Source organism: Mastigoproctus giganteus, chromosome 12 (assembly GCF_048544385.1).
Source record: "Mastigoproctus giganteus isolate SK-2022 chromosome 12, ASM4854438v1, whole genome shotgun sequence".
Classification (NCBI taxonomy): domain Eukaryota; kingdom Metazoa; phylum Arthropoda; class Arachnida; order Uropygi; family Thelyphonidae; genus Mastigoproctus; species Mastigoproctus giganteus.
Genome location: NC_143586.1, coordinates 56242571 through 56530928, shown reverse-complemented (window position 1 = coordinate 56530928; position 288358 = coordinate 56242571). Strand labels below are relative to the sequence as shown.

Genomic DNA, 288358 nt, shown 5'->3' with positions numbered 1-288358 from the left:
ACCATAGGGAGGGAGACTTATTGGAACGCAGTTGACCCTAGCAGTATAATACCACCCGCCGATTGATCCCAGTCGAGCCGGTCCGGGACCACCCGTCTCGTCGAAGCAGGGGCCAAAGTGGTGTATTAAGGCTGGGCCCCTCAACCACCAGGATCCCCCTTTCCGCTTCCACGGGTCGCGGCGCACGGCTGCACACGCCGGATTCCAACGATGTAACCCTGGAACCAAGGTATGGGCGTTAGATCCCAGTGATGCTAGTCTGGAAGTCCAGCAGCGTCACTGGGAGGTCCCCTCACCACGTACAGGTGCCCACGTCGAGGGGAAAGTTTTCAGAACAATCTTCAGTTAACTTCTCTCAATTTCATAACTGTTCTGTTACACAGGGTATTCCTGAAAGTTAGTTCAATCATGGCGTATCCGACGCTACCTTTGAAGTAACGTTCAAGTGCCACCCTACAAAACAATAGAACTATCAAATACTGCTTAGTGAATAAGAACAGCAGAGTGCAAAGTCACCTTTGGACTTTCCAATTAATCTCTGGAAGAACGTCCTCATTTCCTTAGAAAGAAAGAAAAATTTGTTTAAAGGCAAATATATTCTTATAAACAATTGTTTACTATGTTTTAAGGACAATAATGGAGTTGATAAGGAAATAAGGTACCCAATTCGAAGTTGTCAGCAACCAAGAGCAGTAAATCTCTAGGGAATTATCAAAAGAAAACACACAGCATGTGTTCTAGTATTTCTAGAAATATCACGCATTATATTGGAAATAACAGTAACCTTGCAGTTATGCTACTGAAAGCCATGATTCTGAAAAAGAACGTCTGTGATCGAAAGCAGTGGGATTAATTGTAATTAGGACTTCAGTTTCTTCATATATTTTTTTCATATATTTTTTACATATATTACACAATTGCTTCATCATTCTTCAGCTGAGAAAGAGAGAGACTCCTCTTTTGTTATGCCAAAGGAAAGAATATTTGCGTAACAAAAGAGAAGTCACTCACTGGAATGAAGAAGCAATTGTGTTAATGTATATCAGAAAAATGTATGAAAAAGATGGATATTTAGAGCAGTGTGCCTCTATTTGGGTAGAAACTGCAGACCAGTTTACTGAAAGTGGGCAAAAGCGAGAGAAAGGAGCCTGGCCCTTCAGTGCGATAAGGGTGAAACATCAACAAGGATGAAGCATAGTCAATACGTTTACTTCCCGTAAAATATGTCACTGTTCTGAAAGCGATCAAGAGAATCGAACAGAGTGATATTCTATTGTTCTCACTGCAGCACTGTTGAGCCCGGCTGAAGATTCCACACATTTACATTGAACGTGATGTCTGTTTTCTCAAACTCGCCAGCTTACCAAAGTGGTAGAATTTGAATACCTAATCCGCCATGTTGATTTGTCTGTTGTTGTGAATCCTTGCATCTCGCGAGACTCCCTTTTCCATCTCAACAATATGTTGTCATGTAGAATCTTGGGTGGCTCTCTGCAGGAAACTATAATTCACTCCTTGTATTTGCCTTTACCACTAGCATGACATAATTCGCATCTGGAACTCTAACACAATATTTTATAGATTCATACCCCAAACATAGTGAGCCACAATAGGTCTTTATGATGAACAAGTGAAGTTTGTAATGTATATAAGAAATATATGTGAAAGATGCATATTTAGAGCAGGGTGTCACTAAGCATTTTACGTGTTGAGTGAAAGAAGAAAGTTAGATTTTTTGATTCAAAGGAAATTTGTAATGCGGTTGCGACCATTAGGATTAGAAATTGAGGAACGTGCTCCATTCCGCATTATCCGTAGTAATTGATGTATTCTGGTTCATATGCTTGTGTCCATTCTAGATTTTCACTGCCTCTTTCTTCACAATCGATTTGTAGTTGTTGGTTTTAACTTCAGGTGCGTGTACAGCATTTTTTGGAATATACGTCGGGATGAAAGATTAAATATAGAAAATTTAAACCTAGCGATACACAATTTAAAAGTCAGAGAAGCAGATAGCGGTATAAGAGATTAATAATGATTCGAGAAAGAAGGGTGGAACCTAAAGCCTTTCTGGTGACGCGATTCATGAGTGCTGAAGATATTTGACCATGGGTTTCGCGGAAAAAACTGTCAGAATATTGCAGATAAAGGACTGAGGGATCAATATTTGTCATACGTAAGGAGACCTCAAAATGGTACCTACATAGAATAATATAAGATGAAGATGATTGTGTAGAGAACAATATTCTACTGCTATTGTGCAGATTGCTAAAACGTGGACAGGCTTCGATGCTAAAAGAAGACATTCAATTAATGTACCCAACTGTTAAAAGAATTCCACAATTTCAACACATACGACGATCACCGGAATGCAGCAGATAGGAATGCGTCTGGTGACAATGTCTTATGCGGAGCCGAGCAAGGACTACTTCACGGAGCAACTTCCAATGCATAATTGCAGTCTTCGTTTGATATACTTTCTCGGTGGAGGGTCGATGCACAGGTTCTAGCCATAGTGAAAGAGTTTGTCATGAATTAGATGCCTAAAGTCTGTATATGGTATTAAAAAGTGACTCTGAGATGTTGCAGAGTTGACTAAAGTATGAAGGAAACTAATTCCTGTGATTACCAATGCTCGGGTACGCCAAATCGGGGTTGCTGGCCCCTACAAAAGAGACTTTCACGTAGTTGCTTCTTTCTCCTAAACACTTCAGGAAAGTAGCAGTCTTACATTATCGAGTCCACCATCTTCAGCTCTCTGCATATTTCGCATCCTTACTACCTGCTAGAGTCCCTTTAACAACATCACATTTGTCATGTGATGTAGAATGACTGGGTTATCAGTATTACAATGTAACGTATTAATGATGTTGAAGGACTCTACTCACTGGTGGAGTGTTGGTTAGGGTAAAGGTGGGTGGGAAGGAATATATATGTGTGCTCTGTAACATGTGCAGGACTGTCCTATTGAGTGTTGGATATTTGACCGTGAGGTTAGTGGAGGAAACGGTACAATATCCATCATTCTAAGTGTCCACCCGTACCTGGCTGTTTTCGTACTGAGGTCTAAATAATTGTTACCACATTAACGGGGGTAATTATAATATTCTCAAGTGTCTACTTATGAATTATTTATCCATAATTTACGTTTTACTTAGAAACAATATGATTCTTTGGATTGTGTGCGATTTCTTTGTGGTGTACTGTGGAATAGTTTTTTAGGATGATCAGTGAGGCCCCGGTGGTGTGGTTGGTTAGGGAAAGGCGGGTGGGAAAAACAGTGTATATAATATTCACCATCAATCCTTCTGTGGTGTGGCGGGTCAGGGTAAAAGAAGGTGCGAAGGTGTGCATTTGCAGATAATTAGAGTTTGTTCTGGAATCTGATACGGAGCGGGGGCATGAGTGTGGCAGATATTTGACTGCGAGGATGGCGGAGGAAGCGGTACACTGTCTGTCATTACGAGTGTCTCTCCGTAAGGGTAGTTCTGTACCGAGATCCAGAGAGGTAAGTATTGTTTTGTGTTTTACTCTATATTATGTTTATTGTGTTATTATTGAGAAACATAATTTAGTTTACAGAAAATTTGTTTCTGGAAGCTTGACTGGACTGCTTCTGGTGGATCGGCCGGTTTAGGGTAAAGGAGGACGGATTCAAGTCTATTACACATAATCACTTTTTGATTCACTATATTCACTTGTCTGATATTTCGCATCCTTACAACCTGCTAGGGTTCCTTTAAGAAAAACAGGCGCATTATAGTCTTAGATGCTAATGCGCCAATAAAATCCAAACCCTTTACCAACATCACATTTGTCATGTGATGTTGAATGAATGGGTTATCAGTATTACAATGCAATGTATTAATGATGTTGAAGGACTCTAGTGACTGGTGGAGTGGTGGTTAGGGTAACGGTGGGTGGGAAGGAATATAAGTGTGCTCTGTAACGTGTGCAGGACGGTCCCATTGAGTGTTGGATATTTGACCGTGAGGTAGGTGGAGGAAACGGTACAATATCCATCATTCTAAGTGTCCACCGTACATGGTTGTTTTCGCGCTGCGGTCTAAATAATTGTTACCACATTAACGGTGGTAATTATAATATACTCAAGTGTCTACTTATGAATTATTTATCCATCATTTACGTATTACTTAGAAACAATACGATTCTTTAGATTGTGTGGGATGTCTTTGTGTTGTAGTTTGCAATAGTTCGTTTTAGTGATCAATGTGGCCCCGGTGGTGTGGTTGGTTAGGGAACGGCGGGTGGGAAAAACAGTGTATATAATATTCACCATCAACCCTTCTGTGGTGTGGTCGGTCAGGGTAAAGGAGGGTTGAAGGTGTGCATATACACATAATTAGTTTGTTCTGGAATCTGGTACGGAGCGGGGGCATGAGTGTGGCAGATATTTGACCGTGAGGATGGCGGAGGAAGCGGTACACTGTCTGTCATTACGAGTGTCCCTCCGTAAGGGTAGTTCTGTACAGTGAACCAGAGAGGTAAGTATTGTTTTGTGTTTTACTTTATATTATTTTTATTGTGTTATTATTAAGAAACATAATTTAGTTTAGAGAAAACTAGTTTCTGGAAGCTTGACTGCTTCTGGTGGATCGGCCGGTTTAGGGTAACGGAGGACGGATTCAAGTCTATTATATATAATCACTTTTTGATTTATGGAATCTTGCTGAACAGAAAATGAGGGCTCGTGCGGATATTCTCATTGAAGGTTAGATACTGTGCGAAAGGTTTGAATTGGAAAAGCAATGAATTCAACAAATGAATTTGGCAGAACTGAAAAACGTAGACAGACGTTAGAAAAAGGATATTCTAGAATCTAATCCATCTTCAAAATGAACTACGGATGCAATGTATAAAAGGGAGAAAGAATAAGGAACAAAAAACACTTTAGAATGCGCCCGCAATCACTGGGAAGAAAGCTAATGTTGTGAATTAAGGTTTTGTGAGGTATGTCAAGAAACTTTATTGTTTCTTGACATATTTATTATTCTTTCAGCTGCTCGATGTGTAGTTTTTGTTCTCACCTTTGTTTGTTCTCACCTTTGTCCGTTGTGTCTGTTTTTGTTTGTCTACCTGTCGCCAATTATATTCTTATTTTCTGTTTGTTTATTTTATTTTCTATTTCTGTTCTCCCACATAACACTTCGTGTGTCGTCTCTTTCTCAGTTGTGTTTGTAGCCGTCTATCTCATTCTCTTCTCTGTCTGAATGTTTCTTAGTGTCTCTCACTCTATATCTTCTTGTTGCTTTTTGCATGGCCTCCGTAGCCGAGTGACAGGGGCGGTAGTGCAGTAGCACTATTTTTGAGTAGACTGGGGTTCAAGCCCCTGACTGTTAAATACGGTCGATTTGCCAACCCGCAGTGGACCAGCGTGGCAGATTTATGGTCCATTTCACTCAGCATGAATTGTTGAGGCTTCCATCCTGCAGTGGGTTGATAACGGCTGCAGTTTTTGTTTTATCCTTTCTCTCTCTTCTTTTCGTCTGTCCGTGTTATAGAGACTGAGGATGTATGGATGGAAAGGCTCGTTCAGTAAAGGCTCCGAAATTATCCGGTGTAAGAACCAAATCTGAAAAAGGTGAGTCTTTCTATGAGCAGTGGGATTTTGAAATATTAGGGCTTTAATTTATTAGGGCAACAAAAGTTTTGTTCAAATAAACTAAAAATCAGATAAAGTATAAATAGTGAATGATTTGGATCTAGCACTGCTCTTACCTCCAGTGATCAAGCTACAGAAAAGGCAGAGAATAGAACTGATTGATTGTGAGTTAATTGTAGTATTTTTCCTCAAGAACCAGCAACATTTCATATTTGGCGAGGGGGAAAAAACAAAGCTTGATTTTTGGATGCAAACGAAGCAATATTCAGGTTCCCTAAATTAAACGAAATGAGTACGGATTGTGTTGATAAACATGTTTCAGCAATTTTTCATTAAATGACTGTGTCATTTAATGAACAAAAGAGACAATAACTTTAGGTAGTGTCTTCGTTCTCACAAACACCTTAGGAAAGTAGCAGTCTTACAATATCTAGTCCATTTCCACTTGTCTGTTATTGTGCATCCTTACTACAAGCGAGAGAGTTCCTTTACCAACATCACATTTGTCATGTGATGTTGAATAACTGGGTTATCAGTATTACAATGTGACGTGGGAATGGCGTTGAAGGACTCAGCTCACTGGTAGAGTGGTAGTCAGGGTAAAGGAGGGTGCGAAGAAATATACATGTGTGCTCTGTAACTTCTGCAGGACACCAACACCAGCCTGGTGTTGGTGTCTTCAGATTAGGAATCCCGTTTAATATCAGATATACCCGTACAGTGTTGGGAAAGTTGAAACAACCCTGGTAACCTTTATTTAAGAACTACGTTTTTAAATGTCTCATTAGTCAATACGTTTACTTGATTGTTCAAGGACTTTATTTCATGATGGAGTCATGGACAGGTAAACAAGGGAATCGACTCGCGTTTGTCGGATATTTGACCATGTGGATGGTGAAGGAAACCATTTCGAGTATCAATCCATCCGTATAAGAAAAATAATTTTTGTATTTTGTGTTTTTTGACAAACTAGCTTTAGGATAAGTTCATTTATTGAACCTTCGCCTTTATAAATTTCTTTGCGCGTATGTGAACATTTTATTAGAGTGATCAATGAGGCTCCGGTAGGGTGTGGTTGGTTAGGGAAAGGCGGGTGGGAAATAGTGTATATAATGTTCACCATCAATCCGTCTGGGGTTTGGTGGGACAGGGTCCCACCCGTTTATTTCGATCTGTCCATGTTTGGAGTTTGTGGATGGATAAAAGCGCCCGATGAGTAATGGCCCGAGTACTAATTTATCATAATGAGGATAACAGAAACTGTCCAGTAAGAGGCACGTGTACGAACCAACAGTAAGTTGGTCTATGAATACAAGAAAATTTGTTCCGAAAAAGAAAAATAGTTTAGGAGTGAAGGATTCATGAAAAATATATTTGGACTGGTTTGAAATTGCTCCTAACTCCGAAAATAGCCGCAGACCTATCCCCATGGAAACAGTTATAGAAGAGGAATTGAGCAGACACTGACCGTGACTGTTAGAATTTTGATCGAAATACATTTTCCATCGAAGCCGAGGTGAAAGAAGATGAAATTTGTAATTTGGTTGCACCCAATAGGAATAATGTGCGACTCACGCTGCATCCCGCAGTAATTTATGTATTCAGGTTCATCTGGTTGTGTAGGTTCTACATTTTCACTTGTTTAAGTTGTTGGTTTCAACTTCAGGTAAGCATTCAGCATTTTTTAGAATATACTTGTTGGGATGAAAGATTAAACATAGCAAACTTAAACCGAACGATTCTGGATTTATAATTCATTTAACCGGATCGTGGTCAATAGTTTAATAATGAATAGGGAAAGAAGTGTGGGACCTAACCCTTTCGGGTGCGGCGCTACTTGAGGAGGGCTGAAGATTTGACCTTGCTCGCTCACACTACACTGGAAATAGGAGGATTATAATTCCATGGAAACATCTAGAAAAGAGACATGTTTCTGAAGAAGGAATGTCAAGAAACTGATGAAAGTTCAAGAACTGCGTATTATTATTTTTACTTCTATTTATTCAGTGAATTCAGGCATCACCTATTTTTTTTTTTTTTTTTTGGATCTCTCCCGAGAAACATAATTTCAAATTTTGTCACACGAAAGGTGACTTCAAAATGGTAGCTAGATTGAAGAATATTAGATGAAGATTATGAAGACAACAATATGCTACTGTTATTTTGCAGATGGCAAAAACGTGGACACGCTCCGTTGCGCAGAGAAGCACCTTCAATTAATGTACACAACTGTTAAAGGATGCCACAATTTCTACACATAGGATGATAATCAGAATGGAGCAGATAGGAATGCGTCTGGTGACAATATCTTATGCGGAGCCGAGCAAGGACTACTCCACGGAGCAACTTCCAATGCATAATTGCATTGGAAGTTGCTCCTTGAAGTAGTCCAATTAATCCTTCGTTTGATATTAGCTTCACGGTGGAGTGTCCATGCACAGCATCTAGCCATAGTGAAGAGAGTTTGTCATGAATTAGAGGCTTGAAGTCTGTATATGGTATTAAAAAGTGACTCAGGTGTTGCTGAGTTGGCTAAAGCAATAGCGAAATTAATTCCTGTGATTCCCAATGCACGGATATTCCGAAGAGGGGTTGCTGGCCCATACAAAAGAGACTTTCACGTAGTGGCTTCCTTCTCCTAAACACTTCGCATCTTTACTACCTGCTTGAGTCCCGTTACCAACATCACATTTGTCAGGTGATGTTGAATGATTGGGTTATCAGTATTACAATGTAACGTATTAATGAGGTTGAAGGACTCTACTCACTGGTGTAGGGGTGGTTAGGGTAAAGGTGGGTGGGAAGGCATTATATATATATGCGTGCTTTGTAACATGTGCAGGACGGTCCCATTGAGTGTTGGATATTTGACCATGAGGTTGGTGGAGGAAACGGTACAATATCCATCATTCTAAGTGTCCATCCGTACATGGCTGGTTTCGCACTGAGGTCTATATGATTGTTGCCACATTAACGATGGTAATCGTAATAGTCTCAAATGTCTACTTATGAATTATTAATCCATCAATTACGTATTACTTAGAAACAATATGCTTCTTTAGATTGTGTGGGATGTCTTTGTGTTGTAGTTTGCAATAGTTTTTTAGAGTGATCAATGAGGCCCCGGTGGTGTGGTTGGTTAGGGAAAGGGGGGTGGGAAAAACGGTGTATATAATATTCACCATCAACCCTTCTGTGGTGTGGTGAGTCTGTGTAAAAGAAGGCCGCGAATGTGTGCATATACAGATAATTAGATTTTGTCCTGGAATCTGGTACGGAGCGGGGACATGAGTGTGGCAGATATTTGACCGTGAGGTTGGCGGAAGAAGCGGTACACTGTCTGTGATTACGAGTGTCTCTCCGTAAGGGTAGTTCTGTACCGAGATCCAGAGAGGTAAATATTATTTTGTATTTTACTCTATATTATTTTTATTGTGTTATTATTGAGAAACATAATTTAGTTTAGCGAAAATTAGTTTCTGGAATCTTGACTGCTTCTGGTGGATCGGCCGGTTTAGGGTAACGGAGGATGGATTTAAGTCTATTATAACTTTTTTATTTATGGAATCTTGCTGAACAGAAAATGAGGGATCGTGTTAAATGGACTTCTAGCCTCATTGCAAACAGACAAGAAGAAGTAATCTTAACCAGAGCCAGAATCGGTCATACTCATTTAATTCATATGTTTCTCCTGTCAGGGAATGACCCTCCTCAGTGTAATCATTGTCATACACCACCTGCAGTCAAACACATACTTCTAGAATGTACTCTGTATCATAATGCTCGACTAGTGTCATTCAGTTCTCTCGCAAGCTTAAAGGTATCTTTGTCACTTAGCCATATCACAGGGGAAAAATCAAACATTGCAGAATTCTTCTCCTTCCTAAAACGAATAGGAATGTATAGCCGTTTTTAATTGCTTCTACATGAACCAAACAGGCAGTACGAACCACTTTTCTAAGTGCAATATGGCCTAAGTAGCCATTGCACTTAAAACCCCATAAACAACAACATAAACAACAACCGGGTTCGAATCCCGTCGATGACGGGAGGAACTTTAGTGGGCTTTTTTCAGTCCGTGGCTGAGTTAGTCGGTCTCAGGCGTAGATAGCAAGGTTTTTTCTCTCAGAAACTGGGGTTTTTTCGTCCAGCAAAACAGGCAAATCGACCAGAGAACACACGCAATTTACAGACTCGAATACGGGTTAATGTAATCATTTACGGGTAACCCTAATATAGTAATTTGATATATCTCACACGCAATTTACAGACGGTATACATGGAGCAATATGGCCTTAGTCACTGACGCTCCTGAAACCCTATGACAACAGACAGCAGACGATGCAAAACAGACAATATTATTTAGAGATAGAACGAGACACGCAGAGAGAGACTCTGACATAGTGGACAGTGTTTTTGTCAAGCGGTTCCTGTGGTTCCCCACAAATGCGGGTCGAGTACACTGAAGTATGCACACCATTGCAAGAATAGTCAGGGTGGGTTATGTTTGTGTAGTGTGTTGTTTGATTGGCCTCTTAGTTACAGGGAGGCTCGATCACCATGGAAGGATTCTTTCAGCATCCGTCCACCGGCAGGAGGAGTGCAGCCAGGAAGGTAGAAGGAGAGAGGCCAAGTTAGAGGAACGGAGCGAAATGGACAAGAAAGATAAGAACATAATAAAACGATTACATGCGGTGTGGTCGGAAGAAAGGAGGAGGAGGCGCAATAGACACGCAATCGTGTGTAGCACAGTTGATAGGATCACCGTCCTCCCCACGGCCCCGGGTGCAAAGAGTTATAGTGATCAAGCGATTCTCTTAGTGATTTCTAGAGCTTTTATCTCAAATCTGCAGTTTTCTTCATTTGTAAAATTTTTTCTTAGTTTTCAATTAATTAGTAGTATCCTCATCAGGAGATACCAGCTCATCATTCTGCACTCTTTCAGACCAGCCTCTGAGTAAACTGTGCCCATTCCTTGTGCAGAAATGCATTGAGTCTGCTGCAGTTTCAACAAAATCAGTAAGCCGACTTCAGTCTGGGGCTCTTCTGGTAAAGAAAATGAAATCCTGGCATTCAGCAAAGTTATTAAAGCTGGCTACTTTTTGGAGACAACCAATAAAAGTTTCTCCCCATGACACCATAAACAACCCAAAGGGAGTAATCGCAGAACGAGACTTATTAACTGTATCAGAGGAGGAAAAAATAGTCATCCAAGCAAGGAGAATCCTGACTCGGAAAGATGGTATTCTTGTTCCGACAAGTAGCATAATCCTCACTTTTAGCTCTTCCATCCTACCAATCTGTCAAAGCAGGCTACCTCCATTGCTGTGTTCGTCATATTCCGAAGAGGGGTTGCTGGCCCATACAAAAGAGACTTTCACGTAGTGGCTTCCTTCTCCTAAACACTTCGCATCTTTACTACCTGCTTGAGTCCCGTTACCAACATCACATTTGTCAGGTGATGTTGAATGATTGGGTTATCAGTATTACAATGTAACGTATTAATGAGGTTGAAGGACTCTACTCACTGGTGTAGGGGTGGTTAGGGTAAAGGTGGGTGGGAAGGCATTATATATATATGCGTCATATTCCGAGTACACTTGTCTCGAGTGTTACAAGTGGAAAAAATATGGACACTCGCAAACTGCACGTCAAAGTGAGGAAATATATCCTAATTGTGGATCAACGGAGCACAATAAATCTGAGTGCAATGCTAGCACTCCTCATTACCCAAATTGTAAGGGTAATCACCCTGCTTTTCCCAAAAAATGTGAACTAAGGAAGCAAGGAAAAAAAAATCAGAAATATAAAGTGGAGAACGAAATCACATTTTTATATTGAAGGGGCAGCGTATAATCAAGTGTAGTTAGAGGTACGCAATAGTGATTAAAAGAAAGCACATGTCTCACCCATCCGGTTCAGTAATTACCAGTCGGACCTTAGGAGAGGACAAACTGTGCTTCTACAGAGGGGTTTCATGGCATAGATACACGATTACCATTAAATGGATTAATTTTTGCGTTATTATAGGAGCTTGATTGAGCTTCTAAACATCACGAAGTCTGACTCTGAACTGTCTATATCAAGAAACACCATTAACAAATGACGAAAAAAATCGAGAATCTAGATGAGCCTCTCATGCCACATCATCGTCGTCAGCATTTGTAGTGGTTCCAGAAACAAGCTGATTGTCGTGATGAATGGCCATGTTAGAGTCCAGCATTGGTATCGATTCATGATGCGTTATGGAACCATATACGACTACAATGGGAAATTGGATACTTACCACAAATCAAGTGGTAAATTTACATATTTACCACTTGATTTGTGGTAAATATATGTATGATTTATCAATATGTATTTACATATTGATCAACATTAGATTTGTTTTTAATTTATTGTTAGTTTGTAACAACTTATCTCTTGCAGAATATTAAAGGAAATCAATTGAAATCTCTTTAAAATATCATTGAAAACCATCTTACCTCTATTCTGATGTGCTTTCCGTTTATTCAACAACACAGCGCTCTGCAACAATAGAAAATAATAATTATCACTCATTTTCCAAGAAACGGAAGTTGTTCATTTTGTTCAACTATTGAATTATAACTCAATGGTTGTAACTGTTTCTGAAAGGTAACAATGAAAGTAAGTGTGTATATATACGATATGCAAGACTTTGCTACTCATTCACTTCTTTGGAAAGACTCGAGGTTGATTAGCTTTGAGACTGGTGGCTGGACTCTTAAGTGGTTGCTCATCTAGATGATTGAAGCATTACCAGCAGGGTGGATCGGTGTCCTTCATGGAACCAATATAAAAATTGCAACGTCTTCTATCTTGTTTCAAGTAAGTGGTCATTTTGTTGGGTAATATACTGGAAAGTTAGATTACTTGCAAATAATGTTCAAGAGTAGTATCTGTGAGAACCGTAGTTTGACTACTCACAGAATTATTTGAAAGATCTCGTATCCAAATGAAGTTAAGAAAAATTATACAGGGAACACAAAATAGTCAACATATTATTGAATATAATTAAAAAAATGTTCCGAACATTATATTTTGAACAGAACATTTATCTATTAAGCAATGCTTTGCAATATCTATGTAACCTTCTTTTGTGAACACAAAACTATTGCATGACAAGTGGTGTATATCATCCGATGCAGTTGAATTTTTAAAACGATTGGTGTTAAATCAGCTCCGTTATTAGAAGGGTGATATCTAAGAGAGAAAAGAATGACACTGAAGTACTCTAGAATTGGTTGAAAATCGCTACTCAGTACCCATCTTTGAAAAATCAAAAATGGGTACGGAAGTCTGCTTACCAGGTCCTTTTGAAATGTTTATCTTCATTCACTCAAGATAATACTGAGTGTCTAGACATTAGAAACTCAATGGCTGTTGAATATCCTTCTTGGAAAACGTCAATGCGTTCTTTCAGAGAAACAAAGTTTAAGGTACACGTTTAGAACTACTTATATATGAATATTAATCCCCCTTCAGGCGGAGTGGGTAAAGGAGGGTGGCTAATACATTAACATTCTGTATAATATTGGTGTGTAGATACACCATAGACAACTCTTAAAAAACTACAAAGTAGTTGTTGTGGGCATCATTTGCTCTGTATCTCATATTGTGCTCTGCCTTCACGACCAGTTGCCATGAGATTGCACTACTTCGAATAAGTAACGCTGCACTAATAGAATTGTTACTTACTCTCAGTGAGTACCACCACCCAGACATGTTTCAAGGCTATTGGCCTATCATCAGTGGGTGGCCAGGTACCCTAGTATTGCAGACATGACGACCCAGTTGTCTAGTATTGCAGACATTAGACAAACCAGTGATCCGACAGACGGTATTGGGAGTTCCAAAGATTAGGTCTTCAATTGATTTAGAAGAAATCAAAGGAAGAAAGCTTGTTTTTAGGATAACAAGGGAGCAATAGAGCAATATTTGTGATATGCGTATGAAAAGAAGTACTTTCCCAGCTGAAGAGTGATGACATTGCGTTCAAGAAATATATTTATAGGATGGATATTCAAAACGTATTCACAGCAGGATTTTTCGAACTGGAGATGGTTCTATCATCGGGGAAACTGAGGACATGTTTACCACAAGTGACAAAGGTGGAAGAAAGACTAAGCCTGGTGTGGTGTCTTTCGATTAGGAATCCCGTTTAAAATCAGATATACCCGTATAGTGTTGTGAAAGTTGAAACAACCCTCGTAACTTTTATTTACGAACTACGTTTTTAAATGTCTCATTAGTCAATACGTTTACTTGATGTTCAAGGACTTTATTCCCTGATGGAGTCGTGGACAGGTAAACAAGGAAATCGACTCGTGTTTGTCGGATATAGAAAATAATTTCTATATTTTGTGTTATTTAACAAACTAGCTTTAGGATGAGTTGATTCATTGAACGTTCGCCTTTATAAATTTATTTGCGTGTATGTGAACATTTTATTAGAGTGATCAATGAGGCTCCGGTAGAGTGTGGTTGGTTAGGGAAAGGCGGGTGCGAAATAGTGTATATAATGTTCACCATCAATCCCTCTGGGGTTTGGTGGGACAGGGTCCAAGGGGGTGCGATGGTGGGCATGTTGGTTCTGGAATCTGGCACGGAGCGGGGACATGAGTGTGGCAGATATTTGACCGTGAGGATGGCGGAGGAAGCGGTACACTGTCTGTCATTACGAGTGTCTCTCCGTTAGGGTAGTTCCGTACAGAGATCCAGAGAGGTATTTTTTCAGTTTTACTTTATATTATTTTTATTGTTTTATTATTGAGAAACATAATCTAATTTACAGATAATTAATTGGTTGTTGTTGTTGTTTTGGAGGTTTTCTGGCGCATAAGCTGCTTTGCCTATAATGCGCCTATTCCTTTATTGTAATAATTCATGAGAATTTCTTGCCACTTCAGAAAAACCAGAAATCAGAAATGAGTAAAAACTCCAATTTTCTTCAGAAAATTAAAAATTTCAGGAATATTTGCATTGTCACCAATGACATCCTCTAGAGTTATTGGTTTCCGAAGGTTAACCAATGATAGCAGGGTTGTATTTCTGTCTTGATTATAGTGTGGGCATTCAATGAGAATGTGTTGCACAGTCAAATTTAGAGAACAATGTGTACACTTTGGTGGATCATCTCCTGTGAATAAATGAAGGTGACTCAAATGAGTATGACCTATTCTTGATCTTGAAAGGAGTACCTCTTCTCGTCTTGATGAACGGACACTGGAACGCCAAATTCTAGGATCCTGTTTAAATTGAAAGAGTTTGTTATTTGTTGGAGAGTGCCAGAGTGCTGTCCATTCTGTTAGGCATGCACCACGAATGATTTGTGGATAGTCTGATGCTGGAACAGGGTTATTGGTTAAATCTAAGGTAGTTGGATTTTTTGCAGCTTTATCGGCCAGTTCATTACCAGAAATTCCAGAATGTGCCGGAATCCAGCAGAAGGTGATCAGTTGGTGGCGCTCTTCAATCTGCAGTAATTGTCTTTTAATTTCATTTACAAAAGGGTGAACTTTATCTGTGGAGGTAGATAATGCCATAATTGTGCTGAGGGAGTCAGTGTAAATAATAAATTTTAATGAGCAGTCAGAACAGAGATTTTCTAAGGCTAGTTTGATTCCATACAATTCTGCGGAGAAGATACTGAATTCAGGTAGAAGGGATGCTGAAATAGTGGTATTTAGGAACACTGCTGCTGCTCCAACGTTTGAGTTAGATTTAGCGCCATCTGTATAAATTGGAGAAAAGTCAAGATATCTTTGAGTGTGAATTGCATGAAGTTGTTTCACATTTGATGCTTGAAGAACATTTTTTCCCCACTGGCAAAGGTAAAGGTAAGTGTCACAGGTGGGTAGAGGGGTTCGAGCCCATGGTGGTTGAGTGCGTGTTACTATTTCTTGTACAGAATGAATGGAAACTTTCCAAACCTACGACAGTTCAAGAAGGCGAAGACCAACTGGTTTTACTATACTAGGCTTAATTCTGTAGAGGTTTTCTAATGGTGGATTAAATAAGTATGACTGAATTGGATGCGAGGCACAACTTTGTATCTTGACAGCATACTTCAGTAAGAGTGTTTTTCTACGTAGATTTAACGGGGGCTCATGAGCGTCAATGTAGAGGCTATGTGCTGGTGATGTTCTGAAAGCCCAAGTGCAATCCTCAAGGCACTGTTCTGAACTGGATCAAGCCAGCGCAAAACACTTGCTCTGGCAGAATCATAGACAGGAGCACCATAATCGAGACGGGATCGGATTAATGCCCTGTATAGCCGAAGTAAGGAGGTGCGATCTGCACCCCATGTAAGGGCGGATAAAGTTCTGAGTATATTTAAATTTTTAAAACAGGAAGTGCGTACATTTTTAATATGGTCTAAGAAATTTAATTTGTTGTCAAGGGTTAATCCTAGAAATCTGATGTTACTAGTGACTGGGATGGAGAAGTTGGAAATTTGGAGTTCAGGATCCGGATGGAGTTTGCGTTGGCGACAAAAATGGATAGCAACTGTTTTCTGTTGTGAGAGTCGATAGCCGTTAAGGTTGGCCCATTGTTGAATTTTATTCAGTGATATCTGAAGCTGCCTTTCAATAGATCTCATGCTTTGGAAATGACAGGAAATGGAAAGGTCATCCGCATAAAGATATGACTCAACTGTGTTTGGAAGCTGTTTAGTGATGGAATCGATTCTAAGAGCAAAAAGAGTAGCACTCAGCACAGATCCCTGAGGAACACCTTCTTCCTGAATGAAAGTTGTAGAGAGGTCATTTTGGTATTTTACTTGAAACGATCTAGTGTATAGAAAGTTCTGAACAAATATGGGAAGGTTGCCCCGTAGACCGAGAAAATAAAGATCACTGAGTATGCCATGTCGCCAGGTGGTGTCAAAAGCCTTCTGTATATCTATAGAAACCATTACCAGATGCTCGTGTTTAACAAAAGCATTGCGAATGGCATATTCAGCCTTGATCATGAGATCTAAGCATGATCTGTTTTGTCGAAAGCCATGCTGACTATTGCTCATTAGATGTTGTGACTCTATGTTCCAGATGAGTCTATTGTGGACAATTTTTTCAAGGATTTTGCTGAGGCAGCTTGACAGAGATATTGGTCTATAGTTATGGGGATTGGTGTGATCTTTTCCAGGCTTCAGGAACGCCAAAACAATAGAGTGGTGCCAAGAAGCTGGATAGACATTTTCTAAAAAAATACGGTTGTAAAAGACCACGGAGAAGGCGCAAAGCTTTGTCATCAAGATGTTGCAGCAGGGTTGCAGCAAAACTAGAAAGTCATACTGGCTTATGACGTTCTAGTTTTGATTTTTCTGGTCCAGCGGCACCATTACGAGCTGTTTTAATGGCATGCGATAGTTCAGAATATTGTAGAGGTTTATTATATGGTATAATGAGGGCAGTTTGGAAGTTTATAGAATACTGTTCTCCACTGTTTTTAATTCGTTGGAAAGATGGAGTATAAGCTGATGTTGCTGAGATCTCAGCAAAACTATTGCCCAAGGCGTTAGCTATATCCGAGGGACTAGTTAAATCTCGCCCATTCCAGGATAGGACTGGAGAAGGTATGGTTGAAAACTTACCAGAAAGCTGTCTAATTTTTTTCCAAATTAATTTGCTCAAAGTGTTTCTGTTAATTGTTGATGCAAAACGGGTCCAGGATTCTTTTTTGGCTTGCCTCTGTATGAAACGTGCTTTTGCCCTTGCTTTCTTATAATTTATCAGATTGGCTGTGATTGGATATTGCCGAAACAAATTCCACGCTTTATTTTTTGCTTTTTTTGCTTTGGTGCATTCCTCATTCCACCAATAATTATAGTGCTTACGGCCCGGTGGATTTGATAATGGTATTGTATCTTTAGCCACATTTAAGAGATGCGACGTGATGTAATCTGTCGCATCATCAATACGCTGGAGACGGATTTTTTTCTCATCGAAAGAGATTGATGATTGAAATTTTTCCCAATTTGCTCTTGTAAATTTCCATTTCCTGCAGGGTTTAGTTAAAGGGTTCTGTGCTATCAATACTTTGCATACGATTGGGAAGTGATCACTGCCCATAGGATCGTTTATAACATACCACTCTATGGTCGGGACCAGTACTGGAGAACAAATGGAAAGATCTATTGCTGAAGTATGTCCAGTTGGGAGCTGAATGCCAGTATTCAGTATGGTGTGCGTGCCAGTATTCAGTATGGCTAGGTTTAGTGCCTCTAAAAGGCTTTCAATGAGTCGACCCCGTCTGTCTAATTTAGTAGCGCCACATAGTGGGTGGTGACCATTAAAGTCCCCTAATATACAGAAAGGTGGAGGTATCTGTATGATGAGGTCTTCAAGTTCTTTTAAACAGTATGTATGGTTTGGCTGCAAGTAGATTGACACAAGTGTTAATGAAATATGGAGCGTTATACGAACAGCAACAGCTTCTATTTCAGTTTGGAGCGGGATATGCTTTGTTGGGATCTTTGAATTTTTCAGAATTGCAACACCACCATGGGCAGCATTTGCTGTATTACGATCTCTTCGATAAAGGCAATAGTTCTTTATCGAAGGAGAAATTTGTGAAGTTAAGTAAGTTTCTTGGAGACAAAGAGCAATTGGCGAATACCGATTAATCAGATCATGGATATCGTCTGTGTTGCAACGAAAGCCTCTGCAGTTCCATTGCAAAATACAAGGCATTAGTGTGTTCAACTGATGGAGCTGTATCTGACTGCTTTTTGAAGGTGACTGGCTTATGACGTTCTAATTTTGATTTATCTTTTTTGGAGAAAACTGGCCGACCAGTTTCTGTCCATTTCTTCTTCTTCAGCGTGAATTTCTAAAATTGGATCTTCCTGTATAAATGTGCTATTTGTATCCATAGTTGTGTCCTGGGTATTTTTCATTGCATTTGAGTTTGTGATATCGGATGTAGTAGTACTCATTGGAGGAGGAGATGCTGCTGGTATTGTCAGAGGAGTATTATTTGCCTGTTCTGAGATTTGGGTTGTTGTTTACGTACACTTGGTTGTTCCTCAGAGAGGACAATTCTAGCCCAATCGGAAATTGATTTATTAATGGAAATGGTGACATCTGTTTGAGTGGAGACTGTTTCATATTTTTGTACTGCATTGGCATAGGTTACATTTTTGGTTATAGTAGGTGTAACTTGTTTTCTTGCTTCTTGGTAGCTGACTTTATTCTCAACCTTGTATTTTATTATTTTGATCTCTGTTTTCCATTTTTCACAAGTTTTGAAATATGCAGGGTGGTCACCTTTGCAGTTAGGGCACATAATTTTTGTAGCCGAACAGTCACTTTGATTGTGTTCAGAGGACCCACAATTGGGGCAGACTGGAACTCCTCTGCATACAGTTTGCGAATGGCCATACTTTTGGCATTTGTAACATCGTAAAGGATTGGGAATATATGGGCAAATGCGGCATAGTAAATAACCTGCTTTTACAGAGGTGGGTAAGTCAGGGGTATTAAACGTGAGAATAATGTTTCTGGTAGGTGTAAGTTGATTGTCTTTTTTAGTCATTATATGCTTTGCTTCAATGACATTTTGTCCCTGCAGCTCTTGGGTTATTTCTTCTTCACTGACGTTTAGAAGATCCCAACTGGATATCACACCCTTAGATGAATTTATGGTTGCGTGAGAAGATGGGATACCAGATAACTGGGATACCAGCAAAATTACTTAGTTGTAAAAGTTTCTCCGAATGTCTGTGGTTAGTTTCCACTAATAGGTCTCCTGATTGCAGTCTCTTAACAGTTTTAGGAGATCCTTCAATACCTTCCAGATGTTTTTGAATCACAAAGGGAGACAGTTTACTCATAGGTTGACTAGAGAGGGAGTGGAAAATAAGAAACGATGGGCAGGGTTTCTCCATCCTATCAGTTTTCAGTCTTTTGGTGTTATTACCTAAATCGTGATTTAGGAAAAACACCAAAAGACTGAAAACTGATAGGATGGAGAAACCCTGCCCATCGTTGGCTCCTTTTGGCCCTGGGGGTTTTTCTTGACCTCCCAGGTTACCGGCCCCGCCACGGGGAGGCAGGAGCAGTGCCACGAGGTGACCAAGCGGCTGTTAGTTGAGTTAGTACAAAAGGAAAAAGAAACAGAAAGGTGGCTTTCCTTTCTCGGCCTTTGCCTACTACTTGTAGAACGAAAGAGCTACTGAAATATATTATGAAATCAAGAAAACGATATTTAGAAACAAATAGAATATGTATTGGCAAAAGCTCTTTAGATAGTTCGCTTGAATAAACGCACTGAAATCGCTGGGCGCCTCCGTAGCCAGGTGGGAAGGAGCAGCAGTGCGTAGCACACGCTTCTTGATTAGACCGGGGTTCGAGCCCGTCACCACCAAATACGGAGGATGCGGAAAGGTCAAGGGAATGACCACCGCATATTCCTGGAGCAATATGGCCTTAGTTGCTAATGCTCCAAAAACCAAATAACAAAATAACAAACTGAAATCGCTTGGCCACGGAACGCTTGGCACCCGGTGCCAAAATTAATTGGTGGAAGCTTGACTGCTTCCATCAGGTTGCTGGTTAGGGAAAAGGACGAGTTCAAGTCTTACCATTTGTATTGTCTTTTTTTTCTGGAATCTGTTGGAAAATGGATAGTTGAGAGCCCAAATCTGGGTGTCTCTGGAAAAATTAACCTGGAACCGTAATAGCGTTGAAGGCAACAAATGAGTTTGGCAGAACTGAAAGTAGTGGACATCTTTGCCGACCTTTTTCGGATCTTCAACGGTTGTGTACTACTTACATGATTACCGATGCAGTAAGAATAAATTGGAAACAAATAAAAAAAAAGGGGGGGGGGGAAGCAATTGATAAATTTCGGAACTGACATGCAAGAAATTAGATGGGATTAAAAAGATTGTGAAGAATGTCAAGAAAGTGATGCAATAAGTTCACGCACTGATAATTATTATAATCTTTATTCAGTCTCTCTTTGTATATATCTCTTTGGCTACGTCATGACGCCGTCCACTCTTATCTTCATCTATCTGTATGTCTGTCCTTCCTGCTATTTGTTATTTTTGTCTTCATCTCTATTTGTGCCTGTCTTCCTGTTTGTCTGTCTATTGTGCATGGCACAATAGACAGACAGAATTTAGAATATACTTGTCGGGATGAAAGATAAACATAGCAAATTTCAACCGAACGATACACAATTTACAAATCAGTTAAACGGATTGTGGCCAATAGTTTAATAGTGATTCGGGAAAGAAGGGTGAGACTTACCCCTTTCCGGTGCCGCGCTACTTGAGTGCTGAAGATATTTTACCATGAGTTGGCGGAGGAATTTGAACACAGTAAGAATATGGCAGATAATGGTCTGAGGGATCAAATTTTGTCATACGCAAGGTGAACTCAAAATGGTAGCTAGATAGAAGAATATTAGATGAAGATTGTGAAAAGAACAATATTCTACTGTTATTGTGCTGATTGCTAAAACGTGGACAGGCTTCGATGCTAAAAGAAGCACCTTCTATTAATGTACCCAACTGTTAAAGGATGCCACAGTTTCTACATATAGGACGATCATCAGAATGCAGGAGATAGGAATGCGTCTAGTGACAATGTCTTATGCATAATTGCAGCCTTCGTTTGATATACTTTCTCGGTGGAGTGTCGATGCACAGGTTCTAGCCATAGTGAAGAGTTTGTCATGAATTACATGCTTCAAGTCTGTATACAGTATTAAAAAGTGACTCTGAGGTGTTGCTGAGTTGGCTAAAGCATCAACTAAATTAATTCCTGTGATTCCCAATGCACGGATATTCCAAAGCGGGGTTGCTGGCTCATACATAAGAGACTTTCACGTAGTGGCTTCCTTCTCCTAAACACATTAGGAAAGTAGCAGTCTTACATTATCTAGCCCACCATCTTCACTTGTCTGCTATTTCGCATCCTTACTACCTGCTAGAGTTCCGTTAACAACATCACATTTGTCATGTGATTTTGAATAACTGGGTTATCAGTATTACAATGTAACGTATTAATTAACGTATCACTCATTCTCCAAGAAACGGAAGTTGTTCATTTTGTTCAACTATTGAATTATAACTCAATGGTTGTAACTGTTTCTGAAAGGTAACAATGAAAGTAAGTGGGTATATATACGATATGCAAGACTTTGCTACTCATTCACTTCTTTGGAAAGACTCGAGGTTGATTAGCTTTGAGACTGGTGGCTGGACTCTTAAGTGGTTACTCCTCTAGATGATTGAAGCATTATCAGCAGGGTGGATTGGTATCCTTCATGGAATCCATACAAAAATTGCACCATTTTCTATCTTGTTTAGACTGAAGGTTGATTAGCTTTGAGACTGGTGGCTAGACTCTTAAGTGGCTATGCATCTAAACGATCGAAGCATTACCAGCAAGGTGGATCGGTGTCCTTCATGGAACCAATATAAAAATTGCAACGTCTTCTATCTTGTTTCAAGTAAGTGGTCATTTTGGTGGGTAATATACTGGTAAGTTTGATTACTTGCAAATAATGTTCAAGAGTAGTATCTGTGAGAACCGTAGTTTGACTACTCACAGAATTATTTGAAAGATCTCGTATCCAAATGAAGTTAAGAAAAATTATACAGGGAACACAAAATAGTCAACATATTATTGAATATAATTAAAAAATGTTCAGAACATTATATTTTGAACAGAACATTTATCTATTAAGCAATGCTTTGCAATACTTACGTAACATTCTTTTGTGAACACAAAACTATTGCATGACAAGTGGTGTATATCATCCGATGCAGTTGAATTTTTAAAACGATTGCTGTTAAATCAGCTCCGTTATTAGAAGGGTGATAGCCAAGAGAGAAAAGAATGACACTGAAGTACTCTAGAATTGGTTGAAAATCGCTACCCAGTACCCATCTTTGAAAAATCGAAAATGGGTACGGAAGTCTGCTTACCAGGTCCTTTTGAAATGTTTATCTTCGGTCACTCAAGATAATACTGAGTGTCTAGACATTAGAAACTCAATGGCTGTTGAATATCCTTCTTGGAAAACGTCAATGCGTTCTTTCAGAGAAACAAAGTTTAAGGTACACGTTTAGAACTACTTATATATGAATATTAATCCCCCTCCAGGCGGAGTGGGTAAAGGAGGGTGGCTAATACATTAACATTCTGTATAATATTGGTGTGTAGATACACCATAGACAACTCTTAAAAAACTACAAAGTAGTTGTTGTAGGCATCATTTGCTCTTTCTCATATTGTGCTCTGCCTTCACTACGAGTTGCCATGATATTGCACTACTTCGAATAAGTAACGCTTCACTGAGAATAAGTAACAATAGCCTTTGTTACTTATTTTCAGTGAGTACCACCACCCAGACATGTTTCAAGGCTATTGGCCTATCATCAGTGGGTGGGCAGGTACCCTAGTATTGCAGACATGACGACCCAGTTGTCTAGTATTGCAGACATTAGTCATGTCTGCAATACTAGACAACATCAATCGCATCGTAACGCGACGCGACTTTTGAACTGACGTTCAGGAACCGCCCTACTTAAAAAATAGCTTTATTAAATACTATTAATATTTAGTGGTGACATTAATTTAATAGTATTTAATTAAATGCTATTAATTTAATAAAAGAACAGAGCTCAAAGTTGCCATTGATCTTTCTTCACTTAACTGAAACCTTGAGAACATCAGCCTACGCAAAGGTTACAAGTGTTAACTGTTATTTGGTTGTTGGACACTTGCTCGCTTTGTATGAGATAAGAAATCAGATTATCGAACTTCCCTCTTTTGGTTAGGCGAGAAGCACGTGTTCAAAATGATTTAGAACTATACTTGCATTATACTTAGAAGAACAGTACACTTGGAATTATATAAAAGGGCAAGAGTCAGAAACAGAACACCAGTGATCCGACAGACGGTATTGGGAGTTCGAAAGATTAGGACTTCAATTGATTTAGAAGAAATCAAAGGGAGAAAGCTTGTTTTTGGGATAAAAAGGAGAAATATTTGTGATATGCGTATGAAAAGAAGTACTTTCCCAGCTGAAGAGTGATGACATTGCGTTATACTTGCATGAAATATATTTATAGGATGGATATTCAAAAAATATTCACAGCTGGATTTCTCGAACTGGAGTATGGTTCTACCATCGGAGAAACTGAGGACATGTTTACCACAAGTGACAAAGGTGGAAGAAAGACTAAGCCTGGTGTGGTGTCTTTGGATTAGGAATCTCGTTTAAAATCAGATATACCCGTACAGTGTTGTGAAAGTTGAAACAACCCTCGTAACTTTTATATACGAACTACGTTTTTAAATGTCTCATTAGTCAATACGTTTACTTGATGTTCAAGGACTTTATTCCATGATAGAGTCGTGGACAGGGTGAACAAGGGAATCGACTCGTGTTTGTCGGATATTTGACCATGTGGATGGTGGAGGAAACCACACCCGTCATTTCGAGTATCTACCCGTCTGTATAAGAAAAATAATTTCTATATTTTGTGTTGTTTAACAAACTAGCTTTAGGATGAGTTCATTTATTGGACGTTCGCCTTTATAAATTTCTTTGCGTGTATGTGAACATTTCATTAGAGTGATCAATGAGGCTCCGGTAGAGTGTGGTTGGTTAGGGAAAGGCGGGTGGGAAATAGTGTATATAATGTTCACCATCAATCCCTCTGGGGTTTGGTGGGACAGGGTCCAAGGGGGTGCGATGGTGGGCATGTTGGTTCTGGAATCTGGCACGGAGCGGGGACATGAGTGTGGCAGATATTTGACCGTGAGGATGGCGGAGGAAGCGGTACACTGTCTGTCATTACGAGTGTCTCTCCGTTAGGGTAGTTCCGTACAGAGATCCAGAGAGGTAAGTATTATTTCAGTTTTATTTTATATTATTTTTATTGTTTTATTATTGAGAAACATAATCTAATTTACAGATAATTAATTGGTTGTTGTTGTTGTTTTGGAGGTTTTCTGGCGCATAAGCTGCTTTGGCTATAATGCGCCTATTCCTTTATTGTAATAATTCATGAGAATTTCTTGCCACTTCAGAAAAGGCAGAAATCAGAAATGATTAAAAACTCCAATTTTTTCAGAAAATTAAAAAAATTCAGGAATATTTGCATTGTCACCAATGACATCCTCTAGAGTTATTGGTTTCCGAAGGTTAACCAAAGATAGCAGGGTTGTATTTCTGTCTTGATTATAGTGTGGGCATTCAATGAGAATGTGTTGCACAGTCAAATTTAGAGAACAATGTGGACACTGTGGTGGATCATCTCCTGTGAGTAAATGAAGGTGACTCAAATGTGTATGGCCTATTCTTGATCTTGAAAGGAGTACTTCTTCTCGTCTTGATGAACGGACACTGGAACGCCAAATTCTAGGATCCTGTTTAAATTGAAAGAGTTTGTTATTTGTTGGAGAGTGCCAGAGTGCTGTCCATTCTGTTAGGCATGCACCACGAATGATTTGTGGATAGTCTGATGCTGGAACAGGGTTATTGGTTAAATCTAAGGTAGTTGGATTTTTTGCAGCTTTATCGGCCAGTTCATTACCGGAAATTCCAGAATGTGCCGGAATCCAGCAGAAGGTGATCAGTTGGTGGCGCTCTTCAATCTGCAGTAATTGTCTTCTAATTTCATTTACAAAAGGGTGAACTTTATCTGTGGAGGTAGATAATGCCATAATTGAGCTGAGGGAGTCAGTGTAAATAACAAATTTTAATGAGCAGTCAGAACAGAGATTTTCTAAGGCTAGTTTGATTCCATACAATTCTGCGGAGAAGATACTGAATTCAGGTAGAAGGGATGCTGAAATAGTGGTATTTAGGAACACTACTGCTGCTCCAACGTTTGAGTTAGATTTAGAGCCATCTGTATAAATTGGAGAAAAGTCAAGATATCTTTGAGTGTGAATTGCATGAAGTTGTTTCACATTTGATGCTTGAAGAACATTTTTTCCCCACTGGCAAAGGTAAAGGTAAGTGTCACAGGTGGGTAGAGGGGTTCGAGTCCATGGTGGTTGAGTGCATGTTACTATTCTTGTACAGAATGTATGGAAACTTTCCAAACCTGCAACAGTTCAAGAAGGCGAAGACCAGCTAGTTTTACTATACTAGGCTTAATTCTGTAGAGGTTTTCTAAATGGTGGATTAAATAAGTATGACTGAATTGGATGCAACTTTGTATCTTGACAGCATACTTCAGTAAGAGTGTTTTTCTACGTAAATTTAACGGGGGCTCATGAGCGTCAATGTAGAGGCTATGTGCTGGTGATGTTCTGAAAGCCCAAGTGCAATCCTCAAGGCACTGTTCTGAACTGGATCAAGCCAGCGCAAAACACTTGCTCTGGCAGAATCATAGACAGGATCACCATAATCGAGACGGGATCGGATTAATGCCCTGTATAGCCGAAGTAAGGAGGTGCGATCTGCACCCCATGTTAGGGCGGATAAAGTTCTGAGTATATTTAAATTTTTAAAACAGGAAGTGCGTACATTTTTAATATGGTCTAAGAAATTTAATTTGTTGTCAAGGGTTAATCCTAGAAATCTGATGTTAGTTGTGACTGGGATGGAGACGTTGGAAATTTGGAGTTCAGGATCCGGATGGAGTTTGCGTTGGCGACAAAAATGGATAGCAACTGTTTTCTGTTGTGAGAGTCGATAGCTGTTAAGGTTGGCCCATTGTTGTATTTTATTCAGTGATATCTGAAGCTGCCTTTCAATAGATCTCATGCTTTGGAAATGACAGGAAATGGAAAGGTCATCCGCATAAAGATATGACTCAACTGTGTTTGGAAGCTGTTTAGTGATGGAATCGATTCTAAGTGCAAAAGGAGCAGTACTCAGTACAGATCCCTGAGGAACACCTTCGTCCTGAATGAAAGTTGGTTGTAGAGAGGTCATTTTGGTATTTTACTTGAAACGATCTATTGTATAGAAAGTTCTGAACAAATATGGGAAGGTTGCCCCGTAGACCGAGAAAATAAAGATCACTGAGTATGCCATGTCGCCAGGTGGTGTCAAAAGCCTTCTGTATATCTATAGAAACCATTACCAGATGCTCGTGTTTAACAAAAGCATTGCGAATGGCATATTCAGCCTTGATCATGAGATCTAAGCATGATCTGTTTTGTCGAAAGCCATGCTGACTATTGCTCATTAGATGTTGTGACTCTATGTTCCAGACGAGTCTATTGTGGACAATTTTTTCAAGGATTTTGCTGAGGCAGCTTGACAGAGATATTGGTCTATAGTTATGGGGATTGGTTGGATCTTTTCCAGGCTTCAGGAACGCCAAAACAATAGAGTGGTGCCAAGAAGCTGGATAGACATTTTCTAAAAAAATACGGTTGTAAAAGACCACGGAGGAGGCGCAAAGCTTTGTCATCAAGATGTTGCAGCAGTGTTGCAGGAAAACTAGAACGTCATACTGTCTTATGACGTTCTAGTTTTGATTTTTCTGGTCCGGCGGCACCATTACGAGCTGTTTTAATGGCATGCGATAGTTCAGAATATTGTAGAGGTTTATTGTATGGTATAATGAGGGCAGTTTGGAAGTTTATAGAATACTGTTCTCCACTGTTTTTAATTCGTTGGAAAGATGGAGTATAAGCTGATGTTGCTGAGATCTCAGCAAAACTATTGCCCAAAGCGTTAGCTATATCCGAGGGACTAGATAAATCTCGCCCATTCCAGGATAGGACTGGAGAAGGTATGGTTGAAAACTTACCAGAAAGCTGTCTAATTTTTTTCCAAATTAATTTGCTGTCAGTGTTTCTGTTAATTGTTGATGCAAATCGGGTCCAGGATTCTTTTTTGGCTTGCCTCTGTATGAAACGTGCTTTTGCCCTTGCTTTCTTATAATTTATCAGATTGGCTGTGATTGGATATTGCCGAAACAAATTCCACGCTTTATTTTTTGCTTTTTTTGCTTTGGTGCATTCCTCATTCCACCAATAATTATAGTGCTTACGTCCCGGTGGATTTGATAATGGTATTGTATCTTTAGCCACATTTAAGAGATGCGACGAGATGTAATCTGTCGCATCATCAATACGCTGGAGACGGATTTTTTCTCATCGAATGAGATTGATGACTGAAATTTTTCCCAATTTGCTCTTGTAAATTTCCATTTCCTGCAGGGTTTAGTTAAAGGGTTCTGTGCTATCAATACTTTGCATACGATTGGGAAGTGATCACTGCCTATAGGATCGTTTATAACATACCACTCTATGGTCGGGACCAGTACTGGAGAACAAATGGAAAGATCTATTGCTGAAGTATGTCCAGTTGGGAGCTGAATGCCAGTATTCAGTATGGTGTGCGTGCCAGTATTCAGTATGGCTAGGTTTAGTGCCTCTAAAAGGCTTTCAATGAGTCGACCCCGTCTGTCTAATTTAGTAGCGCCCCATAGTGGGTAGTGACCATTAAAGTCCCCTAATATACAGAAAGGTGGAGGTATCTGTATGATGAGGTCTTCAAGTTCTTTTAAACAGTATGTATGGTTTGGCTGCAAGTAGATTGACACAAGTGTTAATGAAATATGGAGCGTTATACGAACAGCAACAGCTTCTATTTCAGTTTGGAGCGGGATATGCTTTGTTGGGATCTTTGAATTTATCAGAATTGCAACAGCACCATGGGCAGCATTTGCTGTATTACGATCTCTTCGATAAAGGCAATAGTTCTTTATCGAAGGAGAAATTTGTGAAGTTAAGTAAGTTTCTTGGAGACAAAGAGCAATTGGCGAATACCCATAAATCTGATCATGGATGTCGTCTGTGTTGCAACGAAAGCCTCTGCAGTTCCACTGCAAAATACAAGGCATTAGTGTGTTCAACTGATGGAGCTGTATCTGACTGCTTTTTGAAGGTGACTGGCTTATGACGTTCTAGTTTTGATTTTTCGTTTTTGGAGAAAACTGGCCTACCAGTGTCCATTTCTTCTTCTTCAGCGTGGATTTCTAAAATTGGATCTTCCTATTTGTATCCATAGTTGTGTACTGGGTATTTTTCATTGCATTTGAGTTTGTGATATCGGATGTAGTAGTACTCATTGGAGGAGGAGATGCTGCTGGTATTGTCAGAGGAGTATTATTTGCCTGGTCTGAGACTTTGGGTTGTTGTTTACGTACACTTGGTTGTTTCTCAGAGAGGACAATTCTGGCCCAATCGGAAATTGATTTATTAATGGAAATGGTGACATCTGTTTGAGTGGAGACTGTTTCATATTTTTTTACTGCATTGGTATAGGTTACATTTTTGGTTATAGTAGGTGTAACTTGTTTTCTTGCTTCTTGGTAGCTGACTTTATTCTCAACCTTGTATTTTACTATTTTTATCTCTGTTTTCCATTTTTCACAAGTTTTGGAATATGCAGGGTGGTCACCTTTGCAGTTAGGGCACATAATTTTTGTAGCCGAACAGTCACTTTGATTGTGTTCAGAGGACCCACAATTGGGGCAGACTGGAACTCCTCTGCACACAGTTTGCGAATGGCCATAATTTTGGCATTTGTAACATCGTAAAGGATTGGAAATATATGGGCGAATGCGGCATAGTAAATAACCTGCTTTTACAGAGGTGGGTAAGTCAGGGGTATTAAACGTGAGAATAATGTTTCTGGTAGGTGTAAGTTGATTGTCTTTTTTAGTCATTATATGCTTTGCTTCAATGACATTTTGTCCCTGCAAGCTCTTGGGTTATTTCTTCTTCACTGACGTTTAGAAGATCCCAACTGGATATCACACCCTTAGATGAATTTATGGTTGCGTGAGAAGATGGGATACCAGCAAAATTACGTAGTTGTAAAAGTTTCTCCGAATGTCTGTGGTTATTAGTTTCCACTAATAGGTCTCCTGATTGCAGTCTCTTAACAGTTTTAGGAGATCCTTCAATACCTTCCAGATGTTTTTGAATCACAAATGGAGACAGTTTACTCATAGGTTGACTAGAGAGGGAGTGGAAAATAAGAAACGATGGGCAGGGTTGCTCCATCCTATCAGTTTTCAGTCTTTTGGTGTTATTACCTAAATCGTGATTTTTGTCATGGTCATTGTAATTTTCTGTCCTGGAGCTCGAAGGCTCTAATGGTGGATAAGTATTTTTATCCATGTTGGTTCCTTTTGGCCCTGGGGGTTTTTCCTGACCTCCCAGGTTACCGGCCCCGCCACGGGGAGGCAGGAGCAGTGCCACGAGGTGACCAAGCGGCTGTTAGTTGAGTTAGTAGAAAAGGAAAAAGAAACAGAAAGGTGTCTTTCCTTTCTGGGCCTTTGCCTACTACTTGTAGAACGAAAGAGCTACTGAAATATAATATGAAATCCAGAAAACGATATTTAGAAATAAATAGAATATGTATTGGCAAAAGCTCTTTAGATAGTTCGCTTGTATAAACGCACGGAAATCGCTTGGCCACGGAACGCTTGGCACCCGGTGCCAAAATTAATTGGTGGAAGCTTGACTGCTTCCATCAGGTTGCTGGTTAGGGAAAAGGACGAGTTCAAGTGTTACTATTTGTATTGTCTTTTGTTTCTGGAATCTGTTGGAAAATGGATAGTTGAGAGCCCAAATCTGGGTGTCTCTGGAAAAATTAACCTGGAACCGTAATAGCGTAGAAGGCAACAAATGAGTTTGGCAGAACTGAAAGTAGTAGACATCTTTGCCGACCTTTTTCCGATCTTCAACGGTTGTGTACTACTTACATGATTACCGATGCAGTAAGAATAAATTGGAAACAAATAAAAAAAAGGGGGGGGGGGAAGCAATTGATAAATTTCGGAACTGACATGCAAGAAATTAGATGGGATTAAAAAGATTGTGAAGAATGTCACGAAAGTGATGCAATAAGTTCACGCACTGATAATTATTATTATCTTTATTCAGTCTCTCTTTGTATATATCTCTTTGGCTATGTCACTACGCCGTCCATTCTTATCTTCATCTATCTGTATGTCTGTTCTTCCTGCTATTTGTTATTTTTGTCTGCATCTCTGTTTGTGCCTGTCTTCCTGATTGTCTGTCAGTCTGTCTATTGTCCCATGCACAATTTAGAATATACTTGTCGGGATGAAAGATAAACATAGCAAATTTCAACCAAACGATACTCAATTTACAAATCAGTTAAACTGATTGTGGCCAATAGTTTAATAGTGATTTGGGAAAGAAGGGTGGGACCTTCCCCTTTCGGGTGCCGCGCTACTTGAGTGCTGAAGAAATTTGACCATGAGTTGGCGGAGGAATTTGAACACTGTCAGAATATGGCAGATAATGGTCTGAGGGATCAAATTTTGTCATACGCAAGGTGAACTCTAAATGGTAGCTAGATAGACGAATATTAGATGAAACTTGTGAAAAGAACAATATTCTACTGTTATTGTGCTGATTGCTAAAACGTGGACAGGCTTCGATGCTAAAAGAAGCACCTTCTATTAATGTACCCAACTGTTAAAGGATGCCACAGTTTCTACATATAGGACGATCATCAGAATGCAGGAGATAGGAATGCGTCTAGTGACAATGTCTTATGCATAATTGCAGCCTTCGTTTGATATACTTTCTCGGTGGAGTGTCGATGCACAGGTTCTTGCCATAGTGAAGAGTTTGTCATGAATTAGATGCCTGAAGTCTGTAAATGGTATTAAAAAGTGACTCTGAGGTGTTGCTGAGTTGGCTAAAGCACCAACTAAATTAATTTCTGTGATTCCCAACGCACGGATATTCCAAAGAGGGGTTGCTGGCCAATACGAAAGAGACTTTCAGTAGTGGCTTCCTTCTCCTAAACACTTTAGGAAAGTAGCAGTCTTACATTATCTAGCCCATCATCTTCACTTGTCTGCTATTTCGCATCCTTACTACCTGCTAGAGTTCCGTTACCAACATCACATTTGTCATGTGATTTTGAATAACTGGGTTATCAGTATTACAATGTAACGTATTAATGAGTTTGAAAGACTCCCCTCACTGGTGGAGAGGTGGTTAGGGTAAAGGTGGGTGGGAAGAAATATATATGTGTGCGCTATAACATGTGCAGGACGGTCCCATTAAGTGTTGGATATTTGACTGTGAGGTTGGAGGAGGAAACTGTACAATATCCATCATTCTAAGTGTCCATCCGTACATGGCTGGATTCGCGCTGAGATCTAAATGATTGTTACCACATTAACGGTGGTAATTGTTAATATTCTCAAATGCCTACTTATGAATTAGGTCTTTAGATTGTGTGGGATGTGTTTGTGTTGCAGCGTGCCATAATTTTATTAGATGTATCAATGAAGCCCCGGTGGTGTGGTTGGTTAGGGAAAGGCGGGTGGGAAAAACAGTGTATATAATATTCACCATCAACCCTTCTGTGGTGTGGTTGGTTAGGGTAAAAGAGGGTGCGAAGGTGTGCATATACAGATAATTAGTTTGTTCTGGAATCTGGTACGGAGCGGGGGCATGAGTGTGGCAGATATTTGACCGTGAGGATGGCGGAGGAAGCGGTACACTGTCTGTCATTACGAGTGTCCCTCCGTAAGGGTAGTTCTGTACCAAGATCCAGAGAGGTAAGTATTGTTTTGTATTTTCTCTATAATATTTTTATTGTGTTATTATTGAGAAACATAATTTAGTTCACAGAAAACTAGTTTCTGGAAGCTTGATTGCTTCGGGTTGATCGGCCGGTTTAGGGTAAAGAAGAACGGATTCAAGTGTAATACACATAATCACTTTTTGATTTATGGAATCTTGCTCAACAGGAAAATGAGGGCTCGTGTTGATATTCTCTTGGAAAGTTACATACGGTGCGAAATGTTTGAATTGGAAAAACAATGAATTCAACAAATGAATTTGGCAGAACTGAAAAGAGTAGACAAAAAAAAAAAAAAAAAAAGATGTTCTAGAATCTGATCGATCTTCAAAATGGATTACGGATGCAATGTACAAAAGGAAGAAAGAATAAGAAACAAAAAAAACACTTTACAATGTGCCCGAATTTACTGGAAGAAAGCTGTTGTTGTGAAAGAAATTTTGGTGAGGAATGTCAAACTGATGAAAATTCAAGCACTGTTTATTATTATTTTTATTTCTATATATGCAGTGAATTCAGGCATCACCTTTTTGGTTTCTCTCTTAGTCCGTATGTCATCTTCCTTTCTGTCTGTTTTACTATCTTTCTATTCCCAGCATCCATTTTCTTTCATCCTTTTTTTTGTTTGTGTGTTTGTTTGTTCTCACCTTTGTCCGTTGTCTTTCTGAGTTGTGTATGTAGCTCTCTGTCTTATTCTCTCTCTCTCTCTCTCTCTCTCTGAATGTTTCTTAGTGTCTCTCTCTCTATATATATTCCTGTTGCTTTTGTACGGCCTCCGTAGCCGAGTGGTCAGGAGCGGGAGTGCAATAGCGCACGATCTTGAGTAGCTCGGGGTTCTAGCCGGTGACTGATAAATACCGTCGATCTCTCAACCCGCACTGGACCAGGGTGGCTGATTCCAGTCCATTTCCCTCGGCATCATTTGCTGAGGAGGCTTTCATCAGCCACGCTGGTTCAGTGAGGGTTGAGAGATCGACGGTATTTATCAGTCACCGGATAGAACCGGTGACTGATAAATCTATTTGAAGTGTGAAATTCCTTTACAATTTTCTTTATTTTATTTTCTATTTCTGTTCTCCCACATAACACTTCGTGTGTCGTCTCTTTCTCAGTTGTGTTTGTATCCGTCTGTCTGTGTTAGGAGTTTGAGGGTGCCTGGATGAAAAGGCCCGTTCAGTCAACAGTGAACAAATGTAGTCTATTAATTTCAATCTATAAATCCATCCAATCGAACGATATATATTTTAATAAGAAATGATGTAACCAATGTAATATCTTTCTTACGTATTGGCCCAGTTAGAGTTCATTAATGCCATTGAGTTCATTAAGGAGATTGAGAAAAGGAAATAATTTCGGCTGACTTGAGGAGACAAATGTGAAATTCCTTTACAATTTTGAGCGAGAAATAGTAGGTGAAATATTTGATGTGTGCAAGCAGTTTTAATGTTGGAGAGAAATTAATATAAATAAATATTCCTTTTTGTATAGATAAATATTCTATAATGTACAATTTGTTGACGTTGAAGGATATTTAAGGACGAGACTGATGATTTGACAAGATTTCTGTGGGATGGTTTGCGGCAGATATTTGGGAGGAACTGTTCCTTTCAATTTTAACCCCACACCCGGTGGAGTGGTGGTCAGGGTAATGGAGGGTGGGAAGGAGTGTTTATGCTTTAAGTTTCTGGAATCTGTTGCGAAGCGGGGCCATGAGTGTGGCAGATATTTGACCGTGAGGAGGGCGGAGGAAACGGTACACTGTTTGTCATTCCGAGTGTCTCTCCGTAAGGGTAGTTTCGTACATAGATCCAGTCGGTTAAGTTGTTAAAAAAATAATTTTGATGTACTTTTCTTGTTACGTCGTTGGGTTGCCTCTGACGAGAACAACTTCCATTACACTTGTGGATTGTTGGATCGATCGGGTGCATCTGTACGGGTGAGTTTTTCGCCGTGGATCTACTGGGAAATGGTTTTCCGCTGCTTCCTGGTAACGAAGTTTTCAGAACCATCTTCAGTTAACTTCTCTCAATTTCATACCTGTTCTGTAGCCAAGAACAGGCCTACATGGAAGCCCATAGAAATATACAATCGGAGATGGAAAATCCGGAAATCCTTCAAAGAGTCATGACTAAAATGCTCACCACGGCGGCGGAAGCAAGCATGAAAAGGAGAACTCCGATCTCAAGGCCAATGCCTTGGTGGACCCCTGAGCTGCAAAGGCTAAGGAAAATGGTACAGGGAAAACGAAGAGAATTTCAAAGGGCAAGAAGAAGCTGGCCACAGGAAGAAGTCACGGAAATGAGAAACAGGTACCGCCAGCTTAGAAATCACTACACGGAGCAAATCAAAAAGAGCAAAAGGGAAAGCTGGCAGAGATTCGTCCAACAACAGGAAACACCGATCCCTGGGGAGTGGTGTTCAAAATCATAACTAGCAAGCTCCCCAGAGGAGAAGTTATGGTGGCAACAAAAACGCCACAGGGCTCACTGACTACAACGTGGAGAAACTCAGTTGCAAATATTCGTGGAACCGCCAACAGAACTGACACTGGAGCAGGAGGAGATATGTCACGCAAATGAAAGTTACATAAATACCCACAAAGAACCGCCGTTTACTCTTGAGGAGCTCCAAGAAGCGTCGGGCAGAACAAAAAACAAAAAATGCCCAGGTTTAGATCTAATTGAACCAGAGATGATTAAAAAGACTGCTGAATGTGTCCCACAACTCCTACTACGACTGTACAATAGTTGCCTGGAGCAAGGTCACTTTCCAACACAATGGAAAAAAGCCATCTTAAAATTAATACCAAAAAGCCCTACAAAACTGCCGGAACTGCCAACATCCTATAGACCAATTGCCTTGCTATCGACGGTGAGCAAAATCCTGGAAAGACTACTACACAAGAGAATTGAACAGCACTATATGGAAGCAAACCTTAGCAACTCAAAACAATATGGGTTCAAATCTGGAACCTCTACTATTGATGCGATCCGAGATCTCCTTAACAGAGCTGCACAATGTACCAGCAAGTACTTCCTGGTGATCGCGGTGGACTTCGCTGGGGCGTTCGACACCCTTTGGTGGCCGAGCGTCCTGGCGAAGCTTCGTGCTGCAGCCCTTCCAAAAAATCTATTTGACTGTGTAAAGTCGTATCTCACTGACAGGGAAGTGCAGATCCTTGCGCCCTATTCCAGCCTATCACGTGCAGTTCGCAGGGGCTGCCCCCAGGGTTCTGTTCTGGGGCCACTCCTGTGGAACTTGGTCCTCGATGACTTTCTCTGCAAGGACCTGGGGAGGTTGAGGCGCAGGCCTTTGCCGATGATTTACTTTTAATCAGAGCAGCTGATTCAAGAGCCAACCTTGAAAAACAAGCAAATGGAGCGCTGCAAATCCTACAGGATTGGGTTAAACTAAATAACCTAAAACTAGCACCGAAAAAAACCAACTCGGTCCTCTTGAAAGGAAAACTAAACTTAAACAGGCCACCACAAATCAAAGTAGAAGGAATAACAGTTAAATTATCAAACGAGATAAAATACTTAGGAATTATCATTGACAGCAATCTCTCATTTAAACCGCACTTAAATTACCTCAGGAAGAAGATACGCATATACACAGCACTTTGTATATCAAGAATCACACGTAAGGACTGGGGCTAAATAAAAAGATCCTCTCCCTATATTACAAAACCCTCTTCATCCCGGTAATTATGTACGGATCGCCAGTATGGATGACAAAAACCAGCACAGAAACAAACAGGAAAATTCTTGAAACAATTCAGAGGAACATACTACTTACAATCACTAGAGCGAGTAGCACAGTTAGTACGGCGGCGCTCCAGGTCATTGCAGGTGCACTACCCCTTGACCTGGAAGTTGCTGTTGTTGTTGTTGTATTTGGGTTTTCTGGCACAAGGGCCTCTTGGGCCATATTGTGCCTGTTCGATATTTGCTTATCACAAATTTCTTATGTTATTGTGAACATAGGCTATTATAGAGATTTATCTGTTTCAAATAAGTAAATAGTTCCTCCACTGGAAGTTGCTCGCGCGGGACTAGTGTATTATTACAAAAAAGCGATTCCAATTAAAACCTGTGGCATAACCCTTGACGTGACTAGTGGCTGGAAGAGGGAACAAAAAAAGGATAGATGAATTCCTAACAGAAACCTGGCAAAGAAGGTGGAATGAAACCACCAAAGGAGCAATAACCCATAAATTTCTTCCACTGGTGACAAAAATGCACCCGAAAGCCCCACTGTGGTTTTTCCCGGGCCTTAACGCTACGTATCTACTAACAGGTCATGGTCCGTTTAAGGAAAAGCTAAACATGCTAGGCATAACAGAAGATAGAAATTGTACTTGCGGAGAACCCGAATCATGGACTCATATCATGCATGAATGTGAAAATTATGACGACATAAGAGCGAGCCTCATTAGAAACATCCAGTACAATCCAATTAACCAAGAATCCCGACTCCTGAATTCACAAGAGGCGTTTGTAGCTTTTACCAACTTTGCAACTCAACTATTTACAAGAAGGAAAACAATTATTGCAATACAATCTGTCCAACAGGAAGACAACAACACTCAATAGAAAAGCCTAAACTTAGAAGGAATGGATGAACCAGAACAACGGAGAAATTCAAACAAACCAGAAACAAAGAAGAAAATCCAACAGTTAAAAAAATGCACCATTAGTGCCAATCAAAGCTGCTCACAGGAAAAGGAGAAAACAACTATCTTGAGGAAAACTACCACAGACAAGACAAATTCTCGTCACACTGATGAAATTCCTGAAAGAGACCAACACTGAAGCGTCCCAGAGCTAGAGTAGAGCGCCATCTGGCTCTCAGATCCTGCACCTGCAGGATTCTTTTTAAATCCCATTTCCTCGCAAGGGAAGAACCCTCTTCTCCCCTTGCCACCCTTCTTTCCCTCTGGTGGGGCATGGGCATGCTCCACTGAAAAACGGGGGGGTCATCTTCTCTATCGACCCCTTTGCTTCCTATTTCCACCCCCAGTCTTCTTCCTCCCCACCCAAAACTGTCATCTTACATAGCGATCAGCCCAACATCAAAATTTAAGACACACCAAAATTTATGCCCGACCTTTTAGGCCTTACAGACTTTCAGTGTAAACCCCAAACGATGTTTAAAAGAACCTTAACTTACTAAACTATGCTCGCGACTTCTCCAATGTATTTTATTTTTATATACATATATTTTTTTTTTTTTTTTTTTTAGGTCCTTGCCACTGAAATCTCAGGAAAGTAAGTGGCAGGACCCGCCAGAGTAAAATAGCTTCATTGGGTACACCCGGCCAGAGTCCCCGTGGCAGGGTGTGGAAACGTCAGGTCCCACTAGGGGCCTGGCGGCTAATAGGCCGGATGAACAAAGGGCACAACACGCCACATAGCTCATGAACCATATATATTTAAAAAAAAAAATATCTCAGGCTTGCCCGAAACATAGAAAATACGCGGAGATAGGGGAAACCCCAGGAGCCGTTAGACCCCCAACACACCTTACACCTTACACCTTACCTGTTCTGTTACACAGGGTATTCCTGAAAGTTAGTTCAATCATGGCGTATCCGACGCTACCTTTGAAGTAACATTCAAGTGCCACCCTACAAAACAATAGAACTATCAAATACTGCTTAGTGAATAAAAACAGCAGAGTGCAAAGTCACCTTTGGACTTTTCAATTAATCTATGGGAGAGCGTCGTCATTTCCTTAGAAAGAAAGAAAAATTTGTTTAAAGCCAAATATATCCATATAAACAATTGTTTACTATGTTGGAAGGGCAATAATGGAGTTGATAAGGAAATGAGGTTCCCGATTCGAAGTTGTCAGCAACCAAGAGCAGTAAATCTCCAGGGAATTATCAAAAGAAAACACACAGCATGTGTTCTAGTATGTCTAGAAATATCACGCATTATATTGAAAATAACAGTAACCTTGCAATTATGCTGCTACTGAAAGCCATGATTCAGAAAAAGAACGTCTGTGATCGAAAGCAGTGGGAGTAATTGTAATTAGGACTTCAGTTTCTTCATATATTTTTTTCATATATTTCTTACATACATTACACAATTGCTTCATCATTCTTCAGCTGAGAAAGAGAGAGACTCCTCTTTTGTTATGCCAAAGGAAAGAATATTTGCGTAACAAAAGAGAAGTCTCTCACTGGAATGAAGAAGCAATTGTGTTAATGTATATAAGAAAAATGTATGAAAAAGATGGATATTTAGAGCAGGTTGTCTCTATTTGGGTAGAAACTGCAGATCAGTTCACTGAAAGTGGGCAAAAGCGACAGAAAGGAGCCTGGCCCTTTTCGATTAGGAACATCTTATGAAATTTGATATTATCCTTCAGTGCGATAAGGGTGAAACATCAACAAGGATGAAGCATAGTCAATACGTTTACTTCCAGTAAAATATGTTACTGTTCTGAAAGCGATCAAGAGAATCGAACAGAGTGATATTCTATTGTTCTCACTGCAGCACTGTTGGGCCCGGCAATAAGATTCAAGACATTTACATTAAACGTGATGTCTGTTTTCTCAAAATCGCCAGCTTACCAAAGTGGTAGAATTTCCTTACCTAATCCGCCATGTTGATTTGTCTGTTGTTGTGAATCCTTGCATCTCGCGAGACTCCCTTTACTATCTCAACAATATGTTGTCATGTAGAATCTTGAGTGGCTCTTTGCAGGAAACTATAATTCACTCCTTGAATTTGCATTTACCTGCAGCATGACATAATTCGCATCTGAGACTCTAACACAATATTTTCTAGATTCATACCCCAAACTTAGTGAGCCACAATAGGTCTTTATGATGAACAAGTGAAGTTTGTAATGTATATAAGAAATATATGTGAAAGATGGATATTTAGAGCAGGGTGTCACTAAGCATTTTACGTGTTGAGTGAAAGAAGAAAGTTAGATTTTTTGATTCAAAGGAAATTTGTAATGCGGTTGCGTCCAGTAGGATTAGAAATTGCGGAACGTGCTCCATTCCGCATTATCCGTAGTAATTGATGTATTCTGGTTCATATGGTTGTGTCGATTCTAGATTTTCACTGGTTCTTTGTTCACAATCGATTTGTAGTTGTTGGTTTTAACTTCAGGTAGATATACAGCATTTTTTAGAATATACTTGTCGGGATGAAAGATTAAATACAGCAAATTTAAACCGAGCGATACACAATTTAAAAGTCAGAGAAGCAGATAGCGGTATAAGAGATTAATAATGATTCGAGAAAGAAGGGTGGAACCTAAAGCCTTTCTGGTGACGCGATTCATGAGTGCTGAAGATATTTGACCATGGTTTGGCGGAAAAAACTGTCAGAATATTGCAGATAAAGGACTGAGGGATCAATTTTTGTCATACGTAAGGTGACCTCAAAATGGTACCTACATAGAATAATATAAGATGAAGATTGTGTAGAGAACAATATTCTACTGCTATTGTGCAGATTGCTAAAACGTGGACAGGCTTCGAAGCTAAAACAAGCACATTCAATTAATGTACCCAACTGTTAAAAGGATTGTTGTTGTTGTTGTTGTTGTTTTTAACGACACATAGGCTGGTAGGGCCATATTGTGTCTTTCTAATGGTTAATATGGAATATCAGCTTAATTGTGATAGCTATATTTTATGATATATTCCTATACGATTTAGGAAAGTAAAGAGTTCTTTTTGATTAAAATCATCTCCCAGAATCTGTAATAAATTTATTGATGACTGCTTATTAGAAATTGACTTAAAGATGTCTAAACGAATAGTTTGAAAGTGGGGACAGTCCACTAACAAATGTCGAATGGTCAGTTGTACTTGACATGATGTACATTGGGGAGCGCTGTCATTAGTTAATAGATACAGGTGAGTGAGATGAGTGTGCCCAATCCTTAGCCTTCCTAAAATTATTTCATCTCGTCTGTTTTTTCTGAAGCTGGATTGCCACAGCCTTGGTTCCGGTTTTATTTGGTAAAGTTTATTTCCTGGATAACCTTTCCAGATTAATGACCAGCTGTTATAACATGCTTTACGGATAATGTGTTTGTAATCAGTAAATGGAACTTGAAAAGTCTGCGAAATAGTGGTTTCTGGTTGTTTGGCTGCATGATCTGCTCTTTCATTGCCAGATATTCCAGAATGTCCTGGGATCCAGCAGAATGTCACAGTTTGGTTCAATTCCATACAGGCAAGTAACTTAGAATGAATCTGTTTTACTACAGGGTGAGAGGATTTGGTATTAGTATTTATGGCAGAGACAGCACTGAGTGAGTCAGTGAATATTAAAGCAGACGGAATTAGTTGTTCAATAATGTGATCCAGAGCTAAGTTTATAGCATAGAGCTCAGCAGTGAAGATACTGCATTCTATTGGCAATGAGACAGAAGTGCTAAATGTTGGGAAGATTGCAGCAGCACCTACTTGGGTCTCGGTTTTTGATCCATCTGTATAGATTTCACATGCGTTTGAATTAGAAAGAGTGTAAGTTGCATGTAACTGTGCGATATTGGAAGGAGACAGCGTGTTCTTTCCCCACTGTTGAAAGTAGTCATCATATATTGCACAGATATTTTCCCAGGGTGGATCTGGTGGTGTTTTGTCCTGAAATATATTGCTGATGTCTATGTTCCATGATTGAGCCAGTTCCTTAAATCTAAGTGCAGCAGGTCGGTTTTCATTAGGTTTACTGATATAAAATGACTCGCATTCAGTATTGTAGAGACATCTCCAACAAGGATGAGCGGGCAGACTACGGATTTTTGCAGCATACATCAGAAGTAATGATTTTCTGCGAAGATGTAAGGGAGGTTCATGAGCTTCGATGTACAGGCTCTGAACCGGGGAAGTTCTGAATGCGCCTAGAGCGACTCTCAAAGCACAGTGCTTGATGGTGTTTAGTCGTTCTAAAGTACTTTTCCTCGCTGAATCATATACTGGAGAGGCATAGTCCAAGCGAGACCTGATGAGAGCTCTATACAGATAGATGAGAGTATGACGATCAGCACCCCATGACATGGATGACACACACCGAAGGATATTCAATTTCTTCAAGCAGATGGAACGAAGATAGGCCACATGTGCTTGAAAGTTCAGTTTCCTGTCTAGTATCAGACCAAGGAAATGGATATTGTGAGCAAGAGGAATTGGCACGTTATTTATCTTTAGCTCTGGATCAGGATGAAGTGACCGAAGTTTGCAGAAATGAGTGGTAGTGGTTTTCTGTTCAGCGAGATTATATCCATTTCTTAAGGTCCAGGATTGAATTTTCGTTAAAGCAATTTGTAGCTGCCTTTCGATAGTATTCATGCTTTGCGATTGGCAGGATATAGTGAGATCGTCAGCATACATGTATACTTCAATCATTTTTGGAAGTTCTTCCAAAATATTGTTGATCCTAATCGCAAATAGGGTTGGACTCAATATGGAACCCTGTGGGACACCCTCTTCTTGAATGTGAGATGTTGACAGCATGTTTTTATATCGGACCTGAAATGTACGCAATTTTAAAAAGTTCTGAATTATTAAAGGGAGATGTCCTCTCAGCCCCAACTGATGCATATCTTTAATAATACCATGACGCCATGTGGTGTCAAATGCTTTATGAATATCCAGGTTGACCATCACTAGATGTTGTTTTCTCACGAAGGCATTACGAATGTTTGATTCAATTTTTACAAGTACATCTAGGGTGGACCTGTTTTTACGGAAGCCATATTGGTGATCAGAAAGGAGATTTTCGGAGTCTAGAATCCAGGTGAGCCTCTTATGTACCATCCTTTCAAAGATTTTGCCCAGACAGCTTGTCAATGATATTGGTCTGTAATTCTCAACTAGAGAAGGATCTTTGCCTGGTTTTGGAATAGCACAAATATAGGAATGACGCCATGACAGAGGATACGTATTTTCAGAGAAGATCCGGTTATAAAAGAGTAATAGTGTGCCGAGATCGGCTTCACACAGATGCTTCAGCATATTGTAGTGAATGCCGTCTGGTCCTGCTGCGCTGTTCGGAGATTTGCTCAAAGATTCTCTCAGTTCAGATAGAGTAAACAGCTGGTTATATGGAAGTGAAAGTCTAGTTGTGAAATTAAACTTATGACGTTCTGAATCAGTTTTACTGCGTTGAAAGGAGATCGCATAAGAGGAACAGGCAGAAATGTTATAAAAAGATTCGGCTAAAGCATTTGCAATGTCAGTAGGAGAGGATAAGTCCTGCCCATTGCATTGTATTATTGGAGATTGCTGCGGTAGAAATTTCCCATTCAGAGCTTGAATTTTTCTCCAAATGACTCGAGTGTCAGTATTTTTATTAATATCTGAGGCGAATTTAATCCAGGAGTCACGTTTTGCTGTCTTCCTAATTTGTCTTGCTTTGGCTCTGAGTTTTTTGTACATAATGAGGTTGGCGGTAGTTGGAAATTTGCGAAACTGGTTCCAGGCATGATTTTTTTCTCGTTTCGCTTTGGAGCATTCTTCATTCCACCACTGATTTTGGTGTACCCGCTTGCACTGGTTAGATTTTGGAATGGAAATTTCTGCTGCAGATAATATGTGGCTTGTAATGTGATCAGTTACGTCATCAATACGATTTTGTTGTACATATAGTTTGTCAAGTAGAACACAAGTTGAATAGTTTTTCCAGTCTGCTTTATGAAAGTTCCAAGAAGTGCGGCCTTTAGGACATGACACCGTCTGTGTTTGAATTGAACTGATGATAGGAAAATGGTCACTGTGCAATGGATCATTTAACACTAACCATTCCATGCTTGGAAAAAGAGAGGCTGAACATATTGATAAGTCTATGGCTGATGTACTACCTGTAGGTAGTTGAATATGAGTTGGAGAGCCAGAATTTAACAGAGTCAGGTTATGGTTATCCAGGAACATTTCTATTAATTGGCCTCTCCTATCCATGATGGGAGATCCCCACAATGGATGGTGACCGTTGAAATCGCCGAGTAAACAGACTGGAGGTGGCAATTGTGTGATAAGGTTGTCAAGTTCAATCTGGGAGCAAGGATAATTCGGTGGGATATAAATGGATGCAAGGGTTAACGATATTCCCATTGCTATCCGAACCGCTACAACTTCTAAAGAGGTTTGTAGTTGGAGATGTCTTGACGGTATGTTAGTTCGAATAAGAATAGCCACCCCACCACGAGCAGGAGTGTCAGAATCCCTGTCTCGCCTAAACATAGAATAATTTTTAATTTTCAGAGAAACTTGTGGTGATAAAAAGGTTTCCTGTAAACATACACCTATTGCTTTAGTTTGTATTAGTAAATCATTCAAGTCATCTATATTACTGCGTAATCCTCTACAGTTCCATTGAAGGAATTTATTCATTTGCTGGATTTATTGGAGGAAGATTGATCTGACTGTTTTTTCTGGGAAGGTTTCTGTCTGCTTAGTTTCGATTTTTCATTTCTGGGAAATGTTGGGCGTCCTGTATCCATGGTATCATTCGCATGTAACTCAAGTACTGTCTCTTCATCCTCTGACTGAACCTCCATTTCCATGTTGCTAATCCTTGGTTTCGATTTCTTCTGGTTTTCAATAGTAGCTGATTTCGGTGTTTCTGGCAAGGGTGAGATAGCATCAGTTGGGATGCTGATTGGGGTGTTGCTGGTCTCACTGACTGTAGTTTTCTTATTATAAGTTAGCGCAGTTTTGGCCCAGGCGGCAAAGGAAATATTCGGTTCGATGGAGACATCTGTTTGGGTTGCAGCTGAGCGGCTATTTTTTGTGACCGATGCATATGATCGGCTAGGAATGGTTAGCATTATTTGCTTTCTTGCTTCAGGGTATGTGACTTTATGCTCCACTTTATACTTTTGAATTTTTTTCTCTGTTTTCCAAAGGTCACACGCTTTAGAAAATGCAGGATGGCTTCCTTTACAGTTTGGGCAAACAGGAGTGGAAGCTGTACAGTCTTCTTGAGAATGCTCCTTGGAACCACAAAGAGGACACACAGCATCGCCTCGGCATGCTGTTTGAGAATGACCGTACTTCTGACATTTAAAGCAGCGAATGGGGTTTGGGATGTAAGGACGAATCTTACAATTTAGGTAACCTGCTTTAACAGAAGATGGAAGAGTCGGAGTACTGAAAGTTAAAATGATGGACCTGGTTGGTAGTAGGTTGCCATCTTTTTTAGTCATGATTCTCCGTGCATGAGTCACTTTTTGATCACTAAGCTCTTGTATTATTTCTTGTTCAGAGACATTTAGTAAGTCCCATTCGCTGATGACGCCTTTAGAGGTGTTCAGGGTGTTATGTGGCGTAACTGACACTGGAATGCTGTTAAAAGTTGTCAATTTTAACAATTTTTCTGAATGGCTTGGCTTGGAAGCTTCAATTAGAAGGTCTCCAGATTGAAGACGCTTCACCATTTTAGGAGATCCAACAACCGATTCTAAACATTTCTGTATTAGAAATGGCGATAACTTGCCTACAGGTTGTGTGGATAATGAGTGCATTATTAGAAATGCTGGCATATCTGCACTCTGTTTTTCAGTCCGCTGTCTCTTCGGACGATTCAAGTCACGCTCTGAATCAGAGTTGACAGGTATGGAGCTCGTGGGCTCTAGCGGTGGATATGCATCACAATCCATCGTTGCTCCTTTCAGCCCTGGAAGAGGGAATTCCTTCTCCCAGGTTACCGACCCCGCCACGTGGAGGCAGGAGCAGTGCCAACCAGTGACCAAGCGATCAGCAGAAGAAGAGAGCAGTACGATGCTAGCGATGGCAGTAACGTTGCAAGCGGGGTTAGCAGTAACGTTGCTAGCGTTGAAGCAGTGACGTTGCTCAGCGAGGGAAGCAGTAACGTTGCGAGCGGTCAGTAGTGACGTTGCGAGCGGTGGAGGGTTTATGAAAGCACTAGTACTCACTCTAGGAAAAACGCTAGAAAACGCACTATAAAGATCGCTTGGGAACTATCGCTTGGCACTCGGGGCCATAAAAGGATTGCACAATTTCAACACATATGACGATCACCGGAATGCAGCAGATAGGGATGCGTCTGGTGACAATATCTTATGCGCAGCTGAGCAAGAACTACTTCACGTAGCAACTTCCAATGCATAATTGCAGCCTTCGTTTGATATACTTTCTCGGTGGAGTGTCGATGCACAGATTATAGCCATAGTGAAAGAGTTTGTCATGAATTAGATGCCTGAAGTCTGTATATGGTATTAAAAAGTGACTCTGAGATGTTGCAGAGTTGACTAAAGTATGAAGGAAACTAATTCCTGTGATTACCAATGCTCGGGTACGCCAAATCGGGGTTGCTGGCCCCTACAAAAGAGACTTTCACGTAGTTGCTTCCTTCTCCTAAACACTTCAGAAAAGTAGCAGTCTTACATTATCGAGTCCACCATCTTCACCTCTCTGCATATTTCGCATCCTTACTACCTGCTAGAGTCCCTTTAACAACATCACATTTGTCATGTGATGTAGAATGACTGGGTTATCAGTATTACAATGTAACGTATTAATGATGTTGAAGGACTCTACTCACTAGTGGAGTGGTGGTTAGGGGACAGGCGGGTGGGAAGGAATATATGTGTGCTCTGTAACATGTGCAGGACGGCCCCTTTGAGTGTTGGATATTTGACCATGAGGTTGGTGGAGGAAACGGTACAATATCCATCATTCTAAGTGTCCATCCGTACATGGCTGTTTTCCCGCTGAGGTTTAAATAATTGTTAGCACATTAACGGTGGTAATTATAATATACTCAAGTGTCTACTTATGAATTATTTTTCCATCATTTATGTATTACTTAGAAAGAATATGATTCTTTGGATTGTGTGCGATATCTTTGTGGTGTACTGTGGAATAGTTTTTTAGGGTGATCAGTGAGGCAGCGGTGGTGTGGTTGGTTAGGGAAAGGCGGGTGGGAAAAACAGTGTATATAATATTCACCATCAACCCTTCTGTGGTGTGGTGGGTCAGGGTAAAGGAGAGGCGAAGGTGTGCATATACACATAATTAGAGTTTGTTCTGGAATCTGGTACGGAGCGGGGGCATGAGTGTGGCAGATATTTGACCGTGAGGATGGCGGAGGAAGCAGTACACTGTCTGTCATTACGAGTGTCCCTCCGTAAGGGTAGTTCTGTACCGAGATCCAGAGAGGTAAGTATTATTTTGTATTTTTCTTTATATTATGTTTACTGTGTTATTATTGAGAAATATAATTTAGTTTACAGAAAACTAGTTTCTGGAAGCTTGACTGCTTCTGGTGGATCGGCCGGTTTAGGGTAATGGAGGACGGATTCAAGTCTATTATAACTTTTTGATTTATGGAATCTTGCTGAACAGAAAATGAGGGATCGTGTTGATATCTAATGGAAAGTTAGATACTTTGTGAAAGTTTGAATTGGAAAAGCAATAAATTCAACAAATGAATTTGGCAGAACTGAAAAACGTAGACAGACGTTAGAAAAAGGATAATCTAGAATCTAATCCATCTTCAAAATGAACTACGGATGCAATGTATAAAAGGGAGAAAGAATAAGAAACAAAAAACACTTTAGAATGCGCCCGAAATCACTGGGAAGAAAGCTAATGTTGTGAATTATATATTTGTGAGGTATGTCAAGAAACTTCATTGTTTCTTGACATACCTCACAAATATTTAATTCATTGTTTCTTGACATATTTATTATTCTTTCAGCTGCTCAATGTGTAGTTGTTGTTCTCACCTTTGTTTGTTCTCACCTTTGTCCGTTGTGTCTGTTTTTGTTTGTCTGCCTGTCGCCTATTATATTCTTATTTTCTGTTTGTTTATTTTATTTTCTATTTCTGTTCTCCCACATAACACTTCGTGTGTCGTCTCTTTCTCAGTTGTGTTTGTAGCCGTCTATCTCATTCTCTCCTCTCTTCTCTGTCTGAATGTTTCTTAGTGTCTCTCACTCTAGCACTTCCCAATGCACAGTAGCAAAAGAGGCTCAAAACAAAGCGTGGGGGATATTCCGCCGATATCCTATCACTGTTAATCTAATAGCCTTCAAGCGTGCACCAGCCAAAGCACGCTACAGCACGCTACATCCAGAGTCAAAAGGAATCATGGATCCGTTTTAAATCGTCTATTAACCAGGCAACCAATTCTAAGGTAGTCTGGGATAAAATCCGGAAAATGAAGGGAAAATATACATCCCACCCTTCTTCAAACCTAGATTATAATGGATGCTCTATTGCAGATTCAACTGCAATAGTCAATTCTCTTGGGGAAACTTCCTCTAACATCTCCGCAACATCCTTGTACTCCCCAGAGTTCCTGGTCCTGAAACATAAAATTGAAAAGCAGGCACTTAATTTTAAGTCTAAGAGCCTTTATCCCTACAACGGGGCATTCACTATGCAGGAACTGGAAAGAGCCCTCATTCTTTCCAATGCAAGTGCTGTTGGACCAGATGGCATCCATTATGAAATGATTAAGCATCTTTCACCAAAATCTATGGATAATCTGCTCCTTCTATATAACAGAATCTTTATTGAAGGGCAGTTTCCAGATTCCTGGCGCAAGCAATCGTTCTTGCCTTTTGCTAAGCCAGGAAATGATCCAAAACTCACTTCGGAAGTGAGTGTAACTGTAATTCGTTAGGCCACTGAAAATTATTTTTTTAATGACCAGGTTTTGGCGCATTATAGCCTTAGTTACTAATGCGCCAATAAAACCCAACAACAAACAAACAATCATTAAGTTTACTTGTCACAGTTTCTTCGATGTTCTGTTGTAGAAGGCGGTTCCCGAACGTTAATTCAATCGCATCGTAACACGACGCTGCTTTTGAACTAACGTTCAGGAACCGCCCTACTTAAAAATAGCTTTATTAAATAATATTAATATTTAGTGGTGACATTAATTTAATAGTATTTAATTAAATGCCATTAATTTAATAAAAGAACAGAGCTCAAAGTTGCCATTGGTCTTTCGTCACTTAACTGAAACCTTTTGAACATCAGCATACGCAAAGGTTACAAGTATTACCTGTTATTTGGTTGTTGGACACTAGACTGGAACTAGAAGGATTATAATTCCATGGAAACATCTAGAAAAGAGTCGTGTTTGTAAGAGATAAGGAATCAGATTATCCAACTTCCCTCTTTTGGTTAAGCGAGAAGCACGTGTTCGAAATGATTTGGAACTATACTTGCATTATACTTAGAAGAACAGTACACTTGGAATTATATAAAAAGGCAAGACTCAGAAACAGAACTCCCATGGTCCGATAGAGGGTAGTGGGAGTTGGAAAGATTAGGACTTCAACTGATTAAGGCTACATCCCAGAATCAGTGGACTGATAATAGCACAGAATCAGTAGTTTAGAAGAAATCGAAAGAAGAAAGCTTGTTTTTGGGATAAAAAGGGAGCAACAGAGCAATATTTGTGAAGTACGAATAAAAAGTACTTTCCAAGCTGAAGAGTGATGACATTGCGTTATATATGCTTGAAATATATTTAGAGGATGATTATTCAAAAAATATTCACAGCTGGATTTCTCGAACTGGAGTATGGTTCTATCATCGGAGAAACTGAGGACATGTTTACCAAAAGTGACAAAGGTGGAAGAAAGAATAAGCCTGGTGTTGGTGTCTTCAGATTAGGAATCCCGTTTAATATCAGATATACTCGTACAGTGTGTGAAAGTTGAAACAACCCTGGTAACCTTTATTTACGAACTGCGCTTTTAAATGTCTCATTAGTCAATACGTTTACTTGATGTTCAAGGACTTTATTCCCTGATGGAGTCGTGGACAGGTAAACAAGGGAATCGACTCGCGTTTGTCGGATATTTGACCATGTGGATGGTGAAGGAAGCCATTTCGTGTATCAATCCATTCGTATAAGAAAAATAATTTTTGTATTTTGTGTTTTTTGACAAACTAGCTTTAGGATAAGTTCATTTATTGAACGTTCGCCTTTATAAATTTCTTTGCGCGTATGTGAACATTTTATTAGAGTGATCAATGAGGCTCCGGTAGGGTGTGGTTGGTTAGGGAAAGGCGGGTGGGAAATAGTGTATATAATGTTCACCATCAATCCGTCTGGGGTTTGGTGGGACAGGGTCCCACCCGTTTATTTCGATCTGTTCATGTTTGGAGTTTGTGGATGGATAAAAGCGCCCGATGAGTAATGGCCCGGGTACTAATTTATCATAATGAGGACAACAGAAACTGTCCAGTAAGAGGCTCGTGTACGAACCAACAGTAAGTTGGTCTATGAATACAAGAAAATTTGTTCCGAAAAAGAAAAATAGTTTAGGAGTGAAGGATTCATGAAAAATATATTTGGACTGGTTTGAAATTGCTCCTAACTCCGAAAATAGCCGCAGACCTATCCCCATGGAAACAGTTATAGAAGAGTAATTGAGCAGACACTGATCGTGACTGTTAGAAGTTTGATCGAAATACATTTTCCATCGAAGCCGAGGGTGAAAGAAGATGAAATTTGTAATTTGGTTGCACCCAATAGGAATAATGTGCGGCTCACGCTGCATCCCGCAGTAATTTATGTATTCGGGTTCATCTGGTTGTGTAGGTTCTACATTTTCACTTGTTTAAGTTGTTGGTTTCAACTTCAGGTAAGTATTCAGCATTTTTTAGAATATACTTGTTGGGATGAAAGATTAAACATAGCAAACTTAAACCGAACGATTCTGGATTTATAATTCAGTTAACCGGATTGTGGTCAATAGTTTAATAATGAATAGGGAAAGAAGTGTGGGACCTAACCCTATCGGGTGCGGCGCTACTTGAGGAGGGCTGAAGATTTGACCTTGCTCGCTCACACTACACTGGAAATAGGAGGATTATAATTCCATGGAAACATCTAGAAAAGAGACATGTTTGTGAAGAAGGAATGTCAAGAAACTGATGAAAGTTCAAGCACTGCGTATTATTATTTTTACTCCTATTTATTCAGTGAATTCAGGCATCACCTCTTTTTTTTTTTTTTTTGTATCTCTCCCGACAAACATAATTTCAAATTTTGTTTTTGTTTGTTTGTTTGTTTTAGGGCTTTACGGCGCAAGGACAGCAAAGGCCATAATGCGCCTAGCTATGGTGATATTGAGATACATAGTTCTATCTGTATAGATGATATTCAAAATTATATCATGGTATATAGTTTTATCTGTTTGAGGAAATCAAATATTTTGGTCACATGTGGTGTGTCTGCTAGTAGGTCAGAAATGCTGAGAGAGGTGTTCGCCGTTGGAAATGAGGTAAACATAGCTTGTCGCTCAGTACTGTACTTGGGACAGTCAATAAGTAGATGATGGACAGTGAGCTGGGTGTTACAGTTTGTACACGTTGGCGGATCAGTGGCTGCAAGCAAATAAAGATGTGTCAGGTGCGTGTGGCCTATCCTTAATCGGGCTAGTACAACTTCTTCATGTCGGTTTTCACGTATACTAGATCTCCATGGTTTAAGACCTTTTTTTATGCCAAGTAGCTTATTGTTGACTTGATTCTGCCAGATATGTTGCCATTTTTCAAGGCATCGTTTATTTATAATGTACTTATAGTCAGATGTAGGTGTAGTGAAGGATTGGTCTATAGGATCGGTAGCAGTTTTGGCAGCTAGGTCGGCCTGTTCATTTCCAGGGATTCCAGCGTGACCAGGAATCCAACATAACAGAACTTGTTGTTTATTCTGGTTTAATTTAGTCAGAGTGTTCCAGATCTGTCTAAGTAATGGGTTATAATTTTTTGTATTGCGTTGTATGGCTTGGATAGCACTAATGGAGTCGGTATAAATAACGCTGTGCAGTTTAGTTCTTGAGAGTGTGTAGTTTAAGGCCGTGTGGAGTGCACAGAGTTCTGCAGTATAGCTGCTACATTCAATGGGAAGTTTTTTGGACAAAGTGATGTTAGGAAATACTGCTGCTGCACCAACATGGTTGTCTGTTTTAGACCCATCTGTGTAGATTGGTGTGTACTGGCCGTGCTGGGTTCTCAATGCGGCAAACATTTGCAGTATGTTCTGTTGAGACAGGGTGTGTTTTCCCCAGGCTGTCAATGAAAAGTCATACGGTGGTATATAGTATGTCCAAGGTGGGACTGTATGAGAGGCAGTGGGCTGTATTTTACTAAAGTCAATTTGCCAATCGGCCTGCAATGCGGAAAGACGTATCCCGGTTGGTGGATTTATTGATGGATACGCTTGGTATAGGTTTACCCATTTAGGAGAGAAAAGTCCGTTCCAAGTGGGATGGTCTGGATGCCCTTTGAGTTTTGCTGCATATTTTAGTAAAAGCATTTGTCTACGTAGCTGAAGGGAGGTTTCATGTGCTTCAGCATATAGGCTGTGGACAGGTGATGTACGGTATGCCCCCAGTGCAAGACGAAGAGCACTGTGGTGCACAGGATCAAGCCAGCGTAAAGCGCTTTGTCTAGCAGAGCTATAAACTACAGAACCATAGTCTAGACGAGAACGTATTAGCGCATGGTACAACTGTAATAGTGTGTATCGGTCAGCTCCCCATGTTGTGCCTGATAGAACTCTTAAGATATTTAGCTTTTTTTAGACAGGTAATCCTGAGTGTTTTTATATGTTCCAGGAAGGTGAGTTTTTGGTCAAGTATCACACCAAGAAAGCGGACACTAGGGACAACTGGTATGATTTGATTTTCTAGTCGAAGTTCTGGGTGTGGATGTAGATTACGCTTCCTGCAAAAGTGTATACCGACAGTCTTTTGGGTTGAGAGGCGAAACCCGTTGTTTTGGGCCCATTTTGCTATTCTGTTGATTGTACATTGCAGCTGTCTCTCTACCATTCGCATATTAGGCGAATGGTAGGCGATACTAAAGTCATCGGCATACAGGGTAGTGGATATTGTTTGTGGCAGGTCCTGTGTTATTGAATTCATTTTTATATTAAAGAGGGTAGCACTTAGCACTGATCCTTGTGGCACTCCTTCTTCCTGTATGAACTTTGAAGAAAAGTGATTGTGAAAACGAACTTGGAATGAGCGGTGTTGTTGGAAGTTTCTTATAAACTGTGGTAGGTGTCCGCGTAGTCCCAGATCGTATAGATTTCGCATTATACCATATCTCCAGGCAGTGTCAAACGCTTTTTCAATATCAAATAGGACCATCGCAAGATGCTCTTTGCGTACGAAGGCGTCACGGATGTTTATTTCTGTCTTAATCAAAAGGTCAAGAGTGGATCTACCTTCACGAAAGCCACATTGCACTGGATTCATAAGGTTATTTCGAGCTAGAAACCAGGATAACCGAGCGTTGATCATTTTTTCCATTAACTTGCATATGCAGCTGGTGAGTGCAATAGGTCGATAATGCTGCGGATTTGAAGAATCTTTTCCAGGTTTTGGAAATGCCAAAACATAAGCATGCCGCCATTTGTCAGGAAAAGTGTTTTCTTTGAATATTCTGTTGTAGAGCAATAAAAGTGTTTTGAGTGCGGGTTCAGTAAGTTTTGCTATCATTATGTAATGTATTCCATCTGGCCCTGCTGCACTGAGTTTAGTGGAGGCTAGAGCATGATGTAATTCTGACATTGTAAAAGGGAGATTATATGCAGCACTGGATGTTGATTCAAAATTAATTGAGTGTTTTTCAGCTTGTGCTTTGAGTGTCTGGAATTGTGGCGAGTATGATGTCACAGCTGATATTTCCATGCAAGATCTACCTAGAGCGTTTGCAATTTCCTCTGGCTTTGTAATATCAAAGCCATTTACAGTCAGAATGGGACAGTTGACACTTGGATGTTTTGCATACATACGCTGTATTTTGGCCCAAATTGTTTGGGTTTTTGTCGTTTTTGTAATTGTGGAAGCGAAACGCCTCCATGCTTCCCTTTTGCTGGTCTGTCTAACTCGTTTTGCTTTTGCCCTTGCCTTCTTAAAGCAGATGAGGTTTTCTGTTGTTGGAAACTTTCTGAAGATGTTCCATGCTCTATTCTTCTCTTTTTTTGCGGCACTACATTCATTATTCCACCACACTTTAGAGCGGGCCGATATTTTAGTGGATCGTTTCGGAATTGCTTTGTCCGCTGCTTGCAGTATTTTGTTAGATATATGTTCTACCGCCAAGTTTATGGGTGTTTGCTGGACTTGTTTTTCTTCTAGTGTAGCCAGCTGCTTGTACGTATCCCATTCAGCTTTGGGGAATATCCATTTTGGAATTCGGTAAAAAGTATGGGGAACGGTTGTATCAATGCGGCATATCACAGGGTAATGATCACTGCCCAGTGGGTTGCTGTGGATAGTCCATCGGAACAGAGGGTATATGGTTGCTGAGCATAAAGAGACATCAATAGCTGAGGTAGATCCTGTAGGAAGATGCGTATAAGTGTGCGCTCCATTATTGAGAGTTATCATATTGTGTTGATCAAGTAATTTTTCGATAGTTTTTCCACGCTTGTCCAGGTTATGGTTTCCCCATAGCGGATGGTGACTGTTCAGGTCTCCTAGGATACAGTAGGGTTTGGGAAGCTGGATCACTAGTTCTTCTAATTCAGCGTAGCTTATGTTTTGGTTAGGTGGTAAGTATAATGAGACTATGGGTAAATCAAAGTTGACATTGATTCGTGCAGCAACTGCTTCAAGATTTGTCTTTAGTGGGATTGCTTTTGAGGGTATCTGGGAGTTGATGATCAGTGCTACTCCTCCATGTGCAACGTTGTTCAGATTGTGGGCAACACGATCCTGCCGATGCATTATGTATTTCTGAAGGGAAACAATTGTATTTGGTGTTAGATTGGTTTCCTGTAGACAGAAGGCAACAGGATCATACTGCGAAAGGAGATCTCGGATGTCAGCCAAATTACTGCGATAGCCTCTACAGTTCCATTGTAAGAAAGTAAGCATTATTTTGGTTTAGTGGGGCCCTCGATTTGTTTTCGAGGTGCAGAAGGTTTAGATCGCTCAAATTTACCTTTTCCCTTCTTTGGGAAATAAGGTTTCGCTGTATCCATCTCCTCTTCAGTAAACAGTTCTAAAATCTGTCCATCTTCGTTTGATTTATCTTCTGAATCCATGTAGTCTGTTTGGTTTGAGTCGGGAGTGGTAGACACTGTAGTATTTTGCTGTTGAGTGGCATCTGGTTGTATTGTGATCGGCGTATTTATTCCTTTGCTTTGCTTGCTTTTTGTTTGGGGTGTTGGCACTGGGGACAATATTGACTTTGCCCATTCAGCTAGTGACTTTGTTGGTGGTATAGTTACCTCTGTTTGGGTAGCAATTGATACGTGATTTTTGGAGTTTGGAGTTGTGTTAGTGCAGTCATTTGTAGAATGTTCAGTGGATCCACATGTGGCACAGGCAGCTGCTCCTCTGCAGACCGTCTGTGAGTGCCCAAATTTCTGGCACTTGTAGCAGCGTAATGGATTTGGTATGTATGGTTTAACTCGGCAGTTAAGGTAACCGGCTTTGATCAATGTTGGTGGTTTAGGGTTATCAAAAGTAAGGATTATATTCCGGGTAGGAACTAGTACATTATCCTTCTTCGTGAGAATTCGCCTTACATTGATGACTCCTTCTTCTCGTAATTCTTGTTTGAGTTCTTCATCTGACAAATTGATGAGGTCCCACTCAGTGATGACACCTCTTGACGTGTTCAAGGAAACATGCGGTGAAACGCTGACCGAAATTCCACCAAAGGATTGTAATTTTTGTAGTTGTTCAGATTGTCTGGCAGTGACAACTTCAACCAGTAGGTCTCCAGATCTTAATCGACGAACTGTCTTGGGAGTACCTATTATGCTTTCTAGGCATTTTTGCACTAGGAAAGGGGAGAGTTTTCCAACTGGTTGTTCTTGAGTTGAATGTATAATCAAAAAGGTTGGGGTTCGGATTCTGCCTACGTCAGTCTTTTGACGTTTTGCTGCGACAGAACCAGACTCCTCTTTTTCTTGCCTTGTCAGAGTTTCTTCTGTGTACCCAGTGTTTTTCTGGGTTTTATGGACTTCTTGCTCCATTTCGCCCTGGAAGGGAGACCTTTTCCCCTCCAGGTTACCAGCCCCGCCACGTGGAGGCAGGAGCAGTGCCACCTTTGTGACCAAGCGGTAGTGGGTTAGTAGTAATATGCAAAGAAAAAAGGGGAAAAAAAAAGAAAGAAGGTTACTTTTCCTCCTGTTCAAGTAAAGTGATTTCTTTACTGAAGCTTATTTAATTGATTGTTAGAATAACGCTGTAAATAAAGAAGACGATTTTACTTATTCAAGAGAGCGCAATTCACTGGCAAAGACACTTGATCACAAAATCGCTTGGCACCTGGGGCCTCAGATTTTGTCATACGAAAGGTGACCTCAAAATGGTCTAGCTAGATTGAAGAATATTAGATGAAGATTATGAAGAGAACAGTATGTTACTGTTATTTTTCAGATGGCAAAAACGTGGACACGCTCCGATGCTAAGAGAAGCACCTTCAATTAATGTACACAACTGTTAAAGGATGCCACAATTTCTACATATAGGATGATAATCAGAATGGAGCAGATAGGAATGCGTCTGGTGACAATATCTTATGCGGAGCCGAGCAAGGACTACTCCACGGAGCAACTTCCAATGCATAATTGCATTGGAAATTGCTCCTTGAAGTAGTCCAATTAATCCTTCGTTTGATATTAGCTTCTCGGTGGAGTGTCCATGCACAGCATCTAGCCATAGTGAAGAGAGTTTGTCTTGAATTAAAGGCTTGAAGTCTGCATATGGTATTAAAAAGTGACTCAGGTGTTGCTGAGTTGGCTAAAGCAATAGCGAAATTAATTCCTGTGATTTCCAATGCACGGATATTCCAAAGAGGGGTTGCTGGCCCATACAAAAGAGATTTTCACGTAGTGGCTTCCTTCTCCTAAACACTTCGCATCCTTACTACCTGCTTGAGTCCCGTTACCAACATCACATTTGTCAGGTGATGTTGAATGATTGGGTTATCAGTATTACAATGTAACGTATTAATGAGGTTGAAGGACTCTACTCACTGGTGTAGGGGTGGTTAGGGTAAAGGTGGGTGGGAAGGAATTATATATATATGCGTGCTTTGTAACATGTGCAGGACGGTCCCATTGAGTGTTGGATATTTGACCGTGAGGTTGGTGGAGGAAACGGTACAATATCCATCATTCTAAGTGGCCATCCGTACATGGCTGGTTTCGCACTGAGGTCTAAATGATTGTTGCCACATTAACGATGGTAATCGTAATAGTCTCAAATGTCTACTTATGAATTATTAATCCATCAATTACGTATTACTTAGAAACAATATGCTGCTTTAGATTGTGTGGGATGTCTTTGTGTTCTAGTTTGCAATAGTTTTTTAGAGTGATCAATGAGGCCCCGGTGGTGTGGTTGGTAAGGGAAAGGCGGATGGGAAAAACGGTGTATACAGGGTGTTTCAGTTAAACGTTTCAGAACTTCTAAGAGGGGTAGGGTACATCCTGACAACTCGAAATCATATAGCAATGTGGGGTCGGAAATGCTTTCCTGAAGCGGTGTTGTACACAGAAGCACCATAAAGAAAAGAGACCGTAAGTGAGAAATCGTTTTAATAATACATGAAAAGAAGCAAAAGGTACATGGATTAAAGTAAGTGTTCGAAGTTTCTTCCACGGGCTACAATGCACGCCTCACATCTCCGACGCATGGACATCCGAACATTCTGGAATACTCCAGGCGAATTTCGAATTTCTTCGGCAGCTACTGCGATTCTTGCAACCAGCTCCTCAGCATTGTCAACAGGGTGTCATAAACTAGCGATTTCATATGACCCCAGAAATAAAAATCAAGACATGATAGGTCGGGTGACCGAGCAGGCCAACGCACGGGACCACCACGTCCGGTCCACTGTTGACCAAATGTGACATCCAGGTAGTTACGAACATCTCCGCTATAATGGGCAGGGGCTCCATCGTGTTGGAACCACATTGTCTGTTGCGTCGATGCAGAAATCTGTTCATCTCTCAAAAGTTGTGGCAATACTTGCTGCAGAAAGATCAAGTAGATAGGTGCGGTTAGACGACACGGTAACAGGTAAGGTCCGATGAGGTAATCTCCCATAATACCGGCCCATACATTGACCGAAAATCGAATCTGTGCTGCACGACGTCGTATTGCATGCGGGTTCTCGACCGCCCAGATATGGTCGTTATGCGTGTTGAAAATTCCCTCCCTTGTGAAGGATGCCTCATCGGAAAACAACACTTCAGCAGGAAAAAGGGGATTTGTAGCACATTTTCCAAGGTACCACTGTGTGAAAGCAATACGAGGTTGAAGAAACTTCGAACACTTACTTTAATCCATGTACCTTTTGCTGTTGTTGTTGTTGCTGTTGGGTTTAACGACACATAGGCTACTTGGGCCATATTGTGTCTTTCTAATGGTAAATATGAAATAAATAACTATATTTTATGATATATTCCTATCCGGTTTAGGAAAGTAAATAGTTCTTTTTTATTAGGCTCATCACCCGGAATCTGCATTAAATTTATTGATCTCTGCATATTAGTAATTGATTTAAAAGTGTCTAAGCGGATGTTTTGAAAATGGGGACAGTCCACTAACAAATGACGAATAGTCAGTTGTACTTGACATGATGTACATTGGGGAGCGCTGTCGTTAGTTAATAGATACAGGTGTGTGAGATGAGTATGCCCAATTCCGAGCCTTCCTAAAATTGTTTCTTCTCGTCTGCTTTTCTGGAAGCTGGAGTGCCACAGTTTTGGTTCCGGTTTTATTTGGTACAGTTTATTTCCTGGATGACCTTTCCAGATTAATGACCAGCTGTTATTACATGCTTTACGGATAATATACTTATAATCAGTATATGGAGTTTGAAAAGTCTGCAAAAGAGAATTATCTGGTTGTTTGGCTGCAAGATCTGCTCTTTCATTTCCTGCTATCCCAGAATGACCCGGAATCCAGCAGAAAGTCACAGTTTGGTTTGATTCATTACACATAAGTAATTTAGAATGGATTTGTTTTATTATAGGGTGAGAGGAGTTGGTATTGCTATTTATGGCAGAGACAGCACTGAGCGAGTCAGTGTATATTAAGGCAGACGAAATTAGAAGTTGAGTAATGTGACCTAGAGCCAAGTTAATAGCATAAAGCTCAGCAGTGAAGATACTGCATCCTACAGGTAATGAGACAGAAGCGGTGAATGATGGAAAGATCGCCGCAGCGCCTACTTGGGTCTCAGTTTTTGATCCGTCTGTATAGATCTTACAGGCCTGTGAATTAGAAGCAGAGTGAGCTTCATGTAACTGTGCGATATTGAAGGGACACAAGGTGTTCTTTCCCCACTGTTGGAAATATTCATCGAAAATTGCAGGGATATTTTTCCACGGTGGATCAGGCGGTGTTATGTCCTGATATATATTGCCGATTTCAATATTCCACGTTTCAGTTAGTTCTTTAAGTCTAAGTGCAGCAGGTCTGTTTTCATTTGGTTTACTGTTGTACAATGAGTCCCATTCGGTATTGTACAGACATCTCCAATTCGGGTGAGAGGGAAGACTGCGGATTTTTGCGGCATACATCAAGAGCAATGTTTTCCTCCGAAGGTGTAAGGGAGGTTCATGGGCTTCAATGTAAAGACTCTGGACTGGGGAGGTTCTGAAAGCCCCTAGAGAAACTCGAAGGGCACTGTGCTGGATGGTATTTAATCGCTCTAAGGTACTCTTCCTTGCAGAGTCATACACTGGAGAACCGTAGTCCAAACGGGACCTGATGAGAGCTCTATAAATATGGATAAGATTATGCCGATCAGCGCCCCATGACATGGATGACACACACCGAAGGATATTCAATTTCTTCAAGCAGATGGTTCGAAGATAGGCCACATGTGCTTGAAAGTTCAGTTTTCTATCTAGAACCAGGCCAAGAAAGCGGACAGTGTTAACCAGAGGAACCGACACATTTTTTATCTTTAACTCAGGATCAGGATGAAATGACCGGAGTTTGCAGAAATGAGTGGTAGTGGATTTCTGTTCAGCAAGATGGTATCCATTGCTTAAAGTCCACGATTCTATTCTGTTTAGAGTAATCTGTAACTGCCTTTCGATGGCATTCATATTTTGTGATTGGCACGATATGGTGAGGTCATCTGCATACATATATACTTCAATAGTTTTTGGAAGATCTTCCAATATATTGTTGACCCTAACTGCAAATAGCGTTGGACTCAGTATTGAACCCTGTGGGACACCCTCTTCTTGAATATGAGATATTGATAGGAAGTTTTGATATCTGACTTGAAAGGTACGTAACTTTAAAAAATTCTGAATAATTTGAGGTAGATAGCCTCTCAACCCTAACTGATGCATATCTTTGATAATACCATAACGCCATGTGGTGTCGAATGCTTTCTGAATATCTAGGTTGAACATAACTAAATGTTGTCTCCTGATGAAGGCGTTACGTATGTTGGATTCAATTTTGACAAGTAAATCTAGGGTGGACCTGTTTTTGCGGAAGCCATATTGGTGATCAGAAAGCAGATTTTGGGATTCTAGAATCCAGGTGAGTCTCTTATGCACCATCCTTTCGAAGATCTTGCCCAAACAGCTGGTCAATGATATTGGTCTGTAATTTTGAACTTGAGAGGTATCTTTTCCTGGTTTTGGTATTGCACAAATATAGGAATGACGCCATGAGAGAGGATATGTGTTTTCTGAGAAGATCCTGTTATAAAATAGCAATAGTGTGTACAGATCAGCTTCACACAAATGTTTAAGCATTCTGTAGTGAATGCCGTCTGGTCCTGGTGCACTATTTGGAGATTTACTCAAGGATTCTTTGAGTTCAGCTATGATAAAGGGCTGGTTATATGGAAGTGGGAGATTAGTGGAAAAGTTCAACTTTTTACGTTCTTCATTAGTTTTAATTCTCTGAAAAGCAGTCGCATAAGTGGTAGAGGCGGAAATATTATAGAAAGATTCTGCTAAAGCATTTGCGATGTCAGTAGGAGAAGGTAGGTCTTGCCCATTCCACTGTATTATTGGAGAATGTAACGGTAGAAATTTTCCATTCAGAGCTTGTATTTTTTTCCAGATAATTCGAGTGTCAGTATTTTTGTTAATAGTTGAGGCGAATTTAATCCAGGAGTCACGTTTTGCTTTTTTCCTAATTTGTCTTGCTTTGGCTCTCAGTTTTTTGTAAACTATAAGGTTGGCGGTAGTGGGGAATTTGCGAAATTGGTTCCAAGCACGGTTTTTTTCTACTTTCGCTATGGTACAGTCTTGATTCCACCAATGGTTTTGGTGTACCCGCTTGCTCTGTTTGGATATTGGAATCGAAATTTCGGCTGCTGATAATATATGGTTGGTAATGTGTTCGGTTACGTCATCAATATGTTGTTGCTGTACATACCGTTTGTTTAGTAGGACACAAGTAGAGTAGTTTTTCCAGTCTGCTTTGTGGAAATTCCAAAATAAACGGGCTTTCGGGCATGATACGACCTGTGTTTGAATTGAGCTGATGATGGGAAAATGGTCACTGTTGAATGGATCATTCAACACCAACCATTCCATACTTGGAAAAAGAGATGCTGAACAGATAGATAAATCTATGGCAGAGGTTGTACCTGTAGGTAATTGAACATGAGTTGGAGAGCCAGTGTTTAATACAGTCAGATTATGGTTATCTAGGAATGTTTCAATTAATTGGCCTCTCTTATCCATAGTGGAGGATCCCCACAATGGATGGTGACCGTTGAAATCACCGAGTAAACAGACAGGAGGTGGCAGTTGTGTTAAAAGGTTGTCAAGTTCAGCCTGGGAACAAGGGTAATTAGGTGGTATATAAATAGATGCAAGGGTTAATGATATTCCCATTGCTATCCGAACCGCTACAACTTCTAGGGAGGTTACTAGTTGGAGATGTCTTGATGGTATGGTAGTTTTGACAAGAATACCTACCCCTCCACGAGAAGAAGAGTCAGAATCCCTGTCTCGCCTAAACATAGTATAGTTTTTGAAATTGAGTGAAACTTTTGGTGATAAAAATGTTTCCTGTAAGCATACTCCTAATGCGTTGGTTTGTATGAGTAAATCATTCAGGTCATCTATATTACTGCGTAATCCTCTGCAATTCCATTGTAGGAATTTGTTCATTGCTTGGGTTTATTTGACGAAGATTGATCTGACTGTTTTTTCTGAGGTTTCTGCCTGCTTAGTTTTGATTTTTCATTTTTGGGAAAGGTTGGGCGTCCTGTATCCATGGTGTCATTGGCATGTAATTCTAGGACTGTGTCTTCGTCCTCTGACTGAACTTCCATTTGAATGTTGCTATAGCATGGTTTCATTGTCTTTTGATTTTCAACGCTAACAGATTTTGTTCTTTCGGGCAAGGTTGAGATGGCATCAGTTGGGATACTGATTGGCGTGTTGCTGGTTTCATTAACTGTAGATTTTTTATTGCACGTTAGCATAGTTTTGGCCCAGGTGGCAAATGAAATGTTTGGTTCTATGGAGACATCTGTTTGAGTTGAAATTGACCGGCAGTTTTTAGAGACCGATGCGTATGATCGGCTAGGCATGGTTAACAGTATTTGCTTCCTTGCTTCAGGGTATGTGACTTTATGTTCCACCTTATATTTCTGGATTTGTTTGCCTGTTTTCCAAAGGTCACATGCTTTAGAAAAGGCAGGATGGCTTCCTTTACAGTTAGGGCAACTAGGAGTGGCAGCTGTACAGTCTCCTTGGGAATGCTCCTTAGAGCCACAAATAGGACACACAGCATCGCCTCGGCATGCCGTCTGAGAATGGCCATACTTCTGGCACTTAAAGCAGCGAATGGGATTTGGGATGTATGGCCGAATCTTGCAGTTTAAATAACCTGCTTTAACAGAAGATGGAAGAGTCGGAGTACTAAATGTCAAAATGACGGACCTGGTTGGTAGTAGGTTCCCATCTTTTTTGGTCATTATTCTCCGCGCATGAGTCACTTTTTGTTCCCTGAGTTCTTGTATTATCTCTTCTTCTGACACTGATAGTAAGTCCCATTCGCTGATAACGCCTCTAGAGGTGTTAAGAGTGTTATGGGGCGTAACTGACACTGGAATACTGTTAAATGATGTTAATTTTAACAGCTTCTCTGAGTGAGTTGTCTTAGAAGTTTCAATTAGAAGGTCTCCAGATTGGAGACGCTTAACCATTTTAGGAGATCCACAAACCGATTCTAAACATTTCTGTATTAGAAAAGGCGATAGTTTGCCAACAGGTTGCGTGGATAATGAGTGCATTATAAGAAATGCTGGCACGTCATTATTCTGATTTTCCGTCCTTAGTCGCTTCGGACGATTGGAGTCCCGGTCGTTGTCAGGAATTTCTGATCTCGAACCCGAGAGCTCTAATGGTGGATAGTCACTTATATCCATGTCGGCTCCTTTTGGCCCTGGGGGTTTGTCTTTACCACCCAGGTTACCGGCCCCGCCACGGGGAGGCAGGAGCAGTGCCACGAGGTGACCAAGCGGCTATTAGTTGTGTTAGTAATAAAGAAAACGAAACAGAAAGGTTTCTTTCCTTTCTGGGCCTTTGCCTACTACTTGTAGAACGAAAGAGCTACTTAAGTATAAAATGAGAAAAACGGTATTCGGAAATAAACAGAATATATATAATGGCAAAACCTCTTGAGATAGCTCGCTTTTTGAAACGCACTGAGATCGCTTGGCCACGGAACGCTTGGCACCCGGGGCCGTACCTTTTGCTTCTTTTCATGTATTATTAAAACGATTTCTCACTTACGGTCTCTTTTCTTTATGGTGCTTCTGTGTACAACACCGCTTCAGGAAAGCATTTCCGACCCCACATTGCTATATGATTTCGAGTTGTCAGGATGTACCCTACCCCTCTTAGAAGTTCTGAAACGTTTAACTGAAACACCCTGTATAATATTCACCATCAACCCTTCTGTGGTGTGGTGGGTCAGGGTAAAGGAGGGTTGAAGGTGTGCATATACACATAATTAGTTTGTTCTGGAATCTGGTACGGAGCGGGGGCATGAGTGTGGCAGATATTTGACCGTGAGGATGGCGGAGGAAGCGGTACACTGTCTGTCATTACGAGTGTCCCTCCGTAAGGGTAGTTCTGTACCGAGATCCAGAGAGGTAAGTATTGTTTTGTATTTTACTTTGTATTATGTTTATTGTGTTATTATTGAGAAACATAATTTAGATTACAGAAAACTAGTTTGTAGAAGCTTGACTGCTTCTGGTGGATCGGCCGTTTAGGGTAAAGGAGGACGGATTCAAGTCTATTAAACATAATCACTTTTTGATTTATGGAATCTTGCTGAACAGGAAAATGAGGGCTCTTGTTGATATTCTCTTGGAAAGTTACGTACGGTGCGAAACTTTTGAATTGGAAAAGCAATGAATTGAACAAATGAATTTGGCAATACTGAAAAGAGTAGACAGAGACGTCAGAAAAAGGATGTTCTAGAATCTGATCGATCTTCAAAATGGATTACGGATGCAATGTACAAAAGGAAGAAAGAATAAGAAACAAACACTTTACAATGCGCCCGAATTCACTGGGAAGAAAGCTTATATTGTGAAAGACGTTTTTGTGAGGAATGTCAAGAAACTGATGAAAGTTCAAGCACTGTTTATTATTATTTTTATTTCTATTTATTCAGTGAATTCAGGCATAACATTTTTTGTTTCTCTCTTAGTCCGTATGTCATCTTCCTTTCTGTCTGTTTCACTATCTTTCTATTCCCAGCATCCATTCTTTCATCCTTTTTTTTGTTTGTGTGTTTGTTTGTTCTCACCTTTGTCCGTTGTGTTTCTGAGTTGTGTATGTAGCCCTCTGTCTTATTCTCTCTCTCTCTCTGTCTCTTTCTGAATGTTTTTTAGTGTCTTTCTCTCCATATATATATTCCTGTTGCTTTTGTACGGCCTCCGTAGCCGAGTGGTCACGAGCTGGGGTGCAATAGCATACACTCTTCAGTAGCTCGGAGTTCTATCCGGTGACTGATAAATACAGTCGATCTCTCAACCCGCACTGGACCAGCGGGGCTGATTCCAGTCCATTTCCCTCGGCATTAATTGCTGAGCGAGAAATAGTAAGCGAAATATTTGATGTGTGCAAGCAGTTTTAATGTAGGAGAGAAATTATATTTATTAATATAAATAAATATTCATTTTTGTATAGATAAATATTCTATAATGTACAATTTGTTGACGTTGAAGGATATTTAAAGACGAGACTGAAAGTGTGCAAAAGCGACAGAAAGGAGCCTGGCCTTTTTGGATTAGGAACATCTTATGAAATTTGATATTATCCTTTAAAATACCCGTAAAATATGTTACTGTTCTGAAGGCGATCAAGAGAATCGAACAGAGTGATATTCTATTGTTCTCACTGCAGCACTGTTGAGCCCGGCTGAAGATTCAACACATTTACATTAAACGTTGATGTCTGTTTTCTCAAAATTGCCAGCTTACCAAAGTGGTAGAATTTCATTACCTAATCGTATACGTCGATGTCAGAAGATCATCGTCGAATTCTCGGAAATTTAAATAGTACCTACATAGAATAATATAAGATGAAGATGATTGTGTAGAGAACAATATTCTTCTGTTATTGTGCTGATGGCTAAAACGTGGACAGGCTTCGAAGCTAAAAGAAGCACATTCAATTAATGTACCCAACTGTTAAAAGGATTCCACAATTTCAACACATACGACGATCACCGGAATGCAGCAGATAGGGATGCGTCTGGTGACAATGTCTTATGCGCAGCTTAGCAAGAACTACTTCACGTAGCAACTTCCAATGCATAATTGTAGCCTTTGTTTGATATACCTTCTCGGTGGAGTGTCGATGCACAGATTCTAGCCATAGTGAAAGAGTTTGTCATGAATTAAGAAATCTTTATTGCAATAATAATGATAATAATAATAATAATGATACAGTTCGATAGATTGCAATGTTGCCCTTCACGGCCACCAGGCCAGGGAAGTAGTTTATCGGTGTGAGGAGCTTTATAATCTAGTAGTTTATAATCTTTATAATGTCTGTGAACAAGAGCCCAGATAAGACACCACCCTGTGGCACGCCTGAAGGGATACGTCGCTCGTATATGTGGAAAAAGTTGTTTAGTTAGAACGGGGAGAAGTACATTGATACATTGATATATAAAACGTAGGAAATGCATATGCGGAAGTACAATTCCAAACTCCAAGTATCATACAGTTATTCACAATTGGCGGAAACGGATAATTTCATATACATATAGTAGTATAAACAGGCAACGTTCTTTGCACTGAACAGAAGTAGTTAGTCCATCATTACTAACTGTCATACTGAAGAGTTAGTATGCCGTCTTCACATATCAGGTGGTATTGATGGCTTGCAGCATTAAGACGAGCTTCGAGGAAAAGGGTCAGGGACAGGAAAGTACAATTCAAGGATGCGACATCTGTATTCCCTGTCAGAAGCGAACTTGTTAAGGTCAGCATCCAAGGACTGGGCACACGAAAGTAGCTGAAAAGGCAGAAACCTATCAGATAGGTGGAGACGGCTGTGATGTGGGCATAGAGTTGGAGTCGCTCTGAGGGAAGACTGAGGGATTCTCCATGAGCACAGGTCCCAGAATACTGGTGCCGAAATCTCGCCAACCATCATTTTGATAGTCGTGGTAAGACGTTTCACCCTAATCAGCGTGGGGAGCCTGTGAATTTGAATCAAGCTGGCCATTTCAGTTGTCCTTAGCTGTGGAGGAAGTTTGTGTTTGTTTATAGCCCATTTTAAGAGCCAATACTCAGCAGAAAAAAGTGGCCTGATTGTGCTAGTGGCAGCTGATGCCCATATCTCTGCAGCATATAAAAGGGGAGAGTATACAGTGGTTTTTATATATTTTCTAGTAGTTGTGACTTCATTTATATAATGTAGATGCTGTTTGGCAATCCATCGGAGTCGAGCTGCCAGGGTGAGGAGCTTGTCTATATGGTAACTGAAGCAGAGCTTAGGATCAAACACAACCCCGAGATCAGTATGCTTATTGACGATGGGAATTGGAGAATTACACAGAATGGGCTGAATATAAGAAGGCGTTTTCTTTAAAGAGAATATCGTAAATTCGGATTTTTCTGGGTTTATTTTTAATCCGAACTGGTTGAGGTAGTTTTCAATTTCCGTCAGTGTATTATTAATTGATCCTGTTATCATGAGAAGATCATCGTATGGAGAAATCGGTGTGAGGAGCTTTATAATCTAGTAGTTTATAATCTTTATAATGTCTGTGAACAAGAGCCCAGATAAGACACCACCCTGTGGCACGCCTGAAGGGATACGTCGCTCGTATATGTGGAAAAAGTTGTTTAGTTAGAACGGGGAGAAGTACCTTCTCAAGGAGCTTTAGAAGACTTGAGGCATTGGAGATTGGCCGGTAATGCTTAAGAAGTGAAGGAGATTGAGTTTTGGGGACAGGCTTCACAAGGTAGATATTCCACTGTTGGGGAAAGAAGTGGGTTGACAAAACAGCATTAAAAATAGTTAGAAGGGGATCCAAAATATATGGGCTGAGACATTTAATAATGAATTGGGGGATTCCGTCAGCACCTGCTGTCGCAGAAGCTGATGTAGAATTAATGGCAGCAATATAAGCTGTTCCCTGGAGATTGATACTGCCGACAGAGTGTCAGGCGGGATTCTGGTTGTTGGAGTATGAAGATCAGGACATTGTTCCGTGTTCGAAGCAAATCTAGATATGAAGTCAAGCCACTGGTCAGGTTCAAGATTTAAGGGGAAATCAGAAGGCCGCTCAGAGTAGGGACATTTTCCGCTACGAAGGGTTCTATCCATATAATGCTTAATTACTTTTGATTTCTGCTTATTAAATGTTGCGCGAGCTTTGGAGTAGGCTATCCTGTCATGGATACTGTGCGACTGCTTCCACATTTTGTGCAGATGCTGCTTTAACTTGAAGCTCATGTTAAGATGGGGAGTCCACCATGCTCTGGACCGAGGCATGATGGAAATTCTCTTTGAAGCTGCAAATGTCGCAATAGTGTTAAGCCAGCTAGTCAGCAAATTCACTGCAATTTCTAGGTCACTACTTTCTAAGACTGTCCATGGGATGACAGAGGCAGCCTCAACACATTTAGAAATACTCAAAAACCTGGGACTTACTATTACTTTGGTATTAGTCGAATTCACAATATTGAAGTTTGGAGCAGGTATGTGTAAAAGAACACCAATTGGCTTGTGGTCCGAATTGAAATAAGTCTCTGGCAGGTAATCAGGTGTGCAGGGAAAAGAAGCAAGGATGAGACCTAATTGATTGTTACCTCTTGTCGGGAGATCGTTGATCATTTGTAACCCTGTACAAGATAAGTTTGATAGGAGCATTTGCTGAAAGTTAGCTAGCTGAGGAGGAAGATTAAAATCTCCACAGACGAAGTGCAAGGCTGAAGGATGAAGCTGGTTGATGATCTAGTTAGATATTTCATGGATGGCATCGTAAGAAGGTTCTGGGGGTATGTATATAACAATTAAATCTATGAGAACCCTATGGTAGCTGCGAGTAACAGCAAGCGCTTCGTACGCTGATGTTTGGCTAGAGACTTGATGAATGAGTGAGGTTTGTGAGCTCTTAAAGAAAATTTCAACACCACCTCCTCTTTGCCCAACTCTGGAAGTGAAAGCAGATTTATATCCAGCTGGAACACAGGATATAAAATATTCCCGGTCTTTATCCAGCCAGGTCTCGGTGACACAGAGGATATCGATATCACTGGCGAGGAGAATTTGGTCAACGGTATCCAGCTTATTGCGAAGGCTTCTAACATTCTGGTACAAGACTCTGACTGCATAATTCCGGGGGATCTTTTTTAAGGCACATGCATTGTTTTTATTGATGTCAGGCTTTCGAGTTCGTCGATTCGTGACCCATGTTGGGATGAGCATTCCCGAACTGTTTATTACTGGTAATCGCAGGCTGATGGAATCAGTTTGATGATGCCGATGTGGTTCACCACTAGTATAATTGCGACTTATGCTGCGCACATTTTGAGACGATACCCGGAGCGTGGAGCATTCATACTTGTCTCCTTGAGGCATTGATTGCTATCGAGGAGGGTGAATTAGTTGAGATTGTTGATGGGGTCTGTTTTCCTCAGAAAATGGTCTGATATATATTCCTTGGGCCAAGAGGCAGGATCTACAACCTTTTTGTAGACAGCGGGTGAGCACATTGTAAGGAAGGAGGCGTAGGATGTTTGCCGACTTTTAAGCCGTTTAACCTGAACTGAGAGGTTATGCTCCTTAATAAACATTCTCTTAATAGATTCAGGAGAGGTTCCAGGTCCAAATTTGGAGGCGAAGATTTTGGCTCTGGTGGGAACGACGGAGATATTATATTTCTCGGCCAGTGTCAGACGAGATTTGGAGGCTGTTACTTGGCGGGATAAAGAGGCCTGGTTAGTGATAACAGCATGATGGGGAGGGTGATCAATAATGGTAGCTCGGCGGCATCCTGAGGAATATGGGGCGGGGTTGGCTGCTGGAATGAGGGAGTTTTGTATATCTCCAGATGCGACGTAGGTAACTAGAAGGGAATTACCTTTGACTTGGAGAATTACCTTTGACTTGGAAAGTATCTGTTGTGACTAGTGACTGGCTTGTGGTGGAGAATACGTTAGCGTTCGAGGCACAATTTTGATCATTATTATGATCTGATGGAAAATTGGAGTAATTAGTGCTGCATATAACGTGATTGGCAGTGCCGTCATGTGACGTTGCGTTGCCCACTGCTTCAACGCCTGTAACGGTCATGAGTGAAGGTTCAGGCAAACCAGTATTTGACTGAGAGTGTTGATTTGGATCAGGGATTGTCTGGTCACTAGGGCCAGTTTCAGTCCGGGAGAGATGAAGTTCAGGTAATTCAGAGACATCTCCAAGGCATTTGTCACATGCGAATCTTTTCCGACGTTGTTTGAAAAGATGTGCGATGTCTGTTTTAACCGATTGGGCACAAAAGGTAAATTTGCATACATGACATGGAATGGTTGGTTCCTTCCCGTAGCGGCAGGCTAGGCAGACTGATTGTTGCAAGTTATTCTGTTTTTGTGACATGCCTGATTTCGGGTTTAAAATCACTTGGAAGCAGTAAACAATGCTCACTTTTAGGAGTTAGTCTTTAATTCCTCGTAGTTTTTTCCCCTCTGACAGTGTGAAGCTTGCAATTTTTAAATTCGCGTTCCACAGTGATGACTGTGAGAACATAGGAAAGCTTAAATGGTCGAGACAGGTGTACTTAACACAAAAGATTAAGGAGAGGGAGCATTTCCCTAGGGATCTGGGTAATGCGATGCTTTGTGACTTGGTCAATTTTGACGCATTGTCACCTTAGGCCTTTAGGGTAACGGGGCGTTTGCCTGGTTCATGAAGGCTAAAGCGCTATGCATACAATGTAATGGAGGAATTCAAAAGTGAGCAGGAATATTTAAAAATTAGAAATACCTGTTCATTATATCACGAAGATGATACCATATCAGGCTTGAGCAGAGGAAGAGGAATTCATTGGTGGGCGAATCATTGTATAAAGTTAAGAATAACTATTTAAAAACTAGTCAACGAGCATAAACGGACACCGTATGCCACAACTCGCGCACCTCCTTATAATTAGATGCCTAAAGTTTGTATATGGACCTATGGAATACGTTACGGGTACGCCAAAGCGGGGTTGCTGGCCCCTACAAAAGAGAGACTTTCACGTAGTTGCTTCTTTCTCCTAAACACTTCAGGAAAGTAGAAGTCCTACATTATCGAGTCCACCATCTTCACTTGTCTGATATTTCGCATCCTTACTACCTGCTAGATTCCCTTTAACAACATCACTCGTATTCATTCAACATCATATTTGTCATGTGATGTTGAATGACTGGGTTATCAGTATTACAATGTAATGTATTAACAATATTGAAGGATTCTAGTGACTGGTGGAGTGGTGGTTAGGGTAAAGGTGGGTGGGAAGGAATATACATATCCGTGTGCTCTGTAATATGTTCAGGATGGTCCCATTGAGTGTTGGATATTTGATCGTGAGGTTGGTGGAGGAAACGGTACAATATCCATCATTCTAGGTGTCCATCCGTACCTGGCTGTTTTCGCGCTGAGGTCTAAATAATTGTTACCACATTAACGGTGGTAATTATAATATACTCAAGTGTCTACTTATGAATTATTTATCCATCATTTATGTATTACTTAGAAAGAATATGATTCTTTGGATTGTGTGCGATATATTTGTGTTGTACCGTGCAATAGTTTTTTAGTGATCAATGAGGCCCCGGTGGTGTGGTTGGTAAGGGAATGGCGGGTGGGAAAAACAATGTATATAATATTCACCTTCAACCCTTCTGTGGTGTGGCGGGTCAGGGTAAAAGAGGATGCGTAGGTGTGCATATACACATAATTAGAGTTAGTTCTGGAATCTGGTACGGAGCGGGGGCATGAGTGTGACAGATATTTGACCGTGAGGATGGCGGAGGAAGCGGTACACTGTCTGTGATTACGAGTGTCCCTCCGTAAGGGTAGTTCTGTACCGAAATCCAGAGAGGTAAGTATTGTTTAGTATTTCACTTTATATTATGTTTATTGTGTTATTATTGAGAAACATAATTTAGTTTAGAGAAAATTAGTTTCTGGAAGCTTGACTGCTTCTGGTGGATCGGCCGGTTTAGGGTAAAGAAGAACGGATTCAAGTGTAATACACATAATTACTTTTTGATTTATGGAATCTTGCTGAACAGAAAATGAGGGCTCGTGTGGATATTCTCATGGAAGGTTAGATACTGTGCGAAAGTTTTGAATTGGAAAAGCAATGAATTCAACAAATGAATTTGGCAGAACTGAAAAGAGTAGACAGACGTAAGAAAAAGGATATTCGCACGAGCCACTGATATTTTGAAGACTGCGGATGCAATGTATTACATTCAAAGAAACTTCATTGTTTCTTGACATATTTATTCTTCTTTCAGCTGCTCGATGTGTACTACAATGTACTCCTAGAGATCTCCGATCATCTCCCTTTCCGTCTGTTCCATTTTCATTCTATTCCCAGCATCCATTCGATTACATTCTGTTTTTGTTTGATGTGCATCGAGCAATGTGTGTTTGTTTGTTTGTTCTCACCTCTTTGTCCGTCGTGTCTGTTTTTGTTTGTCTCCCTGTCCCCTATTATTTTCTGTTTGTCTATTTTATTTTCTATTTCTATTCTCCCACATAACACTTCGTGTGTCGTCTCTTTCTCAGTTGTGTATGTAGCTGTCTGTCTCATTCTCTCCTCTTCTCTATCTGAATGTTTCTTAGTGTCTCTCACTCTCTATCATCTTGTTCCTTTTGCACGGCCTCCGTAGCCGAAAGGTCAGGGGCCCTAGTGCAATAGCACACACTCTTGAGTAGACTGGGGTTCAAGCCCCTGACTGTTAAATACGGTCGATTTTCCAACTTGCTGTGGACCAGCGTGGCAGATTTATGGTCCATTTTACTCGGCATGAATTGTTGAGGCTTCCATCCTGCAGTGGGTTGATAACGGCTGCAGTTTTTATTATATCCTTTCTCTCTGTTCTTTTCGTCTGTCCGTGGTATAGAGACTGAGGATGCATGGATGGAAAGGCTCGTTCAGTAAAGGCTCCGAAATTATCCGGTGTAAGAACCAATTGTGAAAAAGGTGAGTCTTTCTATGAGCCAGTGGGAATTTGAAATATTAGGGCTTTAATTTATTAGGGCAACAAAAACGTTTATTTGAACCAAAAGTGTTTTGTAAAATAAACAAAAAATCAGATAAAGTATAAATACAGAATGATTTGGAACTACCTCCAGTGATAAAGCTTCAGAGAATAGAACTGATTGATTGTGAAGATTGATGGTAACATCCCCCAAGAACCAGCAATATTTCATATTTGGCGAGGCTGAAAAAACCAAGCTTGATTTTTGGATGAAAAGGAAGCAATATTCAGTATCCCTAAATTAAACCAAATGAGTACGGATTGAGTTGATAAATATGTTTCAGCAATTGTTTATTAAATGAAAACCAAATCATAGTTCCATGAAATTCCCAGTGTGCCACGAAAATCTTACATGGATCAGAAAGTTAAGTATTTTTTCGTATTTTCCCCTTGCTTCTCCAGATGGGAATCATGTTTTGGTTAGGCCTAGAGTAAGCCATGAAGCAGAAACAAACAGAACTTTTGTGTGTTGGATCGAAAGTAGTGGGAGTAATTATAATTAGAACTTTAGTTTTGAAGTCCTTGTATTTGTGAGGCCAAAGGAAGCCATATTTGTGATGTGCATATCAAAAGAAGTGAAGTCGATCTTTCCCAGATGAGGAATGATGCAATTGTGTAACGTATAAAAAATATATGTATTAGATGGATATTTAGAGCAGGGTGTCTCTAACTGGGGAGAAACTGCAGATCAGTTTACTGCTAGTGTGGAAAAGCGAGAGAAAGAAGGAGCCTGGCGTTTTTGGATTAGGATCTTAGGAAATTCCATATTATCCTTCAGTGTGATAAGGGAAACATCAACAAGAATGAAAAAATATGTTCGTCATGTAAAAATATTTTGCGGTTCAACATAGGAAAAACAACGATGATGAAACATCAAAATAGGTAAAACAACGATGATGAAACATAGTCAATACGTTTACTTCCCATAAAATATTTTGCGGTTCTGAAAGAGATCAAGAAAATCGAATAGAGTGATATTCTACCGTTCTCTCTGCAGCGTTGTTGACCGCGGCTTAAGATTCAACACATTTACGTTAAACTTGATGTTTGTTTTCTCAAAATCGCCATCTGACCAAAGTGGTAGACTCACATTACCTAATCCGCCATGTTAATTTGTCTCTTGTTGTGAATCCGCGCATCCTGTGATTCCCAATGCACGGATATTCCAAAGAGGGGTTGCTGGCCAATACGAAAGAGACTTTCAGTAGTGGCTTCCTTCTCCTAAACACTTTAGGAAAGTAGCAGTCTTACATTATCTACTAAATTAGAATGTCTACTAATCTTAAGTAGACATTCTCAAATGTCTACTTAAGATTAGTTTATCCTTACCACAAGCGAGAGAGTTCCTTTACCAACATCACATTTGTCATGTGAGGTTGAATGACTGGGTTATCAGTATTACAATGTAACGTGTGAATGATATTGAAGGACTCAGCTCACTGGTGGAGTGGTAGTTAAGAAGTAGCAACTTCTGAATGTCTCTAAGCGTCCCTCATATTTCTTCTTTCTTTTTTGCGTCGCGTAATGTTTTTTTTTTCTTTGTGCTACTCTCTCCTTCAGTCTGTCTGCCTTTCTATTTCTTCGCATTCTATCTTTGTGATTTGTGTCTCTTTCTGTTTGTCTGCGTGTTGATCTCTGATTACTCTGCCTATTTCATGTCTTTCTGATTTTCATCTCTATCTGAATGTTTCCTAGTGTCTTCCTTTTTGCTCTCTCTCTCTCTCTGTTATTTTTGCATCCTGTCTGTTTATATCACCCTTTTTCTGCTTATTTCGATCTCTCCACGTTTGGAGTTTGTAGGTGAATAAAAGCACCCGTTCAGTAATGGCCCTAGAACTAATTTATCATAATGAGGACAACAGAAACTGTCCAGTAAGGGCACATGTACGAACTAACAGTAAGTTGGTCTATGAATACAAGAAAATGTGTTCCGAAAAAGAGGAATAGTTTAGGAGTGAAGGATTCATGAAAAATATGAATCCTAACTCCGAAAATAGCCGCAGTTCTATCCCCATGGAAAAAGTTATAGAAGAGGAATTGAATGTACCCAACTGTTAAAAGTTGGGTACATTCAATTCCTCTTCTATAACTGTTCCACTGTTAAAAGGATGCCACAATTTCTACACATAGGATGATAATCAGAATGGAGCAGATAGGAATGCGTCTTGGGACAATATCTTATGCCGAGCCGAGCAAGGACTACTTCAAGGAGCAACTTCCAATGCATAATTGCAGCCTTCGTTTGATGTTACCTTCTCGCTGGAGTGTCCATGCACAGGTTCTAGCCGTAGTGAAAGAGTTTGTCATGAATTAGATGCTTGAAGTCTGTATATGGTATTAAAAAGTGATTCAGGTGTTGCTGATTTGGCTAAAGCATCAGCGAAATTAATTCCTGTGATTCCCAACGCACGGATATTCCAAAGAGGGGTTGCTGGCCAATACGAGAGAGACTTTCAGTAGTGGCTTCCTTCTCCTAAACACTTTAGGAAAGTAGCAGTCTTACATTATCTAGTCCACCATCTTCACTTATCTCTTATTTCGCATTCTTACTACCTGCTACAGTCCCGTTACCAACATCACATTTGTCATGTGAAGTTGAATGATTGGGTTATCAGTATCACAATTTAACGTATTAATGAGTTTGAAGGACTCTACTCACTGGTGGAAGGGTGGTTAGGGTAAAGGTGGGTGGGAAGGAATATATATATATATATATATATATGTGTGCTCTGTAACATGCGCAGGACGGTCCCATTGAGTGTTGGATATTTGACCGTGAGGTAGGTGGAAAAAACGGTACAATATCCATCATTCTAAGTGTCCATCCGTACGTGGCTGGTTTTGCGCTGAGGTCTAAATGATTTTTGCCACATTTACGATGGTAATCGTAATAGTCTCTAATGTCTACTTATGAATTATTAATCCATCAATTACGTATTACTTAGAAACAATATAATTCCTTAGATTGTGTGGGATATCTTTGTGTTGTAGTGTGCAATAGTTTTTTAGAGTGATCAATGAGGCCCCGGTGGTGTGGTTGGTAAGGGAATGGCGGGTGGGATGAACAGTGTATATAATATTCACCATCAACCCTTCTGTGGTGTGGTGGGTCAGGGTTAAAGAGGGTGCGAAAGTGGGCATATATACATAATTAGTTTGTTCTGGAATCTGGTACGGAGCGGGGGCATGAGTGTGGCAGATATTTGACCGTGAGGATGGCGGAGGAAGCGGTACACTGTCTGTCATTACGAGTGTCCCTCCGTAAGGGTAGTTCTGTACCGAGATCCAGAGAGGTAAGAATTGTTTTTTTTTATTTCACTTTATATAATTTTTATTGTGTTATTATTGAGAAACATAATTTAGTTTACAGAAAATTAGTTTCTGGAAGCTTGACTGCTTCTTGTAGATCGGTAGGTTTCCGTAAAGGAAGACGGATTCAAGTCTATTACATATAATCACTTTTTTATTTATGGAATTTCGTGGAACAGGAAAATGAGGGCTCGTATGGATATTCTCTTGGAAAGTTAGATACTGCGAAAAAGTTTTGAATTAGAAAAGCGATGAATTCAACGAATGAATTTGGCAGAACTGAAAAGAGTAGACAAAGAAGTCAGAAAAAGGATGTTCTAGAATCTGATCGATCTTCAAAATGTATTACGGATGCAATGTACAAAAGGAAGAAAGAATAAGAAACAAAAAAACACTTTACAATGTGCCCGAATTCACTGGGAAGAAAGATGATGTTCTGAAAGACGTTTTTGTAAGGAATGTCAAGAAACTGATGAAAGTTCAGGCACTGCTTATTATTATTTTTATTTATTCAGTGAATTCAGGCATCACACTTTTTTTTTTTCTATCTCTCCTCGTATACGTTACTAGGAGAGATACAAAAAATAGTGTTATATATATATATATATATATATAATCTCCCTTTGTTTTTTTCACTTTCTTTCTATTCCCAGCTTCCATTCTCTTACATCCTTTATTTGTTTGTGTGTCGAGCAATGTGTGTTTGTTTCTTCGCCCCTTTGTCCGTTGTCTCTGTTCGTGTGTTGTCTCTGTTCGTGTGTTGTCTCTCTCTGTGTTGTGTATGTGGCCATCTGTCTTATTCTCTCTCTGAATGTTTCTTAGTGTCTCTCTCTATATATCTTCCTGTTTTTGTATGGCCTTTGTAGCCGAGTGGTCAGGATCAGGAGAGCACTAGCACACCCTGTTGAGTAGATCGGTGTTCAATCCGATGACTGATAAATACGGTTGATCTCCCAAACCGCACTGGACCAGCGTGTCAGATTACGGTCCGTTTCCCTCAGCATGAATTGTTGAGGAATCTTCCATCCTGCAGTGGGTTGATAATGGCTGCAGGTTTTATTTTATCTCTTTCTCTCGTCTTTCCATCTGTCCGTGTTAGGAGTTTGAGGGTGCCTGGATGAAAAGGCCCGTTCAGTCAACAGTGAACAATTTTAGTCTGTTAATATCAATCTATAAATCCATCCAATCGAACGATATTTAATCAGAAATCACGTAACCAATGTACCACCTTTCTTACGTATTGGCCCAGATAGAGTTCAATAATGCCATTGAGTTCATTAATGAGATTGAGAAATGAAATTATTTCGGCTGAATTGATGAGACAAATGTGAAATTCCTTTACAATTTATCGCGAAAAATAGTAAGTGAAATATATGATGTGTGCAAGCAGTTTTAATGTAGGAGAGAAATTATATTTATTAATATAAATAAATATTTATTTTTGTACAGAAAAGTTTTCTATAATCAGCAATTTGTTGACGTTGAAGGATATTTAAGGATGAAACCGGTGGAGTGGTGGTTAGGGTAATGGAGGGTGGGAACGAGTGTTTATGCATTAAGGTTCTGGAATCTGGTGCGAAGCGGGGACATGAGTATGGCAGATATTTGACCGTGAGGAGGGTGGAGGAAACGGTACACTGTTTGTCTTTCCGAGTGTTTCTCCATAAGGGTAGTTTCGTACATAGATCCAGGTCAGCTAATTTGTTAAAAAATATTTTTGATTTTCTTTTCAGGATACGTCGCTGGGTTATGCTTCATGAGCAATCATGAAGCAGAAAAAGAACTGTGTGTTGGATCGAAAGCAAAGTGAGTAATTATAATTAGGACTTCAATTTTGAAGTCCTAGTTATAATTGTTTGTGAAGCCAAAGGAAAGAATATTTATGATTGCATAACAAAAAGAAGGCTCTCTCTTTCTCAGCTGAAGAATGATGAAGCAATTGTGTAATGTATATGAGAAATATATGGAAAAGATGGATATTTAGAGCAGGGCGTCTCTAAGTGGGTAGAAACTGCAAATCAGTTAACTGCAACTGAGCAAAAGCGAGAGAAAGGAGCCTGGCCTTTTTGGATTAGGAACATCTTATGAAATTTAATACTATCCTTCAGTGTGATAAGGGTGAAACATCAACAACGATGAAGCATGGTGAATACATTCACTTCCCGTAAAATATGTTACGGTTCTGAAAGCGATCAAGAGTATAGAACAGAGTGATATTCTATTGTTCTCACTGCGGCACTATTGAGCCCATAAAATTCAACACATTTACATTAAAATTGATGTCTCTTTTCTCAAAATCCGTCTTACCAAAGTGGCAGAATTTCATTATGTAATCCGCCATGTTGATTTATCTGCTGTTCTGAATCCTTTCATCTCGCGAGACTGCTTTTACCATCTCAACAATATGTTCGACATGTAGAATCTTCGGTGTCTCTGTAATTCTATAATCTGTGAACAATAATTCACTCCTCGTATTTGCAGCAAGACATAATTCTCATCTGAAACTCATACACAATATTTTCTGGCCCCGAGTGCCAAGCGAGTGATCAAAGCCAATTTAAAAAGTGAACTTCAAAGCGAGTTCTCCAGAATCAGCAGATTACTGAGAATTTAAGTCTTTATTTGCAAAATTATTTCATTTCTGCTCTTCTGAATAAAGAAGCAAGCTCTTCAAAAAAGAAAGGAAAGGTACCTTTCTTCTTGTATATTGAACTAATTTGTATAACACACTAACCACTAACCTCTGATCGCTTGGTCACTGGTGGCACCGCTCCTGCTTCCACGTGGCGGGGCCGGTAACCTGGGGGAAAAGTTATCCTCCGGGGCCAAAAGGAGCAATCATGGATTATGACAATTATCCTGCACTTGAGCCTAAACGCTCAACTCATGACCTGATTGAAACCCAACATGACTTATCACAAACCAAAAGAAAACGTAGAAATGAGAATCAGCAGGAATTCCCAACATTCCTTATGTTCCATTCTCTCTCATCCAAGCCTATGAGTGCCCTTTCACCATTTCTAATTCAGAAATGTTTAGAAAGCGTGGCTGGTTGACCGAAAATGGTGAAAAGACTCCGATCCGGAGATCTACTAATTGAAACAGCGAAATATCAACATTCTCAGGCTCTACTAAAATTATCAAATTTTGGAGGAATTCCTATACAGGTCACCCCTCATGCTACACTAAATAGTTCCAAAGGAGTAAGTAGTAAGTGAAATATTTGATGTGTGCAAGCAGTTTTAATGTAGGAGAGAAATTATATTTATTAATATAAATAAATATTCATTTTGTATAGATAAATATTCTATAATCAGCAATTTGTTGACGTTGAAGGATATTTAAGGACGAGACTGAAAGTGTGCAAAAACGACAGAAAGGAGCCTGGCCTTTTTGGATTAGGAACATCTTATGAAATTTGATATTATCCTTTAAAATACTCGTAAAATATGTTACTGTTCTGAAAGCGATCAAGAGAATCGAACACAGTGATATTCTATTGTTAAAGAAATTGCAACACCACCTCGTCTTTGCCCAACTCTGGAAGTGAAAGCAAATTTATATCCAGCTGGAACACAGGATATAAAATATTCCTGGTCTTTATCCAGCCAGGTCTCGGTGACACAGAGGATATTAGCTTCTCGGTGGAGTGTCCATGCACAGCATCTATGGCTATATGTGGCAGTCTGTGCATCTATGGCTAGGTGTGGCAGTCTGTGCATCTATGGCAGACTAGTGGTCAACGGTATCCAGCTTATTGCGAAGGCTTCTAACATTCTGGTACAAGACTCTGACTGCATAATTCCGGGGGATCTTTTTTAAGGCACATGCCTTGTTTTTATTGATGTCAGGCTTTCGAGTTCGTCGATTCGTGACCCATGTTGGGATGAGCATTCCCGAACTGTTTATTACTGGTAATCGCAGGCTGATGGAATCAGTTTGATGATGCCGATGTGGTTCACCACTAGTATAATTGCGACTTATGCTGCGCACATTTTGAGACGATACCCGGAGCGTGGAGCATTCATACTTGTCTCCTTGAGGCATTGATTGCTATCGAGGAGGGTGAATTAGTTCAGATTGTTGATGGGGTCTGTTTTCCTCAGAAAATGGTCTGATATATATTCCTTGGGCCAAGAGGCAGGATCTACAACCTTTTTGTAGACAGCGGGTGAGCACATTATAAGGAAGGAGGCGTAGGATGTTTGCCGACTTTTAAGCCGTTTAACCTGAACTGAGAGGTTATGCTCCTTAATAAACATTCTCTTAATAGATTCAGGAGAGGTTCCAGGTCCAAATTTGGAGGCGAAGATCTTGGCTCTGGTGGGAACGACGGAGATATTATATTTCTCGGCCAGTGTCAGACGAGATTTGGAGGCTGTTACTTGGCGGGATAAAGAGGCCTGGTTAGTGATAACAGCATGTTGGGGAGGGTGATCAATAATGGTAGCTTGGCGGCATCCTGAGGAATATGGGGCGGGGTTGGCTGCTGGAATGAGGGAGTTTTGTATATCTCCAGATGCGACGTAGGTATAACTAGAAGGGAATTACCTTCGACTTGGAAAGTATCTGTTGTGACTAGTGACTGGCTTGAGGTGGAGAATACGTTAGCGTTCGAGGCACAATTTTGATCATTATTATGATCTGATGGAAAATTGGAGTAATTAGTGCTGCATATAACGTGATTGGCAGTGCCGTCATGTGACGTTGCGTTGCCCACTGCTTCAACGCCTGTGACGGTCATGAGTGAAGGTTCAGGCAAACCAGTATTTGACTGAGAGTCTTGATTTCGATCAGGGATTGTCTGGACACTAGGGCCAGTTTCAGTCCGGGAGAGATGAAGTTCAGGTAATTCAGAGACATCTCCAAGGCATTTGTCACATGCGAACCTTTTCCGACGTTGTTTGAAAAGATGTGCGATGTCTGTTTTAAACCGATTGGGCACAAAAGGTAAATTTGCATACATGACATGGAATGGTTGGTTCCTTCCCGTCGCGGCAGGCTAGGCACACTGATTGCTGCAAGTTATTCTGTTTTTGTGACATGCCTGATTTCGGGTTTAAAATCACTTGGAAGCAGTAAACAATGCTCACTTTTAGGAGTTAGTCTTTAATTCCTCGTAGTTTTTCCCCTCTGACACTGTGAAGCTTGCAATTTTTAAATTCGCGTTCCACAGTGATGACTGTGAGAACACAAGAAAGCTTAAATGGTTGAGACAGGTGTACTTAACACAAAAGATTGAGGAGAGGGAGCATTTCCCTAGGGATCTGGGTAATGCTATGCTTGTGACTTGGTCAATTTTGACGCATTGTCACCTTATGCCTTTAGGGTAACGGAGCGTTTGCCTGGTTCATGAAGGCTAAAGCGCTATGCATACAATGTAATGGAGGAATTCAAAAGTGAGCAGGAATATTTAAAAATTAGAAATACCTGTTCATTATATCACGAAGATGATACCATATCAGGCTTGAGCAGAGGAAGAGGAATTCACTGGTGGGCGAATCATTCTATAAAGTTAAGAATAACTATTTAAAAACTGGTCAACGAGCATAAACGGACACCGCATGCGACAACTCGCGCACCTCCTTATAATTAGATGCCTGAAGTCTGTATATGGACCTATGGAATACGTCACGGGTACGCCAAAGCGGGGTTGCTGGCCCCTACAAAAGAGAGACTTTCACGTAGTTGCTTCTTTCTCCTAAACACTTCAGGAAAGTAGAAGTCCTACATTATCGAGTCCACCATCTTCACTTGTCTGATATTTCGCATCCTTACTACCTGCTAGATTCCCTTTAACAACATCACTCGTATTCAACATCACTCGTAGTCATTCAACATCATATTTATTGTTATTGTAGTATGTTTTACGGCGCAACGGCACCTATAGGCCATTATGCGCCAAGCAATGGTAGGAGGCAAAAGGCTTTATTAAAAGTGAGATATGTGCACTATGTGAGGATTTAAGCATTACATTCTGCCATAGCACTTTATCCTTTTTAAGAAAGTGAAAACTGCATTAATATCAGATCTGTCGCCTAATATTTGTTGCAAAGTAGGTGTGGTTTGGGCTGCATAGTTTGATAAGAAGGTGATCTGCCGTACTCCATTATAGAGAGGGCAATCAAAAATGATGTGCTGGACTGTGATTTGAGCATGGCAGTTCGGACAAGAAGGCGGGTCTGAGGAAGAGAGAAGATAAAGGTGAGTAAGGTGTGTATGTCCTATTCGTAATCTTGCAAGTGTGACTTCTTCCTTTCGGTTCGAGCGGAAACTAGATGGCCAAGACTGGAGTTTCGGTTTAATCCGAAGGAGTTTGTTGCCTTCTTGGTTTTGCCAGATGGTTTGCCAGTGAATCATACTTCGTTTTGTTATAAGACTTTTATAATCGGTGAAAGGAATTTTGAAAGCGTCATGAATTGGTTGCACAGTAGATTTGGCTGCGTGGTCGGCACTCTCATTGCCAGGTATGCCAACATGGCTAGCGACCCAACAAAATTTTATTACTTTCGTGTTCTTAGCTAGATGAGCCAGCATGTCTTGAATATTACCAAGTAGGTAGTTGTGATGCTTTCTTGGTTGCTGTAAAGCGAGAAGGGCACTCAGAGAGTCGGTAAAAATAATACTATGGGTATACTGCTTCAGCTTTATAGTTTCTAGCGCCATCTGAATGGCATGAAGTTCAGCAGTAAAGATACTGCATTCTAAAGGTAACTGATTAGAGATTGTAGATGATGGAAGAACAACAGCAGCACCGACATGGTGATCAGTTTTGGAACCGTCTGTGTATATCATGGTATAAGATTCATATTTCTCAAGTAGAGATTTATGAAGCTGGTTTACATTCTGTGAAGAAAGAGTACTTTTCCCCCATTCTTGAAGGGACAAATCACAGGTGGCAGGGCAAAAAGCCCATGGAGGAGTCGTGAAACTAGTGGTGGCTATTTTAGAAAGGTCAAGCTGCCAACTATCAAGCAGTGAGCAAAGATGTATGCCAGCGGGTCGATTTATTGATGGATAAACGGCATACAAGTTCTCCCAATCTGGTGTAAATAGATGTTTCCACGATGGATGCAGGGGTTGGCTTTTTATTTTGACGGCATAATTTAGCAGTAAAATTTGTCTTAGTAGAGAGAGTGGGGGATTGTGAGCTTCAGCGTACAGGCTCTGCACAGGAGATGTGCGGTAGGCTCCAAGAGCAATGCGGAGGCCACTATGGTGAATAGGGTCCAAAGCCCTCAAAATGCTAGGTCTAGCAGAGTTGTAAACTGGTGACGCATAGTCTAACCTTGATCTTACAATAGCATGATATAAATGAAGGAGTGTTTGACGGTCAAGCACCCCATGTTGTAGCTGATAAAACTCTCAAAATGTTTAGTTTCTTGAAACAGGTGGTTCTAAGTTCTTTAATATGGTCAAGAAAGGTCAATTTTTTATCTAAAGTTAATCCAAGGAAGCGAATGGTAGGCACAACAGGTATATCATGGTTCCCCAGCTTTAGAAGTTGGTCAGGGTGGAGATTACGTCTTCTACAGAAATGAACTGCAACAGTTTTTTCAGGTGATATGCGGAACCCGTTATCTGTGGCCCACGTTGTAATCTTATTAAGAGCTCCTTGCAATTGTCTCTCAATCATTCTCATGTTCTGTGAGTGACAAGATATACTGACATCATCTGCATATAAGGTAGTAAATACAGTGGCTGGAATGACCTTGGTAATTGAGTTGATTTTTATAATGAATAGAGTGGCACTTAAAACTGAGCCCTGTGGAACACCTTCTTCTTGGATGAATTCTCGGGAAAGAGTGGATTGAATACGGACCTGGAAGGATCGCTGCTTCAAAAAGTTCTGTATAAATCTTGGCATATTACCCCTGAAGCCTAATGCATGTAGATCACGGAGAATTCCGTATCGCCAAGCTGTGTCAAAAGCTTTCTCAACGTCTAAATAAACTGTAGTCAAATGTTCCTTCCTTAAGAAGGCATTGCGAATCTGGTTTTCCGTTTGTATCAAGAGGTCTAAAGTTGATCTACCTGTATGAAATCCACACTGCGATGAATTGATGAGGTTGTATTTGCTCAGCACCCAGGTGAGTCGAGAATTTACCATTTTTTCCATTATTTTTCCCATACAGCTGGTGAGGGCAATAGGTCGATAGTGACGCGGGTTGGTTGGATCCTTACCAGGTTTTAATAATGCTATGACATATGAGTGTCGTCAGTTATCAGGGAAAGTATTTTCTGTGAAAACCCGATTATATAGCTGAAGTAAGACGCAAAGCGACTTTTCGCTCAGCTCTTTCAACATGACATAGTGTATTCCGTCAAGTCCAGCAGCACTGTGTTTCGAGCTGTTAAGAGCAAGCCGTAGTTCAATTATGGTAAAGGGACAGTTGTACATTTGATGGTGGTCTGTGTTAAAATTTAGGTTCTGCTTTTCAGCAAGGGACTTTAATTTCTGAAAGTTTGGCGAGTACGAGGATACGGCAGAGGTTTCAGCAAAGGATTCTCCGAGAGTGTTAGCAATGTCTTGAGGTAGTGAAACATCATTGCCGTTTATATTCAGTATTGATAGATGCGAAGGAGGATATTTGTTATACATTTTCCTAATATTTTTCCAGATGGTTTGTGTTTTAGTGGACCGCGTAATAGTTGAGGCAAGGCGTTTCCATGACTCTCTTTTACTTGCACGCTGAATGCGTCTAGCATTGGCTCTGGCTTTCTTAAAGTGTACTAGATTAGCAGCAGTAGGGATTTTGCGAAATTTATTCCAGGCTTTATTTTTCTCTCGTTTAGCTTGATTGCATTCATTGTTCCACCAGGGTTTTGATCTTATTCTATAATTTGTGGACACCCTTGGTATTGCTGCTTCTGTGGCCAGCAATATTTGATTTGTTACATAATCAACCGCATTATTTATTGACATATTTGAAACAGTTGTTTTCTGCAGGGTGGCTAGTTGCCTATATTTTTCCCAATCAGCTTTGGCAAAGTTCCATTTGGCAGTTTGATTATGACAAGGTGGAGAATTTGATTCTACACGGCAGACTATTGGATAATGGTCACTACCCAGTAGACTGTCATGAACAGACCAATCAAATAGCGGAAAAAGGACTGGTGAGCATATGGAGAGATCAATTGCTGAGCTTGACCCAGAAGGTAGATGAAAATAAGTGGGTAAACCAGTATTCAGTAGAGTCAGATTAAATTTATCTAAAAGCTTTTCTAGTATTTTTCCTCGTTTATCATGTATTCTATCACCCCATAGAGGATTATGTGCGTTAAAATCTCCCATGATGCAAAAGAGAGGAGGGAGCTGAGATACAACAGTTTCAAGATCAGTGTAAGAAATGTCTTGGTTAGGGGAAAGATATAAGGAAACAATGGTAAAAGAAAAACGAAAAGATATTCGAGCAGCTACTGCTTCTAGATTTGTTTGTAACATTAATGGTCGGGAAGGGATATTGAAGTTGACTACAAGTGCAACCCCTCCATGAGCCGAATTGCTTAAATGAGAAACTCTATCTTTTCTGTAGATAACATGATGTTTAAGTGAGGTAGCGACAGAAGCTGTTAAGTTAGTTTCTTGGAGGCAGAAGGTAACTGGGTTATACTGAAGAAGGAGATCCCGAATATCATCGAGGTTGGTGCGATACCCTCTACAATTCCACTGAAGAAAACTGGGCATTATTTGGGTAAAGTGTGGTCCTCGGTTTCTGTCCGAGGTACTGTTGGCTTATGGTGACCAGATTTTCTTTTTGGGAAGTACGGTCTTCCTGTTTCCATCTCTTCTTCTTCTGGGAAGAGATCGAGAACGGGATCTTCGCGGTCAGTGTTTCCTTCCATTTCAATCGAATCAGTTTTAGAAATATCAACACTTTTTGAGTACATTGGATTATTGGTAGAATGCGGAACAGTGATTGGTGTGTTAACAGCCTTGTTTGATTTATATTGTTTACCAGAAAGGGGCACAGCTTCCAAAATTGACCGAGCCCAATCTGACATTGATCTGTCTGGGGGAAACGTTACCTCAGTTTGAGTACCAATCGTTATTCTTCTTTGCACAGCACTGGTTACCACAGTTGGTTTTTGGACTATTTCAGCAAAGCTGGGTCGAGTGTTAAATTGAGCCTGTACAGATTTTTTAGCTTCTTGGTACGAGATGTTTTTTTCGGCTTTGACCCGTTCAATGTTTTTTTCCTTTTTCCATAGGGGACAATCTCTGGAGTAAGTAGTATGTGGACCATTACAATTTGAGCATTTGTGCTGCTCTGCTTTGCAGTCAGAGTGATTGTGCTCGTGTGAACCGCAGTTGGCACAAGTGGCTAAACCTCTACACATGTTTTGGGAATGCCCAAATTTTTGGCATTTAAAAGAGCGTGTGGGGTTAGGAATGTATAATTTTATTTGACAATTCAGATAACCTGCTTTGATGGATGCTGGAGGTTTGGGGCTATCAAATGTTAGTATTATATTCCGTGTTGGAACTAGAGCATTGTCTCGTTTTGTGTATATGCGCTTTACATGCACAATTCCTTGGTCTTGCAATTCATTTTTCAACTCTTCTTCTGAGAGATTTATAAGATCCCACTCAGCTATCACACCCCTGGAGGTGTTTAGAGTAGCATGAGGGGAGACAGTAATCGATAATCCTCCAAAGGATGTCAGTTTTTGGAGCCGTTGTGATTGCCGTTCATCTGAGACCTCAACGAGCAAGTCGCCCGATCTCAGACGCTTAGTTGTTTTCGGAGATCCTATTAGATTTTCTAGGTATTTCTGAATTTTAAAAGGCGAGAGACTACCAAGAGACTGTTCTTGAGTCGAATGCAATACAAGGTGCATTGGATGCCTTCTTTGTAAACTGTCAGTTTTTTGACGTTTAGCACTGCATGAGTTAGAGTTTTCTGTCTCATGAGCAGCCATATTAGGATCTTTATGTCCTGTAGAAGAGATCACTTTGCTCCTTTTAGCCCCGGAAAGATAGCTTTTCTTTCCAGGTTACCGGCCCCGCCACGGGGAGGCAGGAGCAGTGCCACAAGGGTAACCAAGCGGCTGAGTTAGTTTGGTTAGTAAGATAACAAGAAACAGAAAGGTGAATTTCCTTCCTGGAACTCTGCCTACTGTTTGTAGTGCAAAAGTTTCTCAATACAAATAAATGAAGAAAATTGTGTTTAAAACCTAAAGAAAACTATTTGCTTTGCACACAATATATAGATCGCTTGAAATCGCTTGGCTACACTAATAATCGCTTGGCACCCCGGGGCCAACACCATATTTGTCATGTGATGTTGAATGACTGGGTTATCAGTATTACAATGTAATGTATTAACAATGTTGAAGGACTCTAGTGACTGGTGGACTGGTGGTTAGGGTAAAGGTGGGTGGGAAGGAATATACATATCCGTGTACTCTGAAACATATGCAGGACGGTCCCATTGAGTGTTGGATATTTGATCGTGAGGTTGGTGGAGGAAACGGTACAATATCCATCATTCTAAGTGTCCATCCGTACATGGCTGTTTTCCCGCTGAGGTTTAAATAATTGTTACCACATTAACGGTGGTAATTATAATATACTCAAGTGTCTACTTATGAATTATTTATCCCTCATTTATGTATTACTTAGAAACAATATGATTCTTTGGATTGTGAGCGATATCTTTGTGTTGTACCGTGCAATAGTTTTTTAGTGATCAATGAGGCCCCGGTGGTGTGGTTGGTAAGGGAATGGCGGGTGGGAAAAACAATGTATATAATATTCACCTTCAACCCTTCTGTGGTGTGGCGGGTCAGGGTAAAGGAGGGTGCGAAGGTGTGCGTATACACATAATTAGAGTTTGTTCTGGAATCTGGTACGGAGCGGGGGCATGAGTGTGCCAGATATTTGACCGTGAGGATGGCGGAGGAAGCGGTACACTGTCTATCATTACGAGTGTCTTTCCGTAAGGGTAGTTCTGTACCGAGATCCAGAGAGGTAAGTATTATTTTGTATTTTTCTTTATATTATTTTTATTGTGTTATTATTGAGAAACATAATTTTGTTTACAGAAAATTAGTTTCTTGAAGCTTGGCTGTTTCTGGTGGATCGGCCGGTTTAGGGTAAAGGAGGACGGATTCAAGTCTATTATATATAATCACTTTTTGATTTATGGAATCTTGCTGAACAGAAAATGAGGGCTCGTGTGGATGTTCTCATGGAAGGTTAGATACTGTGCGAAAGTTTTGAATTGGAAAATCAATGAATTCAACAAATGAATTTGGCAGAACTGAAAACAGTAGACAGACGTCAGAAAAAGGATATTCGCACAAGCCACTGATATTTTGAAGACTGCGGATGCAATGTATAACATTCAAAGAAACTTCATTGTTTCTTGACATATTTATTCTTCTTTCAGCTGCTCGATGTGTACTACAATGTTCTCCTAGAGATCTCCGATCATCTCCCTTTCCGTCTGTTCCATTTTCATTCTATTCCCAGCATCCATTCGATTACATTCTGTTTTTGTTTGATGTGCATCGAGCAATGTGTGTTTGTTTGTTTGTTCTCACCTCTTTGTCCGTCGTGTCTGTTTTTGTTTGTCTCCCTGTCCCCTATTATTTTCTGTTTGTCTATTTTATTTTCTATTTCTGTTCTCCCACATAACACCGTGTGTCGTCTCTTTCTCAGTTGTGTATGTAGCTGTCTGTCTGATTCTCTCCTCTTCTCTATCTGAATGTTTCTTAGTGTCTCTCACTCTATATCATCTTGTTGCTTTTGCACGGCCTCCGTAGCCGAAAGGTCAGGGGCCCTAGTGCAATAGCACACACTCTTGAGTAGACTGGGGTTCAAGCCCCTGACTGTTAAATACGGTCGATTTTCCAACTTGCTGTGGACCAGCGTGGCAGATTTATGGTCCATTTTACTCGGCATGAATTGTTGAGGCTTCCATCCTGCAGTGGGTTGATAACGGCTGCAGTTTTTATTATATCCTTTCTCTCTGTTCTTTTCGTCTGTCCGTGTTATAGAGACTGAGGATGCATGGATGGAAAGGCTCGTTCAGTAAAGGCTCCGAAATTATCCGGTGTAAGAACCAATTGTGAAAAAGGTGAGTCTTTCTATGAGCCAGTGGGAATTTGAAATATTAGGGCTTTAATTTATTAGGGCAACAAAAGTTTATTTGAACCAAACGTTTTTTGTAAAATAAACAAAAAATCAGATAAAGTATAAATACAGAATGATTTGGAACTACCTCCAGTGATAAAGCTTCAGAGAATAGAACTGATTGATTGTGAAGATTGATGGTAACATCCCCCAAGAACCAGCAATATTTCATATTTGGCGAGGCTGAAAAAACCAAGCTTGATTTTTGGATGAAAAGGAAGCAATATTCAGTATCCCTAAATTAAACCAAATGAGTACGGATTGAGTTGATAAACATGTTTCAGCAATTGTTTATTAAATGAAGACCAAATCATAGTTCCATGAAATTCCCAGTGTGTCACGAAAATCTTACATGGATCAGAAAGTTAAGTATTTTTTCGTATTTTCCCCGGGCTTCTCCAGATGGGAATCATGTTTTGGTTACTCCTAGAGTAAGCCATGAAGCAGAAACAAACAGAACTTTTGTGTGTTGGATCGAAAGTAGTGGGAGTAATTATAATTAGAACTTTAGTTTTGAAGTCCTTGTATTTGTGAGGCCAAAGGAAGCCATATTTGTGATGTGCATATCAAAAGAAGTGAAGTCGATCTTTCCCAGATGAGGAATGATGCAATTGTGTAACGTATAAAAAATATATGTATTAGATGGATATTTAGAGCAGGATGTCTCTAACTGGGGAGAAACTGCAGATCAGTTTACTGCTAGTGTGGAAAAGCGAGAGAAAGAAGGAGCCTGGCGTTTTTGGATTAGGATCTTCTTAGGAAATTTCATATTATCCTTCAGTGTGATAAGGGTGAAACATCAACAAGAATGAAACAATATGTTCGTCATGTAAAAATATTTTGCGGTTCAACATAGGTACAACAACGATTATGAAACATAGTCAATACGTTTACTTCCCATAAAATATTTTGCGGTTCTGAAAGCGATCAAGAGAACAGAATAGAGTGATATTCTACCGTTCTCTCTGCAGCGTTGTTGACCCCGGCTTAAGATTCAACACATTTACGTTAAACGTGATGTCTGTTTTCTCAAAATCGCCATCTGACCAAAGTGGTAGACTTACATTACCTAATCCGCCATGTTAATTTATCTGTTGTTGTGAATCTTTGTTGTTGTGAATCCTTGAGTCTTGCGAGACTCCCTGCACTATCCCAACAATATGTTCGTCATGTAGAACCTTGGGTGGCTCTTTCTAGAAAACTATAATTCATGTGTTTCATACTAATGCACAAAAATTCCTTATATTTGCATTTATCTTCAGCCTGACATTCCCATCTGAAACTCTCCAACCGACAGATGCACAATTGACAAATTAGATAAGAGGATTATAGTGCAATAGTTTAATACTAGGTCAGGAAAGGAGGTTGGAACCTAACCCTTTCTGCTGCTGCGCTACATGAATGCTGAAGATATTTGAGCATGAGTTGGGCGAAAAACACTGTGAGAATATGGCAGATAATTGACCGAGGGATCAATTTTTGTCACATGTAGGGTGACCTCAAAATGGTACCTACATAGGAGAATATTACAAAAGGATTGTGAAGAGAATTGTGCAGATGGCTGAATTATATATACAGGTTCTTTGATACTAAAAGCGCATTTAATTAATGTGCCGAACTGGTAAAAGGATGCCACAATTTCTACATAATCCTCTTGTAATATGGTGACTGTCTTCTGCGGAGCCGCTAGACGCATAAGTCATTTGATAAAGCTTCTCGGTCGAGTGCCGATGGAAAGGTTATCGTCATTGTGAACAGAGTTTGTGTCATGAACTAGAAGTTTGCAGTCTGTATATGGGATTAAAAAGTGACCCTAAGGTGTTGCTGAATTGGCTGAAGCATCAGCCAACTTATTTATTGGGATTCCCAATGCACGGATATTCCAAAGCTGAGTTGCTGGCCCCTACAAAAGAGACAATAACTTTACGTAGTGTCTTCCTTCTCACAAACACCTTAGGAAAGTAGCAGTCTTACAATATCTAGTCCATTTCCACTTGTCTGTTATTGTGCATCCTTACCACAAGCGAGAGAGTTCCTTTACCAACATCACATTTGTCATGTGAGGTTGAATGACTGGGTTATCAGTATTACAATGTGACGTGGGAATGACGTTGAAGGACTCAGCTCACTGGTGGAGTGGTAGTTAATAAGTAGTAACTTCTGAATGTCTCTAAGCGTCCCTCATATTTCTTCTTTCTTTTTTGCGTCGCGTAATGTTTTTTTCTCTGTGCTGCTCTCTCCTTCAGTCTGTCTGCCTTTCTATTTCTTCGCATTCTAATCTTCGTGATTTGTGTCTCTTTCTGTTTGTCTGCGTGTTGATCTCTGATTACTCTGCCTATTTCATGTCTTTCTGATTTTCATCTCTATCTGAATGTTCCCTAGTGTCTTCCTTTTTGCTCTCTCTCTCTCTCTCTCTCTCTCTCTCTCTCTCTCTCTCTCTCTGTTATTTTTGCATCCTGTCTGTTTATATCACCCTTTTTCTGCTTATTTCGATCTCTCCACTTTTGGAGTTTGTGGGTGAATAAAAGCACCCGTTCAGTAATGGCCCTAGAACTAATTTATCATAGTGAGGACAACAGAAACTGTCCAGTAAGGGGCACATGTACGAACTAACAGTAAGTTGGTCTATGAATACAAGAAAATGTGTTCCGAAAAAGAGAAATAGTTTAGGAGTGAAGGATTCATGAAAAATATGAATCCTAACTCCGAAAATAGCCGCAGTTCTATCCCCATGGAAACAGTTATAGAAGAGGAATTGAATGTTCCCAACTGTTAAAAGTTGGGTACATTCAATTCCTCTTCTATAACTGTTCGACTGTTAAAAGGATGCCACAATTTCTACAAATAGGATGATAATCAGAATGGAGCAGATATGAATGCGTCTTGGGACAATATCTTATGCCGAGCCGAGCAAGGACTACTTCAAGGAGCAACTTCCAATGCATAATTGCAGCCTTCGTTTGATGTTACCTTCTCGCTGGAGTGTCCATGCACAGGTTCTAGCCGTAGTAAAGAGAGTTTGTCATGAATTAGATGCTTGAAGTCTGTATATGGTATTAAAAAGTGATTCAGGTGTTGCTGATTTGGCTAAAGCATCAGCGAAATTAATTCCTGTGATTCCCAACGCACGGATATTCCAAAGAGGGGTTGCTGGCCAATACGAAAGAGACTTTCAGTAGTGGCTTCCTTCTCCTAAACACTTTAGGAAAGTAGCAGTCTTACATTATCTAGTCCACCATCTTCACTTGTCTCTTATTTTGCATTCTTACTACCTGCTACAGTTCCGTTACCAACATCACATTTGTCATGTGAAGTTGAATGACTGGGTTATCAGTATCACAATTTAACGTATTAATGAGTTTGAAGGATTCTACTCACTGATGGAAGGGTGGTTAGGGTAAAGGTGGGTGGGAAGGAATATACATATCCGTGTGCTCTGTAACATGCGCAGGACGGTCCCATTGAGTGTTGGATATTGGACCGTGAGGTTGGTGGAGGAAACGGTACAATATCCATCATTCTAAGTGTCCATCCGTACGTGGCTGGTTTTGCGCTGAGGTCTAAATGATTGTTACCACATTAACGGTGGTAATCGCAACGTTCTCATTTTTAGGAAAGTAGCAGTTGTCCAAGCCTAAGGACGTGTCCAAGTGTCCAGTGCAGCAAGTGTCCAAGCCTAAGGACCAACACTATTTCTAAAGGTTACACAACAAAATCTATACTTAAGATACTCTTTACAGATGCGAGTAGATTCAGTCTCAGCAGCGATTCTGGTTGTCAGCTAATCTGGCGAGAGGTTGGCACACGGTACCACCCTGCAAACATCACTGAAAGGGATCGATATGGCGGTCGAGGTGTTCTCGACCGCCATATCGATACCGCCATACCTAATACGTAAATGATGGATTATTTATCCATCATTTACGTATTACGTAGAAACAATATGATTATTTAGATTGTGTGGGATGTCTTTGTGTTGTAGTTTGCAATAGTTTTTTAGAGTGATCAATGTAGCTCGGTGGTGTGGTTGGTAAGGGAAAGGCGGGTGGGAAAAACAGTGTATATAATATTCACCATCAACCCTTCTGTGGTGTGGTGGGTCAGGGTAAAGGAGGTGCAAAGGTGTGCATATACACATAATTAGAGTTTGTTCTGGAATCTGGTTCGGAGCGGGGGCATAAGTGTGGCAGATATTTGACCGTGAGGATGGCGGAGGAAGCGGTACACTGTCTGTCATTACGAGTGTCCCTCCGTAAGGGTAGTTCTGTACCGAGATCCAGAGAGGTAAGTATTGTTTTTTTTATTTCACTTTATATAATTTTTATTGTGTTATTATTGAGAAACATAATTTAGTTTACAGAAAATTAGTTTCTGGAAGCTTGACTGCTTCTTGTGGATCGGTAGGTTTCCGTAAAGGAAGACGGATTCAAGTCTATTACACATAATCACTTTTTTATTTATGGAATTTCGTGGAACAGGAAAATGAGGGCTCGTATGGATATTCTCTTGGAAAGTTAGATACTGCGAAAAAGTTTTGAATTGGAAAAGCGATGAATTCAACGAATGAATTTGGTAGAACTGAAAAGAGTAGACAAAGAAGTCAGAAAAAGGATGTTCTAGAATCTGATCGATCTTCAAAATGTATTACGGATGCAATGTACAAAAGGAAGAAAGAATAAGAAACAAAAAAAACACTTTACAATGTGCCCGAATTCACTGGGAAGAAAGCTGATGTTCTGAAAGACGTTTTTGTAAGGAATGTCAAGAAACTGATGAAAGTTCAGGCACTGCTTATTATTATTTTTATTTATTCAGTGAATTCAGGCATCACACTTTTTTTTTTTCTATCTCTCCTCGTATACGTTACTAGGAGAGATACAAAAAATAGTGTTATATATATATATATATATATATAATCTCCCTTTGTTTTTTTCACTTTCTTTCTATTCCCAGCTTCCATTCTCTTACATCCTTTATTTGTTTGTGTGTCGAGCAATGTGTGTTTGTTTCTTCGCCCCTTTGTCCGTTGTCTCTGTTCGTGTGTTGTCTCTTTCTGTGTTGTGTATGTGGCCATTTGTCTTATTCTCTCTCTGAATGTTTCTTAGTGTCTCTCTCTATATATCTTCCTGTTTTTGTATGGCCTTCGTAGCCGAGTGTTCAGGATCGGGAGAGCACTAGCACACCCTGTTGAGTAGATCGGTGTTCAATCCGATGACTGATAAATACGGTCGATCTCCCAAACCGCACTGGACCAGCGTGTCAGATTACGGTCCGTTTCCCTCAGCATGAATTGTTGAGGAATCTTCCATCCTGCAGTGGGTTGATAATGGCTGCAGGTTTTATTTTATCTCTTTCTGTCGTCTTTCCATCTGTTCGTGTTAGTAGTTTGAGGGTGCCTGGATGAAAAGGCCCGTTCAGTCAACAGTGAACAATTTTAGTCTGTTAATGTCAATCTATAAATCCATCCAATCGAACTATATTTAATCAGAAATCACGTAACCAATGTACCATCTTTCTTACGTATTGGCCCAGATAGAGTCCACTAATGCCATTGAGTTCATTAATGAGATTGAGAAATGAAATTATTTCGGCTGAATTGATGAGACAAATGTGAAATTCCTGTACAATTTAGAGCAAAAAATAGTAAGTGAAATATATGATGTGTGCAAGCAGTTTTAATGTAGGAGAGAAATTATATTTATTAATATAAATAAATATTTATTTTTGTACAGAAAATGTTTCTATAATCAGCAATTTGTTGACGTTGAAGGATATTTAAGGATGTGTAAGACACAAAGTCTTACAAATTAAATTAAATGTCTGATCGGTGATATTGAGAGTGATATTATAGACCTGACAAGAAAACACTTAAAGTCACAAATACTGTTTAAGATAATGGGTCTCGCGCTAATGGAATCAATTTAAGAGAAGGTTAAATTTAATGTACAAGCAAATATACCTTGAAGATAAACATGTGTGTTTGTTTCTTCGCCCCTTTGTCCGTTGTCTCTGTTCGTGTGTTGTCTCTGTTCGTGTGTTTATGTCCCTGGCCGAAGTTGGTTGTTGTTGTTGTTGTTATGGGCGTTTAATGGCGCATAAGCTACTATGGCTATAATGCGCCTATTCATTTTTTTTATAGGGAAATCAAAAATATTTTTATAAAATCAGAAAAGATTAAAAAGTCCAATCTGCTTCAGAAAGTTGAAAAATTCGAAAATATTTGCCTTGTCACCAATGAGATTCTCTAAAGTTATTGGTTTATTAAGATTTACCAGTGATAGCACGGTTGATGCTCTGTCTTGTCTATAGTAGGGGCAGTCAATGAGTATGTGTTTAACAGTCAGATTTATATAGCAATGTGGACACTGTGGTGGATCGTCTCCTCTAAGTAAATAAAGATGGGTTAGATGGGTATGACCTATTCTTGCCCTTGATAGGACTACTTCTTCTCGTCTTGATATACGGATACTGGAGCACCAATTTTTTGGATCGTGTTTAAATTGAAAGAATTTATTATTTGTTTGAGAATGCCAGATTTTTGTCCATTCTGACAAGCATGCAGCTTGAATAGCTAATGCAAAGTCTGATGGCGGAACAGGGATATTAGTTAAGTCTAAGCTAGTTGGATTTTTTGCGGCTTTATCAGCCAGTTCATTGCCCAAAATACCAGAATGTGCTGGAATCCAACAGAAGATGACCTGTTGATGGCGTTCTTCAATTTTTAGTAACATGCTTCGTATTTTGTCTATAACAGGGTGAACTTTATCTGAGAAATTACATAAAGCCATGATTGAACTAAGCGAATCGGTGTAAATAACTGATTTTAAAGATCGATCAGCACAGAGATTTTGTAAGGCCAGTTTAATTGCATACATTTCAGCTGAAAAGATACTGAAATTCAGATGGAAGGGATACTGAAATAACGGTATTCGGAAACACTGCAGCTGCTCCAACGTTTGAATTTGATTTAGAGCCATCTGTATAAATTGGGGAAAAATCACTGTATCTTTGAGTGTGAACTGCATGAAGTTGTATGATATTAGATGGTTGTAAAAAGTCTTTTCCCCATTGGCAGAGATAAGTGTCACAAGTCACCAGAGGAAGAGAAGCCCATGGTGGTTGACTGCAGGTTGCTACCTGTTGTACGGAATGAACGGAAAGATTCCAAACTTCCATCAGTTCAACGAGACGAAGACCAGCTGGCTTTACTATGCTAGGTTTATTTCTGAAGAGGTTTTCTAGTGGTGGATTGAACAAGTATGACTGAATCGGATGCGAGGCACAGCTTTGTATCTTAACGGCATACTTTAGTAACAGTGTTTTTGTACGTAACGATAATGGCGGCTCATGAGCATCAATATAGAGACTATGTTTGGGCGACGTTCTAAAAGCACCAAGTGCAATCCTCAGAGCACTGTGTTGAATGGGATCAAGCCAGCGTAATGCGCTCATTCTGGCAGAATCATAGATGGGAGCTCCATAATCAAGGCGGGATCTGATTAATGACCTGTATAGCCGAAGCAGAGAAGTACGATCTGCACCCCATGTTTGGGCGGATAAAGCTTTGAGAATGTTTAGCTTTCTTAGACAGGAAGTACGTACATTTTTTATATGGTCTATAAAATTTAACTTGTTGTCAAGGATTAATCCTAGAAATCTGATATTATTAGTGACCGGGATGGAGACATTAGAAATATAAAGTTCGGGATCTGGATGAAGTTTGTGCTGCCTACAAAAATGAATTGCAACTGTTTTTTGCTGCGAGAGCCGATAGCCATTGATGCTAGCCCACTGTTGTATTTTATTTAGTGATATCTGAAGCTGCCGTTCAATAGACCTCATATTTTGGGAATGGCAGGAGATGGAGAGGTCATCTGCATAAAGATAAGTCTCGATTGAATTTGGAAGCTGTCTTGTTATAGAATCTATTCTAAGAGCAAACAGAGTGGCACTCAGTACTGATCCTTGTGGAACACCTTCTTCCTGCATGAACGTTGTAGAGAGAGCATGTTGGTACTGAACTTGAAACGATCTAGTACATAGGAAGTTTTGAATAAATATAGGAAGGTTGCCCCGCAGACCAAGGGCGTATAGATCACCAAGTATGCCATGCCGCCAGGTGGTGTCAAAAGCCTTCTCTATGTCTATTGAAACCATTACAAGATGTTCACTTTTAACGAAGGCATTTCGAATGGCGAATTCAGCCTTGACCATAAGATCTAAGCACGACCTATTTTTACGAAAGCCATATTGACTATGGCTCATTAGATGTTCTGACTCAATGATCCAGACGAGTCTTTTGTGGACAATCTTTTCTAGGATTTTGCCGAGGCAGCTTGAGAGAGTTATCGGTCTATAGCTATGAGGGTTGGTTGGATCTTTCCCAGGCTTTAGAAGTGCCAAAACAGTAGAGTGATGCCAGGATGCTGGAAAAACATTTTCTGAAAATATACGATTGTAAAAAACCAGCAGCAATCACAAAGCTTTGTCATCAAGATGTTGTAGCATCACATAATAAATCCCATCTGGCCCTGCAGCACCATTGTGGGCTGTTCTAATAGCATGCAAAAGTTCAGAGTATTGCAGAGGTTTGTTATATGAAAGAAGGCGGGCAGTGTGAAAGTTTATAGAATGCTTTTCTTTGGTGTTTTTAATTCGTTTGAATGATGTAGAAAAGGCTGATGCTGCTGAGATTTCAGCAAACGTACTGCCCAAAGCATTAGCAATATCTAAGGGACTGGATAGATCTTGTCCTTTCCAGGAGAGAATTGGAGAAGGTATAGTAGGAAACTTACCAGATAACTGTCTAATTTTTTTCCGTATAGTTTTCTGATCAGTGTTTCTGTTAAAGGTCGATGCAAAACGGGTCCAGGATTCTTCCTTGGCTTGCCTTTGTACAAATCGTGCTTTTGCTCTTAGTTTCTTATAGTTAATGAGATTGGTTGTGGTTGGATATCGCCGAAATAAATTCCAGGCTTTAATTTTTGCTTTCTTTGCTTTTGTACATTCCTCATTCCACCAGTAATTATAATGCTTGCGACCATGGGGATTTGATAATGGTATTGTCTCCTTGGCCACTTTTAGAATATGTGACGTGATGTAGTCTGTCACATTATCAATATTCTGGAGCTTGATTTTTTCCTCATCAAGAGAGATTGATGTCCGAAATTTTGCCCAGTCTGCCCTAACAAATTTCCATTTCCTGCGGGGTTTGTTTGAAGGAGTCTTTGATATTAAAAAATTGCATATGATTGGAAAGTGATCACTGCCCATAGGATCATTTGAAACATGCCACTCTATGCTTGGGACCAGGACTGGCGAGCAAATTGAGAGATCTATTGCTGAGGTGTGTCCAGTTGGGAGTTGTATGTGAGTGTGTGCACCAGTATTGAGTATGGTAAGATTTTGCGACTCTAGAAAGCTTTCAATTAGTCGACCCTGTCTATCTAGTTTAGGATCGCCCCATAAGGGGTGGTGCCCGTTAAAATCTCCTAATATACAGAGGGGTGGAGGTATCTGTATGAAGAGATCTTCAAGGTCTTTTAAGGAGTAAGTATGGTTTGGTGGTAGGTAAATTGAGACAATTGTCATTGAAATACAGTGAGTTATATGAACAGCGACAGCTTCTATTACAGTTTCGAGTGGAATATGTTTAGTTGGGATATTTGAATTTATTAGGATTGCTACACCACCATGGGCAGCATTTGTTCTATTACGATCTCTTCGATAAAGGCAATAATTCTTTATCGAAGGAGAAATTTGTAAGGTTAGGTAAGTTTCCTGAAGACAAAGAGCAATTGGAGAATACCGGTTAATTAAAGCATGGATGTCATCTGTGTTGCAACGAAAGCCTCTGCAGTTCCATTGTACAATGAAGGCCATTATTTGTGTTTAGTTGATGGAGCTGTATCTGACTGCTTTTTGAAGGTCACTGGCTTATTTCGTTCCAATTTTGATTTGTCTTTTTTGAAAATTGGTCTACCAGTATCCATTTCTTCTTCAGCGTAGATTTCTAAAATTGGTTCTTCATGTATGGTTGTCCCATCTGTATCCATGATTATGTCCTGGGTATTTTTCTTTGATTTTGGGTTTGTAATATCGGATGTATTAGCACATATCTGAGGAGGAGATGCAGCTGGTATTGTCAGTGGAGTGTTATTTGCCTGGTCTGAGAGTTTGGGTTGTTGTTTATGCACACTTGGTTGTTGCTCAGAGAGGACAGTTCTAGCCCAATCAGAAATTGACTTGGTAATGGGAACTGTGACATCTGTTTGAGTGGAGACTGTTTGGAATTTTTTTACTACATTAGCATAGGTACTATTTTTGTTTATAGTAGGTGAAACTAGTTTTCTTGCTTCTTGGTAGCTGAATTTGTTTTCGACCTTGTATTGTACTATTTTTTTTTTCAGTTTTCCATTTTTCACAAATTTTGGAATATGCCGGGTGGTCACCTTTGCAGTTCGCGCACGTCATTTTTGCAGCAGAACACTCACTCTGATTGTGATCTGAGGACCCGCAATTTGGGCAGATAGAAACTCCCCTGCATACAGTTTGCGAATAGCCAAATTTTTGGCACTTAAACCACCGGACTGGGTTCGGGATGTAAGGTCTTACCTGACACCTAAGGTAACCAGCTTTTATAGTGGTAGGCAGGTTCGGTGTTTCAAATGTGAGTGTCACTGTCCGAGTAGGGACAGACTCTCCATCTTTTTTGATGACGATTCTTTTTGCGTGTGCCACGTTTTGGTCTTGTAATTCTTGGACAAGTTCATCCTCCGATACGTTTAAAAGATCCCACTCTGATATTACCCCTTTAGAGGAGTTTAAGGTGGCATGTGGGGTAACCTTCGTGGGAATTCCACCAAAGGTAGATACTTTTAACAGTCTCTCAGCGTGTCTACGTTCGGTCATTTCAATTAATAAGTCTCCGGATCTCAGTCGCCTAACCATTTTTGGAGGGCCAGCCACATTTTCAAGACATTTTTGTATCAAAAATGGGGAAAGCTTACTCAATGGTTGGTCTGTGGAGGAGTGTAGAATTAAAAAGAGAGGTACGGTATTATCCGTTCCTTCTTTTTTTTGTCGTTTAGCATGGGATGTTGTGTCATCATGATCTCGATCATATCTATCAAGGTCTGGATCAAAAGATCCATAAGTGGACTGTTTAATTTTGTCCATCTTTGCTCCTTTTTACCCTGGGAGGGTGGCTTTCTCCTCCCAGATTTCCAGCCCCGCCACGTGGAGGCAGGAGCGGTGCCACCAGTGACCAAGCGATAAAGGAAGGTTAGTAGTTAGTGCGTTAATAAGTAATCCTATGTACAAGAAGAAAGGTGTCTTTCCTTTCTGTTAGGTACGTTAAATTCTTTACTTTAGAACAGCAAAATTAAATAACTGTGAGAAACGAAAGATACTACTATAATTATCAGCCGCTCTTTGAGAAAATCGCTTTAATATCACTTAGAAATCGCTATAGTCACTCGCTTGGCACTCGGGGCCACCGAAGTTGGCATTCCGGAATCGGAGAAGAACGTTCCCAAACCAATGGAGGACCCGATGCAGAGCAGAAAGTCACAGGCCACACGTTGTATTAGCGGTAAGATCCAAATCCCCAGAAGTAAGTGGTTAAACAACGAATTTACCTCTATGTAATTGCAAAGGACTGCAGGGAAGATAGATAAATATTAAGTGAGATTTAGGGAAGCATACAGTTAAGAGTTAAGTTAAGGTATATATAAGTAAGGAAATATCATAGAAATAGTTAATGAAGGATGGTTTACAGTTATGATTTATTTACTGATTAATCAATGGAGGAAAAGTAATAATTTTGGACGGGTTAGCCTATAGAGCAGGTACAGTTGTATGTTACTTATATAATGTCACTGATGTAGAGAAATTAGTCGCTAAATGCTGGAGTTTACCTGAGGCAATGAAGACATAAATAATCCCATGTATATTTCATTAACATGTAACTTTAAAGTGTTGGGGAGAGAATAGAATAGTTTGTAAAGTGGACATTAAATTCCAGAAGAAGAATTGTATCAACCATGAAGAAGAATGTAGGATTGTGCTAGATAGGTATGAAAAAGGAAGATATAAATAAATAAATAATAAATGTCAATTGTAATTAAGAAAGAGTTAAATTAAACTGATCGTACGAGATGTTAGTGGGCCTATAGTAAGAAGAAGACGATGGATGGGAGAGCCTAATGACCAGGAACGTGATCCATGCCCTGTACCTATTTATGAAGTGAATAATGTGTAATGATTTGTCTTATCTTTTATTTGTAAGTATGTATAATAAACTGATTGTATTTCACTTAATGAAAATGGAGTTTGGTCATTTCTGAACACACAGCAAAGTCCAAAGGAGGAGCGCACTAATATAGGAACTCCCACAGAACCGGAATTCTTCTGTGAGATAACAAGTCAGATGCAAAGTGGGGATTTTTAAGAATATATATATAATAATAAATACTTTAAGAATAAATATAAATAACAAAAAAAATAATAATAAATATATAAATAAAACCCCACCCTCACAGATGAAACCGGTGGAGTGGGGTATTTTTGTCCCAAAAAGTTGTTCAGGAAGAAGGAGTCCCACAAGGTTCAGTTCTTAGTGCAACGCTCTTTGCAGTTAGGCTGAACAATGCAACAGATAATATTCCGCTTAATGTCGATACTTATCTATATGCAGACGACCTTACAATATCCTGCCATTCACTAAATATGCGTTCCATTGAACGCCAACTGCAACTCTCAATAAACAAAATAGAGTCACGGGCATCCCACAATGGCTATCGCCTCTCTAGAACAAAAACAACTGCTATTCACTTTTGTAAAAAGCGACAGCTTCATTCAGATCCTGAGCTAACGTTAGGAGCCCAACCAATACCACTTAGCAACAATATCCGGTTCTTGGGTTTTGTACTAGACACTAAACTTACCTTTCAGGCACATATAATGCAAATGAGCACTCAGTGCATGAGAAAGATGAATATTCTCAAAGTTATCTCCTCTATGACATGGGGAGCCGATCGCTTCACACTCTTACACTTATATCGTACTTTAATAAGATCTCGTCTAGATTATGGAGCCCCAGTTTATGACTCGGCGCGTAAGACAGTACTAGCCCGGCTCAATCCAGTCCAGTATAGTGCTCTCAGGATTGCTTTAGGAGCCTTTAAGACGTGTCCAGTGCAAAGTTTGTATATAGACGCCAATGAACCTCCTCTACATCTTAGGAGAAAAGTATTGCTCCTTAACTATGCAGCCAAATTACATAGCCTCCCTTCTCACCCCATCTGGACATATCTGTTCGAACCTCAGTGGGAAAATTTGTATAAAAATAAACCCAATGAAAACAAACCTGCTGGTATCCGGCAAGAAGAGCTAACCAAACATTGGAACATCTGTCTGGAAAATATCTCTCAAGCTGCAGATGTAGTACAAGCACCATGGGCCATGTATATACCTCTTTGCGATAATTATTTTCTACAGTGGGGAAAACATTCCCTATCAAACCAAAATCTTAGACAGTTACATGCAGACCATGCAATGATCAATGCTCACAGTCTTCAGATATACACAGACGGATCCAAAACTGATATATCCATGGAGGCTGCAGTAATCAGTCCTACATCCACTGTTTCTGTACAATTACCATGTGAATGCAGTGTATTCACTGCCGAATTATATGCAATCAAAATGGCTTTAAATCCCCTAAATTATCTTTTAAATACCCAGGTCATAATATACACAGACTCTTTAAGTGCAATGAATGCCCTACAGGAAAAAATACAAAATCCCCATCCACTTCTCACACAAATCAGATCGCAGTTATGTCACCTCAGTAAAAATAAGCTAACTGTCACGTTCTGCTGGATACCCAGCCACGTTGGAATTCCAGGAAACGAGTGTGCAAACGAAGCAGCAAAACACCCTGCTTGCTTTGATCCCATCCCAGTTCCTTTTTCTGATTACAAGCCAATCATACGGATGTTTGTTTGTTTGTTTGTTTGGGTTTTTTGGCGCATTAGCAACTACGGCTATAATGCGCGAAGACTAGGTAATATTTAAAAAAAAAATTAAACTCTCGGTGACCTAATTAATTAGGCCACCATGTCCAGATCTAATAATAAATATATAAAAAGATAAATCAATAAAAGATATAACAATAACATATAAATTTTAAATACTATTAAAAACGTTTATTGCTTTCAAAAAGCTAAAAATAGCAGACACGTTGTCATTGTCGGATAAAATCTGACTGAGTGTGTACGGCTCAGTCAGATGATTAAAGGCGGTAAAACGGATATTGCTAAAATCTGGACATTCAACTAAAAGGTGTCTAATAGATAAAATTTTGCCACAGGACTCACACATAGGAGGGTCATCAGCCCTCAGCAAAAACGAATGAGTCAAATGACTATGTCCTATGCGGGTCCGGGCAAGAACAACTTCCTCCTTACGATTCCTGCGCAGACTAGACCTGCCACGGTTCAATTACAGGCTTTATACGATATAATTTATTCGCAGTCTGTCTATTCCACGAATCCTGCCATTGGGAGTGTATCTTTTCGTGTATTATTCGCCTGTAGTCTGTATAAGGGACTGACAGGCAACGATTATTATTGGGACTTGCTGATTTGGCTGCGGTGTCAGCCAAATCATTTCCCCTAATCCCAATGTTGCTGGGGATCCAGCAGAAGCGGATATCATATTCACGTTCATGGAGAAAGTGAATCTTCTGCTGGATACTAGACAGAGCTGGATGAGGATTATATCTCACAGTTATTAAAGCCTGTAACATACTGAGAGAGTCAGAATATATAATAAACCGTTGGTATTGACATTCACTAATGTGATCCAAGGCTAACTCTACAGCGTGCAGCTCTGCAGTAAATATGCTGCATTCAGAGGGAATCTGCTCCGATGTAGTGCTGTCTGTAAAGACAGCAGCAGATCCCACATATGATTCTGACTTCGAGCCGTCTGTGTAAACTGGCGCAAAGTCAGAATGTTCAGCTCGGTGTGCTGAATGAAGCTGCAGGTAGGCAGACGATGGAGTGTCCGACTTTCCCCAATTTCTGAGGGACAAGTCACATACCGGAACATGAGCATGCCAGGGTGGAAAGGGTTGCTTTGGTGTTTGGGCAACCTTGTCTACCTTGATATTAAGTTCTTTGAGTAGCTCTTGGAGACGAATACCAAAAGGACGATTGGCAGTCTTGCGAGTGTTGTACAAAATTTCCCATCGTGGCTCAAAAACGGATAGCCACGTAGGATGGTCTGGCAGGGATTTCAGTTTTAGAGCGTAGTTTAGAGACAATTGCTTACGTCGAAGCGATAACGGCGGTTCGTTTGCTTCGACGTATACGCTCTGCACAGGAGATGTTCGAAATGCTCCAGTAGCTATACGGAGGGCCTGATGATGGACAGGGTCCAGCCAACGAAGTACACTGTCTCTGGCCGAATTGTATACCAGGGACCCGTAATCAAGTCTGGATCGTACAAGTGCACGGTAGATGCGTAGTAGGGTGCATCGATCCGCACCCCAAGATGTAGAGGAAAGAGAGCGCAGAATATTCAGCCCTCTTGTGCACTTTGTGCGGAGTTGACGGATGTGATCCAGAAAGGTTAACTTTTTATCAAATACGAGTCCCAAAAATTTTGTGTCCGCCGCTACTGGAATAGCATTTTGTCCGAGCCTTAATTCAGGTTCAGGATGAAGATTACGCTTGCGACAAAAGTGCACGCAAACGGTCTTCTCCGGCGAGAACCTGAAGCCATTAGCAAGTGCCCAGGAATTAAGGCGATCAATGGCTTTTTGCATTTGTCTTTCAATAACCCTCATGTTGCATGACTGACAAAAAATGCTAAAGTCATCAACATAGAGGGCACTGTTTACGGTTGGAGGAAGTTGTTCTGTGATGGAATTTACTTTGATGGCGAAAAGCGTGACACTTAAAACTGATCCCTGTGGTACTCCCTCCTCTTGGCTAAAGGAACGAGAGAGTGAGGATCCCACACGAACTTGGAAAGATCGATTGTCTAAAAAGTTTTTAATAAAAACGGGGAGTTGCCCCCTAAGGCCAAGGCTATGCAGATCTTTTAAGATGCCAAATCTCCAAGTTGTGTCATACGCTTTCTCCATGTCAAAGAACACCGACACCAAGTGTTCGCGTTTTAGGAAAGCATCCCGGATGGATGTTTCCAGTCTAATAAGATGGTCCAAAGTGGACCGGTTCCTTCGGAAGCCGCACTGGATATTGGAGAGAAGGTCATTTGATTCTAAGTAGCATATTAACCGAGAATTGACCATTCTCTCCAGGATTTTGCACAGACAGCTAGTCAGAGCAATAGGACGATAATTGGTAGTGACGTTTGGATCCTTTCCTGGCTTAGCAAAGGCAAGAACGATTGCCTTGCACCAGGAATCCGGAAACTGCCCTTCAATAAAGATTCTGTTATACAGAAGGAGCAGACAATCCATCGATTTTGGTGAAAGATGTTTCATCATGTCATAATGGATGCCATCTGGTCCAACAGCACTTGCTTTGGAAAGAGCGAGGGCTCTTTTCAGTTCCTGAATAGTAAAATCCCCGTTGTAGGGATAGAGGCCCATGGACTTGAAATTAAGTGCCTGCTTTTCGATTTTATGTTTCAGGACCAGGAACTCTGGGGAGTACGAAGATGTTGCGGAGATGTTAGAGAATGTTTACCCAAGAGCATTGGCTATTGCAGTTGGATCTGCAATAGCGCATCCATTATAATCTAGGATTGAAGAAGGGTGGGATGTATATTTTCCCTTCATTTTCCGGATTTTATCCCAGACTACCTTAGAGTTGGTAGCCTGGTTAATAGAAGATGTAAAACGGATCCATGATTCCTTTTGACTCTGACGGCGAATGTAGCGTGCTTTGGCTCGTGCACGCTTAAAGGCTATTAGATTAACGGTGGTAGGATATCGGCGGAATATCCCCCACCCTTTGTTTTGAGCCTTTTTGGCTGCTGTGCATTGTGAATTCCACCAAGGTTTGGGAAATGGTGGAAACCGGGCAGATGTTTTTGGAACAGCATTCGCAGCTGCTTGGACAATTATTTCTGTGATGTACGTTACTGCATCATTGATAGGCTCCTGACTGACTGTACTGAGGTCAAAATTTGCCTGATGTTGGAAGGCATTCCAGTCAGCCTGATCAAACTTCCACAGTGGTAACCTAAAAGGAAGACATGGTCTCCCACTGTGTAACAAGGTTATCACGGGGAAGTGATCGCTTCCATATGGATTCTCCTCCACCTCCCAAGTGAGTGAAGGGAGTAGAGAAGGGGAGCAGATTGAGAGATCAGTGGCAGAAAAGGTACGGGTAGGCATGTGGAAGAAGGTGTTTGTTCCAGTATTTAGAAGGGAAAGGTCATTGTCATTGAGCATACGCTCTATGACTCGTCCCCTTCCGTTGCTGTTAGCACTACCCCACAGGGTGTTATGTCCATTCATATCCCCGAGAAGTAAGAAAGGGGGAGGCAACTGCGTTAGAAGATCATCAAGGTCTGCAGGGAGATGTCAGTCCCAGGTGGCAAATAAATATAGCAGACCGTTAATAAAAATCCCACTGTAAGGCGAATTGCAACAGCCTCTATGCTGGATGTAATTTGCAAGGGCTGAACTGGGGTCTGATTACTCACAAGGATAGCCACTCCTCCATGAGCAGGACCATCCGCAATTCTATCCTTACGAAAGATTGTGATGTTATACATGGTGGGATCATCATTTGCTTTTAGATAAGTCTCCTGCAAGCAAAAGCAAACTGGCTCGTGCTTTTGCAGGAGGGCATTGATGTCATCAGTATTTCCCCGGAATCCACGACAATTCCATTGTAGGAATTTAGCCATTATTTTGGCTTGGTGGGTCCATCAGGCGGCTTCCGAAGTGCTGAGGGCTTATTTTTATCAGTCTTGGCTTTATCTTTTTTGGGGAAGAATGGACGCTGTCCCGTGTCCATTTCTTCCTCCGCAAAGAGTTCCAAGACTGATTCATCCGGTACCTCCTTGTGCTCGACATCCATTGTTTCTGTTATTACTGTTGGCTCTTTACCACTTGGTTTTGGTAGTGGTGGAGCATTAGGTTTGTTTGTTTGTTTGTTTGCTTAGAATTTATTGGCGCATTAGCATCTAAGGCTATAATGCGCCAAGGTTAAAAAAAAAGGTAAAGTGCAGCCATTATCAACCCACTGCAGGATGGAATCCTCCTCAACAATTCATGCTGAGGGAAATGGACCGTAATCTGCCACGCTGGTCCAGTGCGGGTTGGCAGATCGACCGTATTCAGCAGTCAGGGGCTTGAACCCCGGTCTACTCAAAGAGCGTGTGCTATTGCACTCCTGCTCCTGCCCACTCGGCTACGCCAAGACCAGGTAATAAATAAAAATTTAAAGATTTATCCTTTCAGTGACCTAAGTAATTAGCTCACCATCTCCAGATATATAATAAAAGCTTATCAATAAAAGAAATAACAATAAAGAATAAATTTTAAATATGTGTAAAAACCTTTATTGATTTAAAAAAGCTAAAAACAGCAGACACATTGCCATTTTCAGATAAAATCTGACTGAGTGTATATGGCTCAGTCAGATGGTTAAAAGCGGTAAAACGGATATTGCTAAAATCTGGACATTCAATTAAAAGGTGTCTGATCGATAAAATTGTGCCACAGGACACACACATAGGAGGGTCATCAGCCCTCAGCAAAAACGAATGAGTTAAATGACTGTGTCCTATGCGGGTCCGGGCGAGAACAACTTCCTCCTTACGATTCCTGCGCAGACTAGACTGCCACGGTTCAATTAAAGGCTTTATAAGATATAATTTATTCGCAGTCTGTCTATTCCACTAATCCAGCCATTGGGAATGTACCTTTTGATGTACTATTTGCCTGTAGTCTGTATAGGGGACTAACAGGCAGCGGTTATTATTGGGAATTGCTGATTTGGCTGCGGCGTCAGCCAAATCATTTCCCCTAATCCCAATGTGGCTGGGAATCCAGCAGAAGCGGATGTCATATTCACGTTCACGGAAGAAGTCAATCTTCTGCTGAATGCTAGACAGAACTGGATGAGAATTATATTTCAAGGTTATTAAAGCCTGTAGCGCGCTGAGAGAGTCAGAATATAAAATGAACCGTTGGAATTGGCATTCACTAATGTGATCCAAGGCTAACTCTACGGCGTGCAGCTCTGCAGTAAATATGCTGCATTCAGAGGGAATCTGCTCCGATGTAGTGCTGTCTGTAAATACAGCAGCAGATCCCACATATGATTTCGACTTCGAGCCGTCTGTGTAAACTGGCGCAAAGTCAGAATGTTCAGCTCTGTATGCTGAATGAAGCTGCAGGTAGACCGATGATGGAGTGTCCGACTTTCCCCAGTTTCTGAGGGACAAGTCACATATTGGAATATGAGCATGCCAGGGTGGAAGGGGTTGCTTCGGTGTTTGGGCAACCTTGTCTACCTTGATATCAAGTTCTACGAGTAGCTCTTGGAAACGAATACCAAAAGGACGATTAGCAGTCTTACGGGTGTTGTACAAATTTTCCCATCGTGGCTCAAAAACAGATAGCCACGTAGGATGGTCTGGCAGGGATTTTAGTTTGAAAGCATAGTTTAGAGACAACTGCTTACGTCGAAGCGATAACGGTGGTTCGTTTGCTTCGACGTATAAACTCTGGACAGGAGCTGTTCTATATGCTCCAGTAGCGATACGAAGAGCCTGGTGATGGACAGGATCCAGCCATCGAAGGGCACTGTCTCTGGCTGAAGAATATACCTGGGACCCATAATCAAGTTTGGATCGCACAAGTGCACGGTAAAGCCGAAGAAGCGTGCATCGGTCTGCTCCGCAAGATGTAGAGGAGAGCGAGCGGAGAATATTAAGCCCGCGTGTGCACTTTGTGCGAAGTTGACGGATGTGGTTCAGAAAGGTCAACTTTTTATCAAATACGAGTCCCAAGAATTTTGTGTCCGCTGCTACTGGAATACCATTTTGTCCGAGCATTAATTCAGGTTCAGGATGAAGATTACGCTTGCGACAAAAGTGTACGCAAACGGTCTTCTCCGGCGAGAACCTGAAGCCATTAGCAAGTGCCCAGGAATTCAGATTATCAATGGCTTTCTGCAGTTGTCTTCCAATAACCCTCATGTTGCATGACTGACAAAAAATGCTAAAGTCATCAACGTAGAGGGCACTGTTTACAGTTGGAGGAAGTTGTTCTGTGATGGAATTTATTTTGATGGCAAAAAGCGTGACACTTAATACTGATTATTGTGGTACTCCCTCCTCTTGGCTGAAGGAACGAGAGAGTGAGGATCCCACACGAACTTGGAAAGATCGATTGGCTAAAAAGTTTTTAATAAAAATGGGAGTTGCACCCTAAGACCAAGGCTATGGAGATCTTTTAAAATGCCAAATCTCCAAGTTGTGTCATACGCTTTTTCCAAGTCAAAGAACACCGACACCAAGTGTTCCCGTTTTAGGAAAGCATCCCGGATGGATGTTTCCAATCTAATAAGGTGGTCCAAAGTGGACCGGTTCCTTCGGAATCCGCACTGGATGTTGGAGAGAAGGTTATTTGATTCTAAGTACCATATTAAACGAGAATTAACCATTCTCTCCAGCATTTTGCACAGACAGCTAGTCAGAGCAATAGGACGATAATTGGTGGTGACATTTGGATCCTTTCCTGGCTTAGGAAAAGCAAGGACGATTGCCTTCCGCCAGGAGTCCGGAAACTGCCCTTCAATAAAGATTCTGTTATATAGAAGGAGCAGATAATCCATAGATTTTGGTGAAAGACGTTTAATCATTTCATAATGGATGCCATCTGGTCCAACAACACTTGCATTAGAAAGAGTGAGGGCTCTTTTCAGTTCCTGCATAGTGAATGCCCCGTTGTAGGGATAGAGGCCCTTGGACTTGAAATTAAGTGCCTGATTTTCGATTTTATGTTTCAGGACCAGGAACTCTGGGGAATACAAAGCTGTTGCGGAGATGTTAGAGAATGTTTCCCCAAGAGAATTGGCTATTGCAATTGGATCTGCAATAGCGCATCCATTGTAATCTAGGATTGAAGAAGGGTGGGATGTATATTTTTCCTTCATTTTCCGGATTTTATCCCAGACTACCTTAGAATTGGTAGCCTGGTTAATAGATGATGTAAAACGGATCCATGATTCCTTTTGACTCTGACGGCGAATGTAGCGTGCTTTGGCTCGTGCACGCTTGAAGGCTATTAGATTAACAGTGGTTGGATATCGACGGAATATCCCCCACACTTTGTTTTGAGCCTTTTTTGCTGCTGTGCATTGGGAATTCCACCAAGGTTTGGGAAATGGTGGAAACCGGGCAGATGTTTTTGGAATAGCATTCGCAGCTGCTTGGACGATAATTTCTGTGATGTACTTTACTGCATCATTAATCAGCTCCTGACTGACGGTGCTGAGATCAAAATTTGCCTGATGTTGGAAGGCAGGCCAGTCAGCCTGATCAATCTTCCACCGTGGTAACCTGAAGGGAAGACATGGTCTCCCACTGTGTAACAAGGTTATCACGGGGAAGTGATCGCTTCCGTATGGATTCTCCTCCACTTCCCAAGTGAGTGAAGGGAGTAGAGAAGGGGAGCCGATAGAGAGATCAATGGCAGAAAAGGTACGGGTAGGCATGTGGAAGAAAGTGTTTGTTCCAGTATTTAGAAGGGAAAGGTCATTGTCATTGAGCATATGCTCTATGACTCGTCCCCTTCCGTTGATGTTAGCACTACCCCACAGGGTGTTATGTCCATTCATATCCCCGAGAAGTAAGAAAGGGGGAGGCAGCTGCGTAAGGAGATCATCAAGGTCTGCCTGGGGGGATGTCAGTCCCAGGTGGCAAATAAATGGAGCACACAGTTAATAGAAATCCCACTGAAAGGCGAATTGCAACAGCCTCTATGCTGGTTGTAATTAGCAAAGGCTGCACTGGGGTCTGGTTACCCACAAGGATAGCCACTCCCCCATGTACAGGGCCATCCGCAATTCTATCCTTTCGAAAAAATGTGATGTTGTGCATGGTGGGATCATCATTTGCCTTTAGATATGTCTCCTGCAAGCAAACGAAAACCGGCTCGTGCTTTTGCAGGAGGGCCTTGATGTCATCCATATTTTGCCGGAATCCACGACAATTCCATTGTAGGAATTTAGCCATTATTTTGGCTTGGTGGGTCCATCAGGCGGCTTCCGAGGTGCTGAGGGCTTATTTTTATCAGTCTTGGATTTATCCTTTTTGTGGAAGAATGGACGCTGTCCCGTGTCCATTTCCTCCTCCGCAAAGAGTTCCAAGACTGAATCATCGGGTACCTCCTTTTGCTCGACATCCATTTTTTCTTGGGTACCAGGGGGGACTTCCCCTTTCTTATTCTTTTCTTTCGTAATTACCTTTGTTAATTGTGGAGCATTAGGAGGTACCGATATAGGAGTGGCAGCTGATTGGTCCTTCTGTGTAGGTTTTTGCGAACTTAAGAGATACCGGGCGATGGGAGTGAAAGACTCCTTGGGAGGAATGGTCATGTCCGTCTGAGTTCCGACGGAACATCTCCCTGCTACCTTCTGGGCGTAGGTAGGTCTGTTGATATTCAGGGGTTTGACCGATTTCCTTGCCTCCTGGTATGATATATTTAGCTCTGCCTTCAGCCGTTGAATTTCTTTTTCTTCTTTCCACCTCTGGCATGCTCGTGAGTAGGCCGGGTGTTCGCCCTCACAGTTAATACAGGTGGGTTTTGCGGCTGAACATGCTGTTGTTTCGTGGTCCTTTGCACCGCATCGTGCGCATGCAAGGACTCCACGGCAGGCCATTTGAGAGTGTCCATACTTCTGACATTTAAAACACCGTAAAGGATTTGGAACGTACGGACGCACTGAACAGTTGATATATCCAGCTTTGATCTCGTCAGGAGGTTTAGGAGAGTTAAAAGTCAGGATAACGCTCCTGGTTTTAACTATTTTTCCATCCCTTCGCGCAGTGATTCTCTTGACGGCAATGACTCCCTGTGGTTTTAATTCGGAGTAGATTTCCTCCTCGGTGACGTCCAGAAGGTCCCACTCCGAAATGACACCTCTCGATGAATTGAGTGTTCTGTGTGGTGTCACCGTTATAGGGATTCCTCCGATTGATGTTACTCGGAGTAGATGTTCGGATTGCCTGTCATTTTTAGTTTCAATTAAGAGGTCTCCAGAGCGGAGCCTCTTAACTGATTTGGGTGAACCTACTAACCCATCTAACCCTTTTTGGATAAAAAAGGGCGACATTTTACCAATCGGTTTTTCACCGGTTGAGTGCATAAACAGGAACCTTGGAACAGGCCCTGATGTTACTTCTGTTCGCTGCCTCTTTGTACTAATAGTACTATCTGGATCGTCGTCGATGTTTGCAGATAGGGACCGGGTTGGGGCCCCTGAAGAAATGAGTTTATCAGGATTCATAGAGTCTATTTAATTGTTCAGTGCCCGGGCTCCCCACCCACCACGGAGCCCAAAGGGACGCCCACTACCCGGCATGCAATAAATGCGCTCGGGAGTGGGACGCCAGGGCTACCCAGACACTATACCCGCACCGCCGCCAGCCTGAATCCTGTCCCTCGGATCATGAGGGTAGGGGCGTGGCATTGACACGGTTATCCTTCGCAGGCGAACCTACTAGCCGATTGATCCTAGCCGGGCCTTCCAGGACCACCCATCCTGTCGAAGCAGGGGCCAAAGTGGTGTATTGAAGCTGGGCCCCTCAACCAACAGGATCCCCCTTTCCGAATTTCCACGGGTCGCAGCGCACGGCAAACACGCCGGATTCCATTGATGTAAGCCCGGAACCTAGGCTGTGGGCTTTGGATCCCAGTGATGCTAGTCTGGAAGTCCAGCAGCATCACTGGGAGGTCCCCTCACCACGTACAGGTGCCCACGTCGAGGGGGGAGCATTAGGAGGTACGGATATAGGAGTGGCAGCTGACTGCGTTTTTTTGGTGGGCTTTTGTGAACTCAATAAATAGCGGGCAATCGGTGTGAATGAATCTCTTGGTGGTACAGTCATCTCAGTCTGCGTACCGATAGTACACTTCGCAGAAACCTTCTGGGCATATGAAGGTTTCCCGCTATTTATTGGTTGAATGCGTTTTCTAGCCTCTGGGTAGGAGATATTCAGCTCCGTTTTCAATTTCTGGATCTCTTTTTCATCCTTCCACCGCTGGCATGCTCTGGAGTAGGCAGGATGATCTTGTTGGCAATTTACACAGATCGGTTTAGAAGCTGAACATTCCTTGCTCTCGTGGTCTTTCGCACCACATTGAGCACAGGTAGGGTTACCACAACAAGCCGTTTGTGAGTGTCCGTATTTTTGGCATTTAAAACACCTCAGTGGGTTTGGAATGTAGATCCTCACTGGGCCGTTTAAATACCCTGCCTTGATGGAACTAGGAGGCCGTGGGGTGTTAAATGTTAGGATGAGAACTCGGGTAGGGACGAGATTCCCTTCCTTCCGCATTGATATTCTCTTGACAGCTGTCACTCCTTGATCTTTTAATTCAGAGCAGATCTGTTCTTCAGAAACGTGAAGAAGATCCCACTCTGAAATGACACCGCGTGAAGAGTTCAAAGTTTTGTGGGGTGTTACATTGATTGGTATTCCCCCTATGGATGTCGCGTTTAATATTCTTTCTGCTTGCTTTGTATTTAAAGCTTCGAGTAAAAGATCGCCAGAACGCAGCCGTTTTACTGATTTTGGTGATCCTGCCAACCCTTCTAATCCTTTCTGGATGAAGAAGGGTGACATCTTCCCAATTGACTGCTCTCCGGTAGAATGGAGTATGAGGAAAAGCGGTGTAATAGATGGTGGTTTATCCTCAGTTCTGGCTCTTTTGGCAGAATTGGTGTCATTCTCATCTGATCGATTAGGTAGGGGCCTTGTTGGGGCCCCAGAAGAAGGATTTAAATTACTCATGAGAGTAAAGAAAAAATGTCTGATGCCTAAGTACCTCACCCACCACGGAGCCCTACGAGGGGGCGCCCACTCGTGAACTAGCAGGTACTGCGTACACGAATGGGACGCCGAGTTCGCTTAGAACACCATACCCACGTTACCAATAAGTCTTTATCCCGTCCCAGGACCATAGGGAGGGGGACTTATCGGAACGCAGTTGACCCTAGCAGTATAAAACCACTCGCCGATTGATCCCAGTCGAGCCGGTCCGGGACCACCCGTCTCGTCGAAGCAGGGGCCAAAGTGGTGTATTAAGGCTGGGCCCCTCAACCACCAGGATCCCCCTTTCCGCTTCCACGGGTCGCGGCGCACGGCTGCACACGCCGGATTCCAATGTTGTAACCCTGGAACCAAGGTATGGGCGTTGGATCCAGTGATGCTAATCTGGAAAACCAGCAGCATCACTGCGAGGTCCCCTCACCACGTACAGGTGCCCACGTCGAGGGGAATCATACGGAGGATATGTATAGAGATGTGGTCTGAAAAGTGGCATAATGAGATATCAAACAAACTTCTTGAAATAAAACAAAACCTACAGCTGTGGAGATCTAGTTTCCGGTTAACCAGGCACGAAGAGGTCGTGCTTGCAAGAGCACGAATTGGCCATACGCACCTAACGCACCTTTTTTTACTGCTAGGAGAAGAGCCTCCTCTCTGCTCGCATTGTAGTTCCATTCTTACAGTGAAACATACAGGCTCATACAGCCCTATCGCTCTGCTGTCGATGCTGAGCAAGCTCGTTGAGCGACTCATTTACCACAGAATTGAAAACCGTTACCAGAACGCTCAACTGATGTCAAGAAACCAATTTGGTTTCAGGAGGGGATGCTCCACCACTGATGCCCTCGAGAGGATTATCGATGCAGTCAGAAACTGTAACAGGAAAAATTTCCTACTCATCTCAGTTGACTTTGCTGGAGCCTTTGACTCCCTCTGGTGGCCCAGTGTTCTGGCGAGGCTCCAACGAGCTCAAATCCCATCAAATCTATTTCGCTGCATGAAATCTTACTGGAAAACCGAAGAATCACTATCAGCACTACCTTTACCTCTGTATCCAGACCGGTTTACAGGGACTGCTCCCCAGGATCCATCCTGGGGCCGCTCCTGTGGAACCTGGGTCTTGATGAGTTTTTAAATTTGTATATTCCAAATGTCATTACACAGGCATACGCTGATGATCTGATTATGATGCTTCAAGAAGACAGCAAGGCTCAACTGGAGGCCATAGGCAATCATGCCACACACATGCTACAGGATTGGGCCAAGAGGAATCTTCTAACGATCACAACCGAAAAAACAAACTCAATACTCCTTATGGGTGCTCTTGACCCTGGTAGACTTCCACTAATCAAAATAAATGGAGCGACCATCAAACTCAAACAGGAACTAAAATACATAGGAATAATACTGAACCGAAACTTGAACTTCACATCTCATCCCAGTTATCTCATAAAGAAAACAAGGAGGCTCTCGGTCCTGATAACCAAACTCACCAGGAGGGACTGGGGACTAAAGAAGAGGGCCCTCTCCCTTCTATACAAAGCTCTCTTCATCCCTATCCTTGCCTATGGTGCAGGTGCCTGGTATCAGAAAGTAAACAGAGCAGTCAACAAGAAAAAGCTGGAGTCGATCCACTGATCCATACTATTGACAAAAACTGGAGCCTGCTGCACAGTGAACACCCATGCGCTCCAAGTCCTGGCGGGCTTCCTTCCCCTGGACCTGACGATTGTGCGCTGTGGGCTGCTACACCAACATTTGAAAGGAAGAACCACAACTTATCTAGACTACACAAGAGATCCACAGAAAAGCAAATCCTCAGAAAATAAGAAGTTAACGGAACATCTGCAATCTATCTGGCAAAATAGATGGAATCTTACCACAAAAGGGCAAGTCACCAAAATATTTATACCTGATGTCATATACCTGATGTATCCTATCTCCCCGTCCTGGTTTTCCCCTGGCTTGCACAGCACCTTCCTTCTTACGGGACACGGCTCCTTCAGAGGGAAACTGAACCTGAATTAAGGCTCGGACAAAATGCTATTCCAGTAGCAGCGGACACAACATTCTTGGGACTCATATTTGACAAAAAGTTGACCTTTCTGGATCACATCCGTCAACTCCGCACAAAGTGCACAAGAGGACTGAATATTCTGCGCTCTCTTTCCTCTACATCTTGGGGTGCGGATCGATGCACCCTACTACGCATCTACCGTGCACTTGTACGATCCAGACTAGATTACGGGTCCCTGGTATACAATTCGGCCAGAGACAGTGTACTTCGTTGGCTGGATCCTGTCCATCATCTGGCTCTCCGTACCACTATTGGAGCATATCGAACATCTCCAGTCCAGAGTTTATACGTCGAAGCAAACGAACCGCCGTTATCGCTTCGACGTAAGCAGTTGTCTCTGAACTACCTCTAAAACTGAAATCCCTGCCAGACCACCCTACGTGGCTATCCGTTTTTGAGCCACGATGGGAAAATGTGTACAACACCCGTTAGACTGCCACTCGTCCTTTTGGTATTCGTCTCCAAGAGCTACTCAAAGAACTTAATATTAAGGTAGACAAGATTGCCCAAACACCGAAGCAACAACCCCTTCCACCCTGGCATGCTCATGTCCCGGCATGTGACTTATCCCTTAGAAATTGGGGAAAGTCGGACACTCCATCGTCTGTCTACCTGCAGCTTTATTCAGCACACCGAGCTGAATATTCTGACTTCGCGCCAGTTTACACAGACGGCTCGAAGGCGGAATCATATGTGGGATCTGCTGCTGTCTTTACAGACACCACTACATCGGAGCAGATTCCCTCTGAATGCAGCATATTTACTGCAGAGCTGCACGCTATAGAGCTAGCTTTGGATCATATTGGTAAATGCCAATACCAACGGTTCATTTTATATTCCGACGCTCTCAGCGTGTTACAGGCTTTAATCATTGTGAGATATAATCCTCATCCAGTTCTGTATAGCATTCAGCAGAAGATTCACTTTCTCCATGAACGCGAATATGATATCCGCTTCTGCTGGATTCCCAGCAACATTGGGATTAGGGGAAATGATTTGGCTGACACCGCAGCCAAATCAGCAATTCCATAATAATAAACTCTCCCTGTCAGTCCCCTATACAGACTACAGGCAAATAATACAGCAGAAGATACATTCCCAATGGCAGGATTCGTGGAATAGACAGACTGGGAATAAATTATATGGTATAAAGCCTGTAATTGAACCGTGGTAGTCTAGTCTGCGCAGGAATCGTAAGGAGGAAGTTGTTCTAGCTCGTCTCCGCATAGGACACAGTCATCTTACACATTCTTTTCTGCTGAGGGCAGATGACTGTCGTATGTGCGAGAACTGTGGCACCATTTTATCTATTCATCATATTTTAACCGTGTGTCCACGTTTTAGACCTGAACGTGATTTTTATTTTACCGCCTTTAGTCATCTGGCTGAGCCTTATACACTCAGTCAGATTTTATCTGACAATGACCATGTGTCTGCTGTTTTTAGCTTTTTAAAATCAATAAACATTTTTACTGGTATATAAAATTTACATTTTATTGTGCTTTTCTATTAATTTATCTTTTATACATTTGTTATTATTTATTTTGACATGGTGACCTAACTAGTTAGGTCAATGAATGTTTAATTTTTTTATACATGACATGGTCTTGGCGCATTATAGCCAAAGCTGCTAATGCGCCAATAAAACTAAATCCAAACCAAGCAAGGGTTTTTGTGAGTTTATTAAAGATCTGAAACCTTCAATTCTAGCTGAATCATAGTTTGCACATTCAATAATAATATGTTTCACTGTAAGAATGGAACTACAATGCGAGCAGAGAGGAGGCTCTTCTCCTAGCAGTAAAAAAAGGTGCGTTAGGTGCGTATGGCCAATTCGTGCTCTTGCAAGCACAGGATCTGGATGAACAGCAGTTGTTTTTGTTCTAGAGAGGCGATAGCCATTGTGGGATGCCCATGACTCTATTTTGTTTATTGAGAGTTGCAGTTGGCGTTCAATGGAATGCATATTTAGTGAATGGCAGGATATTGTAAGGTCGTCTGCATATAGATAAGTATCGACATTAAGCGGAATATTATCTGTTGCATTGTTCAGCCTAACTGCAAAGAGCGTTGCACTAAGAACTGAACCTTGTGGGACTCCTTCTTCCTGAACAACGTTTTGGGCAGTGTATTGCTGTAACGCACCTGAAATGTTCTATTTTGGAGAAAGCTCTGTATGATTAATGGTAGCTGGCCCCGAAGTCCTCTGGCATAGAGATTTTGAAGAATGCCATAGCGCCAGGTTGTATCAAATGCTTTTTCAATGTCCAGGCAGATGTTCTCTACGGATAAAAGCATTCCGTATGTTGGATTCTGCCTTGATCATAAGATCTAGAGTTGACCGATTTTTCCTAAAGCCGTACTGATTCTTGTCCATTACCGAATAAGATTCTAGAAATCAGACTAATCGAGCATGAATCATTTTTTCCATTATCTTACCAAGGCAACTGCTGAGACATATTGGGCGATAGTTTTGTGGATCTGACTCATCTTTTCCAGGTTTAGGAAAGGCTAGGACTATTGAGTTGCGCCAAGAACGAGGGAAGTAACCTTCTGAGAATAGCCGGTTGAAATATGCCAGTAGTGAATTCAGAGCTTGATTGTTTAGATGTTTAAGCATCATGTAGTATATTCCATCAGGCCCTGGTGCAGTATTCGCTGACCGGTTTAGGGAGTTCTCTAGTTCCAGTAATGTGAAAGGTCGGTTATATGAGAGAGATGCCTTTGTATGGAAGTTCAGTTTATATTTTTCTGCTTTGACTTTATGCTGTTTGAAGGCAGGCTCATATGCTGATGTGGCTGATTGAGAAAAGCATTCTGCCAGGGCATTTGCGATATCCACTGAAGAGGAAAATTTTTACCCTTCCAGCTCAAAATAGGTGTTAGTTCTGGGAGGTATTTTCCGTTTAGTTTCTTTATTTTATTCCATATTTTTCTACTTTCAGTATTTTTAGTGATGGTAGAAGCAAACCGGATCCAAGAGTCTTTTTTTGCTTTGTTCTGCACGTAAAGTGCCTTGGCTTTGAGTTTCTTAAAATTAATTAGGTTGTCGGTTGTTTGGTGCTTGCGAAAAAGATTCCATGCCTTATTCCGTTCTTTTTGAGCATCGCAGCAATCACGATTCCACCAAATATTGGCATATCTATGTGGACCAATTGTGACTTTGGGTATGGCACTGGTTGCAGCTGTAATTATCTGCGTAGTAATATGGTCGGCAACATCATCAATAGGCTGGTTTTTAACAATTTGTTCATCAAAGGAAATTGCACTTGTGAACTTGTTCCAATCTGCTTTGGAGAATTTCTATTTTATGGGACGGATTATATGTGAGGTTCTGTTTGTTTGCAATTTGCAAATAATTGGGTAATGGTCGCTGTTAAGTGGATTATTTGAGACTGACCACTGAATGATTGGGAACAATTTTGGGGAACAAATTGATAAGTCTATGGCAGTAGATACTTCGGTGGGAAAGTGGATATAGGTGTCAGTATTTAATAATCTGAGATTCTGGTTATCAATAACTGTTTCAATGAATTTTCCTCTTTTGTCTATCTGGGGAGATCCCCACATAGGGTGGTGCCCATTAAAATCTCCTAGCAGAATAAAAGGAGATGGAAACTGCTTTATAAGTTCCTCCAGCTCTTTCACACTGAATTCTTTGTTTGGGGAAAGGTACAATGAGACTACGGTTAACATAACACTCAGATCAATTCGTACTGCTACAGCCTCTAATGTGGTCTGCAGCGGGATCTGTTTTGTAGGAACCTTGTTGTCGACAATTATGGCTAGGCCTCCTCTTGTTGAGTTAGTATTGTTTCTGTCCTGTTGATAGATACTATAGTTTTTGATCACTGGAGTCACTTGTGGGGTTAGATTGGTTTCTTGTAGGCATAGGATAACTGGACTATGCTGTTTGATTAGTTCATAAATATCAAAAATATTGCTTCGTAAACCTCTACAGTTCCATTGTATAATGTTGTGCATTATTTAATTTTAGAAGTTGTGTATGGTTCTGTCTGTTTTTTATATCCTGCCTGTTTGCCTCGATCTAGTTTCATCTTTTCTTTTTTTGGAAAAGTGGGGCGTTCAATTTCCATATCATCTTCTGCATGTAGATTTAGTATTGGCTCATTCTGTAGGGTACCAGAAACAATATCCATATTTGCTGAGCATGGTTGGTCTGAACTTTTTGGGGATGATGCTTTTAATTTTGTAATTTCTTGTAGGGTATCAGAAGCAGTTGGGGGGACTGTTAGCGGGGTATTGCTAGCAGAAGTTACTTTACATTGTTCTGTTGATGACTGCTGTGGGATTGATAGCACTGATCGAGCCCAGTCAGCAATTGAAATGGATGGTGGTATTGTTACTGCCGTTTGTGTTGCTGTTGACTGGTATTTTTTGGTTGCTGCAGCATACGTGATTTTTGGCATATTGAGCATAACTTGCTTTCCTGGCTTCCTGATAGGTGACCTTTTGTTCGACTTTATACTTCTGGATCTGTTTGCCCACTCTCCAGAGTTCGCAATTTTTTGAATACGCTGGATGCTGGCCTTTGCAATTTGGGTATTGTGGGTTTTCTGCAGTGCAGTCAGTTTGTGCATGATCTCTGGAGCCGCAGTTCGGGCATGTAGTGTCCCCTCGACATACTGTTTGCGAGTGTCCAAATTTTTGACACTTGAAACATCTGATTGGATTGGGAATGTACGAGCGTACTCGGCCATTTAGGTATCCAGCTTTCACACATGATGGTAAGGTAGGTGTATCGAATATTAGAATAATGTTTCTAGTTGGAACAAGTTCACCATCCTTTTTAATCATTATTCGTTTTGCCTGAACGACTTTTTGTTCTTTTAGTTCTTCAACAATCTCATTTTCAGCGACATTCATCAAATCCCACTCAGCTATTACTCCTTTGGAACTATTTATTGTAGCACGAGGGGTGACCTGTATAGGAATTCCTCCAAAATTTGATAATTTTAGTAGAGCCTGAGAATGCTGATATTTCGCTCTTTCAATTAGATCTCCGGATCGGAGTCTTTTCACCATTTTCGGTCAACCAGCCACGCTTTCTAAACATTTCTGAATTAGAAATGGTGAAAGGGCACTCATAGGCTTGGATGAGAGAGAATGGAATATAAGGAATGTTGGGAATTCCTGCTGATTCTCATTTCTACGTTGTCTTTTCGTTTGTGATAAGTCATGTTCGGTTTCAATCAGGTCATGAGTTGAGCGTTTAGGCTCAAGTGCGGGATAATTGTCATAATCCATGATTGCTCCTTTTGGCCCCGGAGGAGAACTTTTCCCCTAGATTACCGGCCCCGCCACGTGGAGGCAGGAGCGGTGCCACCAGTGACCAAGCGATCAGAGGTTAGTGGTTAGTGTGTTATATAAATTAGTTCAATATACAAGAAGAAAGGTACCTTTCCTTTCTTTTTTGAAGAGCTTGCTTCTTTATTCAGAAGAGCAGAAATGAAATAATTTTGCAAATAAAGACTTAAATTCTCAGTAATCTGCTGATTCTAGAGAAGTCGCTTTGAAGGTCACTTTTTAAATTCGCTTTGATCACTCGCTTGGCACTCGGGGCCATTTCGTTTTGTATTATATACACTATTATATTTAGGCCCCCCCGAATAATTAAATTCATCTGCCGTGCTGTGGGTCATATGTCTGTTAATTGCGTGTGTTCTATGGTCAATTCGTCTGTTTGCTGGACGAAAAACCACAGTTTCTGGGAAAAAACCTTGCTATCTACGCCTGAGATCGACTAACTCAGAGTGAAAAAAGCCCATTAAAATTCCTCGCGTCATCGACGGGATTCGAACCCGGGCCTTTTCCACTCGGTGTGGGGAGGACGATGACGATACCACTGTGCTACCCGCGCAGACGTCCTAGCCTAACTGTCAGAAACTTGAGCGCTAAGCAAACAGTGCAATCGGGGGGCGTCCTCTCCATAAACCACAAGGGTAGATAGAGGTTGGGGTTTTTTTGGCGCCATGTGCTACAGCTAAGTTGGTCTATATAACTGCCTCAATGTGATGCCCTCGCGAGCAGCACAATGCTTATAATCACCAACTTCTTACACCGTGTAGAAAGGCACGGTTTCGAATCCTGCCAGTGATGGGTGGAACTTTTATGGTTTTTTTCAAGCTGTGGCCGAGTTAGCAGTCTCAGAGAAACTCGGGTTTCCCTACGGATGAAAAGCATAGTTTAGTGGATGCTATCCGTTATTTCCTTAATTCGTTAAAGCGAGGATTTAATGCGGTAGCATTTTAACCCCAGGGGCTCACATCTGGTAAGTTTGGGGTTGGCACATACAAGATCCTGAGCTGGATATCATCATTATTTTCTTTCTTGGTGCCAAATACGAAATGCAATATGGGAATGACCACCGCATATCCCCGGAGCAATATGGCCTTAGTTGCTAATGCTCCTAAAAACCAAAACAACAACAACAACTTTCTTGGTTGATTTCTTTCTACTTTTGACTCTCTCTCTCTCAGGGTAACTCAGATTTTTTTTTTGGCTGATGCAGCAGAAGCCTCAGGCTTCCTTGCACCATATGGCTAATAATAATAATAAACACCAAATTGAAACTCGTAAGAAACTGAATAATTATGGAATACAAAAGGAAGAAGAAAAAAGAAGACTGAATTATTTGTGTTTTCATAAAACTTTGTTTTTATTACCTCACTTTGAAGAACTTTCTTTAATCAAATGGGTAGCTGTGCAGTTGTTCGATAAGTTGTTTAGTTAAGGAATTTTCGAATGAGGTAATCTATCAGAGGCCTATTTCGAACTAGTGGCGTGCCCAAGGAAGGAGCGAGTCATGTTTCCCCCCTTCGATGGCTATGTACAGTCATATAGTACACCTTGGGCACATGTCAACTTTCCTTCTGGGATTTTCAGGTCATACTGATTCGGACCATAATGAACTACGTAAGATATAAATGAAGAAATTAAAAATAACATTTGCTGGTCAATAACTAGGATTGATTAACCATCCTAAATTGCATAATATCGATCTCGCCACACAACAGCAACATGATATATTTTTTGTGCTTAGGAGGAAAAGGTTATTAAAATTCTTTGGGTAACTTAAAAAATAAAAATTTCTTTAAGAAATTTAAGGAAGCGTTAAAAAACAAACCTTAAGCAGAGCCATGAATAAACGAATCATTTGGTTGGTTAGTTGGTTATTTGCTGTTTTATGGCGCATTGCAACTAGTCCCTAATGCGCCAAGTCAGGTAACATTTGGACCAGGACTTTTGGCCCAGGACAGTAAAAACTTGGCACTCTACTATCGGTCAATAGATTTAATCCTATAATGTTCTTACATTTGGTAAGAATTTAATTTTATTTTTATGTATGTGTTTCCGGATGTATTTACCTTAGTCTATAGTACAACTTTGTATAACCCTAATGTAATTTTAACAATAAAATTCGTCAGCTTGGATTCCCTAAAATTAACAATTAATAATTAATTACAAATGTTTCCAAATTGTATTTTTATATTTTTCTCTCCCTAACAGTCAATGTATGGTCTGATGATAGGCAACGGTAAGTTGCCCTGAAACGGCACCCTTAAATGTGTAGTGGTTTGGGCTATAAGCTTAATAAACTATATTATTAAAAAGCAGTTATTATAATAATTAATTTTCAAAGTAAGACTGAAAATTAAGCAGTTAGATTTTATGCATTTTTTAAATTCAAACTATAGGCAAACATTCCTAATATCAAAATAAAGAATACTCTTGAATATTTAACAACACCGTTCAGCCAAATATTTTCTCTATATTAACTAGAATTAATTTGAGCTTATTCTGATATTTCTCTTTCCATTTCCTGCTTACTTCTTTTATCCCCTTACTTTGTAATTGCTCCCGTAATTTTTAAAATAATATTTAAGAAAACATTAGAGTCATTCCTTATGGAGAACTCTTCTCCATAAAAAACCCGAACCTTAACTGTCCTGAGTTTAAATTGTCCTCCAGGGGCTCACATCTGGTGAGAATGGACTTGCCACACACATGGTCCTGAGCTCGATATCATCATTCTTCTCTTTCTTGGTGATTCCCTTCTACTTCTGTATCTTGTTTTTTCTCTCTCTCACACACACACCGTAACTCAGAAATTTTGTTTTTGGCTGGTGCAGCGAAAGCTCCAGCCTTCCTTGCACCATAATGGCTAATAATAACAATAATAATAGAACAGTGACAATCCCAGAAAGCAGTCACCATTACCTTCTATGCTTCAGACACAGTCTAAAATTTCTTTGTTGGGAGGAGGGGGGAAACTGGGTAAAAGGATTACACGATGTATCTGATGCACGTTCGGATTTAGGTTGAAAGTAGTGGATCGATTATTCATTCCAGGATTACATATCTGATGATGTGGGAGTTGTAGTGAGTACGTCACTGGTAACATTTTCGTCGTAATCAGTGACGTTGTTATTTCCAGAATGAATACAGCCAGTTTCAAAATTTTGATAAAGGTTATGAGTCAAGTTGGTTATGTGGAAGAATAAATGCTATTTTCAAGTGATTTATTTTTAAATATTTTCTTTCCTTCTTTACTTATCTGGGAGTCACATTTTTTAAAAATATATATTTTTTCTTTATTTACAATATAGATTGAAATTTAATTATTAAAAGTAATTGGCATTTATTTCTTGCCCAACTCTAGCCCAAATGAAATTATTAATTTTATTCATTAGGAAGTGGTAGTTTGCGCTCAGAATCAGAATACGAAAATAGCCTGCATTCTTTTAACCTGTATTAAAAATAGCGTATTATTTTTAATAAATTCGACATTTTAATACAAAAATAAAATTGACTATAAATTATTTATTTTAATACCTATAACATCCAAGAAAACTTTAATATAGATTACTTTCTTCAAAGAAAGAAATATAATACCAATTTTCCAATATATATAAAACTCGAAGATTATCTGTAATGATAATTATATTACAAGACGTTGACTGTCCTTTAGTGCCCTCTAGCGGCGAATTTAATCAGCACGTGTTGCTTTTCGTTGGAAATGTGTGGCGAGCGAGTTTGACACGGTCGCTAACGTTTCTGCGGTAACGATAACGTACAGATCTCTCTGGTTCGGTATTTGTAACAGCGGTTACAATCAGAAACAGGTAACTGCCTAGTAGTTAGGCCAGACATCTTCTTTGGCCTCTGCTAACCAACTTGTCCTCTACCGTCCAGTCTGTCATCTGTGTGGAGAAGACAACATTACTTTGTAACACACGAAAAGTAGTAAGTCTTACTTTCATATTTCTGTAAATTTTTATACCAATTACCAATTTTTATTCTTATTTTTCCTGGCTATTAACCTTTTGCATTGCTTCAGCGTTGGTTGGACATAAAATTGATTTTTAATAATTTCGTTATATTGATATGACTGTATGTGTTTATGGCTGCCATAATAAACTTGAAAATTTTATAACACTACACTCAATGGAGATAAAAAAAAGTCGTAAAATTTAAACACTTATTATCTCCTGGTTGTAATGATTGAATGGAGAAGGCTGAATCGATAATTATTTATAAATACAGTACTTCTTTTTATAAGATTAGTATTGAATGACATACCGCGTAAGTGTTAGCTTTATGTTTTCTGTTTTGCGATTTTGTGGAATGTTTCTTAATTTTTAGTTACGTGATTTAAGAAGAATAAGTAAATGAATGATTTTTGATCATTTTCTAACATGGATAGGCAGATTTCGACCTAGGAAGATTTACTTCCATTAATGAGATAATTCATGAAATATTAACAAGATATTTCGAATAGTCGCATTCATATGCACAGTGAATGTATACGCTGCAATGATGAAACTAATGATTTCATTTGATTTAGAGTATGGCAAGAAATAATTATATTGAGTGGACACATTATTAGGTACGCCTACCTGACAGCGACTAAGTCCCCTTTAGTCCTCACAGCAGCCTGGATTCTTCGTGGAATTGAGTAAACGAGCTCACCCAAGCGTGCAACAAGGATGTCGGTCCATGTTGATTCAGCCGCTTCTCACAGTTGTTGCAAATTGATGACTGCACTACCATCATCCCACCTCATTACCCAGATGCTGAATTGGATTGAGATCTGATGACTGGGGAGGTCGCCGTTGTAGGATTAATTCATTCCTGTGTTCTTCTAACCGGGTCTGTGTAATTCTTGTTTTTGACATGACGCATTATCCTGTTGGCAGAATCCACTCGCTGATGGGTACACTGCAACCGACGGGATGTTCCTAGTTCTAGAACAATTTGTAGATAACCTGTGGCATACAAATGTTGCTCCACTGGAATCAAGGGCCCAATGTGCTCCACAATAACACTTCCCCCACCATTACACCTCCACCACCAGCCTGCATCGTTGACACTTGGCAGGATGAGCCTATAGACTCATTCTGTTTTCGTCATATTTTGGTCCTCCGATCAGTGGGAAACAGCAAGAATCGGGACTCGTCAGAACAGGCAATTTTTCCAATCCTCCACTGGCTAGTGTTGGCGTTCCTGAGCCCACTGAAACTTTATCTTGTTTCTTGGCTTACAAGAGTAGAACCCGGTTACCATACTCTTTCTATTACCTTTCATAAACCTTGTCAACCTCCATTGGTTTCTCCAATCACGAACTGTTTCCGACCTTAGGATCGCCATTAGTTATATATTTTTTTGTACATTTATTTATATGTATGGTATGGTCCCTGCCAGGAGGGCAGAGTGGTAGCCGTGTATTTTGTCTAATGTCGTGTTATGTTGAATGAATAGCACTTAAGCACTGACAACCGCAACAAGCAACTGCTAATGTCTGGTTACCGTCCGTGCCCGGTGGATGTGAGTCAATCTGTGCAACGCTGTTCTGAGTAGTTACATACAATACAGTAAAAGAAATTCCACCCTGTAAGACCACGTCACAGGGTAAACTGTGAAAAGAGGAAAAGGAAAGGAGAAGAACATAAATAAATAATAATAACAATATAAAATAACATCCAGTAGTTATCTAGGGCCACGATAAGGAACAGTCCGGTTCTGCACTGAATTTGAGTTTGATTTGGGTTTTATTGGCGCATTAGCAACTTAGGCTATAATGCGCCAAGACCAGGTCATGTATAAAAGAGTAAACGTTCAGTGACCTAATTAATTAGGTCACTATGTCAAAAAATTTAACAAATGTATAAAAGGTAAATCAACAAAAAATCACAATAAAATGTAAATTTTATATATAAGCGAAAACTTTTATTGATTTTAAAAAGCTAAAAACAGCAGACACGTGGTCATTGTCGGATAAAATCTGGCTGAGTGTATAAGGCTCAGCCAGATGACTAAAAGCGGTAAAATAAAAATCACATTCAGGGGTAAAACGTGGACACACGGTTAAAATGTGATAAATAGTTAAAATGGTGCCACAGTTCTCGCACATACGACAGTCATCTGCCCTCAGCAGAAAAGCATGTGTAAGATGACTGTGTTCTATGCGGAGGCGAGCTAAAACAACTTCCTCTCTGCGATTCCTGCGCAGACTAGACTGCCAATGTCTGATTACAGGCTTTATCTGATAGAGCTTGTTTGTGACTTGCTCATGCCAAGATTGTTGCCATTGGGAATTAATCTTTTGGTGTATTATTTGCCTGTAGTCTGTATAGGGGACTAACAGGCAATAAGTGTTTTGGGGTTCTGGTGATCTGGCCGCAGCATCAGCCAGTTCATTTCCCCCGATCCCAATGTGGCTTGGGATCCAGCAGAAACGGATATCGAATGAACTCTCAAACAAAGAATGTAAAGTCTGCTGAACCCGGGTCAATATTGGATGAGGATTATATTTCATCCCCGATAAAGCCTGCAGTGTACTTGAAGAGTCAGTGTACACCATACATCTTTGATGCTTCCGGGTTTTAATGTGGTCTAAGGCTAGCTCTATAGCATACAACTCAGCTGTACAAATGTATATATGCTGCATTCGAGGGGAATCTTCCCAGATATAGTACAATCTGGAAAGACAGCAGCAGATCCTACAGACAACTCTGACTTCGAGCCATCAGTGAACACAGGCAAGAAATCAGAGTAATCGGATCGATGGGCAGCATAGAGTTGTTGGTAGACAGAGGACGGAGTTATGGCTTTACCCCAACTTTTTATGGAGAAGTCACATGATGGTAAGCGAGCATGCCATGGTGGAAGTAGATGCCTTGGTGACTTTGCAACATTGTCTACCGTAATGTTGAGCTCTCTGAGCAGATCTTGGACACGGATGCCAAAGGATCGGTTAGCAGTCTGACGGGTTTTATAAAGCGTTTCCCATCGTGGCTCAAAAACACAAGCCCACGTTGGGTTGTCTGGCAGGGATTTTAGTTTGAAGGTATATTTTAGCGACAATTGCTTTCGTCGGAGCAATAGTGGTGGTTCACCTGCTTCGACGTATAAACTCTGGACGGGAGATGTTCTGAATGCTCCAGTTGCAGTACGGATGGCTTGGTGGTGCAGTGGGTCTAACCACCGTAGCACGCTATTTCTAGCCGATGCGTACACTTGGGACCCATAGTCTAATTTTGAACGAACAAGTGTACGATAAAGGCGCAGTAAAGTGCATCGGTCTGCCCCCCATTTATTTGAGGAGATGGCACGAAGGAGATTCAATCCCCTCGTGCACCTTGTTCGCAGTTGACGGATATGTGGTAAAAATGTCAACTTCTTATCGAATGTGAGACCTAAGAATTTTGTCTCAGGTACTACTGGAATGATGTCTTGTCCGAGTTTTAGTTCTGGTTCAGGGTGAAGGTTCCGTTTGCGACAAAAATGTACGCAGACGGTCTTCTGTGGTGATAGCCTGAAACCATTAGCCATTGCCCAAGTTTTTACATGGTCAATGGCATGCTGCAATTGTCGTTCAATAACCCTCATGTTGCATGACTGACAGAAGATGGTAAAGTCATCAACAAAGAGGGCGCTGTTTACGGTTGGAGGAAGTTGTTCAGTAATAGAATTAACTTTGATAGCGAAAAGCGTAACACTTAACACTGACACTTGGGGGACTCCTTCTTCTTGACAAAAAGATTGAGAATAAACAGAGCCGACACGAACTTGGAATGACCGGTTCAATAAGAAATTTTTAATGAAGAGGGCTAGATGGCCCCTCAGACCCAGATCATGGATATCCTTTAAGATTCCAAATCTCCAGGCCGTGTCATACGCTTTTTCGATATCAAAGAAAATTGACACCAGGTGTTCACGTTTAAGGAAAGCATCTCGGATAGATGTTTCCAGTCTTATAAGATGGTCAAGTGTTGACCTGTTCCTACGGAAACCACATTGAACTTTGGAAAGGAGGTCATTCCCTTCTAAATACCACATGAGACGGGCATTCACCATCCTTTCCAAGATCTTGCACAAGCAGCTTGTCAAAGCAATGGGACGGTAATTACTCGGAAATTTTGGATCTTTTCCTGGCTTTGGAAACGCAAGCACGATTGCCTTATGCCAGGAGTCCGGAAACTCATCTTCAAGATAAACTCTGTTGTACAAACAGAGCAACTGATCCAGAGATTGAGACGAAAGATGTTTTGTCATCTCATAATGGATGTCATCCGGCCCTACGGCACTCGCCTGGGATAGTGATAGTGCCGCTTTCATTTCCCATTCAGTGAAGGGTTGATTGTATTCTTCACAGTTCTTTGACGACAATTTCAAAGGTTGCCTTTCAACATTTTGTTTGAGGGCCAGAAACTCAGGGTGGTAAGATGTTTTGGCAGACACTTTAGCAAATACCTCCCCAAGAGTATTTGCAATTGCAGATCCCTTATACTCCAGAATCGAAGAAGGGTGTGATATATATTTCCCCTTCATTTTTCGGACTTTATCCCACACAAGCTTAGATGATGAAGCCTGATTGATAGAAGATGTGAATTTGATCCAAGATTCCTTCTGACTCTGACGTCTTACGTAACGTGCTTTCGCACGTGCACGTTTGAATGTTATTAAGTTATCTGCGGTGGGGTACCGGCGAAAAATACCCCACGCCTTGTTTTGAGACTTTCTTGCTGCAGTGCAATTGGAATTCCACCAGGGTTTTGGAAATGGTGGAAACCGAGACGAAGTCTTTGGTATTGCAATTGCCGCTGCTTGGACAACAGCGTCTGTAATGTACTTTACCGCGTCATTAATCGGTTCCTTGGTGACTGTGTTGATATCAAATAATGCTAGATTTTTGAAGGCATTCCAGTCAGCGTGACCGATCTTCCACCGTGGCATCCTGGACGGGTGGCATGGTCTCCCTTTACAAAGGGTGGATATCACGGGGAAGTGGTCGCTGCCATAAATATTGTCTTCAACCTCCCATGTACACATGGGAAGGAGAGAGGGCGAGCATATAGAGAGATCGATCGCGGTAAATGTACGGGTAGGCATGTGGCAAAAGGTGTTAAGTCCAACATTTAGAAGGGCCAGGTCATTGTTTTCAAGCATGTGCTCTATAGTCCGACCCCTTCCATTAATGTCGACACTACCCCACAGAGTATTGTGTCCATTAAAATCCCCTAGTAACAGAAAAGGTGGCGGCAATTGTCTAATGAGATCATCAAGGTCTGCATGGGAGATGTCGTTCCCAGGTGGCAAATAGATGGAACAAACAGTTAAAAGAAACCCTACAGTAACTTGAACTGCTACAGCCCCTAAGTTGGTGGTAAGTGGTGTAGCTTGAAATGGGATGTGGTTACCCACAAGGATGGCGACGCCTCCGTGGGCAGGTCCATCCGCATCTCTGTCTTTTCGTATAACGAAAACGTTACGCAAGTATGGGTCCTCATTTGCCTTTAAATACGTCTCCTGTAAGCAAAAGCAAGTAGGCTCATGCTTACTCAGGAGCGCCTTGATGTCGTCACTATTTCGACGGAATCCACGACAATTCCATTGTAGAAATTTAAACTTTCCCATTATTTGGATTTGTTGGGTCCATCAGGTGGTTTCCGAAGGGCTGAGGGCTTCATTTTCTCAGTCCTGGCTTTATCTTTCTTTGGAAACACAGGTCTTTGGCCTGTGTCCATATCTTCTTCTGCAAAGATTTCCAGAACTGGGTCATCCGATACCTCCTTATCCTCGACATCCATTGTTTCTCGTATTGCAGGTGACCCTTCCGATGTTTGCACCTTTACTTTACCACTTGGTTTTGGTAGTGGTGGAGCATTAGGAGGTACGGAAATAGGAGTGGCAGCTGACTGTGTTTTTTGGGTGGGCTTTTGTGAATGCAATAAATAGCGTGCAATCGGAGTAAATGACTCTTTTGGTGGTATAGTCATCTCCGTTTGTGTACCGATGGTGCACTTTGCAGAAACCTTCTGGGCGTATGAAGGTTTCCCGCTATTTATTGGTTGAATGCGTTTTCTGGCCTCCTGATAGAATATGTTCAGTTCTGTTTTTATTTTTTGAATTTCTTTCTCGTCCTTCCACTTCTGGCATGCTCTAGAATAGGCAGGGTGCTCTCCTTGGCAATTTATACAAATTGGTTTGGAAGCTGAACACTCCTTGCTCTCGTGGTCTTTCGTACCACATCGAGCGCAGGCAGGATTACCACGACAAGATGTTTGTGAGTGGCCGTATTTCTGACATCTAAAACACCTCAGTGGGTTTGGAATGTAAAGCCGCACTGGGCAGTTTAAGTAGCCTGCCTTGATGGAACTTGGAGGCCGTGGGGTGTTAAATGTTATGATGAGAACTCGGGTAGGGACGGGTTGGTTGGTTGGTTGTTGAAGGGTTTTTTGGCGCAAGAGCAACTTTGGCCATATTGCGCCTATCTATTAATGTTTATGTGACAAGGAAGTTTATATTTCTTAAATATGATTTATATCTGGTCAAAATATCCTATTAATTTTAAATAAGTGAATATATTTTCAATGTTGGAGTTATCGCCTAGGATTTGTGATAAGGTCAGAGAATCTTGGAAATTTATAGGGAGATGGAAGGCTGACTGTCGCGCCATGTGGTATTGTGGACATTCTATAAGGAAATGTTTTACAGTGAGTTGACAAGAACAGTGAAAACATTCTGGGGGGTTTGCTTTGGTGAGTAAGTGAAAGTGCGTGAGATGAGTATGTCCAATGCGCAGTCTCGTTAAAATGACTTCTTCGTGCCGATTTTTACGAAGACTCGATTTCCATGGCTGAAGTTCATGTTTTATTTGAAACAGTTTATTGTTTGATTCATTTTGCCACATTTGTGACCACTGTGTATGGAGAATTTTTTTTATAATAGGCCTGTAATCGAAATGTGGAACTTTGTAAAGCTTTAGGTCTGTGTTTGTAGGATTCTTTGCTGCTCTATCGGCTCTTTCATTACCTTCAATGCCTGTATGTCCTGGAATCCAACAGAATTTTACTTGCCTCATTTTACTTTTGAGTTTCACAAGATGAGTGTGTATCTGATGAAGAATGGGATGCGATGGAGTCTGCCTTTGTTGCAGAGCGTGTATTGCACTCAATGAATCTGTGTATATGAGATGTTTCAGATGCGGGGAAGTTGCTATGTATTTTAAGGCCATTAGTATGGCGAATAGCTGCTGCATTGGTTTGGGAGTTGCTGTGAGATAACAGTCTGTGGAAGTACCACTGCAGCACCAACTTTGGTGTCTGTTTTAGAGCCATCTGTATATATATGAAGGTATTCAGGGAACTGTGATGAGTGGGCTGCATGCATCTGTTTTATGTTGACATTTGCCAGAGTGCTTTTTCCCCATTGTTGGAAATAAGTGTCACAGTTAGGCGTGAAAGTGAACCATGGTGGAATACTTATCCTATTATCCTCATGTATGTTGTCAAAACTTAGGCCCCATTTTGAAACTATTTCTTTTAGTCGTATTCCAGCTGGTTTATTTACTGTAGGTTTATTGTTGTAGAGAATTTCCCACTGTGGGTTAAAAAGATACTGCCAAGTAGGATGATGAGGAAGACTTCGGATTTTAATTGTATAGTTTAATAGCAGCATTTGCCTCCGGAGATATAGTGAGGGCTCGTGGGCCTCTGCATATATAAACTTTGGACTGGTGATGTTCTGTATGCCCCTAAGGAGATTCGTAAGGCACTATGATGTATGGAATCGAGCCATTTGATGACACTTGGTCTACAAGAACTATACACAGGGGCTCCATAGTCTAGTCTTGATCTGATTATAGCATGGTATAGGTGAAGTAGTGTGAACCGATCAGATCCCCACTTCATTGCAGAAAGAACTTTGAGAATATTTAGTTTTTTTTGACAGGTTATTCGGAGGCATTTGATGTGATCCAAAAAGTTAAGTTTTTTATCTAGAATGAGGCCAAGGAAACGTATACTATTTGCTAGCGGTATCAGCTGGTTTTCTAGTCTTATTTCTGGATCTGGGTGCATTTTTCGCTTTCTACAGAAATGTATGGCCATTGTTTTTTGTTGTGATATTCTATAGCCATTGTTTTTAGTCCATAATTCTATTTTTTTTACTGCGCTTTGTAACTGCCTTTCAATCATTTTCATGTTTTGTGAATGGCACGAAATAGTAACATCATCTGCATATAGGAATGTTTCCACTGTTTTTGGCAAGTCTTTTGTAATAGAATTTATTTTGATTGAAAACAAGGTTGCACTCAGTACTGAGCCCTGAGGAACTCCTTCTTCCTGAGAATATATTTGTGACAGATTGTTTTGATATTTTACTTGGAAGGTTCTGACTTTCAGGAAATTTTTTACTAAGAGTGGTAAGTTGCCTCGCAAACCAATGCTGTGGAGATCTTTAAGAATGCCGTATCGCCAGGTAGTATCAAAGGCCTTTTCTATGTCGAGACTGATCATTATTAGATGCTCATTCCTTAGAAAAGCATTTCGGATATTTGCTTCTGCTTTTATCATGGGATCTAGAGAAGATATATTTTTACGAAAACCGTATTGATTTATGTTAAGTACATTATATGTTTCTAAAAACCAGGTTAATCTGTTGTTCACCATTCTCTCGAGGATTTTCCCAAGGCAACTTGTTAGTGCTATTGGACGATAACTTGTGGGAATCGTATGATCTTTGCCAGGTTTAGGAAAGGCAATTACAATGGAGTGAAGCCAGGAATTTGGATAGTAGTTTTCCATGTAAATTCTGTTGTATAGCATAAGCAAAGCCTTTAGGGATTTTTGATTAAGTTGTTGGATCATTTCATAGTGAACTCCATCAGGTCCTGCTGCACTCTTCCTAGACTTAGCCAGAGCTTTTTGCAATTCTTCTATGTTGAAAGGTTGGTTATATGGGAGTTGTTGTCTGGTATTAAAGTTTAGTCTGTATTTTTCAGCTACAGTTTTCGTTTTCTGAAAGGATGGGGTATATGCCGATACTGCTGATATATTTGCAAAAGTAGTTGCAAGTAAGTTTGCGATTTCCTTGGAGTTACTTATTTCCTGTCCATTCCAGGTTATTAGTGGAGTTGGAACTGAAAGAAATTTCCCATTAAGTCTTCTGATTTTGTTCCATATGACACGGGTATCTGTATTTTTATTAATTGTGGAGGCGAATCGTATCCATGAATCCTTTCTACTTTTACGCTGGATATATCTAGCTCTGGCTCTAGCTTTCTTAAAATTTATGAGGTTGATGGAAATGGGATACTTTCGGAAGAGATTCCAAGCCTTATTCTTCTCTCTTTTGGCTATCTTGCATTCTTCATTCCACCACGCTGTGTCGTGTTTATGATATTTTCCAGATGACCGAGGAACTGTAGCTTCAGCTGCTATTAAAATTTGGTTTGTGACATGAGCTGTAGCATTGTCTATGGGCTGAGTGGTGATTATTTGTTCGTCCATTGCTGCGATTGTTTTATATTTTGTCCAGTCAGCTTTATGAAACCTCCATCTTTTTTCACCATTGCGATGTGTAACATCATTTATTAATATTTTGCAGATCACTGGAAAATGGTCGCTATTAAGAGGATTTTTCAAGATTGTCCATTCAATCAGTGGATATAGGACAGGTGAACATATGGAAATGTCAATTGCAGAGGCTGTTCCAGTGGGCTAATGGATGTATGTCTCAATTCCAGTATTAAGGAGAGAGAGATTTTGCTCTTCCAATAATTTCTCAATCAATTTACCCCGTTTGTCTTGGTGACGGGAACCCCACATAGGATGGTGTCCATTTAAATCTCCCATGATACAGACCGGGGATGGTAGCTGGGTTACTAATGCTTCTAGTTCTGAATATGCATACTCTTGATTTGGGGAAAGGTAGAGTGAGACCAGTGAGAAAGTAAACTGGATTGAGACTCGTACTGCAACTGCTTCCAAAGATGTTTGTAGTTGCAGGCGTTTACATGGTATTTTGGAGTCAATTAGAATTGCCACTCCACCATGAGCTCCACAGGAAAGGCATCGGTCTTGTCTATAGGTACCGTAACGGTTCACTGCTGTGTTTACTTGGGGAGTTAGGTTAGTTTCTTGAAGACATATACCTACAGGGTGATATTTGTCGATTAGGTTGCGAATGTCATCAATGTTACTGCGGAAACCTCGACAATTCCACTGTATTATTGTGCGCATTATATTGGCTTTGTAGTTGTACTTGTTTCTGACTTTTTACGAGTAGGCGTTTGCTTGGATCGCTCAGGCTTTTTCTCTTTTCTGGGAAAGATTGGGCGAACATCCATCTCTTCCTCAGCATGTATCTCTAAGATTGGTTCTTCTGGGACTTCTTTTTCACATGTATCCATATGATCATGGACAGGAAGTTTGTCATCTATGTCTATGTTTTTAGTATTTATGGTTGACCGTGACGTGGAAGGCACTGGAGGAATTGTAACAGGTGTATTTATGGCTTGATTAGAAGTTGAGATTGAAGATGATTTTGCTGATGGAGCTAGGATTGAGCGAGCCCAATCAGAAATAGAGATGTTTGGGGGGATTGTAACGTTGGTTTGAACTGAAGTGGTAGTGGTGGTGACAACAGTTATCTGTTTATGCTGTTGGACAGTTGCTGCATATGAGCGTGTTATTGCAATTGGTGATATTTGTTTCTTTGCCTCAGGGTAGGAAACTTTGTGCTCGGTTTTATACTTCTGAATCATTTTTTCTTTTTTCCATGTTTCACAGTCTTTGGAGTAAGCGGAATGGTTGCCTCTACAGTTTGGACATTGTAAGATTTGTGCAGAACATTCGGTATGGGTATGGTCTTTAGATCCACATGAAGCACATACAGCAGTCCCTCGACATACTGTCTGTGAATGTCCAAATTTTTGACATTTATAACATCTGATTGGGTTCGGTATATATGGTCGGACATGACAGTTCAAGTATCCGGCTTTTACAGATGTTGGTGGAGTTGGCAAGTTGAAAGTTAGTATAATGTTTCTGGTTGGAAGTAGTGAACCATCCTTTTTGATTAGTATTCTTTTTACCTGAATAACATTTTGTTCTGAAAGCTCTTGTTTAATTTCTTCCTCGGATACATGTAAAAGATCCCATTCTGTTATAACTCCTTTTGAGTAGTTTAAGGTGGCATGAGGTGACACTTCTATAGGAGTTCCTCCAAGTGTTTTCAATTTGAGTAGCTTGTCAGAATGCTTGGATTGTGTTGTTTCAACAAGCAGGTCACCTGATTTTAGTCTGCGAACCATTTTTGGTGAGCCAGCGACGTTCTCTAAACTTTTCTGAATCAGAAAAGGAGAAAGCTTGCTGACTGGCTGGTCAGTCAAAGAATGTATAATGAGGAAATGAGGCCAGATATTCTGGTCTGTATCCTTCTTTTGTCTCTTAGCAAAGGAAGGGTTGTAATCTTCCTGCTCTCTCGAATGTGATGGGGCATTGATCCCACAAGTGTCAGTGTTGGTATGGTCCATCTTTGCTCCTTTTAGCCCTTGGCAGAGAGACTTTTCTGCCAAGATTTCCGGCCCCGCCACGGGGAGGCAGGAGCAGTGCCTGGTGTGACCAAGCGAAGAGTAGTAGGGGTTAGTAATATACTATGAGAAAATAAAGAAAGGTGGCTTTCCTTCCTTGCTCTGTACAGGAACGTTTGTTACAAGAGCTGTTATAAAATAAATGGATTTTTTAACGATAAGAACAAAAAGGAACTGTAAATCGCTTTTTGGAAATCGCACTGGAAGTACTGAGAAATCGCTTAGTCACAATCGCTTAGCACCCGGGGCCAATAGGGACGAGATTCCCATCCTTCCGCATTGATATTCTCTTGACAGCCGTCACTCCTTGGTCTTTTAATTCAGAGCAGATCTCTTCTTCAGAAACGTGAAGAAGATCCCACTCTGAAATGACACCTCGTGAAGAGTTCAATGTTTTGTGGGGTGTTACGCTGATCGGTATTCCCCCTATGGATGTCGCGTTGAGGATTCTTTCTGCTTGCTTCGTGCTTGAAGCTTCGACTAAAAGATCGCCAGAACGCAGCCGTTTTACAGATTTCGGTGATCCAGCCAACCCTTCTAATCCTTTCTGGATGAAGAAGGGTGACATCTTCCCAATTGACTGCTCTCCGGTAGAATGGAGAATGAGGAAAAGCGGTGTTAAAGATGGTGTTTTATCCTCAGTTCTGGCTCTTTTGGCAGTATTGGTGTTAGTATTATCGTCTCGGTTAGGTAGGGGCCTTGTTGGGGCCCCAGGAGAAATAGGATTTAAATTACTCATAAGAGTAAAGAAAAAGTGTCTGATGCCTAAGTACCTCACCCACCACGGAGCCCTACGAGGGGGCGCCCACTCGTGAACTAGCAGGTACTGCGTACACAAATGGGACGCCGAGTTCGCTTAGAACACCATACCCACGTTACCAATAAGTCTTTATCCCGTCCCAGGACCAAAGGGAGGGAGACTTATTGGAACGCAGTTGACCCTAGCAGTATAAAACCACCCGCCGATTGATCCCAGTCGGGCCGGTCCGGGACCACCCGTCTTGTCGAAGCAGGGGCCAAAGTGGTGTATTAAGGCTGGGCCCCTCAACCACCAGGATCCCCCTTTCCGCTTCCACGGGTCGCGGCGCACGGCTGCACACGCCGGATTCCAAAGATGTAACCCTGGAACCAAGGTATGGGCGTTAGATCCCAGTGATGCTAATCTGGAAACCCAGCAGCGTCACTGGGAGGTCCCCTCACCACGTACAGGTGCCCACGTCGAGGGGTCTGCACTGAAGAAAGTACGTTGAGAGAGTCGCATAAAGTATCAGTAAAAAACAGCCCAATCAAGCAGGGAGCGCTACCAGTCAGGAGTGGCCGATGAACAGTCATAGAGTCTGTTATCATAAAGCCGCAATATTCATTAGGTATCCAATCCAAAGAGGAGCTGCATAATGACTCAAAGTGGAAGAAGACACTCAGTAAAAAGAAGAAAAGAAGACTATCACATCCTGTCCGTTTCCATTGGTTATTCGACCAATTTCGATACACCAGGGACACAGTCTTACGTGAAAACTCGCGGGGGATTGCACTTTTCGAAATTGTGGTATGATAGTCGGTACCGGCTTTTCTGGTACCGACTATCATATAACGTTCAAAGTCACTTTAAACTTTCGCCTTGCCCATTCTCGCGCACACACACACGTCATCCGACCCTCGTGGGTAGCACAGTTGGTATAATCACCGTCCTCCTCCTTACACCGAGTGTAGAAAAGACCTGAATTCGAATATAAGAATAACTCTTTATTGCATACAAAAGGCACACGCCGTACACAATACCCTTCACGGCTACAAGCCAGAGGTTTACAGTAAAAGGATAATACAATGTAATAAACAAGGATGAGATAGGAGAAAAAAAAACAATATTATTAATAATTATGCAAGTTTAAGATTAAATATTGGAGAAAAAAAATGACAAATTTTCATATGAAAATATTTACACAACAGCATGTTATCAAGTTAAATTATTCTCCAAGGAGCAATTCTTTTACAGTGCTGGAGTCACTGAGCAGGCGCAGAAAGTTGGAACAATGTAGTGATGGATCCATGGCAGTGACCATGTCCTGTGACGTGGTCCTGAGAAGGTCCTGACAACTTCATTCAATTGTGACGAGGGATGTACGCGGTCTGATCCGTCTGTGATGCGTGGCTGGGTTTCGATATGTTGAAACCATGACAGGGATCGTACAATTCGGAAATATAGATGACGGAGATTTTGAGTAGTTTTCAATCTCATTATTTTCAATCACCGTTGGGACTCCATTTTCCGTAGGTATGTTAAGGGCGAAATATGGAACTACCTTTTTGCTACGGCCATTCCCATGTAGAGCAGTTGGGTTGTTAGTGGGGAATAGAGATACATCGTCTAGTCAGAGTCTGGACTGTTGTGGACACCTCTCAGGGTATTTTGAGGGTATCGCTTCTTTTCTGCTTCGTGCTTCATAAAATGGACTGATGATGGTGCCGAGGGGCCATTTGGTACACGTTTCAATCCTTTCAAACTGGCTTCTGTCACCAATATCATTAATGACGTAAGGAATTTTTGTGAGCCTTTTTCACAAGAGAGAGAGAGAGTCTTTATTGCCCTTCACGGCCATAAGGCCTGGGGTTTACAGCTTCACGATACTTCCGGGATACTTAAACAATTATTTACAAAATGAAACCAAAAAAGGTAACTATACAAATGAAAACATATTACAATACAAAGGAGAGAACTCACAAGAGTTAGGTTTGATTGAGCTAGCTTAACATCGAGATAAGAGCACCAGCTCAATCAGAGAGAAGCAGATACAAGGTACAGATGAGTTATTGGTGATTAGTCCTGCTATTCATAATTTTTTCCCTGTATCATCGGTCAATGGCAAACTTGTTCAGGTCGGCGTCAAGAGCCCGAGTCTGCTTGAGCATCTGCTGATGGAGGAACCTGTCCGAGAGATGGAGTTGTGCTGAACATGGGTACAGCTCGGGATTGGCCCTTAGGGCAGCACCATCTTGACTGTTGCTAGGAGGCGTTGGTCGTCGATTAAGGGGAAAGCTGTGGAATCCCGAGAGAGTGCCTGTTGTTTGTTGGTTTATGGATTTATTAGGCGCATCGGCAACTATGGCCGTAGTGCGCCATACATATGGTAAGTATTTATGCTATTTCCTGTCAGATAGAGATAATTGCAAAAAAATAGTACCAGCAAGTTAGTTTTTAACTAGTTAAAGGAGGTGGTATACATTAATCATTTTGAGAAAGGTAAAAATGCTTGAGACATTTGCTTTATTGCCTAAAAGTGAAGTGAGTGTAAGCGGGTCTGCTGTTGGGGCTGGAGTGAAAAGATTCTGGCGTTCCTTGCATATTTTAGGCATTCAACAAGGATATGTTTTACTGAAAGCACTGAGTTTCAGTGATGACACTCAGGGGGGGGGAATCCCCCTCTTAATCGGTAACGATGAGTGATATTTGTGTGACCTATTCGTAGGCGCGCCAATATTACCTCCTGTTTTCGAATTGAGCTGAAGCTTGAAAGCCATCGTTCAAGATTTGGCTTGATACTTCGAAGCTTAATTTTATATTGATTTTCCTATGATAATTGCCAATGGTACATGCATTTTCTCTGGATTATTGATTTGTAGTCTTGATATGGTACTTTCCAATTGTCATTGGTTTGTAAGGCGGCCGGTTTTGCAGCACTGTCAGCTAATTCATTTCCTGGAATTCCCATATGTCCAGGGAGCCAGCAGAAGTGTATGCTTTTTCCAAGTTTGAATAAAGTATGCAAAGAGAAGGTTACTTCTTTTAAGACTGGGTGGGTGATATTCATGGTGTTTGTCAGGGCTTGAAGTACACTTCAAGAATCTGTAAAAATTATCCTATTTTCAATATCGGAGGACTCGATATGCCTCAATGAAATCTGAATAGTCATTAGTTCGGCAGAAAATATACTGAACTCATATGGCAATTCATAAGCCAATTGTGATGTTCGGAAAAACTGCGGCAATTCCAACATGGGCCTCATTCTTTGATCCGTTCGTATGCACTGCGACGAAGTTGGGGAACTGATCCACTACTGCATGATACAGTTGTAAGCAATTTTCTTTATATAATGTAGATTTATTCCATTGATGAAGGGATAAATTGCACGAAGGTGAAGTAATATCCCTAGGAGCATAGGAAATTGGAAGTGTATTTGCAACATTATTAAAAGACAGATTAAGTTCTTCTGAAAGGTATTTTATCCGCATACCTCTGTTAGCAGAAGGGCGGTTTCGGTATAACATGCTGTGCTGGTGGGTGGAAAGTATCTGCCAGTTAGGGTGTTCAGGCATAGATCTAATTTTATATGCATAGCGTAATATAAGTTGTCTTATGATTGAGAGGGGGGAGGATTCATGCGCTTCAGCATATAGGCTATGACTCGGGCTCTATAGCATATAGACTCAGGCCCTTGACGCCAACCTGAACAAATTCGCCATTGATCGGAGATACCGGAAAATGTAGTGGAGACGTGAGATATGCTCATATGGCAATGAGTATTGCACTGTGATGGACAGGGTCAAGCCAGCGAAGAACACTAAGTCTTGCTGAGATATACACTGGTGTTTCGTAGTCAAGCTTTGATCTTATTAAGGCTCTGTATAATCGTAACATGGTAACTCGATCAGCTCCTCACTTAGTTGCTGAGAGAACCCGGATGATATTTAGCTTTTGCTGACAGAATGTTCTTAGTTTTTTTAATATGCTCTAAAAACGTAAGTTTATGACGTAATGTGATTTCTAAGAACCGTATGCTGGGATGAACTGCTATTGGTCGGCTGTTCAGTTGTAGTTCCGGATGTGGGTGAAGTTTACGTTGGTGGCAAAAATGGATGCACAACATTCTTTGCGGACAGCGTTGAAATCCATTAGTTTGTGTCCATAAACTGATCTTAGTTATTTCCCCTTTTAACTGTCTTTCAACAGTATTCATGTTTTTTGCATGACACAAAATGCTAAGGTCATCTACAAATAGTGTTGTATCAATAGTGTTTGGAATCTGTTCGGCAATGGTGTTTATTGCAATTATGAAAAGTGCAGCACTGAGTACAGGGCCTTGGAGGACTCCTTCGTTTTGTAAAAACACTTGGGATAATGAAGTTTTAAAACGAACCTGAAATGTGCGTTTGTACAGGAAGTTCTGAATGAAAATCCGAAGATTACGCCGAAGTCCATGGTGATATAATTCGCGGAGTATTCCATACTTCCACGTGGAATCGTAAGCTTTACTGATATCAAAACACACCATGATATGATGTTCCGATCTAAGGAATGCATTTCGGATGGAGTTCAACTCTTACTATTATATCTAGTGTTGATCTGTTTTTTCGGATTCCATATTGTGAAGAATGTAGTAGATTAAAGTTTTCTAGGTACCATATCAGTCGACGGTTTATCATCTTTTCTCTTCCTGGTTTAAGGAAGGCAAGGACGGTGGCATGGTGCCATTGTTTAGGTAATGTGTCTTCTAGGTAAAGTCTATTGAACAGATCAACGAGTGACAGCAATGATTCATTATTTAGTTCCTCTATCATCGAGTAGTGAATATTATCTGGTCCTACAGCACTGCGTCCAGATGTTGATAGAGCTCTAAGCAGTTCGTGGATAGTAAATGGTAGGTTGTATTGCTCGTTCTTTTTAGACGAGAAGTTTAATTTTTGTTTTTCTGTATTTGTTTTAGAATCTTCTGAAGGCTAGTGTGTAACTTTCTGTTCCTGATGCTTTGGCAAAAGTTTCCCCCAAGAAGTTAGCAATTTGGGCAGGATCAGAAACAATCTGTCTCCTCCCCCATTCCATGATAGGCACAGGAGTCGTCTGGTGTTTACCACTCATTTTTCTGATTATTTTCCAAATTTTATTTGTAGGAGTGTCTTGATTGATGTTTGAAGTAAAGCGGATCCAAGTTGCCTTTTTATTACAGCGTCTAATGTACCTTGCTCTGGTACGTTTATACTGGATAAGATTTTCTGTAATTTGCTCTTTTTTAAGCTGCCCGGCATTCGTTACTCCACCAGATTTTTGGGTGTATCGGCAATTTAAGAGGATTTTGGTATGGTTTTTTCTACTGCATGTAACATTGTTTTTGTGACATATTTATCTGCTTCATCAGTTGGGGTTTCTTGGATTATATTAAGGTCAAATTTAGCTAGTTTTTTTATACATCTGCAATTTGCTTTATCAGTGAGCCACTGCGGAATTTTAGTAGGATGATAAGAGGGCTTATTTAGTAAATCAATTAGTATGGGAAAATGATCACTGTGCAGTGGATCATTATTTACCGACCACTTTAGAGTAGGATATAGGGCTGCTGAACAGATGGACAAATCTATTGCAGTATTAGTTCCAGAAGGAACATGAACATATGTAGGTGATCCATCATTTAGAAGAAGAAGAAGGCTATTATCATCTAAACATTTTTCAATTTATTTTCCTCTTTGATCATTGTTGTTGTTGCCCCATAGTGTGTAGTGTGTGATGACCATTTAAATCTCCCAGAATGAGGAAATGTGTAGGCAGTTGAGCTATGAGATTATCTAGATCATTTTGATGAAAGCTATAGCTAGGTGGAATGTACAAAGAGCAAATTGAAATGCGGATATCAGCAGCTACACGGACTGCTGCTGCCTCAAGGGAAGAGTTCAGTAAACATGCTTGGCAGGAACGTGTGGGTTACTAAAACAGCTACACCACCATGTGCAGTATTTTGATGGGTTCTGTCTTTTCTATAGATATTATATTAAGACAATTTTGGTGTATCTTGAGGTTTTAAATATGTCTCTTTAAGGCAGAGACATATTGACGTATATTTAGAGGTAAGATCATAAACATCATCAATATTGGCACGGAAACAACGACAATTCCACTGAATTATTGTGATCATTTTCTGTTTTTTGTTAGCCTTTCAGAACGTTTTCGTCTTGTTGAAGTTCTCTGATTTTCGCTCTTGTTTTTATCTTTTTTTTGAAAAGTAAGGCTTTCCCTTGTCCATGTCTTCTTCGACAAAAATTTATAGGACACCATCTTCTGCAGGTTTTTCATTAACATCCATTTCTTCTTGATGTCTGGAAGTTTTGATTTATTTTTCTTTGCATTCTTGGTACGGGGAATGTAGTTTTTCGCGTGGTATGGATATTGGTGTATTGACTCCTTGAGTTTGTGTTGCACTGTACAGGGTTTTGGCGTAATTCGAGAAAGGCTCTTTTGGGGGTACTGATAATTCAGTTTGCGTTGCTGTTGACTGATATTTTTTGGTAATTTGGGTACGTAGGTCTGTTTAGATGGGTTGGTGGTGAGATGAACCACTTTGCCTCTTGATAGGAAACATTATTGTTTGTTTTATATTTCTGAATAAGATTTTCGTTTTTCCAGCGTTCACATGTTCTAGCATAGGCAGGGTGGTCCTTTTTACAGTTTGGGTATATTGGTTGAAGGGCAGTACAGGCTTCACAGTCATGTTCTACTGAACCGCACTTTGCACAAGTAGGGGTTCCCCGGCAAACTGGCTGGGAATGTCCCTACTTCTGACATCGGAAACACTGTAGCGGGTTTGGAATATATGGTTTGACATTGCATACCAGATATCCGGCCTTAATGGATGTTGGACGATGCGGTGTGTTAAATGTTAAGATGAGATTTCGTGTAGGGGTCAGATTGCTACCTTTTCTGGTGGGGATTCTCTTCACTTGAATAACACCTTGTTCTTTAAGTTCTTCTAACATCTCCTTTACGAGCGTGGTCGCTAGTAAATCCCAGTCTGAGATCACTCTTTTGGAGGAGTTCAGTGATCTGTGGGGTATCACAATTACTGGTAGTCCTGCAAAGGGTTTAATGCTCATAAGTCGCTCTGAATGTTTAGCGTTAGAGGCCTCTGTGAGGATGTCTCCTGACCGCAGCGTTTTACAGACTTGGGAGCTCCAGCTCTACTTTCTAATTCCTTTTGGACTCTAAATTATGAGAGTTTGCTAATTGCATTTTCACCAGTTGAGTGGATAATTAAGAAAGTTGGAATAGATAATTCTCTGTCTCAGTTTTTTAGCGTTTGGCAGTTCCTGCATTGGAACTGTCTTTCATTTTGGATGTCTGGAGTGCGTCTGGCAGCCCAGATAAGTCAGAGTTTGATTTTCTCATGACATGACGTGCTCTTTTTGGCCCCGGGAGATTGTCTTTTTCTCCCAGGTTACCAGCCCCGCCACATGGAGGCAAGAGCGGTGCCACCTAGTGACCCAAGCGAAGAAGAAAGGGTTAGTATAAACTAAAAATAAAAAGGGATTAAAGAAAGGTGATTTTCCTTTCTAGGTTATTGTATTTGGATAAATGTATTGAAATATAATACTCAAGAGTTTCCGGTCTTACGAAACTCAGGAAAAACGTATTTACAGTTACGCATGCCAGATAATCACCATGAAAGTCGCTGTGGTTACTAATATCGCTTGGCACTCGGGTCTTCGCAGCACGCAGCTTGCCGAGAGAGTCGGCAAGCTGCGTGCTGCGAAGCAGAGCTGGAAGGTTGTGCTTCTTGCTGGCCCACTTTAGGAGCTATAATTCTGCTGCAAAGAGTGGTTTCTTTTTTGACGGTGTGGTCGGGGCCCAAATTTCAGTAGCATAGAGTAAAGGTGGAAAGATAACTGTTCTTATGTACTTCACAGTTGTCTTTTTATCGGTGATATGTAGGAGATGTTGTTTTGTAATTAGCCAGAGTCTTGAGTACGTGTGAGGAGTATGTTTAAGTAGGAATTAAATCAAAGTTTGGCCTAGATCACGATGGCTGGACACAATTGGGATGAGGGTGTTGCTGACTGAAGGCTGGATTGATGGAGGATTATCAGCGGATACACCATGAATTCGGACTTAGCAGGATTGACCTTGAGCCCGAACTGGCAGAGGTAAGATGTGCCTACGGTAAGAGTGTTGTTAATTTCCGCTTTTACCAAATCTAGGTCTTGACTGGGGACGATGGGATGGGAGATCTTGATATCATCCGCATAGGTCAGTAGACACCGAGAATGTGCAACCAGTGGGGAGATGACAGATGAAAACAGAAAGCCCAAAAGGACCCCTCCTTGTGGAACTCTTGCAGTGATCTTGCAAGGGTGCGATCTCCTGTATGAAGCTTTACAACTCTGTCATGCAAAAGAGAGGAGAGAAAGCATAGTATGTTCCCTGTGATCTGGAAGTGGCATGACAGGAGAGTGAGAAGTTGGTTTACTTGGACGGCATCAAATGTAGCCTCAATGTCTCAGTAAGTAATAGCTAGTTCTTGCCTTTTCTCAAATGCTGACAAGATAGTACTCGTGGTCGCTAGCAGATTGGTGATTGTTGATCGAACTGAGTTAGTCGGAGTCAGGTGAGGGTAGCATGGTTCTTTTCTCACGGAAACTCAGGTTTTTTGTCCAAAAAAACAACAAATCACAAACAGAACACACACAATTTACATACGTATTATATACGGCGTAATATGGCCTATGTTGCTGGTGCGTCTAAAATACTACAATAACAGCAACCGATACATCATCCATTCATATCTGCCTACCTCCTTTGTATCGCTTGGTACGAAGGCGCCTCCGTAGCCAGTTGGGAAGGAGCAGCAGTGCGTAGCACACGCTTCTTGGCTTCAGATGGCCTTTGAGGGCTGTGTGAGGGCCTCTTCGTTGGTGGGTATGTAGGTAGGAACCATGATACTATAACAGGTGACAATTCATGGTACCTACTCACCCGCCGATGAAGGGCCAAATAGCCTTGAAGCTGTCGTCTGGGGGGGGGTGGTGGTATTCACTGAGAATAAGTAACAATAGTCTTCTCTATTGGGGAAACTTAACCTATTCAAAGTATAAGCGATTCCTATGGATTTACTGCGTATAGATATGATGCATCTGCACTAACTTATAAGTCTGTAAATTTTGCTGCATTCTTAGGCTTTTGCCCTGAATTTTTATTAATTATTAAAAATTAATAGCATAATTAGTTTGAAAGATACAGGTTTCTACCACTGAATAAATATAAATTTTAAGAATATATGCCTTTAAGTATATAACTGATAAGTCTTTGTCGGGAACGCTGTCTGCAGTGAGTGTAATGGAAGAAAACCATATCTAACGTCAAAAGGATAAGAAACTATTCTATACATAAACTATAGAGGAAAAAAAAAAAAAAACAGAAAAAGAATGAACTCGGCAAAGAGTTTGTTTGAAAAAACTTTAAACTTAAAATTGTAACTCAAATAAAGATATACAAGAAATGTCTTCCATCGCAGATAATAGTTCTGAATACATTTTAGAATAAACGAAACTAAATTGGATTCAGATGACACGATATTAAAGTTTCTACCACCTTCCGTTTGGTGGGGATGTGGGATCTGTACGCTAAAAACGTTTTGCAGTTCTCGAAGGATTACTAACCAAAGTGTTGGATAACCCGGCAACATGCGGGACTGATGTAAAATACGACGACGCGGACGCAATAAGGCCATAACAGCACTTGCGCCATTAAACCTACATAACAACAAAGGTTGAATCCATGATTACCTCAAAAGGCACCATGAGATGGTTCTCGCGGTATCACAGCGATAACGAACGCCGTCCTTTCACTCCATATTGTGATAAGATTCTTTACCGCTGCAAATATTCTCGATATCACGGACTCACAGAGTAAAGCTAGGTTATAAAAAATTAGTAAATAAAATACTTTAATAATGTACGGCTAAAATAAATGTACAATAATAAAATTACATCGCTGATAAAGGTATAAACATAAAATGAAATGCATTAAAAGTTGTGCGATCGCAGAGGTTTCTAAGTTTCATATTCCTTCATCAACTGTGCTGTTAAAAGTGGATATAATGTTCTATAAATAACAGAAATCGCCTGTGTGAAAGGTTACCTTCGCAGGTAGCACGATTATAATCACTCACCTCTCAACACCGGGCTCGAATCCAGTCAATGACGCGAGGAAGTGGTTTTTTCACTCAGTGGCAGGGTTTTGCATCCAGCAAAACAGGAAAACCGACTAGAGGGCACTGGCAATTTATAGACAATACACACGGATAGAAGGTAATTATTTTCAGGTATCCATAATATAAGACATTTTTTTTTTGGTGAGAGCTTCCTACCAGAGGACATATTGAATGTGGTTTCTATGCAGCATCCTAATTGGTTGCGTGTTAGGTTCCAGATCAGCTAAGGGCATGAGACGTCAGTATATTGCGTCCTTAATTGCGTGTACAGTACTTATTGGTCGGTTTGCCTGCTTGCTGGACAAAAATTCGAGTTTCTGTTAGATAAAAACATGCAACCCTCGACCAGGACCTAGGTAGTTGGAAATATAGGCAGAATAAGAAGTCTCCGAACACGGTGAGGGAACACAGGGCAACATCTTGAGCATAAAAAAGCTCTATATGGCTAGGGAAAATAGCGCTTTTTATTTACTTTTGAGATCACTTGTGACTTCAAGGAATAACACTTTTTTTTTCCATAATGATACCTATTTTATTGCGATTTTTACCATAAAAAAGTTCTTTTAAATCTGTTTTAAAAATAATTTTATTCAATTTTGGTTAACGAAATACTTGTGTATGTCCAATAAGCAGACGAAATGTTATTATTCGTCTCTACAATTGTTTTTAATACAAGGTGGCGCTAATAACTTTTTATTTCAAATCTGTTTTGGAAATTGCTTTATTAATTTATTGCTATTATTATTTTATCGTTAATGATCTAATTGCATTATCAAACATCTGCCATTCATTGATTTTCTTCTATTAACCTGTTTTTCGTATTTTTAAATTTTCTATGTTTTTTATAACTTCTGAATTGTGCCGGTAGGTGACATGCAATGATTTTTTTCCCCATAATAACTGCGCCAACAACGTCTATAATTATTAGACGAATTTTATACGTTTACAAAAAATAAATTTTCAAGAGTAAGTAATATACTTTGAAAAGAGTTTAAAGCACATTCGTCTAATGAAAATATATTTGCAATATAGTTTAAATTTTTGTGCTTGTAAAGGAGAAATGTAGTTCAAATAAATTTCTTTTTATTTTTACCACTCAGCGAAAATGTTCGTTGGCATTCAATAATTTTCGATCTATTAACCACTCGTAATGTCAATCGTTACAAATTTAAACACTACCCTCGTATCTCAAGGCTGTTTAGTCAAGCTATGTAAACAATTGTATTAAATCTGGAATTTCTCTTAGGCTATCTGAAATTTCAAGGGAAGGGATATTTTGGATGGACATCGCAGTCTTTCAGAGTAACAGTGAGAGTCAACATCATAATCTGCCATACTAGGTCACTAAACAAACACTTGTCTTAGAATATAGTGAACTATAATTGAAAATCAAATAGCGAATATAAATAATTTCAGTTTTCAACAAACAAAGACTTGGACGTTCATTGCTATTCTGGGAATTCGTCAAATTGCCTTCAGGTCACAGCAAACAGGTCCTTCAGAATGTATATCGTTATTGTGAAGTTGTTCAAGATTTAAACAATATTGCCTTCCTCAGGTGACTTTTCTAATTGAAGACTTTTCATGTGAAGGAACCGACTTTCTTAATTATTACAATCAGTGGTTGGGAATTGGGAATTTGGATACCAGTCACTGTGGTAGAAACTGTTTTGGTGTATGCTTAGATCAGAAGGCTTCTAAGCCAAGCGAAGACGTTTTGTGGTTATCGTACAACTAAAATATTCTGCATTGACTGTAACCGTTTTAGTAGATAGTGTATCCTAAAGCTTATTTTGTTATACAGCGTTTAGATATTGCAAGTAATGCGCAATATCTAAGTACTAAGAGTATGTTTAGAAGATTGCCACCTTTTTGCAGCAATGCAAACACTACATGCGTTTACCAATTATTCTCTCTTCTTTGTTCAGTTTCATTTGATTTTTACATAGGTTGATAATTTAATTCATGAAATAAACCTACTTCCTTTTCTTTCCCTTTTTTCTATTTAAGATTTTAATGTTTGTTGTTGAGATCTATCGGTGTTCTGTTTCTTTTTCGAAATGGTCTTCTTCAGAATGATATTAATCTCCTTCACTTGCGCTGTCGACGAACCCACTTCGAGAGTGGTCTTTATGACCACAGATTCTCGACCTTTAATACGTCTGTGCCACTTGAAAATTGCAGATTTCTTCAAACACTTGTCACCACAAGCCTCTGACATCTCTCTCATAGTCACTGCACTCATTCCTCGCCAAACCCAACAGCGAACAACAAAAAATTGCTCTCTTCAGTGTTCCATCATGTAGATTACGAAACAGTTTACACTAACAGAACTTAACTTAAGGCCACTTTTTCTTTAGTTTTCTTTAGTTGCTAATGCTCCTAAAAACCAAATAATAACAACATCTGGATAGCAATTGTGTCCTTAATGGCTCACAGCATGAGTTCGGATAGGGGAACTCTTGCTTGCATGACTAATGATGAATAATTATTATGATGAAGTCATAAAAATAGTTGAATGCAAGAAAGAAGTTTGACATTATTTACCTTAACTTCACTAAAGCTTTCGATATGTTTCCCCATGAAAGCCTATTGTATAAACTGGAGAAAACTGTGAAAACTGTGATGATACTGGCATCATCGTTTGTTGGATCAGCGGCTGGCCAAAATATAGGCGACAGAGAATAGTCATAAATGGGCATTCCTCAGGGTGGACCAGAGTAACCAGCGGAGACCCTCAGGGTTCAGTATTAAGACCATTCCTTTTTCTAATCTTCCTAAATGATATTTAGAAAAGCAAAAAGATTAGTCAAGAACGTAAAAGGCGTCTGTTGGAGACCCGAATGAAGTATTTAAAGCTTTGAATGGATTGAGTAAATTGAATGCTGGTTGCATCCTTACTCTCTCTCAAACACACACACAAGGAAGATCTGATTGAAATATATAATGTTTTGAAGAGAATCAGCAAAATGAAAGAGGGAGGTTTATATTCACTAGCAGGAAAAACAAGAACTAATGGTCACAAATATAAAATTTTAGCTAATAACAGAAGGTTGGATATTAAAGTATATCTTCGGCCAGCTTGTTGTAGCTCATTGGAATAAATTGTCTACCATGATAGTCGAGTGTGGAGAGCGTGGTAAAATTCAAAGCGGAATTGGACAGCCACTTTTTTGGCGACGGGGAAAGTATGAGTGATTGAGAATTTCCACCCTTTTTCGGTTTTTTTTTTGCAGATGGAAAAAGTCCACTTTCTTTCATACTTTAGCCATTATAATAGGAATATTAACTCTGGAGAAATGTAAAACACTTAGCAATTTATATTTTGAATACTTTGAGATACAACTAGGTAGCTGACAAGTTATATCATCCTTTAATTCCAGAGTTAAAAAAAAGAAGCATATTTAAAATTTCTTCAGATTGATCCCTTCCAAATTTTGGTAATACAATAGAATCAAATATATGATTCGAAGTGAACTGCAGTGCATGCATCAGTAGTAGTCTGAGCAGTACCTTATAAACATGATCCTCACCATCCCTTTTAGAGTTTTCACACACGATTCTCGTATTATAGAATATTGAGATCAAGTTAGCTGTAATTTATCTTTGTTTACTGCTTTTGAATCATAAATTTTCTGAAAGTCCACACACAATTAGATTTTTTAAGTTTCTTTATTAGAATATACTGTATTTAGGCCTTAGAATATTATGAGATGAAGAAGTTGCATTGTTTCTGTATCCACCCCTAAGGAGATAAAGGACCAGCGACAGAACTGTTTTATTATTAAACACAGTGTCCATCTGTTGCACTCACACATCCCAGTGAAGATTAATAGTTGAGCCATCAGTTGCAACTTCAATGTTTCCCCTAGAAACCATCATGTTCTAACCATCGTATGCATTCAGCTGCCATCGCCTCCTCTCTCCCTGTTTCTAAATGGCGTCATTCACGAAACTGTGTCTATAAATCACAATTTCCACTTGACATGTGGTGGCGCCACTGATGTTGAACGGACGTTAATTCGCAGAGAGAGAAAGAGAACTGGTTATCCGTTGGGTAGAGAACAGGGACACAGACCCTATTTCTAGGTAACCGAGGAATTCCGATCTTACGATTAGTTAGCGAGAAGGCTGGGATGGTATTAAATCTTTTTATTCTCATGTTGAATTTACGTTGACTAATTCTATGCACTAAGCTCTTGATTGACAGGTACTCTGCAAAGTACCAGACAAGATTTATACGTTCTTGCAACAGACGGAAAGTTTGGTACACGAAATCGTTCCTGGAAGCATAGGTAACTAGCATGAGTGGTATGTAGGTAAGTGGAGGGGGGGAGATAGAGAGGAGTGCCTCCGCTGACCTCTGTCTTGTGGTCTTTTTTCTTCTATATACTGATATATACACAGGTAGACTTACTGATGTACCGAACTATGAATGATGTGCCCATTCAAGTTTATTTACTCTGCCATTAATCATAATGTTTCTGGTCTCTCGCTCTGTCTATCCATGTTTGTTTTCTGAACGTGTCCGTTGGCTGTGTAATCTGCACTCCATTTTTGGTCAGCAGTGGACACAGTTACTCTCTGGGAATATGGCAGTTTGATTTATTAGTATTTTCCGATCTGCGAAGGCCAATACATCTATTTTCCATTTTCGGTATATCTTTACAATACTGGTCGAATGTTTTTATTTTCCGATCAAGAATGATAATCCATTGTGAGCTAGGTAAATATGGAAATAGAAAGCAGAGAATAACAAAGGAAGGCTGAAAGAGAGCAAATTAGAAATGAGATGTCAGAAGTGAGAAATTAAGCGATATAAAGAGAGAGAGAGAACAAATATTCTTTTAGATCAGTAGTGCAGTTAAATCCAGTCCATTTATCAAGAGTGAGTTGCATATTATGCGAGCTTAAGTGAAGCTGTCTATGCAAAGATTTACAAAATGTAAAGGACTCCTTCAAGAGAGTTTTTTAAAAATGGGAATTTTACTTTTCCTTTACCACTCAGGAGATGTTTATATTATCTTTCTTGTTTGTCCTGTTGTCATTTTTGTTGACGTCCAAATTGCTGACATTCCAAGAACGTTTGTCCCTCGTGTAACACAGGTAACGACCAACTGAGTATTTTGTTGTACAAACCAAATCAGAATATAATTTCGTATGCATAAATGCAGCCTGAAATGTCACGTTCCACAGGCGCTTTGGGAGTTCAGAATTCCTAATATGTGTTTTGACATTACGAGCGGTTGCAAATATATTACCGGTAGTTGAAACCCTGTGTGGTACATTTGCAAGAGGGACAGAATCTTCATTTATTACATAAATCACCAGTGTCTCCAGCTAAATAATGTAAAAGTACATTGTACATTTATTTTTTCCCCTAGAGTCCATTATTAAATAAAATTAAGTATAAAACATTTACTGCATGGCTTGAGAATAAAAACAGCACTGCCTTTGAAAGATTCAATTTTCGTAAAAGGATATTTTACGACAGTTGTTTTCCCCCCCATAAAATCAGACACATAAAGAGACCAATCCAAACAGCACCATTCTTGGTGTTTCTCATTTTTTGGAGTTGGAGAAATGTGGAAAATGTTTTCACCACGGACATCACTCTGCCCTTATTAAAAATTCCTTTTCTGTCTGACAAAATGAAATTCCTTCTATTTTTGGAAAATAGGTCATATTTAAGATCCTTTGCCGCATTTATTTGTTGAGTTCAAAGCATAGCGCATTGTATAAGAAACAAACTTTCTAACTATTAAGTAATGGTTTACTTATGGCCATCAGCTTCTCCATTAGTACATTAGGTGGAAAGATCCCTTGAGACCATTCGTGGGAGTTCTTTATCGAAACAACTTTCAGGGTGTCGTTTCATGTTCTTTCGAAAGAAAGAACTGAAAAATAAATTAAGCATTACGTAGAACACTTGAAGGAAGCTTCTGGACTCTGTTTCTCTATCTAACTTTCCAGGCGAAAAGTACGAAGGATCATTGATAAATGAAATAAAGGCGGATTTTTTTATTAGGATTCGGAATTTTCTGTCATCATAACACAAATATTAAAATCAAACGCTAAAGGATTTTTACGCGGTTAGTAAAAGAACATCCTAAAAAACAAATCCTGTTTCCTGAAACTGGATTTGTTATTTAGGTTTATTAAAACAAGAACGTAGGCAGCTGAGGCTATGAATATCTTATTTATAATTGCATATTTTTGGTCGGTTTTGCTAATAAAGCTTCCGAAAGTTGCAGGACTTATGTTGTACTATTCTCCAGGATTGCTTTGTAGATCTGCGATAGTCCGTGTTGGAGTGTCCAAACACCGGATCTGTCGATCCACGTAATTGCGTAATCTATGGGATTTATATTTGGTGAATTCAGAAGTCACGTTTGTGTTTGGCGAACCACTCTCGAACTATACTAGCAATGTGGTAGGGCGCATTATTCTGCTAGAACACAGCTGTGCCATCCGAAAAGACAGTTGCCATAAAGAGGTGTACCTGGTCAGCAGCCACAATGGATAAATGTACTACTCGACAAAATTAAGAGAACAAAATGTTTTTCATGAATATTTTATTGTGAACAGCATCGCTAAAGGCGAATATTTGATATAATAGGCATCCTGGCATGCAAATTCGGGGTATCCAATAGAAATCGATCTACCACCTCAGAGAGCACCCCATTATGCAAATTATTCATGCCTATAAAAACACGAGTTGCGATCACATCACTTTATTTCCATTTTTTAGCTTGCTCAGTGGGATGGCCACATCTCCAGGATAGGAAGTCATCGTCGTTTAGATGATTTTTGAGATGGTGGACCGTTCCACAACTTGAAGACGGGCAGTCGCAGGCGGAGGTGGCACTTTGGCTTAATGTGTCACCCAGTGTCGTTTCGGCACTATGGAAGCAGTTTCAGGAAACAGGAACCATTGCAAGAAGAGCTGGCAAGGTCGCCCGTGGGCTATGTCAACCAGAACAGACCGTCCTCTGACTCTAACAGTAAGACGGAAACCTACGGCGTCCTGTCATCAACTGTCTCTTGAGGTTGCTGTTGCCACAGGTGAAAACATTTCCAACCGGACTGTGTTAAGAAGGCCCAATTAAAGTGGACTGTACGCAAGGAAACCAGTGATTCTTATTGCATTAACCCGAAACCACCACAGAGCTCGGACGGATGGAAAGTAGATGAAAAAATCGGGTGGATGGAAAGTGCACGAATGCTGTTCCTCCTTGAGGGCAGATTTTAGGACATGTAGGGATCTTAAGGCAGCGTTGTGACTTACTGGTTGGTTGTTTGCCGTTTTATGACGCATTGTCAGCTAAGACCATAATGCGCAAAGTCAAAAGATAAACAGAAAACATTAAAACACATTAAAAAAAGATTAACTCTCCGTTTTTATGTGCTGCCTCTAGCACGATGAAGCCACTTTTTGCTGCAGAGTTTTGGCCCTTCAAATAGATCATAAACAAACATAAACTTCGTCCACAGTTAAGGACAAATGAAGTGGCCAGTCTGCTACAAATTCAAAGGCTCCCCACGCTGATTAGGGTGTGAAACGCCTTACCACGACTGTTAAAATGATCGTTGGCAAGATTTTGGCACCATCATTCCGGGACTTGTGCTCTTGGAAAATCCCACAGCCTTCTCTTAAAGCAAGTCCAACTCTGTGACCACATTTCAGCCGCCTTCACTTATCCCATAGGTCAGTGTTGTTTCTCAACTTTTTCGTTTTTGCGGCACACTTTTAAAGATGCTAATATATATTCACAAACTGTAAGTTATTTCTGTTGGGTATATTTAATAATACACTTATTATTTGCTTTAAATGTTCTTTGCTGAACATACATGAATTGCATGAAATTTAAAAGAAAATAAATTATTTAAAAGAACATGTATGAATTTTAAAAGAAAATATGTCAAAAATTAACATATTTAAATATAAAAACAAATATACAATTATAACATTTTAATCAGTGAGACGGTTGGGTTTGATGGAAGCACACCGTTTTTTAATACGAGGATTTATTGTGGATAGGCTTACTCTCAGCTCTTCTACCAACTTTAGTTCTCCTGTCTCTCTTTTTATTTAATCTCGTTTAAAACGGAAAACCCTGTTTCGAAGTAGGAAGTAGAAAATGGCAATAAAATTCTAATTGCCTTTATCGAAATTCGTGGATATTTATTTTGAATTTTGCTGATATTAGCGCTGTTAAAGTGAATTTCCAGCGAACTGGTCACTACGGATCTCAACCAATTCTTCCTCTTGCAGATTAAGTTCCAACATGGGAAGGTTTCTTGTTGCAAATGGGTCTCTTACCCACAAATATTTTTTGGTATCAAGGGATGGAAAGTAATGCTCAATTTTTGTTTTTAACGGCTGTAATCTTTCGTTTATTACATTAATTATTTTAGTATAATTCGTTATGGCAGTCAAAGGAAACATTTCTAAATGTTTTTCATTTATATTTTTTCCATATACTCAACTTTTCTTTAAAGGCAAACAACTTGTCAGGAGAAGTTTGTAAATTTTCCTAACAGCCTTGCGTATTAATATTTAATTCATTAAGCTGCGCGAATAAATCTGCTAGAAAAGCTAATTTACAGCACCATCACTTAAATAATCACAAAATTCTGATTGCTCCAGTGAAAAAAAATATCACGCAACTCGTCCATACGCATGAGTACATTTCCCTTTGATAGCCATCGAATCTCAGTATACATCATACTGAGGTTCGATGCATTTTGTGGTCTAGTTTTGATATAATTTACCATTTTAACCGCTTGATCAAGTACAAGTTTTAAATCGGGTACGACTGTCTTCGAAACTACAACTTCTCTGGGTCTAAAACAGTGTGTTGTAATTATTTTTCAATTGTGTCGTTTTGCTAAGTTTAGAAATCCTTTTAGTGCTCCTGTCATCGCGTGTCATCCGACACACGATGTACATAATATACCACACTTTTGTAAATAATTATTCATTACTTTGAAAATTGTATAAATTGGTAAACTAGAGGTAAAGTAGGAAAGACATTGATCTGAAAATTATATATAATTTGTGTTGAAGGTAATTGAAAGTTATCATTCTTTATATAAACTTCTCCAGAGTACTCCACAGATGACGTGTGCTTGGAGTTTGAATTTTTTTTTGTTTAATGCAGATATACAGATGTGTATTTAATGTAAATAAACGACTTGTTATCTGGAAAATTTGTATTTATGATTTCTGAGAACACACTGCCTTTTAGAGATAAAGTAAATTGACGGATCCAGGAGCAATTGCAGTATTCTCCTTATCTGGAGAACCTCATTTCCATATTTGATCGCAGGTAAATAGCGTAAGTTGGAACCTCGTAGGGGTTGAGGATTCCCCGTGCGAAATTGCTACATTTGATTTAAGTAAATATTCATTTTATATACGCTAGTGATTATGGCAAATACCACAGGGCGATGTGATTTAAAAGTCAGTGAGGAATGATCAGAACAGTCAGGTTTATAATATAGTACAATTGTACAGAACATTAGGGATTATAAATTAAGTGCATTATTTTACATTGAGGTTGCTCTGAATGCAGTACTACACACAGCGAGTCCCAACAAGGTGGTTGGGACTCGCTGTGTGTGACTCAAGGTCCCAACAACAAGCCACCAGGGATTGATAGTCTAAACAAAGTGGTTGGCCAGCCAGGGATTGATATGCCAAGAAATATATGTATATGGCATACTTTTCACCAGTTTTAAATATACAGTTTGCCTCAAATGATGGAAAACGTGTAACTTCCTTAACTTTTGAACGTGAGTGTATATTGAAAATAAATTAAAATCTACAGTGACTAAAAAGCCAAAAAAATGTTTAGAATAACCACTTTTTGGCTTTTATATTCTAAGCTAAAGAAATGCACGACTGTTATGCTACTATGATATTTATTACGAATATTTAAAATGTTGAAAAATTTACGAGAGCGATTGTAAAGAAACAATTTTATACAAATAGAAAAAAGTGTAAATTATTATTTACATATTTTCAATGACTACTGATAGAGATAAAGTGTCCTAACGGATCTGAATTGTAATTGAAAGCTAAATCAAAATATATACATATATAGAAAGCAGACATAATTTTGACAAAGAAAATGCAAGTGCAATGAATGTTTGTTCAATGTATGAAAAGAATACGTTTGAAAGACTTAATGCACTTTTATTGAAATAGAGAATACTACTTATTACTCATTAAAAGAGAGCAGAGATTGGAAAAGAAATAGCCCTTTAAATATTTTTTCGACAAAACCTAGCTAGAAGTCAAAAATAAAACAGAAAGCAGTGAATGGAAATATCTGGGTATTATATTAATTCTGAAAAGAATTTAAAAACTAATTATAATTAAAAGCTTGATTTAAGCATTAAGAAATCTATAAACTTCCTCTTTGAAAAATATGAACTAATTTCAAAGGTGAAATGGAGTGTTAGGTAACTGCGATTACCTAATGGCAAAAGAAAACCAAGATGGGGAAAAAAATAATATAACAGAGTTAAAAGGAGTTGTACAAAAAGAACAATGGAGTTGTTCTTTTTGAGCAATTCCATTGTGCATCAAATAACCCTTAAAAGAATAAATGACAAAATAGAATACAGGAGGAAATGTAAGCAGATTGTAGAACTAAGGTAATGTTTCACCAAATCCGAGTATTATAGAAGTTAAATTTAAAAACTTTAAGACTGGAATGACGAACAAACTCTGAAAGTAGAATTATTAATAAATTATAAGACTCGGATATGAAGAATAGAAGTAAATCAGTACTGTGGAAATCAAAACACGAAACAATTCTTAATGTATGGTATAGGAATGAAAAATTCTAGTAAAAAAAAAAGAAAAAGAGTTCTACCTCAAAGATAATTAAAATCCTGATGTAATCCTGGAAATGTAAATATTGTGCGAATTTATCTGGATAATTAAAATGAACTGACGTTCTTCTTATGGTGCACCGTAGACGAATTTGTCACTAATTAATTAATTAATTAACACGATTAAACTCATATGCCATAAAATTCTTCCTCCTCAGTTCTCAATTCGAATATGCCACTGAAATCTGCAGCTCAGCCATCAAAAATTATGCCGATATCATTGAAATAGTTTTGTTAGATGATCTCAGTCCAATTGTTGTTGGTATTTTTGGCTCAATGGCTACTACAGCCAAAATGCGACTGTTCCTCAGTCCAATAGAGCATGCTTTAGTTAAGAGGGCCGGCAGTCACAAGTCCCTTCCCAGAAACATCTTGGGAATAAGCTTGCGTCACCCCTTATGTAAGTAAGGATATTGATGCGATTATACGACTTGGAAAGTTGTCGTGCACATACTGACAGGCCCTGTTTCAATAATAAAACTTTTTAGTTCATGAACTTCATGTTTTCAAGCACTACCGCCAGAAGACCAACTCTGTTTTTGCTGAAACAATTCTCATACCATCAGATTGCATTCACCTGATCTCATTGGCCAGATTGATCTCTACCTCCAAACACATCTGTTGAAATGAAACAGTGTAACGAGCACGGCACTTTCTACCACTGTTCTACAGTCCATGAACGTTGCAAACAGCGTTTCGCATTGGTAACTCTGATGCTGTGCTTATGCGCAGTTGTTTTACCACTGAAGCTATACAGCTTCCTAAGGGTGGTTATCGCACGTTCGTGTGGCCTCTTTGACCCGCTTCATGATGTTTTCCGCAAACAACATGTGTGAGGAACTGCTTTCCTGGCTGTTCGTTGAACACGACCCTTCAGTTTTTGATTCAGTGCAGACCCTTTTTTGCGTTGAGGTATCACTTACAGTCTTCTGTCTTTGAATAACATCGGCCACAGTGGATTTCAGAATGTTAAACCGATAGCAGTTGCGCTCATATAAAGATTACTGATGTGGAATCCAACAACCATCTCACATTGAAAGTCTGTACGTTCAGATCCCTATATTGGCCTGTTTTTGATATTACCCTTGGAGTAATATCAGATCATTTGTATTTGGTGTTAAAAAATTGACTAGGTACGATTTTTAGAAAGACGTTTACCTAGTGATCAATTGTTGGAGTGGGCCAAATTTTATAACGATTCCAAAAGTTTTATTTTCCTGCTTAAAACATTGGTTGAATACTGACATTTAATTTCAGTATTTAATCAATTTTTAAATTTCAAAAGAGGAACTTGTGGGGAGATTTCCTTAGGGAAAAGTTTTAATGCGGAATTGTTGAGATTTGAAAGAGGTCCATTAACTGTCGGGAGAAAAGAAACTCACCAAGCAATATAAACTCTTTAATATTCGTCGGCTCCGCATTGGTCTGAGAAGGCTGTTCTGTGAAAGGCAGTGGTGCACTTAACAAAACCAAGTCATTGCAAAAGATACAGAGTTTTAAACATTACTAGCGTTTTGATAGCGAAGTAAACATGTAAAGGTACGAGTGAATAGAGAAGATAGTATCCATTATAAGCAAAATAAGCGTATACTAGTGATTAGAAAGTCTCTTTCCGGGTTTCAGAAGAGACTTTCAAATATCTTTAGGGCTTTAGGGATTAGAAAGTCTCTTTCCGGGTTTCAGAAGAGACTTTCAAATATCTTTAGGGCCATATATTTCTACTTTTATTTGCAGCAGAAGGTTGAAAATTTCTGCGGAGTTTTTGGCATGCATGCCCTCGATATATTTTTTCTCTTCATAAAGTTGTTTCATTTTCTGCCACCAAATGTACGCATCAGGAACTTATGTGAACAATTTTTATCAGTTGATGAAATAATCGATGCCAAAATATTAGTCAGCATGTAAACTCCCGATATTGATACTGGAAGCGATACCATAAAACCAATAAGTAGAACATTAACTACTTAATCACCACATATCTGAATATATCACAACCACATGCGTATTTGCATACTATTGCAAATAATTCTGTCATCAGAATTACATTAGGATGAATTTTAGAACTAAACATTACTCAGCCTAGCTTCAATGAAAAGTGAAAACTTTTGGAATTATATGTATCATTGATAAAACCAAGTGTAAATCATATAATCGAGTGGTCAGCGAGAGGATGCAGTAGCACAAGTTGAGTCTACCGTGATTCTTACTCACTGGACTGCTAAATACGGTTAATGGACCTAGTTCTGTGTGTATTGTTTTCTGTAGTTCCTGTTATTGGATAAAAAATTGACCCAGACTTCCTGGTTCAGAAATGGTAACGCAATTATTTCTTCTTTATGTGGTTCCAGTATATGTCACTGAGTGTTATTAAAGTCCAACACAGGCAACGAAAATATCATTTCCTTCAGCAACCAGTGGCTCAGCAATTCCCTCCACAACTTCTATATCATTAGATGCCCCTTTACCATGCCCAGACCCAAAAAATGACCATGCACTGAAGTGAAATCCATGGCTGCATAATTAGTGATTAAACAGATGAATTGTGGCATGGAGCTTTTCTTTCTAATCATTTGCAGAAAGGGATTCTAAGTGTAATCATATAGCTGCAAGATTATATTTCAGATGTTTTGAAAATGAACAAAAACTAATGGGCTCGTCAAAAACTCCAATAGAAGCAACCCAGTATACAGGGACTCCTGGAATCCAGAATACTATTTATTTTATAAGAATAGTTTTTTAAAAAACCCAATTCGAATTAGTGGCTTCATTGGAATGCAGATTCATGAACAATATAAAGCGTAGTCTCTGTTAACCTTATTTTGTTGATGAATATTGAAGAAATATCTATCTAAATTTTGCCATATTATTACTATGGCTGTAAAGAAACACTCCGACCAAGTGATACTGTCAGTTGGTCTAGCTGGTTTATTTACAGCTAATTGGCTTGTTTAATTTTAATTCGTTCCTTTTCCTGTATTTCTCACATTACTGCCCAAAATGTTCTGGACATATGATGTTTAATGTTAACTGGACATTGAAGCATACGCATAATATGTTGCTTAAGCCATTGCATTATTCACAAACAATTGACAAGTATTTGTTTTCTTTTCCAAACAGGAATTCATTAAGCGTAGCTGCTCCAAAAAATTTCTACTCGGCACGCAAAGCTTCCTTACGATATATTTCGGTTTCATGTTCTTTTACCATTCGTAGATTTTCCACGAAGACGTTTATATCTGTTACAACAGACTCGCGACGGCTGCTGACTCAATTTGGAAGTTGTTGAAGTAGATGGCGACACCACGTCCTTTTCTAAAGATTGTTCTTTTTCACTAGAAACAAGTTTTCTTTCTCTTTCGATATTGTTTTTTCTTTGAGCACGTTTTTCCTTGTTCAAAAGCGACTTCACTAGCTTTTTTATAGTATCTTATAGGAAGCCAACAAGTCATTCTGAAGAAATAACTCGGGATGAAAAATACAGACGTAACTTATGTTCGGAACATGGCACTCATCACGTTTACAATTAAGCGAACCGCCATAGTATGCAAGAATTCGGAACCAAGGGAAAAAAACTACCCCAGCTCATCTTTTTATTCCCTCTAAGATATCTAATTCTTCCTTAAATTTATTCAAACTATCACTTCAACAACAGAGATTGTAGTTTGTTCCAGCTAATCTATCACTCTTTAACTGAAAGAAATTACAAAAGACTTAGTTATGAACAGCCATCCTTGTGTTATGGAGTAAAAAATACTTAAAACATTTTGCTGGACAGATAATCTGATGATGCTAATTACGCAATTTGGTTAATAAAAATTGGGAATTGAGAAATATGACCGCTCCATTTCTTAATGGAGCGGTCATGTAGAAAATGGGTGATCTTTTCGGTTTTCAGAAAGGTGTTATTGTTGGAACGCGTTTAGCAGGAGACACAATTGAGAAATCACTGGGTTGTCGAAAAAAGCAATCTCAAAAGTATACACTGAGTGGAAGACGAAAGGAGAATGCAGCTGAAAAAGGAACAAGTGCGGCAGAAAGTCTGTACTATTCCAATTGTGCGTCAGAATAGAAGATCCGGTGTGTAACAAACGACTAAAAAATACCCTGGACGCCTAAATTCTCTAGATCTGAATCGATTTGAGAACGTCTAGGATATGTTGAAAAAGACAGTTGGAATTCGCACTTCTCTACCGATCACAATGCAGAGCTGACAAATATCTTGATGGTAGAATGATCAAATGTGGAGCTGGACTCACTCAGAAATCTAGTTGAATCCATGCCATGACGTGTATGTTATATTATTCAGGCCAAAGTGACAATGCTAGATCTTGAAATTTCTAATTTTTTTGGCCAATGATTGTATATCGTTTCAACATATCAAGATCATTCGGGTACGTGTCCCAGTGTAGTGTAAGATTGTTTTATGTTTTTGTAATAAAACTTTGTATTCGTCGCTGTAAACCGTGTAAATCACTTGAGGACAGTTTTTACTGAATTGCAACTTCTAGTGGATAATGTCTGATTATAGAATATCAAACTTTCATGATGAGGTTCCATTTAGCATTGAATCAACCGTCTTGTAAATGATGGAATGTTTAATATGGTAAATATTTCCATCCAAAAATATCCTTGTTAATATTAACTTTGATGATTATAACGAGACTGATTATAACGTCAGCGAACTTCACTGTTCAAAACATTAATTTGAGTTGGGAAGGGTTGACTTGGCCTCAACATTTCGCATCTCTTTCGGACAATTGCCAGACATGAGAACGGAACTTTATCAATGCTTCCACCCAGTGACGTAAATGGATAACTAATTGACAAAGAATCTATTTTTATAGAGCGTGCTGTTTATTTTATTTTTTAAATTATTTACGAGAACTACTAAGTCAAATATAACAGGTTTATTGGGCCTATGTGTATTACTAGTTAGTTTGCATTTCTCCTCTGCAGGGAGTAGAATATCTGACAAAAAACAAAACAAAAAAAGATTTGTTTGCACAAGTGACAGCTTTCTTTGCAAACAATTTCTGTCTCCGCTAGCGTTTGTATTACTATAAGAGGGCCTTCTCTGAAGTACCTTCTCCACCCTGACCGCCGAGAGAGGAGGGATGCGTTATAGAAATACGTAGCCAACATATCTGACAGTGATGGATAGCGAGAAATGATGCTTGCGCCTGATATTTTTATATATATATTTATTTTACTCCACAAAATTTCTGAAAAACCACCATAATGTCTTCTGGAATTTGTTGTTACACTATGGGCAATAGTACGAAATCATTTCAATAAATGATTCGGTATTATTGCTCATAGTGTAACGTAATTTTTTCTTCTAAAATATCAAAATATAAAAGAATGCGTAGGTTTATAAATCTGGAAGGTTTTAAATTGATTCATTTCTAAAGAAATGTTTCACGAATAACGTAAATTTAAGAAATATTCGGCATACTTTAATGTGCACAAATGGTGAATGATGTCATTTTTTCTTACCCTTCATGGATTTAAAAGCGTTTAAATTGTGATCGTGTGGCCATTAAAAATATTTCAAGAAGGATTGTCAATCTCTGAAAGTTATTTTTATGGAAAATGGGAAAACAATTACTGATAAATGTTGGAATTGCAGATGTCAATTTAGAAGAAGAATTCTCATGGAGATAAAACCTTTTTCATATGATTGACGAATCACCATTGTCTAATGACAATTACCATCTTCTAGCGCTTTATCGATATGTTCGTTCCCCACACCCTTCTTTTCTTACTTTAAATCGGATACCATGACAAGGAAGCAATACAGACTCAAAAATAAGTTGTATACAAGTGCTGATATCTTTATTAGTTTTTCTTTGCATTTTATATGCATTGCACAAATGTGGTCATGTGTTGTGTGTTGTGTGTGATGTAGGGCGGTTCCCAATCTGCCAAGGATTATGAACATCTCGTGTAACATTGGGAGAACTCTGTATAATGGACAAATATGAACATAATGCTATGTTTGCGTAGTATGTGTCTTGTTTGCTTGTTTCTGGTTTCTTTGTTACAAGGAGGTAGCAATCACCAGGAAGGCTGCTTCCCAGTATCCTTCCATTCTGCGAGGATGTTGGCCACAACTATACTCGTACTGTCCTTAGTGGACTAAATTGCACACTGATGTCTCCTCGTTATACCAGGGATGGTAACAAGCCTGCTACAGCTCGCTATAGTAGGCTAGGCGAAGTGGCCAGTCACTCAATACAGACAACATGACGCCACACTGCACTATGATACACATGCACAAGTACATTGATTGGCCTTTATTTTTATGGTGTCTACACATATTACTCGCGGACTTGCCATAGTTTTGTTGCAGCCGCATAAACCAATAAAAAAAATAATAAAATAGGGAGTATTGGAAATTCTATGGGTGCCATGACTCCTGCACCACTGTGTTGGCCCCAGTGATACCAGCAAAAGAACCCGCCCTTTCAAATAGTGACAAGGTCATCAAAACCAATCCTGCCCCAAAATGGAGTGAGAAAAAAAAAATAAAATAAATAAATAATAAAAAAAAATAAATAAAAAAAAAAGAGAGAAAAGAGTGTCCGGTGGCAGCAGTATCCCGTACTTAACCAGGTCCCAGCAGCTTTAGAGGGCTGATAGTTACTAGACTTGCTGCTGGGAATACATTGGAAGCAGGAGAAGCAGTAGATTTCATGGAGGAAGATTACAAAGGGTGACTTCTATTAAATACTCCAGATGTGAAAGTTTGGAGTTGGTATGGGCATCTATGGATAAAGTTGGTGTGTGAGAGGCTGATGGGGTCATAAATATAACATTACAAGAGTTCGCTGAAGAAGTGGTACAGGAAATTCCACGAGACGTCTGAAAATAATCTATAATTCTTCAAGAAATTAAAGGCAGATTACACTCTATGCAGGTTTAAGTGTTCGTTGTTTCACCAATTTCTAGTTCATGAACATGCGGAATAGATGTGTGAAGTTTGCCTTTAGCCAGCAGGTGGTTGATTGCTGGAACAAACTTCCATCTGTTGTTGTGGAAGTGGATAGCTTAAATAAATTCAAGGAAGAACTAGACAAACAATTGGATGGGATGAATAGATGAAATGGGAAGCGCCTTTTTTTTTGACTGATGCTCTACAAGCTTGCTTTCTGGCATCATTTGCCACTAATAATGCTAATTATCGGAAGAAAAGGATATGCTTCTAATTTTTTGGTAGTCCGCATACTCTCGATGTTCAATACCCTGAAATTCCATAATATCCTATTTATCTAGTCTGATCCAGTCTGAGAAACACTACGCACTCATCTGTACGCACCCGACCACTTCCCGCTGTGTATCCTCCTCCTATTGCAATGCGACCAGGCTCTAGTTATAATTTCTGCTATACTGTTCCTATGGGCTGGGCGTGGCACGTAGAGTAATCTGTAAATTGGCCGCACACATCGGTTTTCTGTATACCGTAGTATATAAATGATGATTATCTCTGAAAATCTTCAGTTCTGCTGCAGCGTCTTGAAACTAGGCACCTGCAAGGTTTTTTTTTTTGTTTTGGTTTGGTTTTATTGGCGCATTAGCTACTAAGGCTATAATGCGCCAAGACCATGTCATTAATAAAAATTTAAACTTTCAGTGACCTAACTAGTTAGGTCACCATGTCAAAATAAATAATAACAAAAGTATAAAAGATAAATCAATGGAAAAGAACAATAAAATGTAAATTTTATATGGCAGTAAAAATGTTTATTGATTTTAAAAAGCTAAAAACAGCTGACACATGGTCATTGTCAGATAAAATCTGACTGAGTGTATAAGGCTCAGCCAGATGACTAAAAACGGTAAAGTATAAATCACGTTCATGTCTAAAACGTGGACATACGGTTAAAATGTGATTAATAGATAAAATGGTGTCGCATTGCTTGCACATAGGACAGTCATCTGCCCTCAGCAGAAAAGAATGTGTAAGATGACTGTGTCCGATGCGGAGACGAGCTAGAACAACTTCCTCCTTACGGTTCCTGCGCAGACAAGACTGCCACGGTTCAATTACAGGCTTTATACAATATAATTTATTCGCAGTCTGTCTATTCCACGAGTCCTGCCATTGGGAATGTATGTTTTGATGTATTATTTGCCTGTAGTCTGTATAAGGGACTAACAGGCAACGGTTATTATTGGGAATTGCTGATTTGGCTGCGGCGTCAGCCAAATCATTTCCCCTAATCCCAATGTGGCTCGGAATCCAGCAGAAGCGGATGTCATATTCACGATCATGGAGAACGTGAATCTTCTGCTGAATGCTAGACAGAACTGGATGGGGATTATACCTCACAGATATTACAGCCTGTAACATGCTAAGAGAGTCGGAATATAAAATGAACCGTTGGTATTGGCATTTACTAATATGATCCAAGGCTAACTCTACAGCGTGCAGCTCTGCAGTAAATATGCTGCATTCAGAGGGAATCTGCTCTGATATAGTGCTGTCTGTGAAGACAGCAGCAGATCCCACATATGATTCTGACTTCGAACCGTCTGTGTAGACTGGCGCGAAGTCGGAATATTCAGTTCGGTGTGCTGAATGGAGCTGCAGGTAGACGCATGATGGAGTGTCCGATTTTCCCCAGTTTCTAAGCGACAAGTCGCATGCCGGGACACGAGCATGCCAGGGTGGAAAGGGTTGCTTGGATGTTTGGGCAACCTTGTCTACCTTGATATTGAGTTCGTTGAGTAGCTCTTGGACACGAATACCAAAAGGACGATTGGCAGTCTTACGGGTATTGTACAAGTTTTCCCATCGTGGCTCAAAAACGAAGGGCCACGTAGGATGGTCTGGCAGGGATTTCAGTTTTAAAGCGTACTTTAAAGACAACTGCTTACGTCGAAACGATAACGGTGGTTCGTTTGCTTCGACGTATAAACTCTGGACAGGAGATGTTCGAAATGCTCCAGTAGCAATACGTATAGCCTGATGATGGACAGGATCCAGCCATCGAAGTACACTGTCTCTAGCTGAAGAATATACTTGGGACCCATAATCTAATTTGGATCGCACAAGTGCACGGTAAAGCCGTAAAAGGGTGCATCGGTCTGCACCCCAGGATAAGGAGGACAGCGAGCGTAGCATATTAAGGGCTCTTGTGCACTTTGTGCGGAGTTGGCGAATGTGATCCAAAAAGGTCAATTTTTTATCGAATATGAGTCCCAAGAATTTTGTGTTCGCTGCTACTGGAATAGCATTTTGTCCGAGCCTTAATTCAGGTTCAGGATGAAGATTACGCTTGCGACAAAAGTGTACGCAAACGGTCTTCTCCGGCGAGAACCTGAAGCCATTAGCAAGTGCCCAGGAATTCAGACTATTGATGGCTTTCTGCAGTTGTCTTTCAATAACCCTCATGTTGCATGACTGGCAAAAAATGCTAAAGTCATCAACATAGAGGGCACTGTTTACAGTTGGAGGAAGTTGTTCTGTGATGGAATTTATTTTGATGGCAAAAAGCGTGACACTTAATACTGATCCTTGTGGTACTCCCTCCTCTTGGTTAAAGGAGCGAGAGAGTGAGGATCCCACACGAACTTGGAACGATCGTTTGGCGAGAAAGTTTTGAATAAAAAAGGGGAGATGCCCTCTAAGGCCTAGGTTATGTAAATCTTTTAAAATGCCAAATCTCCAAGTTGTGTCATACGCTTTTTCCAAGTCAAAGAACACCGACACCAAGTGTTCGCGTTTTAGGAAAGCATCCCGGATGGATGCTTCCATTCTAATAAGATGGTCCAAAGTGGACCGGTTCCTTCGGAAGCCGCACTGGATGTTGGAGAGAAGGTTGTTTGATTCAAGATACCAAATCAAACGAGAATTAACCATTCTCTCCAGGATTTTGCACAGACAGCTAGTCAGAGCAATAGGACGATAATTGGTGGTGACTTTTGGATCCTTTCCTGGCTTAGGAAAGGCAAGAACGATAGCCTTTCGCCAGGAGTCCGGAAACTGCCCTTCAGTAAAGATTCTGTTATACAGAAGGAGCAGACAATCCATGGATTTTGATGAAAGATGTTTAATCATTTCATAATGGATGCCATCTGGTCCAACGGCACTTGCTTTGGAAAGAGCGAGGGCCCTTTTCAGTTCGAAAATAGTGAAATCCCCGTTGTAGGGATAAATACTCTTAGATTTAAAGCTAAGTGCCTGTTTTTCGATTTTATATTTCAGGACCAGAAACTCTGGGGAATACGAAGATGTTGCAGAGATCTTGGAGAATGTTTCCCCAAGAGAATTAGCTATTGCAGTTGGATCTGCAATAGCGCATCCATTATAATCTAGGATTGAAGAAGGGTGGGATGTATATTTTCCCTTCATTTTCCGGATTTTATCCCAGACTACCTTAGAGTTGGTAGACTGGTTAACAGATGATGTAAAACGGATCCACGATTCCTTTTGACTCTGACGACGGATGTAACGTGCTTTGGCTCGTGCACGTTTGAAGGCTATAAGGTTGTTCGTGGTAGGATATCGGCGAAATATCCCCCACGCTTTGTTTTGAGCCTTTTTTGCTGCTGTGCATTGTGAATTCCACCAAGGTTTAGGAAATGGTGGAAACCGGGCTGATGTTTTTGGGACAGCATTAGCAGCTGCTTGGACAATATTTTCTGTGATGTACTTAACTGCATCATTGATAGGCTCTTGACTGACTGTACTAAGTCAAAATTTGCCTGGTGTTGGAAGGCAGTCCAGTCAGCCTGATCAATCTTCCACCGTGGTAACCTAAAAGGAAGACATGGTCTCCCACTGTGTAACAAGGTTATCACAGGGAAGTGATCACTACCGTATGGATTCTCCTCCACTTCCCAGGTGAGTGAAGGGAGTAGAGTAGGGGAGCAGATAGAGAGATCAATGGCAGAAAAAGTACGGGTAGGCATGTGGAAAAAGGTGTTTGTTCCAGTATTTAGAAGGGAAAGGTCATTGTCATTGAGCATATGCTCTATGACTCGTCCCCTTCGATTGATGTTAGCACTACCCCACAGGGTGTTATGTCCATTAAAATCCCCAAGAAGTAAGAAAGGGGGAGGCAGCTGCGTTAGAAGATCATCAAGGTCTGCCTGGGAGATGTCAGTCCGGTGGCAAATATATAGAGCATACAGTTAATAAGAATCCCACTGAAAGGCGAATTGCTACAGCCTCTATGCTGGTTGTAATTAGCAAGGGCTGCACTGGGGTATGGTTACCCACAAGGATAGCCACTCCACCATGTACAGAGCCATCCGCAATTCTATCCTTTCGGAAAACTGTGATGTTGTGCATGGTGGGATCATCATTTGCCTTTAGATATGTCCAGAGGCGGATTTAACGGCGGGCGCACCGGGCGCGCGCCCTGGGCCCCGACTTCTGAAGGGCCCCGAAACCCCAACTTTACACTTAACGATATCTTATATAACACGAACCGAATTCGCTTATGCACTATTGGCCTTTGTGTTTACAAGAAATGGCAGTCGGACCGGAATCACCCCAACACGATAGGAATGAAGAGAAGATTCTGAAAATGTATTTATGTTTTTTATATCAGTGAAGGGGAAACACATTTCACCATAATAACGTAAAAACCAACACAATTCCAGTTATCGGTATAATCGCAAATGCAATTAGATCGAGTTTACTACCAGTTTATAACAGATTCCACTAGCAGAAACGCAACTTGTTTTTAATTGTTTAAAAACGGAAATTGTTTTTATGGTTTTATGGTAGTAACCCCTAGAAATGTGCTTTAGTAAAATGTGAGGTGTTAATAGTGTATCTCTGCCTTTACGGTGTTGTTTATTCAATTACTACATGCGCGGAGCTTTGTTTATGTGTATCAAGTGTGCCTCCTCATTTTGTAATAGTGCGAGCGATGGATCTGTTTAAGGACAATGCAATTGTCATATTTCCGTGAAATCCTCAAGAGGAGGCAAAGTGTCATTGGAGAGGTTCCTTGTTAAAGTCGCACAAAAAGAAAGAGTCAACAGATAGCAGTGATTCCGTTAGTGACAGTGAAAGTGGTCCTACCATAAATCCGATTGCTTTACGTATATTAAATTTAAATATTAAAAATATGAAAAGGTATGTATTTTGTATTAATCATTTTTACAGTATATGAATATTTTCGAGTTTTGGAACAAATCAACTGGGTTTCCATGATTTCTTATGGGAAAATTCGCTTTGATATACGAGTGCTTTGGAATACGAGCACGTTTCCGGAACGAATTATGCTCGCAAACCAAGGTACCACTGTATATTGCATATTGTTGAAATTATATTAAGATAAAATTAATTCCTGTTGTTACATCAGCGCCTGGATTTTCGTAGTTTATGAATAATTTTTGAATTTAATTAATCATTAATTTATTGCACTATAACGAAAAATCTTTTCTCTAGTATTCTAATCATTCAGACTATTATGACTTTTCATTGATAGCCTACCAATGGTAGCTAAAAAAATGAAACGATATCTATCAGGGGCTGAAAAAAGACAAATTAAAAAAAGACGCCAGCAAGTTGCCAACCAACAGAAAGGAGCATTGGACAAATTTATAACTGGCGCTGGCCATTCAAGCCATCATAATTCGAGCAACAATGAAGATGAAGAACAAGGAGCTTCCATCAGCCAACAAAAGGAGTTAGTTCAAGTTGAAAACCAAGGTATAGAAGAAAGCAACAATGATGAAGAAGATGAAACACCAGTTAACCGTCAACCAGGTGAAAAGCCAGTAGAAAAAAGTATAGAAGAAAGTCCATTAGAAAATATTGAAACGCAAATGGAAAATATTCCATTCGAAGTTACACTAAAAGATATTGCTCTCTGGCCTAACGTTTTATCTAATGAAATGGTCGAATTTCTAATTTCAAATAAACCAAGAAATATAGGCGATATAACTACACTTAGATTGGTCTATAAACACGGTGATCGCATTTACGACAGAGGCTTGTGTAAAGACCATTTTTACAGAAAAATTTCGAATGGTGAAAAAGAAGAAAGGACGTGGCTAATTTTTTCCGAAACATCCAAATCAATTTATTGTTACCCATGCAAAATGTTTTCGGGATCAAAGTCTAAGTTAACTACAGGGTTCCAAAATTGGAAAAATATTGGAATAACTTTGTCCGAGCATGAAATGTCAAAAGAGCACATCGCTTCAATGTGTACATTATACAAGCTCTCCTCTACGTTAAGTCGCGTTGATGTTCAAAATCTGCAAATTACATCGCAAAAAGAAAATTATTGGAGAGAGATTCTGCGAAGAATTGTATCCACAATAAAATTCCTCGCAAGTTTGGGCATTGCTTTTAAAGTCCATAACGAGAGTGCAACATCTTCGAGAAAAGGCAATTATTTGACTAGTTTAGAGTATTTGAGCGAATATGACGATTTTTTAAAGTTGCACTTACAAAAGTATGGAAATCAAGGTAGCGAACATGTAAATTACTTATCGCATCAGACGTGTGATGAACTTTTGCAAATAATTGCCGATTATCTTAGGGCACACATTGTGGAGGAAATGAAATGCACAAAATATTATAGTATTATTTTAGATTCTACACCCGAGGTTGCGCATGTGGATCAACTTACTTTTGTAGTGCGCTATTTATCAGAAAATGGGGATGTTAAAGAAAGATTTTTAAAGTTCTTCCCTATAGAAAGACACGATGCCGAGTATCTAGAAGAGACAGTTTTATCTACCTTGCAAAATTTGCCAGTAGATATAAAATATTGCCGTGGACAATCGTACGACAATGCAGCAAATATGTCGGGCAAGTACAATGGTCTGCAAACAAGAATAAGACAACATGCTCCACAGCAACGTTTATTCCGTGCTCCAGTCATTCACTTAATTTAGTTGGTTATGTTGCTGCAGGGAGTTGTAGTAATGCTTCCAGATATTTTTTATTCGTGCAAAATTGGTTTGTTTTTTTTTCCTCTGCATCAACGTTTCGATGGAACCTGTTATGCAATAAATTGGATAAAGGTTCTTATACATTAAATAAATTGTCAGATACAAGGTGGTCTGCCAGGGCTGATGCAGTTTTAGCGTTAAAATGTGGCTGCAAAAATATAAAAGAGGCATTAGATGAGATATGCAATTCCACAAAAGAAAAAAAAAAATTGCTGTTATTGAAGCAAAATCATTACTTAAAGAAATGAATGATAATGAAACTGCTGTAATGACAGTCCTATGGAATAAAATTTTGCAAAGAATCGATGCAACGAGTAAATCTTTGCAATCTATTGACTGCACAATTGTTAAAGGTGCGTCATTATTAAAAAGTCTAGAAATTTTTATTAATGAAAACATGACATAATTTCAACGAAATCGAATCAGAAGTTAAAGAACTAACAGATAAAACATTTGAAGATGATCGCGAGCGAACATCTACAGAAAATCGAAAGGAATTTTTTTTACATAATGTACTCTACGTAATATGCGAACATTTACAGAACTGAACAGACGCGGAAAAATCTATGAAAATGTTATAAGTAATTTTAGAGTTTTTTTCCTGTTTACATTGTGTGTAGAAGAAAAGAAAAAAATGCGTTAATAATTTAATAGAAATGTATAAAGATGACCTTGATTCCAACAATTTTAAATATGAGTTGGAACAGTTTTTAATCTATTTAGATGAAGAAGACAAGCGATCAATTAATAATATATACAAAAAAGCATTAGATATGAAAGCAACTTTTCCAAATGTGGAAATTATTTTGAAAATTTTGTTAACCATGCCAATTTCAAACGCATCGGGGGAGCGCTCATTTTCTTGTCTAAAAAGAGTAAAAAATTATCTAAGAAAATCAATTTCAGAGGAAAGACTAAATAATATGGCTATTTTATATATAGAGAGCGATTTACTTATTGTGATGAGATAGTTAATAAGTTTGCAAAACGAAAAGCAAGAAAAAAATTTATTTAAATATTTTCACATTTGTAATTTTAATTTCAAGTAAAATTCTATGATTTTTTTTGTTCAAATTTCTGATTGTTACTCCTATTATACGTATACCATCATTAATTATACTCTTACATATGTTCAACTATTAGTTCAAAACTTTGTGATTATTATTATGCTATTATTAATTATATTATACATATATTATATTCAAATTTTATTGGAAATAAAACATTAATAGTACATAATATTTTTTATTTATTTAAAAAAATAGTTAACATGTATTTTTTTTCCCTGTCTCTCTCCTTTTTTTAAGGGGCCCAATATTTTCTTCTGCGCCCGGGGCCTCAACCTACCTTAATCCGCCTCTGGATATGTCTCCTGCAAGCAAAAGCAAACTGGCTCGTGCTTTTGCAGGAGGGCCTTGATGTCATCTATATTTCGCCGGAATCCACGACAATTCCATTGTAGGAATTTAGCCATTATTTTGGCTTGGTGGGTCCATCAGTCGGCTTCCGAGGTGCTGAGGGCTTACTTTTATCAGTCTTGGATTTGTCTTTTTTGGGGAAGAATGGACGCTGTCCCGTGTCCATTTCTTCCTCCGCAAAGAGTTCCAAGACTGATTCTTCGGGTACCTCCTTTTGCTCGACATCCATTTTTTCTTGGGTACTAGAGGGGACTTCCCCTTTCTTATTCTTTTCTTTCGTAATTACCTTTGTTAATTGTGGAGCATTAGGAGGTACCGATATAGGAGTGGCAGCTGATTGGTCCTTTTGTGCAGGTTTTTGAGAACTTAATAGATACCGCGCGATGGGAGTGAAAGACTCCTTTGGAGGAATGGTCATGTCCGTCTGAGTTCCAACGGAACATCTCCCTGCTACCTTCTGGGCGTAGGTAGGTCTGTTGATATTCAGGGGTTTGACCGATTTCCTTGCCTCCTGGTATGATATGTTAAGCTATGCCTTCAGCCGTTGAATCTCTTTTTCTTCTTTCCACCTCTGGCATGCTCGTGAGTAGGCCGGGTGTTCGCCCTCACAGTTAATACAGGTGGATTTTGCGGCTGAACATGCTGTTGTTTCGTGGTCCTTTGCACCGCATCGAGCGCATGCAAGGACTCCACGGCAGGCCATTTGGGAATGTCCATACTTTTGGCATTTAAAACACCGTAAAGGATTTGGTATGTATGGACACACTGAACAGTTGATATATCCAGCTTTAATCTCCTCAGGAGGTTTAGGAGTGTTAAAAGTCAGGATAACGCTCCTGGTTTTAACAATTTTTCCATCTCTTCGCGCAGTGATTCTCTTGACGGCAATGACTCCCTGTGGTTTTAATTCGGAGCAGATTTCCTCCTCGTATACGTCGAGAAGGTCCCACTCCGAAATGACACCTCTAGATGAATTGAGTGTTCTGTGTGGTGTCACTGTTATAGGGATTCCTCCGATTGATGTTGTTCGGAGTAGATGTTCGGATTGCCTGTCAGTTTTGGTTTCAATTAAGAGGTCTCCAGAACGGAGCCTCTTAACTGATTTGGGGGAACCTGCTATCCCATCTAACCCTTTTTGATGAAAAAGGGCGACATTTTACCAATCGGTTTTTCACCGGTTGAGTGCATAATTAGGAACCTGGGTACAGGCCCTGATGTTACTTCTGTTCGCTGCCTCTTTGTACTAATAGTACTATCTGGATCTTCATCTATGTTTGCAGATAGGGACCGGGTTGGGGCCCCTGAAGAAGTTAGTTTATCAGGATTCATGAGTTTTTTTAAGTGGTTCAGTGCCCGGGCTCCCCACCCACCACGGAGCCCAAAGGGACGCCCACTACCCGGCATGCAATAAATGCGCTCGGGAGTGGGACGCCAGGGCTACCCAGACACCATACCCGCACCGCCGCCAGCCTGAATCCTGTCCCTCGGACCATGAGGGTAGGGGCGTGGCTTTGACACGGTTGACCCTCGCAGGCGAACCTACTAGCCGATTGATCCTAGCCGGGCCTTCCAGGACCACCCGTCTTGTCGAAGCAGGGGCCAAAGTGGTGTATTGAAGCTGGGCCCCTCAACCACCAGGATCCCCCTTTCCGAATTTCCACGGGTCGCAGCGCACGGCAAACACGCCGGATTCCATTGATGTAAGCCCGGAACCTAGGCTGTGGGCGTTGGATCCCAGTGATGCTAGTCTGGAAGTCCAGCAGCGTCACTGGGAGGTCCCGTCACCACGTACAGGTGCCCACGTCGAGGGGCACCTGCAAGGAAATGTGATCGAGGTGTTTAAGGCTCTGAATGGATTAAGTTCAATACTCATGGAAATCTTCCACATTTATGCACTTGGGGGGCATAAATTTAAATTGAGGGATGCTGGTCGCGAATAGATGTGCGGAAGTTTATCTTCGCCAGGGATGGTTGTTGTTAAAACAAAATTCCATCTGCTATTGTGGAGGTGGTCAGTTTTGAATAAATTCAAAGCGGAGCTGGATAAACTATTGGAAGCGATGGACAGGTATGTGGGATATTTTTTCTGATGCTGTATAAGCTTCCTTTCTTGCATTTGCCACTACTAATACTAATATCTAAAAATGGTAGGGTCCAGTCGCATTCTACTTGTAGGGTAAATTTTATGAAAGAAGGAGCTGGTTCCCGTAATTTAGAATGTTTTCTTTTTGTTTTATATGAATTATGGCGAAAATATCATCGAGAAAAGCTCTCCATGCACAAATATAAAATGGTGTCCTTGTGCTTTCTGGTGAACCTATGGATAATCCCTCTTGATTGTTTGTGCATAGTTTCGTTGAAAACGAAGGTATCATTATTGAGATATAGACTTATAATTTCACAAATATCAGAAATATTCAGTTTATTTCTTTTTTGAAGTCCAATATCTTTTTCTAACGCCAGTTTTACACAATTGACTTCGTGTATCGACAGAATACAAGTATATAAAGAGACCACATCAAATGACAACAATATCTCCCCTCCACATTGCCTACAAATGACTTAAACGATATTGGCGATGTATTTGGATTATTTATATGTGGTAAATCCAGTGTACAATATAATGTAGTGTAAGGGAATATTTGGTTTATGTACTTTCGAAAAACTATAGAAATTTGATAAGCGACATCCTGAAGCATGTACTTTCCAGTAGATATCTTTCTCAATTTTCTTTTCATCCAATCTTTTGTTTACAAGTGAATTTATTTCGGTTTCCAATCCCACTAAGGGATTGCGCCTAATCGCTTCATATGTGTTAATGTGACTTAGCAATTCCAGCACCATGTTGTTATAGTCTGTTTGATATGTGACTACCGGTATGCGTCCTTTATCAGCTTTAACATACTGTCAGCCCTATTTCTATCCTGACATTGGTACCGATGCGCTTAAACAAAACTCTGGAATTACTGAGTGAAAATGCATATAAAGTGACTAGGTGTATGTATGACATTTGATGTACAACCCTTCTGTCATCTTGCTCTTCTGGAGTAAAGTCTTCCAGGATCTCGACGTGAGAAATAAATAAATAAAATGTAGGACTCCTATTATCCCACATAGATGAGAAGCAAGTTTATTATTCTTCGGCTTTTTAAGTATATTCAATTTAATTAAATCAGTTGGAACAGTGGATTCGGTTTCTACTAGAATTACTTCAGTGCAGTGGCCTTGAGAGAGACGTATGGGACGAGTGTAAGACCCTAGAAATATGAAAAATTAATTCAAATTTAATATTTGAGTTACTAATGAACTTGTCAGTTAATTGGGTGTAGAGAAAAGGCGAAAATAGTATATTTTGTTAACAAAGATTTAGAGGAAAGGTATACATTAAAAAAAGTGGGGCAGAAAAAAGCAAAGTTATTAAAGAAAATAGCAATTAAAAGAGGTTTAATACTAGAAAAACAAAAGGCACAACTGCAGTAGCATCATGGTAAATACCATGAACGCTTAAGTTAACAGAAATAAAACTAGGTGGCGGTTTTGGCATTCGCGACACGCAGTGGCAATTTGAAAGATTCTAGAGCTTGCGTGAATATTCAAACTTTGTAGGAAAGACAGGAAATACATCGATGAGCCAAAACATTATGACCAGCGAGTCCTTATGCAAATCGAAGCAACTGCAGATGAACTACGACACGTGCGCGGGTCGGAACACTGTATAAAAAACACCTGATACTGAGCTCTGTTAATCAGCATATCTAAAAAAACAAAACTATTATATTTAGGCCACCCGAATAATTAAATTCATGTGCCTTGCTGTGTCTTATGTCTGTTAATTGCGTGTATTCTATGGTCGATTTGTCTGTTTGCTGGACAAAAATCCCCAATTTCTGGGGGGAGCCTTGCTATCTACGCCTGAGACCGACTAACTCAGCCACGAAGTGAAAAAAACCCATTAAAGTTCCTCGCGTCATCGACGGGATTCGAACCCGGGCCTTTTCCATCCCGTGTGGGGAGGACGGTGACGATACCACTGTGCTACCCGCGCAGACCACTAAACACACTACCTAAACATCATTGTTGGTCATGTACACCCTTTCATGGCAACGGTCTTTCCCTCTGGCGGTGCCTTCTTTCAGCAGGATAATGCGCCATGCCACACCGCCCAGATTGTTCGAGACTGGTTCGTGGAACATGAGGAAGACTTCCAGGTATTGCCCTGGCCTCCAAATTCCCCAGACGTCAATCCCATCGAGCATCTGTGGTTTGTGTTGGAACAGCAACTCCGATCTGCGGCGTCTCAACCACGGACTTTACAGGAGTTAAAGGATCTGCTGGTTACGTGTTGGTACCAGATACCACAAGGCACATTTAGAAGTCTTATAGCGTCTGTTGTTTAGTTACTAGGAAGTCCCTATACAGCTTAGAACTGTACTTCGGGTCATTGTCTTCTTGTAATATAAAATTTCTTCCACAAAGTCGAAGTCCAGAGGATATTGCATTTTGTTTAAGAATGTTTTTATAGCCTTCTTTTCTTAAAATTCCTTCACTTCTGACGATATCACTTACTCCAGAAAACCAGAAGCAACTCCAGATCATGATGGAACCACCACTGTGCTTGACTGTATGCACGAAACAACTGTGGCACCATTTCTTAAGTTTATCATCTACATAAACTGTAAGCTTGGATTCAAAAATTTCAGATTTCGATTCATCCGTCCACAGTACGTTTATCCACTCTTCAATTGTCCAACGTTGATGGCTCTTACCCCAATTCGACTGATTGTCCGGTATTAATAAGGGTTTTCGGATTTATGCACGATCATGAAGTCCTGATTTTTTTAAGACGGATGTTTTACAGTGGATGTAAACACGAGCGTTTCTTTGTTCCTATTGAACTCAGCTCGAATTTCAGGTGCAGTAAGTAGTAGATCGCGTTTAAAAAGCACAGTTATGGCCTTGTCTTCTGCTTCCATTGTTACTGGCGATTGTCCTGATCACGGTTTGTCATTTAATCTGCCGCTATCCTTGAATCGTGGAATGGTAATTTGTACTCCTTTAAATGAAATATCTAGTTTTTTGCCAATACTTCTTATGGAATAACTTTCTTTATACAGAATTATAACAGCAGTTCTTTTTTAAACATTCAGTTCCTTATTTCTTGCCATGTTTATCGCGAAACACACAAAACTTACACCAAGCACTCTTTCTGAATGACGGGAATCTGTGGACTGTGGCATTGACTTGAAAAGTCCGTCTTTGTCCGAGTACAACGTCAACCTTATGGAGTGAACTAGGTCTGCTAGAATGTTCAGAGACACACGCCAGGTGGCAAGTTCCTCTAGAATAACGAGAGGACCCTTGTGTCATACCACGAAAACAGTCGTGACAAGAGAACACCATCAGCGATCTGCTCAGAGATGCATTTGGCATTCACTGCTTTGTGCGGTTTCCTCCACATTCGTGGAAATGGGTTGGTTGATTCTTGGTGTCCGGTATTGAAGGTTGATAATTATCTGCAATGTTGCCTTCCAGTTTTGCGTATATAGCTGCCAAACAGTTGAGGTCCCGGTTAAAGTGCCTTCTGTTTTTGTCTCACAAGGGTTACTGAATGAGTAGGCATTGTCTGCTTCGATACATGGATATGAATTGTTTTTAAAATTCAAATTATTTTAACAGCACCAAAGCTTGGCGTTCATATTCGTATATCGTGGACTTGTCTGTAGAACTGTGTGTTCATGGGCCAATTTGTATGATATCTATCTCGTTACAATTTTCCAACTGAATTTTAACGGTTCGGTTAAATTTTGTTATTATAAAGGGCCAGAGCTCCATCTTTCCTTAACTTGCTCGAATGAATGGACTATATACATAAGAACTGGTTGGGATCAATTCTGATCAATTTTTGCAACACCCATTGCAGATAATCCACATGCCATCATCCAGACAAGGCCCCGCCGTTGGAAAATCCACGCGATTTTCATCTGTGGGGTCATCTGAAATCGATCTTCTAAGGGACATCCATTGACAATATTGAAATGTTTCGCCAACGTGTAGAACAAGGAAGTCCAAACAATACTTGTAAGTCAGAACAATACCTGAAATTTTTGAACACGTAAGGTAGTCTATGAAGAGGCATGTTCAGGCGTGTATTCAATGTAAAAAGGTCATCTTGAGCGATTCCCTTAAAGATAAGGTGGAAACTATTGAAACACAGATAGGTCATAACCATAAACAAAGCCATTTCGATCCTATATTTTCGTAATCTTTTTTCATTGTTTGCACGTCCTGAATCGATCCTGAAGTACGGCCCACATTTTATGAAACACCCTACGCATGTACTCCAACCTCTTTCTCTCTATAGATATAAAGAGGTAATGAACTCTGTGCTCGACCGTGAGAAAGGAAAAGTAATTATCGTTGATGGTGTGGTGTCGCATCGTTACTTCGTTCTCCGAGCAGTTTAATGTCACCTGTTGTGCATCTCAATGACTTATTTTGCCGATGTGTCGCGATCATATGTTAGCAAAAAATAGGACAAACTCTCCTCATAATTCAACTCACCTAATAACTTGTGTCAAGAAATTGTTTTCCTCTGGAAATCCAAGAACTGTTTCAAAGTTAGTTAAGCAAGTTGGAAGGACGTGTCTTATCTCACCTGACGAGTAGACACTTCATCGGGTTATCGATCTACTTTCCTTTTACTGCGACTACGTTGCTTGTTAGCAAAGGATTAGTAACCAAAGTGTAACACTCTCAATTTAAAGATGACAGAAAGCCAGATTATCCAAACTGTTCTTGGGACTATCTTCAACTCTGAGCCACTGTAAACTAGAATTGTTATATTGGCTTGACATATATAAAGCCAGTACTTGTCCATAGTTTTTGAATTCGTGCTAGAGTGGCTCGTGCATACATATTATCTGATTCTTGGAAGTTTTCCTTGCTTCACTTGGCACTGTTTCTTATCGTTTATAATTTGTACACTGAGTGGCCACTTTATTAGGTACGCCTACCTTTTTCATAAAGCTTCTTCAGCAATAGTATATGACATGTTCGTCTCATGAGATGTAAAGCCAGGTGGGCAGTTACGTAGAGACTGAGCGTGTGTGTTTTCAATACGTATTGAAAACCTATTGTCTTCACCATGTTCATCCGTCCGTCCGCATGTAATAACTTGGCTCTTAGTGGTCGGATTTTCATCAAATTTTATATTTAGTTCTTTTAGAAAAAATTGTCGTTTTTTTCACACATAGGCTATCCATATATTGTATATTGTAGGTAAATATTATTTGTTGCGCGCTTGTTGGAGGAATGAATGGGCAACATGGAAGACGCAGAAAAAGGAACGTTTTCGGTTCGCGCATATAAAACAGTTGCTACTTGATGAGCTCGTTTTTTGTTATCAGTTTACTAAATATATAAATAATGAATTATTACTATTTGCTTATTATTTTGATAATTTTTGATAATTTGATAATTTGTTTATTATATTTTATATATTTAATTTAATATAATATATTATATTTAATATATTTTAATATATTAATCGCAGCAGAAACGTGATAAACGTGTAATATTTTAACAGTTATTAAAACCAAGGAAGATATAAGTAAAGTACATTATAAAAATGAGACTTCATTCTACGATTTGAGATACTTTTTGCTGTTTGTTCGTCTGTGATTTATTTGATTAAATCACAGATTTTCCCTGAAATGTGTTGTATTTCAATTTTTTATCAAAAATAATTAAATTATTAGAAAACAAACCTTGAGTAAGGATTACATTGTAAGGTATGTGCAGTGACGTGAAATAATGACATATACGTTTAGTTTATAATCACCATCCTTCCCAAACCAGGTAGAAAATACCCGATCATGGGTCTTTTTCATAACGTGGCTGAGTTAGTTGGTCCCAGGCGAGGGTAGCTGGTATATTGGCAAAAACACTTGTTTTTGCCAATGGACCAGCTATTTGTAACGTTGTCAAAAAGATTTTGTATAATTTCTTTAAAATTAAGATTACTTCATTCTTTGGAGCTCTTACAGAAAGTTAGCATGCATGGATACTAAGGTTGCAGCTATTAAGAAATATGACCAAAAAACATGTTTTTTTTTGAGTAATCCTTGTACAAAAAATATATATATGGAATAAAGGAGAAAAACAAATAAAATATTTAATGTTGAAAATTATAAAATGTACACTACCCTACCACTTATGTATCCATATTTGTAGATACACAAGTGTCCGGATATTACATTTATTTACAGGAAAACTAATATCGTTTGCTGAAACTTTTAGCCTTTATGACGGCTTCCAGTCTCTGAGAAACATTCTCCAACAGGTTTTTTGTAAATATCCTCCGATATTTATCTTTAAAGCGGCAACCAGTCCAGTTCTGTTATTTTTTGGCTGACCTCTCCTCCTTCTTCACACGCACCCTGGATAATCCAACTTATCGACACTCATATCCTCAAACTAGTCCCTCATAAGGCGAGCAGTATGACATGGAGCGTTGTCTCGCTGATACAGATCTTCTCAGATGTGCTGTCACAACGTAAGTAACGCAGTATTGTTCAGGACGTTTACATAGACCTCGGCATTCATGGTTTTGTCCAAAACACCAATGGTCCCAGACCAAACTATGAAAAAACAGCCCCAGACCATTACTCTGCCTTTGCCAAACTTTGTCAGGATGATATAATCCGGTAACTTTCTCCGGGCATCTGCCACATCCACGCATAACTGTCAGACTGGTAGACCATGTACCGCGATTCGCTACTATTTGGAACAGCTTGTTATTTGTTTGCATTTTCCACAGAAGTGCCCATTGTTCCATAGATGTTCTTCGTATGTTATGTCTGTAATCAGGATATGGGACTAGGTCATTTATTGAGGATACGATGGAAGGATGCTTTGCAGCATTATCTGCACATTGATTTCCTGGAATACTGTGGCCAGGGATCCACGAAAAGATAAACAGTTTTCTGATGCTCATGAAGAAGCATCGGCTTATGCTTTATGAGCTTTAATAAAGGATTTGTAAGTGGGGAAGCGCTTTTCAAAGCTAAAAGAGCACTCTGTGAATCAGTATATATTATACTTTTATTTATTGACAGTAGCGAGATGTTTTCTAGAGCAAGCTTAAGGGCATGAAGCTCAGCAGTGCAGCTGCTGCATTCGGTTGGAAGTGAAATTGAACAGTTTTATTAGGGAAGACAGCAGCTGCACCCGCTTGATTGTCAGACTTTGAACCATCAGTATAGATCTTGGTAAAGTGGGGGTACTTTTGTGAGTGAGCAATATGTAGTCGTTGGATGTTAATATTTGATATAGAACCTTTACCCCATTGCTCAAAGTATTCATCAAAAGAAAGTGTGAAGTTAGTCCACGGGGGATCTGGATCTTTTGATTCTCTGAGGATATTATCAAGCTGAAAATTCCAGCTTTCGGTTAGATTCTTCAGCCTGATACCAGTAAGCCGAATTGTTCTAGGTTTATTTGCATAAAGGGCCTTCCATTGAGAATTATATAACAGTGGCCAAACAGGATGCGTAGGCAGGCTTTTAATTTTAGCTGAGTAGCTCATCAGCAACATCTTTCTTCTGCTGCTAAGTGGAGGTTCGTGAGCCTTAATATAAAGACTTTGAACTGGTGATGTTCTATATTCACCTAGGGCTATCCTAAGAGAAGAGTGTTGGATGGGTGCAAGACGGGCCAAGGTACTTTCCCTAGCTGAGTCGTAAACAGGTGCTCCGTAGTCTAGTCGAGATCTAATCAGAGATTTATATAAGTGGCTATAACGATCGGCTCCCCAAAATGTACTGGAGATGACACGGAGTATATTCATTTTCTTCGTGCAAGTGGTTTTTAGATACTTGATGTGCTCCTGGGAGTTTAACTTCTTATCAAAAATTAGCCCTAGGAGGCGAATACTGTTCACAATTGGTAGAGGATGATTGGCCAAATGCAACTGCGGTCAGGATGCATTCTGCGCTTGGTGCAGAAAGGTATGGCTTGAAAGTTTGTATCCATTTTGCGCCATCAGTAATTCGATGTTATTAATGGATATTTGTAGATTCCTCTCAATATAGTTCATATTCTGGGAATAGCAGGATATGGTGAGATCATCTGCATAGAGATACGAGTCAACGGTGTTTGGAATGCTGTTTGTGATGTTGTTTATTCGTATTGCAAACAGAGTGGCATAAGAACAGAGCCTTGTGGGACTCTTTCTTCTTGAATTTATGTTTGAGATAAAACCTGCCGGTGCCTCACTTGGAAAGATCTGTGCCGAAGGAAGCTTCGAATAAAATATGGCAAATGTTCTCTCATATATATAGAATGGAGATATTTTAGGATACCGTAGCGCCATGTGGTATCAAAGGTCTTCTCTATATCAAGGCATATCACGACGAGATGTTGCTTTCTGATGAATGCATTTCTTATGTTGGATTCAGCTTTGGTCATGAGGTCTAGGGAAGATCTATTCTTTCGGAAGCCAAACTGATTATTACTGATTATGTTTTGGGATTCAAGGTACCAGGTGAGTCGATGGTGAACCATTTTTTCCAAAGTCTTACTCAGGCAGCTGGTAATAGAAATTGGTCTATGGTTGTTAGGAATCGAATGGTCTTTTCCAGGTTTAGGTATGGCTATTACATAAGAATGTCGCCAGGAAGTAGGGAATACATGTTCTGAGAATACATGTTGTAAAATTTTAGCAATGAAAATAGTGATTTCTGATTGAGGTGCTGAATTATTATATTGTAGATTCCATCACGGCCAGGAGAGCTATTTCTTGAGGTATATATAGATTCTTCCAGTTCAGATATTGTGAGTGGTTGGTTATAGGGTAAAGGACATATAGTTTTGAAGTTCAGTTTCTTTTTCTCAGCTTCAGCTTTAATTTTTTTAAAAGATGGTTGATATGCAGTTGAGGCGGATAATTCACAAAACACCGTTCCTAAGGCATTGGTAGTTTCATCAGCAGATGAGATCTCCTTCCCATTCCAATTAATAATAGGAGAAGGCAACATATGATATTTACTATTCAGTTTCTTTATTTTTTCCCAGATTATTCGGGTGTCACTGTCTTTGTTGATTGAGGAGGCATATTTTATCCATGAGTCTTTTTTCGCCTTCCGCCGGATATAACGAGCTTTGGCTCTCAGTCTCTTGAAGTTAATAAGGTTGGCAGTGGTGGGATGTTTGCGGAAGGTGTTCCATGCTGCGTTCTTTTCTCTCTTCGCTTTGTTACAATCACCATTCCACCAGTGATTGGTGAGCCGATGGTTCCTTATTTGAGACTGTGGGATGGCGGCTTTTGCAGCTGTTAGTATCTGCATTGTGATATGATCGGTAACAGTGTCAATAGCAGAAAACTCTATGATGTCATCATCAAAAGATACATGACTGGGTAAATTTCGTCCAGTTTGCTTTGGAAAATTTCCATTTTGTTTTTGTTTCAGTTTGTTTGGAATGGGTGGTTTGAATACTACAGATCAGTGGATAGTGGTCACTGCTTAGAGGATTGTGATGTACTGCCCACTCTATAGTTGGGAAGAGGATCGGAGAGCAAATTGAGAGATCTATTGCAGTGGTTGACCCAGTAGGAAAATAGATATATGTCGGTAAGCCAGTATTTAATAGTATCAGATTCTCTCTGTAAAGTAACATTTCAACAAGTTCACCACGTCCATCTGAGACCAGAGAACCCCATAACGGATGATGTCCCTTAAAATCTCATAATAAACAAATAGGCGAAGGTAACTGAGAAATAAGATTTTCCAGTTGGTGAATTGTACATTATTGGTTCGGCGGAAGATAAATTGAGACCATTGTCAGAGTGATACCAATTACTACACGGGCGGCAACAGCTTCCAATTGTGTTTGCAATGGAATGTGTCTGGAGGGGACTCGTCCATGGGGGGCTGTTATTATCAGATCGATCTTGTCTGTAGATAGTATAATTTTTGACAGAAATAGATATTTTTGCTGTTAAATTCGTTTCTTGTAAGCATATGGCAGCAGGATTGTAACGGTGAATTAGTTCGTAGATATCATCAATATTGCTGCGAAAACCTCTGCAATTACATTGTATGATTTGTTCCATTATTTAGTTTTGTGAGTGGAAGATGGGTCTGTCTGCTTTTTGTGAGTGGCTTGTTTATATCTGTCGAGTTTTGATTTCTCTTTTCTTGAAAAGTTTGGGCGTCTTGACTCAATGATTTCTTCCATATCATCATCTGCATGTATTTCAAGCAGATCTTCTTGGTTGATGGTATCATCAGTGTACATTCTTGAGGGGCGAGATTGCTTCACCTCAACTGGATCTAATTTTTGCAAATTTTCCACTTCTTGACAATGGGGAAGTCTCTGGGATGAAACTGTCAGTGGTGTATTACTGCATTGATCGACTGCCTTTAATGGAGATGGATATTGGACCGAGAGGACTGATCGAGCCCAGTCTGAGATCGATGTGTGTGGAGGGATGGACACTTCTGTCTGACATGCTACTGATTGGTGACTATAAGTAGCAGAGGCATAAGTGCATTTTGGATTACTTAATCTTACTTGTTTTCTTGCCTCTTGGTAGGAAACTTTATTTTCAACTTTATACTTTGGTATCTTTTTTCCCAACTTCCAGAGGTCGCAGTCTTTGGAGTATGCCGGATGGTTGCCCATGCAATTTGGACACTGTGGGGTTGGTGCCTTACATTCTGTTTGTGTGTGAATTTTACACCCACAGTTTGCACATGTTGCGTCTCCACGGCATGCTGTCTGGGAATGGCCGAATTTCTGGCATTTAAGACACCTTAGGGGGTTCGGAATATATGGCTGAACGTGACAGTTTAGATATCCTGCCTTGACTGTAGCTGGTAAGTTTGGAGAACTGAAAGTTAAAATTATACTCCGGGTAGGGACTAAACTGCCATCTTTTCGGATCATGATTCTTTTTGCCTGCGTGACTTTTTGTTCTTTAAGTTACTGAACTATTTCATCTTCAGGAACGTTCAATAGATCCCATTCAGTGATCACTCCCTCTGAAGAATTGAGGGTGTTATGTGGTGTGATTTGAACTGGGATTCCACTCAAGGATGCCAGACTTAATAATAGTTAAGAGTGTCGAGAATTGGTGGTCTCTATTAATAAATCCCCAGATTGGAGACGTTTTACCATTTTTGGTGAACCTGCGGCATGTTCAAGGCATCTCTGAATGATAAAGGGATAGAGCTTGCCCACAGGTTGTGTTGACAGAGAATGTATTATCAGGAATGCTGGTAATTCCTGTCTGCCAACGTCTTTCTTCATTCTCTTCGAGAGAGAGAAGTCATGGTCAGTGTCATGAGTGTCATGTGGTTGAGAGCTCTTTGGCTCTAAACGTGGAAAATCCCTTGTTTCCATCTCTGCTCCTTTTAGCCCTGGGGTTGTCTTATCACCCAAGGCAGGAGCAGGAGCGGTGCCACCAGTGACCAAGTGGTTGTTTAAATTAGTAGAGTTTGTTTGTAATAAATTTAAAGACTAGAAAAGAAAGGTGGATTTCCTTTCTTGGTTCTTACTTTTTATCTCTAAAGCGCAGAATCATTTCAAGTAAACAAAAGAATAAGCACACTAGAAAGAAACAAAACTAAATCACTTTAGATTTAGAGAGCACTCTATTATCGCAGTAAGTAAGAAAACGGGGCCTTCCATCTGCTGATCACACCACCAATCCTCGACCCATGGATCTTCACTGCCATTGAAATATCATGTACAGACCGATTGCTTATGTGGCACCGTATCAACGGATGGATGTCCGGTTATTAATGGTAGGGCAGTGTATATACGAGATGCGTAATTGAAATACATGGATCAAGGATTCAAACATCTAGTTTCATTACTGACTTTGTATCTTTGTAATGAAACTAGAAGTTTGAGCGACTTTGTTAATAGGGAAGATACTAAAACCTCTTTTTGTGTCTCGAGATATTATTACAGCAGCAGAAATATTCCTGCTGCTATCTCCAACTTACGGGAAGTCTCTGCAGATCTATACATGCTTGGATGCACGTATACATATCTTCGGACTTGGACCGGGCTACTCGATAGCATCATGATGTAGTTTTTAACATTGATTAGCTGCTTCCATCCGTTAGTGTAACCCTTGCTGCAGCATCCTTCAGTTTTCCCATTTCTTCTCCGATAGTTCTGTTCTTCTGTGTATAAATTCATTAATATGGCGTCGTTTTGTTTTTACAAAGAAAAAAGAAACCGAATCCCCCATGCCTCCATAACTTTTATTATAATTTGGAAGTATGGGCTGAGAATGACAGAAAGGCATACATCGCAGGGTTCTTCCGCAAAGATATTAGCAGTCACCTTCGCAACGACCTCCTTATCCGACAGGGGCTACATTATTGCGTTCGAGCTGGTGAGGAAGTATTAGAGTAATGGAGTCCTGCAGCGTCTCCCAGCAGGCACATTACGCATTACTGAGAATGTGTGAGTACACACGGAGTGATATTTATCTTTTCTCTATTATTTCGTTTGCTATTTGCGTTGTCTTTGCTTCCATAGCCAGGAAAATAGTGTTGGGAAGTGTGGGCTTGCACACCGAAAACGCAGGATGTTGTAGACACCTTTATATTTTGCGAGATGGTGTGCAGGCGCGTGTTCGTGTAAGTCAATTACACTGTCCGTTCTTAGGTCCCTCGCGAAATGTCACAGAAATAATCCGATAAATACGTGAATTGTTTCTTTAGTGCATTCATCTGTTTTCATTGATATCCGGGAGAAGATTTACCTGAAAAATGTTTTGGTTAAATAGTTGTGCAGGTTGAAACAATTTTCTTTTTTTTTACACAATGGTGCCTGAAATAATTTCACTTTTAGAAAAATTAGCTTTGTACCGTGCATACAAAAGTATTCTACAGGAAGGATCCAGAAATCTAGGCATACCGTCGATATCGCGTTATACCTTCGTGGGGCCCAAGGCAAAATGGAATTTTGGTTCCCCATCTATACCTTCATGGGGACCAAGGCAAAATGGAATTTGGTTGTTGTTGTTGTTGTTGTTGTGGGGGTTTTATGGCGCATAAGCAACTTTGGCTATAATGCGCCTATTCTTTTAATGTAATAATATATAAGAAATTCTTGTCACGTCAGAAAGGGCAGTAATCAGAAATGACTAAAAACTCCAATTTTTTTCAGAAAGTTAAAAAATTCCGGAATGTTTGCATTGTCACCTATGATATTCTCTAGAGTTATTGGTTTTCGATCGTTAACCAAAGATAGCAGGATTGTATTTCTGTTTTGTTTATAGTATGGACATTCAATGAGAATGTGTTTCACTGTCAAATTTAGAGAACAATGTGGACACTGTGGTGGATCATCTCCTGTGAGTAAATGAAGATGGGTCAGGTAAGTATGACCTATTCTTGCTCTTGAAAGAATTACTTCTTCCCGTCTTGATGTCCGGATACTGGAGAGCCAGATTTTCGGAACCTGTTTAATCTGTAAGAGTTTATTATTCGTTTGGGAATGCCATAGTGCTGTCCATTCTGATAGGCATGCAGTATGAATCATTAGTGCACAGTCTGAGGCTGGGACAGGGATATTGGTTAAATCTAAGCTGGTTGGGTTTTTTGCAGCTTTATCAGCCTGTTCATTGCCTAAAATACCAGAATGTGCTGGTATCCAGCAGAAGGTGACCAGTTGGTGATGTTCTTTTATCTTTAGTAATAATTTTCTAATCTCATTTATAACAGGGTGAAATTTATCTGAGGAATTACACAAAGCCTTGATTGAGCTGAGGGAATCAGTGTAAATTACTGATTTTAAAGAGCAGTCAGAAGGGAGATTTTTTAAAGCTAATTTAATTGCGAATAATTCAGCTGAGAAGATACTGAAATCAGGAGGAAGGGCTGCTGATACAATTGTATTCGGAAACACTGCAGCTGCTCCAACTTTTGAATTGGATTTAGAGCCATCTGTGTATATTGGTAAAAAATCAACATACTTTTGAGTGTGAACAGCATGAACTTGTCTGATATTTGATGATTGCAAAACATTCTTCCCCCACTGACAGAGGTAAGTGTCACAGGTTGGTATAGGAGGTTGAACCCATGGTGGTTGAGTACATGTGGCTACTTGTTGTACGGAATGGATGGATATATTCCAAACCTGCAGTAGTTCAAGAAGGCGGTGACCAGCTGGTTTTCCTATGCTAGGTTTATTTCTGTACAGATTTTCTAATGGTGGATTGAAAAGATAAGGCTGGATGGGATGCGAAGTACAACTTTGTATCTTGACAGAATACTTTAGCAATAGCAATTTCCTACGTAAAGATAGTGGCGGCTCGTGAGCATCAATGTAAAGGCTATGTGCTGGCGATGTTCTGAATGCGCCAAGTGCAATCCTCAGTGCACTGTGTTGTACTGGATCAAGCCAGCGTAATGCGCTCTTTCTGGCAGAGTCATAAATGGGAGCTCCATAATCAAGACGGGATCTGATTAATGCCCTGTATAATCGAAGAAGGCAGGTACGATCTGCACCCCACGTTTGTGCAGATAAAGCTCTGAGTATGTTTATCTTTTTTAAGCAGGCAGTACGTACTTTTTTAATGTGTTCTAAGAAATTTAGCTTGTTGTCCATGATTAAACCTAGAAATCTAATGTTACTAGTGACTGGGATGGAAATATTAGAGATGTGAAGTTCAGGATCCAGATGAAATTTGCGTTGTCTGCAAAAGTGGATAGCAACTGTTTTCTGCTGTGATACCCTATAGCCATTAAGGCTGGCCCATTGCTGTATTTTATTTAATGATATCTGAAGCTGTCGTTCAATAGATCTCATATTTTGGGAATGACAGGAGATGGAAAGGTCATCTGCATAAAGGTAAGTTTCGACAGTATTTGGAAGTTGTTTGGTGATAGAATCTATTCTTAGAGCAAAAAGTGTGGCACTCAGTACTGATCCCTGTGGAACACCTTCTTCCTGAATGAAAGTTGCAGAGAGGGCATGTTGGTATCGTACTTGAAACGATCTACTGTGTAGAAAATGCTTTATAAATATAGGAAGGTTGCCCCGTAGACCAAGAGAGTAAAGATCTCTTAGTATGCCATGCCGCCAGGTGGTATCAAAAGCCTTCTCGATATCTATGGAAACCATTACTAGATGTTCATGCTTAATAAAGGCATTACGAATGGCAAATTCAGCCTTAACCATAAGGTCCAGGCATGACCTGTTTTGACGAAAGCCATACTGACTATTGCTCATTAGCTGTTCTGACTCAATGATCCAGACGAGTCTACAGTGGACAATTTTTTCTAGAATTTTGCTGAGGCAGCTGGAAAGAGATATTGGTCTGTAGCTATGGGGATTGGTTGGATCTTTTCCGGGTTTAAGGAATGCCAAAACAGTAGAATGATGCCAAGAAGTTGGATAGACATTTTCTAGAAAAATACGATTGTAAAAGACCAGAAGGAGACGCAAAGCTTTGTCATTAAGATGTTTTAGCATGACGTAATAGATTCCATCTGGTCCGGCAGCACCATTGTGGGCTGCTCCAATAGCATGCAAGAGTTCGGAATATTGTAGGGGTTTGTTATACGGCAGAAGGAGGGAAGTTTGGAAATTAATAGAGTGCCGTTCTGCAGTGTTTTTAATTCTCTGGAAAGGTGGAGTATAAGCTGCTGCCGCTGAGATTTCAGCAAAAGTTTTGCCCAAACCATTTGCGATATCCAGAGGACCAGATAGATCTTGCCCATTACAGGACAGAATTGGTGAAGGTACGGTAGGAAACTTACCAGAAAGCTGTCTAATTTTTTTCCATATTATATTGGTGTCAGTGTTTTTGTTAATGCTTGATGCAAAACGGGTCCAGGATTCTTTCTTGGCTTGCCTTTGTATGAAACGTGCTTTTGCTTTTGACTTCTTATAATTTATTAGATTGGGTGTTGTTGGATACTGCCTAAACAAATTCCAGGCTTTATTTTTTGCTTTTTTGGCTTTTGTGCATTGTTCATTCCACCAATAATTATAATGCCTACGAACCGAGGGATTTGATAGTGGTATTGCTTCTTTAGCCACATTTAACAGATGTGACGTGATGTATTCTGTCACATCATCGATAGACTGGAGACGGATTTTTCCCTCATCAAAAGATACTGATGACCGGAATTTTGGCCAGTTTGCTCTGGCAAATTTCCATTTTCTGAAGGGTTTAGCAGGAGGAGCCTGTGCTATTAATAGGTTGCATACGATTGGGAAGTGATCACTACCCATTATGTCATTTAAAACATACCATTCTATGGTCGGGACCAGTAATGGAGAACAAATGGAGAGATCTATGGCTGAGCTATGTCCACTTGGGAGCTGAACGTGGGTGTGTGTGCCAGTATTGAGTATAGTGAGGTTTACTGCCTCTATTAGGCTCTCAATGAGTCGTCCTCGTCTATCTAATTTATGATCGCCCCATAAGGGATGGTGCCCGTTGAAGTCCCCTAACATACAGAGAGGTGGAGGTATCTGTATAAGGAGATCTTCAAGATCTTTTAAACAGTAAGTATGGTTTGGCTGTAAGTAGATTGATACTAATGTTATTTCAATATGGAGCATTATACGCACAGCAACGGCTTCTATTTCAGTTTGAAGTGGAATATGTTTATTTGGGATCTTGGAATTTATCAGGATTGCGACACCACCATGGGCAGCATTTGTTGTATTACGATCCCTTCGATAAAGGCAATAGTTCTTTATCGAAGGAGAAATTTGCAAAGTTAAGTAAGTTTCCTGAAGGCAAAGGGCAACTGGAGAAAATCGATTAATTAGATCTTGGATATCGTCTGTATTGCAACGAAAGCCTCTGCAGTTCCATTGTAAAATACAAGGCATTATTTGTGTTTAGTTGATGGAGCTGATTCTGACTGCTTTTTGAAGGTGACTGCTTTATGGCGTTCTAATCTAGATTTATCTTTTTTGGAGAAAACTGGCCTACCAATGTCCATTTCTTCTTCTTCGGCATGGATTTCTAAAACAGGATCTTCCTGAATAGATGTGCCATCTGTGTCCATGGTTGGGTCCTGAATAATTTTCACAGTATTTGTGTTTGTAATACAAGATGTGGTAGCAATCACTGGTGGAGGAGTTACCGCTGGTATTGTCAGAGGTGTATTATTTGCTTGGTCTGTGGTCTTGGATTGTTGCTTGCATACATTTGGTTGCATGTCAGAGAGGACATTTCTAGCCCAATCTGAAATTGATTTATTAGTAGGGATTGTGACGTCGGTTTGAACGGAGACTGCTTGATATTTTTTTACAGCATTTGCATAGGTAATATTCTGGTTTATATTTGGTGCAACTAGTCTTCTTGCTTCTTGATAACTGACTTTGTTTTCAACCTTGTATTTTACTATTTTTTTCTCGGTTTTCCACTTTTCACAGGTCTTTGAATATGCAGGATGGTCGCCTTTGCAATTTGTACATGTCATTTTTGTAGCAGTACAGTCATTTTGTATATGGTCTGAGGACCCACAGTTGGGGCAGACAGGAATTCCTCGACATACAGTTTGAGAATGCCCATACTTTTGGCATTTATAACATCTTAAAGGGTTGGGAATGTATGGGCGAATGCGACAAAATAAATAACCTGCTTTTACAGAGGAGGGTAAATTTGGCGTATTGAAGGTGAGAATAATATTTCTTGTAGGTGTCAGTTGATTATCTTTTTTAATCATTATTCTTTTCGCTTCAATTACGTTCTGTCCCTGCAGTTCTTGAGTTATTTCTTCCTCGGTGACAGTTAATAAATCCCAACTCGATATGACACCCTTAGATGAATTTAGGGTTGCGTGAGGGGATATTTTTACAGGAATTCCAGCAAAGCTTGTCAGTTGTAGAAGCTTTTCAGAATGTCTTTGATTCATGGTTTCTATGAGTAAGTCTCCTGATTGCAGTCTCTTCACCGTCTTGGGAGATCCTGCTATACCCTCTAGATGTTTCTGTATAACAAAGGGAGACAATTTGCTCATAGGCTGGTTACTGAGAGAGTGGAAGATTAGGAAAGATGGGCAGGGTTGCTCCATCCGATCTGTCTTCAATCTCTTTGGGTTGTCATTATTCATGTCATTTTGGTTTGTGTTATCCATGATTGCTCCTTTTAGCCCTTGGCAAGTGGACTTACTTGCCAAGATTTCCGGCCCCGCCACGGGGAGGCAGGAGCAGTGCCGCAAGGAGGCCAAGCGGTTAGAAAGGTTAGTTGTTAGTAAAGAATATAATATATATAACAAAAAGAAAGGTGAATTTCCTTCCTCTGTCCTTACTTGATACTTTACAAGTGGAGAACTTATTTATGAGAAATAAACTGCTGATAGAAAACGATATAAATAAAAAGAACTTTTATCTCTCAGAAATATCACTCTTTGATTCGCACTAGATACGCTTGACCTCGGATTCGCTTGGCACCCGGGGCCTATGGAATTTGGGTTCCCCATCTATACCTTCATGGGGACCAAGGCAAAATGGATTTGAGGGCCCCATCTAAAGAAGAAACTAATAAAGAACATTTCAATTTCATTTTATTGTGATAACAAAACAAATTATATGACATAAGAACTAAATATAAAATTTCATCAAAATCGGTAAAGCCATTTTTGAAAAAAACAATTTTCAAATTAATCTTCAAGTTCATTCTTGGCAGGTAGAAAGTTTAGTTTCCGATAAAAATCACTAAAAATGTTAGTAAAAAACAGCAATGAGTTTTTGAAACAGTGAATTTGGGGCCCCATCTGATCGGGGCCCTAGGCAGATGTCCTTTTTAGCCTATCGGATAACGCACCATGATACCGAGACGATTTTACCGAATAATTTTGACATGACATTGACATGAATGTCGCAACAGACAAAGGCATAACTGTGCACCAGTTTTTGAGTCTAGAGACCCATAGACTAGAGTGAACTCCATAAATTAACTCTCGATAAGGTTGTTAAACCGTAGTCTACAAGAAACGTTGAGTTATTGTGTAGCTGGGCGGCTGTACGATGCGATACCATTTAACAAATAGTTTACGGCAAAGAAATTGGTGCCCTCGTGGGTAGCATAGTTGGTTGAATCGCCGTCCTTCCCACACCAGGTGGAAAAGACTTGAGTTCGAGTCCCGTCGATGACGAGAGGAACTTTAATGGGCCTTTTTCACAACGTTGCTGAGTTAGTCGGTGTCAGGCGAGGGTAGCATGGTTTTTTCCTCTCGGAAACTCGGTTTTTCTTCCAGCAAACAGACAATCGATCTCAGAACACACGCAATTTACAGACAGTATAAACGGAGCAATATGGTCTTACTCGCTGATGCTCCTAAAACTCAACAGCAACAACAATAGCAAAGAAATTGTACTCTTGATTTACGAGATGTTGTTGTATGATCAACTCAGGATATAATGCACTGATTTCTGACATATTGTCCTTTACGAGATGTGATCGAAAAGTTGAGGACTGACCTTGCATCTTGAAATGGTGGTGTCGCAGTGAGTTCCAACTTGTTGCAACATGTTCAGTGACTCATCTAGATATAGTAAATTCCCCCTCGTGGGGAACACAGTTGGTAGAATCGCCGTCCTCCCCATACGGGTGGGCAGGATGGCAATTGAGAATTTCCTCTTTCTGACTTTCTCTATCCCCTAAACCTTTACCCCTTAAGCCTTCGTTTTGTTAAATTTGTTTGTTACTTACATCTCGATTTTCTTCTGGCAAAATTACTTAACAGTGGAGTCACTTTCCTCAGAAACTTTAATGTTATATATCTCTAATCATTTTTCCTTTTCCAGTTGTACTGACCCACCTGGTAGGGTGGTTGGTTGAATCTTTTGCTATCGCCAACGGCCTTACACGTTGTTTATTTATCTGAAAACCGGATAATCCTAATAACTCTCCTAACACCGTTCGTCTTTTCTTTTCAAGCAACTCTTCAGTGCACTTAACAGATGTTACCTGTTCTCTTCTTACTACTTACTACTCATAGGTATTGATTTTTTCTCTGGCAAAATTCTTTTCTGCAGTCATTCTTGTCCTCGTGTTATTTAGTATTATGATTCTAAGCCGGATAATGCCAAGTGAATTTTAAATTTCGGTACTTGTTTTTACCGCGTCACTAAGATCATTCTTGAAGGTATGAAATACTTTATTTCTCATTCCATTATAAATTCTTATCTTCATTTTTGAGCAAATATTCTAAGACCGTTCGAGAGAGCAACAAAACGCATCGCAATTAAAGTAAATAACACCAAAAATACCAAAAAAAGCCCTCGTGGGTAGCACAGTTGCTAGGATAGCTGTTCTCCCCACACCAGGGTGGAAAAGACCCGAGTTCGAGTCCCATGGATGATGGGAGGAATTTTTTCTGGGCATTTTTCGAAATGTGGCTGAGTTAGTCAGTCTCAGGCGAGGATAACGTGGTTTTTTCCTCCCGAAAATTCGGGTTTTTCGTCCCGCAAACAGAAAATCGACCTCAGAACACGCACAATTTACAGCCAATATCCACGGAGCAATATGGTCTTAGTCGCTGATGCTCCTGAAACCATACAACCACACAGACACAACAGTACCAAAAATGACTTAAAGAATCGAAAACAGATTTTGTGAAGTCCAAGAGTGGAAAATTTGCCGCTTGTCAAATGATAGTCATACTTTTTTTTTGATTCTTTGATAGCGTCATTGGCTGAAAATATCTATGCGTCTTTATTCCCACCTTTTATGTCTCCTGTTGCTTCTGTTGAACCTTTTTCGAAAGATAAACTCTCATACTTAACCTTTTGTATTGATGATCTTGAAAAACCTATGGCCACAAAGTGTAACCCACTCGATACTGCATTTTAGTTTTCTTTAGAAAGAGATTCGGAGGTATTGTGGCTGTCACAAATGTATGGAAAATTCCATGGAAAAATGTGAAACTGAAGAATTTTCTTTTAATACAAAGTATTTCATAGGTGACCAAGTTTGGCACGAAGGTCTTCTAAATAAGTTTCCTTTATTGTGTCCTTTCCGACTTTGAAGATTAAAATTAGTATTAGTACTCTCTCTCTCTCTCTCGCCATCACGGAAAGCGTAGTAGTTATGGTCACTATCCTTCCACATCATGGGGAAAAAGCCTCGGATTGAGTCCCATCTGTGCGAAGAAACGTTTAGAGACTTTTGTTGACACTTTGGCTAAATTAGTCAAGCGAGAGCTACGCAGCTGTTTCTTCTGAAAAATCGATTCTTTTTCCCTTTCGTCCATCACAGCATACGAATTGGCATCAGAATACAGTCAATTCAAAGCCATTAAACTGATGCCCCCCGGCCTGAGTTACATTGACACTAACCACAGAAAAATAATCCTACATACTTTTATAAACTGACTGTATCCTTATCACAAAGGCTTTTGGTTTTTGTTGACTATAGTTTTCTATAGATGGACAAAAATCGCAACTTTGAAAATGTGAATATACTTTTAAATCTCTAAATTAATCAAAAAGCAATTGGTATTTTGGGCAAATGGTTGTGCAGGTCGAAAACAAAATTTTCTTTCTTTCTTTCGAGAAATCTGTCTGTTTCATTTCTTATAATAATAGATAAACATATTAAATTAGCACTACTTAAAAAAAAACAATAGCAATCCTTAATTTTAATGAGAGCTTTTTTCCTAAGGGTTAATTGACTCAAAAAAAGAACTTCAGCATTCAGTAATTTCTTATTTGGTAACCGATGCTCCTTTACGAGCCAATTTGTGTTTTGTTTGGGCCCAGGGAAACTGACTAACTACAGCTTCGATTGAAGAGGACTTTAGAAATTCCTCCAAGTCATAGACGGGAATCGAACTTAGACACCTACAAACGATTAAGAAGTGGAGAAACCTTTATATTGTCACGGTGGATGGAACAAATTGTATTTAGAATGAAATAATGGATACTTCAGGTTATTGAAAGCTAAATCACCATGCTGCTGCAGAGTGAGGTTAACAGTTTTAATAAGGATATTTGTGGAAGTGTAATCTTCACACTTCCGAAGCGGTTAAATCATTATTAGGAGTCATACCTCCCCGAAATAAACTTTTTACTCGTTATTGTTCTTATGCTCACCTCAGCTTCATCTTACCAGATCGCATCAAATACTTTGAAAGCTTAATAAATATTGCACAGACGGACAACCTTTCTTGCCTCAGACACCGTATATTCTTATTCCATCCCTGGGTCTGACCCTTTTAATGATGACAGTTATAGCAAAGAATTTAGTTTAGGTCACTATTTAAAGATTTCAATGAAGATTCGCCCCTCTAAACTTCGACGGAATTTGAAATTCAATCAGGAATGGAATGGACGTATGGTGATATCATTACACACCAGAGATCGTTTTTTAAATTATAAGTTTTGGGATGTGGTGCCCATAGTTTGTAACACATTTAACGCATTGTAATAGTCAGATACTTTGACGGACAGAAAAGAAAAATGCACATAAAGGGAAAGTACAAGGACATTTTCTATAGACATTTTCTTTGTAGAAATTTGCTACATGAGAGCATTGCAATAATGTTTCTCGAACTAGAATCATTTGATGGATAAAATCTTATTTTTGGTCTTCTTCAATAGTAATTCCGAAATCGTTTAAACTGCTTTTTATCACCTAAAATGTTTACATATCCAGGACTACAATGAATATGTAAACATTTTCGTAAACAATTGCTCATTTAAAGGAGACGAAACGATTCACAGAAAAATGGATAATAGGACAAAGTGCCAAGATTGTTATACAAATGACACTTTAATAGGGTTCAAACTAGAATTTGAAGAAATGGGATGAATATTTGTACACGATTTCCAACCTGAAATGGTTACAAAATATATAAAATATAAATATAAAAATACTCGTTTTTGATATTATTGTAAGTGTTTAGATTTTTGCGAATTTATTTAAATTACAGATTGCCTTACTTGCTGTTTTTTATCATATACTAAAACAAAACATGTCTTTGCATATTTCATGAACTACAATGCGATATGGCAATAAAATTGGCTGAAATAAAATTGGCTGAAATTGGCAATAAAATTGGCTGATATAATGTCGTAAGTGTTATTGGAATTCAAATATATTTATGAGATTTTCCATCAACAAAACCTAATGGATCGAGAAACAAACCAGAAATGGGTTTTCTACACTGCTCGACAAAATTAATAGAAAGGGTCGCACATAGGGTTCCAGAACAGCTCCTCGAACCCTATGTGCGACCCTTTAGGAGTGCTGTTGGCCCAGGTTTTCTTTTCGTGCGCAAGGCCACTGCGCATTGAGCTTATGTGGAGGAGTAATATCTTGAAACTGAAGATATCCAACGATTGCCGTGGCCAGCACGATCACAGCCTTAAATCTGATCGATCATGTCTGAGATGTCCTTGGGCGTCGCATTTCATCCCGACAGCCAACTCCTCGGTCTGCGCTGGTGGAAGAATGGGATTTGTTGCCAGAGAATCTTATGGATAGTCTTATATTGAGGATGGTTCACCGCTGTCAGGCCTGTTTAGCCGTTGGAGGATTTCTGTATCGACTTCTGTAATGTGACCTTTTTGGTAATTCCTTTACAGCCCCTATAAATGTCCCTTATACCTGTCCGAAGTTTCTCACTGTCTCCTAATTTCATCGTTATTCTATGGTACACCACCGTATCAAAATTTGTCCCACTTCATCGCAAGGTGCACGAGTTACACCACGTTTTCTACGTGTTCTGTTAATTTTGTCGAGCAGTGTAGTTTCTTTCTCTACATATCGGCAATTTCGGTGGTTAATTTAATGAAGAAAAAAATCTTGATCAGCTGGAATGTTAAAAAGATGCTACTAATGAATTGTTTCTCGTTTTACTAGTAACGGTCACGTGGCCATTAACGACGTTACAGTCATGTGACCTCTTCTGTATACTATTGTTTACTATGAAAATTGCGATGAATATCTCTTCTCAAGAAAAAGGGAATTACTGCCACGTAAGCTGGTTCTCGTCACATAATGGTAACGAGAACCAGCAAATGGTAATGGTGGAGAGGAAAATACGAACTGTACAGTGGGTGCTGTATCGCAGTTTTCTGTTTAATGTGTCGTGGGCGACCTTTTTCACTGTTAGCTTTGATGTTTCCTTAACAGTCACTGCACAAAAGCAACTTCGTTTCGCAGGTTGCTAATCTAGTTCCATCCTCTCGTCAGCGAGTTGTTAAAAGTAATTTCCTGCTTTATAACCTTTCTTTGATTAAATACCTTATTTGACGGACGTGAGGACCAAGATGCACTGAACTAAAAAAGAAAAAACTACTGAAGAGTGCATTAATGTTTTGCAAGAAGGCACCACATTCGGGTGATCATCTCTTTACTATTAATAGCATCCATCTTTTTATAGGAGGATTTCCCCCTTCTCTCGTTTGAATATATTTGACCGTTGTTGCTATAAGCACGTGCCAAAATCATTTATCCGAATTCCAGTCAATGTTTTTTTTTTATTAATCTAAAATCGTCAAGTAGATAACATGCATCGAACCGCTTTTGAAAGCATAAAACTGTGACTGCAGTGAGATTTATGTTAATGAACTGTTATCGGGGGTAAATTAGTTTAGAGAATAAAAGTAATTTATTTCGAATGAGATTAAAAACCTTCGTATGAAATCATTTAATTAAAAATACTAACGGACTTTGCATAGTCAGAAACAGCACCAATTTTCCTAAATGGTGTCATCTTGATGATATTACAGTGTTCCAGATTAAACGAAGAAAAAAAAAAAAAAAAACAGAAAGAAAAGAAAAAAAAAAGTGTTTATTTTAAACATGATAGATTGCTTAGTATGAAAATTTTATTTTATTTCTGGCGAATGTTTTTCTTACATATGAACATATTTTCTTAACCTGAATTGGTCCAAAGAGGGAGCTGGTTGAAATCTTTTTTTTACCTGTCTGTTTGTTTGCCTCCATTCTGATTAATAATAACGAATTGACTAACTTTGTGTGGCACACTAAGCCTATTATTAAATTATACCATAAAAACACTCTGTGTAAACTTGAGCCGATTATAATCACAAATACTCCTGCTATCACGTTTTTCTTCCACGAGGACTTCTACTAATTAGAAGACCAGTTTCTTTAACACTTAATCTTTCAAGAGAAGGTTGTAGTGCGATCAGATACTTCGTATTTTTTTAAAAATTCCACTATGGCCGCCAAACTTATCTAATTTTTATCTTTATTACTAGTTTCTTGATAAAGTTCCTATAATGAATGTTCTGTTTTATGATAAAGTACAACAATCCAAAAAATAATTAGCAATCTGAGTAGTAAAAGTGTACTTCTTGGAATTCACTTAGCTATAAATACACTATCGGAGCAGAAGTTCAGAAGCCTCTATCTTCTCTATTTATATCTATCTTTTGTGCCCTTGTGGGTAGTACGTTTGGTAGGATTGCCGTCCTCCCCCACATCGGGTGGAAAAGACCTAAGTTCCGGTCACATCGATAACGGGAGGAATTTTTATGGGTCTTTTTCACAACGTGACTGAGTTAGTCGGTCTTAGGCAAGGGTAACATAATCTTCGTCCAGCAAACAGAAAATCGACCACAGAATACACGCAATTTACAGAAAATATACACGGAGCAATATGATCTTAGTCGCTGATGCTCCTAAAACCCTACAACAACAACTTCTATCTCTTGTAATAAGCGAGTAGTTTTTTTTTCTCATTTCAGTGATTTTTTAAACTGTTATGCGCACTTACTTGCGCATAAGTCGCACCATAAATTTTTCTTATTATGTCCGAGAAGTCTGCTCTACATGCGAGTCTATGTAAACGGTTTTACCATGCATTTTGTAATTGCTTCTCATCGAATAGGATGAGAAAAGTGACATCAACCCGCTGTCATCCATTGGTTCCTACACTGCATCTATTCAACTTCCAACACGAATCTCTCCTGATCTTCCTTAAGGCAATAATAAATTTCCAAAAGCATCTTTATGCAGGTTCTGTCATGATTTGTTGTCGCTTCCTTTCATAGAAATAGTTTTCTTTTATCGATAGCCAAAGAAGATTTAAGACGATCTAAGACAATTTTTTCTTTTTTTTGCTTAAAACAGAAGCATATTTTTTCCTCAATAATTTCCCAATTTCCAGTTCAAATGTTTATTTTGTTAAAAAAATGTAAATTACTTTTTTAAATATTATTTTAACAGCGAGATGTTGTTTACAATATTTATATATTTTTTGTAGATAAAATCACAGTTTTATAGAAAACTGTGGATGATATTGATTCGATGTGTTTACCATCAACTTTCCTTAACTCGCCTTCTCCATCACAACGTCCAATATTTATGGAGTAAATACATTATGGTATTTACTCCATAAATATTGGAATTAGAATATCAGCAGCAGAACCCCTTGAAATCAGTTGAACATTTATATGATTCAAAAGGGCAAAGCGACATAAATACGCCAAGTTTAACGTAATCATAAAAAAATAAATAAAAATGTTATATAATAGCCATATTGGTAGCTGGTTGCGTGCACGACTATCTTAAATGACATATTTCAAACCCATGAGGTTGTTTCACCATTAAGTATGGCAAGGAACCTTTCGTTTTCTGAAGTCTAAAGTTCTTGTGGGTTAAGGCCGGCGTAAGCCTAATTTTCGCTATTGGAATCCTCCAGTGGAAAGTTTGCAGGAAGGATATGGGTGTAAGTAATCCCTGATATCATCTTGATTGACATTTATAAAAGTGTGGGATGGGACTCCAGCATTTTGCAGTTCTAACTGTAGAATAGTTCATGATTTTGTTCAAGTTTCAGTTCGTATTTTTAATTTTATTTCGTTTTTTTTATATGAATCCATCAAAGAATGGTTCTAATTTTTTCAAAAATGAGTCAAAAGGGAAATAGTTGTGTACTGCCTATGTCTTTAAAATCTTAAATTTGTTGATACTAAGAGTATATCATACAAATACTGTACTGGTACATAATATAATCGTGCATTTTTAGAGATATCCGAATATTTTTAAGGAGTTTAAGCCATGTTTTAAATTTGTATCTTTTACGAATGGTTGGCGACTTGGACTAGAGGGTACAATAACCAAGATGTTGATGTTACGTATTAATCAAAGAGTTTACATGGAAAAGAAAATTAAATTATATTTAGATATCTGTGGATTTCTGAGACCTGTGCCCTTGTAGGATCGCTTACAGCAACTATTTCATTTAAACGTTTCTTTTATTATTCCCAATATATCACCTGAAGCTTCAGAACGAGATAAACATCGTGGAAATCGTTATCTACGAGCATCTACGTAGTTTCTACACGGATCTTGTGATAGAAATATTCTTTTACACTTGCTCTGGCAGAAATTCAATCCATCCTAAAGATCAAAACCCTGTTTAGCACACTTTGAAGTCGTTTAACTTTGAATTTTGGGATTTCCAAGTTTTATTGCAGAGGTAGTAGTTCTTAAGCTATAACCACGCACTATTTTTGTCCATTAGACTCAACTGAAGTTCGTGCTAACAGTTTAATATCTTTCGGCACAACATTAAAACTGCTAGAGAAATTCTCTTGATTGCACGATATCTTAAAATTTTATTTTTCAATGTCGCAAAGTAAAGAAAGTGGAATGATATGTTTTAATGAACAGAACACGAGTGTTCGAGGTATTTTAATGTTCTAAAGCTTCTTTAAGGAGCTCGAACATTATGAAATAAGAAATGTTTTTAAATATTTTGTATTTTATTAATCCTGTTTTTAATTTTTTTATCTTTTAAAGATTAGTTAAATTATTTCATGGATAAACCGAATGCGCTTTCAAATGTTTGGTTATTTTTGCCCACCAGCTATCACAAACTACATAACGTCTTAAACGGAAGACAGATAGACTTATTCTGTAGAGTCTGAATGGCTAAACCCTTTGAAAACAGAGTCAATATATATGATAATTTTGTAAGAGATATTCAGATCTTCGCGAAGTCCCAAGGTATGCGATTAGAACACAAGCACACATCTTTAATTCGTTTTCTTCACTGAAGTTCCATAAAGAATGCATGGGTCCAATGCACACTTGAAGGATTCTTCCAGTATGGTAATTGTTTAGTCGTTGGTAAGAAGATACTTTTTTTTTTAGACATTGTGTAATTCAGTTAAATTTCGAAAGGTCCACAACGTTATAGATTACTTTCTAAGTGGCGGAAGTTATTTTAAGACTATTTGTAGGTATGGCATTTGGGAAGATTTACAGGAGAAAGATCCTAGAATTAATTATAGGAGTAAGTTGTTTCAATTCTTTTCAGAATATCCGAGAAACATCGAATATTCAGGCCTTTATAGCAGCGGGACCACCATGTCATCGTTCTTCTCAAGCAAATCGGTCCTCTCTGTCGTATTTGTGGCCCTTTTGTGGACCGCGTGGCCTGTGATTGGATACTCCTGGGAAACGGCTGGATGCCACAAAGTTGGTAAGGCACGTTCTCTTTTTCGATTATTCTGCCACGCAGTTCATTTACTGTATAGTTTAGTGTGCAGCATGTTCATTTAAAACTCAATAAATAATTGAAATACTTTAACCATTAATGTACTACACACAAAGGTATTAACTATTAATTGGTCCCACCCAGAATTTTGTAACTAATCTATCCGCCGCTTATTTTATTCCTAATGTTTAAGTTGATGTTGACTTCAACGGTACACAACTTCCTTTGTTTCGCCATAATATATACAAGAGTAGGAGATAAGATTAATCAATGCCATCTGAAATTGATTATGTCACTTAACAGCTTCCAAAGATAAGGAACGTGTCCATAGCTCGCCAGCCACTCATTAAGAAGTACGCGAAGAAATACATGTAAATTTTTAATGTATTAATCAATAATTGTATTTTAATCAATAAAATTCATCAATTTATGCATTGAAAGAAATCAATGAAGACAATGATCATGTAATGCCAAAATTTGGCAACACCCTTTTAGGCACGACCAGACATACCAAGGTCTCGCGACACCAATTTTGGAAAGCTCTTTTTCTCTGTCTAGTCTTTCCCAAGAGTACATCAGATTTCATTCTATTAATGTAAAGCAAAACATAAAGTATTAACTGATTCATTAATGCAGCACTGGCACCCAGTTAAAATCTCTGCCTAATTAATCTAACTTAGGATTAAGGAAATGTCATCCCATACCTTATAATCTTGGACTCACTAATGATGTTAATCTTCCCGATTTAATTTGCAGTGCTCAACACCGATAAATCTTGATTGGTTGATTAGGGACACGAGAATTCTTGTAAAAACCGTGCCCAAAACTTATTAAACTCATTAAGGTAATATCATAAGCGGTGGTTTTTAATGACATTTTAAACTTTGGCTTCGGTCAGATAATTTACAATTCCATAATGCTGTTATAAAGATATTAATTTTCTTCAAAGTACGTCTCTGTTTGTGATTGTAGACTGAATATATTCAGCAATGTAATTAGCTTGTAAGACTACGATTTCTATGACATGATTTATAGAATAATCTCCATAAACTGACGGTATACTTTGTCCTATATATGTAATTAATTTCATAAGTCTAATTCTCTCTCTCAGAAAGAGGCTCAACTTAAAGGTCCCTTGAGGTTAGGAAAAATAAGTCCTAAATAAATCTTTGCAGCGTAAATATTTTTTGCCTGTCTGTTCATAGAGTGGAAAGAACCAGAGAAATCGAAGAGATGTGCGCATTTTCAAAGTATTCATATTTAGTGTTAAGATTGACAGATAAATGTGCAGAACAATTTTTCCAAACTGCAAAAAAATGCAGCGTGGGCATTTCGACGTCCATCACCTGTTTGGAAAGATTTGGGTCCAAATCTTAAGATTAGATTAAGATGTACATGTCCCTCGCGAGTAGCACAGTGCATGATTATAGGGTGGAAAAACGCCCGGGTTCGAATTCAATCAATGAAGCGAGGAATTTTTATGGACTTTTTTCACAACGTGGCTGGGTTTGTCGGCCACAAGCGAGGAGATCTGTTGCGAGGATCTGTCCAGTGACTGAGCAGTTTTAAATCATACAAAGCCCTACGAATTTCAAGCGACTCTAGTCCTAAGTGATTGCATTGCTGGTTGTTGAATGTTCTGCATAGAACATTGGCCAATGTTTTATCCTGTCTGACCAAACGACTTTAATGGCACATTAGCAGCTGTGGTCATAATTTTCCAAATCAAAATTAAGCTAATACGAAAGTATTGGTCAGCCTATAAACTAAACGATAGGTCAGGTATTCGGATCGATGGAAAAAACATCCTTGCAAAATTGTCTATTACATCCCTCTTGGTTGTCAGGAAGCGTATTAACCATTGTATAATTATGGGTAAAATGTTTTCAGGTGTTACTTTCAGCGATGATAAAAGTTGATTCAACTATAAAGTGTTCGGAGTTTCAACTAAATTTTAAGTGGGAATCTTAAGTAAATGTTGATCCTCGTCGGATAGACTCCGATATAAAAATTAAAAAAAGAAAAATAGATTTTAAGGTTGCGTATGCAAATACGAGGGCTGTTCAATACAGAATGATCATAATTTTTCATGAAGAACCGTACTGCTTGCTATTTCTTGCTGAGCTGTAGAATTTAAGACCGGACCAAACCAAGCTGCATCACATAGCGACTATGCAGTTGACTCGTGCGCATGTGTGACTTTGGATTTCGGTCAAGTTTATGCTTGTTCTGTGTCGCCTACGTAACAATGGATGTAACACGCGAGGAATAGTATGCTGCTCTCAAATTTCGTGTCCTTCTTGAGAAAACACCAGCTGAAGCGTATGAAATGTCAAATGAGACTTATGGTGAATCTACGCTTCCATATAACACAGCTCGCAGGTGCTTTAAAATGTTTAAAGATGGACGTTGATTCAATCACAAAAATCGGCGCTCCTGGAGTTCCATCCAAGTGTTTATGGTTTCTTTCACCACAGAAACCATAAACGCTGCTTCTGTAATCGTGAGAGAAGTTCATCGTATAAAAGTAAAGCAACTGGTAGAGATGTTAATGTCGGTAGGAAACACGCATGGTATTTTCCATGGGCATTTGCATATGATACGTGATTGTGCATGCTGTGTTCTAAGACTATTCGCGCCTAAGCAACAGCAAGTTGGTATGGAGCTTTCTTAGGAACTGCAACGCATGATTACTGAAGATGGTGCAGTTCTGCCCAAAGTGATAACGGCGGATGAGACATGGCTTCATTATTTCCGCCCAGAGAGTATGCTGTTGTAAGTTTCAAATTCTGAATTAATAGTTTGAATTCAGTGCCGGTCCTTCTGGGGGGGGGGAGGGGGTGTAATTGATGCAATGCACAAGCCTCCCACGGACTAAGGCCCCTCTCTTACTCCCTGTAAGGAGAAATCCGACTTGCTGTCGTTTTCGGGTCCTTGAACACTAGGACCGGCGATTTCTACTAAAAAAAATTTAGACTTTTAACTGCATTTCATATAACTGATAGACGGATTACGAAGTCTTTGTAAGAGATTAAATTTAAGAAAACTGGTTGGAATTGCTGGAAGATAAAAAATTAACTTCAGTAGAAATGAAATGCTTGATGTAATTATAAAGATTGGATGGTATTCATATTTTTGTTTCATAACTGCAGAGTTTTGCTGCTTTTCTGAATATTTAATAAACCGCATAAACCAGATAAGTTTTATATATAATTAAAATGTTCCTGTCTGAAGAAAACCATGAGTTATTCCTTAAGAAAGGTAATCAGAATGTAAAGTCTGATGTCACGTAATGAATACCTTCAGTCGATTGACAAAAAACAGAATTGTTGACAATAATAACGGACCACGCCACAGTTTTATAATCAATACTCACCTGAATTCATTTGAATGTTTGAATGAATAGTTAAAGGATTTTGATTATTAAAGAGTTATTATTCTCTTCGTATTTTTCAGAGATAGTGAGAGAGTATAATGATGAAGTTCCTTACTTGTTCTTTTCAACCCGAGTCCATAAAATCTACTCCCCCCCCAAAAATTCCATCAATTGTGAATGTGAGTTTAAAAAAAAATCACAGAATAAAATTTAATGTCTTATTTATTCTAAGAAATATCGTTTTTCCCTTGTGTAAACACTCAGGCCTAATTTTAAAATGAAGAGTTAGAAATACCTTATTAATTTTCGTCATTTTATTTCTAATAACATGAAAAGCATGGCTTTCGTCGTAGGTGGTCAAACTTTTACAGTTTTTTCTTAATTATTTCTTTATTTTAGTGTGTAAAATAAAGTGTGTACATTAGTGTGTACCTGTAAACTGTGTCGATGTCCATATCGATCATGTGAACCATTGGATTGGTTTTCCTCCAACCTTATTGATGTCAATGTACGAAGAATGGTCATCTTCCCCACACTAGGTGGAAAAGACCCGAGTTCGAGTCCTGTCGATGACGTGAGGAATTGTTATGGGCCTTTTTCACAACGTGACTGAGGTAGTCTGTCTCTGGTGAGGATATCATGGTTTTCCTCCCGGAAAGTCGGGTTTTTCATCCAGGAAATAGAAAATCGACCTCAGAACACACAATTTACAGACAGTATACATGGAGCAATATGGATTTAGTCGCTGATGCTTCTAAAACTCAACTACAACAACATCTTAACCATTTTCTTCAAGGATCCACAACTATCCGTAAGTTTTTTGGCCTACCTGACACTGTGGGCATACCTACATCGTGCTTGTTCTTCCATCTTTTCAATATCTGAAATGTAAACTCAGTTGTGTAACTTGTTTTCCTCTGTCCACCCGGAAAATATTTATCGACACACGATTTATTTTTCGTGACCAAAAATTTTTAATTGTTTTCCCATGCATTTTAATTATCTATCCTGTAGCACGTATAATATTTCAATAAAACTCATTTAAATAACACGACTTTTAATGTAACCCATGGGGGTACATTAAAAGTCAGGTTAATGATACACGTTATTTCTTTTCGAATCTTTAAACCAAGTGGAAGATACTCGTATTTCTTACTGGTATGTTCAAATGAGTTTCAATCTTAATTAAATTTTTGATTGTGAAATAAGCTAGAATTTAATTGGATGCACATTATTTTGGGTTTCGTATGTTATATGTCTTTGGAAAATAAAAGAAAACTCGATAGAGAAACAAAACATACAGAGAGAGAGAGGGGGGAAGATAAAAGACTGGTGGAACGAGATATAGCTAGACAGTTAGCAATAGATGCACTGTATACGGATGGGGAAGGAAACGTGTCAAATAAAGCAGAAATGGAAGAGCTAACAAGTTTCCAAGAGTGATGGGATGGCGCAGACATGGCTTTAATGATCTATTCAGTAGTAGTGATCAGCTGGGGGAAGAAGGGGAGGTCTAGGAACAGTTGGGAACGATACTTCCCGCATGTTATTTGCAGGAAATAGCCCCGAATCAACGTTGCTCAGTTAGATAGTGTTCGTATATCAGATAAACAGTGTTGTTGTCTAATGCGGGTTGCTACTCTATAGGCGTGGAGTCACAATGTTCCTGGAAGTTCCTTCAAGTAACAGTATCTGCTATTTTTGCTGTTTCTTCGACTTGTTTAATTAGCTGGTTTGTTTTGTTTACTGTTGACCAGGTAGTGATTACTACGGCTACTACCTAGTGAGTTGGTTGAATTGAGCGATTCTGAGATCTCTGCAATTATTGGTCTGTTTGTTGTCTTTTGTGGAATCGATTCATTTCCGTTTTTCTATAGTTATGCAACGATATTGAGGTCTGTTAAAATTTGAAGGATTTGTTGATTCGTTTTTTAGTTGTGTAAAACAGAGAGAATGCTCTTATTTTTAGTGGATAAATTTTCACCATTTGGGAACATCATAGTTGAATGAAATTGTCACTCGCTGCCTCTTTTTGTTTGAGTTTCAATTCGGTTTATTTGGTAAATGAGGACTTATTGATTCTTTTAAAATATAGCAGCAGAAGTCGGTCTTTGGTCGAAATGTTGGTTTTTTTTGACATTTTTTTCGCTTCTTCAATCCAAACCAGCATTGGAATACACCCAGTTTAAAGACATACATCGATGCTTTGTGGTCAGAGTTCTTAGTGATAATCAAAAACAACCTAACCAACTTTGCATATAATACGGGATTGCGTTCCTGTCCACTTTTATTTCTGTGACAACTCGCCATCAAATTCAAAGTCAAAATGAGTTGCGTTTACGATCATACTCCCACGCTTTTATTGTAAGAAAAATAAAAATCGAGTAAAAGGAAAGTTTACTTATTATCAAAAGGAAATTTAAATAGGATATGTATTTTAGAAAATTTAAACATAGGACGATAAATAGAAATGTGGGTGCAATATAGATATATTATGGACCCATCTAATTTGGCAACAGAATATTCATTTGAAAAAATATTTTTTTTCTACTAAGGAATTAAAATCAGGGTTTATAATTACAAGAGAATTTTTATAGGGAGGGTGCGGTTACTGGGTTCCTCTGATTAACCAATCAGAGATCAGTCTCTCTTATGGCGTCAGCTCCCTTCCCTTTGTCTCCTGAAGATTCTGGTCATTGAGATGAATAGTGCAAGTTACTAAGGGACTGGCAGAGGTTCCTGAACGCGATGCTATTAACAAAGGTAATGATAACGGTGTATTAATTGATTATTATTTTTTTTGGCGTTTTGTTTGCTATTCCGTCACATAATGGAAATGTTGAAAGAGTATTTTCAGAAATAATGACACATTCAGATGGATGTGTCATTATGTACAAGGATTTTTATAAAATGATCAAAGTGAAAATATGATCAGGGTAGAAGTTCAATAAAATGTATGAGTAAAAATCTTTGGTTTCTGATTCGCTTTATTAAAATACTGCTTAATTATTCCTAAAGTATATTAATGTAAATATTTTTACGATGTATTAAACCATACTTTTATAAATTTCGTTTTCATTTTTAGAACACATATTACCCGAAAATGGCGAAGCTCACATTGGCTTCCTTTGATTGTTCTGGATTTTAGGCTTTAAAGCTCATCTCTGTGCCTCTTGTCGCCAACGGCATCTAGTCACGCTACACTACACAGTCCAAATCATATTTGAACTTAGTCTCCTGGTTGTCAGCGATGAAATCACGAATGCAGCCGTCTTTTGTGCCCTGTGGACAATTCTGTCTTATCTACATTATGGCAACTCTTTGGTGAGAGCCTTTGCATTGGCATAACACAAAGTGCGATCAGTACAACAGTAGTTTAAAGAGTAATGTATCTAGATATGAATCCAATTAAACAACTTTAGGTTGTTTCGGAACAACCGTTGAGAGCTTGAATCAGATTTCCTACTTTTTGGGGAGTCTTCAGCTTTAAGGGAGCAGTGGAAAAAGATTCCAGTTTACACATGGCAAAACCTAGTTGAAAGTCCCCCAGAGGGTTATTGATGTCACTAAAGCTCATGGAAGAGTCATGAGCATTATTAAAATGTATTTTTTTCTAACCAGTTGTTTTTTCATTTAGTATTCCGATACATCTTCGAGTATAGTGTGTGTGGCAAATGCTTTTAACAGATAGGTGCAATCATTCGAAGTAATCTAGACGCTTTTGATCACCTTAAGGCTGTTTTCCAGTTCATCTGTTGGTTCTTTCTTCTTGTAGCAGTAAAAGGATTTCTAAGAACAAAGATTTTGCAGTTTATTTCCCTTTTTTCAGCTCTCCATATCACGCATCCAAAATGCATAGCATTTTTATCAAAGCGGATTGTCGTTTAGTACAATGGGATTCTTTGACGTTTTCATCAAAGCGAATTTCTGTTTCTGACACTTTCCTGCCAGTTGCATCATCTGTTTGTCACGATGCTGTGTCCAGGAGGCATTAAATATCGTGTTGGTTTCTTTGCTGCCTCACAACACTTCAGAATACGATTTTAAGATCGAAATGTGGAATGTTTGGAATTCTGAGTTTTAAGCAAATGACACGCAGATAAAGCTATTGCTTGCTTACTGACTAGATACAGTTTGGGTGACGCATTACAAAAGAAAAAAAAAAGGGAAGAAAGAAAACGCCTTCTAAATTTCGTAGACGTCAAAGAGGCTGTTTTAATCTGTGGAAGTGATTTTTTAAACGTTTCCTTTTGTTCGTGGTGCTATCTAGCGACGAAACTAATCGATATCACTTTAATGCTATTTTTGAAAGTTTCCGGTAATGAAATAATGGTGCCGTTTACACATAAACTTATTGCTTATCTAACTAGAGTCGGCATTTGTCGTACTGTTTCATTTTTGATTTTTTTTCTTGTGTTTTATTATCAATAGACACCAGGGATTTCACAGACATCTTTTTGATTTATTTTGAAGATATTAGTAAACCTTTAGACCTCTGGTCTCACTCCGAATTCGTTTTGAAACCGTCTGCAAAATCTATTCAAGATTACGCTTTAGATACGCAATTTTAGATATTTCCAAACTGTTCTGACCATCTTTTATAACATGTGGGCCTCAATTTTCCCCTCGATTCAGTACCTGAAAACAATGGAAACAGTTTGTTTATGTAATTGTGAATGGTTACAGAGCTATGGATGAATTTTAAAAAAATGGCTGCAGTTTTCGATTGTAATAAATAATAAAAATAAATAAAGTCAGCAAACATGCACCTAGTATGAATAAACATTTTAGTAGTTATGTCTGCTTATTCTTATTTATTATTATTTTTTATTTTTACCATTCAAAACTACAGCCATTTGTTTAAAATTCAAACAGCCATAACTCCATAACAGTTTGGGAATCGCACATATGTTTATATAAATTTTTTCTTGTTTCCAGGTCTTGAATCGAGCCTAAAAGTACAGCCCACACTTTCTTAAACACCCTGTATAAACGTCTGTTGTTGGTACAACCGTAACCAAGAAGTCAAAATACAGAGTTTTGAAACTACTTATTATTACTTTTTAAATTTTAAATGTATATTTTTAAAATTAACGACGTGTCGTGTTACTTTAAACTTGTAAAAATCATAAAAACCTTTCATTTCCATCTTGACGTGAAGGGAAGAAATATTATAGACTTCTTATTGAGTTAGTCAATCTCAGGCGAGGACTGCATGCCATTTTTTATCTTAGAAATTCAGGTTTTTCATCTCAAACGTAAACACTGACTGACTACAGAACACGCATCGTACGACTACCATATTCTGACAACTCGCTTCAAATTCTAAGAAGCCTAATTCTACCTTGATGTAAATGTTAGGATTCTTGACTTCTACCTTCATTTCACAATATAACGAGTATTTGGACATGTCTTATGGCAAAACAGTTTTGTTTTCATTTGCTTCATCCTCTTGTTAGTATTATTATAAAGTTAAAAATAGGAATATTACGTATTTCAAATATACGCTGACTGCCCAAAAATTTAGAAACCATTCAATATCTACTAGGGCCACCTTCTGCTCGGATTGCAGCCTATACACGTCGCAGCATAGATTCCATTAGGTGTCTGAGGGAACCTAGCTCCAATTTTGACCATTCTTCCATCAAGATATTTGTAAGCTGTTGTGTGATCGGTAGAGAACAGTGAAGCTGACCTGCCCTTTCCAGTATATCTCAGACGTTCTCAACTCGATTCAGATTTGGAGAATTTGTCTTCTTGAAAGAATCCATCGCAACCCTGGTAAAAATGAACCATTGCAGGGTGGCGTTTGTCCGATACGACGGAAAGGTATTCATTGTACTTAACACGACCTTCTAACGGCATGAGCGGGCCCAGTCCGTACCAACAGAGCATACTTCATACCATGATACCACCTCCAACTGCTTGAGCGGTAGACATGAGACTGGATGTATGGCTTCATGAGATTTACACCACACTTTCACCTTATAATTGGTGCAAAAAAAAGTGTAAATCGAGATTCATCAGACCATACGATCTTCTCCCACTTTTCCCACAGTCCAGTTGTAATACGCCAATTGTTAAAAAAAAAAGGTTCCTAATTTTTTGGCCAGTGAGTGAATAATATAAACTTATTTTAAAGCTCAAAAAAGAAAAAAAAAGGAGTTTCCTCAATGTCGAACAAACATTACTGGATTACCCAGAACCAACCATAACGTAGATAACTATTATTGTGCTTAAGTAACACTGATTAACTTGGAAACGAAAAACTAATCTATTTAATTAGTTTTTAAGGAGTTTTTTTTAATTCGGAGTCCTTAATTAAGAAGTGTGCCTGGCTCTCCTAATCAAATAAAGGCCATTAGTAAATTCATATGATAATTTATGCCTTTCCGATTACGGCCTTTCAAGGTGAAAATTAGTACCCGATGCCGCTCTGTTCTCCTGTAGGCTAAATCCTTCTTTTCAAGATACATTTGTTCGGTATCTTCTGAAAATGAAAGAGCATAATTTTAAGCTTTGTGAAGGGATTTCAGCTACTTTGGACACGCAGTGTACATATCTATAATTACGCTTCTTTAAAATGTCTCGAAAATTTTAAAGTAGTGAAAATGAGGAGCGAATATTATCTCTGTCTAAAGCATTGGAAGTTTTCTGTGGAAGATTTTAAGAGTTTCGTCGTGTAACCAAATATCTCTGTTTGCTTTGCTAGAATAAAGAGACCCTCTAACTGAGGGATCACTTTTATGTAGCGAAGCTATGGTTATTACGAAGTTATTTTTATTCTCTTAATTAAAATTTACTCTTTCGTCGGAATGCGAATCATTGCTTATGTTACTTAATTCTCTTAATCTCCTTAAATCCCTCTCCCGAATATATAACCTCTTGTAGGTTATTAAGGTTTTACCATCGGTGTTTACTTGACTGGCAACATTCTACGAAGTAGAAACTCATCAGTAGCATATTACGTTAGTTCCTGTTTTGCTGCTGTCAGGCATGCAATGTGCATCTATTTGGGTTTGAAAATTCTATTAGCCCGTCTCTGTCTTATTCCATTAATCTAGCACACAATTTGATAATCGTGAATATCTAAATATGACATTCACTATCCATTGAGTTTTGTGTAAGTCACCCACGATCAAAACACCATTACTCACTTGATTAAATGTTGGCCGAGTGAAAATGCCAAAGTTCGCGTTGTTGATGTTGGGAATAGCGACAGAAAGGCTACTGAGGCCAAATTATGTCTGTTCACAGTTTATTTGAATGATCATATCGTTTGAGATGTTAAATTATATGTTCCTGTACAGACCAATATATTTTAAATAAATTAAAAGTTGTTCTATATTTGCTTCTTTTGCCAAGAAGTGGGATAAATCGTGTGAGATGGTCAACTTGGAGGGATACTAATAAGTGTTTGATCGAATGGTTGAATGTAAGGGACGGTCAACCAGAAAATGACGAACCATAAGTTGACTGTGACAGGATGAGCACTGGGGTGGGTTTTCTCCCGATAATAAGGGATGAGTGTGTCCAATTCTGAGTCTTGCCAATACTACTTCCTCTCGTCTGTTTCGTCGGAAGCCAGAGAGCCACAGCTTTGGATCTTGTTTTATTTGGTAAAGTTTATTGTTGGTGTTACATTTCCTGATCTGAGACCAATTGTCATAGCATGTTTCGAATGATAGACTTATAGTCAGTGCAAGGAACCTGAGGATGTTGTGAGAGTTGTTGTTATTGGAGCATCAGCAACTAGGGCCACGTTGTTCCATGTATACTGTCTGTAAATTGCGAGTGTTCTGTAGTCGATTTTCTGTTTGCCGGACGAAAAACCCGAGTTTCCGGAAGAAAAATCAATGCTCCCTTCGCCTGAGACCGACTATCTCAGCCACGTTGTGAAAAAGGCCCATAAAATTCCTCACGTCATCGAAGGGATTCGAGCTTTCAGGAAGCTGGATTTCTTTTTTTAGGAGGATCTGTTCAATAAATCAATAGAAAGTTGCTGGAGAGGCCTTCATCCCGCAGTGGATTGAAAATGGCTGATGATGATGATGATGTTCAATAAGTCATCGATAGGACATCATGGGCTCTCCTTGCCCTTGTCTACTTCCCGGAGAACTTCATGTCCGACCGTATAGTAACACACAAATCCCTTTTCCCCTCTACTGTTTTAGTTTACCCCTACCAAGTGTGTAAGTTATTTTGAGGTTGCTTATCCCAAATGTAACCTTGCATTAAAAGATAGCTGCCATTCTTCTGACCATCTCTGAAGTCTGTCTAAATCGTCCTGCAGAAGCTGTGCTTGGTGCTGATCATTAACTATTCTACCAACCTTGTTTTCATCTGAAGATTTTGACATAATGCCCTTCGTCGATGTCATTTAAGAAAATCAAAAACAAGAGTGGTCCCAGTAAGTGGAAGTGGAGTTCCTTGGGGGAACTCCACTTCCTACGATAGCTCAATCCGAAACACAACCGTTAATCACAACCCTCTGTTTCCTGCCCTGCAGCCATCTTGCAGTCCATCTACGGATTTTTCCTGTGATTCCACGTTCCAGCTTATGATTTAACAGTGACGCTGTTAATTATTAAATCTCTTACTCTCGTTTGTGCACTACGAAATGTAATTAAATTCTTTGAACAGCTGAAATTGTCTTAGCTAAAAAGCTGCTGTTTTTCTTTTTCTCGACTTAATCTTCTGTAGTGATTGTATATGTACATTTTAATTAGTTAAGTAATTTCAAGAATCTGAGTTTTCGTGCAATGTGATTTAAATATTCAATGGGATTGGAGCCTTGCGATAATCACCGAGATAGGACAACAGTAGTTTCACTCGTGTGTGCTGTCTTTTGTATTTCGTATTTATTCAACTGGTCTTACTGCAGAATAAACAACCTAGCTCTAAGACACATTTATCAGTAAAAAAATCATTAGTTTTGTCTTCTTACTATCCTGCAGAAAAGACGAAAGTTTGAACACACTTATAGCTGCCAAAAATATCAGAAATCAAACATCTTGAAAACTTAAAATAAAACAATTATCAGTGTTTAACGAAAAGTTTTAACGGATATATGATTTTGTTTAGGCTACGCGTATTTTCTCTATTGATTAACTTTTGTTGATCTTAATCTTAAGAATTACTAACCTTCAATTTTAATCTCTTAATTTACTTCCACTTTTGACAGAATTTAAATTGTTTCTCAGTTATGCACATCCTTGTATGCAATCGGTGATGATGTATGTGACCTTTTATGGAATTTGCAAATGAAGTTTTCGTAAAAATGTACCCATCAAAAAGCTGTTTTATCTGCAAATATCGTTGTCATGGTGACACCGACGCAAGTATCTTTCTGTCCACTTATTTCAGTGGCATTTGTCGTAAAATATTCTTTTTAATTTTATACTCTTTCCACCTTTTGTTCTCTTCCTAAAATTGTCCTTTTTGCATCTATTAATATCTGTTTGTCAGTTTTCTTTTTGCCTTTGAGTTCTCCTTTTCCATTGTCTCCAGATCGCTTTTTTATGGTTTTATTCATGATCTGTTGTTCTGATCCTTTTCTTTCAAGATTTATTTTCTTCTGGGGAGGCAGTAATTGTATTAGAGCTAATTAGTATAACTATTAGTAAGGCCAAATAATGTAAGGAAGGGGATTTTTTTTCTGCATCACCCAAAAAATAAGTTTACTGACATTGGGAGGCAATTAATTTTTTTCACTTCTTCCCTTAAAGAAGGAGAATGACGTCCTTCTTCCTACCAGTAATGGTTCGATAAATCATGATTGTTGTTGTTGTTATTTTTGGCGCAAGGGCTACTTAGGCCATATTGCGCATATCAGTGATATGAAAGTTATCAATGGTGACTGTTATGGAAACAGTCAGAGACGATCATATAATTTTATTCATTTAAGAAAGCAGAATAACTCTAAGGGATTAGCATCGTTGCCTATGATATGAGAGAGTTTTAAAGGTTCTTTTAGATTTGGAAGGAAGCTGAATGAGCGTTGCCGAGCTTGTTTGTACAGAGTGCATTCAACAAGAATGTGCTTCATTGTGAGCTGACAGTTGCACTGAAAACACTGTGGAGGATTATTTCCTGTGAGGAGAAATAGGTGAGTAAACTGACTGTGACCGATTCGTGCTCTGGCTAAGATTACTTCTTCCTTTCTGTTTGCACGGAAACTAGAAGTCCATAACTGTGGTTTTGGTTTTATTTGCAATAACTTAGTATTCGTTTGAGCTTCCCATAGAAGCGTCAATTATTCCTTACATATCCTTCTTATCGTAGATCTGTAATTAATTTACCGAACGCAAAAACCTGAAGATACTGGGTTAGATGGATGTTTTGCAGCATAGTCTGTGCATTAGTTTCCTGATATTCCAGTGTGGCCCGGGATCCAGCAGCAGATGACTACTTACTGGCGTTTCTGAATATGAATCACCTTACTTCTTATGATTTTTATTAAAGGATTTGTTAGTGAGGAGGTGTTTTGTAAGGCTATAAGTGTACTCTGGGAGTCCGTATATATTATACTTTTTTTTGATGGAGAATATTTTCTAGGGTAAGCTTGATTGCGAATAACTCAGCTGTCTAACTGCTGCATTCAGTAGGCAGAGATACAGAAATGGTGTTAAAAGAGAAAACTGCCGCAGCACCTACTCCACTATCAGACTTTGATCCATCTGTGTATATTTTCTTGAAATGCAGATAATTTTGTGAATGAAATAGTCGGTAACCATTCTGTGTCATCCATAGTTCAACATTGTTTAGTGAGATTTGTAGTTGCCTTTCAATGAAGTTCATATCCAGTAAACTGCAGGAAACAGTCAGATCATCGGCATGGAGGTATGAGTTCACAGTGTTGGGAATACGTTTGGTAATATGATTTATTCTCAATGCAAATGAGGTAGCAATGAGAACTGAGTCTTGTCGGACTCCTTCCTCTTGTATATAGATTTGCGAGAAGACTTGCTGATAGCGAACTTGAAAAGATCTATACTGAAGGAAGTTTTATATGTAGCATGGTAAGTGGCCTCTCAGGTCAAGGGAATGAAGATCTTTCAAGATAGCAAAACGCCAGGTGGTGTCAAAGGCCTTCTCTATGTCAAGGCAGACCATAACAAGATGTTCATTTCGGATAATTGCATTCCTGATTTGTTTCAGCTTTGACCATGAGATCCAGGGATGACCGATTTTTTCTGAAACCAAACTGGTTATCAGCGATTAAATGTTTTGAATCCAGATACCATTTTAATTGGCGGTGTATAATTTTTTCTAAAGTTTTACTCAAGCAATTGGTAAGAGAAATGGGTCTATAGTTGTGAGGGATAGAATGATCTTTCCCTGGTTTTGAAATTTAACTCCTTGGCTGAGTTAGTCGGTCTCAGGCGTAGACAGCAAGGTTCCCTCCCCAGAATCTGGGGTTTTTCGTTCAGCAAAACAGGCAAATCGACCATAGAACACACGCAATTAACAGACATATGACACACATCACGCAGATGAATTTAATTATTCGAGTGGCCTAAAAATAATAGTTTGATTTTTTTTTAAATTTCCAGTACATATGGGGTGATGCCAGCGAATGGGGAATGAATGTTCAATAAATATGCGGTTGTAAAAAGTCAGCAGCAAGGATAATGATTTATTATCTAAGTGCTGAAGCATTATATAATACACTCCGTTGGGGCCAGCAGCACAGTGTTCTTTGAGGTATATATAGCTTCTTGAAGTTCGATCATAGTAAGTATCTGATTGTATGGTAGAGAAGCGGTCGTTTTGAAGTTAAATTTTGAATTTTCAGCTGAAGCTTTGATCTTTTGAAATGATGGATCGTATGAGGTCGAGGCAGACAACTGGGAGAATACGATCCCTAGAGTATTCGCAATCTCTACAGGAGTAGAGAGCTCCTGTCCATTCCAGTTGAAAATTGGCGAGGATAATGGAGGAAATTTGCCATTTAGTTGTCTTATTTTTTTCCATATTATTCTTACATCAGTATTTTTATTGAGTGAAGTTGCAAATCGGATACAAGAGTTTCTTTTAGCTTTCTTTCTCATATGTTGAGCCTTGGTTCTGAGTTTCTTATAATTTATAAGATTATCGGTGGTAGGGTATTTGCGGAATATATTCCACGCTCGGTTTTTTTCTTTTTTGGCATTCTTACAATCCTCATTCCACCAATAGTTTATGGATCTACACATGTGTGATTGTGATTGCGGGATGGCAATAGATGCAGCTGCTAGAATTTGTTGGGTGATCTGATCAGTGACTCTGTCAATTGGGAAAGATTCGATGATCTGTTTATCAAATGAAACATTAATCTGTTTGAATTTTACAGATTAATGAGTAGTGGTCACTGTTTAGTGGATCATCAAGAGCTGTCCACTCAATACTAGGAAAGAGGATCGGAGAGCAGATAGACAGATGTATTGCAGACACTGTTCCTGTTGGGAAATGGATGTAAGTTGGTGAACCAGTATTTAAGATGGTTAAGTTTTGTCTGTCAATGAGCATTTCAATGAGTTGTTCTCGTCCATCTGCATTGGGAGAACCTCACAATGGATGGTGTCCATTGAAGTCGCCCAATAAATAGAAAGGGGTTGGCAACTGCAGGATAAGATCTTCAAGTTCGTGAATAGTACACGGGTGGTAGATAGATCGAAACAAGAGTCGGAGTGATGCCAATTGCTATTCGGGTAGCAACGGCTTCTATAGAGGTTTGTAAAGAAATGCGTCTGCAAGGGACTCGCGAATCTATGAGAATGGCTACTCCACCACGAGCATTATTTGCAACAGGTCTATCTTGTCTAAAAAAAGAGTATAATTTTTTTTTATCAAGGAAGATACCTGAGGCATTAGATATGTCTCCTGTAGGCAGATACCTAGTGGATTATTCTGCTGTTGTTGTTGTTGTTGTTATTTGAAAGCTATTGGCGCAAGAGCAGCTTAGGCTATAATGCGCCTAGCCTAGGTAGGAGAGTTTTGTATATCAGCATTTTTTACTTGGGGTTTATGACAGAAACAAGACTTTGCTATATATATTTGTGTAGCTTCTCTATAAAAGGTGTACTATTAATTTTATATGTTTTGAAAGTATCCAGTTAACTTAAGGAAGTAGAAAACTTCGGTTATATTTGGCCGGTCATCTAAAATTGTTTTAAGCATTAGATTGTTTTGTTTATTTATTATTGATTGAAAGGCTCTTTGACGTTCTCTATGAAATTTTGGACAGTTCACCATGAAGTGTTGTACAGTCAGCGGAACTTGACAGTTTTGGCATTGAGGGGGGTCTTCACCTCTCAGTAGATAACAGTGAGTCATATGTGTATGCCCGATTCGCAATCGAGCGAGGATCACTTCTTCCTGTCTATTCGATCGGAAGCTAGTAGACCATGGTCGAAGTGTTTCTTTTATTAGGCGAAGTTTGTTGTTAGTCTGATCTAGCCAGTGTTTTTCCCATTGTTTTATACTGCTTTGATGGATCAAGGACTTGTAATCTGTATATGGCATTGTATGGGTTTGGTTTAGTTTGGGTTTGGGTTTTATTGGCGCATTAGCTACTAAGGCTATAATGCGCCAAGACCAGGTCATTTATAAAAATTTTTTTTTTTTTTTTTAATTTTCAGTGACCTAATTAGTTAGGTCACTATGTCAAAAGGTATAACAAATATATAAAAGCACAATGTAAAAATTTTATATAAGAGTAAAAACCTTTATTGAATTAAAAAAGCTAAAAACAGCAGACACATTGTCATTGTCAGATAAAATCTGACTGAGTGTATACGGCTCAGTCAGATGAATAAAAGCGGTAAAACGGATATTGGTAAAATCTGGACATTCAACTAAAATGTCTCTAATTGTTAAAATTGTGCCACAAGACTCACACATAGGAGGGTCATCCGCCCTCAGCAAAAATGAATGAGTCAAATGACTATGTCCTATGCGGGTCCGGGCAAGAACAACTTCCTCCTTGCGATTCCTGCGCAGACTAGACTGCCACGGTTCAATTACAGGCTTTATGCGATGTAATTTATTCGCAGTCTGTCTATTCCATGAATCCTGCCATTGGGAATGTAACTTTTGATGTACTATTTGCCTGTAGTCTGTATAGGGGACTAACAGGCAGCAGTTATTATTGGGAATTGCTGATATGGCTGCGGCGTCAGCCAAATCATTTCCCCTAATCCCAATGTGGCTCGGAATCCAGCAGAAGCGGATGTCATATTCGCGTTCGTGGAGAACGTGAATCTTCTGCTGAATGCTAGACAGAACTGGATGAGGATTATACCTCAAAGATATTAAAGCCTGTAACATGCTAAGAGAGTCGGAATATATAATGAACCGTTGGTATTGGCATTCACTAATGTGATCCAAGGCTAACTCTACGGCGTGCAGCTCTGCAGTAAAGATACTGCATTCAGAGGGAATCTGCTCCGATGTAGTGCTGTCTGTAAAGACAGCAGCAGATCCCACATATAATTCCGACTTCGAACCGTCTGTGTAGACGGGCGCGAAGTCGGAATATTCAGCTCGGTGTGCTGAATAAAGCTGCAGGTAGACCGAAGATGGAGTGTCCGACTTTCCCCAATTTCTAAGGGACAAGTCACATGCCGGGACACGAGCATGCCAGGGTGGAAAGGGTTGCTTTGGTGTTTGGGCAACCTTGTCTACCTTCATATTAAGTTCTTTGAGTAGCTCTTGGAGACGAATACCAAAAGGACGATTGGCAGTCTTACGGGTGTTGTACAAATTTTCCCATCGTGGCTCAAAAACGAATGGCCACGTAGGATGGTCTGGCAGGGATTTCAGTTTTAAGGCGTACTTTAGAGACAACTGCTTACGACGAAGCAATAACGGTGGTTCGTTTGCTTCGACGTATAAGCTCTGGACAGGAGATGTTCGAAATGCTCCAGTAGCGATACGTAGAGCCTGATGATGGACAGGGTCCAGCCAACGAAGGGCACTGTCTCTGGCTGAAGTATATACTTGGGACCCATAATCTAATTTGGATCGCACAAGTGCACGGTACAGCCGTAAAAGGGTGCATCTGTTGTTGTGATGGGGGTTTAATGGCGCACGAGCTGCTGGGGCTATAGTGCGCCTATTCATAGGAAAATGATAAAATTCAAATTTCTGATAGAATCAATTTATGATTTATTACAGTGATGGTTTAGAATTTATCATACAATCCAATTTTTTTCAAAAACGAGAAGAATTCGTTGATGTTTGCATCGTCACCTATAATATTTTTTAATGTCTTCGGTTCCGGAAGATTTTTTAGGGAAAGGAGGATGGATATTCTGTCCTGATCGTAGTGAGGGCAGTCAATGAGAATGTGTTTGACTGATAAGTGCGAGGAACAGTGTGGACAATGAGGAGGATCCTCTCCTGTAAGTAGGTGAAGGTGTGTCAGATATGTATGTCCTATCCGCGCTCGTGCAAGCACTACTTCTTCTCTGCGTACTGTTTTGGTGCTAGAGCGCCAAAGTTGTGGATCCTGTTTCAACTGATAAAGTTTATTATTGCTTTGGGTGTGCCATAGCTCTCTCCACAGTGCAAGACATGTTGCTTGTATGATATTATTATAGTCATAGATTGGAATAGGAGCATGGGTTAAATCATAAGTTGATGGATTTTTGGCAGTTTTGTCAGCCAGTTCATTCCCTTTTATCCCCGAGTGGGCTGGGATCCAACAAAAGGTCACTGATTGATGACGTTCTTCAATTTTTAATAAGAGGCTTCTGATTTGGTTTAAAATAGGATGAACCTTGTAAGAAAAGTTTTGTATTGCTGTAATTGAGCTTAGAGAGTCAGTGTATACAATATATTTTAGAGATGGGTAGCGATTCAGGTTTTCTAAAGCTAACTTTATTGCATGAAGTTCTGCAGAGAAGCTGCTATACTCAGGTGGAAGGGAAGCAGAAATGATTATAGAGGGAAATACTGCTGCTGCTCCAGCGGCTGAATGTGATTTGGAGCCATCAGTATATATTGGCAATAAATTAGCATATTTCTGAATATGGCTTGCATGGAGTTGTTTCACGTTGAGTGACGGTAGAAGATTCTTTCCCCATTTTTGAAGATAAGTATCACAAGTTAATTGTGGAGGAGGTGTCCAAGGTGGGTGAGGGCATTTCACTACATCTAGCCTGTTGACATTAGGAATATTCCAATTCTGTGTTACTTCAATTAGGCGTAAGCCTGCCGGTCTTATTTTACTGGGTTTATTTCTATAAAGGTTTTGCAGTGGTGGATTAAAGAGATATGGCCCAATAGGATGCTGACAGCAACTTTGTATTCGGGCTGCATACTTAAGAAGTAGTGCTTTCTTGCGGAGACAAAGAGGGGGCTCATGTGCTTCAATGTATAAACTGTGGGTAGGAGATGTTCTGAATGCGCCAAGGGCAATCCGCAATGCACTATGCTGTATAGGGTCCAACCAGCGTAGTGTACTCTTTCGAGCAGAATCGTAGATTGGAGCACCATAATCCAAACGGGATCTGATCAATGCTCTATATAATAGAAGCAAAGATGTACGGTCTGCTCCCCAAGACATTGCAGATAAAGCTCTGAGTATGTTCAGTTTTTTGAGGCAGGAAGTACGCAGCGATTTAATGTGATCTAAGAAATTTAATTTTCTGTCAAGGATTAATCCCAAGAATCTGATATTGTTGGACACTGGAATGGTAAAATTTGACATCTGAAGTTCAGGATCTGCATGCATTTTTCGTTGATTACAAAAGTGGATTGCAACAGTTTTCTGCTGAGATAGACGATAGCCATTGAGTCCTGCCCACCTTTGGACCTTATTCAAGGATAACTGTAGTTGCCGCTCAATGTATCTCATATTCTGAGAATGGCAAGATATGGAGAGGTCATCCGCATAAAGATAGGTCTCAACTGTATTTGGAAGTTCCTTTGTGATAGAATCAATTTTAAGGGCAAAGAGGGTTGCACTCAATACTGAACCTTGTGGCACTCCCTCTTCCTGTAAGAATGTCATAGAAAGCGAGTTGTGGTATCGAACTTGGAACGAACGAGTCTGGAGAAAGTTCCTGATGAAAATAGGAAGGTTGCCTCGTAGACCAAGGGCATGGAGGTCGCTGAGAATGCCATGACGCCAGGTAGTGTCAAATGCCTTCTCTATGTCTATGGACACCAAAACGAGATGTTCATTTTTTACGAAGGCATTGCGAATTGCAGACTCTGCCTTGATCATGAGATCTAAGGAGGACCTGTTCTTACGAAAGCCATGCTGATTATTACTCATTAGATGTTGTGCTTCGATGGCCCATGCAAGTCGATTATGAATAATTTTTTCAAGTAATTTTCCGAGGCAACTGGAGAGGGAAATTGGTCGGTAATTGTATGGAATTGTAGGGTCTTTTCCAGGTTTCAAAAAGGCAAGGACTGTGGCATGATGCCAAGAGCTGGGATAAATGTTCTCCATAAATATCCGGTTATAATAGACCAGCAGTATTTGTAAATTTCTGTCACCAAGGTTTTGTAACATAATGTAAGAGATTCCATCTGGTCCAGCGGCACTGTTGCGTGTTGTTTTAATGACATGTATAAGTTCATGATATTGAAGAGGCTGATTATATGGAAAGAAAACTGAGGTTCGAAAGTTGATGGCTCGTTGTTCAGTCTTGGTCTTTATTTTCTGGAAATCCGGAGAGTAATGTGATGCCGCAGAAACTTCGGCAAAAGTTTTTGCCAAGGCATTTGCAATGTCTTGAGGAGCAGATAGTTCTTGCCCATTCCATGAAAGAATTGGTGAAGGGGTGGTTGGAAATTTTCCGGAAATCTGCCTGATTTCTTCCATATTAACCTGGAGTTAGTGTTCCTGTTTATGGTAGATGCAAACCGAATCCAAGACTTTTTCTTTGCTTCTCTTTGAGTGCGACGTGCTTTTGCTCTTAGTTTCTTGTAATTGATAAGATTAGCTGTGGTTGGGGATCTACGGAATAAATTCCATGCTTTATTTTTTAACTTCTTAGCTATTGTGCATTCTTGATTCCACCAATAGTTAAGGTGCCGTCGGGATTGGGGATTCGACAATGGACTTGAACATTTAGCTGCAGATATTATATGTGAAGTGATATACTCTGTGGCTTCATCTATTGACTGTGTTCGTATATATTGTTCATCCAGGGTGACTACTGATTGAAATTTGACCCAGTTGGCTTGAGAGAACTTCCATTTCCTGCAGGGTTTGACTGTTGGTGGCTGTGCAGTGAGCAGATCACAAATAATCGGAAAATGATCACTGCTTAAGGGGTCATCTAAAACAGACCATTCTATGATTGGAAACAGATTCGGGGAACATATTGATAGATCAATTGCAGAAATTTGTCCAGTTGGTAATTGTATGTGAGTGGGTGCGCCAGTATTAAGAACAGTAAGGTTTTGCTTGTCTAGAAAAGTTTCAATTAGGCGGCCATGTGTATCTAATTTTGTTGATCCCCATAAGGGATGGTGGCTATTGAAATCACCCAACATACAGACAGGGGGTGGTAATTGCATTAGCAGGTTTTCCAGATCTTGGTAAGAGAAGGTATGACTTGGTGGGAGATAGACTGATGCTAGTGTTAACGCAATCTGAGTTATCAAGCGTACGGCTACAACTTCAATTGTAGTTTGCAAAACAATTTGCTTGGTAGGGATCTTTGAGCTGACCAAGATGGCCACGCCCCCACGGGCAGCATTTGAATTATTACGATCGTGCCGATAGATGGCATAGTTCTTTATGTTGGTGTTGCGGAGTTAGATAGGTTTCCTGTAGACAGAAACCAACTGGAGAATAGCGGTTAATTAAGACTTGAATATCGTTAAGGTTGCTACGAAATCCTCTACAATTCCATTGTAGAATGTAAGGCATTATTGATGTTTAGTAGAAGAAGCTGCTTCTGACTGTTTTTTTGATGTGACTGTCTTGTGACGTTCAGGCTTTGGTTTGTCTTTTTTTGGGAATAATGGTCGACCGGTGTCCATTTCTTCTTCCGCATATATTTCTAAGATCGGTTCTTCTTGTCTGGATGATTCAATAGTATCCATAGATGTTTCTTGGATATTCTTTTTTAAATTTGAGTTACGATTATTCGATATAGAAGAAATCACTGGGGGAGGAGAAGGAGATGTAGCTGGTACTGTAAGTGCAGTATTACTTGCCTGGTTCAACTGTTTCGGGACATTGGACTGTTGCTGAGAGAGAACAGTCCGAGCCCAGTCAGAGATTGAGGTGGTTGAAGGGACGGTAACATCAGTTTGGGTGGCTACTGATTGATATTTTTGCGCAATATTGGCGTACGTACGTTTATTTATAGTGGGAGTGAGTAATTTCCGTGCTTCTTGAAAGCTTACTTTATTTTCTATCTTATATTTTACGATTTGCTTTTCGGTTTTCCATTTGTCACATGTCCTTGAGTAGGCAGGATGGTTTCCTTTACAGTTGGGACAAGTCATTTCTTTTGCCAAGCAGTCACTTTGGGTGTGGTCAGCGGACCCACAATTAGGACAAACCTGGTTTCCTCTGCACGCCGTTTGAGAGTGGCCATACTTCTGGCACTTAAAACATCTCAATGGGTTAGGAATATATGGTCTAATGCGGCAGAGTAAGTAGCCTGCTTTTATCGATGATGGTAGGTTTGGCGTGTTAAAAGTTAGAATAATATTCCTTGTAGGTGTGAGTATATTTTCTCTTTTCACCATAATTCTTTTCACAGCAATGACACTTTGATCTTGAAGCTCTTGTGTTATCTCCTCCTCCGTGACATTCAATAGATCCCAGCTGGATATAACGCCCTTAGATGTATTTAGGGTAGCATGGGGGGAAACTTTTACTGGAATTCCAGCAAAGCTTGTAAGTTTTAGCAGTTTCTCTGAATGTTTACAATTTACTGTTTCCAATAGAAGGTCACCTGATTGTAGCCTCTTGACTGTCTTAGGAGATCCTGCCAGACTTTCCAGGTGTTTCTGGATAAGGAACGGAGAGAGCTTACTCAGAGGTTGATCTGCAAGAGAGTGCATTATAAGGAATGTAGGATAAATTGTCGCTGAGGAAGTGGTTTTCAACCTTTTGGGTTGCGACATGTTATGGTCAATGTCTATCTCTGGCCGAGAGCTTGTCGGCTCTAGAGGCGGAAACGTATTTTGGTCCATGCTTGCTCCTTTTGGCCCTTGGCAGATTAGCTTTTCTGCCAAGATTTCCGGCCCCGCCACGGGGAGGCAGGAGCAGTGCCCGGTGTGACCAAGCGTAAAGTAGTAAGTGTTAGTAAAAGATACAAGAAAAATAAAGAAAGGTAACTTTTCTTTCTCGCTCTGTACAAGTACTTTTGTAACAGTAGCTGATTTTAAATAAATAAATTTAAGGGCAGGAACTTAATATAACTCTAAATCGCTTTTGAATGATCACACTTTAATCACAGAGAAAACGCTCGATCACAATCGCTTGGCACCCGGGGCCAGGGTGCATCTGTCTGCTCCCCAAGATGTAGAGGAGAGCGAGCGGAGAATATTAAGCCCACGTGTGCACTTTGTGCGGAGTTGACGGATATGATCCAAAAAGTTCAATTTTTTATCGAATATGAGTCCCAAGAATTTTATGTTCGCTGCTACTGGAATGGCATTTTGTTCGAGCCTTAATTCAGGTTCAGGATGAAGATTACGCTTGCGACAAAAGTGTACGCAAACGGTCTTCTCCGGCGAGAACCTGAAGCCATTAGCAAGTGCCCAGGAATTCAGACTATCAATGGCTTTCTGCAGTTGTCTTTCATTAACCCTCATGTTGCATGACTGGCAAAAAATGCTAAAGTCATCAACATAGAGGGCACTGTTTACAGTTGGAGGAAGTTGTTCTGTGATGGAATTTATTTTTATGGCAAAAAGCGTGACACTTAATACTGATCCTTGTGGTACTCCCTCCTCTTGGCTAAAGGAGTGAGAGAGTGAGGATCCCACACGGACTTGGAACGATCGATTGGCCAAAAGGTTTTGAATAAAAAAAGGCAGACGCCCTCTTAGGCCTAGGCTATGTAAGTCTTTTAAAATGCCAAATCTCCAAGTTGTGTCATACGCTTTTTCCATGTCAAAGAACACCGACACCAAGTGTTCCCGTTTTAGGAAAGCATCCCGGATGGATGCTTCCATTCTAATAAGATGGTTCAAAGTGGACCGGTTCCTTCGGAAGCCGCACTGGATGCTGGAGAGAAGGTCATTTGATTCTAAATACCATATTAAACGAGAATTGACCATTCTCTCCAGGATTTTGCACAGACAGCTAGTCAGAGCAATAGGACGATAGTTGGTGGTGACTTTTGGATCCTTTCCTGGCTTGGGAAAGGCAAGAACGAATGCCCTTCGCCAGGAGTCCGGAAACTTCCCTTCAGTAAAGATTCTGTTATACAGAAGGAGCAGACAATCCATAGATTTTGGTATTGGTATTGGTATTGGTATTGGTATTTTGGGCACAAGGGCAACTAAGGCCAAAATGTGCCTGTTCCTATAACATGTTTTCATATAATATTTCATTCCAGTTTTTAATCATAGAAAATCATATATTTGTATCCGCTTAAGAAAAGTAAAAAGTTCATTTAAATTCGCATTGTTTCCAATAATATGAGCAAGTGATAGAGGCTCTTTCATTTGTGAGAGTGAAAGAAAACTAGTCCTTCGGAAGTAGGAATACTGCTTACAATCTATGAGTATATGCTTCACAGTAAGTGGTAAAGCACAATGAGTGCATTGAGGTGGGACATCCTGCTTCAGTAGATATACATGGGTTGGATGCGTATGCCCTATGCGTAATCTTGCTAGCACAACCTCTTCTTGTCTGTTTTTCCTTAAGCTAGATTTCCATAGTGCTGGTTCCTCTTTGATTTCAAGCAATTTGTTGTTCGTTTGTGACCTCCAGATTTCAGACCACTGGATTGTATAGATTTTTTTAATGCGCTGCAAATAATCTATGTATGGTACTTGGTAATGTGATGGTATTGCACTGATTGGTTGTTTGGCTGCCTGATCTGCTCTCTCGTTACCTGTGATACCAGAGTGCCCTGGAATCCAGCAAAATAACACTTTATGATTCTTACTTCGTAGGTGGTTTAAGCAGGAAAGAATTTGTTTTATGATGGGATGCGATATTGAAAGATTATTGTCGAAAGCAGACACTGCACTCCTGGAGTCTGTGTATATTATACTGCTAGTATTATAGGAAGTGTTTATATTTTCTAGGGCTAATTTTATTGCATATAATTCTGCAGTGTAACTGCTACACTCAACTGGTAGTGATATAGAAATTGTAAAAGAGGGAAAAACAGCTGCAGCACCAACAGAAGAGTCTGTTTTCGAACCATCTGTATATATTATACAGCGTTGAGCATTATTGAGGGCATGTCCTTTATGGAGCTGTTTAATACTTTCATCTGGCAGGGATTTCTTTCCCCATTGCTGAAAATATTTATCACAGTGAGGGAGAGTTACAGACCAGGGTGGATTAGGTACATCATTCTCTTGAAGCATATTGTCAAAGTTTATGTCCCAGGCATGTATCAATTCTTTTAATCGAATACCAGTGGGTCTATTTTCTGTAACTTTGCTGTTGTAGAACGTGATCCAATCAGGGTTGAGAAGCAATGGTCGAACAGGATGGGCTGGAAGGCTTTGAATTTTGGCTCCATAATTAAGGAGTAGCATTTTCCTTCTAAGGTGAAGTGGAGGTTCGTACGCCTCTACATACAGACTCTGGACAGGGGATGTTCTAAAGGCTCCTAGCGAAGTACGAAGGGCACTATGTTGGATGGTGTTCAGTCTGCTTAGTGCACTTTTCCTAGCAGAGTCATAGACAACAGCTCCATAATCTAATCGTGACCTGATAAGAGCACGATACAGATGTAGCAGAGAGTATCTGTCGGCACCCCATTTCATGGCAGAAATGGACCGAAGAATATTTAATTTCTTTAAACATACAGTTCGGAGATATGTTATGTGAGAAACAAAGTTAAGTTTGGTGTCCAACATTAAACCTAGGAATCGAAGGTTACTGGTGAGTGGTATCAGGTGGTTCTGTAGCCGAAGCTCCGGTTCCGGATGCAGCTTACGTTTTTTGCAGAAGTGAATTGCAACACTTTTTTGTTCTGACATACGATATCCGTTCTTCTGTGTCCATGTTTCTAGCTTATTTATGGAGAGTTGCAGCTGTCTTTCAATAGTATGAATATTTTTTGAACTGCAAGATAGAGTGAGATCATCAGCGTACATGTATAATTCGACAGTATTGGGAATGTTGTGGGTTATAGAGTTCAGCTTGAGTGAAAAAAGAGTAGCGCTAAGTATTGACCCTTGTGGGACACCTTCTTCTTGGGTATAAATACGAGAAAGCACTGTTTGATAACGAACCTGAAATGTTCTGTTTTGGAGAAAGTTTTGAATAAATTTCGGTAAATGTCCCCGCAATCCTAGGGAATAAAGTTCTCGCAATATGCCATACCTCCAGGTTGTGTCAAAAGCCTTTTCAATGTCCAAACTTACCATTACAAGGTGTTCGTTTTTCACATAAGCATTACGAATGTTAGTCTCTGCTTTCACCATGAGATCTAAAGTGGACCTGTTTTGTCGGAAACCAAATTGATTGTTGTTTAGCAGCTTTTCAGTTTCAAGAACCCAGGTAAGTCGCCTGTGTATCATCTTTTCTAGAGTTTTACCTAGACAACTGGTGAGGGAGATTGGTCGATAATTTTGTGTGAGTGATTGATCTTTTCCTGGTTTGGGAAAGGCTAGAATAACGGAGTGATGCCAGGTAGAGGGATTTACACCTTCAAGGAAGATGCGATTAAAGAATGTTATTAGCAAATTCAGAGCTATATTGTTTAGATGTTTCATCATTACATAATAGATTCCATCAGCTCCGGCAGCGCTATTTGGCGATCTGTTTAGTGCTGTTTGGAGTTCAAAAACACGAAAAGGTTGATTATAGGCTAGAGACTGGGTAGTTTGGAAATTTATCTTATATTTTTCTGCAATGGCTTTAGTTTGTAGGAAGGAAATATCATAAGCTGTAGTGGCTGAAGTTTCAGAGAAAGTCTCTGCAAGCGCGTTGGCTATTTCTTGTGGTGAAGATATTTCTTGTCCGTTCTTGGTTAAAATTGGAGCAGAAACCGGTAAAAATTTGCCATTTAGTTGTCGAATTTTTTTCCAAATAATTTTACTGCTAGTGTCTTTTGTGATAGAAGATGCAAACTGTATCCATGATTCTTTTTTGGCTTGTCTTCTAATTTGCCGTGCTTTTGCCTTAAGCCTTTTAAACTGAATCAGGTTGTCGGTGGTTGGAAACATACGGAACAGATTCCAGGCTTTATTTTTTTCTTTTTTCGCTATGGTACAAGCATCATTCCACCAGTGTTTCAGGTTTCTATGTTTGGAAGCAGAAAACGTTGGTATTGCTTTGGAAGCTGCTGCTATTATTTGTTTGGTAATGTGCTCGGTGACATCATCAATGGACCCTAGTTGTATCAATTGGCTATCAAAGGAGATGGAGACAGAGAACTTTTCCCAATCTGCTTTAGAAAATTTCCATAATACCCGATGATCAGGGCAAGGTGTCTGCGTTGTTTGGATTCTGCATATTATTGGGAAGTGATCACTGTTGTGCAGATCATTTAAAACCGTCCAATCAATAATAGGAAGTAACTCAGGGGAACAAATAGACAAGTCAATTGCTGACATACATCCCGTGGAGAGATGAGTGTAGGTGTTTTGACCAGTGTTTAGCAAAGTTAGGTTCACTTGGTCTATGAGCTTTTCTAGCAAGTGCCCTCTATTATCCATGTGAGCAGATCCCCATAGCGGATGATGTGCATTTAGGTCACCAAGAAGACAAAAAGGAGATGGTATTTGTTTTATAAGATCTTCTAATTCTTGAAACGTGTAAATATTGTTAGGTGGAAGGTACAGGGAGACAAGAGTTATTGTTTTTCCCATTGCTACACGAACTGCAACGGCTTCTAAGTGGGTCTGAAGAGGAATGTTTCTTGCTGGAAATTTACAATTCACTAAAATTGCAACTCCACCATGTGCATGGCTTGAACTAATTCTATCTTTTCTATAGACTGTAAAATGTTTAATTGAATAAGTTACCTTTGGATTTAAGTAAGTCTCTTGCAAGCAAAAGGCTACCGGATTATATTGCGAGATCAAGTCATATATATCATCGGTATTGCTGCGTAAACCTCTGCAATTCCATTGTGCGATGTACATCATTATTTGGTTTTAGAGAGGGAAGATGATTCTGTCTGTTTCTTGTAAGATGGAGCATTTTGCTTTTGACGATCATGTTTTATCTTATCCTTTCTTGGAAAAAAGGGGCGTCCGTATTCTGTACTCCCTTCTACCTCATCGGTACCAGTAGATGAACATCCAGTTTCCATGTCATCTTCTGCATGAAGATCAAGGATTGTTTCCTCTTGTGCATTTACAGCTTCGCTGTCCATGCTGCTTGAATTTGGTTGTTGCAATTCAGTGGCGCGTTGTCTTTGTGGTTTCCTTTGTAATTTATCAATTGACGTAATTTTAGATGGAACTGAGAGTGGAGTATTGTTTATTTCGTCGATTGAAACAGGTTTGTTAGCGGGCTGATTTGTCAAAAGTACAGATCGTGCCCATTCTGCAATGGAAGTGTTAGGAGGGATTGACACTTCTGTTTGGATAGCAACAGCTTGACAGTTTTGGGTAGCAGTAGCATAGCTGCGTTTTGGCATTGTTACCTTGACTTGTCTTCTTGCTTCTTGATATGATACTTTGTTTTCAATCTTAAACTTCTGTATCTTTTTTTCCATTTTCCACAGATCACATGATTTTGAATAAGCTGGGTGATCATTCTTACAGTTTGGGCACTCTGGAGATTTTGCAGTACAATCTGTTTGAGAATGATTTTTCGAACCACAATTAGGACATGTAATTTCTCCTCTGCACGTTGTTTGAGAATGTCCAAATTTTTGGCATTTGAAACACCTTAAGGGATTTGGAATGTATGCCCGGACTCGGCAGTGGAGGTAGCCTGCTTTCACTGAGTTTGGTAAATTTGGTGTACTAAAGGTCAATATGATATTTCGTGTTGGAACTAGTTTGTCGTCCTTCCTGATCATGATTCGCCTTGCTTGTGTTACTTTTTGTTCTTGTAATTCCATAACTATTTCCTCTTCGGTGACGTTTAGTAAATCCCACTCACTTATAACTCCTTTGGAGGAGTTCAGTGGGGTGACTTTAATTGGGATTCCGCTTATAGTTGAAAGTTTCAATAACAGTTCAGAGTGTCTTGCCTGCGTGGTTTCAATTAATAGATCTCCTGACTGGAGTCTTTTTACCATTTTTGGTGTTCCTGCTGAGTTTTCAAGACATCTTTGAATGACAAAGGGAGACAATTTGCTTACTGGTTGATTCGATAGTGAATGCATTATCAGAAAAGCTGGTGGTTCTGGTTTGCTAGAATCTGTTCTCATTCTTTTTGAGAGACTTGGATCATGTTCCCTTCTACGGGTGTCAACATGTTGAGAGCCTGTTGGCTCTAGTGGTGGATAGTCATCGCAATCCATTGTTGCTCCTTTTCGCCCCGGGAGAGGAGCTTCCTTCTCCCAGGTTTCCGACCCCGCCACGTGGAGGCAGGAGCGGTGCCAACTAGTGGCCAAGCGATCAGAAGAATAGGAGAGCAGTACGATGCTAGCGATAGCAGTAACGTTGCAAGCGGGGTTAGCAGTAACGATGCTAGCGTTGAAGCAGTGACGTTGCTCAGCGAGGGAAGCAGTGACGTTGCGAGCGGTCAGCAGTGACGTTGCGAGCGGTGGAGGGTTTATGAAAACACTAGTACTCACTCTAGGAAAAACGCTAGAAAACGCACTATAAAGATCGCTTGGGAACTATCACTTGGCACTCGGGGCCATAGATTTTGGTGAAAGATGTCTAATCATTTCATAATGGATGCCATCTGGTCCAACGGCACTTGCTTTGGAAAGAGCGAGGGCTCGTTTGAGTTCCAGAATAGTGAAATCCCCGTTGTAGGGATAGATGCTCTTACATTTAAAGGTGAGTGCCTGTTTTTCGGTTTTGTATTTCAGGACCAGGAACTCTGGGGAATACGAAGATGTTGAAGAGATGTTAGAGAATGTTTCCCCAAGAGCATTGGCTATTGCAGTTGGATCTGCAATAGCGCATCCATTATAATCTAGGATTGAGGAAGGGTGGGATGTATATTTTCCCTTCATTTTCCGGATTTTATCCCAGACTACCTTAGAGTTGGTAGACTGGTTAATAGATGATGTAAAACGGATTCACGATTCCTTTTGACTCTGACGACGGATGTATCGTGCATTGGCTCGTGCACGTTTGAAGGCTATAAGGTTGGTCGTGGTAGGATATCGGTGAAATATCCCCCACGCTTTGTTTTGAGCCTTTTTTGCTGCTGTGCATTGTGAATTCCACCAAGGTTTAGGAAATGGTGGAAACCGGGCTGATGTTTTTGGGACAGCATTAGCAGCTGCTTGGACAATACTTTCTGTGATGTACTTAACTGCATCATTGATAGGCTCTCGACTGACTGTACTAAGATCAAAATTTGCCTGGTGTTGGAAGGCAGTCCAGTCAGCCTGATCAATCTTCCACCGTGGTAGCCTGAATGGAAGACATGGTCTCCCACTGTGTAGCAGGGTTATCACGGGGAAGTGATCACTACCGTATGGATTCTCCTCCACTTCCCAGGTGAGTGAAGGGAGTAGAGAAGGGGAGCAGATAGAGAGATCAATGGCAGAAAAAGTACGGGTAGGCATGTGGAAAAAGGTGTTTGTTCCAGTATTTAGAAGGGAAAGGTCATTGTCATTGAGCATATGCTCTATGACTCGTCCCCTTCCATTGATGTTAGCACTACCCCACAGGGTGTTATGTCCATTAAAATCCCCAAGAAGTAAGAAAGGGGGAGGCAGCTGCGTTAGAAGATCATCAAGGTCTGCCTGGGAGATGTCAGTCTCAGGTGGCAAATAAATAGAGCATACAGTTAATAAGAATCCCACTGAAAGGCGAATTGCAACAGCCTCTATGCTGGTTGTAATTAGCAAGGGCTGCACTGGGGTATGGTTACCCACAAGGATAGCCACTCCCCCATGTACAGAGCCATCCGCAATTCTATCCTTTCGGAAAACTGTGATGTTGTGCATGGTGGGATCATCATTTGCCTTTAGATATGTCTCCTGCAAGCAAAAGCAAACTGGCTCGTGCTTTTGCAGGAGGGCCTTGATGTCATCTATATTTCGCCGGAATCCACGACAATTCCATTGTAGGAACTTAGCCATTATTTTGGCTTGGTGGGTCCATCAGGCAGCTTCCGAGGTGCTGAGGGCTTACTTTTATCAGTCTTGGATTTATCTTTTTTGGGGAAGAAAGGACGCTGTCCCGTGTCCATTTCCTCCTCCGCAAAGAGTTCCAAGACTGACTCTTCGGGTACCTCCTTCTGCTCGACATCCATCTTTTCTTGGGTTATAGGGGGGACTTCCCCTTTCTTATTCTTATCTTTCATAACTACCTTTGTAATTTGTGGAGCATTAGGAGGTACCGATATAGGAGTGGCAGCTGATTGGTCCTTCTGTGCAGGTTTTTGAGAACTTAAAAGGTAACGCGCGATGGGAGTGAAAGACTCCTTTGGAGGAATGGTCATGTCCGTCTGAGTTCCGACGGAACATCTCCCTGCTACCTTCTGGGCGTAGGTAGGTTTGTTGATATTCAGGGGTTTGACCGATTTCCTTGCCTCCTGGTATGATATGTTAAGCTCTGCCTTCAGCCGTTGAATCTCTTTTTCTTCTTTCCACCTCTGGCATGCTCGTGAGTAGGCCGGGTGTTCGCCTTCACAGTTAATACAGGTGGGTTTTGCGGCTGAACATGCTGTTGTTTCGTGGTCCTTTGCACCGCATCGAGCGCATGCAAGGACTCCACGGCAGGCCATTTGAGAATGTCCATACTTCTGGCACTTAAAGCACCGTAAAGGGTTCGGAACGTATGGACGCACTGAACAGTTGATGTATCCAGCTTTAATCTCATCAGGAGGTTTAGGAGAGTTAAAAGTCAGGATAACGCTCCTGGTTTTAACAATTTTTCCATCCCTTCGCGCAGTGATTCTCTTGACGGCAATGACTCCCTGTGGTTTTAATTCGGAGCAGATTTCCTCCTCGTATACGTCGAGAAGGTCCCACTCCGAAATGACACCTCTCGATGAATTGAGTGTTCTGTGTGGTGTCACCGTTATAGGGATTCCTCCGATTGATGTTACTCGGAGTAGATGTTCGGATTGCCTGTCATTTTTAGTTTCAATTAAGAGGTCTCCAGAGCGGAGCCTCTTAACTGATTTGGGTGAACCTACTAACCCATCTAACCCTTTCTGTATAAAGAAAGGTGACATTTTTCCAATCGGTTTTTCATTGGTGGAGTGCATGATTAAAAACCGCGGGATAGGACCTGATGGTAATTCAGTCCGCTGCCTCTTTGAAGCAATATTGCTGTCAGTGTCGGTATTTTCAGATAGGGACCGGGTTGGGGCCCCTGAAGAAGTAAGTTTCTCAGGATTCATGAAGTTTGTTATATGGTTCAGTGCCCGGGCTCCCCACCCACCACGGAGCCCAAAGGGACGCCCACTACCCGGCATGCAATAAATGCGCTCGGGAGTGGGACGCCAGGGCTACCCAGACACTATACCCGCACCGCCGCCATCCTGAATCCTGTCCCTCGGACCATGAGGGTAGGGGCGTGGCATTGACACGGTTGACCCTCGCAGGCGAGCCTACTAGCCGATTGATCCTAGCCGGGCCTTCCAGGACCACCCGTCTTGTCGAAGCAGGGGCCAAAGTGGTGTATTGAAGCTGGGCCCCTCAACCACCAGGATCCCCCTTTCCGAATTTCCACGGGTCGCAGCGCACGGCAAACACGCCGGATTCCATTGATGTAAGCCCGGAACCTAGGCTGTGGGCGTTGGATCCCAGTGATGCTAGTCTGGAAGTCCAGCAGCGTCACTGGGAGGTCCCCTCACCACGTACAGGTGCCCACGTTGAGGGGGGCATTGTATGAAAGGCATAATCAGATGTAGAAGCTTCTTTTGCTGCTTTGTCTGCTCTTTCGTTTCCAGTTATTCCTGTGTGGCCTGGGATCCAGCAGAATCTGATATTGTGATTTCTTTGTAATAGCTTTGATACTGAGAATTGGATATGTTGTAGGATTTGGTGTCCTTTGGTATTTGCGTTCTGCAAGGCAGTAACAGAGCTAAGCGAGTCCGTGAAAATAATGCTGTTTGCTATCTGTTTATGTTTGATTTGGTTTATAGCCATTGAAATGGCTTGTAATTCAGCAGTGAAAATACTGCATTCTTTTTGGAGTTGTTGGATGAAGGTACGATCCTCAAAATGAATTGCAGCGCCTACACAAGTCTCTGATTTAGACCCATCTGTATATATGAAAGTGTGGTGTGGATATTGTTCTTTGTATGCTGCATGTAACTGCTGGTAGTTTTTTCTGGATAGAGTGCTTTTCCCCCAGGTTTGAAAATACATATCATATATGGGTTGAACTATGCACCATGGTGGAATGGTCTGTGTAATTGCAGTAGCTACGTTGTCATAATCAAGCTCTCGGCTTATTAGTAAATCTTTCAGACGGATGTTGGCAGGTCGATTCATCCGTGGATGGGCTTGGTATATGTTATCCCAGTTATATGAAAACAGAGATTATTCTGCTTAATTATGTTGTATATGTCATCAATATTGCTCCTAAAGCCTCTACAGTTCCACTGGACAAGGTTGTTCATTGTTTCAATTTAGATGACGGAACTGAATCTGACTTTTTTTTGGAAGTATGTTTGACTCGGTCAATTTTAATCTTATCTCTTTTCAGAAAAGAGGTCGTGTCTATTTCATCCTCTACATGGATCTCCAGAATGGTTTCGGTATCACCTTGACTGGAAATTTCATTAGTATCCATAAGGGAGGAGTCAAATGTCTGTTTTCGATTAGAATCTGCGTTATCTGCTTGGGCAGATCTTTCGGGATTGATTTTGATATTCAATCCCGTAAGATCCGTCCAAGCAGATAACGCAGATGGACGGATCTTACGGGAGCTGCATCGGCAGAAGGTGGTATCGTGACTGGTGTGTAGTTAGCTCTGCTTGAAATCTGTTGCTTTGAAGGATGAGGTACAGAGCTGAGCAGGGAACGAGCCCATTCCGAAATAGAGATATTTGTAGGAATTGATGTATCAGTCTGGACTGATACTGAATGAAACTTTTTAGAGGCTTCAGCATACGTGAATCTAGATGTCATTAGTTGTATATGCTTTCTTGCTTCTGGGAATGAAACTTTCTTTTCTATTTTATATTTCTGGATTTTTTTCTCATACTTCCATTGTTCGCAATTTTCAGAAAAGGCTGGATGGTTGCCTTTACAATTGGGGCAGAGCGGAGCCTGAGCTTTACAGTCAGCCTGGGAATGATCTTTTGAACCACAGTTAGGACATACGGGGTCTCCTCGACAGACTGTTTGTGAGTGTCCGAATTTCTGACACTTGTAACATCTTATTGGATTCGGAATATATGGGCGAATGCGACAATGCAAATACCCTGCTTTTACTGATGAAGGTAAATTGGGTGTGCGGAATGTCAAAATTATGCTGCGAGTTGGAAGGAGTTCGCCATCTTTTTTCATCATAATTCGTTTTGCTTGTGTGACTTTCTGATCCTGCAGTTCCTGAACTATTTCTTCTTCTGAAACATTCATTAAGTTCCATTCAGAAATAACACCTTTGGATGAATTAAGTGTGGCATGTGGGGACATGTTGTTGTTGTTATGGGAGTTTAATGGCGCATAAGCTATTATGGCTATAATGCGCCTATGTGGAGGATACCTTCACTGGAACTCCACTGAATGAGGTGAGTCTGAGTAGAGACTAAGAGTGTTTGGAGTTGGTGATCTCGACAAGCAGTTCGCCAGATTTCAGTCGTCGTACAATTTTCGGGGAGCCAGCAACACTCTCAAACATTTTTTGAAATGAGGAATGGTGATAGATTACCTAACGACTGATTGGTTGGTTATTAGGAGTTTTATGGCGCATCAGCATCTAAGGCTATTGTGCGCCAAGTCTAAGATAATAAAATATAGGAAATATGTAAAAAAATAAAATAAAATATAAAATTAATAGTAACAGGGATGGTATTGGTATTGGTATTTTTGGGCACAAGGGCAACTAGGGCCAAAATGTGCCTGTTCTTATGACATGTTTTTATATAAAATTTGGTTCCAGTTTGTAATCATAGAAAATCATATATTTTTATCTGCTTAAGAAAGGTAAATAGTTCTTTTAAATTCGCATTGTTTCCAATAATATGGGCAAGTGATAGAGGCTCTTTCAGTTGTGACAGTGAAGGGAAACTATTTTTCCGGAAATAGGAATACTGCTTACAATCTAAGAGTATATGCTTGACGGTAAGTGGTAAAGCACAATGAGTGCATTGAGGTGGGACCTCCTGCTTGAGTAGATATATATGGGTTGGATGTGTATGCCCTATGCGTAATCTTGCTAGCACAACCTCTTGTCTGTTTTTTCTTAAGCTAGATTTCCATAGTGCTGGTTTCTCTTTGATTTCAAGCAATTTGTTGTTCGTTTGTGACCTCCAGATTTCAGACCACTGGATTGTATTGATTTTTTTAATGTGCTTCAAATAATCTACGTATGGTACTTGGTAATGTGATGGTATTGCACTGTTTGGTTGTTTGGCTGCCTGATCTGCTCTCTCGTTACCTGTGATACCAGAGTGCCCTGGGATCCAGCAAAATAGCACTGCATGATTCTTACTTCGTAGCTGGTTTAAGCAGGAAAAAATTTGTTTTATGACGGGATGCGATATTGAAAGTTTATTGTCCAAAGCGGATACTGCACTCATGGAATCTGTGTATATTATACTGCTGGTGTTGTGGGAAGTGTTTATATTTTCTAGGGCTAATTTTATTGCGTACAATTCTGCAGAGTAACTGCTACACTCAATTGGTAGTGATATAGAAAGTGTAAAAGAGGAAAAGACAGCTGCAGCACCAACAGAAGAGTCTGTTTTCGAACCATCTGTATATATTATACAGCGTTGAGCATTGTTGAGGGCATGGCCTTTATGTAGCTGTTTAATACTTTCATCTGACAGGGATTTCTTTCCCCATTGCTGAAAATAGTTATCACAGTGAGGGAGAGTTACAGACCAGGGTGGATCAGGTACGTCATTCTCTTGAAGCATATTGTCAAAGTTTATGTCCCAGGCATGTATCAATTCTTTTAATCGAATACCACTGGGTCTATTTTCTGTAACTTTGCTGTTGTAGAACGTGATCCAATCAGGGTTGAGAAGCAATGGTCGAACAGGATGGGCTGGAAGGCTTTGAATTTTGGCTGCATAATTAAGGAGCAGCATTTTCCTTCTAAGGTGAAGTGGAGGTTCATACGCCTCTACATACAGACTCTGGACAGGGGATGTTCTAAAGGCTCCTAGCGAAGTACCAAGGGCACTGTGTTGGATGGTGTTCAGTCTGGTTAGTATTGGTATTGGTATTGGTGTTTAAAGGCACAAGGGCAACTAAGGCCAAAATGTGCCAGGTCCTACATTATTATTCTAAGGTAATATAATATGTTCTATTTTGGCATCATAGGAATTCATATATATGTATTTCCTTCAGAAATGTATAGAGTGTAGCTAGGTTAGCACTATTGCCAATCATGTGGTTAAGCGATAACGGTTCTTGTAGTTGTGATTGAGAATGGAAAATTCTTCTGAAAGGAGAATAGTGAGGACAATCTAAAAGTATATGCTTGACTGTAAGCGGTAGTGAACAATGCGTGCATCGAGGTGGGTCATCCCCCATGAGTAGAAACATATGGGTTAGATGAGTATGTCCAATCCTTAGTCTTGCTAGAACAACTTCTTCCTGTCTATTTTGTCTAAGGCTGGAAATCCATAACGCAGGTTCTTTTTTGATTTGGAGCAACTTGTTATTACTTTGTGCCTTCCATATTTCTGACCACTGAAACATATAGACTTTTTTTATATGCTTCAAATAATCTCTATATGGTACTTTATAATTTGCTGGTGTTGTACTGTTTGGATTTTTGGCTGCCTGATCTGCTCTCTCATTGCCTAAGATACCAGAATGCCCTGGGATCCAGCAGAATTTCACTTTATGATTCCTACTTCGTAGGTGGTTTAAGTAGCAAATGATTTGTTTTTCGATTGGTTGTGATATTGAAAACTGATTACCCAAAGCAGACACTGCACTCAAAGAATCAGTGTATATTATACTGCTAGTATTGTGGATAGTGTTAATATTCTGTAAGGCTAGTTTAATTGCATATAACTCAGCAGTGTAACTGCTACATTCAACTGGTAGTGATATGGAGACTGTAAAAGATGGAAAGACAGCTGCGGCACCAACTGTAGAATCTGTTTTTGAGCCATCTGTATATATTTGGTAGCTTTGTATATTGTTGAGGGCATGTTCTTTATGTAGTTGTTTGATATTTTCATCTGCCAGGGAGTTCTTTGCCCATTGCTGAAAGTGCGTATCACAGTGAGGGAGATTTACAGACCAGGGTGGATCAGGAATATCGCTTTCTTTAAGTATGTTATCAAAATCAATATTCCAGGTGTGAAGCAAATCTTTTAGTCTCATGCCAGTTGGTCTATTTTCATTCGGTTTACTGTTATAGAACGTTGTCCACTCAGGGTTGGAAAGCAACGGTCGAACGGGATGGTCTGGAAGGCTCTGAATTTTAGCTCCATAATTTAGAAGCAACATTTTCCTTCGAAGGTGAAGTGGAGGTTCGTGTGCCTCTACATACAGACTCTGAACAGGGGATGTTCTAAATGCGCCCAGAGCAGTTCGAAGGGCACTATGTTGGATGGTATTAAGTCTGATTAATGCGCTTTTCCTAGCTGAATCATATACAATAGCACCGTAGTATACACGAGATCTGATAATAGCACGATACAAATGTAATAGAGTGTACCTATCAGCTCCCCATGTCATAGCAGAAATGGACCTAAGTATATTAAGTTTCTTTAGACAGACAGTTCGGAGGTGTGTGATATGTGAAATAAAGTTCAGTTTGGTGTCCAATATTAGGCCTAAAAAACGGAAATTACTGGTGAGAGGGATCAAATGGTTTTTTAATCTGAGTTCTGGTTCTGGGTGTAGCTTACGTTTTTTGCAAAAGTGAACTGCAATTGTTTTTTGGTCTGATAAACGATATCCATTCTGCATTGCCCATGCCTCCAACTTATTTATAGAGAGTTGCAGCTGTCTTTCAATGGTATGTATATTTTTGGAACGGCAAGATATAGTTAGATCATCAGCATACATATATAGTTCTACAGTATTTGGGATGTTGTGTGTTATGGTGTTCAGTCTAAGTGAAAAAAGGGTAGAGCTCAGTACTGATCCTTGCGGGATACCTTCTTCTTGATTGTAGGACCGGGAAAGTACAGATTGATAGCGGACCTGAAAGGTTCTGTGTTGAAGAAAATTTTTAACGAATTCTGGTAAGTGCCCTCGCAATCCTATGGAATGAAGCTCTCTCAATATGCCGTATCTCCAGGTAGTGTCGAAAGCCTTTTCTATATCGAGGCTTACCATTACAAGATGTTCATTTTTGACGTAAGCATTGCGGATGTTAGTCTCGGCTTTCACCATTAGATCTAAAGTGGATCTGTTTTGTCGGAAACCAAACTGATTGTTGTTCATCAGTTGTTTAGTTTCAAGAGCCCAGGTAAGCCGTCTGTGTATCATTCTTTCTAGGATTTTACTTAGGCAGCTAGTTAGAGAAATAGGTCGGTAATTTTCTGGAAATGTGTGATCTTTTCCTGGTTTAGGAAAGGCCAAAATGATGGAATGATGCCAGGAAGATGGATACGTACCCTCAAGAAAAATCCGATTATAGAACATTAATAGTAAATTCAAGGCTGTACTGTTTATATGTTCCAGCATTACATAATATATACCATCAGGTCCAGCTGCACTGTTAGGTGATCTCTTTAATGCTGTTTGCAGTTCAAATAGGTTAAACGGTTGATTATAGCCAATATATTGGGAAGTATGGAAATTTATTTTGTACCTTTCTGCTGAAGCTTTGATTTTAAGAAAGGAGTTGCTATATGCTGACGTGGCAGATGTTTGGTAAAAATTCTCTGCAAGGACGTTAGCTATTTCTTGACAGGTAGAAATTTCCTGTCCATTTTTGATTAAAATGGGAGAAGGAAGAGGTGGATATTTCCCATTTAATTGCCGAATTTTTTTCCAGATGAGACGACTGCTAGTATCTTTTGTAATAGTGGAGGCAAACTGTATCCACGATTCCTTTTTGGCTTTTCTTCTAACTTGCCTAGCTTTTGACTTTAGTCTTTTATACTGAATTAGGTTGTTGGTAGTTGGGAACTTCCGGAACAGGTTCCAAGCTTTATTTTTTTCCCTTTTGGCATTGGTACAAGTTTCATTCCACCAGTGTTTAAGGTTTTTGTGTTTAAATGTGGAGGCTTGAGGTATTGCTTCGGAGGCAGTGGTCAGTATTTGTTTGGTAATATGCTCTGTGGCATCATCAATGGATTGTAGTTTGATCAATTGGCTATCAAAAGAAAGACGGGTTGAAAACTTTTTCCAATCTGCTCTGGAGAATTTCCATTTTGAGCGATTATCAGGATGTGATGTTTGAAGCGTTTGGATTCTGCATATGATTGGAAAGTGATCACTGTTGTGTGGGTCGTTTAATACTGTCCATTCTATACTGGGGTATAATATGGGGGAACAGAGAGTTAAATCAATTGCTGACATAGATCCAGAGGGAAGGTGAGTATAAGTATTTTCACCAGTGTTCAGTAATGTTATATTCAGTTGGTCTAGTATAGTCTCGATCAGGTGTCCTCTACTGTCCATGTGGTCTGATCCCCACAATGGATGATGCGCGTTGAAATCACCAAAGATACAAAAAGGTGGTGGTATCTGTCTTATAAGGTCTTCTAGTTCTTTAAACGTGCACATCTTGTTAGGTGGAAGGTACAGAGATACTAGAGTTAGAATTTGCCCAACTGATGCACGTACGGCAATGGCTTCTAAGTGGGTTTGAAGCGGAATTTTTCTAGATGGTATTTTACAGTCAACTAGAATCGCGACGCCTCCGCGTGCGGATAATGAGGAGTTTCTATCTTTTCTGTAAAATGTAAAATTTCTGATTGATGGAATGACTTGTGGAGTTAGATTAGTCTCTTGTATGCAAACGGCTATAGGACCATATCGGGATATTAAATCATAGATATCATCGGTATTGCTGCGTAAACCTCTACAATTCCATTGAACAATGTTCTGCATTATCGGGGTTTGAGGAGGGAAGGCGAGTCTGTCTGTTTCTTGTGAGTGGGTTGCTTTTGACGGTCGTATTTCATTTTATCTTTTCTAGGAAAATTGGGACGTCCGGAATCTGTACCCTCTTCTACGTCATCAGTTTGACCTGATGTAAATCCAGTCTCCATATCATCTTCTGCATGAAGATCAAGTACTGTTTCATCGTGTGTAGTTATATTTTCAGAGTCCATTCTATTTGAGTTTGTCTTTTGTGATTCACTGGCTTGTTGCCTTCGTGATTTATTTGACATTTTATCACATGATTTTATTTTAGGCGGAACTGTGATAGGGGTATTGCTTATTTCATCAACTACAACGGGTTTGCTGGTAGGTTGAGGTGTTGATAGCACGGATCGTGCCCACTCTGCAATGGATGTATTGGGCGGAATTGATACATCAGTTTGGGTTGAAACAGCTTGGCATTTTAGTGTAATGGCAGCGTACGTGGTTTTTGGGATAGTTGACTTTATTTGCTTTCTTGCTTCTTGATATGTGACCTTATTCTCTGTCTTGTACTTTTGTATTCTTTTTTCAATTTTCCAGAGTTCGCATGATTTTGAGTATGCTGGATGGTCATTCTTGCAATTTGGACATTCCTGAGCCTTTGCAGTGCACTCTGTTTGTGAATGGTTTTTTGACCCGCAGTTAGGACAAGTATTTTCGCCTCTACATGTTGTTTGGGAGTGACCAAACTTCTGGCACTTGAAACATCTTAAAGGGTTTGGAATGTATGGGCGGATACGGCAGTTTAGGTAGCCTGCTTTAACTGAGGTCGGCAAATTTGGTGTACTAAAGGTCAGTATAATATTACGTGTGGGAACAAGATTGTCATCCTTCTTTATCATAATTCTTCTTGCTTGAGTTACTTTCTGTTCTGCTAGTTCCACGACTATCTCCTCTTCAGTTACGTTCAACAAATCCCACTCACTTATTACTCCTTTTGAGGAGTTCAAGGTGTTATGTGGTGAGACTTTGATTGGGATTCCGCTTATAGATGTCATTTTTAATAAAAATTCTGAATGCCTTGCTTGAGTGGTCTCAATTAAGAGATCTCCTGATTGGAGCCTTTTCACCATTTTCGGTGTACCTGCTGCATTCTCCAGACATCTCTGGATGACAAAGGGAGAGAGTCTGCTTAGCGGCTGAGTCGATAAAGAATGTAAAATCAGAAAAGCTGGTGGTTCTGATTTGTTACAGTCTTTTTTCATTCTTTTTGCCAGATTGGAATCGTCTTCCATTCTTCGAGTCTCAGTATGTTGAGAGCCTGTCGGCTCTAGTGGTGGACATGTATCACAGTCCATTGTTGCTCCTTTTAGCCCTGGGAGTGAGCGCTTTTCCTCCCAGACTTCCAGCCCCGCCACGTGGAGGCAGGAGCTGTGCCACCTAGTGGCCAAGCGGTTGGAGAGGTTAGTTTGTTAGTGCAAAAAATTAATAAATATACTACGAAAAGAAAGGTAATTTTCCTTTCTGGGTTCTTACTTAGGATCTGTTAAGTACAGAACCACTTACAAAGAAATGAGTAGGAGAAAAGCACTGGAAAGAAAAATATAACTAAAAATCACTGGGAAAGAGCACTATATATCGCTTTGGAAAATCGCTTGGACACTATCGCTTGGCACTCGGGGCCAGTCTGGTTAGTGCACCTTTCCTGGCAGAGTCATAGACAACAGCTCCATAATCTAATCGGGACCTGATAAGAGCACGATACAGATGTAGGAGAGAGTATCTATCAGCACCCCATTTCATGGCAGAAATGGACCGAAGAATATTTAGTTTCTTTAAGCATACTGTTCGGAGATATGTTATGTGAGAAACAAAGTTAAGTTTGGTATCCAACATTAAACCTAGGAAACGAAGATTACTGGTGAGTGGTATCAGGTGGTTCTTTAGCCGTAGTTCCGGTTCCGGATGCAGCTTGCGTTTTTTGCAGAAGTGAATTGCAACAGTTTTTTGTTCTGACATATGATATCCATTCTGCTGTGTCCATATTTCTAGCTTATTTATGGAGAGTTGCAGCTGTCTTTCAATGGTATGAATATTTTTTGAACTGCAAGATAGAGTGAGATCATCAGCGTACATGTATAATTCGACAGTATTGGGAATGTTGTGGGTTATAGTGTTCAGCCTAAGTGAAAAAAGAGTAGCACTAAGTATTGACCCTTGTGGGACACCTTCTTCTTGGGTATAAATACGAGAAAGTACTGTTTGATAACGAACCTGAAAGGTTCTGTTTTGGAGGAAGTTTTGAATAAATTTCGGTAAATGTCCCCGCAATCCTAGGGAATGAAGTTCTCGCAATATGCCATACCTCCAGATTGTGTCAAAAGCCTTTTCAATGTCCAAACTTACCATTACAAGGTGTTCATTTTTCACGTAAGCATTACGGATGTTAGTCTCTGCTTTCACCATAAGTGAAACCGATCTGTCTTCAATCTCTTTGGGTTGTCATTAATTATGTCATTTTGGTCTATATTTGCCATTTTTGCTCCTTTTCGCCCTTGGCACGAGGACTTTTCTGCCAAGGTTTCCGGCCCCTCCACGGGGAGGCAGGAGCAGTGCCGCAAGGAGGCCAAGCGGTTAAAAAGGTTAGTTGTTAGTAAAGAATATAATATATATAACAAAAAGAAAGGTGAATTTCCTTTCTCTGTCCTTACTTGATACTTTACAAGTGTAGAAACTTATTTATGATAAATAAACTGATGATAGAATACGATATAACTTAAAAAGAACTTTTATCTCTCAGAAAGATCACTGTTTTATTCGCACTATATACGCCTGACCTCGAATTCGCTTTGCACCCGGGGCCAACTAAGGTAGAATGGGTGATTTATAGTGAATATTATTGAGGTAAGAGGATACCAGTTATAATACATTTCATGTGTTAAGTGTTAGAAAAAATATAAATAAAAATATAAGTTAGAGAAAGAAAATGGGTTTTACTGATGTAATTGATAAAAATTGGCAACGGAAAGGAATGATTAGGTAATCAGTGATGATTCATAATAAGTAAGATACAACTGATACAAACTGATGTTGATAATTTGTAAGGGAAAAGGAACTGCCTTGAGCATAGTTGATGAGGGACAGATGGTGTATTGTACTAGTATGGTTCATATATATGGAAATTGGTGTGCATGTATGTAGTAGGTTATTTTGTAAATATTGTATATAATGTTCTTTTAACACCCGCTTTACACACCCTGGGATCTTGAATTTTCTGTGAATTGCAGTCAAATTTGCGCTTTGTGGGCTGCTAGTGACTTCGGTAGGATGGAGGTCAAATCCAATCAAACACAAAAAAGAGAAAAGGTACAAAAAGGGGGGGGGTGAAAGAAAAGCATCCCCACAGAGTCTTGCCAGAATCACTTCTTGTTGCCTGCTTCTCCTGAAACTAGATGCCCACATCTGTGGCTCTCTCTTTTTTTATCTGCAGCCATTTATTATTGATTTGAGTTTCTCACAGTTGGGACCAGATTTGTAGTCATTTGTGGGCGTCATATACACGAAGATTTCACTAATTGTACAGTATCGGTTAACCATGATTGAATTTCCTCATTAAATATTGGTCTTTTAAAGTATATATTGTTGCATTAAAATTAAGTAGATATGAGAGTTTTAAGTGCAGAAACTGTGTGGGAGATAACAACTATTCCAATTCTAGTTTTTTACCCCTAAATTCGATCTATGTGGGCTTATTGGTTACAACCGAAATCCTTTTTTCTACGAGAGAGAGAGAGAGAGTACAGTGTTTGTTATATAGCGTAGATCCACTTAGTTAATGAGGTATTTATCAATTTGGAGGGATGCATAATTCCGGTATCAGATTAAAGAGAAATAAAAACTATCATTAAAACTATCATGTTTAGGAGCTGAATTTGTGGAGGACGACAGACAGATGAGTTATTTTTCAAAATTTCTAATTAAAAGTGCTGAATGTTTCTCATTTTCTTTTTATTAGGTGCTTTCACCTAATAAAAAGTAATTGAGTGATGGATTTTCATGAAATTTTATATTTGAATCTTTTAGAAAGATTGTCGAGCCATTCCAATTATTATTAAAATCGGAATGATGGTAATTCAACAGTTTATTGTTTTTCCCTTAAAATCTGTATCTATCTTGGAAATGGCTGTGGAATAAAAATTGAGTCCAAAATATTCCCTGAGACCAACCAAACAAACTACAAGCAGTGAAAATTACGTATCAATCGGATATTTATTTTTCGAATAATGCCCGAACATCGCACTCTGTATGTGGGGTGGGAGAGGAGAACAAAGGAGCTCTGGAATCGGAATTTACTTTAAAACCTTCCCAAAGACCAGCAGAACATACACTGAAGTATATTTCGGATGTTTGGACATTACAAAATACGGAAAAGTCGGATCGATACAAAGTTTTCAGCGCATTTTTTATTGTTCCCTCAAGAGGTGTTAGGTCCAATTTCGACTCCATGGTCCCAAGTTCCTTCCTAAAGAAAAATCATTATAAATCTATAGCATTAGACTTTGTACACAATTTCATATCAGCAGATTAGTCCATTTCTCTTGTGCACCCGTCCCCTCTTCTTAAAAACTGCTACACAAATACAACCTCACAATTGCTTATCGCGTGAACACCATATGTGAAGTATTGTCAAATACTTCTTGAGTGAAGTATTGAAATTTCTGTTCACAATGCACTGAGTGATCACTGAATTATGACCACCTACCTAATACTTCGTAGGTCCTCCTTTTGCCCTCAGTACAGCAACTATCCGACGTGGCATTGATTCAACAAGATGTCGGAAGCGTTCAGGAGGTATGACCGACCAAGCTGTGTGTAATGCGTCTATCAATGCAGGATGAAGGTGATTGGTGTATCCAGACGCTTGATATGCCTTTCCATAGTGTCCTACAAGTGCTCTATGGGATTGATATCGGCGGAGTTCAGAAGCCAATCGATATGCTGGAAGTCAGAACTATGTTCCTCAAACCATTCCTGCACATGAAGTGCGCGATGGCTCGGCGCATTGTCACCTTGGAAGACACCGGCGCCATTCGGGAAAGAGTGTAACATAGCGGGGTATACACAGTCAGCAAGCAGTTGACGATAGCGGACACCACTGATACGTTGTTCCACATGCACCAGGGGTCCAAGTTCCTGCCAGTGAAACACACCATACAACCGCCTCCACCGGGCTACACTTTTGATACCATGCATGATGGATGAAGAGCCTCATGTTGTTGATGCCAAATCCGTACACAACCATCTACGGTGTGGAGTAAATAACGTGACTCATCCGACCAGAACACCTTCCTCCAGTCTTCTAACGTCCAACTTGCATGCTCTTTGCACCAGGCGAGTGTTTTACGCCGATGAACCTTGGCTAGGAGAGAATGCCGTAGGGGTCGTCTGCTGGTATAGCCCATATGTGCGAGCGTGCGACGCATGGTCATGCCAGATATTATTCCGGGTTGGCTTATGTTGTATTGGGTAGTCAACTCTTCAACAGTGCTGCGGCTGTTCGCCTGTACGAGTCGTCGGACCCGGCGCTCACCTCTAACATCAACCTTTCGCTGACCTTTTCAGGTTTGCCGTCGGGTCGTTGTTTGACCATTTTGACGCCAGTCCTGGTACAATTTAAATACGGCGGCTCTCGAACACTCCACAGTTCAGCCGTTTGGGAAATCCAGGCATCACCTCGTCGAGCTCCCACAATCTGTCCTCAATCAAAGTCCGATAAATCCTTCCTTTTACCCAACACGATCGGTATTTTACTACATACTCAACCCCTGACACCTTATCTATGCTACGTAGGTCGACTAACTGTGCACTCTCGTGTGTGTGTCTGGTTTGGATGTTCAATGGCGCACAAGCTGCTGTGGCTATAGTGCGCCTATTCATAGGAATGTTGGCCGACCGGGCTAGCCGAATGGGTAAAGTACCTGCCCGGCAACCCAAAGGTCGCGGGTTCGATTCTCGCCTCGGGCTTGGATCAAAGTACTGCAAAAACCTTGGGAGGTGCAATATGGCCACAGAAGCCGATGCGCCAACAACTACCAAATCAAAAAAAAAAAAAAAAAAAAAAAAATCATAGGAATGTTATAAATAATAATTAATATGAAGCCAGTTCAATTTCATTTCAGATCAGAAACTATTTATATTCGCTCATAAATTCCAATTTCTTTCAAAAAACAGTAACTTTCACTAATATTTGCCTTCTCTCCAATGATATGATTTAATGTGATCGATTCTCGGAGGTTAGCTAGAGAAAGAAATCCTGAAGTTCGATGTTGTTGATAATGCGCACAGTCAATCAAAATATGTTTAACTGTTAGATGTTCAGAGCAGTGTGAACACTGAGGAGGATCATCGCCTGTGAGTAGATGGAGGTGAGTCAGATGAGTAGGTCTTGTTCTAATCCGTGCGAGTACCACTTCTTCTCGCCGAACTGTCTGAATGTTTGAGTGCCAAAATTTTGGATCTTGTTTCAATTGGAAGAGTTTATTATTTGTTTGTTTATGCCATAGCTCTGTCCATTGTGCGTGGTATGCTGCTTGAATTATGATATTATAATCAGAAGCTGGAATGAAGACAGAGGTTAAGTCTAAAGTTGATGGATTTTTAGCAGAAATATCAGCCAGTTCATTCCCTTTAATGCCTGAATGTGCTGGAATCCAGTAAAACTGCACTAGTTGTTGGTGGTCTTCAATTTTCAACAGCAAACTCCTGATCTTATTTATAACAGGGTGATCCTTAAGAAAGGGATTCTGCATTGCTCTAATTGAGCTGAGAGAGTCGGTGTAAAGTAAATATTTTGCAGATGGGTGGAGAGTCAAATTCTTTAGAGCTAATTGAATTGCATATAGTTCCGCTGAAAAGCTGCTGTACTCAGGTGGAAGAGAAGCTGATAGGATAGCAGAGGGAAACACTGCTTCTGCTCCAACAGTAGTTAAGTGAGATTTGGAACCATCCGTATATATCGGCAAGAAGTCAGAATAGGTTTGAATATGGCTAGCATGGAGTTGTTGCACAGTCGGTGCCGGTAGACGATTCTTTCCCCATTTAAGAAAACAAGTATCACAGGTCAGTTGAGGAAAGGTGGTCCATGGTGGATGAGAGTAATTCTTTATCTGTTGCCTATTGTGGAGAGGAACATTCCAATTCTGTGATATTTCAAGGAGCCATAGGCCTGCTGGTCGTATTTTATTTGGTTTATTTCTATAGAGATTGTGAAATGGTGGATTAAAGAGATATGGCTGAATAGGATGCGGAGAGAAACTTTGTATCCTGGCTGCATATTTAAGTAATAACATTCTTCGCACACTCTCGTAGCTCACGTGGTGAACAGGTCACATTCAGTTTTCATAGAGGTGGTCATAATTCAGTGATCACTCAGTGTAAGCTATAATGATTACAACTTATTATGAACTGCATATTGTACAGTTTACAGGCTGGACTACTAAGATCAATAAGTAATTGCTAATATTGTAGATGAGATTGCATTTTCTTATATGGGAAAAAAGTCTTTATAAGAAATTCTTATAGTCAGTCTCTTTGTATGCTAATCATGCACTATTGTGATTTGGTTTGGTTTGGTTTGGTTTTTTAATGGCGCATTGGCAGCTAAGGCCATAATGCGCCAAGACAAATTTAAAATGTTATTAAACATTTTGGTAGCAAAAGCTACCACGTCAAACAAATAATTATTACGTTAACAAGGTATAAAAGTAAAACCATAAAACTTATATCTTTGTATAAACATTAATAGATTGTAAGAAGTTAAAAACGTCAGACATATTGTCTCTGTCACCTATAATCTGACTGAGTGTAAATGGCTCAGTCAAATTATTAAAATCAGTAAAACACAAGCGTCGTGCTTCAATAATAACAGGACATTCTACAAAAAGATGACTGACGGTTAAAATAACATTACAATTCTCGCACATAGGTGGGTCATCCGCCCTCAGCAAATAGGAATGTGTTAGATGACTATGACCTATGCGGAGCCGAGCAAGAACAACTTCCTCTCTTCGGACCCTGCGTAGACTGGACTGCCATTGCATAATTACAGGCTTAATGCGATGTAATTTATTTGTGGCCTGTCCATGCCAAGAATCTTGCCATTGGGAAAGTAGTTTAGAACGTATTATTTGCCTGTAGTCTGTATAGGGGACTGACAGGCAATAATTATCCAGGGAAATGGCTGATTTGGCAGCGGCATCAGCTGATTCATTTCCCCGGATCCCAATGTGGCTTGGGATCCAGCAAAAACGAATATCGAATTCTAATTTCTTGAGGGAAAAAAGAATCTGCCGGATCCCGGACAGGATCGGATGAGGATTAAAACTCACCGATACCAGAGCCTGTAACACGCTCGACGAATCACAATAAATCATATACCTCTGGTAGTCGCGATTTTTAATGTGATCTAGGGCTGTTTGAATTGCATGCAACTCTGCAATATAAATGCTAGTTTCTTGTGGGATCTTATAGGATAATGTTTTGTGAGGGAATACAACAGCAGATCCCACATGACATTCTAACTTTGAGCCATCTGTGTAGACTGGCAGAAAGTCAGAATACTGCTGTCTATGTGATGCAAAGAGTTGCTGGTAGACAGATGGCGGTGTAGTAGCCTTCTCCCAGATCTTAAGGGAGAAGTCGCAAGTTGGAAGATAAGCATGCCAGGGTGGAAAGAATTGCCTTGGTGACTGGGCAACGTTGTCTACCGTCAAGTTTAACTCATTCAGCAGCCCTTGAATGCGAATACCAAAGGGTTTGTTGGCAGTCCGACGGGTGTTGTAGAGGTTTTCCCAGCGCGGCTCAAAAACGGATGGCCACGTGGGATGATCGGGCAGGGATTTTAATTTAAAGGCGTACTGTAAGGACAACTGTTTACGTCGAAGAGACAGAGATGGTTCATTTGCTTCAACGTAAAGGCTTTGGACAGGAGATGTGCGAAATGCTCCAGTGGCTGTCCGGATGGCTTGATGGTGGATTGGATCTAACCACCGAAGTGCACTATCTCTAGCAGAACCATAAACCTGAGACCCATAGTCATGTTTGGTGCGGACAAGTGCTCGGTACAGACGAAGAAGGGTTGTTGTTGTTGTTGTTTTGGTGTTTATTGGCGCATCGACAACGGAGATCATAGTGCGCCAGTTCATTGATTATACAATGTTCTCTTTATATAAATCTTGTTTGAATGTGAAAGGTTAACTGTTTCTGCGGTATTATACTATTATTTACAGCAGATGGTATATGTTGATTGTTTGTATGAAACTAAAAATATCTGACACGTGTTCTTTGTCACCTATTAGATCTTCAAGGGTGATGTTTTGGTTTCCTTTATATAATGATGAAAAAATTCGGTGTCGATCATTTTCATATGTTGGACATTCTATAAGTATATGTTTAACTGTTTGGATAGTATTGCATACTTGGCATCTTGGGGGTTCTTCTGCACGTAATAGATAACCATTTGTTAAATGCGTATGGCCTATCCGCAATCTGGTCAGAACTACTTCTTCTCTCCTTGATTTCCTTATGGTCGTTTTCCAGTGCTCCACTTTTGGTTTTATTTCATATAATTTATTCCATGTTTGTTTTTGCCAGAGTTCTTGCCATTGAGTTAGACAGCGATTTTTAATGATTGGCTTGTAGTCATTATGTGGGACTGTGAAATATTGTTCTTGAAGGTTATTGGTTGATTTTGCAATTCTATCTGCTTCTTCATTTCCTTTTATCCCTTTGTGTCCTGGTATCCAGCAGAAACGTATATCTTGTTTTTTATTTGTGTAGCCTGTTAGTATCCTTTTAATTTGCCAGAGTACTGGATGGGTTATATTGCTTGTGTTTTGTATGACTTGGATTACACTTAATGAATCACAGTATATTACTGCTCTCAAGTGGTAGGTGGTTCTGAAATGCTCCAGGGCTATTTGAATTGCTACTAATTCTGCAGTGTAGACACTGCATTCTTTTGGAAGTTGGCGTGACAATGTAATATCTGGGAATACTGCTGCTGCTCCTACATGGTTCTCTGATTTTGATCCGTCTGTATATATTGGTATGTGATTGGGATATTGCATTCTATGTGCTGCATGCAATTGTTGAAAGTTGCTGTCTGACAAAGTATTTTTATTCCAGTTTGGTGTGAGGAGTTCATAGGCTGAGGTATGGTTTATCCATGGTGGATCTATATATCCTTCTTGGTTTGCAACATTGTCTATTTTGAGGTCATGTGTTATCAGTAGCTCCTGTAGTCTGATGCCTAGAGGCTGGTTTGCTCTTTTGCGGTTTCTATATATGTTTTCCCATTTTGGCGAGAATAAAGTTGTCCAAGTCGGATGGTCTCTTATGGGTCTTATCCTGTAAGCATACAACAATGACAACTGTTGTCTCCTCAGGAACAGTGGTGGTTCATTAGCCTCTGTATAGAGACTGTATATAGGGGATGTGCGGAAAGCTCCTGTTGCTATTCGAATTGCACTATGGTGAATCGGATCTAGCCATTTGAGGGCGCTCTTTCTTGCTGATGCATAAACCGGTGCTCCATAATCTATTTTTGACCTTACTAGTGCTTTATACAAGTTGAGCAGGGTATAACGGTCTGCCCCCCAAGATGTTGTTGTTAAGACTTTAAGAATGTTAAGTTGTTTCATACATTTTATTCGTAGTTCTTTTATATGTTCTACAAAGGTCAATTTTCTGTCTAGAATAAGTCCAAGAAATTTTACACTTGGTTTAACTGGTATTGTGTTACCTTGCAATATTAGTTCAGGTTCAGGATGTAAATTTCGTTTTCTACAGAAATGCATGCAGACTGTTTTTTCTTTTGATATTCTAAACCCGTTTTTCTGGGCCCAATGACTAACGTTGTTAATTGCACATTGTAGTTGTCTTTCTATTGTTCCCATGTTCTGTGCTTGATATGAAATACTGAAGTCATCTACATATAGTGCATATGACACTGTGGGTGGTAGTTGTTTTGTGATGCTATTTATTTTTATTGAAAATAGTATGGCACTCAGGACAGACCCTTGGGGAACTCCTTCTTCTTGTTTATATGATTTTGACATGGTGTTTTGTACTCTAACTTGAAATGTTCTATTTTTCATGAAATTTTGAATGAATAGTGGTAAATGTCCTCTGAGTCCTGCATCGTGGATATCTTGTAATATACCGTGTCTCCATGCCGTGTCATAAGCCTTTTCTATATCAAAAAATACCGTAACCCTATGCTTTGAGGTTATAAATGCATCTCTTATCTCTGATTCTATTCGTACAAGGTGATCTAGTGTGGATCGATTGTGTCTAAACCCACACTGCATATTGGTGAACCAGTTGGTTGTCTCCAAAAACCAGACTAATCTTTTGTTGATGATCTTCTCTAGTACTTTGCTTAAGCAGCTTGTGAGGGCTATCGGACGATAGTTGTTTGGGTCCTTCTGATCTTTATTGGGTTTTTGGAAAGCTAATACTATTGCATGATGCCACTGTTCAGGATATTGATTTTCTAGAAATATGCGGTTGTACAGTTGAAGGAGGTTTTCTATCTCTGCCTGCTTTAGGTGTTTAAGCATATCATAGTGTATGTTGTCTGATCCAACTGCACTTGGTTTTGTTTGTGATACTGCTTGACGTAATTCGTGTATTGTAATTGGTTGGTTGTAGGGTTCAATCCTTTTAGTATTAAAATTAATTCTGTTTTTTTCCGTTTTCTCCTTATAGGTCAAAAATTCAGTATTGTAGGATTGTTTTGACGATACTTTAGCAAACGTTTCACCTAGTATATTAGCTATCTCTGATGGTTCGGTAATGCTTTCTCCATTCCAATGTAATACTAGTGATGGTTGGTTTTTATACTTCCCATTCATTTTTCCTATTTTATTCCATATTATTTTTGTGTTTGTTGTTCTATTTATAGAGGAAGTAAACTGGATCCAGGAAGTTTTTTTGGCTTTTTTCCGTGTATACCTAGCTAGTGCTCGTGCTTGCTTAAATTTTATCAGATTATCCGTTGTAGGATATCTCCGGAACTTATTCCAGGCTTTGTTTTGTTGTCTTCTTGTTTTCATGCAATTTTCGTCCCACCAGGATTTTGGGTGCAATGGAAAACGAGTCGAGGTTGTGGGTATTGTTTGTTTGGCTGCTTGTATTAAGGTATCTGTGACGTGCTTTAGAGCATCATCGACCGATGTTTCTTGGATGATTTGTGGATTAAATATTGCCAGTTCTCTAAATTTTTCCCAGTTACCTTTTTCTATTTTCCAGCGGGGTGGTCTGTTTGGGTGGCAAGGAAGGTTTCTGGTCAGTATGGTGATTACTGGGTAGTGGTCACTGCTGTATGGGTTTTCTATTACTTGCCACTTTAATTCCGGTAGGAGTGAAGGGGTGCATATGGTTAGGTCTACTGCTGAGGTTGTGCGACTAGGAAAGTGAAAATACGTATGTTTGCCATTATTGAGTAGAGAAAGGTTATGAAGGTCTATTATTCTTTCTATTATCCGTCCTCGTCTATTGATATCAGTGTTTCCCCATAGTTGACTATGCCCATTCATGTCTCCCATTATACAGAAAGGTGATGGGAGTTGGGAGATTAGTTGGTCTATTTCCTCAAATGGTATATTTGGTCTTGGTGGAAGGTACATTGAACAGATGGTTACCCTAAATTTCAGTGTTATTCTTACAGCTATCGCTTCTATATTGCTATTTAAAGGAATGTGTTCGGTTGGGATATGGTTATGGACTAAGATGGCTACACCTCCATGTGTTGACCTTTCTCTTAATCTGTCTTTCCTATACAGTCTATAATTTTTCACTGAAAGGGTGTCTTGTTATCTAAGGTATGTCTCTTGTAGACAAAAACATATTGGCGTATGTTGTGTTATTAAATACTGGACATCGTCGTAATTGGCACGTAGTCCTCTACAATTCCACTGGATGAACTGATCCATTATTTGGTTTTTCTAGGGCTTCCGGGTTGCTTCCGAAATGGAGCATTCTTATGCTTTGTCTTATCTTTTTTAGGATAGTTTGGCCGGTCCATGTCCATATCTTCTTCTGTGAAAATTTCTAATACTGGTTCTTCAGTTGTGTTTATTTTTCCTATTTCCATCTGTTCGGCTTCTTTGGTGTTTATAAGTTTAGATCGGTTTTCGTTGTGATGCTGATTTGTGGATATCTGTTCTGTGTGAAGAGAAATTGAGGTATTCACTGTTTTCTCCTGTTTCTGTGCCTTCAGTCCAGTAGATGATTCTTTTGGCATCATGGAAATTTCGGTTTGAACTTCTACTGATTTATATTGGATTACTGCTTGTGCATATGTTGGCTTGTTTGTAGTCCGTGGCTGTATTATTCTTCTTGCTTCTTGGTACGTTGTGTTGTGTTCTGTTTTGTATTTCTGAATTAGTTTCTCTTGTTTCCATTTTTCACACGTTTTTGAGTAGGCTGGGTGATCCCCTTTACAGTTTGTACATTTCAAGATGTTGGCAGAGCAAACTGTAGTCTCGTGTTCTTTAGAATCACACTTTGCACAGGTTGCTGAGTTTCTGCATGCCATTTGTGAATGTCCAAATTTCTGACATTTGTAACAACGTAGTGGATTTGGTATGTATTGTCGTACTTGGCAGTTCAGATATCCTGCTTTGATTGTTGCTGGAGGTTTTGGAGTATTAAATGTTATGATAAGGGTTCTTGTTGGAATTATATTTCCATCCCTTCGGATATTAATTCTCTTCACTCCTGTAACTCCTTGGCTTCTTAATTCTTCTGTGAGCTCTTCCTCTGACACATTTAAGAGGTCCCACTCTGAAATCACCCCTCTGGAAGAATTCAGTGTGTTGTGTGGTGTTACAATTACTGGCATTCTTCCAAAAATTGTTGTTGAAAGTAATTTCTGGGAGTGTTTGGGATTTTCTGTTTCCACTAGTATGTCTCCAGATCTCAGCCGTCGAACTGACTTGGGAGATCCTACTAGACCCTCTAATGTTTTCTGGATTACAAACGGAGACATACTTCCTAATGTCTGATCTCCTGTCGCATGTATGACAATGAATGTTGGTATTTTTGGTGGGTCCATATCTGTCTTTTGTCTCTTTGATTTGGTGTTTTCTGTTTCACTACTTGGTAGAGCTTTCTCTTGAAGCCCTATAGTACTAGTAGTTAATTTACTACTCATATTTGCTCTTTTGGCCCTGGGAGTGTTACTTTCCTCTCCCAGGTTACCAGCCCCGCCACGTGGAGGCAAGAGCAGTGCCTCTTAGTGACCAAGCGGCTGTGTAAGTTAGATTAGTAAAAGTGAGAATAAGAGAAAAAATAAGAAAGGTGAGTTTCCTTTCTGTGTCTTCACTTACTGTTTGTAAGATAAAGAGCTGCTTCACAAAAAATAATAGGATTTTAACGAGGAAATTAAAGAAACTTGTTTATTTTTTGATCACTCTATATATCGCTGGGAATCGCTTAGTCACTAATAAATCGCTTGGCACCTGGGGCCGACGAAGAAGGGTAGAACGATCTGCGCCCCATGAAGTTGACGAAAGGGCACGAAGGATGTTAAGCCCTTTGATACACCTTGTCCTCAGCTGACGAATGTGTTGTAAAAATGTCAGCTTTTTGTCGAAAATAAGTCCAAGGAATTTGAATTCTGCTAAAACTGGGATGTTATTTTGCCCAAGCCTTAATTCTGGGTCAGGATGAAGATTACGTTTGCGACAGAAGTGTACACAAACAGTCTTCTGTGATGAAAATCTGAACCCATTAGCCAAAGACCAAGCTGTAAGATGGTCAATGGTTTTCTGCAGTTGCCTTTCAATGACCCTCATATTGCATGAGTGACAAAATATAGCAAAGTCATCTACATAGAGGGCATTGTTTACAGTGGGTGGAAGTTGTTCTGTGATAGAGTTTATTTTGATTGCGAAAAGCGTGACACTTAGAACGGATCCTTGTGGGACTCCCTCTTCCTGAGAGAAAACTCGAGAGAGGGTGGATCCTAAACGGACTTGAAATTGGCGATTCGAAAGAAAGTTTTTAATGAAAAGAGGAAGGTTACCTCTAAGACCAAAGTTATAAAGGTCTTTCAAAATCCCAAATCGCCAGGCTGTGTCGTACGCTTTTTCAATATCAAAGAAAACTGCTACCAAATGCTCGGATTTAATAAAAGCATCACGAATGGACGTTTCCAATCGGATTAAATGATCCAGAGTGGATCTATTTCTTCGGAAGCCGCACTGTGTCCTGGAAAGCAGACCGTTTGTTTCTAAATACCATACCAGTCGTGCATTAACCATTCTTTCCAGGACTTTGCACAAACAGCTTGTCAGAGCAATAGGACGATAGTTACTTGGATTGCTAGGATCTTTTCCTGGTTTTGGGAAAGCAAGGACGATAGCCCTTTGCCAGGAATCCGGAAATTGTTTGTAAATAAAAATTCTGTTAAACAGAATTAAAAGGTGATCCTTAGATTGTGGTGAGAGGTGTTTTAGCATTTCATAGTGGATGTCATCGGGCCCCACAGCACTTGCATGCGTGAGACAGAGTGCTGTATTTAACTCTTCCTGTAAAAAGGGCTTGTTATACGATTCAAGCCCTTTTGAAGAGAAGTTCGGTGGGTTTTTCTCAATTTTCTTTTTCAGGCCCAAAAACTCTGCGGGAAAAGATGTTATCGCAGAGATTTTTGCAAATGTTTCCCCTAGACAATTTGCAACTGCAGTTCGATCTGCAATTGGACATCCGCTGTGCTCGAGGATCACTGAAGGGCATGGTGGATATTTTCCCTTCATTTTCCGGATCTTATCCCAGACTACTTTTGAGCTAGCAGCCTGGGTTATGGAAGATGTAAAACGAATCCAAGATTTCCTTTGGCTCTGACGTCGTACATAACGTGCTTTTGCACGTGCACGTTTGAATGATATTAAATTTTCAGTGGTGGGATATCGGCGGAATATCCCCCACGCTTTGTTTTGTGCTTTTTTTGCTGCCGTGCATTCTGAATTCCACCAAGGTTTGGGAAATAGTGGGAACCGGCTGGATGATTTTGGGATTCCAATTGCAGCTGCCTGGACAATCGTTTCTGTGACATACGTGACTGCTTCATTGATTGGCTCCTGACTGACTCTAGTGATGCCCCGCGAGTAAGTAGAATACCCCGGGTGCACAGCGACTTAACAAACGTTCTATAAAAGTGTGACTATTGGTGGTAAGTGATAGAACTACTATCAACTTTTGGTTGTGTTTGTTTGGTGATTTGTGCGGGTTATTGTACAGGGCTCCCACATCCGAGGTGTGCGGGGTGGGCGCCCAGGCAAAGCCTGGACGGCGAAGAGGAGCCTGACTGCCGGCTGGTGGTCAAATCAAGCGTGGATAGGTGATTTTGGGAAAAAGGTTTTCCTGTATTTCCGTGCCCTTTCTGAAAGGGTGGACTTGATCTATATCAAGCAGTAGAACTTGTTGTTGTGATTACGACGAGCTTTGTGTTTGTTTTGTAAATACAGTGTGGTGTTTTGTTTGTATAGTGAGTATTTCTTTTTATTGTGAGTGTTTAACTTTGTGTAATTAAAAGATTGTTTCTCATGGCTGCGCGTCCGGAGGGGGAGCAGCCTGGTAGATCTGGAGGTGTGGCGGAGGAGGTGCAAGATGGGTCCTCTTCCTCTGTGCAGCTACGACAATTAGCAGTGAGATTGCAAAGGTATGATGTGGAGTCAGGATCCTCCATAGAAGAACCATCTGAGATGGAAGTGACTGTGGCCACTGATGTATCGCAGCGCTCAAGTGTAAAGCGCTCTAGGGTAGAGAGTGATAATGAAGCAGACGGTGAATGTTCCATGACGTTCGATGAGATCAAAGCAGCTAGGAAGCAGTTGCACGAGTTCCTTTTTAAAGATTCGAACAAAGTGAATCGTACAGCAATGAACTCAATTATGGACATGTGGGATGCTCTGGAGACGAAGGCGTTACGGGTTCATGAAGCGAATAAAGTTCTGAGGGCAAGACTTCAAGAAAGGGACAAAATGGGTCCAGTGAAACAAACTTTTGCGGAGGTGGCAAGAAGAAGTGAGATTAATGTGCCTCTAAAAGAAAGAGAGCGACATGTAATATTTATAAAGGCAGACAGTGATAGACTAAGAACAAGTGAAGAGGTGAAGAATGAAGTATTGAAAACGATTAGGCCCGAGCTGAAAGATATGAAAGTAAGAAGTTTCAGAACTATCCGGGATAAGGGAGTAGTCCTAGAGCTTGATACGAAGGAGGATCTCACAAGGGTGATGACTTGTGCTAAAGTTCAGTTGGCAGGACTGAAAACTGAAATTCCTCGGACCAAGGGGAATCGGATCATTGTGTACGACGTGGAAGGAACGGTAGAAGAAAAGGAATTGCTAGAACAGATTTTCTCGAAGAATGTCATTGAAATGGGGATAAGCAAAGAGAATTTTATGAAGGGCATAGTGGTGCGTTCAGTGGCCAAGGTGTATGATCGAGAAGCTAAGAATTGGATTTTGGAGGTGTCAAAAGATATTCAACAGTTTTTGGTGGGCAGGGGAAGAGTATTTGTGAATTGGAGTTCCCATCGTGTTAAGGACATTGTGTTTTTGACAAAATGTTTTAGATGTTTGGCCTTCGGCCACACCTCTAGGAATTGTAAAGCGAAAGTAACTTGTGGGCATTGCGCTGGAGAAGATCATCTCTTCAAAGACTGTCCTAAGAAGCAAGATTCGCCAAAATGTGCTAATTGCAAAAGGAAAAATGCAAGCGCTGACCATTCGATTAGGAGCAGAGACTGTCCTGAGTACAAAAGGTATATCGAAATTTTAAAGCGAAAACCAGTGAATGGATAATACGTCTATAAATATTATAAATACCAAAATAAAAGTATTACAAATAAATGGTCAGCGCTCGTATCAAGTGGCGTTACAACTTGCTCAAAGGACACGAGAGGAGAATATTGATCTTCTCCTTGTGCAGGAGCCCTATACGATAGGTGGATTTGTTAAAGGCTATCCAATGAGTTACCGGATTGCGCAGCGCGAGAATTGTAAAGCAGCAGTAATTGTGTGCAACCCTGACCTGGTAATAACTCAGATGCAGAGCTTGTCTTTCACGCATGGAATGTGTGTGGAAGTAATCGGCCCTATGGGGCGAGTGTACATAGGAAGTATGTACTGCCAGTTCGGCGAGACCTTAGACACATATCTACGGTTTGTGGATATGGTTGCCAACGAGGTTGGAGGAAAGCCTATGGTGTTGGGTGTTGACTCAAATGCTAATTCTAGACTGTGGTACAGTTCTGAAACTGATGTGAAAGGTATTCAGTTTGAAGATTGTCTTATTAGCAATGGTCTGGAGATTGCGAATCGTCCGCGTAACCCAAGCACCTTCTCCACTATAAATGGAGAAGCCAATATTGATATTACCATATGTAGTTTCTCTGCCATTGATATAGTTAAGGAGTGGTGTGTGAGGGAAGGGTGGACGACGAGTGATCACCGGGCCATAACATTTAATATTGAAGGGAAATCTCGGAGTCAGATAATAGAGACACCCAGCAGGTTAGTACGGAGGTCGGTGAACTGGCAACGATTTCAAGCTAGTATCCACGAACGATTACAGGAAGGGAATGATGCACTTTTAAATGGTAATGCTTTGGTTAAGGCGGAAGTTTTGACAAGAGTCTTGCGGAGGGCCTCGTGCGGATCAATGACCAGAAGGAAGAAATATGCTCGATCGGTTCCCTGGTGGAGCGAAGAGCTGAGTCGGCTGAGGCGGAAGGTAAACTCAGTTAGACGTAAATGGAGCAGGGCCAGAAGATTGGGGTATGGAGATGTACTGATTTATGAACGGATTTATAAGGACACTAAAAACAGCTATGTGGGGAAAATCCGCGAAATGAAGAAAAAGTCGTGGGAGGACTTTGTGCGGATGGAGGGAGATCGAGACCCTTGGGGTCTTCCCTACAAAATAGTGATGGAAAAGCTCAAATTAGAATCAGTTACATTTTCCATATGCGTTGCTGATGTGATGACCACGACATGGGAGCAATCAGTAAGCGCAGTACTGGATTCCCTGTTTCCATTGGATAATAAGCTCGAAGATACTGCTTACCAGGCCCGAGTGCGGGAAGAAAATAGGGACTATGTCAGTTTGGAGACCGAAGAGGTGTTCACTCTTGATGAATTGAATGAAGCTATTAAAGAGACTAAGGGAAATAGAGCACCAGGTGGAGACGAGATCTTCGCCGAGGTAGTGAAGGTGTTCTTTAAACACCATAGCCACTTATTATTGACAATATATAATTCTTGTTTAAGTGAGGGAGTTTTCCCGGACTGTTGGAAGACTGCGCTTTTGCGACTTCTGTTGAAACACAGGGATAAAGATGTCACTGATCCGAGGTCATATAGGCCCATTGCGCTATTGTCGGTGTTGGGAAAGATTTTTGAACGGCTGATTATAGCTCGAGTAAAAAGTAGATATGTAGCCATGGGGCTTGCCTCGCCTAAACAGTATGGTTTTCGAAAAGGGAGGTCTACGGAAGATGCCATCTCTGAAGCCTTGAGTAGAGCACGGCAAAGCACTAAGAAATATGTGCTAGGAGTGTTTGTAGATTTCAGGGGGGCTTTCGACTCTCTCTGGTGGGATAGCATATTGGCAAGATTGAGGCAGATGAACTGCCCGCAGAATCTCTATAGGCTGATGCAAAGCTATTTTACGGACAGAAAGGTTATCGTCAGGAATAAGTATGCTTTCGTGGAACGAGAGGTACAACGAGGAGCACCACAGGGTTCGATTTTTGGCCCTGTGGTGTGGAATATGGTTCTGGACGATATCCTTAATGATGACTGGAGCGATACGGTGATATTAGCTTATGCAGATGATGTGCTCATGTTGATAGAAGGAGACTCCAGACTTGAGCTGGAGCAAAAAGCGGAAAGAGCAGTAGAGAAGTTAAGTCTGTGGGCAGATAGTAATAAGTTGGGAATTTCGACACAGAAAACTGTGTTAATGTTGCTAAAAGGTAAGCTGAGTGCCAGTAGGCATCCCGTCGTGAGATTGAAGGAAGATACCCTGAAGTACCGGACACAGGTAAAGTACTTAGGAGTCGTGCTGGATGAACGATTGAGCTTCGTCCCACATGCTAAATATATTAGAGACAAAGTGAAAAAGGTATATGGTCGAGTAAGAAGAATGGTTCGGCATGATTGGGGTCTGAGGGGGAAATCTCTTAGGCTCCTGTATCATTGTGTGTTTGAGCCGATGGTAACATATGCCTGTGGTGCGTGGGGCGGAGCGATTACACATTGTTTTGTACGCAGACATTTGTTTGCAGCTCAGAGATCGGCTATTTTAGCCCTATCAAGGGCATGTAGAACAGTGTCCAGTGATGCCCTGCAGGTGTTATCAGGGAAACTTCCTATAGATCTGGTTGTGGCAAAGCGATACCTATTATATAGAACAAAATGTAATCAGTCAATGGAAATATTTGGGTTGAAGTCGTGCCCTGACGCGACTCACGAGTACAGTAGAGTAGATGTGAGGAGAGAAGATCGACGGCTGACAAATGAAATATTCCAGATCTGGCAGGCTCGGTGGACGTGTTCTGAGGCGGGGCGAGTGACATACGGATTTATTCCCTGTGTGGAGACAAGGGCAAAGCAGGAATCGTGGCCAATGCTGGGGGTATCCCAGACAATGCTGGTGACGGGCCATGGTCTTGGGGTCCGATTGCGACAGTTCGGGTTGACCGAAAATGAATATTGTCGATGTGGAGCTGCTGAAGATTCAGATCATGTGCTCTCAGTGTGCCCGTTATATTCTAGTCCTAGGAATGATTTACGGATTAAGATGGGTGGAATTATTGATCGGCACGAGGTCTTTCGGGACTTGACAGTGTATAGAGCATTTTTAAAATTTGTAGCAGATGTCTTTAGAATAAGGAATGCCTAGTTGGTAGTGCTGTAAATAGTGTTTTTAAAATGGTAAATTTTAGATGAAAAAGTTTTATTGATTTAAGGTTTACTGGCTTTTTGGCTGAAGTTTATTGTACATAGAGATTTTAAATGCTAGATATTAGTGGACCCACCTCCACGTGGTTAGGGGCGGAAACCCCTACCACGAAGGCTAACTGTGTTAGCTGTGGTAGGGGGCTAAGAGGTCCAAAGTATGTACAGTAAAATAAGAGTATTATGTTGATGAGCTTTTGCTCGGAAAACATTTTAGAATAATATGATGATGATGACTCTAGTGATGTCAAAGTTTGCCAGATATTGAAAGGCATTCCAGTCAGCCTGATCGATCTTCCACCGCGGTAAACTAGATGGCAGACAGGGTCTACCATTAGTTAGGGTTGTTATCACGGGGAAGTGATCGCTTCCATATGGATTTTCTTCTACCTCCCAAGTAAGTGAAGGAAGGAGAGAAGGGGAGCAGATAGAAAGATCAATGGCAGAGAATGTACGGGTAGGCATGTGGAAGAAGGTGTTTGTTCCCACATTTAGGAGGGAGAGATCATTGTCAGTGAGCATATGCTCTATGACTCGTCCCCTTCCATTGATGTCAGCACTACCCCACAGAGTGTTATGTCCATTGAAATCCCCAAGAATTAAACAAGGGGAAGGCAATTCCATGATAAGATCATCAAGGTCTTTCTGGGGGATGTCAATCCCAGGTGGCAAATAAACAGAGCAGACAGTTAATGAAAACCCCACTGTAAGGCGAATTGCTACAGCTTCAATGCTAGTTGTAAGGTGCAAAGCCTGAAATGGGATCTGGTTGCCGAGGAGGATTGCGACTCCTCCGTGGGCAGACCCATCCACAATTCTATCCTTACGAATGATGGTAATGTTAAGCATGGTGGGGTCATCATTTGCCTTTAAATAAGTCTCCTGTATACAAAAGCAAACTGGCTTGTGCTTTTGCAGGAGTGCCTTGATGTCGTCAGTATTTTGCCGGAATCCACGACAATTCCACTGTAGGAATTTAGCCATTATTTGGACTTGGTGGGTCCATCAGGCGGCTTCCGAGGTGCTGAGGGCTTAATTTTGTCAGTCTTGGATTTATCTTTCCTGGGGAAGTATGGACGCTGTCCTGTGTCCATTTCTTCCTCAGCGAAGAGTTCCAAAACTGACTGATCATGTACCTCCTTCTGCTCGACATCCATGTTTTCCTGGGTACTAGGTGTTACTTCCCCTTTCTTATTGTTTTCTTTTGCTTTCGTTACTTGTGGAGCATTAGGAGGTATCGATATAGGAGTGGCAGCTGATTGGTCCTTCTGTGCAGGTTTTTGGGAGCTTAAAAGATAACGTGCAATGGGAGTAAATGATTCTTTTGGAGGGACGGACATGTCCGTCTGAGTTCCAATCGAACATTTCCCTGCTACCTTCTGGGCGTAGGTAGGTTTGTTGATGTTAAGAGGCTTCACTGCTTTTCTTGCCTCCTGGTACGATATGTTTAGCTCTGCCTTCAGCCGTTGGATTTCTTTTTCTTCTTTCCACCTCTGGCATGCCCTTGAATAGGCCGGATGTTCTCCCTCACAGTTAATGCAGGTTGTTGTTGTTGTTGTTGTGGTGTTTTTTTGGTGCAAGGGCAACTTAGGCCATATTGCACCTCCCAAATAAATTTCTTTTACATACGGGAACTGCTTGTACAGCAGTTAAAAACGATCATACACTTTAATTTGTTTTAAATAGAGAAATAATTCAGAGAGATTTGCTTCTTTGCCTATGATGTTATTGAGAGACAAAGGTTGTTGCTGATCTGAGATGGAACTAAAAGCCATTAGTCGGGCATTGTTAAACAAGCTACATTCGACTAGTATATGTTTTACTGTAAGTGGCTGTGAGCAGTTTGCACATTGAGGAGGATCATTCCCTGTAAGCAAATAGAGATGTGTGAGGTGAGTGTGACCTATTCGGATTCTGGCTAAGATTACTTCTTCTTTTCTATTTTTACGAAAGCTAGAAGTCCATAATTGTGGTTCAGATTTTATTTGAAATAGCTTGTTATTTGTTTGCATTTTCCACAGAAGTGTCCATTGTTCCATGCATGTTTTCTGAATTTTGTGTCTGTAATCAAGATATGGGACTAGATCATTTGTTGAGGCTATATTAGAAGGATGCTTTGCAGCATCATCTGTACATTCATTTCCTAGGATACCACTGTGGCCTGGGACCCAAGAAAAGATAACAGTTTGTTTGTTTATGCTCATGAAGCAGCATCAGCTTATGTTTTATGAGTTTTAATAAAGGATTGGAGGGTAAGGAAATACCTTTCAAAGCTGTAATAGCACTTTGTGAATCGGTATATATTATACTTTTATTTATTGACAGCAGTGAGATGTTTTCAAGAGCAAGCTTGATGGCATGAAGCTCTGCGGTATAACTGCTACATTCGACTGGAAGTGAAAATGAGATAGTTGAATTAGGGAAGACAGCAGCTGCACCCACTTGATTGTCAGACTTTGAACCATCAGTATAGATCTTGGTGAATTCAGGGTACTTTTGTGTATGAGCATCATGTAGTTGTTGGATGTTAATATTTGCTATGGAACTTTTACCCCATTGCTCAAGGTATTCATGAGAAGAAAATGTGAGAGTAGACCATGGGGGATCTGGATCGTTTGATTCTCTGAGGATATTATCGAATTGGATGTTCCAGCTTTCTGCTAGAATCTGCAGTCTGATACCAGCAGGCTGAATTGTTCTGGGTTTATTTCTATAGTGAGTTTTCCACAGAGGATCATGCAGGAGTGGCCAAACAGGATGAGTAGGCAGGCTTTTAATTTTAGCTGAGTAATTCATCAGTAACATTTTTCTTCTGATGCTAAGTGGAGGTTCGTGAGCTTCAACGTAAAGACTTTGAACCGGTGATGTTCTGTATGCACCTAGGGCTAACCTAAGAGACGAATGTTGGATGGGCGCAAGACGCGCTAAGGTGCTTTCCCTAGCTGAGTCATAAACAGGTGCTCCGTAGTCTAACCGAGATCTAATTAGTGACTTATATAAGTGGAGCAGGGTACAGCGATCTGCACCCCAAGATGTACTGGAGATTACCCGGAGTATATTCATTTTCCTTGCGCATGAGGTTCTTAGATATTTTATGTGCTCCTGAAAATTTAATTTCTTATCGAAAATTAGCCCTAGGAGCCGAATACTGTTCACGATTGGTATAGGGTGATTGGCCAAGTGCAACTCGGGTTCAGGATACATTCTGTGCTTTGTGCAGAAATGTATGGCTGTTGATTTGTGGCTTGACAGTCTGTATCCATTTTGTGCCATCCATAATTCAATGTTGTTTATGGATATTTGTAGATGCCTCTCGATATAGTTCATATTCTGGGAATGGCAGGATATGGTAAGGTCATCCGCATAGAGATATGAGTCAACTGTGTTTGGAATGCAGTTTGTAATATTGTTTATTCGTAGTGAGAACAGAGTGGCACTAAGAACAGAGCCCTGTGGGACTCCTTCTTCTTGTATATATGTTTGAGATAAAACCTGCCGGTACTTAACTTGGAAAGACCTATGTCGAAGAAAGCTTTGAATAAAATATGGTAAGTGCCCTCTCATATGAATAGAATGGAGATCTCTTAGGATGCCGTATCGCCATGTGGTATCGAAAGCCTTCTCTATGTCAAGGCATATCATGACGAGATGTTGATTTCTGATGAATGCATTTCTTATGTTGGATTCGGCTTTGGTCATGAGGTCTAGGGATGATCTGTTCTTTCGAAAACCAAACTGATTATTACTGATTATGTTTCGGGATTCAAGATACCATGTGAGACGATGGTGAACCATTTTTTCCAAAGCCTTACTCAAGCAGCTGGTAAGAGAAATTGGTCTATAATTGTGCGGAATCGAGTGATCTTTTCCAGGTTTCGGTATAGCTATTATATAAGAATGTTGCCAGGAGGTCGGGAATATATGTTCTGAGAATATCCGATTGTAAAGTTTAAGCAATAAAGATAGTGATTTCTGATTGAGATGTTGAAGCATTATATAGTAAATTCCGTCAGGGCCAGGAGCACTGTTTCTTGAGGTATACAAAACTTCTTTCAGTTCAGAAATTGTTAGTGGCTGGTTATAGGGTAAATGGCAGTTAGCTTTGAAGTTCAGTTTCCTTTTCTCTATTCCGGCTTTAATTTTTTGGAAAGACTGTTGATATGCACTTGAGGCAGATAATTCACAGAACACAGTTCCTAAGGCATTGGCAATCTCTCCAGGAGAGGAGATCTCCTTCCCATTCCAGTTAATAATAGGAGAAGGTGGTACATGATATTTTCCACTTAGCTTCTTTATTTTTTCCCAGATTATTCGGGTATCAGTATCTTTGTTGATTGAGGTTTGATTTGATTTGATTTGATTTGATTTGATTTTTTATGGCGCATCGGCAGCTAAGACCATAATGCGCCAAGTCACATTTAAAATACTACTAAAAATTTTGGTAGCCAAGGCTACCACGTCAGGCAATTAGTTTTTAGGTAAAAGAGGTAGTAATTAAAAGTATAAAACTTATATCTTTGTATAGAAATTAATAGAATGTAAAAAGTTAAAAACGTCAGACATGTTGTCTCTGTCGCCTATTAACTGACTGAGTGTAAATGGCTCAGTCAAATTATTAAAAGCGGTAAAACACAAGCACCGTGCTTCAATAAAAGTAGGACATTCTATTAAAATATGACTGATGGTTAAAATGACATTACACATCTCGCACATAGGTGGGTCATCCGCCCTCAGCAAGTAGGAATGGGTTAGATGACTATGACCTATGCGGAGCCGAGCAAGAACAACTTCCTCTCTTCGGACCCTGCGTAAACTGGACAGCCATTGCGTAATTACAGGCTTAATATGACGTAGTTTATTTGTGGTCTGTCCGTGCCAAGAATCTTGCCATTGGGAATATAATCTAGAGCGTATTATTTGCCTGTAGTCTGTATAGGGGACTAACAGGCAATGACTATCCAGGGAAATGGCTGATTTGGCAGCGGTATCAGCTAGTTCATTTCCCCGAATCCCAATGTGGCTTGGGATCCAGCAAAAGCGAATATCAAACTCCAATTCTACAAGAGAAAATAGAATGTGCCGGATCCTGGACAGGATCGGATGAGGGTTATACCCCACCGATACTAGAGCCTGTAACACGCTTAATGAATCGCAATAGATCATATACCTCTGGTAGTCGTGATTTTTAATGTGATCTAGGGCTGTTTCTATAGCACGCAACTCCGCAGTATAAATGCTACTTTCATGTGGGATCTTATAAGACAATGTTTTGTGAGGGAACACAACAGCAGATCCCACATAACATTCTAACTTTGAGCCATCTGTATAGACAGGCACAAAGTCAGAATACTGCTGTCTATGTGATGCAAAGAGTTGCTGGTAGACAGATGGCGGTGTAGTAGCCTTCTCCCAGATCTTAAGGGAGAAGTCACAAGTTGGAAAACAGGCATGCCAGGGTGGAAGGAATTGCCTTGGTGACTGGGCAACGTTGTCTACCGTCAAGCCTAGTTCATTCAACAGCCCTTGAATTCGAATACCAAAAGGTTTGTTGGCTGTCCGACGCGTGTTGTAGAGGTTTTCCCAGCGCGGCTCAAAAACGGATGGCCACGTGGGATGATCGGGCAGGGATTTTAATTTGAAGGCGTACTGTAACGACAACTGCATACGACGAAGACACAGAGATGGTTCATTTGCTTCAACGTAAAGGCTTTGGACAGGAGATGTGCGAAATGCTCCAGTGGCTGTCCGGATGGCTTGATGGTGGATTGGATCTAACCACCGAAGTGCACTATCTCTAGCAGAACCATAAACCTGAGACCCATAGTCGAGTTTGGAACGGACGAGTGCTCGGTAAAGGCGAAGAAGGGTAGAACGATCTGCGCCCCACGAGGTTGACGAAAGGGCACGAAGGATGTTAAGCCCTTTGACACATCTTGTCCTCAGCTGACGAATGTGTTGTAAAAATGTCAGCTTTTTGTCGAAAATAAGTCCAAGGAATTTGAATTCTGCTACAACTGGGATGTTATTTTGCCCAAGCCTTAATTCTGGGTCAGGATGAAGATTACGTTTGCGACAGAAGTGTACACAAACGGTCTTCTGTGATGAAAATCTGAACCCATTAGCAAAAGACCAAGCTGTGAGACGATCAATGGTTTTCTGCAGTTGCCTTTCAATGACCCTCATATTGCATGAATTGCAAAATATAGCAAAGTCGTCTACATAGAGGGCATTGTTTACAGTGGGAGGAAGTTGTTCTGTGATAGAGTTTATTTTAATTGCGAAAAGCGTAACACTTAGAACGGATCCTTGTGGGACTCCCTCTTCCTGAGAGAAAACTCGAGAGAGGGTGGATCCTAAACGGACTTGAAATTGGCGATTCGAAAGAAAGTTTTTAATAAAAACAGGAAGGTTACCTCTAAGACCAAAGTTATAGAGGTCTTTTAAAATTCCAAATCGCCAGGCTGTGTCGTACGCTTTTTCAATATCAAAGAAAACTGCTACCAAATGCTCGGATTTAATAAAAGCATCACGAATGGACGTTTCCAATCGGATTAAATGATCCAGAGTGGATCTATTTCTTCGGAAGCCGCACTGTGTCCTGGAAAGCAAACCATTTGTTTCTAAATACCACACGAGGCGTGCATTAACCATTCTTTCCAGGACTTTGCACAAACAGCTTGTCAGAGCAATAGGACGATAGTTACTTGGATTGCTAGGATCTTTTCCTGGTTTTGGAAAAGCAAGGATGATAGCCCTTTGCCAGGAATCCGGAAATTGTTTCTGAATAAAAATTCTGTTAAACAGAATTAAAAGGTGATCCTTAGATTGTGGTGAAAGGTGTTTTAACATTTCGTAGTGGATGTCATCGGGCCCTACAGCACTTGCATGCGTGAGGGCAAGTGCTGCATTTAACTCTTCATGTAAAAAGGGCTTGTTATACGATTCAAGCCCTTTTGAAGAGAAGTTCGGTGGGTTTTTCTCAATTTTCTTTTTCAGGGCCAAAAACTCCGTGGGAAAAGATGTTATCGCAGAGATTTTTGCAAATGTTTCCCCTAGACTGTTTGCAACTGCAGTTCGATCTGCAATTGGACATCCGTTGTGTTCGAGGATCACTGAAGGGCATGGTGGATATTTTCCCTTCATTTTCCGGATCTTATCCCAGACTACTTTTGAGCTAGCAGCCTGAGTTATGGAAGATGTAAAACGAATCCAAGATTTCCTTTGACTCTGACGTCGTACATAACGTGCTTTTGCACGTGCACGTTTGAATGATATTAAATTTTCAGTGGTGGGATATCTGCGGAATATCCCCCACGCTTTGTTTTGTGCTTTTTTTGCTGCCGTGCATTCTGAATTCCACCAAGGTTTGGGGAATAGTGGGAACCGGCTGGATGATTTTGGGATTGCAATTGCAGCTGCTTGGACAATCGTTTCTGTGACATACATGACTGCCTCATTGATTGGCTCCTGACTGACTGTAGTGATGTCAAAGTTTGCCAGATATTGAAAGGCATTCCAGTCAGCCTGATCAATCTTCCACCGCGGTAAACTAAATGGCAGGCAGGGTCTACCACTAGTTAGGGTTGTTATCACGGGGAAGTGATCACTTCCATATGGATTTTCTTCTACTTCCCAAGTAAGTGAAGGAAGGAGAGAAGGGGAGCAGATAGAAAGATCAATGGCAGAGAATGTACGGGTAGGCATGTGGAAGAAGGTGTTTGTTCCCACATTTAGGAGGGAGAGATCATTGTCAGTGAGCATATGCTCTATGACTCGTCCCCTTCCATTGATGTCAGCACTACCCCACAGAGTGTTATGTCCATTGAAATCCCCAAGAATTAAACAAGGGGAAGGCAATTGCATGATAAGATCATCAAGGTCTTTCTGGGGGATGTCAATCCCAGGTGGCAAATAAACAGAGCAGACAGTTAATAAGGACCCCACTGTAAGGCGAATTGCTACAGCTTCAATGCTAGTTGTAAGCTGCAAAGCCTGAAATGGGATCTGGTTGCCGACGAGGATTGCGACTCCTCCGTGGGCAGAACCATCCACAATTCTATCCTTACGAATGATGGTAATGTTATGCATGGTGGGGTCATCATTTGCCTTTAAATAAGTCTCCTGTATGCAAAAGCAAACTGGTTTGTGCTTTTGCAGGAGTGCCTTGATGTCGTCAGTATTTTGCCGGAATCCACGACAATTCCACTGTAGGAATTTAGCCATTATTTGGACTTGGTGGGTCCATCAGGCGGCTTCCGAGGTGCTGAGGGCTTAATTTTGTCAGTCTTGGATTTATCTTTCCTGGGGAAGTACGGACGCTGTCCTGTGTCCATTTCTTCCTCAGTGAAGAGTTCCAAAACTGACTCATCATGTACCTCCTTCTGCTCGACATCCATGTTTTCCTGGGTACTAGGTGTTACTTCCCCTTTCTTATTCTTTTCTTTTGCTTTTGTTACTTGTGGAGCATTAGGAGGTATCGATATAGGAGTGGCAGCTGACTGGTCCTTTTGTGCAGGTTTTTGGGAGCTTAAAAGATAACGTGCAATGGGAGTAAATGATTCTTTTGGAGGGACAGACATGTCCGTCTGAGTCCCAATCGAATATCTCCCTGCTACCTTCTGGGCGTAGGTAGGTTTTTTGATGTTAAGAGGTTTCACTGCTTTTCTTGCCTCCTGGTACGATATGTTTAGCTCTGCCTTCAGCCGTTGAATCTCTTTTTCTTCTTTCCACCTCTGGCATGCCCTTGAATAGGCCGGATGTTCTCCCTCACAGTTAATGCAGGTGGGTTTAGTGGCTGAACATGCTGTTGTTTCGTGGTCCTTTGCACCGCACCGGGCGCATGCAAGGACTCCACGGCAGGCCATTTGAGAATGTCCATACTTCTGACATTTAAAACACCGTAAAGGGTGTATGGACGTACTGGACAGTTGATGTATCCAGCTTTAATCTCATCAGGAGGTTTGGGAGAGTTAAAAGTCAGGATAACACTCCTGGTTTTAACAATTTTCCCATCCCTTCGCGCAGTGATTCTCTTGACGGCAGTAACTCCCTGTGGTTGTAATTCGGAGCAGATTTCCTCCTCGGTGACGTCGAGAAGGTCCCACTCCGAAATGACACCTCTCGATGAATTTATTGTTCTGTGTGGTGTCACTGTTATGGGTATACCTCCGATTGATGTTACTCGGAGTAGATGTTCAGACTGCCCGTCATTTTTTGTTTCAATCAAGAAGTCCCCAGAACGGAGCCTCTTAACTGACTTGGGTGTACCTACTAACCCATCCAACCCTTTTTGTATAAAAAAGGCGACATTTTACCAATCGGTGTTTCATTGGTGGAATGCATTATTAAGAACCTTGGGACAGGCCCTGATGGTAGTTCGGTTCGCTGCCTCTTTGTAGCAATAATGCTATCTGCCTCTCCGTCGTTATTTTCAGATAGGGACCGGGTTGGGGCCCCTGAAGGAATACGTTTATCAGGATTCATGGAGTTTTTTTAATTGTTCAGTGCCCGGGCTCCCCACCCACCACGGAGCCCAAAGGGACGCCCACTACCCGGCATGCAATAAATGCGCTCGGGAGTGGGACGCCAGGGCTACCTAGACACTATACCCGCACCGCCGCCAGCCTGAATCCTGTCCCTCGGACCATGAGGGTAGGGGCGTGGCATTGACACGGTTGACCCTCGCAGGCGAGCCTACTAGCCGATTGATCCTAGCCGGGCCTTCCAGGACCACCCGTCTTGTCGAAGCAGGGGCCAAAGTGGTGTATTGAAGCTGGGCCCCTCAACCACCAGGATCCCCCTTTCCGAATTTCCACGGGTCGCAGCGCACGGCAAACACGCCGGATTCCATTGATGTAAGCCTGGAACCTGGGCTGTGGGCGTTGGATCCCAGTGATGCTAGTCTGGGAGTCCAGCAGCGTCACTGGGAGGTCCCCTCACCACGTACAGGTGCCCACGTCGAGGGGTTGATTGAGGAGGCGAATTTTACCCATGAATCTTTTTTTGGCCTTTCGCCGAATGAAACGAGCTTTGGCTCTCAGTTTCTTGTAGTTAATAAGGTTGGCAGTGGTGGGATATTTGCGGACGGTATTCCATGCTGCATTTTTTTCCTTTTTCGCTTTATTGCAATCACCATTCCACCAGTGATTGGTATGCCGATGGTTTCTTATTTGAGACTTTGGGATGGCTGTTGTTGCAGCTGTTAGTATCTGCTTTGTAATATATTCGGTGGCAGCGTCAATAGGAAAAGACGTAATGACATCCTCATCAAAAGATACATGATTGGTAAATTTTGTCCAGTTTGCTTTGGAAAATTTCCATTGAGTTTTTGTTTGCGTTTGTTTGAAATGGGTGGATTGAATGCTACAAATCAGCGGAAAGTGATCGCTGTTTAGAGGATTGTCGTGTACTGTCCATTCTATGGTTGGGAACAGGATCGGAGAGCAGATTGAGAGATCGATAGCAGTGCTTGACCCAGTAGGAAAATGGATGTAGGTGGGTAAGCCAGTGTTCAACAGTGTCAGATTCTCTCTATCAAGTAGCATTTCAATAAGTTCGCCACGTCCATCTGAGACCAGTGAACCCCACAATGGATGATGTCCATTAAAATCGCCTAATAGACAGATTGGAGATGGTAATTGAGAAATAAGGTTTTCCAGATCCTGAAATGTGCATAAATGGTTTGGCGGAAGATATATCGAGACCACTGTCAATGTAATACCGATAACTATACGGGTTGCAACAGCTTCTAATGGTGTTTTCAAAGGAATCTGCCTGGAAGGGACTCTTGATTCCACAAGAACAGCTACTCCTCCATGAGGACTGTTAGTTTCAGATCGATCTTTTCTGAAGATGGTATAATTTTTGACTGAAACGGAGACTTGTGGTGTTAAATTGGTTTCTTGTAAGCACATAGCAGCGGGTTTGAAATGGTGAATTAATTCATAAATATCGTCAATACTGCTGCGAAAACCTCTGCAATTCCACTGTATGATCTGTTCCATTATTTAGTTCTGTGGGTGGAAGTTGAGTCTGTCTGTTTTTTGTGGGTGGCTTGTTTACCTCTTTCGAGTTTTAATTTTTCTTTTCTTAAAAAAGTAGGGCGTTCTGAGTCATTAATTTCTTCCATATCTCCATTTGCATGTATTTCCAGCAGATCCTGATTAGTTATGTCATCAGTGTCCATGCTTGATATATGAGATTGCTTTGCCTCAACAGGATCTGGTTGCTGTAAATTATCTACTGTTTGAGAACGGGGAGGTCTCTGGGATGGAACTGTTAGTGGTGTATTACTGCACTGGTCTACTACGTTTGGTGGAGATGGGTGTTCATTGGATAGGACTAACCGAGCCCAGTTGGAGATCGATGTGTCTGGAGGAATGGTCACTTCAGTCTGACATGCTACTGATTGGTGACTGTGTGTAGCAGTAGCATAGGTGTGTTTCGGCATACTTAATTTTACTTGTTTTCTTGCCTCTTGATAGGAAACCTTATTTTCAATTTTATATTTTTGTATTTTTTTCCCCAACTTCCAGAGGTCGCAGTCTTTGGAATAAGCGGGATGGTTGCCTTTGCAATTCGGACACTGTGGAGTTGGTGCCTTACATTCTGTTTGTGTATGAGTTTTACACCCACAGTTTGCACAAGTTGCATCTCCACGGCATGCTATCTGGGAATGGCCAAATTTCTGGCATTTGAAACATCTTAGAGGGTTCGGGATATAGGGCCGAACGCGACAGTTTAAATATCCTGCCTTGACTGAAGATGGTAGATTTGGAGAACTGAATGTTAAAATTATACTCCGGGTAGGGACTAAATTGCCATCTTTTCGGATCATGATCCTTTTTGCTTGAGTGACGTTTTGTTCTTTAAGTTCTTGAACTATTTCATCTTCGGGGACGTTCAATAAATCCCATTCAGTGATCACTCCCTTTGAAGAATTGAGGGTGGTGTGTGGTGTGATTTGAACTGGGATTCCACTCAAGGTTGTCAGACGTAGTAGTAGCTCAGAATGTCTAGAATTGGTGGTCTCTATTAACAAATCTCCAGATTGAAGACGTTTCACCATTTTTGGTGAACCTGCAGCATGTTCTAGGCATCTCTGAATGGTGAAGGGGGAGAGCTTGCCGACAGGTTGCGTTGACAGAGAATGTATAATCAGGAAGGCTGGTAATTCCTGTCTGCCAGTGTCTTTCTTCATTCTCTTTGAGATAGAGGAGTCATGGTCAGTGTCATGTGTCTCATTGAATTGAGAGCTCTTCGGCTCTAAGCGTGGAAAATCACTTGTTTCCATCTCTGCTCCTTTTAGCCCCGGGGGTTGTCTTATCCCCCAGGTTACCGGCCCCGCCACGTGGAGGCAGGAGCGGTGCCACCAGTGACCAAGCGGTTGTAGAAGTTAGTTGTTTGTTATTAGTAAAATATATATACTAAATAAAGAAAGGTTGTTTTCCTTTCTGTGTTCTTACTTAATACTTTAAGCACAGAACAACTGGAAGTAAATTAAATAGAAAAAGACACTAGAAATCAAATAAAACGTTTTCTTTAATAAGGGCACTCTATAGATCACTGAGAAAATCGCTTGTCACTATCGCTTGGCACTCGGGGCTTTAATGCAGGTGGGTTTAGTGGCTGAACATGCTGTTGTTTCGTGGTCCTTTGCACCGCACCGGGCGCATGCAAGGACTCCACGGCAGGCCATTTGAGAATGTCCATACTTCTGACATTTAAAACACCGTAAAGGGTGTATGGACGTACTGGACAGTTGATGTATCCAGCTTTAATCTCATCAGGAGGTTTGGGAGAGTTAAAAGTCAGGATAACACTCCTGGTTTTAACAATTTTCCAATCCCTTCGCGCAGTGATTCTCTTGACGGCAGTAACTCCCTGTGGTTTTAATTCGGAGCAGATTTCCTCCTCGGTGACGTCGAGAAGGTCCCACTCCGAAATGACACCTCTCGATGAATTTAGTGTTCTGTGTGGTGTCACTGTTATGGGTATACCTCCGATTGATGTTACTCGGAGTAGATGTTCAGACTGCCCGTCATTTTTTGTTTCAATCAAGAGGTCCCCAGAACGGAGCCTCTTAACCGACTTGGGTGTACCTGCTAACCCATCCAACCCTTTTTGTATAAAAAAGGGCGACATTTTACCAATCGGTGTTTCATTGGTGGAATGCATTATTAAGAACCTTGGGACAGGCCCTGATGGTAGTTCGGTTCGCTGCCTCTTTGTAGCAATAATGCTATCTGCCTCTCCGTCGTTATTTTCAGATAGGGACCGGGTTGGGGCCCCTGAAGGAATACGTTTATCAGGATTCATGAAGTTATTTAAATTGTTCAGTGCCCGGGCTCCCCACCCACCACGGAGCCCAAAGGGACGCCCACTACCCGGCATGCAATAAATGCGCTCGGGAGTGGAACGCCAGGGCTACCCAGACACTATACCCGTACCGCCGCCAGCCTGAATCCTGTCCCTCGGACCATGAGGGTAGGGGCGTGGCATTGACACGGTTGACCCTCGCAGGCGAGCCTACTAGCCGATTGATCCTAGCCGGGCCTTCCAGGACCACCCGTCTTGTCGAAGCAGGGGCCAAAGTGGTGTATTGAAGCTGGGCCCCTCAACCACCAGGATCCCCCTTTCCGAATTTCCACGGGTCGCAGCGCACGGCAAACACGCCGGATTCCATTGATGTAAGCCTGGAACCTAGGCTGTGGGCGTTGGATCCCAGTGATGCTAGTCTGGAAGTCCAGCAGCGTCACTGGGAAGTCCCCTCACCACGTACAGGTGCCCACGTCGAGGGGCACTATTGTGAGATGGTCACGTTGCTCACCATTAGCATGTACAGTAATTATGCCAGTGAAATACTGTGCAAGCAAAACGTACTATGGTAATCTGTACTATTATTATGTACTCAAGCAAAGTGTGAAAGCCTTGTCTTTCATCATTCGCATATTCTCTTCTTTGTCTCTTTCTGAGAACCTTTTAATTGCTCTTTATTCCCTTTTCAGGTCACACACGACGAATTACTATTCCCGACTGTGTTGAGTTTGACATCACTACCAATGCCTGCCGGGGGTTCTGCATTTCTTATTCCACCCCTTCACCAGAAGAAACGCTACGGGTCAACCCCAATCAAGTGATAACATCTGTTGGTCGATGCTGCAATATCATGGAAACCGAAGATGTAAGACTCAATTTATTTAAAAGGTTGTTCAATGATGCTAATCACCTCTAATTTTTCATTTAGTGTACAACTTGTTTCAGAATTTTAGAATTTCTAGGATTAATTCTATGAGGAAGAAAAGCAGATTCGTTTTTCGATACTTACAAGATTTGACTTGTTCATTCTTGTCATTGTGTTCAGTGCATCGCATCTTCATAAACAATCGATATGTGGCTTGATTCCTGATGAAATCAGTATTCCAGAAAGTAGTTTCCAGATTCTTCATCAAGAATGCATCAATGTAACTTTTATAGATCCTGGAATTTTGGAGAAGGTTGTATTTAACACTTAACGGTATTGCACAGATGATGTTAGTCAGAAGAAAGGAAAATATTTTAGATACTTTAAAAGTGCGTGTGGGTGGACAAGCACGAAACTCCTTCAAGGATAAAAAACGACAGTCCAACTTCTTTAGAACATCGATTTACTCTGTTATGTCTCTCAGACACACCAAATTATCTTTACAACATTTTATACGCTGACGAATTGTAGCCGGGCTAATAGGAATGCTAGAGGACAGCTGACCTCTTCTTCGAGATATTTTCTTCTAAGAGAGATTTATAATTTAAAAAGAACTTGTGCAAGACTCTTAAACCACAAAGACATCAACGTGTTGCCTTCTTGTTATCTGGAACTTAGTGATTTGAGTTGTCCTTAATAATAAATAAGAAACAATTCCTATTGGGGACCAAGTCCATTTTTTGTCAGATAAACAGCGTGAGTAAACCTCTCTCTCATTTATTGTTTACTACTTGGAAACATTTATTTTTTGCTAGAAAAGCGAGAGTTGTCACTAGATGACTCTACAATATACAGTAATTCTGTGCACCAGCTGATATTTCAGGAATAGAGAGCCTGTAATGAAACAGTGGACATACGAGTAACAGCCGCCATGTTTTTCTCAAGTATTTCTCATATTCCTTGCTATCGATAGAAATTAATCCAAAGATCTAAGCTGCTAAATAAATGGTTATGTATTTATATTAAACTTTTCAAATTATACATATGTAAATTTATGATAAAATAGCTTATGATTTATCTATATTTTTTAAAACTCAGTTTAGTTACAACTCACTCCTGTACAGCCATATTGGATGCAGGGTGGAGATGTTTATTTAGAATTTATGTTACAAAAGAATACAAATATTAGCACACAATTTCAAATAGATACCAGTTTTATTTCCCCCCTTTTTTAATAAGTTTAACTACTAGTTAAGTTCTATTTCCAAATCAGTGGAGTGCTGAACAGACGTCCAACGTTTTCAGGGAAGGTTGCACAATTACGATGGTTCCCTCAACTGTAGAACTTCTAGGATAATACGCGGTAGAGGTCTAAAATTTTGTCTTCCAGGTTTCTTCCATCACAGTATTTGAATACTTCTTTTCACTGCACAGTTTTTCATAATTGAAGTGTACTCCTCAGCAGTCGTAAGGTGTTTATGGGGAACGTATCTTAGAGGGAACTCAGTTGGGTGTGTTTTGGCCGAAAAAGCAATGAAATGACTTAATGATGTTAGATTTTCGTCCCAAGTTAGACCCAGGTCGGTGTGTGTTTGCACTTTCTTATTGGGAGTATTGTGTATGGAGGCCATAATGTTATTCCCCAACCTTTTTCTTGTAAAGAACATTTGGGCAGTTTTTTTTTTTAATATTGGTCTCTAGCTCAATCATGCATTGGGAGCTTTCGAAATTATCTAGCTTTTTATTTATCGCCTCCTGGATTCCTACCATCCAGGTTACTGTCCGCACCATCTGATATGACAAAGTTTAATATCACGGATGTAATCCATTATAGCGCAGGATGAGAATTCCGAATTTTTGAATGAGAAGGGTTCTAGTGTGACTGCAGAGTGCAATGTCACAACCAGGGCTCCCACTCACAAATTTAAAAAAAACTTAGATTGCAACTTAAATAAACCCAAAAAAAACCTAGTTTTCATCATATAGTATAGCAACACAAATAAGATAAAACTTACCATGCAAAAATATCTTTTATTTAATTGTAATCAGAATTTTCATCCCATTCAGTTCCCTCCACATTTATTTTTTGAAGTTCTTTCATTTTTTTCAAACGTTCTTCGTATCTTTTATGACAAGTTCCATGTATGACTTCTTTTTCCAATTCTGATTTAGGTTTCCATGTATAGCAATTTTGATTAGATCTATTTATCGCCTGTTTTGCCATTAGTCGATTTTTCACAGTTTCTGGTTTAAGGGAGTTTGTGGCTTTTGTTTTTATAGCGTTTACTTGGGAGAAGATTCTTTCTATGCTTGCCGAAGAGTGAGGTAAAATAGTTAGACTGGTCATAAAGTTAGATAAAATCTCATATTTAGAATTATTAAAGCCATCTTTTACATTACGTAACAGATACCAAAACTCAGGGATGGTTTTGTAAGAGAAATCTAAATCTTGATTTAAATGAAATGATCTCCATTCATCATCTAGAAGATCTAGTTTGTCTTCGGAAACAAGGTGAGGGAACTGCATTGCTAAATGGAAAATTGAGCATGGCGAATTGGCACAATCATGTATCACTGCTGGGTCAAGAACATTGAGACTGGCGATAATTCCATCATTTAGAGGAAATCTTTTTCTGATTTCCATACAAAGTTCAACAAGAAATTTTAAACAATCATTTTTAAACCTGCTTTCACTGTCACCAAGCGGTGTTGAATTTAATAAGGCCATACAACGGCCTCCCAAATATATTTTATTCAGAGGCTTATGATTTATTGCATTGCTTGGATCAATTTCGACCAGCTTGCACGAAGTAATGACTTCTTTTATGAAAAATCTAAGAATATTTTTATACTCAATTGAAACCATTGAATGAAGTAAGTGCAATCTGAAATGCTCAGATTAAAATTCAATATTCAGGCAGTTTATTTTCTCCAGTACATATCCTAAAAACAACAACATATGCTTAGTTCCTTTGGTGATCATAGTATTGTAAATATTCCCTGCACCATCGATTTTATCAATTTTTGATTGAGACTGAAAATAAAGAACTAACGCATCCCACTGCTCAATAATAATTTTTATTACATTGCCACGGGATAACCAACGTGTTTGTGCTAATTTGGGGATTTTATGCTTAGTATCTACAACATCTTGAATCATTTTGAACTCGTTTAATCTTTTACTACTACGGGAAAAATAACAAGAGATATCTTTTATAAATATTTCTAGATATGATGGTAGTACCTTGACTGAATGACTAGCGCATAATGCAAAAGAATGGCAAACACATCCCATTATAAATACTGATGGTACATCCTTTTTTAGCAATGACTGGAACCACTCTTAGTACTCATCATAGTGGCACATTTATCACTATCAAAGCCAACGAGATTACTTATTTGAATGTTTTTTCCTATGAAAGATCTTTTACAGCTTGATAAAGCCCTTCTGAAATACCATTTTCAACACAAACAGTGTCAAGTAACACATCTACAACATCAAGTTTTTGAATATCAAAATATCTAACAACAACAGCTAGAACTTGCGATAAAGATAAATCTGTACTTTCATCTATTATCATTGAAAACTTGTTGTTTCTGTATATGTTAGAAATGTATAATTTTTCATGATAGGCTATGCCATCTTGTATAAGATAAGAGACTTTAGTCGCCTTCAACTGAACTTGTTTTGCAATATTGCTATTATGAAATGCTTTCTTACATGCTTCTATAAGGTGATCACATTGCGCAAATGGAACATTATGCTCAGAAATGAGTGCAGCAATTGTTAACTCTGCCTTTGCTACTTCTTCATTCTCGTAGGTTTACATTTTGTGAAGAACGTGTCTAACGTTGAACTTGTCTTAGCAATATTTGCACGTTTTTTTTATGTTTAACTGTATTTTTATGCACTAGTAACATCGATTTATTGGCATTCTTTAATTTCATATCACAACAAATACAGTAAGATGCACCTTTTTCATTACTGTCTTCTTTCAACCAATCCTTTAATTCCAGATCTTCTAACCATTCATTTCTAAAATTTTGAGTATACCACTGTTTACGCAAAACATAAGCCTTTCTTCTTACGAAGAAAGGCTTAGGTTTTGCAAATTACAGTGTCTGGAGACTAGGCACCAGTGAGGTGATCTGATAGAGGTGTATAAAGCCTTGAATGGTTTAAGCATGCTCAATGCTGATGGGATTCTTCCTCTAGCTCAGAGGAATCACCTGAGAGGGCATAAATTCAAATTGAGGAAAGACAGATGTCGGATAGACGTGCGGAAATTTGCCTTTAGCCAGAGGGTGGTTGGTTGGTGGAACAGACTTCCATCCCTTGTGGTGGAGGTTGATAGCCTAAATAAGTTTAAGGCTCAGCTGGACAGGTATTTTGAACGAACAGAGGGGTGAAGTGGAAGTGGGTGTTTTTTTTTTTTTTTTTTTGGCTGATGCTGCATAAGCTTGCTTTCTTGCATCTAATGCTAATGCTAATGTTTACTCATCTTTCTCTGTGGGGAACAAGTTTCAGACATTGTGGGCAATTTGTGGGTATGGCTAATTAGCAATTATCTTATTTAAAATGTTCTATAAAATAAAAAATAAATCACTAATCCATTAACATAAAATAGAAATAGTCACTACAATTTAAATTTATTATATCACTGTATGTAGTATACGCATAAATGTAAAATCACCCCAAATAATGCAATAATACCACGAACGATCACAAAAGACTGTGCAGTAAAGACCGCCTTCCGCCTGCTCAATAGGCTGCGCATACATGTTAGTAGCACGATCATGTATGCTTACATGTATGAACATGTAAGCGTAATTTCATAGTGTAGAACCCTGCGAAAACTTTGAAATCCTTTTACATTTGTAGTATTTTGTACAAGCACTTGAGATATTACAAATTATGATTAGATTATAAAATTAAGAAAATTGTAAACTGTTATTAAATGTATTAAATTTTATTGTATTTACAAGAAATAAAAATAAATTTTGACTTAAAATTAAAAATTACCGAAAAAACCCAGATAATGAGATATTTTTGCGAAAAACACCTATCAACCCAGATGACAATCAAAAAACCCAAATCTGGGTGGAAAAACCCAGGAGTGGGAGCCCTGGTCACAACGCTTCCTTGTTGGACGCCACTATGTGCGTTTTGCCTAATTTCGATTTTGTCATAACCAACAACAGAACAGCAGTTGGAAGATGATTTATAGGAGATTTTCTTCTTTGTTGAAATACTGTTGCAGAATGGATAAAATTGCTGGAATGGACATCTTATTTAATGTAGATTGTAGTAGTAGAAGTAGTAGTATGAGATTTTTTAGGGGCATCAGCGACTAAGGCCATATTGCTCCTTGTATATTGTCTGTAAATTGCGTTTGTTCTGAGGTCGATTTTCTGTTTGCTGGACGAAAAACCGAGTTTTTAGGAGAAAAAACCATGCTACCCTCGCCTGCGACCGACTAACTCAGCCACGTTGTGAAAAAGGCCAATGAAACTTCGTCCTAGCATCAACGGGACTCGAACTCAGGTCTTTTCCACCCGCTATCGGGAGGACAGCGATCCTACCACGACAGCTAAATGTAGATGCCATGTCAAGAAACAAGACGTCCATCTGTTTTCTCTCTTGAAGGTCACATTGAATTTTAAACGAGGTGCTGAGTAGGTTGGAGGTTGTCGATGTTTTATTGGTAACTGTATATTGATGCTGAGGTCTATAGCTAAAACAGTTGTTCACAATATCGGAATAAATAAGCTTTTCAAAAAATTTAAAGTAATGAGCATCCGATAGAAACAAACCATAGGTCTTTAGGGTGCTTAGGGAGGTTTAACCTTTAGGATCGCCTTCATTGTATGCTGATTCCAGACATTGTGCGTGAAGCAGTCTCCATTATCTCTTGGAAGACACAAAGCATGGGATCTATCAAGAATGGGCTACAGTTCTTTAGAATAAATAAAGGGAAGCCATCAGGGCCGGCTGTTGATTTTTTGCCAGCTTGCACATTATTTGTATCATTTTTTCCTCTTAATTTCACACTCGCAAACGAAATACAAACAAGATTTAATTTAAATTAAGAATACTATTTTTTGCCATTGAAATTTCGGCACAAAATAGTTTCAACAAAGAGAGAGAATGTGGAAAGAAAACATATACCATTCTATATTTCGGAGGACAGAATTAAATAAATGAAATTATGAATTTATTTTATTAATAATCAAAAATGAAATTACTGTTATATTATAATATCCATTATATCGATTAATTATTTATAATATTAATTTAATTATACATAAAATAAAATAATTTAATTACACGGAGTTTGGAGGATTAACCTGCCCTTGTCTTATGTTTTTATGCATCAAGTAGGATTTAAACTACTTGGTTAATGCAATGGTTATTGTTCCGAGCAAAACAGTCTTTGTCTTCACAACAAGTTGCTCTGATATTGAACTACTTTCAAACAAATGCCATCCCCGAGCGGTTAAACCTTTTTGTAGTTTAATGATATCACCAAAAAGTTTATGTGGAAACTGTACTACTCGTGAAATAGAATGCAGAGACATCTTTCTTTCAAGAAAATCGCACATCATCCCTTCTATTTCACTGCAAATCTACCGAAGTAGATGCTTATAATAACTACCCAAGAATTTATTTGCAATAATTATTAAAGTAACGTATTTCGAGTGAAATACACTTTATTCCGAATCGCTAATCGCCCTTCTAAACACGCCACATATTCGTCTCCATCTAGTGTAACCTAATTGGCAATGAGGAGAGAGAGCCATAATATTTTCTCTGATTTATGGTACTCCGTGTCGCTTCACATCTTTCAAAACCATTGCTTAGAAAGCCTTTTATAATCACTGCGCATATTTTCCACGATGATACAAAATGCGTGTACGTACATTGTCAGTTGTTTACCCATTCTTCTGTACTTATTAAGAGATTAAAAGGACACGCTGAGAAAGCCAACTCAATAGCGTTGATATATCTCTCGTTTTACGATATATTTTAGACTTACGTAAACATCTAAATGGACTAGAATATAAATAATGATTAGATCATGGACACGAACATAAAACTGCAGCAGCTGCAATGTTTTCTTCGATGTACAAATTAGAGAAAGTGAAATTCCAGAGAGAATCGATGCTTTATATTGAGAATTGCCAGCGAGGTGTAAAAGTGTTGGTCTAATGATGGTACAGGGAGATTGTAATGTGCTCATTTTGTGGCCGGTCTTCACTCTCACAAGAGTGATCATGAGGTAATAAAGCATTTATATTAAGCTCTTGATGTAAACATGCTTTAAACTCGATGTACCTGTGGGCGTTGCTGAAATAAAGTGGGTTGGTGATAAATGTCTTTTGTATTCCTTTAGGAACTGCAAGAGAAATACAAAAAGATGACATAAAAACGCCGGTTTCTGTTGAACACGTCATTGAGGCAAATTATGGTCTTCTTGTCATTATTTATAGTAGTTATTACTCACCAGAATGTGTAGAGATAGCTATCTGAAGTTGTAAGGAGGGTTATCTTAAGTCTTAGGCAGTTCATTCACGGATGACAGACATTGGGGGTAATTGTAATCCACGTCTAATTTTCTCGACAGCTCCAAAGGAACATTATTGTAGAGACTAATGTTTGCTCACCCACACACACGCACAAACAAATAATTAGATTAATTATGATCTAAGTTACCATCAGCAGCGAAAATTATCATGAATTTATATATAGTAATTTCGCTAATTCCTTCTGTTTTTCTATTTCAGATTCAAGTCCAAGTGATGTGCATAGAAGGCCCCCGTGAGTTAGTTTTTAAGTCGGCCAAGACATGTTCCTGTTTTCACTGCAAAAAGGACTAAAACTTCCACCTTGGTTCCTGGAACTGTTTTGTCATTTTCTTCCAGTTTTCTATGAATATATACATGAAAGAGAAGATAAAAACGTTTGGAATTTATCGTTTGTTTACAGATAAGAAATATATAATTTAGGTATTGTTTCGAACAGGAAATATATCCTTAATACTGTTGCATAAAGCAAAACTGGACTACTTTCTGATGTAGGAATCATGATGGTTTGCCGTGGTTATTCAAATACGAGTATAATTGTGGTGATCACTTTTTCTCCTCAGTTGTTTTAATTATTTCATTCTACCTAAGTATTTTGTTATAATAACAGCATGATGTCATTTATCCGTAATCTCAATTTAATTTATGGATTAATTTTTTTGTTGTCAAGTTCTTATATT

The 288358-nt window shown here is 40.0% G+C and overlaps 2 protein-coding genes across 2 annotated transcripts; both read left to right on the top strand.

The window, feature by feature from the left end:
- The first annotated feature begins 124604 nt into the window (after nt 1-124604).
- LOC150077080 (thyrostimulin alpha-2 subunit-like) lies at nt 124605-287979 on the top strand. The gene is made up of 4 exons (XM_090386403.1): nt 124605-124801; nt 203943-204107; nt 279919-280094; nt 287880-287979. Exons 2-4 carry the CDS (start codon nt 203993-203995, stop codon nt 287970-287972), a joined length of 384 nt encoding a protein of 127 aa, XP_090242529.1. The 5' UTR covers nt 124605-124801; nt 203943-203992; the 3' UTR covers nt 287973-287979.
- LOC150077081 (zinc finger MYM-type protein 1-like) lies at nt 170762-172174 on the top strand. Its single transcript, XM_090385783.1, has one exon. The coding sequence runs from the start codon at nt 170762-170764 to the stop codon at nt 172172-172174; it is 1413 nt and encodes a 470-aa protein (XP_090241909.1).
- Nucleotides 287980-288358: the final 379 nt, after the last annotated feature.

Coding starts and splice junctions, on each gene's coding strand:
- LOC150077081 (XM_090385783.1), top strand. CDS start 170,762: ATGGTAGCTAAAAAAATGAAACGATATCTATCAGGGGCTGAAAAAAGA.
- LOC150077080 (XM_090386403.1), top strand. CDS start 203,993: ATGTCATCGTTCTTCTCAAGCAAATCGGTCCTCTCTGTCGTATTTGTG. Junction 204,108..279,918: donor GGCTGGATGCCACAAAGTTG/GTAAGGCACGTT, acceptor TTCCCTTTTCAG/GTCACACACGACGAATTACT. Junction 280,095..287,879: donor ATATCATGGAAACCGAAGAT/GTAAGACTCAAT, acceptor TTTCTATTTCAG/ATTCAAGTCCAAGTGATGTG.